Raw genomic sequence first — 288,358 nt, 5'->3', positions numbered from 1 at the left:
AAAGAGACATAGTAAAGGGTATGATTTATTTGAACTAGGGAGGCAAAGGAAGTACCTGCCTGTGTCCTTATTAGGGCTCTCTATGTACTCTTTTCAAAGTGCTAGACTGCCAGAGAAACCTTTGGAAATCATAAAGTCCCGTTTATTTCCATGGAAATCTTGCCAGTTGACAGAATACTTACTCAGGGCTTTTACTTACGGGGCACTGGTGTACAGTGTAGCAAAGCAGAAATGGTCCCTAGTAGCAGGATTTCTATTTCTCCCTTGACCTGGATCCTTTGCCTTGAAAGCCTCTAGTTTTTATTAACCTGTTATGTCTTGAATTGCTGGTTCTCTTCCTCCAAATCTTTTATTTATTTCAGCACCTTCTCCCTTTTCCCATACCCTTATGTGCAAATCAATTTGAGGAGGAATCTTCATGCAGATGATTTCCTCAGTTGTTTGGTTTCTTCCATCTCTTCCCAATCTACCTTGTTTTTTTAATCTTTTACCGAACTATTATGAGAATATGCTCAGGTCTTTAGCAAAAGTAACCTGACAGATGAAGTCACAAAGTATCTATTAACAAAATCACAGAATCAGAAAACTTATGTTTCAGTAGGAAGCAGAAACAGTGTCCTTGCAGAAAGAGATTGTGTGACTAATCTATTACATTTCTTATCATACAGGGAAGTGACACAGCTTTCTAAATCAAAAGAAGTCCAATGATTCCCAAAAGGTTTCACACAAAACTAAATGGAGGTCTTAAAAAAAGCCAGATCCTGCTTTAAGACTGCTAGTTTTAGACACATATGAGATAAATGGTTTGCCATTCTGTCCATGAAAGTAGCTTGAGTGAACTTCAGAGGAATGTGCAATTCCACAATACCTCAGCTGGGTATTTCTTCCCACCACTAGCAAATGCATTGGTGGTTTATGCCTTGGGTCATAAGAATTCATCCCTTACTCATTTATGACTCTCTATATCATTGTAATTCCTATATATAGTATTTTTACACACTTACTGCTGTCTTGCTGAAAGTTTCTCCTGTAGCAGTGGTCCAAGTTCTCTTTGTCCATTGTGTTAATAATACTTTTGCTCAGTTTTAGGGGTTTTACTGGGCAGTTTCAGGATAAGCAGCTGTTATCTGGGGCTTGGTGCAGGAACACTCAGCTATTATACACAGATGTAGTTATTCTCAGGACATATGTTGAACAGTAAATTGGTTTGTTGAAAGGCTTAATAGAGTTGTGCAATAGTATATAATACTGGCTAGCTCTCATTTATCACTTGTTTTACACATGTAAAGTATCTCAAACTTCATTTTCAATGAAGTTAAGTACAGTTATGGAGAAACAAAGGTAAGTAGTTAAATTTTAAGAGTATGGAAACATTTTATTTTATAGGAAAGACACAAAGGGAGATATCTGTCATCATATTTCCTCAGGAAAAACCCACAAGAATGTATTTTTCAATGCTGCATTTTAACTTTTATCACTTTCTTTTCCCTGACAATTTATGTCCAGTCATACTGAGGAACTCTGTGAACACTATTAAAGAATGAAAGTTTTTCTGGATTATAGTGAAATCTGTCATTATCCACTATTCTTGTTATGATAATCTCCACGTAATTAAAGAGGAAACTGACAAGTATCTGTGATTAGGAGAGGCAAAACTACTTGGAGTTTACTTCCTGATTTTCTCTGTCTAGTTTTCTCTTAAAGGAACATAAGTACTTCTCTTTCTCCTTGATTTTCTTTTCACTTGCTGATCTCTTACACAAAAGCCCAATCTGTCAATCCTCACATTTGCCATAGTCCCAGTGACTCAAATCAGGCTTTTGGCTCTAACATTGAGCAATAGCTTTTGATTGCAGATAACTTTGTGTATTAGCCTGCTCTGATTTTATTGGAATAAAGGATAACAAAAATACAGCATGCATAGCTTTGTTCCTGTTTGTGTTTGTCTAATGACAAAAAACAACTGATAGTATGATAATAGTTTCCACAGTAGCAATATCAATTATAGTAATTTTAATATGCTGTATTACAGCTATCACATAAAAACCTATTCATGCAGAAATACTTCCTTTAGCTCTTGTTTACTCTAAAATACCATGAGCTGGCAGCTGTGAGTAGTTAGCTACTTGATCAGCAATGTATTTGCACACACAAAGGTAAAGTAATCTAAAGATATTGATGCTGAAAACAAAACCAAAACAAGTTATTCACTTATTGGGAGATTATATCAGCACAGTAGCTTTCATGAGGCTTGAAGAAGTTTCTCTGCCCACTAAGTTAGTTTATTAAGAGGAAGTCCAGGGCAGTAAAATGCAGCCTTGCCATGTCTGTGTCAGCAAGGTCGAACCCTTTAGGATGTGGGAACTGACCTCCTTTCTCTCCTTTATGCCAAACACTGAGAAATCATTCACAGACAGGTAGAAGAGCTGGGCCTAAAACCTGGCAGTCCTGCAGTACCCCTGGCAGCTGCACGACAGGGTCTGCCAGGAAGGAACCCTTCTTGTACCTGGTGCCTGCCAGCGTGGTATGGCAGCGGCTGAAATTCCATTTTCTTCCACTGGGACCTGCCCTTTTGCTCACCCTACAAACTACAGTACCAAACTCTTGAAACTGAGCCTAAACAGAAGGCAAATCAGGGAGATTTCAGTGTTTATCAGAGATGTGTGAAATATGACACTTGCCTTCCATAGGACTTGTACAGGCTTTTTTTTACAATTTCACTTAATGTAGGCTTTAACAACCCAAGGTTTGCTTTGAGTATCAGCTTCAAATGAACTCTAAAGGATTCAGAATCCAAAACCATTAAAATATGAATTCTATATTAGGAAATCGAGTCTCCAGGATATACCTAGGTAATTTAATGACACAGGAAGCAATAAAAAAAACAGTGACTGCACTGTGTGTGTGTGTGTGTTTTATACAAAAAGGACTAGACAATTAATCTCTATTTAAGCAAGGTGAAAGAGTGACATAAACAATATTTCATGTTTCATATCACAAATCTGTCTGGTTGCCTGCTTAAAGGAATTAGAGCTTAGTAAGTTTAATAGGATTTATTAAGGGTTTGAACAGTCTCTTGTTGAAATCAAAAGTACGTCCCAGACTTCCATAAAGTTCATGTGGTTCTGGCCTTTAGATGCCTCAGGTCCTAGTAAAAAAATCTGTGAAACATGTTGACCATGGCTATCTAACTGATTTCATGTTAGTGCGTTACTGACAGACAATTCTTGTGCTTCAAAAAAATTACTAATTAATCAATTTTGAAGTGGGGATATGTTTTGCCAACACTCTTAGAGAAATACTGTTTCATTTACTTGTATTGTATAATTAGGCTTTGTTTTTTACTCAGGTTTTGTAGTATAACATCAGATTTGGCCAGGGGCACTATATATTTTTGGTTTGATTGTATCCAAGTTTCAATTAATCACAGCAGTAGAAAGGGACTTTAGGGTTTTATTCCTCTCCCAATTCTTATGTAAATGAGGATATATATTTTTTGGTTTGATTGTATCCACATTTCAATTAATCACAGCAGCAGAAAGGGACTTTAGGGTTTTATTCCTCTCCCAATTCTTAGGTAAATAAGACTTGGGTTGAAGAATGTGGTTTCTTTCCCCACCAGGGGAAAAAAACCCTATTTTTAGCAATCTGAATAGTTATAGTGATACAACTTTTGCACCCAGAAAATGATTAAGGAATTTCCTCTGCATGTCTCTAGAAGCAAAAGAAGTGAGAAGGGATTGTTCTGCATGTGCTAAAACACTCATGAGTCCTAACAGCTGAAGCAGCTTTTGCTACTCTTTGATTTACAGATTAATAAAGATTATTGTTAAAAGGGGTAATTCTGAACATTTCATGACCTCCTTGCACAGTGCAGCAAAGAATTTCATTTATTCTTTGCTCCAGGAATTAACTTTGTACTTGCAAAGAACCAAATGAAGACACAAAAAAATGTAGTACTATGGGACCACAAGGAACTGAATTGATTCTTACTGTTCAGTCATCTAATTTGCAAATGGTTGAAAGATAACCCAATGGACAATAAAACCAACTTTTGCCTGAAATCTGAAGTAATCATCAAAAGTGTCTGTTCTACTGCACAATAATCTGCTGATGGCTCTTGGTAGCTGAGTCACCAAATGGAAACCCTTCCAGGAGCACAAAGGGCTCCAGCCTATTCTTTTTTTCAACAAATATGAACAGTGTAATTGTCTTCCATCTAATGGGTGGGAATCTTTTGGGAAATTGCTCCTCTGAAATGGTGAAATAGAAAACAATTTTTCTATCATATTAATCCATTTGCTCTTGTTCTGACAGATGACTGAAGCAATAACAATCCTTTTCTCTACATTCTTGTCCTTAAAATTTATGCACCTTCAAGGCATAATTGTGTTAGTACCATAACTTCATCCATTATTAACCAGTGTTATTTTTTGTGATGCTAAACTACATTTTCTTGCTATTTAGCATTTACTCAAATGCCACTGTACCCTAGGACAGCCACACACAGCTTGACATCCCCAGTCCCCAGAAAACTTGCTGAGGGTGCCCTCAACACCACTGCTTATGCTGCTAACAAAGATGTTAAACAGCGCTGGTAAATGAAGGTAAAACACAAACCACAGCTAAAGAAGATACAAACCTACTGCAAAGAGTGTAATGGTTTCAATTTAAGACACATTCCTCAGCATATGCATCATTAAACATAAGCAGCCTGTTAATCAGTGAATTTTCTGCCACTCAAATGCATTTCTGCAGTACAATCAAAACTTTACAGATGCCTGAAATATTATACGTATATAAATTAAAGCATAAAAATGAGATTTATAGTAAGTCTTTCAGCTTATTGTGCTTCTGTATTTGATTACAGGTCTGATGGTAATGAGTCCATTTCCTATCCCAGGAGGAATGAGAGTTCAATGTCAACAGAGGAAAGAATGGAAACTCAATGAAAAAGGGGTGTATTAAAACAGACACCAAAAGAGAATACAGTCCTTGTTAACAGCAAGGCAAAATCTCCAGTTATTCCTTAGCAAAAGCAGGTTTTCACTATAATTGTCAAGGCATATGTGCACCACTGGACCTCATGGCATATTCATTTAGCTTTTGTTTTAATCAGTATTTTCTTGCTTTCCTAGACATCTCTTCTTCATTGCTTCTCATTCTTTCAGTTCTATCTCTGGACTAGCTCTTAGAGAAGTCTTTGAGGTGGCTGTTAACATGGCTTCAGATTTTCGGGAAATTGGAAGAACCTTTTCCAGTCTTCTCCTCTTGAAGAGCAAACAAGACAGTGCATGCTCTGATCCTGTCAGGCTGAGCACAGCAGGAGTTTTATATCCCAGTCCTCCTTCAATTTTCTTTCACTAATTACTGGAGGCACATTAATTAAAACCAAGACTTTTGTACATAGCATTAAGTGATACCAATGATGTCCTGGCATATCTATTACAGAACCACTGGACAGTTGTCAGGATGTTGCATGGAGTTAATTTACTGAGTCACTTATAGCAGAACATGCAGTATTGTCATAGCAACAATGCAGCACAGCATCAGATTTTACATTTTGCAATGCCATGTTGCTGATAACACCCTGTGAAATACATCAGATGGATGAGAAAGGTAGACAAAGAAAAACAAGAAAATATTATTTCTATCTTATATTTGAACACAAAGATATGACTACAAATGCATACCATATAAAGAAGAAGGCCTGTCTGTTGTGTTTTACAATAAGTGGCATTTTAACGCATACAAAAAGCAGGTATGATTCTGCAAATACTTAAATCTTGTGGTTTTTAAGTATTTTTAAGTATTTATTTTTATGCACAAGCTACTGGAAAGTATTCCACAGAGTTCAGAAGGACAGTTGCCTCAGTGTGGACTATACAAGAAATTATTAATCTCTCTCACTTGGAAGTTGTCTGAAGGGAATCCTTGAGAATCCTTGCTCCTTCTGCAGTCACTAAAGGGACAGTGTCTGTCCAGAGGCAGCTCCGATCACTGGAATAAATCACTGTAGCAAAACAGCTGCACCTTGCAGGTGAGTTTTGCCTTAAAAAAGCTGGTTTTGAACTAAAAGACAAGCTGCCCTTAAGCAATAGATCCTGCTGAGGCACGGTAGAGGTTTTTTCTCTGCTGGTCTCCTTCTCACACCACAATCCACCACTGTGCCAATACACAACTCTGGAAGTTTCCTCAGGAACTTTGTCCTGGCACAGACAGATACACAGACAGTCTGACCACCTCCTCTCAATGCCACCACACTTCCAGAATCTTCCATATTCTGACCATGGCCAGAACTCCTGGTGGAGGTTCTGGGGCATTTATGGGGAGAACCAGGGTTATAAAACTCCAATTTCTGATGCTCTGGGTCCCCACCTGCAACAGACCAGGGCTCCAAATGACAACCACAGACAACAATCACCCACACATGGCTGGAGCCATGGGTGGTGATATCTTTCTATCTCTTATGGTATCATATCTCTCCTTCCCCGTTTTTCTGTTTCCATATTTCCTCTCTTAGGGTGATCACATCCTCCCGTACAGCTATATAACCCTTTTCATTTTTTTCCAGTTACGGTTTCAATAGAATTGTTCATTGTTATATAAGTTATTTAGCACTGTTTTGCTTTAATCTTTAAAAAAAAAGATTTGCTAACAAGGAACCTGGTTGCCCTGCCTCAGGGGTAGATGCCAGCAACTGCCCTCTCTGAGGTACAGAGTAGAAGCAGAGCAATGGGGCTCTTAATCTAGATGTGTTACTTGAGTGCTTGAAATTAGAAAGTAATTGTAGTTTAAGAAAACAGGGATTTGGATACAGAAAACAGGAATGTGTTTTCCTGGAGGCCTTAACATCTCTTACAGTATTTGTTGACAATTATTTTCTTGATTCCTGTCTGAAATCCAGAAATGTCAGAAGTATTTTGCTTAGTTTTTACAGTGTTGGATGACTTGTTGAATACTCATTCACGATGTACTCCAAAATGTTGGATCAAATTAAGTACTATTGTCTTGCTAAATACCATGAGTGATTTAAAATAATGGTCCAAATATTTCAAATTGAATCATAAAATTAGGCTCTGGAGTAAAAGTTGCTCTGTACATGTGTGTTTGGATTAATGATACTGCCCTTACATATTTTCAGATAAAGTTTTTCTAGTCTTTTGATTTAGTACTGCATCAAGTCCTGACGAAAACTTTGTATACTCTACAATATAAAGCTCATGTAGAATGAGTCAAAAATTGGCTGGTGTTGCTCAAAAAGTAGCTGTCTTTGGGTAAATCACCAGTGAATACGCGTGGGTTTTCTAGACATTGGAAGCCTGCAGCTGTTCTACACTTGCATCAACAGTCTACAGATGGCATAATGATTTAGGAGGTGGCTGTCTAGCTGGCTTTGTGACTCAGGCTTATGTAAAGAATAAATGCTTTAATAAGAAAAAATACAATGTTAAAAGTCTAGCAGTGGGAGTGTGTGGTTCTGCTGAGAGTGGAGAAATGCACTGGGAGCAGCCCTGACTCTGGGAGGACTGTGTGTGCACTCGTGTGTGGTGTTACAGCAGCCCTGCTCTCCTGCCTTGCACGTTCAGAGGATGAGCTGGGGACAACTACAGCTTGTGTGGGCTTAGATGTTCGTACCATCAAAAAAAGAACCTATGGGGGATAGAGAGTGTGAAGAAAGGCATTTAAAGAACAATAAAACCATCAGGCATAGGCAACATGAGTTCACAGACGGAAATTTATGTTCATCTCATCTGGTATCTTTCTACAAGAAGGTCAGCTGTGTAGTGGGTGAAGGGAAGGGAGTGGATGTTTTCCGGGTTTTAGTAAGGCTTTTGATACTTTTGTCCTTCATAGTACCCTCCTGGGAAAGTTGTCCAGCAGCGGGATGAGCAGGCTCACGGTGTGCTGGGTGAAGAACAGGTTGGATGGCAGGGCTCAAAAGGGACTACACTGACCGGTGACCATTTCTCAGTGGTGTTCCTCAGAGATCAAGTGTAGGGTCAGGTCTGTTCCATGTACTCATCAGTGCTCTGCATGCAGGAGGGGAATGCACTTGTGCTGGTTTCAGCTGGGGTACAGCTAATTTTCTTCACAGTGGCTCGTACAGGGTTATGTTTTGGATTTGTTCTGAACACAGGGCTGATAATACAGAGATGTTGTTGTTATTGCTGAGCAGAGCTTACACAGGGCCAAGGCCTTTTCTGCTTTTGAACGGCAAAGCTGGCAGTGAAGCTGGGGGTGCCTGGGAGGCTGGGAGGAGACAAAGCCAGAACAGGTGACCCAAACTGACCAAAGGGATATTCCAGACCATATGACATCATGCTCAGGATATAACCTGGGGGCAAGAAGAGGAGGGGAACATTTGGATTGATGGCATTTGTCTTCCCAAGTCACTCTACATTTGATGGGACTCTACTCTTCCGGAGATGGATGAACACCTGCCTGCCCATGGGAAGTGGTGACTTAATTCCTTGTTTTCCTTTGCTTTTGCTTTCCCTATTACACTCTCTTTATCTCAACCCATGAGTTTTCCAGCTTTTACCTTTCCAATTCTCTCCCTGATACTTGAAAAGGAGGGACAGAGTGAGTGGCTGCTTGGGGCTCAGCTGCTGGCTGGGGTAAAACCTCAACAGCACTGTTACCACATTTGATATTAATTATATTCCCTCCTAACATTTTAATAAGTGGAGAATAAGGGCTTGGTTGAGTGATTAATGTATCTATAAATTAAAATGAATGTATTTTGCTTACTTTATTCATGTTAAATAAGGAATTCTCAAATAATATCTTTGGATAAGTAGGAGTAATGTGAGTGCATTGTGCTGACATTCCCAGAACCTGTGCTGTCCTTGGAGGTTCTGTTGATAGAAACAAGTTGGCAGAGAAGAGAGCCAGAGAAGTCAATACAGCAGGACATATGCAGGCATTTTCAGGATTTTGTCTGAACGCTTGGTTTTGTTTGTTATAACTGAGTGTTCAGAAAAGTGTTAGACTAATAATTTGATCTAGGATTCATAGTTACTTTGCCTAGCAAAGAACATTGTACCATTCAGAGCTTGAACTAATAGGAATTCATATTGTGACCTAGCTAAGAGTAGACCCAGATAACTACTATGCTTTTTACTTTTCTCTCACTTAATACAAAAGTAATTTCATCTTGATGTGATGAAAAACTACTTATGGAGAAGCTAATTGTTGATTAACTTCCATATTCATAGTTGAAATGTCAAAAAATAGATATGTGTGCTTTATGATTTCATCTTTCTTTTTACTTTTAGTTGCCAATTTCAGATGATGTTATGTACCAGCTTGGCTGTCACAATGTATTAAAGATTTTATTATTTAATGGAGTTTGGCAAAGAAAATGAATTTAGTATTAAGAAAGGATATAAGAATAGTGATGCTGAGTGGTACCACAGAATCCTTTCTTGAGCAGTGGTTAGCAATGGATGCTGAGGCTGAGAACAGGAGAGGATAATGTGATGTTTCCACAGAAATACTTTCTCCTTCTCCAGCAGTTATCCTTATGGATATCTATTGATCCCACACAACTCTACAAAGATTGTTATGGGAGTTAAAGTCATTACTTTCAAATATCTATATCTGTTGTCAGATAGTGCAGTTGGTTTCACTGAACAAATTAGACATAGCTCTGTGCCATTACCTTTTCTGCAACTGCCTAATGGCCACCTCCATCTGGAGCAGGGTGTTTGTGAATTCAAAAGAAATAATGACTGAAAAATTTTGAACAGTGTATCTCAGATAAGAAGATAACCAGAATATATGACAAAAGTATAAAACAATGAAATGTTATTGAGAAGGTGGAATAGGAGTGTTGCACATAACAGTAACTAGGCAGTATTCAACTTAAACTGAAAACTTGCAAAACAAAAATTACAAACTTCATGCAATACTGTGACTGCTGTGGAATGTGACGATGAAGTGCACACCACAAGTCAAGGACTTATTAAGGTTTATACAGAGGTGGCACATACAATTCACAAAAATACCAAGTTCTAACAGTTAAGGCTCAGGTTTCTGCACCCCAAGTGTTATGTTCAGTTTTGGGACTCTCACCACAGGACAGTGAGGTGCTGGAGCATGTCCAGAGAAGGAGGGTGCAGCCAGGTGGAGCTCGGCTTCTTCTTCCAGACATCAAGCCACAGGACAAGAGGAAATGGGCCTCAAGTTGCTCCAGGAGAGATTTAGATTGTGTATTAGGAAAATTTCCTTCACCAAAAGGGTTGTCAGGTACTGGAATAGGCTGCCAAAGGAAGTGGTAGAGTCATCATCCCTGAAGGTATTTTAAAAAGGTGTAGATGTGGTACTTGGAGATATGGTTTAATGAGGAACTTGGCAATGCTGGGTTAAGGTAGGACTTTGATCTTAGAGGTATTTTCCAGTCTAAAAGTTTCTCTGATTCTTCTGCAGAAGGGTTAAATGGCACATTTTAGAAGTTACGCCAACACACACTGAGTCTCTAATGACAGAAAACCACGGAGCATCTGTGTGCTCTTGGACTTCTTGTATCTTTTTTTCTTTGTTTCTTTGGAACATCTGATATTGGCTGTGCAAAGACACCAGATTAGACAAGGCGTATGATTCTGTTTCTGCCTTTTTGTCTCGAACTGTTATGATTATAGGTAGTTTGACACCAGGCCTGCAGTACATTATGGCCTGAAATCGCTCCCACTTGAAGAATCTGAGGCTGTTGCCATTTAAGAGAGCATCAGGACGCACAGGCGAGGCTTTAGACCTCGCAGCACAGCGCGTCTGGAAGGAGGGACCGCAACACCTATTTGTGCTGACTCTGCACTTGGTTCACGTCAGCCTGCGAACAACAACGGTGTTCGCCTACCCTGCTTGATATTTCATCTTCTTTTTGAAAACAAAAAAAAGCCAAAAAACCCCCCCACAGCAGGCACAGTATTCACGGAAGCTCACCCGTGACCGAGCCCCCGCACCGCCCGAGCAGTGCAGCTCCCCCGCCCGCCCTCTCTCCCTCCCCGCGTTCCCGTGCCCGGCTCTCTTCCCGAGTCCCCTCCCATGGCCCGCCCCGCGGGCGAGGAGCCGGCCCCGGGCTCCAGCCCCGGGCTGTTCCCGCCGGCCGCCGGCGCCGCTCCATCCCCGTCTCGCTGCGGGAAGCGCCGCCCGCCCGCACCGGCGTCCCCAGGCCCCGAGCGGCTCGGGGGGCAGGTTTACAGAGCCGGCTCCGGCGCATATAACATGTCCGATTACCTACAGAGAGAGAGGTGTATGTAAAAGGGTACTCATGCTGGCCTCATAATGAGAAACGAGCCAATTCCTGCTCGCAAAGGGAATGTTTTATGTGCAGGCACGCGGTGCTCCTGCGCTGGCTGTGACAGAGCCCGGCGGGGTGCGAAGGTGCCCGACGTCCCCAAGAGAAGAGACTGGCCCGGTGGTCCCCGGGCTGTGCCCCGAGCTGCTCACCCGCAAGAACAGACCATGCCCAGGCCCTGCCGAGGCTCCCGCGGCAGCACGCTAGATCCCAAGGAGGAATGCTTTACAGGTAGATTTTGTTAGCTATTGTCTTTTGCATGTCTCTTGTGTTCCCCCAGGGTTTTTTTTTGGGAATGGGATAAACACAAAGAATGTGCTGGTTGGTAACAGTGCAGTGTGTAATGCGAAACAAGAGCTTGGCTGTCTGTGCTGTTTTATTACATTGTTTTTACTGGTAATCTGTCGGAAACGTCCAATTCCTATTTTACTCGAGGAAAGGACACTACCTTTGTGTGTATGTGGACTCTCTATGTTTCTGACTCCCCCGCCATTCCAGCTTTCTGCAGCTTTCCTAGATGCTGGGCCTGACAATGGGTGGGAATAGCATTTGCATTCCTGGCCATACCTGGAAGCAACATTCGTTTTCCTGGACGTTCATGCCCTGACGTGCCCTGCACCTTGGGAGCAAAACTGTCCTGCTCTAGCTCCTCAGACTGATGCCTGTCTGCAGAGGTGGACACCAAAATCCCTTATTTAGGTAGTGAGGAGAGCCATGAATTAAGAGTCATTTATCAGTATCATTAAAAACTGATGAGGATGCATAACGAAAACAAGTGCTAATATTAAGAACTTTTTGCAGATAATGCCACCAGCCATTGTTTACTACAGGGGTTGATGAATGAACCGAAATTACCAAGAGGACTTTCAAGGGCTAAGCCTGATATTATGAATGATACATTTTAGAGAAGTTGGGCTAATTTGTCAGTTGACCAGCCTTTCAGTTTTTGCTTAATATTGAGCACACAGTCCAGCCTACTCACTGAAATTTATGGATGTGTGAGTGTTAGTGGATCATGACCTTATTACCCATACAGTTAAATTTCTGCACAAACCCCCTGAGGATTTGTGTGTTATCTAACTTCTGTGTTATCTCGTAGGGATTTATGAAATTTAAATTTGGTACAATGCCCTGAAAAAGGTAACACTTTTTATGCTGACGAATTTTATTGCCCTTGCATTGGGTATTTTACTGTCTTTTAATCTATTTTACAATACATTTACAATAGATTAAAAATTCTGAGCAGTGGGGTGTTTCAGTGTTTCTAAAATAATTTTTGGTTGCGCTTTTTGGCACAGCCCTGCTGGTCTACTGACACAGTTACTTCTGGGCTTGCAGCGCTGCTAAAATTACACTCCAGTGATGAGACTCTCAAAAATACTTTCTTCACTCTAATGTTTGAAATAAAGCCAACTGGGTTACATTTCTCTCAGAAATTATGTTACAATGTTGCTGAGATAGGAGAGTTTTTATTGCTATTTTGATGACTGTTTATGTTATACCCAGATGAAAGATGAGAAGTGTGCTCTACAGAGGTGAGTGGGTGTGACATATGCTGTATCTATAAACGCTTCCACGGTCTGTCCCCTGAATTTCCATGGCTGAGGAGAAGTATTTTAAATTTTAAATCTCATCTCTCACATGGCATGCAATGAACCACAGTGGGAGCTAGGGGCATTAGATGGAATTTTTTTGATAGAAGAACCCTTTCCACCCTAATCCCTATCTGTGCTTAGAATCTGTAGTATTGAGAAGAGGGACTTAGGAGAGGATGAACATGTCTTAAAATGTTAAGAGTCTGATTATGCAGGACTGTGCCCTCATGAAGAATCCTTGCTCTCATAACTGCTGCCACTGATGACAGGGAAATTATTTATGTGGGTTATGAACTATTTGTATAACAAAGAGTGTGCAATATTGGAGTCCCAAAAATGTAGTAAAGCTGTTCTAGGAAAAATTCCTTCAGAAGTTTTATTTCTCAAATTGTCAATTAGATGAACTGTATTCTTTCTGTGTGCAATGAAACAGAAACTCCCTTCTTTGATGATGTACTCTCTGCTGATTCAAACAGGGAGGTGTGAAGTTATTTATTGGTTTCCCCAAACTGTATTTACAGGATGCTGTGTGAACTCAAGCAATGTGCCCTTCATATTTACTACAGGGTGTTTGAACAGAGCCCAGTACTGCGTCCAGCAGTCTCTTCATGGGCCACTGAAGTACAGTCGCTCCTGCAGCAAGGACAGCCAGTGGCCAAATATCAGTGATATATGTTTAAATTCTCTAGAAATAAAATTCACAGCAATGGGTGGTCCCTTTTCTTTCAAATAACAAAAAGCTTTGTCAAAGATTTCATCTCAAGAGTTTTGAAGTACCTTATTTTAACCATACTCAAAATATTTTTTAACTATTTAGAATGATTTCTGTTGAACTTATTTGGAAAATCAGGATTCATGAGGAATTGTTGGAAATCTATTGGTTCACTGACATTCAGAAGAGTATTATAAAAGAAAAAATTCCATTAGCATACAGGTCTGGAACTATGACTAAGATACTGAAGTTGTATGTTGCTGTATAGCAACAGACATCTCTGATACCATTGTGTATGGGAAACTCTCCTGATTAGAATTTAGTTTGATTTATAGCCTTATTTCCCTTTGTCTATGGGAAACTCTTCTGATTAGAATTTAATTTGATTTATTACCTTATTTTTATTTCTTATTTAATTTTTACAGATTAAATAAAACCCCTTATGTACATATAATAGATGTAGGTGGAAATTGAAGCAATCAATCTTGTATTACAACGTCTCTAGCAAAAAAAATTACGTAAGCTTGCTTGGAAAATCCCCAGTCACGGTATTAAAACTGATCTTATTTTTAAAGACAGTTGTCTTAGAAAGGATTAAATATGCTTCATAAGAAGAATCAAAAGTATAAAGACTAATAGATGAGAATCTGAAAGTAGGTTTCCAAGGTTTCCAGGTCCACATTTAGAGCTTTACTTAGTGACCTGTTTTTTCAAAGGTGCTGCCAGCTGTGTGTGTGCATTCCATAGGAATGCTCACCTGCCCACCGCTTCTGGGAACAACCTGTAACTCGGGGTCAGCAATGGGAAATTTCATAAGCCCTTTCTCATAGTCCTTTTAAGCTGATCCATTTTATTAAGTTGTTTGCATGAAGTTCAAGGACGCCCCCATTTTGCCTCATGTCATCTGTCTTAAATATTTAAGTTTTGGCAGAGGAAAGCCTGGCTTACATAGTGGGGCCATGGAGGGACCCGAGATGCTGGCTGGCAGCATTGTGGCACTTTCTCTTGGCTGTGAATTGATGCTGCTTGACGTTCTGAACTTCCATGAGTATTTCAAAACCAGAAACTATGGTTCTGTTGTGGGTTTGGCAAATCCTGTTCTTGACTTCTCCTTGAGAGAAGGCAAAAGTTTTTGTTAACTTCCATCTAATTTTAGATGAAAATGGTCCATCACTGGAAATATTGACAGATGTCTTTTCTATCAAAAGCCAGAAACAATATTTAGACATGAGCCCAAGCTTAGAGAGCATAATATTTTGTAAATTTAACTTGTTTCTTTTTTTCACTAGATGAATTTTTCTTCTGCCTGTTGCAGTTTTGCTGTCTAAAGTATTGATAGTTTTCTATGTTTTTGCATCATTTTGAATAAAAATTGGTCATATTATTACATAGTTTAACTCTGGTTCTCCTTGAAGTCACTAATGTACAGACCATCATCTAGCATAGTGAAAATAATTAATTTTATTAAATTATTTTATTAATTTTATTTATCAATGTAAATTTCTCAATCCATGTCTCCCACTTAAATGCTAGTCCATTGTTGCTTCTCTTCTTTCATGTATATTGCCACAAAATTTTGACTTAGTGTTTTTTCAAGTAATAGCTGTACATAGCCCATATTCATTAGTGACAGAGTCAAAGTTTTTCAATGTGTTTTTTTTCCCCTTATTACTTTAGTGACATAAAACTACTTCTGGGGATGTAGTAACTGAAGTGACATTAAATCTACTTTTCTTCTCAACATCTTCCCAAATTACATGTTCTCATTGAGATAGTTTAGATGTGAAACAATCAAAATGGCAGTCTTATGTGCAAGAATTTGTTATAATAATAATCAATAGATTCACTAATCAATAGATTAACCTCATTTGGTTAGAGTTCTGTGGGAACCAGCAATCTAAGCTGTAGCATCAAAATACAGCAGGGTCTCTGCTTCTATTTTTGCAAATTATAGCAATAACATGCAAAGATTCCAAAGTATGCTGTACCATATCAGAGCACAGAAACTTGATAATTCAATGTATTTGATAGGATAAAATCATGAGCTAATTATAAATTGTCATGAAGCCTTTGTGTGTTGTGCAGTGCTTACTAGGATGCTGTAAAGCAAAAGTTGGATGCAGTTAAAGGTTTTTTTTAAGTCAGTGAAATTATTTGGACATCATGCAATTTTCAAGTATCATATTCTATTTGAGAAAGTTTTTTTGTGATTAAGAAGGGGACTTCTGTTTGGTTTTGGTTTGTGCCATTATTTTCCTTTTTGTTTGTTTTATTTATTTAATGTTATGGTATGTTGACCCTGGCTTAATGCTAGGTGTTACCAAAACCACTCTTTCACTCCCTCAGATGAACTGGGGAGAGAAAATTATGGAAGGCTCATGAGTTGAGATAAGGATAGGGAGAGAACACTCAGCAATTATCATCACAGGAAAAAGAGGGGAAGTCAATTTAGTTTAATACCAGTCAAATTGGAATTAGAATATGTTAGTGAGAACTAAACCCGATTCTTAAAAAAAAAAAAAAAGTCTTCCCACCCTTTACAGCCTTAACTCACTCCCTCTTTTCTCTGCCTCCTCTCACTGGGCAGGTGCATGGGCAATGGGGGTTATGGTCAGCTCTGTCACACGTTGTCTCTGCCACTTCTTCCTTGTCACAGGAGGGACTCCTCACACTCTTCCCCTGCTCCAGGATCATTCCCACAGGAGACAGTCCTCAATGAACTTCTATGACTTGAGTCCCTTCCACACACTGTCATTTTCCATGAATTCATCCTATGTAGGTCCACAGTGGGGTCACAGCTCCTGCCAGCAGTGAGGGCTGCTCTTTCCATGGGCCACAGCCCCTGCCAGGAGCCTGCTCCAGTGAGGGCTGCTCTGCACAGGCCACAGCTCCTGCCAGGAGCCTGCTCCAGTGAGGGCTGCTCTGCACAGGCCACAGCTCCTGCCAGGAGCCTGCTCCAGTGAGGGCTGCTCTGCACAGGCCACAGCTCCTGCCAGGAGCCTGCTCCAGTGAGGGGCTCTCTGCACAGGCCACAGCCCCTGCCAGGAGCCTGCTCCAGTGAGGGCTGCTCTGCACAGGCCACAGCCCCTGCCAGGAGCCTGCTCCAGTGAGGGCTGCTCTGCACAGGCCACAGCCCCTGCCAGGAGCCTGCTCCAGTGAGGGCTGCTCTGCACAGGCCACAGCTCCTGCCAGGAGCCTGCTCCAGCACGGGCTTCCCATGGGGTCACAGCCTCCTTCAGGCACATCCACCTGCTCTGCTGTGGCTCCTCCAGGGGCTGCAGGTGGATCTCTGCTCCCCCCTGGGCCTGCAGGGCCTGCAGGGGCACAGCTGCCTCACTATCCACGTTCTCTCTCTCCTCCTTCACTGACCTTGGTGTGTGCAGAGCTGTTCCTCTCTCACATTCTCACTCCTCTCACAGCTGCAATTGTCCTTGTGCAGTACTTTTTTGCCCTTCTTAAATTCATTATCCCAGAGATGCTGCCACTGCTGGGCTCAGCCTTTCCAAGCAACTGGTCAATCTTTACTTTAAAAAATGTGTAAGTTTTTGCTACGGATATGAATTAAAGACTTTTCAGTCTTCTGGCCGGTTTGTTAATGATGAAGATGCAACAGATTTAATTTTTAAAAATTGAAATCATAAAAATTAACTGTTTCAACCTCAGAAATTAAAAACTTGTATTGAGATCACAAGTCCTATCTTACCTTCTGAAAGTTTTGAGGGAATTTTTTTGCATTTCTTTGAGAGAAACAGAGAAACAGTACTGTCACCACTTTTTGCATTATTTCAGGTGTAGTACTGCCTGAAAATTAGAAACAGATAGGTGCTTATATTCTCTCCACTGTGTCCTTAGCCCTCAAAGGTTATGGATCAATTATCTGTGTTTAGGGTAGTATGGAACAATAGTAATAACAACTCTAAAATTTTCAAAATCATCAGCGTCCCACTTACTTTTTAATGTATATATTTTGTAAGTCTCAATAGCTTTAGAAAAGGCAATAGCAATGGATGTGAAGAGTGGAATATCACAGCAAAGACAGAGAGACTCTTACATCTCATGGACAATGCTTTTAGGATACAAGCAAATCTGGTAAAAGCAATTTTACATTATTTCTTCTTTTATTCATTATTTATGTTATTCTGGCTAGTGCTCCTAAGGCATCAGCCAGCACTTACTTTTTCCCAAAATGCTCTTTCAAATGGAATGCAGTCTCCATCCTGTAACCTGGGCACCTTCCATGTCAGGTAGCTCAGGTGTGAGCATTTGATAGTGCTTCTGTGCAGGACAGGAGGCTGGAGCTGGGACACCATCCATGTGAGATCTCAGACCAAGAAACATTTCTAATGCATCTTCCAGGCAAGGCCTGTTTTGGTCTTTGAATACAGCAAACATTTGGTTTCTGATTCAGCAGCTTCAGGGGAACTGTAGCGAGGGAGAGAGAGCTCAGTCTGTGGTGATTATTCATGTGCAGACAGACAGGTTCTGTGTCTGGACTCTTGGCTGAGGCTGGTGGATTATTCCAGTCCTTGCAGCCAGAGGCAGCTCATTTGGCATTATTTTCTGGTAACTTTTCCAACAGCCTCTTTTATCCACAAGTGCCAAGCTACCGAGAACTGGAGTGGCCCGGTCTGAACCAGGCACTAGCCAGCCCATGTCTGTGTCCTGGTGGTGCTGATGAGGGAGAATGGCTCCAGCCCACCCATTCCTGTTCCTCTGTCTGCATTTGCCTGTGCCTGGCCTTGGCTGCTGCTGCCTGTTCCTGTGGCTGAGTCTGGCACTGCGTGGCTGGGTGCACTTCTGCAGCCAGCACAGCCACCCTGCCAGAGGCAGACTTAGAGCAGGGAATGAAGGGGAGAAATGCAGAGGGACTGATCAGTGTTAAAATTACCACATCAGCACAACTGTGCTAACTCCTTGATGGCCTTTTGTTACATCCACAAGAAGTTCTGAGTGTCTTTTTCTGTGGAGATCAGCTGCAGATGTGTTGTGCCTGAATATCTGAGAAACTGAAAATGTAAATGGAAATTTATGCTTAGGATACATATATAGTTAACACAAATATATTTTTAAAACCCTGTTATGAACAGCCTGATTGAGGAGTGAAGATCTTACTGATGAGCTTTGTGGAATATGCTTCAGGAATTACAAAAAGGTTTTCTTGACTGGAGTAGAAGCATTATAGAACTGCACAAACTATAAATAACTGTGGCAGCCTCAGCAACCTCTGACTTAATCTACAGGCAGCTCTTTGGCTCAAGAGCAGTAGGTGGGATATATTCTTTATATTTACTGCAATATTAAAATATGGATATTTATCTTTGAAGGGTACCATTATGCTGTAGCTTCACGTGTTTCTGTTGGTAATTAAGCAGTTATGTTTGTTTTTTTTTCTTCAGGAACTTTTGGGTTTTAAAATATTATTTTAAAATCATCTCACTGTTTCAAATGTAGTGGACTTTCTTTCTTAATTCCTTCAAATCCCCTACAGCCTTTTAGGTCTAGGAAAAGTTAACTCTGTCAGAGAAAGTCTATTCCTTCACAGCAGTTTACTCTTTGCTAATTCCATTCTTTGGAGAAAATGTACCTTTAAAAATAGTGCAAGCTTCTGAGCTTGAGGACTACTGAGAAGAATATGAAGGTTTCTACAGTTACTCTTTGTATTACTTTTTGTATTTTTTCCTTCATTCAGTAAGAATGCCAGTTTTGGGGTTTTTTGTTTGTTTTAAGGGGACAGAAAAAAGCCTATTCTTTTAAAAAAAATCATATTTAAGTGAAATACTATTGTTCATGTGTGCCACTCCCCTCTAGTGAATAGAAGTGGAATTGCTTCGTGTTGTGCCATGCCATTGACCCTCTAGCTGCAACCAGATTATGGAATTTTTCTTCAACTTTCAATGACAGAGAGTTATCTTTATTTCAGTGGAACAATGTGAACTTTTTTCTGCTTTTTCTATTAAGGAAGAAATAGGCTTTCATTTTTCATTTCATTTTTCATTTCATTTTTCATTTCATTTAGCAAAGCATGCTAAATTTGTTAAATCCCGTCCTTTGCACACACACAATGCCCAAGTAAAAATAAAATTAACAACAGCAAAACTGTAATACTTCTTCCTCTGTCTGTATATCCCTGGGTTTGAGTGAAAGTTTCATGCTCCTTGCCCCTGTTTGCATACATGAAGCATTTATTTTAACAATGTTTACTTTTTCCTTGATAGTTGAATACATTTTTGGTATAGTAATCTTAACTCTTCCATGATAGGTTGATGTTTACATTATTAAACCTTTGAGTAATTGATACTAAAGCTCGAGCTGTTTGGTCACAGATAGGTGTGTAGTTCTAGATAAAAATACCTATCCACATATTTTCACTTGGATGTTTTTGTTAAAGAGGTAACAGAGGAAAAGAGTTTTACAAAAATCTTGTGTATGTGATAAATATTCTGTCAAATGTCAGCTAACAAGGCACCAAGTATGAGATTTCTCTGGCCAGAGGCCAGTCAAATAGCTCAGCAGTCACCCTAGTCTGAACTCTGTACTTATCAGCCATGGAGAGAAATACATGCATTGAGCTTTCCATTTGTCATCTAAAGTACACAGCTAAAATATGCTCATAGCCAGAAGCTGATTGTTTCTATTTACTGCACATGACAGATGTATCAAGCTAGAATGAGATGAATCCTGTATGGGGTGGTCTTTAAAAAAAGATCTGTTTGTGTCTGCTTTTTTGCCCCTTAATTCATATAATAAATGTGTCATTAATCAGTGGTGCTGGTGAAAACAGCTTTTTCTTTTACACTGCCAACCAAATTTAGTCCATTAGAGTTGCACTGGCTGTGAAGGTCACAAGCCTAACAAAGTAAACAGCCTGAAGAAGTTGTATGAGATGTAGAAGTAGTGAACCCTAAATCAACATAAACTCTGATGTGAGGCAAATGTAAGCAGAAAAATATTTCATAGAAAAAAAGAGCATAGATCCAAGATATTTTTAGTTATGTGTAAGAGATGCAGAGGTATGGTGAGACTAAAATTTGCTCTATAGAGTTCCATATGTTTATTTAGCATACACACACATTAAAACCGACCCTAGAGATCCACCTTCCTGAAGCTTAAAGAGCAAAATGTATGAATGTAGCTGAAAGCATAACACATTCTCTTGTTTTCCTTCCTTTAGGATATTGTACATTTCACATCCTTGCTCTTTTCTGCTACGCAAAGATGCAGTTCACCCTTGTTCTTAAAGGATGGCAGATGTTTCTTTAAAGGTTAAAGCACTTTTTTAAAAAAAAAAAAAAGATAAATATTAAAAATATGAGGCCAAATCCCATGACATCTAGTTAGGCAAAACTCATACTCAGATTTGGGGATTTTAGCTTTTCTTTTCCTAATGTACTGTACTGTACATCACTTTAGTTTCTTCCTTTGTAACAAAAGGATAAACTCCTGTTTGTTATTGCACTGCATTTTCAAAGCTCTAATTTATAAATACTGTTATGGAATTGTTATTGAAAACTATCTCTTCTCTTTTCCAGAGAAATCAGTGCTTGCCCAGCCAACATTTGTTTTTGAGAAGAAGGATTGTTCTTTGAAGGTAAAAAGCCTTTTTTTTCCCCCTTTTTCATTATTGATAAAAATTGGTAAGAAATAGGGATTCTGTAGACAATTATCCTGGCAGCAGTATAAGATTTTAGCCCTGGTTAACACTTGTAATAAATGGTCTGAAAATAGAACAAGGAAGAATAGAAAACAAAAACAAGACTTAATGCATATATGCTGGACTGTTATATTTCGTGTTTCTGTCTAGAAAATGATTGTTCTATTTCATTGACCTTTCCATGCTTATTTTTTTTCCAGCGGCCTGCAGAAGACCCAGTTTGCAAAGTTGAAAATGGTAATCACCACCTCACTGAAACAGCATAATATAACCAAGTTATTCATAGGTCTGCCTATTTGCTGTGAAAACAGTGTTTGGACTCTTTCTATGAGCAGGGGCAAATACCAGTTACCAGACTAAGATTTTGTGGGTTGTAGAGCCACCTACTCTGTCCTAATATACATGTGCCTGTCTTCCCTCAAGTTCTTCCATCTCACCTCTCATATTTATCAGAAAGACAAGCTCCAGAAGCCCTGAAAATTGACCAAGTGTATTCATCAGCTGTATGAATTCCTAATTGTCTTTTTCTGTTTGCTTGGGTAATGTTATAATGTAGCTCCTCATTCTTAATGTTTTCTGAGCCCATGGAGTATGAACTGATTTGGAGTGCTTGCTTTGGGTTCCCTGAACTTAATAGAAATAAAGATTCCCCAGGGCTTTGTGACAGGTGTTGACTTAGATTCCAAAGCCCTCCTGCTCTTAGATACTGCCTTAAAGCTGTTCTCTAAGTCTCTCCTAGAATTTATGTTTGTTCATGTTTTAATTCAGTATTATAACATGGTGCTGATGCCTCCTGCCAATTACATTATATTTTCTTTTCTCTAGATTTCATTAGTTGTTCCAGAAAACGTGCAAGATCATCATCTTTGACTTTCCAGAAGTCTGACTCTCAGTCTAACACTGGTATGACATTTATCTCCAGTCATGTTTTGATTGGAGTTCTGTATTCTCATCTGGCAATGAAAAGAATGAATTCTCCCACCTAAGACATGTTTCTGCATTGTAAGCCTGCTGCAAGTAATGAAAACTTAAACATTGATACTTGCTGGTAGTTTCCAATGAAATTGTTTTTAATTAAAAATACATTATTTTTTCCATACTTAGATAATATTACATAAAGTAGTGAAAAATCCATAAATTTCATACAATTTTTCTGAATTGCTCACACAGTTAAGGGAGGATGAGGTCAGGAAAGGAATTATATCCCTGGCTTCTGAAGTGATCACTGTTCCCTGGGCAATCTTTAAGATGTAACAGTTTGCAGAAGGGCCCACCTGCCATCCAGCCATGAGCTGACTGGGAAGGCTCATTAAGGACTGTGCATTGTTTCCATGAAAAGGAACACAAATCCCTGAGGCTACTGTGCAGAGGAACTAATCTGTTTTCCACAATCTTTATTTAACATATGGATGGTACCAAAAAGGTACTTCTGAATTCAGGCACTAATATATGTACAGTGTATTTTTTTAAAATCACATCTAAATGTAGCCAAGAGGACTTAAGCTAAGTTTGGTTTACTCTTAAAGTTAAACTGGGATAGATATGTGAGAAATTTTAGGGCATGCCTATACCAAAAAATAAAGCAGAGTGCAGGAGGAAGCTGGAGTGTTTTCTCTCTTGACTGCCCACACTGTTTAAGGGATAAGTCACTGTCTGTTTCTGTTTTGAACCTTTCCACCTGGCAGTCTCCAGGACAGAGCTGATACAGAGAGGGCTAGCTGTGTGCCTGAGCCAGGCTGTGCTTCTTGGCCTCAGAGACATCCTGGGGTCAGCAGCATAGACATAACCTAAAAATCTGCTTCAGAAAGATGGTGGGTAGCAGACAATAATTTATTCTGCTGTCAATGAAAGCATGACATCAGCCTGGCTAACCTTAAAACTTGTCTTTTTTATGCTCCAAACAAGTGATAATTTAATCTCTTATTCTTTTAGATACAGCTCTCACACAGCAAAGAGGGAGATCATCTTCATTTAACATCCTTCCTACTTTCCCTCCCTCCCAGACAGGTAAATAAAAATAATTATTTATGTAGAAAAGCAAGTATTAGGCAAAATAAAGATGTGTGCAGAAATGCTTTTCCTGCAAGAAAAGCTGAAGTGTGTTGGACTAATCTGGTATTTAGATGGGAGAAAGGATTGTTTTATAAGGAGGACTGGTTTTTCAATAGAAGATAAGTTTCTTTTTCATAGTTGGGGAATCCTCTGGGGCAGGGGTGAAATCTTTGAATAATTTAAAAGCGTGCATTTACTGAGTGTGATACAAATTATACTTAAAAAACCGAAATGAAATTATGGTAATTACATGAATAGTTTGCTTGCAATATAATGGTGATGGTTCCTACAAGAATATAACTTTGTGTCCTAGGAGCCTGTCTTCCACTTAACCAGGGATCCAGAGAATATCCTCCCTCTCTTAGCACTAACAGGAAAGATGGAGTGGTCTCAAATCCTAGCCTATGTCTGTTACCAGAGTAACAGTTCTTGACAGTTACAAGTTCTTGACAGACACTGGCGTAGAGGATTTCTAAACAATGCTGAGAGTGCCCAGCAATTTAATAGCAGCAAAATACACTACTGCAATGAAAAAGTGGTGATTGTATGTATTGTATCAGTTGTGCCATTCTACAGGACATGGTGTATGTGTGGCATTGCACCCTTAAGGGGAAGGCAGCACCCAAGATTTACAAATCTTGGGGGTTCACGGTGGAAAGGAATGACAGAAGTCAGAGGTTCTGCAAAAGCTTAAAAAGTTTTACTGGTAAATTACACACTAAGCATGAAAACTGGTATAAGTCCTCATCTCTTATTATAACCACATGGTGTGTTTTGGATGAAGGGTTAAGCTGAAAGGGAAGAGAGAGAATTAAAGAGGATTAAAGAAGAGAAGAGAGAAAGCAAGAAAGAGAGAAAGACAGATTACCAGTCCTGGTTCCAGCATCAGCACTGGTCTGGCTGAAGGCATGTCCAGGATCCTGGGGCATAGACCTGGGCTTCACAGGGTACCTTTATATAGAAGGGTTTCCCCACCCTGGAGATGAGTTTCTCTTTTTAATGCAAATCAGTTCTCATGTGCAGTTCATTCTTTCTGGAAATGGGTCAGAGGCCTTGGGGTGGTCTTGATGGCCCTACAGCCCATGCCCACATCTTGGCCTCATTCCTGCTGTGCTGTGCTGTGTTGTGCTTACAGTTGTCCTGGAAAAGTGCTGCCCTACCTGTGTAGATACCCTCTGCAGCCACATCCTGCACTCTCTCACAGTGGGTTACTACCAGAAGTCCTTGGTTGGCTCCACAGTTATTTGGGTATCGGTGACATACAAATTATCCCCCTTACCTCCTAGACTTTTACAGCATCGTTGCCATCACCTTCTCACTGGTGTTTGATATCTTTATTAAAACAGTGAAAGCATCAATAGTGCACTGCCATTGTTCTAACTCTTTTCACAGAGCAGGGCAGGGTAAATTTATTTGCTATTTATTTATTTCCATGTGTTTGGGCCTCACTTAATCATCTTAAAAATGCCTAAAACTTGACCAGGTAGCATTCAATGTTTCTACAAAGCAGGAACACCTAGTTTTAAAAGATGAAGAAAGATTTTGCATTAAAAACATTCATTAACATCCAAAAGACTGTGACATAGCCAAGAAACCTCTGGTGCTTTCTTCTTCCAAAGTCTGTCCACCTGTAAAAACTGAGACAGTAACACTTATTTTGGAGATCTTTTTCAGATGGATATGTTGGAATATTTCTCGGGTACTACCAAAAGAGGGAGTGGATACAGAAATATTAATTAATGGTTAAAATTTGGATGTACTCATTATTTAATTTTAAATTCCTTTTCTGTAGTGAAGAAGAATAACATATTCATGACCTCAGCTCTTCTTCAAAGAAATTCTGACATCATCAAAAGTCCAAGAGAAGGTAACTGTCATTGTAATATTTTTTCACTGTAGCTCCACAAAAACATCCTTTAGTGATATGGAAGACAAAAAAAGAACAGCTCTTTTCCATACTGAATGATAGGCTAGGTATCATTATGCAGTTCATAACGTATGTGTTTGACAGTGTAAATGTCCTATGAACTCTGGTCTGACCATCTGCTCTGAGTACTTATTTCCTGAGTGGACTGAATGTAACCTTCCATAGTGAAATTTCACATTTCTAACTGAATACCTCTGCTCCTGGAGAAGGCAATGAAGAAACCTCTTGGCATCTGAGGATGCAGAATTTAATCTGAAATGCCAGAAGACATATATAAAACAAAGCAATAAATATAAGTATAAAGACTTATTTAAATATATAAATACAAATATATTTTGTAAGTACAAATAAAATGTTTATGTATATAACTCATTACTTTTTTATCCTGATAGGATAACACATTGCTTTCACTTCAGAGTTGTGTATTTTAGAAACCATTATAATTTAGCACAATATGAAGCAAATAAAAACAGTAAATATTATTTTTAAATGTTTTGAAAGTTTCAGTCAAGAGGCAAGACATATAGGTATGAATTAGATGTGAAGAAAAAGTATATGTTTAAACATTTTGTCTTTGTATTTTGCAAGGATCCTTGTCACCAAGTCAATTGTGGAATGTCATTAGACCTGCCACTTTACAGCCCCCACAAGCCCTGACCTGTCCTGAAATTCCTGTAGTATCTCTAATGACTAAGAAAGAAGCATGTGTTCAGGTAAAAAGAAAAATAATTTTACTGGAACTCAAATTAAGGAAAAAAACCCAATCAAACATAAACACTCAAAACAATCAAAACCAAACACCAAACAAACCAGTGCTGCTTTAAAGCAATTAATTAATTACTTAATTATGCAGTTAATTATTCATGCATTAAAAAATGCATTATTTTCAAGAAAGTTCCCATGTAAGTTTCAGTGGAATTACTATATCACTAACATGATATGAAATGTTAAACTCATGCTGACTGTGTTTGAAAAATTATCTCTTCTCTGCAGGCTGTCTTACCTTTCTGATATCAGGGTTCTGTAGGACAATCAGCTTTGGGTGTTTTGGATTTTGTTTATTTAGAAAGTGAGATTTTAGTATTTTAATTGAGGGCACTGGTTTAGTACCCAGCTGGAGGACAATTACATCTTTTATCCATATCTGTATCTGTCTGTGTATCTTTATACCTTAGTGACTCTGGATTCTAGCAGATCTGTTAATAGCAGAAAGTATACTAGCTCTAATTAATCCATTTGATTTTATTATTCCTAGCTATCTGAAGACAGCTCTTATTCATCCACTGAGAATTCAGTAAATTCCAAAATAGCAATGGCGTCATCTATTACCATGAGTCTTTCCAGCTCTCAAAAAACACAGTAAGATTTTGTTTATTATATTTCTACATCATCTTGTCACTTGGCTGGTTGCATGCCCTTTCATCACCTATGTCTAACATGGTACTAAGCCCATGCTATCTACACCCACACAGGCTCTCTGCTGTTTGTGTGCAGTGCCAGGATTTGTGTCTATTCACGTGAACTTCATATGCCATATAAAATGGACTCCTAACTGCAGTTAATCTCTGTGGGACAGGTGGTTTCTCACTGGCAACCAAGCCAGAAACTATTCTGGTTTGCCATCTCTCTTCTGACTGCATGTCTGCTGCATCTCATAAAAAAGGTTCATAGAAACTCAGGAAATTTCATTCTTTTAAGGAATAACCAATATATTTCAGCATATTGGACACAAGAAGCATAAAGAAAAAAAATACAGGATTGATTTGGAATACCAGGTGAATGCTGCAATTGATGCTCTACTTTCATTCACAAAGCAGAACTTCTGGCACAAGAAGCTATCTGTGGTGACTGTGATAGGCTGGCATTTTTGTGCAGCACAGACTTCAGAATTTCTGTGAGGAAGCTGATGTCCTCGGTGTAGGATGTTTCCCCATCCTCTTGACACTGTATGTGATGGAAAGAGCCCCTTCTTGGAGATTAATCAGATTCTAACTAAAAGCTTGGAAAACTTGTGTCATATGTGACAGAAATACAGTGCTGGGAAAACACTGGCTTCTGGTCATGTGTTTGATTTTGCACAAGGTTTTGCTTGGGAAACAGAAAGGGTTCAAGGCCAGCATTGAGAAGAAGTCATACTGGTGCAAAAGTGGGCTATTACCTCTCTCTGGGGACTGACTCATGAGAACTCTAGGTCTGTGGTTGTCTTGTGGTATTAATACTGCTTGCTGATGTTGATGAGGGTTTTTTACCTGGAAGTTGTGAGCATCAGGGTTACACCTGGTATCACTTTTGATGAGAGAATGACTTTTCAAAATTGCTAGGTATCTACAGATAATAGATTTCTAATGTTGCCTAATTCCCTCTCCTACCCAAGGAGGGCATAGAATATGTAAATTGCCAAGGAGTCTGTGCCAGTCTTCTACAGGGCTAGATGGACCACAGATAAAGATTGTGAAGCAAAGTGCCAGGGTTCTGAGGAGGCAAGTGAGTTTAGATGCACAGACAACTTAGATTCTTAATTCCTATCAGCAAAAAGAACCATTAGAATCATTAGAGGGCAGATGCTTGCTGTGATTTTGGAAGAACTAACCTTTTCTATTACATTTAATGCTGTTGTTATGCCCTCTGAGGACAACATGTAGCCACAGAGCACACTGGGTTTTTAGGAGAATCTGAATGGTGATAATGCATGTAAGAAAAACTAAATCAGCTGCTGTTGGTACTTTAAATTTAAATTTATTTACCTTCTGTCAGCTGCATAATATCTAGGAAAAGATTGGTGAGTGACTTTCTCCTGTGAAGTAGAGAAATGCAACACAGTGATTCAGTGCCAACAAGTTAAAGGTACTTGTGGTATTTCTTTCCCTTTTCTTTTTTTTTTTTTTTCACAAACACCATGCTTGGGGTGTTTGGGCCTCATGAATTCTAGAAGATCACAATACTAGTTCTATCACAATCATGGTAAATGTTGGTTCCTTTGACAGTTGAAAACTAATTTAAATACTACCAGGTGCCTGCTGCTATTCTGAGATTGCAGAAGGATGTAAGTGCCATTCTTCTGATCCATATTAAGTGACTGATGCTGTAAAACACTTGGGTAAAATCTTTCTGGCATTGCTGTTTTCTCATCAATAAGAAACAAATTACTTTATTAAACTCTGTATACATGCTGAACAGTAAGTGAACATTGCAGCCACATCTCATTGCTAAGAAAACAACTTTTTAAGTTTGCATTTAATTTCCAATCAAGGCTTAACTGTTGACATTCATTTATAAAATAAAATGCAGAGATTGCTTTGCTCTCTCTCACTTTTGCTCCTCTTCCACATCTTCATCTATTCGTTATATGATTCTGTGGAGAGGTGAGTGAAAATACCTTGTTATCCCTCCACAGTTGCTGCAGCTGTCCTTGTTCCATGAAACCACTAATTTTCATTTCCTGGGCTGACTATAATAATAAACTGTAAAGGAAAAAATTCCAGTTTGTTGATTCTGATGAAAAGCTTGGAAAACTTGTGTCATAAGTGACAGAAATACAACAATGGGAAAACACAGGCTTTCAGTCACATCAACTCAACTTTGCACAAGGATTTGCTTACAAAACTGAAAGGGTTTGAGGCCAGCACTGGAACTGGTGGCTACTCAGACCTTTTTGGACACTCTGAGAAGGCTAGTACCTGAATCATTCCCCTCATAATCCCATTTGAGTACTTGATCCATATTTCTCCTCCCACTGTTCCTTCTTAGTGATCATTCCGTGATATCAGTGACTGTGTTTTGTATCTCCATGACAAATGTCATCCCTGGGGCAAGAACACTTTGCATCCCTGACAATGCATCCTTGGCAAGAACACTTTGTTCTTGCCATACAGCAACATAAGGCTATTGAGGTTTTAATAACATTTTAAGGCTGGCACTTCCAGTTAACTTTCTCTTAGAAGAGAACTGATTGCATTGATTAATTTTTCTTAAATTTCTGAATATAATCAAAACAATTTCCCACATTTTTTCTTAGAAATAAGCCTCTAATTCTTGTTTTTTTAGCTCTTTTGGGGTGCTGTCCTTAAGCTGCTATTGGAACAGCCTAGAAGTAGCATTTGAAATGTCAGTATGGAAATTGATCACATTCCAGTGAATTTTAGTGAGGGATGTATTTAAGAATAAAAGCTCATTAACACACTTCAGATTTCCTGTTCATGGCCCAGAACATGCATAGAAGCTTTAAAGTCTGAAAAGACAAGTATTTTCTGATTTCTCTGTTTTGCTCCTAGCAAATGTGTTGTCTTAGCAACACATCAAGCATGAGAATGCTAAGGAGTATTTTTCTCATTAAAAAAGATTGAGAGAGGTAGTACTCGGTAAGCCCTTCATCCTTGAAGAGGTTTTAAGCACACTGTAGTTGTGAACAGAGAAACTATTTTAGAGGAAATCATCAAAGTTCTGCCAACAAACCCAGCTAATTAACAGGAATATCCTGTACATGACATATGTTATGTTATGCCCTCCCGAGGGTGATAAATACTGTGAAACAGAAGTAAGTGGTGCTGAAGAATGCACCACTTGTGACACAGTATCAGGCTGCCTTTCTGCCAAGTCATCCTTCTGGAACAGAAGTGAAAAGAACTTGCATGGTTTTGCCTATGCCAGCAAGACGTGCAGGATTAAGCACTACAGAAAGCACAAACAATGTAGAACCCCTTCATAAAAAGAACAAAACCAAACAAATCAAAACCAAAACCAAACCAGCAGCAGGAACAACTTCCACATAAAGGAGTTTACAAGGACTTTCCTAGTGACTTCTACAAAAAATGAACCCTGTTAATTTAAATTGGCTATGTAATTAGCAGGTCCAATCAATTCTACTTGTATAGAATATTCTTGAATGTAATCTCTAAAATATAGTTGGCCAGTACCAAAGGATTGCAAGTATTGAGTTCTCTTCTCATTTTATGTATATCTCTGGAACAGGTAATTGAAAAATGGAAACACTTTTCTCTCCTGTTTTACTCACACCTCATCTTAAGCCATCTGCTATCAAATGTATACATTTCTTCAGTATTTGTGTGTGTATGTGAATACATTGCCTTCCTGCACTTCCGAAACATGAGGAGGATGATGAAGGAATATATGTAAGGCACCAGGGTGTACATTATTCTGCACAGTAGTGGAGAAGTTGAAAGGATTGCTGTTAATTGTTGGTAGTCCTTTGAAGGAGCAAAAGGAAACTAAAGTAACTCATTAAAATTTCTGGAGTAAGACACTTCCCTGAGGAGAAGTGGCATGCTGTTTTGCTGCTTGTTCTTTGGTCTTAAAGAATGGCCTCAATAATCTTAATGAAAATCACTGTGATACTCTGTTCCTTTTGTGAAATTTTCCATAGAGAATATTCTTAAATTCTCTTAAAGAATTTATCTCATTACTTAGGTCATTACTCTTTTGTTTTTCTTTAATGCTAAGTGTGGTGAATCTTTAAAGTGCTTTACATAGTTCTAAATCACATTATTATGTTATTTTGTCCCCACAGAAGTCAGTTGCTCAAAGAAAGAAGTGTACAAAACAGCAGCAATTCAGATTTTGTGTTTGGGGAAAACATGGTTGAAAGAGTTTTGGTTGGATCTGCACATGCTGGCAGACTTTTTACCAAGGTCAGTGTACTTAAGAGTGCAATTACTTTTTCAGATATTGGTTCTTTTTAGGTTGTCCTTCTTTTAAAGATGTGAGTAAATATGGTTCCAATGTCTATTGAGGAGAAAATATCTAAGGATGTGCTGCTGGATGGGTAGGCATTCCTATATTCACCACCCTAGACAGGTTTTTTAATTACTAATGCTTAACAATATGCACTCCTGGATTTTTACTTGAAAAAGAGGTTTTTATCTCTTCCATGTAAAGTGGAACACCCACAACATAAGATAAAACAATGTGGTGGTTCCTACTGCTCTAATAACTTCCATAGTAACTGTAAAGAGGTTGGATACCTGAAGGGAAGCCTACAAGAAAGCTGAAGAGAGACTGTTTACAGGAGTGACAGGACAAGGGGAAATGCCTTCAAACTGAAGGACAGTAGGTTTGGGTTTGCTATTAGGAAGAAATTCTTCTCTTTGAGGGGGTAAGACCACTGTAAAACATTTGGCTAGAAATGCTGTGGAGGCCCCATCCCTGGAGGTCATCCAGGATGACCATCCAAGGCCGAGCTGGATGGGGCTTTGAGAATCCTGGTCTAATTAAAGGTGTTCCTTCCCATGGCAGAGAAGCTGGAACCAGATGATCTTTAAGGTCCCTTTCAACCCAAACCATCCTGTGATTCTGTGATAAATAAGTATGAGGGAAAAAGTGGACACCTTAGAGATTGTCCATGTTAAAGCATATTGTGCATGCTTCTGAGGCAGCTTATGCCCTGAAGGACTCTAGGACAAAAAAGTGGTTCCTAAGCTGAGGACTGCACCATTGAAAACAGATTTGAAATTCAGTTTTCAATTGAAGTAGGATGAAAACTGTATGCTTATCTGCCAGGTAAAAAGCTTGGCAACCATAGGTTTGGGGTATGTCTTCTGGCCAAGATTTTTTTATAAGGTATGAGTGAGACATTGAGCATTGTCAGGAGCCACAAGCATTTATTTAGACATGACTAAGAAAATTTATCTGCAAAACTGAAGATGATAGAAATTTTTAAGTCTTCTGAAGTTAAGTTTGTGGTGTCTGGGTGTTTTCTACTACTCTTCTGGGAACTTATGGGCTTGAACTGGAAATAAACCAGTACCTTAACACCTAGTTAAATACTAGTCCAGGATCCACACAAAGAGGTCATTCTTCTCGGAGGAAGAAAGATGTACTGATTCTATGATAGTAATATTAATTCCTCTAGAAACTGAAATTGTATCATGTGGGCTACTTTTACTCTGAAGCTATTAAAATTGGTTATCTTCAGCTTAGCATGCTATCATTATTCAATGTTCTATTTGATATAAATTAACATAGCCATTTTTTAAAATAGGAATTCTTATTTCCCCTGTGTTTTTCTAGAGTCCTGAGAAGCATCCCAAGCTGTGCAATGAAGCTGATTTACACAAAGGAGAAATGATGTCCATGTCCACAGGATCTTCTAATGTCAGGCCACAAACAAGTAAGCATACTCAGCAAATAAGCACAGTTAGCTTTATTATTATATCTTACTGTATTTTAGAGGATGTCAAATGAGTGGTGGTCAATAATTTTCATCTATTCTCAAGATATCCAGTCATGAGTATGCTTAGAGTATGGGCCAAAATCTATTTTCAGAAAGCAGGCAGAGTTTGTTTTATGACATGTGAACTGGACTAACTTCAGAAAGCATAATCTGAATTACTCAAGAAAATACTACAGAATATTATTATTTATTACAGATTATTATTTATTGTTTGAAGAAAAATGCAGCAACCTTTATGAATGCCTTGTGGACATTGTTGAATTAAAATTTTAGGCTGTCTGCTGCTTGCATTTTTCAAATTCTCATATCAATTACTTTGTTATTTTGGATCATAATTGTGGGACTGAAAGTTCTACACAGACAGACTTCAGGGTTTGTTTGTGACTCTGGTGTGAGATTTTCTGCTAAGCAAGCCATGTAAACCTAGGCTGTGAGGGAGTCCCCAACAGGCCCCTGTTGTGAGCCTTTTTGATAAATTCTGCACTCCTCTTTAGTAACAGATGTATTAGATCCTATGATTTGTGTAAGCATTCTTATAAGTAAAAAATTCTAAATATAAAGCCCTCAGAACTTGTGTATAGATTATGCAAGGATAGAGAGCTTTGTAACAATGTTGTTTCTTTCAAATATTGTCCCTCTCTGTTCCTATTAAATATTCATTATATATGTATTATTATTCTGAATATTGGGATATGTATACTTGGCATAACAATATATCAGATGAGTTTAATTTGGAAAATCAGCTTCTAAATATTTAGGCCTTGTTTCTGATTGTTCCTGTTTGTCCCTTGGGACAAACTTCTGCAACTATAAACAGCCCTGTTCAATTCTGTATGAGCCTTTTTAGTGAGGTATTTTGTATTCCTGCCTTTTCCTCTAATGTTTGTTCCTTTGGCCAAAAACTTTTTAATAACACTAAACAACGTCAGATACCACAGGTATTACTGAGGTCACATCCTGTATGACCTGTACTAGTTTTGTTATCCTAAAAATATTCCCAAAATATTCCCTGTACAGAAATAATTTCTTTTTTCTTTTTTTTCCTACAGAAAGACCTTTGTTGAAGAATGCAACACTAATTGAATCAGCAGCTGCTTGTGTTTCCAAGCCAGTGGAGAAAATCCTGTTAGATAAAGTTGAAGTTATAACTGGAGAAGAAGCAGAACAAAATGTATTGCAGGTGTGTATAAAACCTTGATGGTGAGTACTTTAGTTGTTGAAAAGAATATCTAGATCAGTTGCAGATGCAGCAATAACTTCAAAATAACTTCAATTTATATTTTAAATTTTGCCTTTTTTAAGCTATGCCTCAGCTAACCCATTTTTCTGTAAGTTGGTATGTTCTTTTTCATATTATATTTGTTCATTTTGTAGTCTCTTTTAGTAAGTGCCTATTTCAGTGGTATTTTATAAGTATATTTTATATACTATCTACATAGTATACTAGCTGTAACCACAATCTTAGAACTGGAAGTGATTTGAGTAAAGATGAGGTTTATGAAAAAAATTTTTGTGGAAAAAAAGCAATGTGTTGTAAAAGTAATATGTTTTATAGTTCAGCTAAAATAGCAATTATCTTTCCAACCTGGCTGAGTGTATCTTGTTATTCTTTGTCTTCAAAATATTATTTTCTCAGAAAACAGCAATTATGATTTAAAAAATCTTAACATTATTTTATTTTTGATTAATTTTTCTGTCTTAGCAGAACACAAAAGTTTTACTATCTTTGGAGCAGTACTCTTCTAGCAGTACTGGTATCCTGTTGCATAACATTCGTGAAGAGTGAGGAAGTAAGGTTGTTCAGCTTTTGCAACAAATTTAGCTGTGCTGGTGGATATCACAGACTGCTGCTACCCTTAAAAACACAGCAGCAGCAAAACTGAAGGGCCTCAGCAACTTTCTCAACAGACAAAGAGTTAATAAAGATGAAATAATTGAAAAAGTAAACTGGGACTCATGCTGAATGTTTTCTATGGTGAGAAAAGAGTTCACAGATCCTTTCATTTTAAGTAATAAAGGTGATATATCTATATATCTATGTATAGATATATCTATGTACCTTTCTGCACATGCTGTGTAATACATGGATGTATTAAAAGCCATATCAAAAGTTTTACAACCATAAAGTTGTAAATGTAAAGTTGTTATTTTAGAGCCAATGAAACTAGCGTTAGCTGGCAGTTTTCATTATGTATTTCTCTTTCAGATTAACTGCAAGCTTTTTGTATTTAATAAGCTTTCTTTAAGCTGGACTGAAAGAGGCAGAGGATCCCTGAGGCTTAATGACACTTCTAGCAATAAGCATGGAATGTTACAGTCAAGGCTAAGTACGAGTTAAATAAAGAAATATCCCATACAGAAAACAGAAAATAACTTTTATTATTGTTGGCCAGAGTTTATTTCAGAACATTTAAATCTGGGAACATTGTTGTATTTAAGTCAAGTTGCTAAGAATCTTTTTACCGATAAAGTTCTGTGTGTTACAGACTGAGGAACTGGGCTCACGTATATTGTTAGGTTCTCTGATGTACTTCTCTGTGTACATCTCTGATGTACTGTGTCTTCAGCCCAGTCACCAGGCTAACAGTTTGCTCTTTGTTGGTTCTGCTTTTTCAGCAGCACTGTTTCAAGACTCTTCTGGAATTTTGTTTTTACTATGCTGTCACTTTTTTGTACTGTATTGCACAGTTTCAGCAGATTACTTCCTTTGCGTGCCAGACATATTGAAACAAACTAATATATTTGGATACTAAAAAAATAAAAATCTCACTATATCAGGATTTTATACCAAATTAAAAAGAATAATTTATGAAAATATTAGCTGTATACAAGTGCTGGAGAAAACAGCTGCAGCATATCTTATCATATTAACCTTCTTATTTTAGTTATGCGAAATCATGGTAGCTTGAGACTGATTCTCAACACCCAACTGTGGGAACAAATGGTTATAAAAAGAGCAAACAGAAAGAGTCTGTGCTTCACTGCCACAGATCAAGAGGACCATTCTGTTCAAGTATTTCTAACTCAGGTGAGTAGGAGACAACAGCTGCACCCAAAACCCCACTTCATGTAGAATTCTGAAGGGTTGCTGAAGGTTGATTTTAGCAAATGGCCTTCATGCTCTATCAAACTGTGCTCAGCTTAGATGTTACATGACTTTTATTATGGAATGCATTAGAATCAAAAAAACAGGTGTGATGATATGATCTGGCCTTAAGACAGACGTTTCCAGACTCTGGTTCACATACCACCAATGGAATGGATATCATTCCAATAATATGCAGAAATGGCTCTTTTTAAATGAAAGCAATACACTTAAAATTTCTTCACAGGTAGTTAACATTTTGTAAATTACTCTGGTAAAAGGCAGCAGCTTTCTGCCATGGTTCTCAACACAGCACTTGCAATAAATCCAACCAGGGCAGGACCCCCATTTCTCAGTTGAGAAGGATACAGAGTTCCAATATCACCTTGTGTAAGACCCAAGGGTGTCCTGGGAACCCTGATTTTCCCCAGCAAGGGCTAAATTGGAGAAGGAAATGTGCTGGACTTATTTGCAACTAGATAGCACGTATGTCCCAAGTTGGAAAGTGAGAACATCCACATGAGTCTAAGGATGTTTATGGTTTCCCCAGCAGATCTTTCTAGGAAGGATTCAGCTTGCTGGGAAAGACAAATAAATCATCATTTCTAGGAAGTGTCACATATCATACACAAGCAAAGCACCATGCAGTGTATATATATGCAAGTACTGTAAATCTGTCACTTCTTAACAGGGATTGACTTAACTGTGGCTGTGCTGGACTGCTGGTCTGCATGTGAGAACTATAAATGTCCTGATTTCCAGGTGTACTGCACTGTTTTCATAAAGAGTGTAATTTACATTCTGTAAATTTGTCTTGGCACTACTGGGCAGTAAAAATAGACATGTATGAGGAAGTCACAATATATGAGAGCTGTATGGGTGTGGCAAGGGTTGCAGGAAGCTGCTTCTACAGACACTGAAGAGGCTTGTTATCCATCCCTAGAGTATCCACCTGGAGACTGTATATATTAACGTGTCAGGGCTTTCATACTTCTAGAATCAAGCTCAGGAATCATCCAGATATCAAATACTCCATAAAAACTGATCTGTTCCTCAGGGAAAGTAATTTTTAAGCTTATGTTTCTTGTAACTATAGAGAAAATAATCAACAGCTGCATATAAAGCTCAGGCAACATAAAAGAACTTCACATTATTTGTATTTAATATTTGGATGTTAATTATTAAGTGAGGATCTTAAGCTGATAGTTTTTATTAGAAAGGACAAAACACAACTCTTTCAATATTTTTAAATGAATTTTTTAAAATAGATATTTTTCTCAGTTGTTTTGCACTGTATACATTTTATGTTCTGCAGGCAAGCTCAAAAGACACTGAACACCTTTATGCAGCAATACATCATCGCCTTGTGGCCTTGCGAAGCTTTGCTGAGCAAAAGCCAGATGCTCATCAGGGAGACACAGAGTCAGAAACAGCTTTTCAGCCATTAAACTGTGATAGTGATGATGAAGATGACGAAGAACTAAGTCAAGTGAGCAGCACTGGATCTGGTAAGTGGAGCTTTTGCTGGAAATGTGTAATCCTTTCAGGGTATTTGCTTAAAGTAATGAAAATTGGACCTTTTTTTTTATGTTGACTATAACTTTTATCTGATACAGATATGCCTTTTTCAAGTACAAGTCACGTAATTCCTTTTAGTATTTTGATTTATTACTGTTAAAATGTAAGATTTTGCCAGCTAAAGTAGCAACACATTTATAGCCATGGAATACTCTTGACAAAAGCTTCAGGTTTAAGAAACTTTATATTATCAATCATTATCTAAATGCTATATTTCAGTAGAAATTACTAGGGATGTTGAGATACTGATTTTACCTTGAGTGAGTGAAGAATGAGTCCATTCACATCAGTGACTAGCTTGTTACTAAAAGCCTGGAGCACAATGTCATTATGAAGATATTTATTATGTCATGGTTAACTTTATTTAAAACGTGTTCCTTGACTGTAACAACTAGCTCAACTAGGAAATCTGCGGGACAACATTTACACACCATTTCTGCCAGCTTTCTTCACCATAACAAAAATCTAGGTTTCTCAGAGAGAAAAATGACACCAGAATAGGATATTAATGCCTTAGCATTTCTTTTAATGCAACTCACAATAGGGATACAGTCACATTTGCAGACAGTAAGGCAGAAAGAGCTGTTAAACCTAAAAGCTATTCTATCTCAGCAAAAGACAAGTCATATTTCTGGAGCAAATTCACTGCTTGTGTCAAACTGCCACAGGGGATACAGGAGCTTCTAATTAGGTGTGATTTTTCAACAGATGGACTACATCAGGCAACTTTGAGTTGTTGCTCACAGGATTTGCTTCCCTCTGCAGCTAGGTAACATACTGTCCTTATATTATAAACATTCCTTTCAACAACTATTCATCAAGAATCAAGAAATGAACAGTAACAGCTATAAGTACTGTTCCCCTAAGGAAAAAAAATCTCCTTTATCATAGAATCATAGAATATTCTGAATTGGAATGGACCCTTAAGGATCATTGAGTCCAGCTCCTGGCCCTGCACAGCACACCCCAAGAGTCACACCATGTGTCTGAGAGCATTATCCAAATGCTTCTTGAGCTGGATAATGCTGTGACCACTGCCCTGGGGAGATGTTCCAGCACCCAACCACCCTCTGGGGAAGAACCTTTTCCTAATATCCAGCCTAAACCTCCCCTGACACAACTTCAGGCCATTCCCTTGGGTGCTGTCACTGGTCACCACAGAGAAAAGATCAGTTTCTGCTCCTCCTCTTGCCCTCATGAGAAAGTTGAAGACCCCTGTGAGGTGTCCCCTCAGTCTTTTCTTCTCCAGGGACAACAAGCCAAGTGACCTCAGCTGCACCTCATACATCTTCTCTTAAGGCCCTTCACCATCTTGTTATCCTCCTGACAGACTGCAATACCAAACAGATATACAAGTTAAATATTTATTTTGATTTGCAGAAACTTCTGATACAAATATTCAGATTGCAGCCAGCAGACAGATTCTGAAATGTGTGAGGTGTTGGTTTTTTTTTTTGTCCTTTCAGTCTAAGCATCTGTGCCTCATTTATTCCAGTTTGTAACAACAGTTTTAACAATCCCTTTTCAAGCACTTTTTAAATGGCTTCTAGCTCTTCTGCTTATTTTAATCTCTTCTCAGAACCACAAGGTTTTAATTTGCACAGATTTCAGTTACTGGTACCCAAGTCACTCTCCACCTTCAGACATTCAATCTCACTCATGACTGTCCCTGGAGCTCCCTTTTACAAAAATGGAAGAATAATAGGCCTTATGGGTTTTGAACAGGAAGAGGTCAGTTTTAAATATCAGCATACAAATGTCCATTTAGATACAAGAGAACAGATCCTGGTTTTTTAAGAGCGTTAGTTTTAACATTTTAATTTTCATTCTTTCATTTTCATTGAAGGGTGTATGTGAATAAGTAATCTTCTTTATATTGATGTAACTCAGTTTCAGAGATTACCTCTCCTTAAGAAAATATAAATGTTAAGAAGCCTAAGTCCTCAGGGACTGTTTCTTTACAAAAGATATGAGAATTTACAAAATATGCCTGCATTTTATGTCATTCCATTCTATTTGTTTTTCTCAACCCCCCCCCCCCCCCCCCGCTGTGGTTTTCTTTTCTTAATATAGCAATTTCCTTCTTGTTAAAATGAACTCATGCAGTTGCCTAGATGATGTATTTCATGACACTGTAAAAGACATCAAAAATTAGATCTTTATTATCTTTATAGTATCTTTATAATGATTGTCTTTAGTGCTTGAGACTGAAGAAGAAAGCAAATATGATATACTTAGTAAGTGAATTATGGATGTTTAAGTGATTGTGTATATTTGCAAGACTGTTGTAGGCATTCCTTACAGAAAATTCTTAATCTACAGTATGTTAATGCTATATACAGACAATGTATAAGGTAGCAGAGATTTTTGTATGATTTCATGAGTTCAGTATAGACATTTATTCCAATATTTTTTAAAATTCCTAGTTGATTTGCTTTACTTTTCATAAAGTCCATAAAGAGAAATTTGCTGTGCCTGATATTTTTATCAGATCATATTTTACCAGTTACAGCCTAAATATTTTTACCAACAAAATGCTCTGTAAATCTAAGTGGAGAGAAAAAGAACAATTAACCTTTAAATAGATTTTGAGAGTGGATGGGGCCAATAAGTCTTTGGAAAGTATTTATCTTTTCTCTCTGCCTATAAAGTGAGCTGAGGAAGTGAATTTTGACTGAACAGTAAACTTCTTGGCTGAACAAAGTCAAACAAGTAAAGTACATGGGAGATACAAGGACAGCACTGTCACTAGGCAAAGAAAAGTTTTATGCATTAGTTCTTATACTCCACCTCACTGATCTGAATTCTTCTCCTAACATCATCCTGATTGAGGAATCATCTCTTTTGAGTGAGGTGTCCTCTCTGTAATTTTATCTTAGAAGCTATTAGAATGAATTCAAAGATTCTGGAATCTTGGACTGGGTAAGTCCCAAGAAGTACCATACCCAGCCATAGACCTTACAAGAAAAATCACAGCATGCAAAGATATAAGAGTGTATCCCATATGGATCCACAAAGAATTGCATGGGTTTTCGAGACTACTGGTATTGAGAGCCCGTAGTCTCCAAACACCAGTAGTGTGTTGGTCTGAGAGCCAGACAGTATCCTAATATACAAATGCAAAAAAGCACATGCATTTGCAGAACTGAAGAATGTTTTAGGGACCCTTTCTGGTCCACTCTACATATACTCCCATCTCAGTTTCATGAGGACTCTCTGTTATGCTGCAGTTTATCAAGATTTAAAATGTTACAAGAGCTTTCTTTCTATTTTGCAGTAAAGTACTTTTAAACTTCTTAAATGAACTGGCTCTTCAGCAACTCCACAGTAACTCGTGAAAAACTGCTTTGTTTGGCATTTCTTGTCAATTTACTTTAAATTCTTCTCAGTTGTTAAGGATTCCAAACTATAAAGCTAACACACACATACCTGATGGTGATTAAAACTGAGGAAGAAGGAAAAGTTAAGAATTAACTTCTTTGGAAGTTGGAGTTTCTCTATTCTTTTCAGCAGGCACCAGTAATATCTAAAGCAGAGAAAAAAGACACTCTATGATTGGTTTTAAATGCTCCCATATCAGGAAAAAGAAGGGGGAAGAGCAGGTTTAATATTCTGACAAACACAAACTTTCATTTCACTTGTAAAAGATTTTAAACTCTTGGTAAGTATTTAGGGGTAGCCAGATGGTAGTAGCAATTTCTAAGCAGATACTGTGGTAGTGGTATTATGTGTCTGACATTATTAGTCAGTTCTACCTACTTTCTGCAGATGAGTCAAAGTCACAGAGATTACGCACCAAAACCACTTTCTCATAACCAATGAGCTGTTTGAAGGTATGTTGGATTTCTCTCAGTTTTCTGAGCATCTGTAATGAAGTCTTAAAGCAGTGTACCTCCATAGAGTGAGATAATTTGCATCCCGGGTACATTGCCCTACCTAGACATCAGATTCCTTAGTGTTTTTTGTGCTTGTCTTTATTGACTTGGAGGGTCATAGGCTTCATTCATGATTCACATGCTCAAATATTTGTGAATAATCCTCTGTTATCTAGTTACCTATTTACCTAAACCAGGAACTGATCATATCCAAACTTTAACCTACTGCTTTGGTATTATGAAATGCTGGATTGTTTCAAAACATGAATATGCTCAAATAAGCAAGATTTTTTTCAATAAATTCTTTTCCAGATCATTCTAGATGGAACCGCAGGCAGTCTGTTGTCTGCTCATGATATCTGCCAGAAGTTACAACAGCTCAGCTGGGAACTCATCTTCCCAAAATGTCTAAGCTGACTCATCAGCCCCTGGAGGGAGGAAATGAGATGCATATTACTTTATTACTTTTAAGTAGAGATTAATTTTAGAGACAGCTTAAGTTTAATTCATTGAGAAAGAACTTCAGATGCACTATTGAGGATTCCAGGCAGCCTGCTTTGCACTGAGCTGTGAATAACACCATGGATTCCAATAGTCAAGAACTGTTACAAAAGTCTTTCAATTTTAGAATTAAATATATTTAGATACATTATTAGAGTGAGGAATTTTATAGGGGATAAGTACTTGTTCATCATATTGATGGATAATACCACATAAGCACGAACTAATAATAAATGTGAATAGATATTTGTTACTTTTAATCTATTATTTAAAAGATACATTTGGAAAGCTTTAAATTTTGCTTCACTGAAAACATTTATTTAAAATTGTGTGGTAACATTCAGCATCCTGTTTGCAAGAACATGCAAGCAAAACCTGGGGTGGCAGTTTAGCATGACCAAGGCCTATAGAAACTAGCCCCTCTAGAAACACCCCCTGTACAAGGGGTTATATTTAATGTTTATTTTGAAAATATCTGGAGTGGTATACTTGCTGCAGAATTTTGTTTAAGGGAAAAGAACCATGATGTGCATCTTTCAGCTGTATGCACCAAAACAATTCACCATGAAGAAATAAAAGCCCGTTCTAAGGGCTATATCAGCTTTAAAATTTAAAGTGTATCTGCTTGCTCATGAACACCTTTCTAGCTGAACAAAACAAACACCTGCACTTGTGTATATTAACTGTCCCTTTGATATACACAAATAAATGCATGCACAGTACAACAGGATATTTACATTAAATGTGTGAGATTATCTGAGATTTTTTCTGCCTTAGCTGTTGCTATTCCTAACAGCATCATTCATAAGTATGTTACACATTCTCATGTGCACAATAATTCCAACAGTGGCCAAGACAGTTGCTCTGTAGAAGTCATTCCACAAATTAATGCCTTCTACCTAAACATTTTTGTGAGAAAAAAACTCCAATTCACCTGTGAATCAAGACTTGCAGGGTCATTCAAAAGCCCATGCAAAGTCAGACACACTACTTATGTTCCATGTTTTCATTCTGTCAAAATTAGAATTTGTCTGCAATCTCTCCACTGCCACTTCCCTGATCTCCTGCACATTGTTTGTCATCCTCAGAGCTGAAACAATGTTCTGAAATATCTCCAGTCCTTTTAATTAAGGTAATTGTAATGATTTCTCAATCTAAAAAGCTGCAACACACCTGATCAGTCAAGTTACAATTTAGTTTTCCCATTTGAACATGGTATGAAGTTGGAACAGTACTAGTTTCTTCCTGAATTCTCAGTACACTGCCAAGATTAGTATCCAGATGAAACTGAAATAGTTGTCTGGATTACACTGAATGTAATGGCCCACCAAAATTAGCACTTGTCTGACATTGATTTAGTATTTGGATGACAGTAAATTTAAGTGGAACTTGATTTCTGCCTTCAGGAAAAAGGAACTGCTTCCCAACAGAGCACCTGTGTCAAACAGTGAAGCATGGAGATTCTCTTTGATTCCAGTCTGCCAGTAACAAAAATATTGTTTCCATAATGAGCTGTACATTGTGTCCTTTGTTATCAGCCTCACTCCTGACCACCACAATATTTACATCACTGACCTTCATATTTCATTGCTGCAACTCATCCTCAGGGACAAAGCTCCATGTTATAAAAACTCAGGCAGCTGTAAAACACAGCAGCCCTATGTATTTAGCAACAGGTCACGGTGATATGTTTGCCCTGGAGTTCAGCTGGCTATGAGCTGAATGCAGAGTTTGATTTCAAAGTCTGTCCTGATAATCAAAGCTTTCTGTGGAATGGGATTTAAGCACCTTAGTGACACGATACCCCTCTAAATTCTACTACAGCTGTAAAATCCTTGGTAAATGAGGAAGGTTTTTTCCAGGGCATGGACAACAGAACTTTTTCAGACACAGGACTTAAACTTTGTAATTTGCTCCCACAGCATACAGAAAAAGGTTTATAAATAAAAGCTATTTTGATCTGCCTCTTCCCAAGATCCTTACATGTATACACAAATACACATATAAACACATACACTCATGTGCACACATACTCAAACATGAAGCTTCATCTCCCAAAAGCTGAGGAGGAGAAGAGATGTTTATTTTAAAGACATTGGATACTTTGGTAATAGAGGAAAAAATTTTTGCTCTTAAAAACCTAATTATGTGTTCTCTTTAGTCTCATGGCACTAAAGTTGACTGTTCCTCAAACCTGAAGGTACACCATTATGTAATGTATTAAATTGGTTTTAAAATGTAGTTTGTCATTTTATGACACCTGGAGAGCAATTTCCGCACTTCAACAATAAACAATTTCCTTACCACTTAAATTTCTGTGTAACTAGTAGTCTTATTTTGCGTCCTAGTTAGAGCTTCCATTAGTTAAGAGTTCCATGCTGTAGAATCTCAAGACTGCTTTCCTAAGGAAACAATATGTAAGTGGTTGTGCATGCCATCCACCTATCTGTCAAACACACACTGAGTCCACTGTTCAGTTTCAAAGAATTGCACAGGAGTTAGAATGCTCTAAGACAATTTAAATTCTTCATGAAACTTGGCAGTTGCTGAATGACAGAAATCAGAGAAAAGCATCCTTTGAGGAAAAATTTTCAGGGTAAAATTGGTATTTTCTGAGGTGCTGGTGGGCCTAAATTGGTGTTTTTCTGCTTCCACAGCACTTTCTGGGGGGGAGGAGAAGCAGAGCATGGAAGGATAGGTCCCTGTGGCCTGAAGAGAGGTGTAGAGACATGACTCAACATGAAACCCGTATGAGCCCATGTGAAACTAGACATGATTTTTTTTTTCCAGATAAAAAATCTATTTATGAGAAACCCCAGTGACTAATTTATATACATAAGGGATGTAGAGGCGGAAGATCTTATATATTCATACAGTAGTAATTTTCCCAAGGACGGAAAACTAACTGTTCATAATAATAATAATATATTCTACTAAGATTAGGAACTTCTAGCAGAATCCACTTGGATGGGACAAACTGAATGTCCTACTCTACATTCTGGAGGCATTTGTATCTCTTCATAAATCTTGTCCCTCAGGTTTTTATGTCATGCTTTTTAGTGACCTCTGAAATAGTTTTGGCAGACTGTATGAAGTTAAGAGTTAGGTAATACCTCTATTGAATATATAAATACAGGAAAAACTTCTAGCACATCTGCTTTCACTGTTAGTGACAGCCAGTATGACATGGACAGAGAGGGAAAGAGCATCTTCATTTCCCTTAGATGGGTTTTAGAGGCCTTACCACGGGGCCATGCTGACAGTAAAGCTTAGAAAAAGCATGCACAGCCCATTTTACAGCAGTTCTCTGTCAAAAAAGTGGACTTCAAATCAGAACAGTTTGTGTTTCTCAAACACTAAAATTATTCATACAAAATAATGTGTCTGCAGCTGTTTGAGCATATTCAAATTGCTTCTGAAATGTTGAAGTCAATTGTATTAGACCACTTGAGGGATTGTATAGTTTGCTTTGCATAAGCAAAGAGTGGGAAGAAAAGTAGAAAAGTAAATCTCTGATAATTAAAATATGTTCTAATAGAAGCACAGACAAGAAAGCTTGCTCTTCTCATTGGTTTTGTGTAAAAAAAATCAGTAATTTGCATTTATAAGAATAGCTACACTTACTATGCTTTTCTTTAAGCTTCTTCCTTGATTTTGTAATTTGGAATTTCTGAAACAAATTACATGACTAAATTATATGACTCAACTATGCAATCAGTGATGAGGGTACACATGTTGCAAGCAAAGTGCAAGCTCACGGAGAGGATCTGGGATCAGAAATTCTATCACACTTCACTTGCTAATACATTCATCTACGTGCCTTGTAGGACTCTGATTTGTTGCATGAGTGATGCTCTCTAAATGTTAGTCTGGAGTTTTCCTCTGGATTACCAGAATTAACAGCTGCAGTCAGCTGGTCTCAAAATCCGAGGACTTGGATTTATGAAATGTTACAGTGATGGTGTGTTTACCTCGTCCCCTGTGCATGCACCTAACACTGACAGCATCACCATTTTAAACACAAACAAACCACAATCATTTTCTGTTACCGGTAGCACTGAGGGTCACATAGAGTAAGTCTAGACAATGCAAATAATTGGGTAAGTTAATGATGTTATTAATTAAACTATCACAAGAAGGCATTATTCAAGGACTTCAAGAAAGAGTAGAAATGAATTGTTGTCCCAGATTGTAACTGCACTACAACCAACATATACATTGTTTTGGGTGGAAATAAAATACATATGGAGATTATCTTATATAAAACAGCTGGCACAGTTGTGCATTGCCAGTTTTACAGCTAGTGAAATAGTTTAGGGAATAATTTATTGTTTATGTAGAAATTTTTCCAGTTACTTTGTTACACAAAATATTTTGTGTATTACATAGGTATTTTTTAAAGTTCACAATATAACTTGAAGCATATAGAGCTAAGGATGTCTGGTTTTTTATGGATTTGTGTCTTGAAATTTACATCATGTATTGTACTCCTTGGTGTCTAAAATGGGCATTTCTCTGAAGCATTTTTTAACTTCAGGCAGTATTGAGGCATCTGTTTCCATGAAGAATTTTTAAGTACTCTATGCCCAAACCAAACTTGGTTTTGGTCAGCAAGGGGTTCAAAAAGTTGTTACAGTAGAAATTCACTCCTAGTCCATATTTGTGTCCTACAAGGATACCAGGTTTAAATTCCTATATTTATTTGTTTAACTTTGCATGAATTAATCCATCCCCTAATCTTCCTGGTATATTGTTTTAAAGTCGTTGAAAATGGAGCATGAAGAGACATGTCATATGTCACAAACCGAATATATCTCAAAATAGGTAAAGGGTCATTTGACAGTATTGCGTGTCTTCTTGCTTTGGATCAGGTGCATGTTCAAATCAAGAATTGTAGTGAGGGAGGGGTTAGTGTCTAATGAACATTTTGTAAGTAGGTCCATTTATAAAGTAAGATGCAAACTGTATTTCATATGATATAGAAAGTTTAAACCCTTTTCCACAAAGACAATGGGGTATCAGACAATCTGTGTACTCTGACAAAGAGCTAGCCTGTCAGAGACTTCCCTCTGGGAACTATGGATTAATCACTTCATAGCCCATGCTTCAGCATTTTTTCCAGAACTCTAATCATCTACTGATTTGAATTTACATTTTAAAATAAATATTTAATATTTTATTATTATAAGCTTGCTGTGGGAATTAACTGAAAAGACCATAACATGATAATTGCATGATTTTAGAATAAAATACTGTCTCATATTCAAACTTAATGGTTGAAGCTGATTTGATTTTCAAAAATCAAAACAATTCAATATAAATAGACAATACACAAAGCACAAAAATCTTAGAGGAGCAGCTAAATGGTCAATTAAGTTATAAAATAGATACCATTAAAAACAAAGTCATAAATTTACGAAACCTCTTATATCTCTTAGGTCTCAAGGATGTTGTATTACCTACTGCTTTGTACAACCTTAAAGTTAATGGTTATACAGAATGAGGCATTTTCTGGTCAGCAAGGGAATTAGTTATGTTTAATTGGTTTCCTGGTAATCTGTTTCGTGATATTTTCCTTCAAGGCTAAGCTAATCAGTAGACAAAAAAAATCCTCCTACCCACCAGCAAAGACTGGAGAGAACCTTTGTTTTGTGGGAAGAGCAGAATGGCCGCAGCGATGCTTATTTCCTAAGACTCCTGGCAAAGCACTGTAGAGGAGTGCTGCATTGACAGGCAGGAGTTGCTGCTTCGATCCCTTCCCCCAGGGAAGATGAGAAACAAGGTGAGTAATGAGAAATGCGTGTCTAAGTGAAGCCTTCAGTGCAGAAGGACCGTCTGTGGCAGTCGATGCCTGCACATGCAGGCACTGATAATCATGCAAACCCCCACAGAATTTCTGGACAGCTTGCTTACAATATTAAAAAGTAACTCAGGATCGATAATTTAATTTTTTTTTTTTAACCTGGACTTGCCAGACGCTGTCTCGCAACGCTGCGGGCCAGGTCCTTTCTGCCCTTCCTGACACTGGTAAATGTCACGAAGACCAGAACAGGCATGGATAACAAAAAGAACTTTTAAGCTACATGTACCTCACCAGCTCTCCGCACCAGATGCAGTATTTAGTCCTTCTAAAACACAGCACGTGCTGTGTTTTCCCACCTTTCTGAATTATTTTCCGAAAGTTTTTTGCCTCCCTCCTCAGCTTCCCAGGGAAGCAGGCCACCGCCCTTCCACCGCCTGCATGGTGCCGGCCCGCGCCCCCCTGCTCCGACGGGGTGGCGTGTCATCAGTAATGACAGCACGGTCGCGGTCCCCCGGGTGGGGGGGACGCTGTTTAGGAACACTGCTTAGTCTCGGAACATTGCTTAGTCTCAGAATTCCTGTCTATTCCCTCAAGCTATCTGAAGCTTTGCTAATGCACTATTATCAGTTCGTATTTGCCTTTCTGCGGTGCTGTAAAGCTATCACAAAGGCCGAGGACAGGAGCAGCAACACGTGAGATTTCTACACGCGCAATCTAAGGCCAAGTAATTTCTCCCTCTTTATCTCTTCAACACTATCGCTGCCTCCCGGGACACTAAGAGTACTAGCGGGGCACTGATGGCATTGTCGCTGTCCCCTGGGACAGAGTGGAGCAGTGGACGGGCGGGTCCTGGGAACACTCTGGGGCACGGGAAGTACCGGGGGTGCTGCTGCTGAGCCCTGGGACACGGGGGAGCACTGGGGAGCAGCGCGAACCGCTGTCACTCTCCCCACACGACGGGGGTCGATCTCGCACCCCTCACAGCGCCCGGGGGGCCGGGCGCGGGGACATCCCCCGCGCGCCGCCTACGTGCCTCGCGCCCCGTCCCGCGCGCCACCAGGAGCCGGGGCGGGGCCAAGCAGGGGCGGGCGGGGAGTGGGGGAGGAGGGGGAGAGAGAGAGAGAGGTCTCCTCTACGCTTGCGCAGCGGCTCTCCCCGGGGCGCGGGGCGGGGCACGCGGGCAGCGCGCGCTGTGCCCCGGTTGGCCGGGGAGGGCGCATGCGCCGAGGATAGCGCCCAGGCCCCTCCTCCGGGGGGGCGGGTACCCGGCGGCGCAGCTCGCTATTGGTGGGGCGGGCGGCTGCGCGCGGGGAGGGCGGGGCGGCGGGCGCGGCCGGGCCATGTGTGCCGGGCGCCGCCGCAGAGCGGCCGTAGCCGCCGCCGGCAGCGCCGCGCCCGCCCCGGGGAGCGGCGCAGAGCCCGGGAGATGTTCTCCTCTTGGGGCTTACCCTGCGACCGCCTCCGCCTCGCTGGCCGGGCGGCAGCTCGCCGCTCCCCGCTGCTCTGCCAGCGGACGGAGGCTTCCTCCGCTCCGCCGTGGCTGCCGCTGCTCGGCGGCGCCCACCGGCGCCTACTCGCGCTTGGCGGGCTGAGCCCCTCCGTAGCGGCGGCGGCCGGGCGGGGGGCGGCGGGGGCCGCGCCGTGCGGATCCGGGGCGACGGGGGGCGGGTTCCGGCCGTCGCGGGTGGCGGTGGTGGTGAAGACGACGCGGTACGAGTTCGAGCAGCAGCGGTACCGCTACGCCGGGCTCTCTGAGGAGGACCTGAAGCAGCTGGTGAGCGGCGGGAGGGGCCGGCGGTCCCGGACAGCGAGGGCGTTGACGCGGGGCTGCAGCAGGGTCGGGGGGGTACCCAGGGTGATGCCCGGCTCCGGCGAGGGATGACCGGGGTGATGCCCGACTTCGGAGAGGTTCCCGGTGTGATACCCGGATCCAGTGACGCCGCCGGGCCGCTGAGTCCGAGTGTCCCTGGTGCTTCCCCGGGCCTTGGTGGGGCGGAGCCGGCGGCTGTGGAGGTGAGCGGGGTCGCGGCCGCTGTCCCCGGGCTCTGCCCCTGCGGCCGGCGGCTCTGCCCTCCCGCCGCTTCCTTCCCCGGCCCCCGATCCCGATAGAGCCGCCGAGCGGCACGGCCTGGAGGGGGGCACGAGTGGCGGCGCTGGACATTCATCGCTTGCAGGCTGCCGAGAAACTTGTGCAGTAAGCGTGTTTGGGTTTTACCCTCGGAGGGATTCCAGTGTCTCAGCAAACTGCAGTCTTTTTCTTACTGTATGAAGTATAAAGATCAGAGAAGTGCATGCTGTGGAAACCACAATGTTGCAAAAAATTCCCTCTATATCTTAGCATGGACTGATTCGCATTTCCTCCGTTTTTTTGCCTCGCATCCTCACTCCATCCTTACATATTTTCCTCCATTCAAACAGCCACATCTCTCTCAGATCCACCCTTCTTGTTACAGTTTTTAGAAAAGCATTTTTCTTTAGTCTTTAAGGAACCTTTAATGTAAAGGTCCATTACTGAAGGTATACTGAGGAAAGCAAGTGTCTCTGAGAGTTGACATGTGCACCCAGTGTCTTGTTGTCTTCATCTCCATCATGCTCGGTGACCTCGCCCATTTCTCCCTTTACCCGGTGGCTATCTTCCAGTGTTCACTTCCCACCTGTGGGCTGAAGGATGGTACCTGCAGGAGTTACTTTGGCTGCCAGCAGTCTGTGAAGTCCATGTCATGAGATCGTATTTTTATGCCTTTATTTTGGATAAATCCATTACATTAATTTGTCCACAGATTCGTTTGTGTCTGTCAAGTCTTTGGTCTCTTACAACTGGAAATATTTTAAATCTCTGACTAAACTGGTACATGTGCTTAACTTATGTGGCAAGGACAAATGGCTGCGTAGCCTTGCTTTGTAAAGAATCAGGGATAAAATGTACAGTGTCTACAGCAATGTCTGTGTGCTTCACTTGGTCTCCTATGGAATTCCTGTCCAGACATTTTTTACATGTTTTGTATAGCTGTGTAGTTATAGTTCAACAAATTGAATGTCAGTCTGTGTTAATTCTTATGTAGCTTCCTGTTGCTGAGGTGTCCCAGTACTTTATTTTATACACTGGTTAGGGGGAAAAAAGGTGTCTTACAGCTCAGCTGTAAGACTTTTTCTTCTCATTTAGCTATTAGTGAGAAATTATTTCTTGTTGTTGAGTACAGAGGTTGTCCTCAGTGTGCAGTTAAGCCCAGGAGAAGCAGACTGGGTTTGTTTGGTGACTTTTCCCAAACTGCTTCTGTACAGGTAGGACTGGGACACTGAATCAGTGAGCAGCATTGCACGTCCCTTAAGGTGCTCATCACTGGATGGTGTGGTAGCTGCAGTTTCTTTTTTTGTGAGAATGCATGTTTTGCATGATTGGTAACCTGTATTGCCCTCAGTATGCATTTTTAAAGAAATTACTGTGAACTCGGTGATTATAATGGTTGCAGGAACACCTTAAAGTTTGTCCTTTTGGAGAAACTTAGAGGTACACAATAATTCTTGGTATTTGTGACAGTTCTAGAATTTCTTTTCTAGGACTGGTGCTTTTTTAGTATCTACCTTTCCCCTTAAAATACTGCCTTGTGAGGAATTGCAGCAATAAAAGTTGGTGTTGCCAGGTAGACAAAGCCCAACTTGCCTAACTATGTGTGTAGCAATATTGAGTTAAGCTCCTGCTGTATGGGTGGGAATACAGAGATTTGTGCAAGAGCACATTGAAAAGGTCTTGCAGAATTTTTTGAATCAGAAAAAAGAGAGCAAAGGAATTATCCTTGCTGCCCATCTCTTAAATTTTTTAGCTAACCTGTAAAAATTTCAGTATTTGCGTTTTGCTGTGACTCTGGTCTCAGATCTTTTTTCCTCAGAATGAGTTAATGGCAGCCTCACTGAATATGTTACTTGAAGGTTCAGAAGATTCTTATCCTCACCTTTGGAGAGATCACTTTGTAGCTGAGTGATTGCTGTGAAGTGTCCTTCCCCCACAGTGCCATTGTGGGCAGCTTGGGAACACGATGCATTTTGCTCCCTGGTGTTAGCTGCAATCCATGTTCCCTGTGTCTCTGTTTCTCCTGGGGGGACTTCGGAAGCTGCTCCAAGGCAGCTGATCTCAGAAATGAGCCCAGGCACACTGTCTTTGGGTTTGCAGCTCAGTTGAAGTGCCACACAGAAGGCAGGGTGAGAGTGCATATGAAAGCCTCAGGCTGGGATACAGGCAAAGAGTGAAAGCAAAAGAGCACAGGAGAGGTTTGGCTCCTTTGATGCTCAGAGCTGCTGGCTGACCCAGACCTGTTGGTGGTGGGTTGCACTGTAGGGGCTCAGGCTTGGGTGATCCTGGAGGAGGATTGTAGTGTAACGGAGAAGCACGAAAGGAAGAGCATGGTGCTGTCATCCTCTGTCATGGACCTTCAGATGTCCAGACACCAGCTATCTGAAATACAGAAATTCAGTTTCAAGGCAATGTTTGAGATTTAGATTTGAGCAGCCATACCTGGGCTTGTTGCCTTGCCTGTTGTGAGCAAAAGAGATGTTGGCAAGTTTCTAGAAGATAGCTGATGTCTGTACTTGGAAACTTCAGATATCAGTATAGCACAATTAATGAAAACTGGAGGCTTATTCTGCCTGGTCACCAAGACAGGCGAGCAGTCCTGAAGGTAGTTGTTTCAATCAGTGTGTTTATGTATTGAGGCTGAATATACAGGAAGTAACTTAATGCAGAAATGATGGTGCCTTTGGGTACTCATCCTAATGAAATTAGATTTGTTTCATGTTTAAGGAGGCTGAAGATGAATCATTGGCATACACCAATATGTGCTAAAATATTATACAGGTCATAGTATATGTCTTTATCTATGATATAAACAGTATAAATCACAGTATCCTCCAAGAAGCAGAATACCAGTAATGGAGGTGACTGGCTGACATTTCTAATAAGCCATAAAGGCCCTGGGCACCTGTAGCTTAAACCCTTCTGTGGCTTTACTTTTGGATGCTATGTGAGTTGTATTATACAAACACTATGAAATGTTGCAAAGTCAAAGCTGCAGGGTCACAATTCCAGAACTCAAATATTCTTTCTCTGTGCAGACAGAGATAGGAGAGGTGAAGAAGCAGTCCAGATAGCAGAAGAGCAAAACTAATGGTGAAAAGACGGAAAGCAAGGGCTACTTTTACAGATCTACTAAATGCTGTCTTTGCTTTATGAAATTTAAGGGGCTGTTGGATTTCTAAAACGTGCAGTTACCAACTCTAAGTTATACCAATCTTTCTCCCAAGTCCCTACAAACAGTTTGCTTACCAGAAGTGACAGCAATTTGCATTTCTTGTGACCTAGCTTACTGGGATTGGCATCTAAATATGACTAGTTACAAAAATGAATGATCCAGTCAATTAGTACTGAAGGCTGTTTCATGTTCTGTTTATTTCGCTCTCAGTAAATCCATGCAGAGGAACCACTGCTGTTGTCCTTATGTAAACTAAGAGAATATAATGCCCCAGTAATAGGGCTTGTTTCCTGACTTCTGGGTTTTGTTTTGTTTGATAGTGCAGATGTGGTAAGTCGCTGACTTCTCACGGCTGTAAGGTATTTAGGGAAGGTGAAAAATTTACCTGTCCAAATAAATTTCATACACAATTCTAATTATCTTTGAAAATGTCTTGTCATATGAAAAGTTAGGTTTGTCTTGGACTTAGTTGGAAGGAGGTCATTCAGTGTGGACTGGAGTTGATATTCTGTTGTGGCTGGTTTATGAGTCTTTATTTGGAGCAGGAAGGGAGAGCAAGTTGGAGGTTTGGAACAAGTTTTGCCTCTTTTGGACCACTGCAACTAATTGCTGGGGGTGGTAATCTCAGTGATGTGAAGTTCATACAGCTTTATAGAAAACTAGTGTTTGGGTAGGGAAGAGGTAACCTGTTGTCAGGATATTGTCTCCCCTGAATGCGGTCAATATGAACTTGCACGTGTGATGCATAGGGCAGCAGCAACATCCTGAGCAGGGCTGGCCAGGAAGGAAGGAGGGAGTGTTGCCCAGCAGGTAGGTGAGCTTCAGCTGGATCTCCTATGTTGTGTGCCAAAACAACCCCACAGAGCTGTGGGTGGGGTCTGGGGGGTGTGTGCAGCAAGACACTATCCTCCCACCCTCCTGCTCCTAATTTAGACGTGTAAAGCACCAGTTGTTGCTAGTCCATGCAGTAAAAGTTTTTATGCCTCGTAGAAAATTCCTTCTTGTGGGAAATGTACTGTTTTACCTCTAACTTGATAGGTGATGGATTTTTGGTTTTAATTACAGAAAAAATTATCTGCTATTTTTTATATTAAGTAGTGAAAGATACCCTTTCAGTATCACTTCTGAATTACTTTTCCTGAGCACTAGTGTTACAGGCTTGTAACTCTCATACCACCACCTGAAGATACGGTTTTGGAAAATATCCAGGTATTTTGTTCTTAGATTTCTGGTTTAGAAGACTGTGCTCCAATGCTGATGCCTGTGATCCTCTCAAACACTTATTTAGAAAGTAGTCAAATATTTTCAGAATACTGAGTTTTGCAAATGCAAAGAAGGCAGCAGAATGAAAAAGCAATATGCAAACTTCAAAGTTCAACTGAATTCTAATTTTAAAATAAAATCTGGTAATTTAGTAGACAACTAAAAAAAAAAGTTGCTTTTCTGAAAATCACTAAGTATGAGGGCAGTTAACCCTGTGTCCTCTTGTGGATCCATATGTACAGAGTGTATTTGAAAGTAGTATTTTTAAGTAGAAACTTTCTTAATGAATGAGGTGATACTATGAAGTTTTTCATTATTCTGTTGAATTCAGACTGCCCATCTCTTCTTACCTTGTAATGTGAATTTTTTCAGTGGATGTTCTTTTACAGAGCACATAAAGTGTTTTAAAACTGTTAGGACTCTACTATTCTCTTCCTTATCCTGAAAAGAGGGAGAAGTACTAACTCCCTTTATTGAATTGAAGCATACAGAATTCAAGACACAGGTTATATTCCACTAGGATTATATAAAGCTAAAGATTTTTTTTTTTTTAGAAATAAAATTTTTGAACTAATCCACTGGAAACTGAGATGTGTGCAAATACTTTTCAGGTTACACAAACGTGGTGTTCATTTGTTTATCTTTACCTTTAAAATTTGATATATTTGCATCAGTGTTAAGTCACTGTACTGGCATCTGCTTTATTAAATTATTCCTCCTATGTTGTTATTCTAAGAGGGGTCTGGAAAATGATGGAAACAATTAAATGTGATGGAGTAATTATTTTTTTCTGTAAGATTTGTTTTTCCAGTACACCATTCAAGTATACTCAGTCGCATATAGCAAATAGATATAAAAGTAGGGCATTTTAGTGTAATTCACCTAAATTAAACTTGGGACTGTATCACCAATCATACTATGCTGTATACAGCTGAAGAAGGCTACTTCTTGGAAGTGACTTTAATGCTGGCTTTAAGTACTTCATTAGTTGTGATTTACAGCATCATGTTGGTGTTGTGCTGTATTAATGAGAATGATTGAATTGCCTGGAATACTCAGGTTTTTTTAGAAATCTTTTAGTGAAGAAAGCAGTTACCACTGTTTATAGTTAACAAAACAATTTGCTCTGCCTTAGCCTTTGAATTGCAAACCGCTATATGTATTCCTCACATGTGGTTAAAATGACAATAATGCTTTAATGTGGTGGATGAACCATTAGAAAACAGTTCATGGCATTAAAACTTTTTTTCATGTATGCTTCAAACTCTTGTCCTAAAGCAGCATTTCTGTAAAACTTCAGGAACATAATGTTGCAGTTAAATAAGCTATTACAGAAGTAATGGTTTATAAAATGCTACAATATCTGTACTTCATAGTCATTATTCTACAGAAGATACATTAGTGTACAGCAGCATTTGAAGGCATGTTGTGATGGTGTAATGGAAGTGAGGGGGTCTAAATTACTGAAGAAGAAAGTGAGGAAAATATAAGGAAAAAATTTCCTAGCTAAAGTAGTCCTCTGGATTTCTGCAGTGTAGGGGGTGGTGCAGCAAACTGGTAGAAGCATAGCAAATAGCCAGGAACAATATTGGGAAAAATACTGAGCAATTGACAGCAAGTTAGTTAATCAGTCCTAGTCAGGTAACTTCAGCCTTCTGGCCTTTCTTGTGTGGTAAGAACTGACTTACTGCATTGGTTAACTTAGCACATTTTTTTAAAAGCAAGTGGCTAGAGCCTGTATAATATGTAATAATCCTGGGAAGGGGGGAAGAATTGGATTTGATGCTATGGCTTGCAGCTCAACAGCAGTTTGTATTGGAAAACTTGATTTGTGTTTAAGGCCTTATGGGAGACGTAAACCTGAGCCCTGGTACTGCTGATCCACAGTAGGAGTTTGTTTTAGGAACCTGATTGGTTTCTCTGATGCTTACTCATTATTAAAGCCTTCCTGTAAACAATGTATTTTTGGATTAGATTTTTTTAGCTAATAAATGATCAGAAGCCAGTGCATTTGAACTTCACTCAGAACCTGCAGCTGCTCACTGAGACTGGTTGTAAGGTTCACTTCAGAGAGGGTTTCAGAGCACTTGTGCAAGTCTGAATGAACTAGACTGCAGGGCCTTAAAGGAGCTGGATGTCCCAAAATGGGTTAATCCCACTGTATTACTGTACACTGTAATTGCAAACTGTACTGCCAACATAATTCTACTGAAACTGGCCCTGTTGATAGCAAAAGGTTGAGTGTATTGGGTTTGTGTAGCCAGGTTTTGGTAGTGGGGAGGACTGCAGCTGTGGCTCCTGTAAGAAGCTGCCAGAAGCTTCCTCCATGTCTGACAGCTAATGCCAGATGGATCCAAGATGGACCCTCACCAGCACAGATCAAGCCATTTAGAGGTGGTACTGTCAACTCAGTTGGTAACATATTTAAGAGGGGAAAAAAATTACTGTGCAAATGCAATTGTTCTCAGAGAGGAGAGGATTGAGAGTGTGTGAGAGGCACAGCTCTGCAGACACAGGGTCAGTGAAGGAGGAGGGGCAGGAGCTGCTCCAGGAGCCAGAGCAGAGATTCCCCTGCAGCCCCTGGTGCAGCCCTGGGTGAGGCAGCTGTGCCCCTGCAGGCCCAGGGGGGAGCAGAGATCCACCTGCAGCCCCTGGAGGAGCCACAGCAGAGCAGGTGGATGTGCCTGAAGGAGGCTGTGACCCCATGGGAAGCCCGTGCTGGAGCAGGCTCCTGGCAGGAGCTGTGGCCTGTGCAGAGCAGCCCTCACTGGAGCAGGCTCCTGGCAGGAGCTGTGGCCTGTGCAGAGCAGCCCTCACTGGAGCAGGCTCCTGGCAGGAGCTGTGGCCTGTGCAGAGCAGCCCATGCTGGAGCAGGCTCCTGGCAGGGGCTGTGACCCCACTGTTGGCCCACAGTGGAGCAGCCTGTTCCTGAGGGACTGCACCCTGTGGAGGACCCAGACTGGAGTAGTTTGTGGAGAACTGCAGCCCATGGAAAAGAATTATGCTGGAGAAGTGTTTGAAAAATCTCCTATGGATATCTCCAGCCCCCAGGTTGGAGCAGGGGAAAAGAGCTCCTCTAGCTGAGCAGAGACCAAAACAACTTGAGACAAACTGACTGTATACCCCATGCTCATGTCCCTGTTCTGCTGAGGGGCGGAGGAGGGAGAGCTGGGACAATTGGAGGGATGGAGGGAAGGTGTTTTTAAGATTTGTTTTACTTCTCATTATCCTCTCCTGATTTTGATTCATAATAAATTCAGTTCATTTCCAAAAGCTGAGTGTGTTTAGTCTGTGATGGTAACTGGTGAGTATTCTCTTCCTGTCATTATCTCAACTTTGAGCCTTTCCTTACATTTTCTCTTTCCTATCTCATTGTGAAAGGGTGTGATAAGAGCAGCTTTGGTGAGCACCTGGCATGCAGCCAATCAGGGTCAATGTGCTACATTAAGTCAGTGACTTAGCAAATGTTGCTATTCAATAAGTCTGGAATTTTTCAGTAAATACTTAAATTAGACCATTTTTTTTTCTAAATATGGTTGCCTTACTGTCTTGAGCCTTTATCTATAGCCAAACTATATGAGATCTGATAATGCATTTACTATTTCTAGTGCAAGAACAATTAGACCACATTTCCCCTTTTAAGAAGTCAGGCAACTTCTGTGGAAGGAGTAATATTAAGGATCTCTCTCAGACTGTCTTCACAGAAGAGGTTCTCCAGTCCTCTGATCCTCTTTGTGTCTCTTCTCTATACTTACTCTGACAGGTCCGTGCCCTTCCTGTGCTGGGAGCCCAGGGCTGGATGCAGTGCTCCAGGTGGGTCTCAGCAGAGCAGAGGGGCAGAATCCCCTCCCTGCCCTGCTGCCCCTGGGGCTTTGGATGCAGCCTGGGGTGTCTTTCTGGGAGGTGAGCTCACGCTGCTGAGCCATGTCCAGCTGTCCGTTCACCAACACCTTCTAGTCCTTCTCCATGGCTGGTCTCAATCCCTTCATCCCACAGCCAGTATTGGTATTGCCCCAGCCCAAGTGCAGCCCCTTGCATTTGGCCTTGTTGAATTTTATGAGGTTTATACAGACCCAGCCCTCAAGCCTGTCAGGGTCCCATGGATGACGCCTCCACCCTCCAGTGTATCAACTGCACCAAGCCTTGGTGTTGTCAGCAAATGTGCTGTCACTGGTGTGAATACAGCCAAGTACAAATGGTACTTACTTTCTGCTATAAATGGAGGGTAGGTGTGCTGTCCTGTGCCTACTGTGAGTCTCATGTCCAAACCTGGATATCTGTTGTGTGCAACCACCAAATTCAGCTCCCCCATCAGTTCAGCTAATGGCTGGTAAAAGCACTAACCGTTCAGCATTGTGGTTCAAGCTTGCTCTGCCTGCCCTAGGAGACCCTTTTCTGTGGGACACTTGAAATATGTCTCCAAGGTACAGATTCCTGTTGGGCAAGTTCTGCTAAGGCTAGCTGCTCAGTTTGTGTATCTGTTTTGTTGTTGGCATTTTATTATCTAAGATTCAGAAGCTGCACCATGCTTTAATCCTATGTACTTGTATGTGGATTACTTTTACATTTTCAAATAGAGAAGCTTAATATTTCATTAGAGCTCCTAAGAAATCCAGAAGTTTAGTGTGTGCCTGACCTTTTAGGAAAATTGCATTTGTTTTTAGCATGACAGATCAAGCTTTGTCTTAAGTAGTTAGCACTAGAACAGGATAATCACTTGCCTGTAGATTGACAGTCTGACTTTGATAATTAAGGAAGTTTTGATTGAAAGTCAAGTTTAGTCAGGAATGCTAAGGGAAGTGTGTGGCTTGAAACATGTCCTATATTCAAAGCTGTTCTAGTTCTAACCTTAATGTATTGAGAAAAATATTTTTTCTATAAGTCTGTCAAAATCTTGTTTCTTTTAAGCAGAGCAAATACTGAACACTTAACTTTGTCTATACTTGGGACACATGGTTAAATCTCAAGGGACAGTTTCTGAAAATACAGGACTTAAGGTGCCATCCTTTGCTTAGAAACAGATTGTTATATTAGTGCTCATTGTATTTTTGTCTTGAGGTTAAAATTCAAATTTTTGCTATTCAGCTGTTGATCTCTAAATCCGTTTGTATTATTTTGTGGTTCTTTCTGTAGAAATCAGGTAGATTGTAAAGCAGTGATCTGTTCTTGTTTTCCAGCTGGGGTGCGTGTGTGGGCAAGTTCATTGTGGAAATTTGAGAGAGTAATTGTTTCTAGATCTATGCTTTTTGTTGTTAGGGTTTAGGGGTTTTTTTTGATTTTTTTTTTTCTTCTTCTTTCTAGTCAGACATTTAGTTTAACTCCTCAATGACCAACAGTTGTAAAACAAGTGATTGGTATTAACTTCACCCTGGTGCAGTTTAAGACTGCATGAAGGTTAGTGCTGTAAATTAAGCTTAAGCCTAGTAATGAGAATATATATGCATACGCATAAGGCCAAAGTACATTGGAAAAGTTCCATTTAACCTTACTGGATAAGTCCAGGGGAGGACCACAAAGATGGTCACGAGGCTGGAGCACCTCTCCTGTGAGGACAAGACAGTTTGAGCTGTTCAGCCTCAAGAAGAGAAGGCTCTGAGGAGAGCTTAGAGCACCTCCTAGTACCTGAAGAGACTCCACAGGAAAGCTGAAGAGGGACCTTTTGTCAGTGAGTGTATTGATAGGATGAATGGAATGGCTTTAAGCTGAAAGAGGGAAGATTAGCAGCTTAGTTGTTACGAAGAAGTTTTTTACTGTGAAGGTAGTGAGGCTCAGGCACAGGTTACCCAGAGATCTTGTGAATGCAGTGTCTGTCAAAGTGTCCAAGTTCAGATTGGATGGAGCTCTAAGGAACCTGGTCTAGTGAAAGGTGTCCTTCTCTAGAACAGGGTGGCTGGATCTTGATCATCTGTAAGGTCCCTTCCAAACCAAATCACTCTGTGATTCTGCTAGGATGAGATGCAGAAGGTGCTGAGTTGACAAATTCACTCCAGACAATATGCGTGTTACTGTGTGGAGAGAACATACTCTTTTATCCTAATGCTTAATAAGCAATGCCAGTAGGTCTCAGCTATGTCTTTTCCCATTTTCTAAATCAAGAGTCATAATCCACATATGTAGACAACAGTGGGTATTACTTGGCTTGTGTTGGCTTCTGTATTTGTGTCTAGAAGCCTTGTCCTTGCTGTACAACATTGTTCCTGCAGGGCAAACATTACTAAAGGACAGCAGACCCACAGTTTAAACCAAATGGGTTGGGACTTGCCAGAGGTGCAGGCTTAGACTACAGAAGGAAGGCTTATTCTTGCATTTTATTTTGTGTAGTATTAAGGTCAGATTAACAGGCCTAATTCTAAATCAGAGGTTATTCCGAAGGAAGTAGAGCTTGAAAGTTGTCTTCATGCGGAATCTAATACCTCTGTGCCTTTTTGAGGTGTCAGTTGACAAAAGCCAAGCCTGGCATAGGTTTGGGGGCCTGTTTTATGATTGTGCTTAAGAGCCAGGTTGTCCTTGTGCTGTCTATACATCCCAAGTGTCTTTAAGGCTCTTTAAGGAGGTGGTCATGCACACAGCAACTGGACTGCCTGATTTTTGTCTTCAGCTCTTTTGAAATAAAAAGCAGATGCTGCTCTCAGTATGGTCTTACACTTTGCCCTAAGTGCGAACCCCTTTCCAGCAGCAGCATTTGTCATAGTTTTAGAGTGGCACTCAGGTGCTGGATGTGAGGCAGGAGCAGAGGCAGTGAAATACAGGTACATCTGTCTGAACATTGTCTGAACACCCTTTTCACTGCGAGGGTGACTGGACACTGACATAGTTTGCCCAGAGATGTGGTAGAGGCTCCATCTGTGAACATCTTCTAAAGCCATCCACATCTGGACAGATGGCCCTGCTTAAGCTTGGGGTTCGACCAGAGGTCTGTTCTAGCTCAGCCACTCCGTGATTCTGTGCTTCTGACCACAAGGACTGTAGGCACTTCTCTGGTTGTTTGGAGCAGTCAAGTGAGAGCAGCTGCTGATTAGCATTCCTGTTGGATATACTTGACTGTGGTCAGGCTCAGTTGGGCTTCCCTTTTGTCAGTTCTTAGATGAATGAACTTGCAAGTTATCTTTGAACACAGAGAATGAAGCTGGAGATGAACAGACTGTTGTAATCTCTGGAGCCTTTTGCAAATCAGGACAATTTAGTAACTCCATAAATGTAGCACAGCCATTTAAACTAAAGGCCCTAACTTTTCATTTTTCTTGCTTAGTAATGTGTGCTTAGTTGTTCTAGAGGTAAATTCAAAGAGGAGATATACACATTCAATGCCTGTTCTACAGTGCTGCTGAAATGGTTCATCCAGTTGTCAGAATACTGATAGTTTATTTGCTGATCAATCTCTTCTGTTTTCTGAAGCTGTTGCTGAAATAATTTAACTCAGCTATGGCAAATGTAAGTTACAGAGCAGACCCTGTTCCATAGCAGTGGTGCTACTCATACCTCTCCTTCCTGGCGATGCCAGGGAAATGCTAGCTGTTGGCTTGCCACTGATATAACAATAACAATATTACATTGTTATTGTTCAGAGATAAAAGCTCTCTTCCATCAAGTTGCAAGATAGCATGCTGACATATGAGCCGAATAAATTAGGTACATAAAATTAGAAGATGGAGTTTGTGGTTTCTATTTTGTGCGGAACTAACAGCAGCCTGAAAAAAGCCTGCTGTCACAGCAGTCTGCTTGTCAGGTGCTTGTTTCATTCACTGCAGATACTTCTAGAGGAACCTGATTTTAGTTTTTTGGAAATTGTTTGATTGTGGTTTTCTTGCTCTTGTGGTATGGCAAGATGAATTTGTGCTTTGAACATGCAATTGAAAATTCTTCTAGCAAATTACACCTATGCTGCTCAGCAGCAGGTGTCTATGGAAGGCAAATACCTCCTTTTTTCCTTTCTGCCTTTTCCTTTCCCCTCCAAGTGGATGATGGGAGGCTGTCAGCAGGCTGGCAATGGGCTGTGCTGTAACTAGCATAGCCCTGTGTAATCTTTCCCTCCCCAGAGTCCACAGGGGCAATATTCAAGTTCCCAGTGCTACACCATGGACTCTGCAAGACTAAGAGGTGTCTGGGGTGCACAGGCATTGTAGCTCAGGAGTAGAAACAAAGGATTTAAGTGTGAGAGGCAATTAATGGGACATAACACCCTGTATCCCAATAAACCAATGTGAACAAGCTTTGGAAAAACCTGCAATATTTATCTGTCTGTTTTCTGATCATCCACATACCTGTGTCTGTGTGTGATCATGCATAGCTGGCAGGCAGCTGCTCCCACTGTCTTCCTTTAGTGCTGTTGATACATCCAGGCAGCCTGTGAGTCTCTGTTGGAAGTGGTTTCCTGATCCCAGCTCTAAGACCACCTAAAGATTTTGTTCCTGCAAGTTAATTGCCAATTGTTAATACACAGCAGTGCAGTTCCAGAGCAGCCAATTACATCCTTGTCTGTAACTACTTCGGTGCTGAGTCTATCTTATGTGCTTAGCTCATGCTTGGATTTCTTGACATGAATGGATGTCAGATAATAAAGATTTAATAATAATAATAAAGATAATAAAGAATAAAGATTTCATTTCCTGGGTCTTGGATTGTGGTTGACTTCAACTGTCATATCCTGACAGTCCTCTCCCCTTCTCTATGGAGTTGAGAAGTCTATGAAAATGGGATTAGACAAGGCTGTCTGGCACCAGACTTTCTCTTGGAATGGTATAAAACTTTCAGTAAAGGCACTTGAATAAATTGCTGGAAGTAGCTGTTTAGAGCTTCTGGCACAGATGAATTCCTCTGGCCAAACTCTAGGAGAAGTTCTGTTTCTCTGCTGATAAATTGGTTTTAACTGTTCAGGGAAAAGGAAGCAGTGACAGTATAATTGTAGAATAATTCAGGCTAGAAGGAGTATCAGGAGCCTGCTGTAAATATATTTCACTGTGAATGTATTTATAGACTCCTTTTGCTTAACATCCTTTGCACCCTCTTTCTTTCACTTTCTTTATCTCTATGCGCACACATGTTTGACAGCATCAGCCCCAGATGAGGCCCCCCCTGCTAAATAAGATAAGGAACATATGGTGACTGAATTACTCGCACAAAAACTTGTTGCCAAACTAATCTGTAACAAGTCAGTAATCTCACATGCCTGCTTATGACTGTATCTATATAAACTGCAAAATGTTTCTGTGGTCTGAAGAGTGTGTTGAGATTAATTAAGTATTCAAATTCTCCATTTTCCAGAAAGGATGAGACTAGAATGCACCTACAGAGTTTGTCTTGTTATTGTTATCAACTTGTTTAACAAATGTGGTGTAAAATCCAGGGAACAGTATCAAATGTATTAGGTAGATTGTCCTTAAGCTTTTTTTGATCCAGAGAAAATGTCACCTTTGTCAGCACTTGGCAGTCTTCCATTTTAGCTCAAATACAATTTGAAGGGTAATGCTGGAGGTGTTTCAGGCTCTGTTTCCTTAATTGTCATTCCTGTTGCTTTTTTTGTCTGTCTTTTCTACAGCACAGCTCTGAGCTAACTGGGTGTTTCAGCACATGGCAGAAATATACTTAGTGTAACTATATGGAATCATGTAGTCTTTATATCAGTTGGCAGATTCAGGAGGAGCAAAGTGTCTGAAGTTGCATGGAAGTCAATGTAGTATGCTTGTTTGCATATCTGTGATTCTTGACTGCTGTGGCCATTTGATTCACTTAATGAACTAGTCAATATAACCTGACTGCTGTGTATATAGAAATGTAATTAATGGAAGGCTTATAAGAATGTATCTCTGCTGAGAGAAAATAACGTGCTTTTTTTATAGGTTCTATTTGCTTTGCTCAAGAGCACTTACTGTACTTCTATAAATACCATTTGTGTCTTACAGCTTGCCTTGAAGGGATCTAACTATGCTGGTCTGCTGGAACGGCATCGCATTCATACAAAAAACGTGGAGCATGTTGTGGACAGCTTACGGTAAGAGTGCATGGGTGTGAAGATTTCAGACACAGTGCAAATATCCATGGATCGTGTGAAAACAAAAGGAAGCCTCCTGTTACAAATGCCAATAAAATAGGAAAAAAAAGAGAGAGGTGCAGATGAGCAGTCATTCCTGAAAGAGCCATCATGTGAACTGACTCAGTTCAGTTGGCCAGCATGTTCGATTATTGTCTTGAAAATAAGCAAGAAGGTGGTACAGGATTTGTGTGTCAAGTGTTTTTAAGCCAAATATGATTGCAATTACTCCTTAGCTGCATGACAACTTTCCGGAAGGCTATGACAAGAAACATTATATATTGGAATTCAGACTTTCTCTGAACTTTACAGGAACGAAAGGATAGAAGTTCGTCTCGTTAAGCGTCGAGAGTATAATGAAGAGACAGTTCGGTGGGCAGATGCTGTTATATCAGCAGGAGGTATGACTTTATGGAAGGGAAGTATTTGTTTCAGTATGTTTTCATAGACATGTTTCTCAAAAATACTTGGCAGTGTTTGAAGCAACTGGAAATAATGCACATTCTGAAAACAAAGTGCTAATCTGATTGTAAGAAAATTTTATAAAAAGCAGTGGTTATGACCATCTTGTCTACCTCTAGTACCTAAAATTGTAGCCCATGGAAGTGAACCCCAGTGCATGGCCACTCAAAAAGTTTTTCATGTGTGAAACAATATAAACTGTGGAATTTACTATAGTTTTCAACTAAAGAGGATAAAATTCTCGATGTCATGTGATTTTATGTAGCCCTAAAATCTACTCATTGTTTTTTTGGGATGTGAGGTGTAGACTAACATACTACCTCATGGTCCCCTTGCTCAAACTGTCTTTCTTGCTTTCACACTTAATCCAGTGACTGGCGTATCAAGTTGGATGGTACAGGTAAAAAGTCTGCAGCTTCTGAGCATCTTGTGCCACTGATCAGTGTTTTCCAGATGAACCAACAGAGCAATTAACCTGATTGTTTATCTTTAATATTGGATTGCAGCAGTTCATTCAGTGTTATTTTTTGGGATATGCTGCAAATACAGCCTTGTGTTGCTGGGCTCTGACGTAGTGTTCACTCATCTGTTGAAAATAGGCTTGACCACAGCTTTCTCTTTCCCACTAGTCCAGTTTGCCCTTAGGTACTGAGCACCATGAAGAATGGGTAGAAAGGTTTATTCCTGGAGCATCCTATCACACTCTTGTGAATTTCAAAGAACTTCCCCAAAGTGCCAGTTTGTCTTTGGCAAAATTTTTCACGGTTGAGGCAAGCAGCTGGGAAGTAATAGTACACCATCTGAGGTTTTCAGAGCTTTCTGTCTTCGTGCTGTTCAGAGCTTATATCTTCTTGCAAAGACTGAATGAGGTTATAGTTTTCTTTCTGTTTAACAGACAGGAAAAAATACCAATATCTGCAGAAACCAGTACATTTAAAGATTTCTAATTCCAAGATTTCTACTTACCCAAGACCTCTTTTCCAAGTGTGCCTGTTTGGGGCCAAATAAGACCTTTAAATTGCCTTTTAGGAGGACAACTGGGGTGAAGCTAAAGTCATTGTTTTTATGTGACTCACAGTAACATTTGGTTTTGTTTCCTGTCTCCTGTGGCTTTGTTTAGCAATACTTTCTAAATTTACTTTTGCTAAAGAATTTCTCTTACCTGCTGATAAATGTACAGAAATTCCCATAAATCTCTTTTAAAGCTTGCTTCTGCCACGTTCAGTTGCCTGGGCATGTATAGCTGTCAGATAGATCGTACTTTTTCCAGTCCTGTTTGCTATCTCAAATTCAGTTGTCACTACTCTTATTTGATAAGATGTCAGTAGTTTTGTCCTATTGTATTTTTGTCCAGCTTGCCTGATTTGTTGTTGATATAAACGCACATAATGCTAATGCTGGAGGACATTCTGTTTGGGGTACTAGAATGTGAAGTGAAACTAACTTTTGATCTGTTTTCTTTGTAGGTGATGGTACAATGTTGTTGGCAGCCAGTAAGGTCTTTGATAAATTTAAACCAGTCATTGGAATAAATACTGATCCTGAAAGGTAAAAGCAAATTTGGGAAAACAATGCTTTATTTAATACTAGGCACACTGTGCATCTGTTTCTGTGGTACATGAGGCATACCTGTAGCATTTGACAGCATAAATGTCTGTTTTAGTGGGTTGTAGATACCAAGGGAATCTTTTGGGTTTTTTAGAGAAGTTTGCACAGGGAGTTATCCTGTCTCATCTGAGAGGACATTAAGTAGTATTGGACAAGCATGCCTGTGTTACAGTGCCACAGATGTTCTCACACACCAATGTAACAGCACTTGCAGCTAGTTAACTTGTATTACTAACCAGAAGTTTGAGGCTAGAATGGCAGTACAGAACTTAGGAAGAAGGACTTGGTAAAAGCAGTTAAGTGTGGTGTCTGAACACACAAAACCTTAATTTTTTTGTGAAGAAGGTGGATTCAGTAGAGGCTCAGATGAAGAAGTTTGCTGTTGTTTCTTAATGTAAACCATAAGATACCTCAGAAAATTCCTGAACCAATTGTTGGCACTTAGCTGTCCTATTATAAACTCTGCACAAGCTGCACCCACCTGCCCACATCAATCTTACAGCTCAGTAGGTACTTAGTATTGCTTGGCTGGTATAACCTTCAAATGGATGGCAAGTGAAACTCAGAATTCACCAAAGCTCTGCCTGCTGAGAAGTCCAGATTTAGATTCTGCTTGTGATTTCTGCTTTTTTTGATATTGACAGTTAATTTATTCCTAGTACATAAGGTGGTGGTCAAAATGTTTAATTCCTTTAATACCTTCTCTTCCAAAACTTTTCAAATGCTCAGAGTAGCTATTCTGCATTATCAAGCCTGACTAGTAGGGTTCAAATAACAAGTGCCTTCAAATTGTCACATATTACTTGTGGAAGGGAGCACTGTTTAGTCTTCTAGTTTTGACATGAGATTCTTTTGTTCTTAGGTATGTTGCTTAGCTGTTCATGTTGCTAACTTGGGTGTAAATGGAGAAAGATTTTTTCCCGCACCTGCCAGGTTTATAAAGCCTAAATTGCTTAGAATGGTGACAGGAACTACATTAATACTTATATACTCCTGCAGGATTATTAGCTGAACAGTTTTTAGGGGAAGTGTGGGAAAAATAGTTTGTCTCAGACACACAGACTCCAGGAGCTGAGAGAAGTGTATTGTTGCTGATGTGGTACTGTGCAAGAACAGTAGAGATTCCTAAAGGTCCGAGAAGTGTAGCTTTGCTAGATGTAACACATAGGGAGATTTTTGTTTTGTTTTCCAAAGGTACCAAATCTGAACAGTAATACTATAATTTTCATTGTCATTTTTTGCTACCAGATCAGAAGGCCACCTGTGCTTGCCTGTGAGATACACATACTCATTTCCTGAAGCATTACAGAAGCTTTATCGTGGTGAGTTCAGGTAGGATTCACTGATCTTTGGTTTTCAAAAACATAGAGGGATTGGGAAACACCTAATCACGTGCAATTCCTAAGAAGCAGCTGAAGCTTAGTAAATTCTTAATGGCTCAAATTGTGAATTCTGTGTAGATGTTTATAATGTTGAAAAATGAGTTTTTTGGTCAAGAGTGAGACTAAAACTGCCAGTTCCAGAAAAAAATCTTCTGGGATGATCTGCAATAATAGATTTTCACTTCTGACTTAGCAAATTCATAAATGAGGAACTGCATTCTTGTAAGGGGTATATTGGTTTATGTATTTTAGGACTGTCCTGGTTTAGAGCAAATTTTAGAGGAAACTTTTGAAGTGAAAGTAGTCTAGAAAGCAAACTCAAACTGCCACTCCCCCAGCTGGTTTGGAAATAAAATATCTTTCAAGAAAAATGGAAAAAACTATTTATTAAACAAGCAAAGTACTCACAAACATGAAAAAATGAACAGCATTAAACAATAGAACCTCTCCCTGTCTGAAGAGATGGCAAACTCAGAGAGAGTGCTTGTCATGGGCTGTAGCTGGGCTCACTCAGTCTCTCATCCATCCCTGAGGTGCTGGAACGCAGCGTCCTGGCCCCGGTGTGAGCTCCTGGTGCCATTCTGGGTGTTCAGACCTGAGCAGGGCTGATCAGTTCCAAGAAAAGGAAAAGCCACAATCCTGGGAATGTCTCTGCCTAAGCCAGCATAAAAGTGACTAAAAGCAAAGGAGAGCTCTGTCCCCCTGTCTGTCCGTGCTGCAGACAGTGCAGTCTGTGAGCAGGAATGCAGGAGAGTGAGTGCAGTGTCTGATAACAGACTCTGCGCTTCTTCTCTTCCCTCTCGCTCTTGGAACCTGTTTTAGAGGTGCAGAACTTAATATCCAGCATAAACTGAACAGACAGTTGGGGATTCAAGCATCATAAAGTCACTCTAGGACAAGGACTCAAAAACATATAGTACAGTGATGGCCATGAGAATAGAAGCTAGTGTGAAACACATAGAGTTAGGAAATGGTCAGTGTGTTGCATCTAGGGATTTGGTGATTGAGATAAAATGGCTTAAATTCTGCTGACAAGTAAGGCAGACATTTCTTCATGCTGAATATAGCTTGATGTTTCCAGTACTAGATATTCTTAAAACAGAATAATCTCAATTGATTTAAAAAGAAACAAGCTGAATTTTAAAGGACAGACTAGAGAAGAGTTTTTAATAACTATTTAAGAAGAGACACTATTCTGTAGTATAAATACTTTACAGAATATTTTTGTGATGACAGACTATCAAACAGAAATCAATCACTCATGTGAAAGTATATAGCAATTCATTTTTGTTTATACTTCAAGCATATTAAATTTGTAACTTGAAGTGTAACCGTATTTGTGCCATAGAATAGTTCTGAAATTAAATTAATAGAATTGCCAGGATAAATAAGTGAAGAATTTCAATATGTGTTGCTAAAGGAACAAACACTTTCTACTCACATATTCTAAGATTTAGAAAACAGAAGCTTTTTAGTCTCCATCATTCTAATTTGCTTAAGTAAAACTCATAGTGCTTATTCAGATAACCTCTCTTGACATTTGGTGATTTTGATGTTTTGTTGGAAACAAAGCTATGTTTTTGTTGCTGACGTTCCTGTTACTGCTCATGATGGAGCTAAAACCTCACCAGAGCAAAACAGAGAGGATTTCTCAAATTATTTTTCTGAAATAATAGGAGATAACAAATAAATAAATAAATAAATAATGAATAAAATAATAAGTAAACAAATTTATTTATTTATTTATTTATTTATTTATTTATTTATTCTTAAGCGAGGACATAAGCAGGTGTTTCATTTGAGAGTTCTTGTTTGGCCCTAAGCAAACTTTGGAATACGTGGGTAACTGAATCATTGTGTGGAAGGGCTTCTGGTATTTTGGAGTTTTCGTGGATGGTGAGTTGCCAGAAACTGGAAAAGGGCAATAGGCTTTTTACCCTTATCCATGATGTATCAGTCAGTGCAATTATCTGTGTGAACGTGGACCTTGTAATCCATGAGAAAACCAACATTATTGATTTGTAAAGGACAAACTATATCAGACTACCCACGTTTTTTATCTTGGAGGTCAGTGCTGTAGCAGCTTCTCAGAATAGGGGTATTAATAGGGGTACGGTCCCATTTTCTAATTTTGTGGGGGATGTGATATGTTCTAGCCAGGACCATTGTAAGGAGGCTGGTATAGTGATACTCACTGCATGCTAAAATACTTGGTTTAAGGGCAGATAGGATGTGTAAATGTAAATCTATAAAGATGAATAGAGGAAAAACTAGCAATGTAGTCCTATAAAGCATAAGTCTCTTGTAATTTTAGGAAAAACTGGTTAATGTCCTGGATATCGACAGTATGATCAGGGAAAAGATTTGCTCACAAACTCTATTGTGATTTGCTTTCTTAGTCAAAACTATTGCTATTTTGTTTTATGAAATGTCTTAGGCTGTAAGAGGAAAAGGAATTTATTTCTCTAGGGAAGAATAAAAAAATCAGAATGTTGTAACATGGCTTTTATATCCTTCTCTTGCTTCAAGTGAATTCCTCTTAAGCACCCTAAATTCCTAGGCCAGGAGGAATTGTTAAAATGAGAGGATACCTGGGCCCTTGTATATAAAGGGATGCATAGGGCTGCTTTCCTGGAAATGTCAAATACAAACAAAAGATGTTAAAAATACAGCATGTATTTCTGTGTAAATTCTTGACAGCTCTTTATTCTTAAAAGCATTGTATCAGCATTCATTCACGTATTAGAATCATATGCCTCAAGAGGAGAGTTTGTTACGTACAATTTTTGTAGGCTACTTTTGGCCAGTGACCTCTTATTTTACACATGCAAAAAATATTAGGTAGCAAATTGGTAAATGTAAAGAATTTACAATTGCGTATTATTAACTTTTTTAAATTTAGAAGTTATAGTAGAACCTATAAAACTTGAAATATGACTTTGAATATATTTAGCTCCTTCTCTTAAGATGTTCTGCTTTGAGAGTGGAGACTCTCAGATCCTATCTAATTTTGTAATGAATATTTCTTACTGACTTCTTTCTCCTCTCTTAGGTGGCAGTGGCGGCAAAGAATCCGACTGTATCTTGAAGGAACTGGGATTAACACAACTCCAGTGGATTTACATGAACAGCAGCTAAGCCAAGAGCAGCACAGCAGGGCTCACATAAATGAAAGATTCCAGGATCAAAGTAGGTTAAAATCTGACAAGAATATAATCATTTTGCTATGATAACTTGGAATAGAAAATAAAGATTTGTAAAAGTTTTAGTATTTGAAATAATCTGCTGCCAAAATACCTGATCTTTTTTAAAATGCTGTCTCTTAGAGTTACTGTAACTATTTGAGCATGTGTGTGTGTGTTTGTGTACACATGCTAACTTTTAAGTTAGGTTAATTGAGAGTTGTAAAAGCTGGTCTTGGACCAGCAAATAAGCAAATAAAATATTAGATGTGAGGGTCTGTCTGTAGATAATTCTTAAACACCTTCAGCTCTTTTCTTTATGGTTGGTTGAAAGATGCATGGTTCTGTGCCTAACCTGTGTCCAGTACTGCATTTGCTCACGAAGAAGTCCTTGTCAACATGAACAACTTGTTAATCCCCTTTAATTACCTTGTGGTATGAAGTGTAATTCTCTGAACTTCATCAGAAATGTCTGTTAAGTCACTGCCAGTAATTTAACTTGGCTGGAAGTGTGACTGACAGAAGACTTCATTCTGCCTAGTTGACTGTGACTTTTCAAGGAAAAGTGTCTGAACTTAAGCGTCATTGCTGACCTTGGTTTAAATATTTATTATCTCCAGTAAAGGACAGTGACTGGCCACAGAGCAAATCAGTGAAAAAATGAATCCTTGAAAAAATGGAGCATTAGATCTGGAAAACAAACCCAGGCAGCAGAATCTGTCTTCCAGTGAATTCTGAATGGCTTTTGAAAACTTGTGTTTTAAATCCATGATTCAAAACTCTTATATTTGATATCTGCAGGATCTGATATTTCTGGCCCACATCTTTTACCAGTGAGAGCACTCAATGAAGTCTTCATTGGAGAATCTCTTTCCTCCAGGTATGTATAATTGTTTGTTGTTACAGAAAGGCACAATTGACTTAATTTCTTTTTATGACATTGCAATGGACAATCAGTGATGAGATTTTATTGTGAAATTTCTCTTCTATTCTGTAAGTATTTAATACTGATTGTATTATTGCTGATTAGAGTGTATTTTCAAAGATGTAAGTGCAGTAATGTTGATTTCTGGTTTTCTGCCTCCTCTCTGGTTATTCTTTAATTTTTCCTGACTTTTTTCTTTCCCTTTCATTGATGACTTAAATATCAGTCCTTGAACTGCCTCATCTGTTCCACATCTTCTTAAATATCTTTTCATAAGCTTTTAGCATGACCAAGCAGAAATAGCTTTTATCATGACTCCTTTTTCTGCCTTTCTGTCATTAGATGCAAATATATCAGCCTGCTTTTGGCAGAAGCTTTGTTATTGATGGAATATATTTCCTTTGTTTAAGAACTGTGTTTGTATCAAATCATGGTACTGCCTTGTCCAGGATACATTTGACTGTCCTTTCTGTCCTTAAGACCAATGCATTTTTGGCAGCCAGACAGTAAGAAGGACACTGGGAATATGACTGGGGCTGCAGTAAAAGGAGATTTACTGTTTATCTTTAAAAAAAAACCCAAATAAAACAACAACAGGAAAGAGTTTAGAGACACTTAAGAGTTTAACAGCTTGTGTTTGTACAGTGCCTGGGACACTGATTGTGGCTGCAAACAGTATAAATGTTCTGCGAGCTTTATTTTTTTGTCTGGACTTCAGCCTCAGACTGGCAGAAGGAATTAAGCTCAAAGAGATACAAATCCTGCTTTCTACTAAATCAAATCTAATTTTATCAAGATTCTAAGTTTCTTTAATGTGCAGGGATACAGGAACACAAAGCTGTTTTCCAGTGCTATAAGTGTAACAAGTACATTGTTCTCTTGGTATTTGAGAACCACTGAAGAAAACAATACCTCTAGAAACAGACCTCTAGAAATAAGTGTTTTACTGGGACCTTACACTTGAAGACCTAAATATCATAAAGACGAATCTTCTATTAGTTTCAAATACACAGGTCTGCTATTTATTTAGAAAGAATAACTTTAGGAGCTTCTTGTCAGGTCTTATTTTGCATGTCAGTGATGAAAACAAGTAAATTGAAGAAAAAAACCCCCAAAAAACCTGTCATACCCAGCTTGTAAAAATATACATTTAACTGAATCAAGCAGTGCACCTGTGTTCTTAATTTACTTTCAGTTCTCTAATCTCCCCATCTTTTCAAGAGTGATTACAAACCATGTCCTTAGTTACTGAGAGTATAAACTGTTTGGCACCAAGCAGTCAAGAGCTGTGTTTCTAGACTGAAATAATAGCTCAGTAAGTTCTGTTTACTAAGAAAGGTGAAACTCAGTCATGCATGAAACAGCAAATGTGGTATTTCTGAGAGGATATCTATTAATCTGAACCCTGTATCACATTTTGAAGAGAGCTGTGAATATCAACAAGTTAAGTTCATAAATACACTCTTGGATATTCTGAATCTTGTAGAGAGAAACTTTAGTCTCTAGGCCTAACACTAGGAATCCCCTGACAGCTGAGCCATAACATGCAGAAGATGATTGTACATCAAGACATAGTACTTTTGAGTTTTAGGAATTATTTGCCCTGGAGAGATGTGTAAGCCTATTTGTGTAAACCTATTAATGAAGAATCACTGGATTTTCAATTACTGAAGTGATCAAGAATGCAGGTTCAATCATGCTATTACTTACTGATGTTGAAATGTTTAGTGATAATTTAATGAGACCCAATCGCAGCATAAACACAGGTTTTGTGCAACAGGTATGCAAGGAAGGTAATTATTTACAGTTTTATTTATAAGTCCAGCAAGCCCTGCAGATGAACCACAGAGGTTGTTTTGTGCATAAATTAACGGAGAAGTGACTGCAGAAAAAGTGCCTAAAAGTTTATGCTAGAAATCATTTTAGTCCATTATAAAAACTGCTGTAAAATGGGAAACACTGTACAAAGTCTGTGAAATTGTGATCCAGATTTGAAAGTAGCCCCTCTAAATTGTAATGTGCCTGATAAGGCTGTGTGTTCTGTCTTATTCAGGGAGAACTTTAAGTCCTGCAAACCCAGTTTTAAATTCTCGCTTCATAGGGCCTCCTATTATGAAATATCAGTTGATGATGGTCCTTGGGAGAAACAGAAGAGTTCAGGGCTTAATGTGTGTACTGGAACAGGATCAAAAGCGTGGTGAGTACATGTTGCTGCTTTGACAGAAAATACCATTTCAGATAAGCAAGATAAACCTATTTTGCCTATGCATTTTCTCCTTACTGAGACTCTGTTGGGCTGTGGGTAAGTCAGTCTAATATTGTCACTGTCAGTATGGCTCAGAGCTGTTCCAGATGTATGAGATGACCAGGGCACTCATTACTTGCGGGCATGGAGGGAAGCCTTGAAAGGGTGAGGAGCTGTGGCACTGAGACAGAAGTTTGCCTTAGGTGTAATTTCAGTGAAAAATGTGGCATGCCACATGTGAGGATGAGTGGTTGGGAGTGGTGAGGGAAAGAGATTCTGCTGTGACTTGCAGAGAGCATACTGAGGTGATCTATGAACTATTCTTGTTGTCTAAAATTAAAATGCTTAGATGATGTAGCCCAGTAAACTTATAAAAATCTAAGCTCTAAGAAGAATGGGAAAACATGTATTAAATGCAGTGTTAAATGAGCTCTGGCTCATCTACTGTCCATTCTCCTTTGAAAGAGAAAGAAACAAGCCTCCTGTTTCTTTCATATTTAATTGACAGGGGGCAATCTCTTTGCCAAAATACTCCCCTTAAAAAAAGATGGCCATATCTACACAGAACTGTGCTAGCTTAATCAGGGGGATAAAATATTTAAACTTCAGTTTAAACGTGCTGCAGTACTGCATGTAAGTCTAATCAGTTTAGTTTTGAGATGTGAGAGATATGTTTGTGCTCATAATTTAGAGTTGTACAATAGTCACTGGATTTGTGGGGTAGGCTAAGATGAACTAAAACAGAAGCTTTTAATGAAATTCAAAAATAAGTATTCATGCTGTAACCATGGTTACTAGGTTTTACTCTTCATTGTAATTCAGAATTTTGTATTCAGGCAGCATAGCTTAGTTCTGGAGCCTGCCAAGGATGAAATTGGCAGACTGCTAGGGAAACTTTCCTAGTGTTCAGTACGTTGGGAAAGTACAGTCTTAATTCAATGCTGTTCTTACGCATTTCTTTTGCTTATACACTCCGTGCTGAGCAAACCCAGAACCAGGCACCAAGCTCCAGGATTGCTCCTCTCCATTGCTGTAATCTGTATGTGCTTCTGGACTTCTCTAAAGTGAGGCCAAGCCTCAGTGGAGTGACCCCCCTTAGCCTGTTGTCTAGGGGCTTTCCTGGAATTTCAGACTTCCTGGGACTGAGAGACATTTAAATGTCTAGGTGTTTTCTGTAGCTGCCAAAACTTGTGCAAAAGGAGACCTTGATAGCATCTCCTCAGGCTTGCAGGTAGGCAGTAAGTGTAAGAGAGGGAGCCTTGGGCACACCCTCAGAGGCTCTGGGGTCAGATAGGGGTGTAGTGGATCTGTATTGCAGTCTGAGGTGTTTTACTGCCATGACAGAAGTGCTGGACTGAGGATTTTAAGCTGTATTGAGACCTGGGCATATGAGATCTTCATGGTACTGCTGCACAGTGGCTGTGGTTAGCACCTACTCCCTTTTGAGTCTGAGCAGAGGAGGGAGACTTTTTTAGGAGTTTTGCCTTAGTTCAAACTGACGCTATGTTAACTCGTTCGTCCAAATGTGTCAAATGCAGAAATATCTGATCTGACTGTTTGTTTTCTATATACACCAGTTCTTGTGAGATTCAAGACCACACCTTAGGGTATAAATAAAGAGGTAAAATATTTGTAGAGAAGTGTTGGGTTCATAAATGAGAACTAAAAGAATAAATCAGTTAGCAATGGTTGGATAGACAGGGTAAGAACACAATCTCTAGAGCTTCAGTTTTTTAATGCAGACTTAATGCAGCAGTTATTGGGGGATTTTTGAAAAGCAGACTACATCCCATGCTCTTCTTTTCTGAAGACTTCACTTAATGGATTTTTAAGGTTTACAAGGCCACAGGTAGATGCCAAAGCAAGAGTTGATTTAAGACTTATTTTTTTTTTAATTAACTATTATTAGCTCACACTTAACAGCATTCTTTTTCCTCCCCAAATGTTGTATTTAGTTTTTCATCAGTGTGAAAGGTTTTTTGGTTTTGCTCAGTTTTTTCCTTAGTTGAACTGCTTAGCAAACAATACTTCTTCTCTGTCTAGGTCCTATAATATTAACAAGGTTGCACATCAAGCTATTGAAGAGATCCTTAAGATGGGTGAGTGAGCAATGTGGCATTACTGGCCAAGGTCTGTATAGATACATCTGTCTAACTGGGGGTCTTTCTCTTGGCTCAACAGCGAAAAAGCATGGAAGTCTGAATATGCCATTGAACTCAGAACTGGTACAGAAAGGTGAGTGAAAAAGGCAAGATTTTTTTATAAGTATCTTTGGCCAGTTCATTTTGTTTGTATTCTGTACTACTCACTTTTCAGTGTTTTAGCACTCTTGCAGTAGTAGTCTTTCTTACAGACATTAATTAGGCACAGTTGGCAAACAATGTCTTACTTGAAATGAAAGCACTTATTTAGACTTCTGTTTAAATTATCCTCTTCAGGAGAATTTCAGTTCTCCTAAAATTTGAAATGTTTAATATTTAATCACCAGAACAGAGCTATTGAGTGTTTATCATGCAGTAGAACTGAAAGGAATTTTCCCTAAAAGTAATTTTTTGCATGTAAAGACTGTTAAACATCTGTCAAGACTTGATGGTCCCTCTTGATAGAGAAGCCACTCTTCCCTGGAGGAGTGTGTGTTTCTGAGAGTAAATAATTTTCTCTGGAAAAACTAATGGCTGACTCCTCTGCTTACAGTAACGAATGATTACAATGACTCTCTGCTCTACAGTCCAGAGGAACCAAAGATGTTTTTCAGTGTTCGAGAGCCTATTGTAAACAGAGTTTTCTCAAGTAGCCGTCAGCGTGGCTTCTCTTCAAAGTAAGTGTTGGCTGCAATAGCAAAGAGTTACTTAGTTCAGTGTATCTGTTAAAGTCTGAGCAATCCAGGACTTTCCCTTGAAGTGTTTCAACATCCCGTTTGTGCTTTGAATTACTTGAGTATTGTTCTTGTAACAGCAGGATGAAAATGTTTCCTAGTTGTGTTATGGCTTTTTAATGTTTGATCCCTGCACAATCTTACAGAATAAAAGAATCTCTCTGTGCCCAGTTTTGGGTATGTGCCATTTCCCTCAGTATGAGACACAGTGACAGACAGAAGTGAATTCAGGAAAGGGCCACTGGGAGGATAATGGGGCTGGAACAAGTGGTTTATAAGGGAAGGACTCAAACAGTGCTTTCCTTTAGCCTGGAGGAGCCAAGACTAAGGGGGAATCCAGTTGCTGTCTTCAGCTACCAAAGTCTGGTTACAGAGGAGGCTTGAGTTAAACTCTTTTCAGAGCAGAGTATAATGCAACAGCCATGATTTTATAGGAAAAAATTTACAGGAAAGTTGTCTCATAGATTGTCTTGTCACTGTTCTTGGAGATACTCAAAATTTCCCTGGGCAAGGCATTAAGCAACCTAACCTGTCTTTAAAGTAAGGCCTGCTTTGAGCAGAAGGTGGGACTAAATGCATTTCCAAACTGAATTATTTGCTAATTCATCATTTTAACTTAGGGCACTTGTGCCAGTGGAGGTTTAGATTGAATATTAGGAAAATTATCATAATGGAAAGGGTTGTAAAGCAGTGGAACAGGTTGCCTGTGGAAGTGGTGGAATTATCATCCCCAAAGGTATTTAAAAGACATGTAGGCATGGCACTTAGGGACATAGTGGTGGGCTTGTAGTGCTTGTTTAATGGTTGAGCTCAATGATCTTACTTGTTCTTTCCCAGTCTAAATGATTTTATGATATGTGGAGCTTGCCACAATTAAATATAAACGTGTACATCATTAGTTATATTACCAGAATAACTGAACATACAAACAATAACATATAAACTATTGAAAGCAATACAGTATTTCAATTGTAATTAAGTGTCAGTTCAACCTTTTATATCAAAACAAATGTCTAAATGAGCTCTGAGCCATATTTTTTCTGTCTTGTCCAGCTCTAAAAGAGATGCCTTAAATTTTGTAAGATTAGATTTAAACTTATTAACTTTAATATGTCAGACTCTAATAATAATAATGTCTTGACAACAATATGCTGCAGTTCTTGAAGTTGCCTGGCAAGCATCCTGACCTTCAGCTTTGTGTTTGTAATTATTTTCTTCTTTCTGAATGATTATTGTAACAATAGATTACATTAATGTCCAAAATACTTGAACCTCAAGCCTTGCTACTTGAAAACATATATTTCACATAACATGAAAACCACATGTTAGAATCTTAAATTAATTGTGAAGTTTTCTGTGAAGTTTAAGTAAATGGGATCATCAATAGCTTTCTTTGAAAATTACAGCTAAGCTTCAGCTTCAACATTAAGTGTTATATTATAGGCTGTGCTCAGACTGTGGGGGCATTGACCAAGTCCTTCAGTCCTCTCTGGATTCATTGCCAAGCCCATACAAAGCACTGATAACTTGGGAGGTTCTAGTGCTTAGTGCCATGCTAAGTGGAGGTTAAGCATTTACTGACTCAAGCAAAAGAATGTCCCAGTTTTATTGTTAACTGCTTGTATGAAATACTTAATTTTTTTAGCTGTTTTGTGATAACTTACTTGTTGGGTTTTTGCAGAGTCTGTGTCCGTTCCCGTTGTTGGGATGCTTGTATGGTTGTAGATGGAGGAACATCTTTTGAGTTCAATGATGGGGCAATAGCTTCAATATTGATTGACACAGAGGATTCACTGTGCACTGTTCTGCTGGAAGAATGAAGGACCCTGATGTCTTTTGCTGAAACATTTATGGATCCATAGAGGGAAACCATGGGGATATCACAATGCTGCATTATATTGGAAGTTGGCCTTTTCGAGTGCAAGAGCATTTGGAGGAAGCTTGAAATGCTTTTCATTCCTTTGGGTTGGGGAATCATTAGCCTGATATTTAAGCTTTTTTTGCATCTAGTGTAAATGTCTGAAGTGTTACCTCTAACTTCAGTGAAAATTGACATTTTAACTTGTATGGCAAACATGAAAGCTTTGTAAACACAGGTAAATGGGTTCAAGTATTAAGTCAGTAGCATTAAATATTCAGATGTACAGTTTTATAGTAACAGTCTGGGACTGATAAAACTAAATACTTCATACATACACTTTTGTAGAAAAGTTGACTGTCAAACTAGCAATTTGATGCAAGGATATATAGATTTTGGTAAACCATTATGTTGATGTAAAAGAAGTGAAAATACAAATCTTTTGTATGCTTTTCAGAAATTGTACAACTTTGTAGTTTCATACCACTTGTGCAATTTTTTTTTTTGTTCTTCCAGTATTTTTTCTACTTTGTAGACTTACATCAAGGGTATAAGTCTGATTTAGTACATCTTGACTGAGGTAGCTTTTAGTTTTTCTGTTTGGCTAGATAGGGACTTGAAACCCAAAGGTTTTCTTGAGCCCTTCATGAAGAATTTACAAATTATAGAAATCATGTTGTAGTAGGATATATTTCTTCCCTGAATGGATTAACTGTCAAGCAGATTATCAGAACACTAGTGTATGTAAGTGGCTATCATAAGACTTATATTTGGCCTTATTAAGTTGAATGTTTGGAATTTTAGATTTTGAATTTCTTATATTTAAAGAAGAATGAGACATGCTGGGTATTAGGAGTTGGAGTGCAAGCTAATACCTATGTCTTCCAGTTTTCCCAGCATGTTTTTACCTTCTCCAGAGAATTTACATTTCCAATCCTATGCTGAATTCTAGTGATATGTAAATGACAACAAATTAATTTCACATGTCTCTGCTCATGTTAGGTAATCAAGTAGATAATAGAAAAAAAAAGCTCTGATTAAAGAAGAGCAAAATCTTTTAAATCTTTTAGAGAAACTGTGAACTGTGACTGCCTTTTGAAATCTGTGCTTATAACTGCATAGGTGAGGCAGAATTTGGGAAAACAAATATTCCTACAGCAAGAACTCTTCTGCTACATGACTTGAAAATAGTATGTTTTGTCTACTACAGATTGGTTTCCAAGAGTGAGTTTTCTTAAAATGACTTTTGAATGAAGAGACTTCTGTAACAGATGTTCTCAGGTTTAATGGAAATGTTCTCCAATGTGGCAAATCAATCAGTGTATTTATCGCCACTTGCAAAATATAAACTGCTCTTTATTGGTGGAGGAAATGGACAAAAGGCTTTTTCCTTCTAGACTTAGAGTGAATAGAACTTAAAACATAATTTAGAGGATATTGATTTGACCAGACCATTCAGTTCTAGGAAAATGTGAAATTGATGGAGATGTCTGAATAAGCTATCACTGTGTACATTTCACCTTCTAAGTGTGCTGCAGAGTTATTTACACTCTCTGGTTGCTGTGATTGTAGACCCAAAGGGGAAAAACTTTCAAAAGTTGCTAAGTTCAGGAACTATCAGAATAGAGCTCTCACTGTCTAAAATAATGTGCAAAGCTTTTCTAAAAGTAAAGACACAAAAGACTAATCTTTCTAAAAGTTGTGTGCACGCAGACTAGGATGTTCCAGTTATTCTCAATCCATCTGTAACCAGTTAGGGATTGTTTATTATGTGCCTCTGTCATGTACACTGGTCAATATGCTGTTAGGATTTAAAAAATCCTCAAGCCCACCAATGCCATTAACACTAATTTATTCCTTCCTAGGACTCTTACCACTCTTAGATTAGATTTAGGTATTGAACACGTGCACAGCAAATCTATGGCAGAAATCCCAACAACTGCTTATTTAGACATTTGTGTGCTGTGAAGTTTTAATGGAGACTGGTTAGTCAGATTGGTAGGCATACCTCTTAAACATGCCTGTCATTCCTTATTATGAACATCAAACCTAAAAGGTAATCTTCTCAGGCCCTACAGCCCCAAAGTATGATCTAGATTAAGACTTAGTAAATTTTCAGTCAAATTCCTAACTTAGCAAAATGGAAGCCTGACCTACTCATGAGTGGCCTCTACTGGTTTTGTCTGTATTTAATTAGAGTTCTGTTGAAGCATTTACTGTGAAGGCTTAAAATTGACTAGGATGATTCAGAAATCTATTTTTAATAGTAAGCAGCTATTTTTTTTTTCATTAAACAACTGTAGAACCCTTTCTAAGGATTCTTGGTGACAAAAGATTGCAGTACAGACAACTTAGTTGGTAGACACTATTCCAGGACAGGACTGAGTCTTGGTTTAACACTGATTTAATCTGTGTGGACTGGCAGTGATTTTTCACCTCCTCTACCCGCTGAGTCAAGTCCATGGTATTTTCATTTAATGCTAGTCTACACTGTGTTCTGCTAAACTAGACTTGTTATTCTTTGCTTTTTTTTTTTTTTTTCCAAGTGGTGTTTATACATTATGTAATAAAAATTAAAAGGTTAATTGATAAATTAAGCTATCCTGTGCCTGATTTCAACCTTCAAAAGTGTTTCATGTGCTCAGTTTCTTCTCACTTACTGTTTCGGGTTGTTTTAATGGTTTGTGACCCTTCATGCATTTACATATAGTACAGAGACAAATCAATGTAGCAGGTAGGTTTTGTTATGGAGTGTTTAGGGCTACTTATTTCCCTTAGGAAAGGTTCAGTTGAGCACCTTATCCAAAAGGCTTTAATGTCTACTAAAGCTGTCGTCATAACTATTAAATAGACAGGCAACAGTGATGCTGATCCCCTTCCAACACTGAACCTGGTATGTAAGATTTTTCCTCCTACTTAAAGGCCTACCACTGTTCCAATTCTGCACAGGGTTTTAAAGCATAGTCTAATAAATGCTGAAAGTATTTTTGATAACACCCTGTCCTTTAAACCACCACTGCTTGGAGAAATTTCTTTTTGACCCATGACACAAAGTTGGTAGCAAACCAGGGAAAGCACTCTCCCATCCATCAGTCATTCTGTAAAATAAAGCAATTTCTTAGATCTTTATTAAATGCAAGAGAAGTTTCATGGAGTTACATTATGCGTAAGGAGAAGAATTTACAGTAATGCTGTGCTGCAAAGATTTACTTTTTCTTCTTGAAGTAATTTAAGGTATAATTCTAAGGCAGCAAACTGAGGCAGAGGAATATTCTGTATCCTCCAACTTCCACAAGGTGTGTTGCCCATTTACTCCTTCACAGGGGATACAAGCCCATTATTAACACTTGTTATTTAGACTGTTGAATTTAATAAAAACAAAACCACCTTAGGTTAAAAAGATAATGCTTTATTTACTATATTCTAGAAAGTCAAGTTAAATATCAAATTCTAGTACTCATACAATCTTTCCATAGTAAGCAATCTGTTCTGCACTACCAGGTATTCATTTCTGAATGCTTTTTCTCAAGACTGCAATGGGAAAAGCTGTATCTATGTAAACGCCTACAGTAATATGTTGGCTACTCTTAGAAACATCCATGAATAAATTCTTACTGCATTCATGGGAAAAACAGCAGCATGTTTATGTCCTACAGAGGGTCCAAGTTTTGCCCTAGGAATTATCAGCTAAAACACCTGCTCGAACATTCTAGGCTTATGCATGAGGAAGGACCCTGATAACAGATGCAAATGAAAGGTCTATTTAAAATCAATACCTGTCCCTATCTTTTATTTGGTTTTTTTTTTTTTTCTTTTTGGACAGTTACTCAGCTTCTCCTATGACTTTAAAATAAAAATCAACACTAGATAATAGTGGTTAGTGATACAAATACAAGAAGCAAAGTGCTACTACAAACAAACTAATATAAAAAAGAAATGTATGTCTCTTGATAGCACCAAAGCATCTCTCCCTTTTAGCATTCTTACACTGTAGTCCCAGGTTCTGGTTTTTGGTCATATCTAGAACTCCTTGAGCCCTCCTCCTGCTAAACTTCTACCAATGTATCAGTTGCACTTAGAAAAGATCTTAGAGGAAGTTTTATCTATGATCAGGCTCACAAAGCTACATTAGATTTCTGTAATACATAATCAGAAAACCCAGGACCACAACATGAAATAATGGATAACCAGCATCTATTTTTACAGATGCTAATTCTGAACAGGCTTCTCAGACTGTATTTGGCTAAAAATGAAGGCTACTAAAGACAAAAGTTTTATTTGTGGCCTCCTAAATAAAAACTTCACAATAGCTCCTTTATGCTGCTTAACTTGTAAGGTATTGAGCTCTTAGCTGCTTCTGTGTAGATATCCCCAATTTACTGTTTTCAAGCTTGATTCATTCATCCTGCAGTACCTTTTCTTCAGTCACATAGCTGAATAGATTTAATATATAGAAGTACTCATTTTGAATTCCGCAAACTCCTTAATAAACCTTACAAAGATATCTAGCACCTCTGCAAGCTGTTCCAGAAGCTGCAGAAAGTTGCTAGAGGCTGACATTACTTATCAATGTAAGTAACTGATTTGTACTTATCAAATCACTTGACAGTGATTTGTTTTTTTTTTCAAAGATCCCCTGTAAAAAAGAAAGGCTGAAAGAAATATTCTGTAATTGCTCGCAGATCCTCAATTTCTAAAGGCTTTAAGTACAAAAAAACTGATATAAAATATTATGAAACAACATTAGGGTGTAAAACCAAGTTAGACAGTAACAGTACTATGATAAAGGGTGCTCCAGCCCTTTTTTTTTTCCTAAGGAGCTTCAACGCACAGTGTGTCCATGGCATCAAGTGCATTGTACATGATCACAAGAAACTAGGATTTCTCAGTGTCAATCTGCATTTGATGCCCCAAATCTCATGGCTCTTTTTATTGCCAACAGTTGGCCTTGCAATGCTGGTAAAGTGTGAACCATTGATCTTCATGTCGGGTAGTGCTTCCTCGAGGAGCTGCAGGGAGCTATCAGTCACTATTCCAAATACCTGAAGAGTCTTCAGTGTTCGAATTTCACCAAGCTCTCTAGAAAGAGAGAATTAGGAAATTAACCATGAAACTGAAAACATTTTTTGGGGTTTTTCAGCCTGTACCCGAGCCACCTAACGCCATTTTTACTAATTTTTTAGAAGAGTGTAAACTACTTAAGCACAGATTTAATTGAAACTAGTACTCAACACTGATAGTTCAGCAAACTGGCTGAATAAATTACATTTTTGCTAGTCTCTCTCACAGACTGAAAACAAACTGATTCTTCCCTTTTCATATCCTTGGACTTAAAAATCTAGAACAAGTGAAGTAAATTGCACAGATGAAGTTCCAGGTTGTGGCTCAGGGGATACAAGCCCCTGAGTACCATCAATCAGTCACCAGTTTGGAGCAATATTTTGGTGAGTAGCCAGACCCAGCTTCTTGATTGCTTTACATTTTCCCAGTCATTATCTGAACTGTGTATCTTACAAGCAAGTACTAGACAAAATCAAAAGGCTGAGGCATGTGCTGCCACAACAAAGGTTCTTCAGATCCTCATTTTCAATAGCCCTATTCCTCTCAACCTTTTTTCTTGTTGTGTTGACATCTTTCCTGAAAGTATTTGGCTTGAAAGCTTCTATACTAATAAAAGGCAGAAGGACCTCATGAGCAAGTCACTCTAAGCCACATTTGAATCACAATAACTGATAAAAGTGCACACAAAAGCAAATACACACTTACTTACAGCTTACTAGTCCAGCCAGTACTGTCAACTCTGCCAGCTATTCCAAACCTTCCTCCACACTCAGTCTGCTACTGACATCAGTACTGGTCACTGGCAGGACTGCAACCTCCCATGCCAGCTATGAATACCACTGGTATAATGCCACTAACATAAGACACAAGGCATGCATGGAGCAGCCAGGTCCATGAGTATAGACTGACACCACTGAAAGATTATCTCAGCTTCCTTCCAGTCTGGATTCTCAGGGGATAACCGGTTCTAACAGTTGGGTTATTTTATCTTAGTTTTACTCCCGATTCCTCGTACCATTAACTTTTTTGAAACAGTATTTGCAATTCTAAACCTAAAATAAAGCAAATTTAAATTAATTCACCCTCTGCATGAACAGCAAACCAAAGCTAATTAGAGGTTACTTACACTAAGGCAGCAGGTGATATCTGGTAACATCGGCTAAGGCACAGGTGTTGTAGGAACACAAGTTGTTTAAAATACTGGAAGCACTCAGGCTTTAACATCATGCTGTCACTGTACAGAGAACACATTAAATAAAGTCTTAAGTACACAGCAGCAGTAAATTTGCTATTTTAAAAATTCAGCCAGAGGAATTCACTGAATATCTACTTTTTCTACCACCAAAGTATGTTTTTGCTGACCATGGAAGCAACCCATCTCTCATGTATGTGCTGTGCATGCAAAGGGGCAGTGAAGCAGAAGTTTCTCTTCATACAGATACTCTGCAGCAGAACCTGTGCCATGAATAGGCAAGTTTTCCAGAGATTTCAAAATACTGAAAAGTGACTAAGTCAAAACCAAAATGTACCTTTTTTTACAGTTATATGGCCAAGTACCAAATTAGTATTAGAGATGACTTAAACCCTCTCAGGGATGCTAGGCTAATGAACTGTAGGCATGTAAATATTTCCTTCCATTCTACCTATCAACTACCATCTCCTGTTAGTTAACAAACCCTGTTAGGTACCTGACATTTATGCTGGGGTAACAAGACATCTTCAATTACTTACCTGCTCCAGATTAGGTCATGCCAGATAGCAAGTCTTTTGTAGGTTTAGCTTGAATAGTATTTTCTGGAGTGCAGTGCTACCTACACAACCTTGCCTAAGTGCTAATCCCCCGAACCACAAGGATTTAAGGACTGGCTGCACAGGTCTTCTTACCTGAGATCTAAATGGACAAGCAAAGGACATCTCTCCACCAGCGTTTTCACATCTGAAAAGAGATCACACAGAGTCAGTCCCTCTTTCAGTAGCAAGATGGAAGTGCTTTACACAGCCTGCTGATGTCCACACATGTTCATTTATATGTTTTCTACTAGAACCCCACAACTGAAACACAATTTTTAAAATAAAAGATACATGCTTAAGAGTTAGAGCATACAGTCTACCTATGAAGATACCTTACATGGACTTCTTTTAACCATCAGCAAAACAGATATATTTAGTTCAGCAAATTATCTCTAGAAGTCAGTTGCATCAACCATCAACTTAGGAAGGCAATAATTCAAATGATATTTTTGTGAAACCTACTGGAGACATAGTAATGGTGAGCTGCCTGAAATACTTACATGTAGTGGAAAAGTAATGAAAATTTTCCACATATCAAATATCCTTCAAATATCCTTTCAGAGCACCAACTCCTTTAGGCATCACCATTTTTACCCACAAAAAGTTCTCATGACAAGAAGTTATAGTTTTTTCTGATTTAAACTAATTTTTTTACTTTCTTTGATTGTCTGCAAGTCGCACAGATCAGCTGTAGTTCAGGTATTACCTAAAAGCCACTGCAAGGTGCTCAACAATGTGCAATAGAATTTTGATATTTCAGAATTCATGTGCAAAAACTAAACGAAACAATACCTTGATTATGTACTAAGTCTTATGCCTGATAAATTGCACTGAAACAGAGTAAAGACACTCAGAGAAAGTGTCTGACAAACGGAAGAGGTCAGCCCATGGTCTCTAATCGTTCAATTAGAGGGACCAAGGTTCAAATTCCTGATGTGGAGAAGATTATGTAACATATTTGTTTATGAGTTTGGGGCTGAGATAAGATTTGCCTTTTTTCCCACAAAGAGAATGCATGAGGGTGTCTGTGCGATATTTAAACAGAAATGAGAGGTCACCTCCTGCATGTCATCCAATGCCCTACTGTCATATTCACTCATTGCAAAATTTAAATTCTCTTTACTACAAAAGGACTTTCACCCTTTAGCTATGCTCTTTTTCATTTTGATGTACCCTCCCCCAAATCTTGACTTGCCTACATTTTCTATCACCCTCCAACTTAATAAAACTTTTCTTTCTAGAGGTAGTAGCAAATAAGTGGTTAAATGTTGATTGCTAAGATTGTCTTCCAAATTAACTCATATCTGGATGTCAGTCTGAAACTCAAGCATGTACTATAACTGTTCTCTTTTAGAAGATGTTTTCAGCAGACACAACAGCAGAAGCCTTCCAGATACTGCTCCTGGAGCTAATTCATAGCACACAAAATCCTGCTTCCAGGACTTACTGCACAAGTAAAGTGAAGAAGCTTTCAGCTGAAGAAAAAAATTAGTTTTCACTTGACTGTTCCTAAATTCGGAAGAAAAATCATCTCACCCTTCATGCTGGAGCTAGAACTATGAGTAAGAGTCTCTGACAGCAAGAACTTGAAACTATACAGAGCACAAAAGTTATTGTTAGTACATGACTCTTCTATACAAAGAGTGAATGCCAAGCAGAAGAAAATGTAAAGCCTACTGCTTCATCCCATAGTGGGATAAAGATTTGTCACATTGCTGTTTACCTGCTATTTGTAGATTCTCTCTGTATCCACTTAAATTTAACTGGGTGATCTTTGAAGTAACATGACTGACTGCTGCTTTGACATGAGTGGCTGTGAACTCACACCAGGACAAGTTCAGCTCCTCCAGCCTACACAGAGACAGAGTTGTTAACAAGAATGGCTGAAATGCAGTTCAAGTTCTGCTGTTTTCTATTACAGTTGATACTTTTAAAGCAAATACTTGTAACATACCAACCGCCAACTTACTGTATTCATGCCTAGAAATTCTAGTATGACAATAATTAAGCACTAATGAATGGAGCAGGTTACCCAGCCAAATCTGTCTCTGGAGATTTTCAAGAGAACATCCTCATCCACGTGGACAGTGCTAATTTTAGACCCTGGTCTGGGAAAGGGGTTAAAGTGACCTCCCAAAGCCACTTTCAACTGGAATAATTCAGTAATGGCTTAGGAAGTAAAGGCTCTCTCCAGGAACTGCCACAAGGAGACACTGTCTTTTCATCGGGTTTGTGACCTGAATCTGTTACAAATGAACAGATGGTCACATTGAGAGGAAAAACTACCATTCATTATTAGCATTGGTCAGATGACCAGTTAATCCTAATTAGCATAAAATAATTCATAGTTTTATATAAACACTCGTCATGCTGTGAGCTCAACTCTCTTTACGTGCTTGATTACCTATAGCCTGTCACCATGGGGCTGGGACAAAGTATTGTTCTGTGTGCAGGTGTTGTAGCTGTAACCAAGGGACAAAGACACAAGTGAATACACAACTATAGCATTTAGCTGGCACTCTCTACATAAAATGAAAAAACAGTTAAATTGCCACTAGCATTCCTAGGATCAGATTTGCCATCTGGTATTCACTGCGCACTGCACAGACTGCCATCCCCTAAAGAGTTCATGATCTGAGTAATCAGACCAAGCAACAGAAAGATTAAGGCTTTGGCTGCCCACTAACTCGCAATTTGATTAAAAAACATCCTTTCGCAGAAGGAATGATTATGTACATTGTCCTGCAGGTCACAGGAAGTCAGCAGAAAGATCGGGATATAAATCCTGAATTCACTGGGGCCCAGTTCAGCGATGTTCTGTCAGCAGATGGTTTCATCACTGGAGCTGTCGATCTGAACACAGCCCTTCATAAACTAGAAGGTTACTGAAGGATTATTCTACCATGGAAAGGCACAGTGTTCTCTGCTACTCATCCTGTACTCTGATAGCAGAGGGAACTTTGCCGTTCCAAAACACACACTTGGTCTTTGTGAGAATCACATACTATTTTCATAAAAAAAAAAAAAAATCAAATTTACATGATATCAAAGGAACATAAATAGGGTGTATAGGGTGTACCCAGCCAAGAAGATGATTCAGAAAACCCATGAAAAACTACAAAAGTACATCTTTGTTATTAAAGAAGAAAATTGCTTGATGGAAAGAAATTACCTGACTATTCAGCTAATAATCAACTGTTAGGCATTTAGGACCAAAAACAGGCATATTTCAAAAAAAATACAAGAATAACTAGGATGCCCAAGGAAAAAAATACATAATTTGTTTCAGGAATAGCAAAACCTGGTTTTGTCTTACATAGAACAACTGCTCAACATCAGCTCCAAGGCTTCTGCAGAAAACCCTGAACACCCACAGAGATTTAGTCGTATCAAATTGGGATTTCTAGCAATGCTCCTGTAGAGAGAAGAAAAAAGAAAAAGATGATAAAATTTAAATGTTGTAACATTGCTTGCTTTGCTATGATGTGACTATTTTTAAGATCTAATTTCCTGGACAGGGAATTGTTCATTAAACATGAAGTACTGCATCTTTATTTATTTAGCTGACAAACCTGCGTCACTAAGGGCCTAAACTCTCTACTTGCTGCATCAAAGCACAACATTAAAAGGGACACTTGTCTATGTACTTGACACTGCTGACAAGTCTGCATATTTATAAACAACCAAGTTTACAAGGAAATGGTTTCTTTTCACCTTCTTCTGTTGTATGCCAATAAACATACATCACAGCTTATCAGAGATTACTACAGCTCTACAAAAGACAAAGTAATTGTCCCATTTCTGATGTCACCCCTCTGCAAGATGGAGGTTATTTCAGGACAAAACCCGCGTCCATATAGATGCCCTGAATGCATTTGTTTGCAAGGCTAGAGCACATATGCAGTTAGCAAAACCTGGAACACTGAGTATGCATATTTGTTCAGAAGGTGATAAAATTTCATAATTACTGCCTGATTAGTACCCAATTTTCTGATAGTTTTAACTATTACTACTAATAGTATAAAAAGCCAAACTATATTGCTTTATTTGTATTCTGGTTCCCCCTCTGTGCAGTGAGGAAAGTATCAGAAAGCCAGGGTCTCTGCCATCTGACCTATGGCCCATAGGTGGCACCTCGACAATCCTCTGGTGTGATGGAACAGGAGGTTGACTACACACCCATTAGTGTCTTTGCAGCTAACCAAACAACACTTCATCTGCTTGACAGAATCTGTAATCTTCAAGGACTTCATAAGTTCAATAAAAAAGTAAGCAACAGTGCAGAGCACAACGGGTACCTGGTGGGAGAGCTACTGAGAGCCCTTGGAATAGAAAAGAACCTACACACCAAACACAAAGTTCTCTTGGCAGCAAAAAAATGGAAAAATAAAAGTAGCTCTGCTGTACAGCTTAGCTGTGGGAATATGGATCCATAAACCACAGAGGTGAGCAGTTTCTCAAACCTCCTGCTACTCTGGGGAATTGGGAGGAAAAAAAAATCAAAATTAAATGGCCACCTTAAACTAGTCATTTCAAAATACACCCACAATGAACAACTTTCCACTGCATTCTTTCATTAGCCTGCACAAAATAATGGCACCGAATAGAAGGTTTTACTGAATATTCCCAAACATGTCACTCACTTGATGATGTTGTCAGAAAGCACTAGACCCTCCAAGCTGAGGTTCTGCAGCTTTTCACACAGACAAAGAATACTGTGGAGATCTGCAGCAGACACTGTGCAGTTTGACAAATCCAGGTGCTGAATTTTAAGAAGACTAACAAAAAAAGAGAAGGAGAAAGGTTATTAAAATTGCATTAAAACGTGCTCCATAAATTCCCCACATCACAAATATACCCCATACACTAAAAGCATGCACAATTTGCAGAAAATATTTCTAGTAATTCCTCATAACATCTGAAAGTCTATCCTGCTGGAGTTTAATGATTTTTTTGAGTGTACCACATAAAAATGCTGCAGATGATGATAATTCAGGCCTCTACAAGATAGAAACTGCAAGGGCGTTATGGTGCTTGATATTAAAAAAAAAAAAAAAAATCACATCAACTTGGTTTTAAATAACTGACAGGTGAGTGCAGATCCTCCTGTTTCAACACAAGCCTAACCACTGACCAGCTCTTCCACACTCCGGACACAGCACAAACTGCTGCTGGTTGCAATTACCTTAAAACCAAAACCACACAGACTGAATATTTGAGACAGTTTCAGGATTCAGAAGATGCAGAAAAAGCCTTACTTGCTTGTTTTAAACAACGGATCCCCAATGCAAGACCTCGGGCAGCGGAACACAGTAACACCTGCGGGCAACAACTGTCCAAGCACTCCTGGCAGCAGATTCCCACCAGTCAAATCAAGAGTCTGCCAGAGAGATTCATCAAATCTGGGGCACAGAATTTTACTTGTTAGTGAGTTCAAATGGGTAACAGGTCAAAGCTGTGGGTAGAACCACAGAAAGCTTCTGGTGTCAAAAACAGGCAGAGAAGGGAAAATTATTTAATTGACTAGAATAATGTTAAAACATGTGAGGCATCTTTTGGTTATACATACCCACATATGGTCTAAATTGAATTATATATGTATAAATAAGATGAGAACCAGACCATTTAATAGTCTATGGAAACAAAGATTTTCCTTAGTACTAAATGAAGAGAAATAATACTTACGAAAGTCGATGCCATCTCTTGCAAATCATAGAAACTTTCAGTAAATCCTTTAGGGGCAAATAGGCAAAGATTGCCAGAAGCAATTCATCTGGAAGTGCATCCAAAGAAATACCTTTTGGGAAAGAGCAAAGCACATTCTAGTTAAAGCTGTTTCATTTTTGCCTGCCGGTCAGATGCCTTGTTGGGTCTGGTTGTTAAAAGCCCCTCTACAGTTTCTCTGTAGGCTATACATCAGCCTACATCAGGCATCAGCCCCACTATTCATCTCCCTTGCAGCTCATCATTGGAGGATGACATTTTTACCACCTTTGCCTAGGCACAACTAGTAAATGCAAATGTTCCTGTAATAGTCACTCTGTATATACAGTAAGGCCATGGACACTACTCACATACTCACTTGGGGAACGTGAGCATCTTAGTTACTGTCTTCATCATCTAATGCTTGTATGATTCTCTGGGTGTTTTTCCCCCTCTGCCAAAATGCCCACTCTTCCTATGCATACAAGGGTCCAAGAAGGGAGCTCGAAGTAAGCTATGCTTCTGTGTGATACACAGAAAAAAATTAAGTACTACAAACTGCTTCCTAAAACACACATGCTATCACCACTCCAAGAATTATGTGAAACAATGTGGTACAAATCACAGCTTCTCTCAGGGCCCCAGAAGATATCATGATTCACATGGGAGATTTCTGGATGGTGGAGCTCAGTAACAGCTGCCTTTGACCCAGCACGGCATCTTATATAAAAACAGGAATGTCTGAAGGCGCCTCCACCTTCTGTATGACAACATAACGTCTGGAGAGAGCTGCTTATTTATTTTGCATCCCATACTCATCCAGACTAAAACCAAATTTTGACACCAGGGAAAGGAACCCAGTATCCTATGACACCCCTTTCAAGAGTGCAAGAGCCCTGCTCTTTCCCTTTCCAGCCCAGCAGGCTTCCAGCCTTTGATGTGCTTTCCCTGTAGCTCTCTGGCACAGTCCCTCACGTTGCTTGTTTCCATCTGGAGCTGGAACACTGCTGGCACACCTCAGCCTGCACTCTTTACCTACCCTTCTCCTCCTGCCTCCAAACAGGTAATTTTTGGATTGACTTTGCTTTTAAACTGATTGATTTTAGCTTATTTTTTCTCTGTGTGCTTTAACCATCTAGTAACTAGAGTGAATGTTGCCAACAAACCTTTTCATTAAACCTACTTTTGCTGCCAATTCTTTGAGCGACCTTAAAACACTAATTCACAACACAGCCCTGCTGGTCAAAAGTGCCACCTGTGTCCCACAGACAAGAGCAAACAGGCAGAGGGACACGCAGCACAACCCCCCGGCACACACACAGGTGCTCACGGGGTTAGGCAGCAGAGAACCATGCTTTTCACAGACCACAATTCTGGAGCCAGACACACCACCCCGGCTTAAAGGCACACATAAAAGAGGATTTATCACCCCAAGCCTGAAAGCCACTAGATCTAAAAGTGCCATTCTGCTGGGTAAGAGCAAAAGAACTAAACAATAAAGCAGGGTGGACTTGTGATGCCCACTCTCCATCTCTACCAAAGGGCAAGCAGAACCTGGGCCAGGGCGACAGTACCTGACTCTGCCTCTCGGAGCAGCCATGGCCGGCGCACGATAACAAAGTCCTTTTCGTTGTCCTTCACCTTCTGCCTTTTTGGAGGAAGACAGGACGACGACACCAGGAGGTCCTGTGGTGTGTTTTCATTGCCCAGCTTGTCTTTCTTAAGGGCCGACACTCCCATACCCGAGAGAAGCTCGGAGGTCTTGCCGGGGTCCCATTCCAAGCTGGTGGAAACATTAGTACTAGAGGATGGGATCTCCTGGAGGTGCTTTCTGCAGACACAGCAAAACCCAGAGGCTCTGAGGGTACTGCCAGACTGGCACCAAACACAGGATGGGGATCCTTGAAGCATTTCAGTCACTCGCACTCCACATCCATGCACAGGGCGACTGAGTGTGGGATATGCGGGCGCTGGAAGTACAAGCAGCGGCCACAGCGCAGGCGTGCGCTCGCTCTGGCAGGCTTTGGGGGAAGAGCCCGCCAGGGATCGAGCGCGCCCCGCTCCCGGATGGGGCGGGCGAGGGGCCAGGGAGCGTGGCCAATGGAGGCGGCGGGACACGGCAGCCTCCCAACACCACCGAACCCGGTCACAGCCGCGACAGCACCGGGCAGGACCCGCGCAGGGCGGGGCAGCAGCGCGGGAAGCGGGACGGAATGCCCGGGCAGGCGGGGGAAGCTCTCCCCGAGGCCGGGAGAGAGGCGGCCCACGGATCCCGCACCCCCACCAGCCCCAAGGGCAGAACCCCCCGCTCTCCCTACACCACCCGCGAGGCCGCACACACACCTCTGATCCCGGCACTGCTCCCACTCCCGGGAGCTCCCTACCGCTCCCCCCGGGTCCCACAGCCGCTCCCGAGGCTCCCCCGCGCAGCCCCTCAGCCACCCCCGCGCAGCCGGGCCGCCCGAGGGGATCTGCGAGGGCTCACACGCAGCCCCGGCGCCACGCGGCTCCCGCGCAGCCCAGCAGCGGTACTCCTATGCCCGTGTCCCGGCGCATTCCCGGGTCCCGGTGTTCCCGTGCCCGGGTGTTCCCGTGCCTGGTGTTCCCGTGCCCCGGCGCTCCCGTACCTGTACATGGCGCTTGGAGGCCCACGCGCGCCACCGCGCGCCCCGCGCCTTTCAGCACCGCGCCATCCCGGCGCCGGCCGGAAGCCGCAGCGAGAGAGAGCGCAGAGGCTGCCGGGAGCTGTAGTTCGCAGTCCTGTGCCCGCCCGGAGGCGGGGCTGTGCCGGGCTGGCGGCGGCGGGCGGCGAATGGCGGCGGCTCCGACGCGGAAGGAGCCGGGAGCGGCTGCCGCTCCTTGCGCCACGCTCTGAGCCCGGTGCCAGCCGGGATGGTGGGCGGCGGAGCCCCGCGGGGGACGCGACGCTGAGCGGCGGCTCGGCCGTGGTGAGACGGCGGCGGGCGAGACGCCGGGCCGGGTGGAGGGGGGCCGCAGTGCCGAGTCACGGCCGGGCCGTTCTCTTGAGGGGGGACGGGAGCCGGGTGGGAAGCGGCAGCCCCCGGGTGCGTCCCCGGTGACAAGGGCGCGGGGGGGAAGGGTGGTCGCGGGGCAGTGCTGGGCGAGGGCGCGTTCGTTTCCAGGCTCTTAATCCCGGGCACTGCCCGCGCCCGTCAGGGACCCCGGGCACGTAGCGCGGGGCGGTGCTGGCTCCGTGTCCCTGGAGCTGCTCGGTGCTGTGCCGCACAGGCCTGGCGCCGGGGAGCGCTGGCACATTCCAGCGTGGAAGGTTTTCTCTGGGAACACCTGAAACTGCCCGTGTGTGGCTGGTCCTGACCCTCACCGTGCTTATTCCAACCCCACCGTTTTTTTCACAGTGTGTTTCACAGCCCGCGGGACTTTCAGCAATGCAGCTCTTCCTGCATTTTTTTTTTTCCCGAACTGCTTGTTTTGAAATTGGTGGGGATGGAGAACTAGGTCTGAACACACCTACAGCCCCGCTATTAGTCAACCACTTGCTTGCAAATGCTGTCCTTTGTTTACTGCATTACGATGGAGACACGCGCCTGTAAAATTGAGGGTGGTAATGGAGCCCGTAGCAAAGAGTAGACAGCTTTCAGTCACATACAGAGAATGAGGTGACTGAAATTAACATCCATGTAACCTTTAAAAAAGTATCATTTAAACGTTTCCGGTTTTATCTTAAGTCACCGAACAGTTGTTCAAAGATTATTTAAGCAGATAATCAGATGAAAAAGAGGTGGAGTTTTGGTTTAAAAAAAAAAATCTGAGTTTATTTCACCTTTTCTGCAGCCCCTTTTTCTTTGCGAATCATATCACTCTTCTTCATTAATGCATGGGAAATCAAAATATGGTTTTGCGGAAAATGTCAGTGTTTTTTACAGTCTGGAAATTAACAAATAGTGTGTTTGCCTGAATGCAGTGTTGGGGCAATAGTCATGTGACCGCCTTACTGACACCTGCTTTGTGTGAGTGCATTAGTCTGGTAGCCCAGATAGTGATTTCTGTTCTTTTTTTAGATTCTGCATGCAACTGTACAGTGCTTGTATTTGATTCTATTTCAGTTCCTCTGATAAGTGAGTTATTTTCTTCTATGTGTTATTTTCAGCATACTTCCCTAAACCGTTTGAAAGCTTCAGCCTCTGTGGTACTTAATATATTAAAATTTTGACTGGATGATCTTGGAGATCTTTTGCAACCTTAAAGATTCTGTGATCCTTTAGTAGAGGACAAGGCAGCACCATGTAAAGCAAATAAGCTTGCTTGCATTTGAACGCAAGAACCTTAATGTTCCTTGGTCAAGCATTTGTCTTGCATTTAGTGCTATTGTGTAGAACCTAGTCTCCTGCAAAATCTACTTTTCTTCATTACAAAATAGTTGTACTCACAGGTACTAATAATGTATCAGTCAGTATATAGACTGATGAGTGTGTCCTAGAAGAGCAAAGCCATGCAAATTACTTTCTTCACTAATTTCAGAGGTTGTTTTCTCAAATAGTGCAATCAAATAATTTCTCTGCTTTTCTTAGTCAGTTTGTGGCTATTTTATTTCTTTAGATAGCTTTCTCACTGTACAGAGATAAAGCACCTCTTTGTTGTCTGTTTATAAATACTTACTATTTCCCCCAAGCTGTAAGGGCCAGTGTGTAGTAATAAAGTAAACAGAAAAACCCAAACCAACCAAAGAAAAAAAACCAAAAAAACCCCACAATGCCACCCCTCCCCTAAACCTGAAACCAACCTAAAAGAAATCCCCACAACACAATATGCAGACTTGAATACTGAAATAGCTGAAGGGACTACTTGTGTTGTTTCTTTGCCTCTTATTCTTCTCTGTCTGTCAGTTCTGAAATAGTAAGTTAGCCCATTTTATTGTTTTAAGAAGGAAGTATCAAGGATTCTTAGTGTGGGGCAGTTCTGTCAGTACTAAAGGCTGTAGTCTACTACTGCATGTCTGTAGAGCGAAGTCTTCATGACTCTTAGCAGCATCATTCTGCTGAGCAGGGCAGGCTTCAGAAACCAGACACTGGGTTTTTTTGCCAAGTGAAGTGTGCTGGTAATAAGAATATATAATAAGAACTAGCAGATTATTCTCTGACAGAAAGGCAGAAGGTCATAATTGAGCTGGCCATTGATATATTGCTGGAGATGGCAGCTTTTGTATTTGCAGGTGAGCTAGGAATTCAGCTTGAGGTGGCAGATGCTGTTGCCCAGATACATAATTTTTCTATGTTAAGGCTCTCAGCTCTGTTACTGACTGTCTCTGATAATCCCTTTCATAGTTTGGCAGCTTTTTCACTTTTTCGGGTGACAGGTTTTCTTCAGACAGATGTAGTTATGATCTTTAAAAATACAAAGTAAGTGTTTGGTTTTTCAGGTGTTTCAGCTGAAATATCCAAAATGTCTAGAAATGCAGCTTTTTCAAATTAATTTGATCTCTACCTGAGAATGCTTGAAGAACAATAAAAAAAATTCTTTAGTATTCTAGAAATGTCTGGGGTACCAGACAGGAAAACCAGAAGCATGGTGGCTGTTTCTATTAGTAATATTTGAAGGACAAGCAGAGCTACAGATTGGCAGATTCCTCTTCTTCTTGAATTCCTGAAAAAAATTCTGGTGCTAAAGCTATTTGTAAGTACATAGAATATAATAGGTGAGTAAAAGACAGCAGCAGTTTGTCAAGGACAAATAGTTGAAGTAATCTAATCTATTTAAGTAATGACTGATAGACCTACTGTATACAAGAGGATCAGTTTATAATCTTATGTATTGTTTAGTAGGACTTTGATTGTTCCTTCGGATGTTTTTTCTTGGGAAGGAAAGCTGGAAGAGCCACTGTTGTGGCTGTGGAGGCCATTCCCTTGTCAAATACTTTTAATGTTTTTCAGAGTTCTGCTAATCAAATAGTAGGGTGATTAAAACTATAGAAGGCACAAAACTACCTGAGATTTCAGGTCTTTCTGAAAGTGGTAGTGTAAATCAAAATACCTTAAAGATTTGGAAACTTGGGAGGAGGGGAAACGGGTACAGCTGAGTAGAGTTTTGTGCCTGTGTTAAGCAGGAGCAATCAACCACAGAAATACAGGATAGAGAAGTAGTGTTGTGTTTCCTGGAGGGAAAGAATTTGGAGGCCTTAAGAAAGCTGACTTTGTGAAGGAAACGTCCTATTCCTGTGTATACTTTTTGGTAAGGCATGTGAAGCAGTGTTTAACGTCTGTTCAGGCCTCCTCAGGCATTTGCTGGGAGACTGGTGGAATCCTTCACAGATATGCTTTACTCTTTTTAGCCCTTCTTTGGGAATATAGTACTGGGGTGTCTTTGGTAAATTTGGTGCTGCACTAAAGCTCTAAGAAAGTATGGGGTTTTTCATTCTCTGCTGTTTCATTTAGTAACTCGAGATTTCTGTACCAGGCAGAGAAGTTAATTTGTAATGTAGATGTCGTGTGCGCAGTTACTCTTAGGTTGGCAGGGTAATTTAATACTCTTGATAGTAGCGAGTCTGTCATATAAAGGGAATTAAGCCTGAACTGAGCCTTTTATGATGCATGTAGCGTTAGTAGCTGGGTAAAATTAAAAACTTAGCTGATTTTATCTGTGTCTGAAAAGAAGCAGAAAAATCCTAAGCCAACACAAGAGCATGTCCTTACGTTTTATTGGTTAAGTTGCACTTCTCGTGCCAGTGTTTCAGCTTTTGATCTTATTTGTATTAATCTGTAGTTGCCTGGTTGTTCAGAAACTGAGTATGCCCATGAATACTTCTCCGTTCATGGTAAGGGCTCTTGTTACTTTGTCGTTGCTTTAATAGGAGCATCCTCTAAGCCATTGAAGGTTGTACAGTACTAGAGAACCCTCCTAAGTGGTTACTTCAGGACAAGATTTTTTTAGCGATTCTGGAATTTCAGCCAGCTGATACTAGGTAGCTGTATGCCAGTAGTGAGATGGCTGTCTAAATAAAGTGATGAAACAGGATGATAGGTAAGAAGCTTACCTTTCTTTGAGCTAACAACCAGGTTCAGTGGCAAGTGCTGCTTTCCACAAGATGGCATGACTTTGTAGCCTGCAGTAATGTGTTTTAAGGCCTGATTCTAGTAGCACAGGTCCTAGATATGTCTACACTGTTGGGTTGGACTTAGTTCATCAGAAGAGCTCCTCTTGAGCGTTGCATTTCTCACTTTGTGGATTTTCTTCCATTTAATCTTTCTACACAGAGAGCTGGTTTTAAATGGTATATATCTAAAAATTTTAAACTGTTATTTTGAAAATGTGCATACACTAATTCAAAACAACTCTGTTACTAGTCTCAATCTTTTGAAAAAACAGGCCTTTCTTGTTTTGTTTTGAGATTAAAATAGGAACCAGAGAAGAACATAAAGATGTAGTATACTGATAACTGCAAAGTCATTTCTATCTTTGAAAGTGATTTAAGTTGTGGTAGGAATCAATTCCTTCTTCATCTTAGCATATTCAGTACATTTTTATAATACTTCTGGAAGTGCCCTCATGATAGTAGCTGAGTGCAGCATCTTGCACAAAAACTTTTTATCTTGTGTTTTGGTAGAAGCCTTTTAGGTGTGACTGTAATAAAACTTTGTGACTAATGAAGTATATGCTGTATAATTTTTTTGTTTATGTAGCAAAAGGTGTGGCTGTAATGGGCCTGAAAAGCTGCATGCCAGATAGCAGTGTCTTAATGAAGCTGATTAGTAATTGTTTTGTTATTTTTGCTTCTCTGGAATTGGCTGCTATACTGTAAATTGAAAGGGTTTTCTGAAGAAGCAATAATGGTACAAAAGAACAGTCAAGGACTTGCTTTGGATAAGTGATTGAGAAATAGGTGGGATATCCTGAGTTTTTAATGTACAAATTATTTAGCTAAAGTAGAGTACAGACAGATAGTGAGGGGGTGATTTGTCATAATGGAAGTGTTGATAGTTTGATAAACATGTTTGATGAAAGGCAGAAAAGAAAAAGTGTGTGAATCTTTGACTAGAAACAGGAAGGTAACTCACTGGGGGGAAAAAAGAGTCACAGAATAATTGTTCCTTTTTGTTCTTGAGGTAGTAATGGCATCACAAACTTCGGAGTTTTTTTAGTGTAAATAAGAGAGTTTTCCCTACACAGTGCCCTGAAGCTTAATAGATCTGCTTAAGCAGTTTACTGAGAAATTAGTAAAAGAAATGGTTCACTTTACCAAGTTCTAAAGAGATTTAAAAGTAAGTAGAGGGGAATTTCAGTAATAACATTTCTTTTAAATCTCCAGGAAAGTGAACGTACTGGAAGTCTTCACAGCAAAGCCATAGCAAAAGCTATTTCCCTTAAATCAAATCAGCGAAATGTTAATCTTGATGGAGAGACAAGTCAGACTGGCCAGAGTAATACACTTTTTTTTTTAATAATGCATAAAATGCCTGTGATAAAATGATGCTTATTAAAAAGGTCTGAAGTAGTTTAAATAAAGATGTAGCAAGGCAGTGAAATTTTCTGTAGTGGATTTGTGCAGCTCACTGTCCATTTGTATCATAGCTTGTCTGTATGAAGCTATATGAACTTTCTTACAGTAGTCCTGACTGTAACGGAGTAATTAAACACAGAAGGACAAGCAAAGGAAAAATACATCATGGCAAACTATACCAAATGAATTGAGACCCTTGTTTCTCTGAATAGCACCAGAGGAGCAGGAAGGTGAATTGACATTCTTGAAATTTCAAACCTCAAAGAGGTGCATTACAAGTAGACTAACACATTCTTTGCTGCATTTTTATGCTCTGTTAACTCTTATTTATAGATTTTAAATATGTATTTGAGGTATGCTCCATTAAAATGTGGTTCATTAGCTATCCAGAAATATTTGATTTAAATATTTAACCATTTGTAGAAATTAGTTGATTGCTTCTAAAAGGAAAAAAAAAAGAGCAGAATAGATTTTCATCTTGAAATTTGTCCTGAACCTAAAGTTGGGCAGTAGTCTATTTAAGGACAGAGATTTGCCTCCTGGATCTATTGTATATTAAGATGATGAACAGGAGTTTTCCTAATATGTTGCTGGAAACGACAGCATTCGAATGACATGTTTTGATTTCTTCAGAGGACCTCAGGGCACCTTGCTGAAAATCTTTGGTTTTGTCTGATAAGAATCCTGGTCATGTGAAGTATGAAAAGTTTGTTAATATGTTTAAAGTGTCCATTGAATAACTCTTCTGTGTAAATATCTTCCAGAGATTTTAATGTAATTAAATGTCTTTTTGTCTTGCAGTTTTGATCTGCTTTCCCAATTGCTTGTGGTGTGGCTGGGGCCAACATTTAACAATGAGTGGTGCAGCATTGGGCCTCGAGATAGTGTTTGTCTTTTTCCTGGCCTTATTCCTACTTCACCGGTATGGAGACTTCAAGAAACAGCACAGGCTGGTGATCATAGCAACATTATTGGCTTGGTATCTCTGCTTCCTGATTGTATTCATACTGCCTCTGGATGTCAGTACGGTAAGAAATGTGCAGGGCTTCCTGCTTAATCCCATCAAATGTTTGTGGTATTTCTCTAAACTAGTGATTGCAGGAGACCATCTCTTAGAAACACCAAAGAAATCTTCCATATAGTATCTTAATAAATTAAACATGACAATGCCTTGTGTTCATAATTAATTTTACTTTTTGTCGGTCTCATCAGATAACAAATCTATTTCAAACATTTTAAAATTTCATCATTTGTTTGTAACAGTTTTTTTATCTGTTTAGGCAGCATAAGGACGCTGTCAGCATTTTACTTCCTTGACTGCTGATTGCATGTTGATTTGAATGTTTATTGGTATAATTAATTTCAAATGTAAACCTGGAGTACAGGAAATGTCTTTAAAATAAGACTTACTACTTTTAAATAAGTGTTTTACCTTTTTGGTCACTGATATAATTTGTCTTTTAGACTATCTATAATCGATGCAAGCTTGCGGTTAACTCCAGTCCTGCAGAAAGTAATGGCTCTTACGTTACTCTTGCTCCAAGGTATGAACTACATGTTTTTTCCTTTAGACTGTATTTTATGATTTTCTTTTTTTAATTGATAGCATATTGAGTTTTTAACGTTGAGGAATAAGTATTATCTGTGTGATGCAAATTTTGAAGTTTGTAAATACACAGGACAGTGAGGGAAAAGGTGATGAAAGGTGGATCTTTATCTGCTGAGAGTAATTACATAGTAATTATTTTGTAGTTCTAGGTGGTTACCCAACTATTCTTTTTTAATGTCACTAGAGTTCCTTTTTTTTGTTAAAGCAATAGGACTGAGCTTTTTGAGCAATCCTAGTTATGAGGAGAGGCTTTGATGAATGCTTATCCTTTACAATCTTAAAGACTTCAAACCTGAAAATCTAATTTTATACCTTTAATTTATACCATATGAATGAAATCAGCTGCTTGTCTCATATGTCAGGGACATATTTAATTGCTTCTTATAATTACATATACATGGTAATTGCAGTTATCTGAAATGTGCTGTATTCCACCAAAGTAATGGTAGTCTGCTAGGGGTGTCCTGGCAGGAAGAAAGCAATCTCTAACCATGGAGGAGTGGACTAATGTGGGCTCTTTCTGTGGCTGCTCATCCCTTAGCCTATGCTGGCTGTTTCCCTGTGTGACTGATGTGGGCAGTGTAGTTATCTGTAAGATGATCTGAGCCTTTAAGATATCAGCTGATATGTCTGTGCAAAGTCTTGCCAGTCTTGCTGCCCCAAAGAGGAGCCTGGAAAAATGGTGAAATGACAGTCACACAATATTGCACCCTATTCTTAAGACCACCCAGTGGATGTTAATTAAACCTATTTAATTTGAAAACTATTCAGTAATCTTTCAATTTATTTATAGCTTCAGACAGACTTTTTTTCTTAGAACCACAGAATGGTTTGGGTTGGAAGGAACCTTAAATATCATCCAGTTCCAATCATCTTCCAGGAGCAGAGACACCTTCCACTAGGCCAGGTTGCTCCATCCAACCTGACCTTGAACGCTGTCGGGGTGGGGCATCCACAGCTTCTCTGGCAACCTGTGCCAGTGCCTCACCACCATCACAGTAAAGAATTTCTTCCAGATCTCTGATTTAAACCTGCCCTCTGTCAGTTGAAAACCATTGCCCCTTGTCCTGTCACTTTGCCCATATAAAAAGTCCATTTCCTTCCTTTTTATAAACCCCCTTAAAGTACTGGAAGGTGCTGTAAGGTCTCCTGGCACCTTCTCTTCTCCAGGCTGAACAACCCCTGCTCTCTCAGCCTGTCATAGAGGTTTCAGTAGCTCTGATAGGAGAGGTGCTGAAACCTTTAGTCATACTACCTGTCATTCTATCTTAAGTTGATAATTTTGAAAATATTTAGGCCATGCACATAAAAACTTACGACTCAGGTTTAACTACTTTGACCCTGGAAAATACCAATTATTTCTCATTAGGTAATCACATCTAAGTTGACTTTATTGCCCCTTGACTCACCCTTGCTTCATTACCCAGCCAGGTGTGCGGAAAAAAAATAAACTGCCTTAGTTTAGATGGACACCTTTTCCTTTGTTCTTTTTCTTTTCTTTTCTTTTTCTTAAAAGGGCTCATAGGACTTTCCTGTCTTCTGTAGTGAACACTACCTGTCAGAAGAGTATTGGCTTAGTGAATCAAAATTTATATAAGACTGACTTGATCCAGCTGGGTGGCAGAAGAAACAACTAATATGTTCTTTTTATGACTAAGTGCTCTAGATGATGATGATGTGCCTAGATATTTTTTAAAAACCTGCACTAACTAAAATTTAATGCTTCTCTGTATAAACAAGTGTTCTTTCTGTGCATGAAATAATTACTACTGAAAACCAACAACTGTAACCTTAAAATGCTTTACTGAATAGTCCTCTTCAGTCTTGAGCTTCTGGGTTTTTTTCTCTAAGAAAGATGTCATGTCCAAATACATTATTTGTGGTTAGGAAAATGATAAATATTTCTAGTGATTATTCAGTTTATTTATTTGGGAGACAGATGATTGTTGACTGTGTACTTGAATAGTATTGTACTACTTCTATGTTCTTTTCAAAGAACTTCCTAGATAGGAATTTATAGAAGATGCTTTTTATACTCAGGGCTCTATAACTAACAATAGTCTTCTTTACATTGTAACAGCAAGCAAAAATGTTTCAAACCCTGGAGTTATATTCCTGATGGAATTATGCCAATTTTCTGGCGTGTTGTGTATTGGACATCTCAGTTTTTAACATGGTAAGTAAGGCAAAAGAATATGGCAAGGAGTATGATACAGTTCTTAAATGGACCATCTTAACAGTCATAGCATTCTTTAAAAATGTATATCAGTATGGAGAAGAGCTTTTAAATTGCATATTATTTGCTAGTAGTGAAATTTCGTTATAATTACTATACTAATTTAGTCATACTTTTTTTTTCTTGCTTCTGTGGAAGCAACTTTCAGGTGGCAGCCATTTATCCTTGGTTCCCTTTTGTAGTTGAAACTAAGCAATTTACATGTGTAGGTGTTTATGGATAAATTGTCTGAAATAAATGGGTTTTAGGCAGCCAGATACCAAAATAATTCTATTAATAATTTGGGAGATTTTTAAGTAATATTGTAAATTAGTTGGTTTTATCAGATATATTGCACAAATCTTTAGATAGAACTACAGAAAAAAGATTTGTGTGTGGGGTTTTGGGTTGTCTGTGCTTTGTGCAGTTTCTGATCAACCTGTTATCAGATAATTATTTTTGTATTTTCAAGGATATCAGGGTTGGTAGTTCATTCTTACTTATCACAGATTTTTCATAGCAAAGCTAACTGTATTGTTTTTATCTGCAGCTTGTGTAAGGTTTGCCATCAGACAGGTACATCTAGAATAAAAACATCTAAGTGGCTAATTTCTTAGAAGCTTGGGAGTCTTAAAACTTTTAACACCCCTGCCTCGGTAACCTGACACTGCTAAAGTTCTTTTTTGGGGAGGTTGGTGGTTTGGGTGTTTGGGAGATTTTTTTGGTGGGAGTTGGTGGGTTTTTTATTTTGTTGTTTTTTGTTTTGGGTTTTTTTCTGATTGGCTGATGTGGTTTTGTTTTGTTTCGTTTTCTCCTAGGATTCTGCTCCCTTTTATGCAGTCATATGCTAGATCAGGAGGGTTCTCCATCACTGGAAAGATTAAAACTGCTCTGATTGAGAATGCCATCTATTATGGCACTTACTTGCTGATTTTTGGAGCGTTTCTAATATATGTGGCTGTAAACCCAAACTTCAATTTACAATGGTAAGAATAAGGCTGTAAACACTTACATGAGTTCTAACACAATTGTCATGGATAATTTCTTCTGTTGATGAAATGGGTCTTTCTGAAAAAACTAGTTTTAGTCATAATATTTTTCTAGTCAGTTAGAAAATTATGTTAACTTTTTATATGAAATGGGCTTTTTTGAATATTTATAGAATTTTGGGGTTTGATACTCTGATTTTGGTATGTACAGCAGAGGAATCCTCTTGTATTTACAGTGGTGCTTTTTTCTCCATACAAACACATTTGCAAAGTTAGTGCAGAAACTTCCAGTATTTTCAGAACAACATATTTCAAAAAATCAGTATTTCCTATGTAGTGCCTCTTAATACTGTAGACTTTAAAGGTGAAAAGGGAATAAAATAAATTAAATATAATTAATTTAATAAATTAAATATAATAAAATAATTGACATCAATAAATTGCTTATAGTCTTCCATACCAGATGGAATAGAAATTCCATTTGAATAAAATTCCTGAACACAATATTCTGAATACAAATCTTGGGTTCTGAATTTGTTTCTTACGGTGACTGCCATTATGCTATTTTGACCTCACTGTCAGTAGGTTTGGTAAGTTCATGTTGTTTCCTAAGGCAACATATTCCTTTAGGAGAACAGTTTCTTTGGGAACAAACAAACCAATTCGTATCTGCCATCCATAATGGGCAGAACAGGAGATACAGGAAAATTGTGGCAGCTTGAAATACGGCCAGGCAGCAGACTGGCTCCAGGCAAAAATCTAGGTGATACCAGAGTCTGTTCCTGTAAACTTGAAAGCCATATTGGTACATATTGATACCTCAGGCTGGTTTCTTGCAGCCAGGATAGGATTGTTTGGGTTTTTTATTGTTTGTTGTTTGTTTGGGTTTTTTATTTTGTTGTTTCCTTAGGAACCAGCTTCAGACTATTGGAATAGCTGCTGCAAACACATGGGGTCTGTTCCTTCTTGTGTTGCTTTTGGGTTATGGTTTGGTGGAAATCCCTCGTTCTCACTGGAATGGGGCCAAGAGGGGTTATCTACTCATGAAGACTTACTTCAAAGCTGCCAAACTGATGACTGAAAAAGCAGATGCAGAGGAGAATTTAGAGGATATTATGGAGGTGAGTAACTAGCTTTCCCTGTGGAAAAGAGTGAAGGCTGCTGTTGTGTCTGAATTCATTGGTGTTGGACACTTGTAAAGTGAGCTTAGTGTAAAATATCTGTAAACTAAGAAAATTATTATAGTGTGCCACTTGATAACACTCATTCCTATGCAAGAGTCAAAACAGAAATAGTCCTTGCTGTGATGAACTTAAAAGTCATAGCAACTTGATAACCATTATTTGATTAGTCTATTCTTTTATTGACACTTTTGGTGTAGTACTGGTCACTAACAACAGAGTGAGCTTGAATAGGCAGTGTATAAATGTTTCACTAATGTTAAAATTGTGTACTTCTTCTATGCTCTGCTTGCAGTGTATTTCTGGACTCTCGAGAAGAGTTTCCAAATTGTGGGGCCGCAATTACATGCTCTTTAAGAAGAGAACATATAGATAATTGTTTCTTTCAAAGTTTGTTTAGAGACTGTTATTAATAGAGTACTAGTGAGCAATAGGCTCTAATGTAGTTCAAGAACAGAATGGAAATCTAGCCCTTTGAATTCCTGGTTCTTCTGCTGGGGTACCATGGCTTGGAATAATATGTGTGAACTGTTGTAGAATAGGGTGGAAATTTGTGTTATGTATTATTTGTACTGACACATAACACAAATAGACTCTTAATCACATAATAGTAACAGAATCTTCATTCATCTATAACAGCATTTAGAAGAAACTGCTAAAACAGTTAAAACATCTTAAGTGGGACATAACTACAAAACTTACTAGAAAATGAGCAATGACAACCCTCTTTTACCAGGATAGAAAGATAGAATATTTCTGCTGGAGGGCACCAACAACAGTCATCTGATGCAGCTGTGTGAGCGCTTCAGAGCTGACCAAAAGTTGAAGCAAATTACTAAGAGCATTGTTCGGATGCCTGGAGAAGGAGATGCTGATCCCTTTTCCCTGGCAGCCAGTGACAGGATGCATGGGGAAAGCTGTGTCCAGAGAGGTCCAGACTGGACATTAGGAAGCAGTTCCTCACCACAAAGGGAGTAGTTAGTATCACAGTGGAACTGGCTTCCTAAAGTGGTGGTCAATGCCCTGAGTCAGTCAGTGGGACTTATGCTTTATGTCCTTTTTATCTGTAACTTAAACAAGAAAGTCTTTTCCATTTCAGCCTTCATCCATAGAAACCAATCCTCCATGTATTTATCTAGTTGCATATTTGTACACTGCTGTTGTTTAAAAAAAAAAACAACCATTAACTGTTCTTTACAATACTTCACTTACCTTTTATGACATATTTGGTAAAACTATGGCTTTTAGGAAGCTGTATTTTTTTAAGCTTTGATGGCTGACTGTTGGGAGGGCTGCAACTCTTAATTGACCAGTAAAAATTTATGGTTAATGAAAATTTTTTTTATTGATGTTTTAATGTAGCATAGGTAAACTACTCTGTTATTTTTTTCTCTCAACAGGAAGTCCGTAAAGTAAGTGAGAGTATCAAATATAACCACCCTTTGAGGAAATGTGTTGACACTATACTGAAAAAGGTAACCAATTGCTCATCTTCAACCATAATTACTCAACTGGGAGGAGGTGTTTCCTGCACATACAGAATACTTGTACATTACTTTCTTTTGCTCTTAATATAAAATCTCTAGTTGACATCTTCTGAGTTTCTGTTGAGACTGAGTTGAAATTCTTTGTGAAGTATTTTCTTATGACATGTGGAATTATCAGATGTATTTTGACATAGCATTGTAGAAAGAGAGAAAAATGTATGCTTAGAGTGAGCTTTTCAGTTGCATGAAACTTTTACAAATAATTAGCCAAAGCTGCTTGCTACTCTTTTGTCTCCCAGTTAATTTTCCCTTTTCCTTCCAGTGCCCTACTGAGTACCAGGAAAGAATGGGTAGAAACATGGATGATTATGAAGATTTTGATGAAAGACAGAACAGTTATCCCAGTGAAAAAAGTTTGGCCAAACTTCACAAGCAGGTATATTAATAGACGGGAGAATGCCTCATTTAAGCTACTGTAGCGAGAGTAAATGCTAGTCAAAGATTTTGAATGCACTTTGTCTGGACTGTTGAGTACAGTGGGTTTATGCTACTTAACAGAAACTTTTCTTGGTGAGAGAATGCACAGACAATTAATATGCCAAGTGATCAAAGTTCTGGATGTGTAAAAGATGTTCTTCTTGTGTTGTATCTTGATAGTGTTATAGCTGTCTGTGAATAAACCTTATAATGGTTGACTGACAGTGCATTCTGAAAAAGAAATTATAGTAAAAGCTTGATATTTACTGAGATGCAAAAATAAAGAGGTAGGTTGGGAAAAGTAGGATTTACCTGCTACAGATGGTTTGTGATGAAAGAGCTGCAAAACTCAGTAATTGTGTATGTAGTACTTCCATGATTTATGTATTTTAGAGAATTACCTACCTGCTTTTTTTGAAGGTACAGTCTTTGCAGTTCTGCAATGTATGTGTTTTCAAGGGATTTTGCAAGGATTTTCTGCCATTTTTTGAAACAAGTACCCTGAAACCCTAATTTCTTGCAATTTATTGTAGGTAATCTATTCAGTGCAGAGACATCGTCGTACACAGGTCCAGTGGCAAATTCTTTTAGAGCAAGCATTTTACCTGGAAGATGTGGCAAAAAATGAGAGCAGTGCAACTCGACAGTTTGTTCATACCTTTCATTCCCAGGAACCAGAAAATAAAATTATTCAGTACTTCTATACACCAACGGTTGGTAAGTGCTGTCATGCGGGTTTTAGGTATGTTAAAGCATAACTGATACCTTTCTGTAACAAAAACCAATTGTTTTATGTAAGAAGTTCAGCTGCAGCAGAGGGAAGCATGTCTGGAATATTAATGTATTTATGTAATGGAAGAGCTATCAGATACTAATTTATGCTCTTGGCCATATGCCTCAATTTTATTTACAAATTCAGTAGCAGTTATATTATAAAGCAATAAAGCAACAGCAAACTTTGAAGCCTTTTGTGAGCGAGTTCTGTTTCTGGTTGTGTAATTTTCATTAACCTGTTTCGGATATGTCTGTGTGTTTGTTTTTCCAGAGTGGTACTGGGAGTGCCTTCTCCGACCATGGTTTTACAGAGTGCTTGCAGTTGTGCTGGCCACATTCTCTGTAATTGTTGTGTGGTCAGAGTGCACATTCTTCAGCACAAAACCAGTTCTGTCACTATTTGCGGTTTTCATACAGCTGGCAGAAAAGACATACAATTATATATACATAGAGGTAAGTTGGAGATAGTCACTTGGAAAAAAATACTTTCAGATCAATGGTTATGATAACAGCAGTAGATAAAATAGATTTTTAAATAAATCTCTAAATAATCTGTCAACTTTTAGGAGGTCTCTAAATATATTTCTTTGTGTGGAGGAAGTCTGCCTTTTGCCACTTGTTAAAACTCAGAAATACCTGGTGACCTAGCTGGCCTGAATATCATGTATAGAGTAGTTTCTCCAACAGTAGGTTGGAACATAGGTGTGAATTAGACTTTCTGTCTATAAACAGTCATGTGTGTGACCTCAGTTTCCTAAACAGGAATTTGCGAATGACCGGGAGTCCAGTTAAAGGTGTGGCTAGCATATGTGTGCACAAATTTATCAGTAAAATACTGAGCTGAAAAATTCCAGTATACTTAGCAAAGGCTGATTTGAAAACACTTGGTTTATGCCTTTTTTTGTGGGAATAAGTGCCAGATCAATCATGGTAATTATTGAGGCAATTATAGCAATTTTATTTACATTAACAAGAAGTAGTAGAATGTTTCTAGGGTCAGCTGTGTTAGCTTCTGTGTAAAATGTTATAATTTCCAATTTAAATTGCTCTGAAGAACTCCCAAAACTCTTCTCAGAGCTGGTGGTGTTCTCACATCTCAAAATGAAAAGTAAAGGCTGGAGATGGTCTCTGCATGTGACAGGCTATCTGCTAAACACATTAAAACCTTTAATAGAATTCTGCATTTAAGCAACTTAACAACACCTTTTTTTTCCCCCTAGATGGCCTGTTTTCTTACCATATTTTTCTTAAGTATCTGTGTTTACTCTACTGTCTTCAGGATCCGTGTGTTTAACTATTATTACTTAGCTTCACATCATCAGACAGATGCATACAGTCTCCTTTTCAGTGGCATGTAAGTATTTGGTATATGTTTTACAGGTGTTCTATCAACTACTGAATTGAAAATGTCGATGAAACTTCCATTTACATTCTTTAATTTGTAATTTATGGGTATAATTCCTAATGAGCTCTACACCGTTGTTCTATGATAGATCCAGTTGTGACTTTGTATGTTATGTAAGAAATGCTTTTAAATGCTGTTGCCTCTTGCATTTGTGCAGGTTATTTTGCCGTCTTACTCCACCATTGTGCTTGAACTTTCTGGGCTTGACCCATATGGATGCAACAATCTCTCACAAAAACACTCAGCCAACTGCTTATACGTCTGTAAGTAAGAAAATATGGGTTTGAGCTTTTGATATGGTTTGGAGAATAGACACAGTATTTTTAAATATATCTTATTGTAAAATATAGATATTCAAAGCTTTTCAATCTTTCCAACATGGTAAAAAATACTTGGTTATAGGCGAGGAGTTTGGTAATGATTTCCAGAAGTCATCAATAGCTTTTTTTCCCCCCCCCCCTTTATCCTAAGAAAGTAAAGTATTGTACTTTAGAGTTAAGGGTGTTCTTGATCTCCTAATACCAATTTCATTTCCTAATACTAATTTCTGTTAGTTTTAGCTTTCAGTGGCTTTAGCATGTAGGCCATCCCTATAGATCAGGAGCAATCCTAACTTCCTACTGAAAACTAGTGAGTTTGGTTTTATTGAAGACCTGGTTTCTGTGGCAAGTTATATCTCATGTCTTTGTTGTTAGTAACTAGATTCTTTGTGTTGTCTAGAGACTTTTTCACAGCAGATGAAAACAATCCACCAGATTTGCCCTTGTTCTAGAGTGGGTGAGACTACAAAATCTAGCATTTTAGAAATCTCAAAGTGCTGGAGGTGACCTTTACATCTGCTTATTCTCAAGCAGACCTGTGATAATATTGCCTATATTTCAATTACTGTAAAGGATTGTGTATTTATGAGAAGGCACGATCTTCATGGGTTTGTGTAGAATATAGCTAATTAGAGCTTGTTCCTGGGAATGTTTTTTTCCTAGATAATGGGATCCATGAGAGTGCTGTCCTTCATTGCAGATGGATTCTATATCTACTACCCAATGCTTGTTGTCATTCTCTGTATTGCTACGTACTTCAGGTTAGTGATTTGCAAAATAAATCCTCTTTACAGTAATAAAACTTCTTTATTAATGTGCTTCTTTACATTAATAAAACTAGTTTCATCTAATTCAGGAAGAGATTCAGTACTCCTTTTCCAGCAGTTGAGTTGTGTCATTCTAATAAAAATGCAAAACCTAAGTCTGTAGATTGCTATTTATGTAGGGGAAATGTATACATTTTAAAAATGCAGATTGTATTAACTCATAACTGAGTTAATTTAAACTTCATTCCTAGATCTTAAGGGGCGATCTGTTCAAACTTTGGAGCCTGGGGACATTTAGATTGTGCTTTTGAGATTAAAATTATCATGAGAAAGCTGTTTTCAGCAAAGTTTTCTAATAAATTAAGGACGCCTAGCAGCATTTTTAGGTATTGAACTTTCTAAAGACTCATATCAAGTTTCTGATGTGTTATGAAACTTCTGGTAACACATGCTGGATTAAGTAATTTGATCTTGTTTCCCTAAAGCACAGTTTGTTGGACGCTGGAAGGATAACTGCAGAAAACATCATTACATTCTTGCTTTATATTTCAAAATGTCTGCTTTTGATCACTGTACTTTTAGTCTGATCTTGCTGAAATACAAATTTATGTTAGTATCTTCAATTCTGCATTTCCATTCAGTCAGAAGCAATCTCTGTGTTTTTTAGTCAAGTACAATGTAGTGAAATGCCTTGGATACCCATTAATATTGTATGTGTATCTATAGAGAGTAAGTAACGGGTATCTAGTTGTGAGTTTTCCCTTTTACCTTAAAAGTTAAGTGACAAAAGTGGTGGTAAAGCTAAAAAAAAAACAAACAAAATGAACAACAAACAGGAAAGCAAATTACAAGAAAAGAGAAATTTGATATCTTGGATCTCTTGTCCATGATGATCATCCTGGGGCTTGAATGCCAAAGTGAAAAGGAAGAATAAAAATTAAAGGAGAGAGGGTTGCTTTAATGACCTCTGCTAATAAAGATACATGCAAAAACTAAGGTTGAATTAAAATCTGTTCAGGAAAGATGATTCTCCTTTGCTTAATCCAGCAGTCTTAAATTTAAGGTAGTATCAAGAAAAAATTTACCAATACTCCAGTTTGGAGGAAGGAAAACAGTACAAAAACAGCAGTTTTGTTTTCTGGTGTGAAGTTGAAAAGATCAAAGTGATTTCATGCTATGTAGTTCCAGGACTGGCTTAAAAAAGGTGGAGCAAGCTTGCTACCTGACTGCTGCCAATGGCTATCCAAATGGGCAGCCAGCATCCCTACAGCTTAAAAGTATGCAGTTCACATTCTCCTGAGTGAAACCCTGAGGTGAAAGTGGATTTCCTATGTTGTTACTGTTTCAAAAACAGAGAAATCAGAATAAGGATAATTTTTATAGTAATTGTCTTTTGGCAAAGAAGAGTTAATGATATAGGTACAAATTCTGTTATATCTGAGAACATTTAAAGCAAACGTCTCATGTCAGACACATTTAAAGCAAGTGTCATTTGCACTACTCTCAGATTATATGCATTTTAATCTCTGTTTGAGTAGGGTTATTTTATCACTTCCAGTTGTATTTAGGAATGTGTTACTGTTCTCGGTCACCTAGGTCACCCTACTGTTCTGGGTCACCACTTATTGTTCTGAGTTCGAAATTTTCTGTTTTCTCAGCTGGTGTAATAGTCCATCTTTTTTTTCTTTGTTTTTCCTTTTTACTTGGATTGTTCATATAGTTCTGAATAGTTTGTTTTACATTTTGTTCTGTAATGTATCTAAATTACTAACTGTAAATTAACAAAGGAAATTGCTTCTTCTTTTACCAGTTTAGGAACTCGTTGTTTGAATCTTTTGGGGTTCCAGCAGTTCATGGGTGATAGCGAAATGACCTCTGATTTGATTGATGAAGGAAAAGAGCTAATCAGAAGAGGTAAATTAGGTCTTCTGTCACAGTCTCCCTGTGAAATCATACTACTATAGAATTATCAAGGCTCGAAAACACCTCTAAGATAGAATCGAAGCCTTATTCCAGCACTGACAAGTTCCCCACTGAACCATGTCTGCAAATGCAACACCTGAACATCTTTTAAGTGCCGTCAGGGATGTTGACTCCAGACTTCCCTGAGCAGCCTATTCCAATGTCTGACAACCCTTTCAGTGAAGAATTTTTTCCTAATATCCAGACTTCCGTAGTACAACTTCAGGCCATTCCCTCTTGTCTTGTTGTTTATTACTTAGGAGACCAACCCCTACCTCACTACACCCTCTTGTCAGGGAGTTGTTAAGTGATAAGGACTCCCCTGAGCCTGCTCTTTTCCAGGCTAAACACCCCCACCTCCCTCAGCTGCTCCTCATCACACTCATGCTTCAGACCCTTCCCCAGCTCCGTTGCCCTTCTCTGGACTCAGAACTGGACGCAGAATTTGAAATGTGGCATCTCCAGTACCCAGCACAGAGGGACAATCACTGCCCTGGTCCTGCTGACAACCACTGCTGGTCCAGGCCAGGTGCCTTTGGCTTTCTTGGCCAGCTGGGCACACCCTGGCTCATGTTCAGCCACTCTCAGCCAGCACTCCCAAATCCTTTTCCAAGCGGCTGCTTTCCAAGTGCTCTGCCCCAAGCCTTTAGCATTGTGTGGGTTGTTGTGACCCAATTGAAAATTGAAAGGAAAGTGGTTTGGTGAGCATTTTCACCAGCTCCCTCTGTCCTTTTGGGTTGATCCCATCTGACCCAACAGATCTGTGTCTGTCCATGCAGTGTAGCAGGTCACAGATCATATCCCCTTGGATTCTGGGGACTTTATTCTGTTCCCCATCTGTGCCTTCCAGCTCAGGGAACCTGGTACTCAGACAACAACTGGTCTCAGTCTTAAAGACTGAGGTAAAGAATGCAGTAAGTACCTCAGTCTTTTCATCATCATATAGTAGTTTTTGGTTTACATTTGTCTGAAATGTTGCAGAAAAAAAAAAGCATACTGTCAGTCAGTATATTGAAAGCTGTACTGAGGAAGGCCACAGCACAAACTACAATAAACTTAGAGCACTCTGGTCACTATGTAAAGTCCGCTGATGGACTTCATTGACATCTTAAATGAAGTACCAGTTTTACTCATCCAGTATCTGAATTTTAGATATTTCTAAATATTTTACAGTGTGTTACTGAGCAAATAATACCTTAGCAGGTGCTTCTAATCTGTCATAAAGGATGGTTAACATTTACACTGTCTTCATCATCAACAAACTAATCTTTTTTTTGTGTATTGATTGAGCTGCACAAATTCAGTAATTTCTTCAGTCTTTTTTCTTATGTCAACTAGCTGTGTTTAATTAGAGAAGGCATGTTTTTGTGTAGAACTGGAATTACCTGCTGGTATGGAAAGCTTTTTATTTTGCATTAATTTTTATTGAAAGTATTTCAATAAAATAAAAAGTTGCAAAAAGCCATTGTAATTTTTGAGTAAATGTTTAGAAATTAAAATTTTTGGAGACAGTGTTATATTATGAAATACCTTTATTCCAACAGCTGAGGAAAAACCTGTGTTTACTTAGAGAAGTAGTATGGGTTTTTTTGGTAAAAGACCAAAGTTTCATTCCCTTAAATAAAAGGTAATGATGACATTGATACTGTAATGTTATATATCTTGATTCAAAACGCTGAAGTCTTTTCTTCATTTCTTTTTCTTAATATCTTACTTTCCCAGTTATTTCTAAGGGTTTGTTTCACTTTTTTTTTTCTTTGCTAGCTGATATCCAAATGTTATGCTGTGATCCAAGATATCATCATGACAAAATAATTCTGATGGGAAGTCCCATAATGATAGACAAGCTGCTTTTTGTTTTGTTTTTGTTTAATTGTAAAAGGCATGTATTTCAGTAAGAATCTTCATTAGTTAACTAGAGATTTTCATTGTTTATTTTTAAAAAATGCTAATAATTTTCCATATATGGAGCTCAGACAAAGTTTTTTTTTTTATTTTTAGAGAAAAGAAAACGACAGAGACAGGAAGAAGGTGAAAACAGAAGAAGGGTATGAGATTTGTTTGGCTAATTATAACATTACACTGCAATATCTGATGGGATTTATCATGGATATTTAATTCAGAATTACCTATTTCACAATAAAAGAGTCCCAAATAATTGATGGAATCAGTTTAATCTTGCTGAATAGTCTTGACTGGGTTATTTATAGAAGGTTAGAGGACAATTTTAATAACACTACTTGGACACCATTGTTACTCAATGTGCTATGGTGTATGCCAATAGGTACAACAAGCATTAAAAAGGGTCCTGATTACTAGGGATACAGAATAATCTAAAATGGCATATTACCAGTCTCTTATACTGATATTGCTCTCCTTGAAATAACTGCAGTTGCAGAGTTCTCATACTGAAATGTGGGCTCCTCCCAAATTTATTGTTTTGTGTGCTCATTGGAAAGTCATAGGCATAGGTTCTATTTTGTTTTTTTCCCAGAGGAGGGTATTACATTTAAGACAGAATTAATAGTTTCCGCTGTATAACAAACAGAATGTTTGATTCAAATCATGTTTTCTGTGCATATTGTATTGAAAGATTTGTGAAGCTTTCGTTTTTCACTAGTTTGTAACAAAATCTAGTATAGAAAGTCACAATAAAAGGTAGATTAGAAAAAAAAGAGAGAAAGGGTGCATGCAAGACAATACTGGGACTAAAATCTCTTGGTTTTCCAATATCAGGTATAGTTTAATCCCCGATGACAGCCAGTGCTGCATAGACCTTTCTTTTGATCCTGTCCTGGTTTAGGGCAAATTTGGGAGAAAACCTCCAACAGGGCCCCCCCTGCAAGCAAACCCACACGGCCCCTCCCCCAGCTGGATCAGGAAAAATTTCCTTAGAGAGAAGTGGAAAGAACCTGTTTATTTAACAGGCAAAGCACTCCCCAGCACACAAAATAAACAATACCAGATGTCAAAACTCTTTGAAGAGATGACAAATTCAGAAAGTCTCTCCTGTGGGTGGTCACTCTGCTATCAGTCCCTCTGGCACTGGGAAAGGCTGCTGCCCAGAGTAGGCCCCGCTAGGCCACAGAGTGCAAGCTCTCGGTGCTCCCCAGCTCCCAGTCCAGAGCAGGCTCAAACAGTTCCAAGAAGAAGAAAAGAAAACCAGTCCAGGGAAATCTTCTCTGCCTCAGCTAGCTAAACTAACTAAAAAGCAAAAAGCTCTGTTCTGATCCGTCCAATGTGGAGGAGTGAGTGCAGTCCCTGATAACAAATTCCGTGCTTCTTTTTCACTTCCCACCTTCACTCTCAGAACCAGTCTTGAAGGCACAGAATATAATATCCAGCATAAACAGAACAGATGACTGGGGATACAAGCATCATAATGTCACCCTAGGACAGATCCTTTCCCTCCATCTTGTAGTTTTAAAACTTGAACTTGTTGGAAGCAAAACAGCAAATCTATGATACATTTAATATACAGTGAAATGTACCTGACACTAAGCCATGAATTTTTCTGTGCTATGTACATCTCCTTATTTTTCCATTTTGCCACTAGATGGAAGTAGTGATCAATAAAAGCAGCAGTTCCCACCATAACTTAGAGCAGTTAGCTGAACTTTGAGAGCAGATTTGAGATGCAATTTCTTTTATAAAAGTCTTTTTCTTAAGAACAATTATGATAACTGGTTTAGTGAAGGAACACATTTTGTGTTTAAAATGAAACAAAAATTTTTCCTGTATTTAGATACTGAAATTTAGTTGCTGTGTTGCTTTTTCCTCCCAACTTACATTTTTCTTGGTGGTCTTTTTTCCAGGAATGGAAGGAGCGGTATGGAAATAGAGAGGATTCTACCAGAAGCAGAGCTGTCCACACAGACCAGAAAGAATCCAGCTTCTCAGAGACCAATGCCAATAGACGTAAGCTTTGTGGGTTGGAGGGGAAGTTTGTTTTGTTTTGTTTCAGTACATTTTCTTCACAACACTGGCTGTGAAAGTAGTTTGAAATATTCTTCTTTTTGTCTTAGATGCTGTGCTGATAATGTTCACCTCTGTGGCTCAGTGTCGCCTTGCCATTTAAGGCATTCAAAAGAGTACTGTATTTCTTTCCATCTCCAGCTAGTTGGGATTGGAGATTCTTACTATTCTTCAGACCAATTACTTGGTCTTATGGGATATATAATGATTGCCATTAGGCTAGCAGTTGTCAACAAAGAAACTTCATGATGCATCTTGAAGTTGGGTGTTGTAAATCTTAAAATTCACGTCTTCTGCTTGCAAGTGAGCTGTGTCAGACTGGAATAATGGAGCAATCAGATGACCAACAAATGTAGCATCACATAAGTGTATATACCTTCATTTAATAATGTGTATTAGCAAAATACTTTTTTTGTGGATGCTTTAAACTTCCAAAAAAGTTTGTCAGAATGTGAATGTTTTTTTCTGTATTTTTTGTGCTCTTGTAAGCTAACAAGTCAAATGAAACTTAAGAAAAAGGAGGAAAAAAGGGAGGAGGAGGGAAGCTTTGAATATGCTTTTAAGAAAACACTGGTAGATTTCCCTCTTCCCTGTACAAAGTTGCAAACCCAGATTTTTAGTGGCAGACTAACTGAAATTGCATTCTAATGTTCATCATGTGACTATGTAGCATTCCAGCTCTAAAACAAGACATAGGTACTGACCTAGTGAAGGTCAGAGAATGAACTGCAAAACAACACATGAGATTGATTTTTTTTAAAAATAAACAAGAGCAAACAAAAAACTGGTCTGAACAGCTTAGTTAAAGCATGAAGCTGGGAGGATGAATGGATCATTTAAAAGTAATGCTTGCCACTAGTTTCTTATTTTCCATGATTCTTTGCAAGGTAGATCTCAACCTATTAGAGGGGCAAAAGTTGTAGTTGCATTTCTGTGGAGATACAAAATCGAAATACTACAAGTTTGAGCAAGTTTGGTTTAATACTAAATCTACTCTAAATCATCACACTTTTGCTTTGGATGAGATTACTTTGTTATTCTTAGTGGTTTTTTAAATTTAATGTCTCCATACCCTCCAGGCTCTTTACAAGGCAAATAAGTGTCTTTCACTCCTTTTACTTATTCAGCACTATCAAAGTATACTCGTTCAAATGGTAGGACTGAAAGAGATAGAATAGAACTCCTCCAGGATGCAGAACCTTTGGATTTTAATGCAGACTCTGTTAATGACGACCCGCTTGAACTGGACTCAGGAAGGTGAGGAATGTTCTCTGTAATTTCCAGTTAAAAGTTTCTACTGTCTTCTGTTTTCTGACCTATGACAGCTGTATTAAATGTTTCATAATAACAGTTTTGTAAACAAAGTTTATAATTTCATCTAAGTTTTTTCCTTTCTTCCTTTTCCCCTATAATTAGGAAATAATTTTAAAACCTATTAAAACCTGAAGTTGTTCCACGTTTTTACAAATGTCAGAATAAGATTTGAGCTGGATATAACATTATGTATGGAATAACTTGAAAACCACTGCATGTAAAACTAGTGAATGACGTGCATGTTAAGGAAACATTCCTGGTGTGACCATCTGTGGCCATTCATGGTGCAGTGTGGGGATCACAATTGTGCCACCCCAGACTTTCACTGCTGGGACTGAAGCCCCTTCACCACAGGCAGCTCCAGTGACCCAAGGACCAGGCAGACCAAGTCCCCCTTTCCCTCCCTACTCACCCCACTCTCACAGTCAGAAAATTTTCCCTTTCCAGCTCGACCACAGGCTTCCCATAGCAGAGTCCCAGATACTTAGTTCCTTTAATCATGGTGCAGTGACAGCATAACAGCTTGAATTGGTGCCTCTAGGGAGGAACCCCAAACAAAAGAATCCCTGAGCTTTTACACCCTCACAGCCCATGTGCACCGTATTCCAGGCTCTTCCAGCTGAACCCTTGGCTCCTGCACAGTCTCAGAGTGTCCAGTCCACTGGCTGGGTCAAAGGTCCCTGTGCCCTTCGTTAGTTGTTCTTGGCACCTTGCCCAGGGCTCCCATTTCCTGACATCCAGGGCACAACCTGCAACTGCACACTGAGCTACCAGGTCTAGGTGTATGCCTCAACAGACAGAGGTACAGTGTAACGTTTTCCCTGATTTCCTACAAAGCTCAGCTGGAGAAAGCTCACTTGATTTCCCAGTAAAAAATCCATTATGAAAAGGCTGCAGGAAATAAAACTGAATGTTACAGGATCCGCTGCAGGAATGCAGCTGGGTATCAGATCTTGGAGCTACTAAAGTAAATTAAAATCTGATGTTCCTGAACAGAGAATACCAGACTGCACTGTGTAGCTCTGCCTGTAGTAGAGAATTTTGTGGTTCTGTGGTTGTGACTGCAACACCAAATTTCCTCAGAGTACCTTATGTAACTGCTAAGCTGTGCTTTATTTAAGAAACAAGCAATACATTGTATGGGTGCTTTCTTTGGGGGGGAGGAGGGGGGGTGGATATAGTGTAGAAATGACAAATAATACAAAATTCACATAAAAACTTATAATTTGTTGTTTTTCAGCTAAAACTATTTTACCCCATCACAAAGAGTCACAGATGGTCATTGTTTTAGTGGACTTCTATCTATAATGTCAATAACAAATTCCAGCTCAGAAACATGTAAAGAATGCTGTGAAATGGCACTGCCAGGTTTCACAGGTTGATTCAGACAACTGGTTTAGTCTCATGTCACCACATTTGAGCACTTGGGGGTTTCTAAACACAAGAGTTTAAAGAGGAGCTACCCTAGAATTTCTGTCAGCAGATGGCTTCCATGCAGTGTCAAAGGGATTGTCTACTATAAGCCAGGAGTATGTATATGTAATTATTCTGGAGCAAATACTTTTCAAGCACAGTGTCAGAAGTCTCCAGGAATCTATATATGCTTTTCAAAGTGGAACATTCTAAACTTCTTCTCTAAAAAGAAAATCAGGAGCTTCAAAGCTTAGTTAGGCTTTGCTTAGTAACCTTCATTTCATTTCATGGATGTAACAAGTCAAGAGTAATTGCATATGGAATTTCAGTTAATTTAGAAGTAGCTTATGTAACATTAGTTTTCAAAACTAGAGCTCCTGCAGTAAATAGAACACTTTTGGACTGTAAGGGCAGTTAGGATACCAGGTTCTGGCTTTGTGTTCATTCAGATTTTACTAAATACTACAGCAAGTAGCTTCTTTGTCCCTGTTTTGGACTTTGTGCTTTTAAAGTGTTTCTAAAATATATTTGATCAACAATTTGTGAAGGTTCTTTTTTACCATTAAGCATGCAGGCATTTGTTTGATGCAGGCATTATCTTTGATATTGTATTTCTTCTAAGAATACCCCATGAGATGTACTGTTAAGCACCCGCAGCTACTTTGTGTACCCTTGTTTGTTTGGGTTTATTGTGTTCCGGGTTTCTGTTGGTTTGTTAAGTTGTTGGTGTGGTTGGGATTTTTAAAAAAGGCCCTGTTCAGCCAAAACATGCAACTTCTTTCCTTTGTTTTAGGAAACAGTTCTTTAAGACTCCCAGTATTCATATAACTGTTTCTCTTGGTCACATGAGGTTTAATTTAATGACTGTCTTTAAAATTCTCATGAAAACTAATTCAGTAGAACATCAAATTGATCATCCACTGGAGTCAAGGAGAAAGATTTCAGTGAGAGTTAGATGATTTAATGGGTCTTTATTTTTCTATTTCCTGTGACACTTTTTCACTTCTAAAATTGATTCTGCAGGTACCAGCCTGGTGGAAGATACCTGTCAATGTCTCGAAGCAAAATATTTGATGATGTCTAAGCTCATCAAAGCTAAAGAAAATTCAGTGGAAATCTAGCTCCTACTCATTGCTTGGAAAATACTGTATTTGCAATATGTCACTGAACCATCAAAGACTCTTGAAAAAAAAAACATGAAGGAACAACTCTTTTGGGAATGCACGTGTATGATAACTTCACCACTAGTGATAGGAATATGCTTCTGCTGTTGTAGATACTGTTGTGCATCAGTGTGGGCTTTTGTGTCATGACCAAAAGGAGAAAACTATTTAAAGTTAATAGATTATAAACTCATGAATATACCTAGGGCTCAACTTGAACTGTAACAGTCTAAGTTTGGGGAAGAGATTTTCTGGAATTTTTTATTTTGTATTTTAACCAATGCTGTGAGAGCATATTGATGTATCCAAAGTGCAGTTATATCAACTATGCTTTTGCTGAGAAAGGTTGGACTGTAAAATCATAGTCACAGAATGGTTTGGGTTGGAAGGAACCTTAAAGATTGTCTAATTTCAAGCCCCTCTGCCATGGGCAGGGACACCTTCTAGTGTTGCTCAGCCCTCCATCCAGCCTGGCCTTGAAGACACCCAGGAATGGGACATCCACAAGTTCTGTGTGGCAGCCTGTGCCAGTGCCTCACCACCCATACAGTAAAGAATTTCTTTTCATATCTCATCTAAATCTGTCTTCTTCAAATTTTCAGCCATTTCCCCTTGTTCTTTCACTACACTTCCTGATACAGAGTCCCTCTCCAGTGCTTCCACTTTAGGCACCTTCAGACACTGGAGGGTTTTTCCTGTGAGGTCTCCACACAACCTTCTCTTCACCAGGCCAAAAAGCCCCAACTTTTTCAGCTGATCTTCACTGAAGGAGGTGCTCCAGTCCTCTCACCAACCTGGTGGCCCCCTCTGGGCTCACCCCAGCCGGTCTCTGCCCCACCTGTAAGCTGTGCCTGGGATTGCAATGACCCAGGTATAGGACTTTGCTCTTGCTTTGTACAGACGCATCTCTCAAGCCTGTCCAGGTCCTTCTGGATGGCTTCCCTTCTCTCCACTATCAACTGCACCGCACAGCTTGGTGTCCACAGATAGCTCTTGAGGTTCCTTCCATCCTGGTACTCTGTGATTCCATGAATTTTTTTGGTATAAATTTTGGAGTGATGTGTGTTGGTCAAAAAAGGCTATATTTTTTCTTTTCCAACATCATAAGCAGATACATGATTTTAGCATGTGTAAATAGTTGAAATTGAATATGGACCTGAGTGTCCCTGTCATATGAGCATATGTGCAATAGCAAGAATACATTATTGAAGAAACAATGTCTGCTTAAGATCTTTACAGATGATTCAAAATCATGGCACTAGTGTTTTTGTAACTGTAAAAGAAACATACTATGAAGATGGAGTTAAATACTGAAACATGATAATTTGCACGCACCTCAGGCACGGCTTCAAACCCTAGACTATTTCTTTAAAAGAAGGGAAATACATAGCATGACTAGGTAATGGTAAACACTTTTTATATCCTAACTACCCTGGTTGCATTATATATCAGTTTTTAAGGTGCCTGTATTTTGCAGTAGGTTGTTGCAAAAAGAATAATACTTTGCCATTCAAAAATGCCAATTATTAACACTGTAAAAAAGCTTCACATTAATTTCATTCGTATAGGCCTATTTTTAAACCATAGTTAGTTGTATGAATTTTCAAATATAAGGTAAAAGGTGTGGTCAAATTCATGATAACTTTGATAATTTGAATAATTTAAACCATTTTGGTTTTTGTCTGAAATCTTTACCACTTGGGAGCTTTCTTATGTGCTTTTTGCAAAATTATGTTGAAAACTAAAAGAGAACATGTTTTTATCATACATTCTTTATCATGCTTAAAAAACACATCCCTTAAAGCAGCTAGGAATGAATTATTCTGAAAAGTAAGTTTTCATGAATGACATATTCTAGTAATTTTTAACAATAGTCTGTGTTTTCTCAAGTAATTGTTAATGGGGATCTAACTCTACCTCCTGTGATTTTAGTACATGTGTTGTAACAGTAGTGGTATTTGTAATACATTGATCTGCCTGTTTTGAAACACTGAGTTGTTACTATGAAGGAGAAAAAAAATCTTTATTTGTATAGAAATAATTATATTAATAAATTAGCAGACATACAATAATTGTCAGTTTTGTTCTTAGGTGAATACAGTGAATGTCAGCCATGCCCACAGGCATTCAAGCTCATGCAATTTCCAGACTACTCATATGAAGTCACTTTTTAGTTTGAGTACTTTGTGTTTGTAAAAGCTTGTTCCAAGTCTTAGGCTTGAATCTTATCAGGGACTGGAAGTTGAGAAGATGAGTCTCTATTCAGATATTTCTTTAGGAATTCTATGGTAGCACCTATTTAATTTATTTTTGAACTACTTAGTAGTACTATCTTGAATTCATCCTTATATGAAAGGCGTTGTATATGTTCTTGGGCACCTATCCATATGACTGTTCTTAGACTCTATATTTCTGTTTTAAAAATTTGTATCAGCAGTTTATTTAGAAAAACCTTTGGCAGAAATAAAATTCAAACTCTTTATATAACTCTTGAGATGTCACTTCAAAGGGATCTAATTCAGAGCCAGTAGAAAAGCTATTAGAAGGAGCTTCTGTTTTCTGAAAATCTGTGAAATAACTTTACCTACTCCCTGGTGACCAGACAATGGGATTGAGCCTTCTTGAGGCCTGTTTTTTTCCCCTCTCAGTGAAATGGCTGCAAACAGAATTTTCAGAGGAAACGTGGTCAGGATTTTATATAAAACAGGTAACTAGTCCCTAGTGCAGATTTCATTGGAATACAGTAATTTGAAGAGTTGACTGGATAAATTAATGGCAGTGGGATTTCAGATTCTAACATAGACATTCTGAGCTGAACATTATTGATGTTGCAGTGCAGTAAGGGAGAACCAGTGGCTGCTTTTTGAGCTCTGAAAAGCTCTAAAGAATTCTCTGTATCATGCTTGGCAATGCCTGGTGTCACATCCTCCCTGGATGCTGTTTGGTTAAACAGGGAGTTGATAAGTGAAGTCAGGTTTCCTCCATAGTGTGTATTGCTGACCAGGAGTTATCCAGGCTCTAATTACATGCAATTTATTGGCTAATTAAAGTATGTTTTGAAAACTCACTATGGGTTCATATGACTGAATCTGGAATACTTTCTATAAAGAAATATGGTGTACAACTATAGAAGAATGATATTTGTTGTTCACTTGAGCTAGTTTCAAACAAGTTTGGTTACTGCTAGTACAAATAGTGCAGAACTTGGCTGGGGGCTGTGTCCCTAAGGATTTACCCCACTCCAGAGAGCTGTGGATGCCCTGTCCCTGGAAACGTTCAAGCCCAGGCTGGACATGGCTCTGAGCACCCAGTTCTAGTTGAAGATGTGCTGGCTAACCAGGAGGGCTGGACTAGGTGGCCTTTACAGATCCCTTCCAACCCAAACTGTTCTGGGATTCCGTGGTGCTTCTCAGACAGATTGTGGCAACTCTTGATGGGTTCTTTCCTGCTTCTTTCAGCTCCAGTCCTAGTAGCCCTACAGCTAAATGAAGTTAAAACTAGCTTTGATGTGTTTAAGCAGTGACTGTATTCTAGACTAACAGTGTTCCTGCATCACTTCTGATGCTCCAGATTAGGTGATTTTAAATACAATTCCCTTGCAAACTGTGCTGTTGGAAACTGAGTGTTAAAGTATTTTTCTGTCAGTGTATTTATAGAGTCATATTTATTTGCTGCTAAAGAATGTAAATTATATATATCTTTATTGTTTCACTTCCTGAATTACTGAGCAGTTAGTGTATACTTCTTGCCATCATTTCTGCAGTTTTCTCCCTATCAGTGAACACCAAAAAAAAGCCCCAAAACACCAAAAATCCCACCCAAATTAAGTACAGATGTTTGAATGTCTTCCTGTCAAAGATTTAAATGAGTGAAAATAATGTGTGCAAGTCACAATGAGCTTCAAAAAGCAGTGTGAAAACAGTACCTAATCAGTGTTGGAGTTCTTAAAAAGTATGGATAGGCAAAAAGCTGTAGTCAAACGTATTACTCCTACTAGATTTGTAGTTCTCTTTTTCTTAATACATATTTTGATATGTGCCCTACTGAGCTAAGGAGGGGTGCATCTCTCAGTTGTGAAGTGAGGCAGTGTTTTTATGAGGGAAGGTAAAAGATAATGTAACTTCTAATCTGTGCTCATAGTGATAGTTTCCTTTGGGCAAAGGACGACATAGCTTCTTATTTAACTACAGTAAAGTGTTAAGAAAAAAAGAAACTTTATGCTTCTATAAATTACACTACTGGAAAAGTCATGGTATGTAATCTGACTTTATTTTGCAGTCGAGCACTTGTAAAGTAGTCATTAACAGTGTTAACAGGAATGGTAGAAAGCTGCTGTCTTTTCAATATTTTTTCGTGCTATTGTAAAATATAACATGAACAATGATTTTTACATAGGAAGTATTAAAAATTATTACTATGATTTTCTATAATTATGGTAATTTGTATTTTATTAAATTTGTCTTGGAATACTGTAAATATTATGTGAAAAATACTACATTTAGTTTCAGTTTTCATTATTGCTTTAATTACTTGAAATCTGAGGGGCATTCATAATACCAAATAGAGAACACTTTATGAAGGAAAACTTTTTATGAAGCTTCTTAAAAAAGTCTGACTGGTTCATTACAGACATATAGGTGCATCTTAATTATTAACAATAACACTACTAAGGGGATATATCGTGTCCTAGCTTTTTAATTTTTCTTTGAAATTCAAAAAATTGTTACTTTTTTCAGAGCAGCTTAGTTGTGAATCTTGTAAACTTTCTGAAACTTTTACATTCCTTTTCCCTAATGGGCTCTGCAGGAATATGTACTGCTTCAAGGCAGTCACCTAATACTAGCTGTGCCTCTAATTAAATAGTCTAATCTGAAGCTGAGACACTCCTACACCATTTGATTATGTTAACAGAAATTCAGCATCCCTAGCCAAAATCAAAAAGGCACGTTGAACTAGATCCCTATTAAATACATTAATTGCTGTTGTTCATTTTATTGCATTATATTTGATACCCTCTGTTTGGGTCATATCATAAGTCCAATCAGGTTTATTCTTTGTTTCTCTTAGAATGCATTGGAATGAAGTCCTCAGCATGCTTTTGTGTGCATGTGTGTGTTTTAGTATGCAGCTTCAGTTATTTCCTCATGATAATGTTGTTATATTTGACATATTCCTGTGAACTAGTAGTTTCAGAGTGATACTTTAGCTGTCACTGTAGAAATTAATTATTTTCAATAGAAATACATTGTGTTTCTGTAGAGGCATCTGGAAGATAAGGGAATTCATTTGTAAGTATAGGTTTCATTTGTAAGTATAGGTTTAGTAACAGACCTCCATTCTCCAGTGTATATCAAGACAGGCTGTAGGAGTGCTGCTTATGGATAGACTATCTTCTTTTGCCTTATATGTATGCATAAATACCTTGTTTTGAAATTCACAGAGTTAAACATTTTTCTCTGTAGTGTTCTGAATTACTGTTGTTACTGGATTATATTTTTGAAATGTGTGTTACAATATATCTAATCAAATACTTAAATTGGCATGAAATAAATAATTTCTGCAATACATTTTCCCTGGTGTATTTTAGATATTAATATTGCATACGTGGTGTTGTCAGGGAAAACTCTGAGAACCCTGTGTGCTTCTGGGATCAGCTTGACACTGAGTATTTCTGTGGGGCATAAGGAGGTCCGTACTCTCCTCTTCTTTTGTGAGAACTCATACTAGGACAATTCTAGTTCATCCAGGCCCCTAGTGACAATGAAGGCAAGAGACTGATCCACTGCAGCTGTGAGGAGATGGACACAGCAAAGGAATTGACTCCATCTCATCTTTCTCATGCTTACATGTTTATTGCTTTTATCTTCCCTACAGAAAAAAAAAAGGTAAAGGAAGAAGAGAATTTTTTTTTTAATTTAAGTATTTTACTATCTCAGTAAGTTGGGGGAGGTGATTCTGCCCTTCTGCTCTGCTCTGGTGAGACCCACCACTGCTGCATCCAGCTCTGTGGTCCCCAGCATAAGACAGCCATTAATCTGTTGGAACAAGTCCAAAGGAGAGACACGAAGACAGTCAGGGAGCTGGAGCACCTCCTCTGTGACAAAAGGCTGTGTTGAGTTTGTTCAGCCTGGAGAGGAGGAGACTTCAGGGAAATCTCACTGCAGCCTTTCAATACTTCTGGGGGGGGGTTTACAACTAAGATAGAGCCCATAAGGGATAATGGTTTTAAACTGAAAGAGGGTGGATTAAAGTAAAATATAACGAAGTATTTAACAATGTGAGTGGTGAGACAGTGGCACAAGTTGCCCTGAGAGGTGGTGGATGTCCCATCCCTTGTAACTTTCAAGATCAGGCTGGAGGGTGCTCTGAGCACGCTGATCTAGCTAAAGGTGTTCACATTCAGTGCAGTGAGGTTGGAACTAGATGACCTTTACATTCTTCCAATGCAAACTATTCTGTGATTCAGTGAGTGATCTGTGTATATATTTTTTTTTTAGAGGTGGTTTGAATAGGGAAGTGAATCATTTTCCAGATAGTTAACCAGCCACATTCTTCCTCCAGAACTTAGAGTGATAAGTTACTACTCTTAAATCTACCAATCTACCAACTGTGCATTTCAGTTAACGGGAATTGTCCTTATTCAATACTAACTTACAGTTATTTGTTGTCAGATGTTTGTTTTCTCAGAGAAGAATATAAATTCTGTTGTTTAGTTGTTAGCAGTTGGTAATGAAACTACATTGAGTTTCAGTGGATTTTACATCTTTTGAAATACCATCTGCTTGACTGTGAAATTACCAGACTTCTGATTTAACTCTACCCTTCCCTCTGCAGCTCCACCTGCAGAGTGCCATGGTGCTTGTTCATCCTGGTGTCTGCTCTGCATGCTGTGATAAAGATCTTTACCCTTTCTCTCCATAAACATCCTGTCTTTCGCATCTTATTCTGCGCTGGTTCATTATGTGCCATTGCCTCCGGGATTTTTTGAGAGCTTTGTCAAAAAGCCAAAGTTGGTCAGGGCCCAGCTGAGAGAGAAGATAATTTCCCTTCACAGGCAGCATGACCTGGACTGCAAAGAGAGAGTCAGCTCATGAACAGAGGTCAGATATTGGAGTGATTTATGAATATGGGCTGCGCACAAACACAAGAAAAGCTCTCAGGTTCCTCCTACAGAAATGTCTAGTTAAAACTGTGTGTTTTGAGTTGCTCAGCAAGATGTTGTGCTGTAACTGAGCCAGTGCCTAGGCATGTCTGTAGAAACCTGCTAAGCCTTTGCAATCTAGGTGAATGCTTATAGTTAAATCATCCACAGTCAAAAAAATAACTTCCAGAGTTTAGGAAAGGTTATCTATTCTAAGTAAACTTCATAAAGACCTGATACTGGTGAGAATTTTCCATGTGTATTCTCTGTTCATCTTTTCCCCCAGAGACTGCTCCATTCGTAAGCATTTGTACTCATGCTTTTTATTTTGGAAGATTTTGCTGGTTTCAAATCAGTCCTGAACAAATGTGCTTGAGATCGCCCAAAAAATCACCAGCAAGGGTATGAGCAAAAGTCAGAATTAATATTAAACTACAAAGCACAATGAATGCATCGGTAAGATTCACTCTACTTACCAAGGACAACTGAGGCACAACAAGGGAAAGCAAGCAACAACAAAACCAAAAAAAATCCAGGCAATCAAAAGAGAAATTATTTGAAAATTGCCTAGGGGTGTGTGTGTGTGTGTATGTGTAAAGACACTGTATAAACAAGTGTCAAACAGTCTAGACAAAGTGTAAACAAGGATGAAAATGAATGCGGCCTGAAGTTTAACAACTTATACCTTAATTTATAGCTTCACTTTAACAATCTAACAGAGAAATCACTTACCAGCATTTAGCCTAAATTATAATTGTAACTTAACCTAACTTCCAGATTTGCCATAGCATATGTGCAGAGGGTATGCAGGCAGACATAGTCAGTGCAAGATAAGGTAGCTGTGGAAAAATCTCCCTCAGAGCTCGATGAAAAAATTCACTTTGGATGCTTTGCAATCTCCTGATGGGCACAGGGTTGGGCCTTGAGGAGTGAGGGTGTCAGCCCAGGACACATGGTGGATCAGTGATCATCCAGGTATAGTAACCCTGGAGTTTTGCTGGCTCTGAGAGGCATCCCCCTCGGAGGGACATTGCTGGTCACAGGCCTGCTGCAGTCCAGGAGAGCTCAATAGGCCCCATCTTGGACTGCTGTTTACAGGGTTGCAAAAGAGAAGGCTTTAATCATAACAATGTTTCATCCTGGCCACAGTTTGGGTCGGCACTTTCTTTGAAAGTGTGAGAATTGGAATGTTATGCCATTCAGGCCAAAGAGATGTTTTCCAAGGCTGCTCATAAGAAAAACAAGCTTGTTAGGAGTTGCTGGGAACAGGCAGTGTTTCTGATAAGCTCAGAAAGAGCTGAGCCCAGGTGGTGTTTCCAAGGAAAGGCCTAACAAGCATTTCTCAGATCACCCTGCAGCCTCAGAAGGAATGGCAGGGGGTGCACCACCACAAAAATCTGTGGGAATCATGTAGGTAAGTGAAAGTGGTGTATGACTTCCAACACATTTCAGTGAGCAAGCAACAGCTTTCAAGCCCACGTTTCACAGAATAACTACCAGGTCTATTGCATGAGGCCCGTGGCAGCCAGTGTGGTGTAGCACCACTCCCTTCAGAGACAGCCTGTGTGTGGAAAGGAATGAGGCTAAGGCAGCCTGGGGTAGAGAGAGACAGGACAAAGGAAGCGTGTTGAGAGGCAAAGTGAAGCATGAGGGAATGTTTGAGCTGTGGTGGGAAGGGAGGTGTGAGTTCTGCTGACTCCTGGGGTGAGTTTATCACCTTTTGCTGCTCCCAGCCTCACCATGTATTTTCTGTAGGAAATCTGATAGCAACATGCTGGTGGCTGGCCCCTAAGGCCTAAGAATATGTAGTTTTGACTGCAGAGGCGTGACAAAAGCCTGTGTTGAGCTTAGTACTGTGCCACCACCTTGTAGCTTTTGCCTTTCATTTCTGGTATTAAACCCAAGCAAAGTTCATGGCTTGAAGTTAGGGATTTCCTGACACAGGGAAATCAAGGAAGTGATTTGGATGGGAGTGTGAGCATTCATGCAATTCAGAGCACCAAAATAAAATACTTGTTGTTTTGTCTCTTGGACAATTCAGTGGTGGGCTGGGAAGACAGAGACACTGGGAGTCACGCGTTCTGAACTAATGCTTAGAAGGGCTTCACAGATCACCAGAAACTTGTTTTCTCTGAGCAATAAACATCGCAGAGGCTGTAGTTAAAGAACACTGATGAAGTGTAAAGCAGTAGCCAAGCAAGTATAGAACAGCAGGACTGGAATCTGCAGGCTCAGGGCAGCAAGTGGCTGGGCAGAGTCTGTCCCAGGTACCCACAGAGGTGGAAGCCCTCTGCTAGAGGGGATGACTGCATGAGTTATGGTGAGTGTACCCCTTTTGTTGATTCTGAATGATTTGGAATTTATTTAGAACTATAAATAAATAAAAACCTTAAAAACACTTCCAGAAAATGGGATGAACTTGTTTCCTGTTGAAAGGCTGTTGAAACATAATCAGATATTCAATCACAATTTACTGGGAACAATAACACTAATGAGCTCTAGGAATATCCAGGAGCCATAATTACTAATGAGCTATAAGAATTAACAAGCTTGATTCTACTCTCATTGAAATGAAGGCCTTTGTCAGCAGCAGTAGCAAACTATGTCTGAGGTGGTTATTTCTCTGGGAACTGTTAATGGGCTTGACTGAGCTCATTAGTACATTTGAACAAAGAACAGATATTAAACCAGTCATTAGATTAGCTATAGATTTTATCCACTGGAGCCCATAGCTTGTTGATCTTTCAAAGGGATCCGAGCTGTAATGTTCAGTGTTGCAATTTGAGCTTATCTACCACAGGGCAAGATGACACTTCATTTACTTTAGAGTAGATATGCTGATAAATACTAAAGCAGTATCCCTACAGAAAAGTATGCTCAGGAACAGGACTCAGAATAGCTGGCCCAATGTCACAATGAAGAGATCTGAGATTTTGGTTTTAGCTCGGAAATCTTTTAGCACTTGCAGAGAACAATAAAATATCACAGTCGGCAAAATTATTCTTAGGTTCCAACAGTACAGTATTAGATTCAAAAGTTGTTTCCTTGGATGCTTACACTCAAGATACTTTTAATTTCTCTGTTACTTTAACGTCAAGAACTCCAGCTCTCTCTGCTATCTTCCACCTTGGCTTCTATCACAAAATCAGGAAGAGCACCATAGCAACTCTTAACCTGCGCAGAGTCAAGTTTCTGGTGGATACAAATTTTCTTTCTTTGGCAACATTTTCAAATTTGCTGTGTTCCTGACTTTCTGGTGATCCTAGAAAGGTGCAAAAAACTTTTCTTCACATGGCTTGAGAAGTCCCCAGCTAAGTAGGGATGAACTACAGAGACACCAGACACAGGAGTGTCCATCCCAGCTTGTGGCTTGCTTGCAGTAGGACACTCTGCTACAGCACACGTCTTAATTTTCTACAGCAGAGCAGGAAGGAGTTAAAAACATCACCCATGTTATGCCAAAATTTCTTTCAAGGAACTGAGGTGTATGTGCATAATAGTGGTATGCCAGTTGATTCATAAAACTCATGTAAAGTGCTGAACTTCAATCTGTAATGGAAAAAAAGCAAAACTCTTTACTTGGGTTCTATTGCTTTTGTACATTTTAATTGCTACTTCCTTGTCAAGTCTATAAATTGTGACTTCTTTAAATTTTAATAGTTTAAAAGTTAATGAAGTTAGCTAACTCTTCAATTAATCCTTTTGAAAAGAATAAAAAATATCCTTGAAGAATAGAAAATATCCTTATTCCTTTTACCACTTCAATGCATACTCAAAGATTAAATTTCTTTCAGAGCATGTCTGCTTAGGAGCACAAATCTTGTATATCAGCAGCCTCTTTGTCAGCTGCATGTGTGATTGTCCCACCCAAACACTGCCACTTCCATCCCACACCACCACACACCCCTCTGGACTGCTTGCTGCTTTCCTTGCAACAGGAAACTGTGGGCTGCTTTCCAACAGACCCTAGTTAAGGTAAGGATCCCTGTGTTTGAAATAACCTTGGTATTCACGTGAGTCAAAGTCCTGCCTTCCAGAAAACCATGGACAGCCTTCAAAAACTCTACACAACAGATTGTGCCAATGATGAAGATCTATTTAAATACCTGTTTATGTGTACAGCTAGCTAGCTGTCCACAGCAGGTGCTCAGTGAGAAACTTGTTGAATATTCTATAAGACTCACTAAACCCCTGAGCTCAGTGTAGTGATCCTTTCATCTTCCTCATCAATTGAAAATCCCCTTTCAGAGCAGTCTCCACAAGAATGGGGCAAGTCTAGAGCAGAATTGTTCAAGAGGACCTCCTTCCCCTCCCTTGCAACAGTGGAGGGCTGAATTCTTTGGCATAGACAGAAGGAGTTCAGTGGGTTTGGATTTGAGCTGTGACATTTCACAATTCCCATGTCAAGAGCCCTTAACACATTATCCCTTTCCAGGAAATTTTTCTAGGAAAGTCCCTAGGCTAGACATTCATTGAATTAAGTGCTTTGTAAACTTTGCAAAAGAAGCCTTGTACCCTCCAAGGGCTGCTCCAGTGTGTTCCTTGGCTCCTGAACTAAACATTAAGGGGACCGATGTCTTATCCATTCAACCTACAGAAAATTTCTCACGCTGATGACCAGGGACATGCCAAGCAAAAATCCAAAACTTTGAGAAAAAAATGGAAGAGATGTATTGCTTTTTGTGCTTCCTTTTCTTTCCACATGCCTCAGTTTGGGTAGCAAACTGTTGAAATGTTGATGATAGATAAAAAAACTACACTGACCTAGATTTCATACCTAGGAATGTTTTGTATTTTATTCAAAGTACAAGATCCACCAGGGATATACCTGGACTTGAAACTGTGGGACTTAACTCCCTGAATGTGTTTGTCTAAAATCTGTTTTATCTGGCTGCATTAGCTTTGACTAGGAATAACATGGTAAAGAATTGGACGTGCATGGGGAAGGAAGTGTTAACTTCCACTTAATGACTTTTGCAGCCTTACTTCATTATTTAGAAAGCCTGTTATTTAGAAAGCCACTGTCAGGGACTGTGTGGAAGGGAGATGGGCTTTGCAGATAACCCAAGCTGCTTAAGGAACCCTACACAGTAATGACAGTGTACCTGTCCTCCACAAACCTGTCAGTGCTGCTGGCAAACCCTTTTTTATATACAGCATTGCAGTCCTGTCAATCAGAGCAGTTATTACCTTGCCAGGGACTTGGCTACTCCCATTTTAACTCCCACGATAGTTCCAATATTTTCAAGTGCAAAACATTTTCATATACTGCCTTTTTTCCTGTGGACTCTTCAGGGGCTAAAATTAACCTTTTCTTCACAAACAAGGAATAGGTAACAAATGCTTTCCCACCACTTTGGGGTAAAAGGAGGCAGAGAGTTCAGTTTGTTGTGATTTGAATCACGTTTGTGACAATGTCTGTAGGAGAAGAGGTCAGGCAGCAAACTCTCAGAAAGACCCACTGCCTGGGGGCAAGCCACTTGGTCCTCATCCTCCCACTTTACCCTTAGTCCCTAACTAAGAAACACGCACAGTTTTGTGTCATGTAATGACAAATGCTGCAATATATGGCCGGAGCTCCAAATTTTCCGAAGGCCCAGAGCCCTCTGTTTTTCTTAAGATGAGGTCTGGTTCCTTATAGGCAACAAGGGACCAGTGTGACAGTGCAGTTAGGAGTGTTTACTTGACATTTGTGGCAAAACACTGCTGAAAGCAGCCAAAGCCACCTTCTTTCTTGATGCTGAATGCCTTTTTGGTGATGGCAGGACAGGGCTGTGCCAGGTCAGTGCAGGCAGGGAGCCATGTCAGCAGAAAAGTTGGACTCCCACACTGGAGTTTCTGCTTGGAGGAGCCTCTTACACTCCAGGAAGCTGCATGTCATGGACTGCAGCACAGCACTGCAGCTTCTGTCCTTGGCAGACACAACTGGTGGTAGACTCAATGGGCCACTCTTAGAGCTTACATAATATTTATAGTATAATTAGAATGAACATTTGTCTTGTAATAGTCTATTCTAAGAAATGTTTTGTTACTTTTTGTAAGCTGTTTTTTTGGTTTTGAGTGGGTGTTTTAGTTTGTTTTTTTTTCTTCTTGGCATCATCGAAACAGCCATCTTTGGTGGCATCCGGGTGGTATGACTGTTTGTACAGAAACTTGTGAGGTTTCATCCATCAGAAGATAGTGACTTGCCCCTGCAGATAACAAACATACCAGATTATGCAATTTCTGGGTAGATAATGTTAGCAAATTCTTGATAGCATTATCTGGCCTCAAATGCAGAAATGGTGTATCAGAAACATGACAGTAGTTGTAGTCTGGTTTCTTGTTCACATGTCTGAACTAAATTTTTCACTAGCATGAATCCATTTGAGGCAATATGACTAATTTTTTTTTTTAAAGGATAAGCCTTTAGACAGAGAAAGTAGTCTGCAAACACTTAAATGCTGACTTGTGGCAGTATCCTACAATAATTGAGTCCTGGTAGCTGCTACTGGTTTGTGCTGTGGCAGGATGCCCATCAATATCAGTGTCTGTAATGGAGATGCACAACAAGACACAGAGCAAGAACATTCACATGTGTGAAGGGCTAGGGACTGGGTGACTAACTTTAGGAGCAATATAGATACCAGGCACTTCATTTCTGTTGCCTCAGGCCTAAACATACAGGTTAGATGCTACATTTCTAAAATCATCAGGAACTTTGCTAGGGAGTAAAGTTATGACTTGAGTAGTGGAAAAGATCTTGAACCACACCAGGGTCTGTAACATGTTGTAATTAGGCAAATGGAGTTTGAAACATTTGGGGAGTCCTGCTACCATTTCTGCAGCATGGAGTGTGCCTACTTCTCTGCATTTCCCTGTTTGATGCTCTCTGCAGGATGTCCCTGTAGAATGTGTCACTGGGCCACTGTTGAATTCTCCTTGGTCCCTTCCCACACAAACCACACAGATTTCTACTGCTCTGTACAAGATGGGGCCATGAACGATGGCCTGGGAACAGTGCTCTCCTGCTCCTGGTGGCTCCCACCCAACCTGCTGCTAGACAAGAACAAGTGATTTATTAAAGAAAGCCTTGGGTGCATTTGGGGAATTCAACATATATTTTGTTGTTCCTGCAGTTGCTAGCTAGAGGTCAGATAGAAGCTTTCTGGCTGGTGTGCAAGAAAGATTAAGTCACAGATAGGGCAGGTTCCCCCACAGGTTGGACAGGAGGGTCTGTGATGGATGATCCAAATAACTGATGTCAAAATCTTCTGGGCATCACCAGGACATATTACCATCTCTATTTAAAATCATTCTTGATTATCTGCTAAACAGGGTCAAATAAGAGGTCTAGAGATGTGTTACCTATTCCTTGTTTGTGAAGAAAAGATTAAGGACATCATTACCCTGCAGCCCATAGAGAGAGAGAGATATCACCTGCCTAACTTCCCAGCTAAGAAAAAAACCACCATCCCATTTCAAAGGAAATGGTAACAGGGAGGGGCAAAGCAATCTCACTGCTGAGACGGACCTCAGCTCTGTGGGTGTGAAAAAAAATGACACACAACATAACAGTCTAACTTCCCATTAAAGCAGTTTGCAACTGGCAAAATGTGTCACCTGCCCCAGAAAGAGCAGGAGAAATGCTGCAGAGTGCCTTTTGGCCCCCTGCCAGGAGCTGAGTTTGAAGAGGCCCTCATACTCCTCTCTCCTGCTTTATGTTATGTTCAAGGTCTTGTTTATGGGCAAAAAGAAAGAACACCTTACATGAAAGTAAAGCCAAGATTTTATTGTTAATTGAGATCTGCAGAGTATGTTATCTTTAATCCAAATCTGATAGAGAAAAAAAAAATAATAAGGCAGTTAAAATTGCAATATAGTTTAAAGTGTCAATAGTCGTATTAATAATACAATTGCAATACACTTACTTTTTGTCCTTTTTTTTAGGATTATGCTTACTTTTCCACTGCTCTTCTATGTCTTAAAGTCATAAAATCATACAACAGAATACAATGAGTTGGAAGGGGCCTATCAGGATCAACTAGTCCAGCTCCTGGCCCTGTATAGAACATCCCAAGAGTCACACCATGGACCTGAGAGATTGTCCAAACACTTCTTGACCTCTGTCAGGCTGGTGCTGTGAGCACTGTCCTGGGGAGCTGTTGCAGTGCCCAGCCACCCTCTGGGTGAAAATATTTTTCCTGATATCTAGCCTAAACTTCCCCTGACACAACTTCAGGCCATTCCCTGTCACTGTCACCCCAGAGCAGAGATCAGTGCCTGCCCCTCCTCTTCCCCTCATGAGGGAGTTGTAGCTGCAGTGAGGTCTCCCCTCAGTCTCTTCCAGGTTGAACAGCCCAAAACACCTTGGCCATTCCTTGCATGGCTTCTCCTCCAGACCCTTCACCATCCTCACTGCCCTCCTTTGGACACTCTAATAGTTTCATGTCTTTCTTACCCTGTGGCACCCAAAGCTGCCCCCAGCACTCGAGGTGAGGCTGCCCCAGTGCAGAGCAGAGCAGGACAATCCCCTCCCTTGCCTGGCTGGTGATGCTGGGCCTGATGCCCCCAGGACAGGGTTGGCCCTCCTGGCTGCCAGGGCACTGCTGGCTCGTGTTCAGCTCACCACTGACCAGGAGCCCCAGGTCCCTTTCCATGGCTTTGCTTTCCATGGCAGTGCTTTCCCAGCATCTCCTTCCCCAGTCTGTCTGTTCATCCAGGGCTGTCCTGGCCCAGGTGCAGAGTCCAGCACTTCCCTTTGTTGAGTTTCATGCAGTTGGTGATTGCCCAGCCCTCTCATTTGTCCAGGGCCTCTCTGCCCTCAAGGGAGTCAACAGCTCCTCCCAGTTTTGTATCTTCTGTGAACTTGCTTTGCATCCGATCCAGTCCTGTTTCCAAATAATTTATAAAGGTGTTGAAGAGCACAGGGCAGAGAATGGAGCCCTGTGGAATCCCACTGGTGACAGATCACCAGCCTGATGTCACCTCAGTCACTGTAACCCTTTGTGCCCCACCCATGAGCCAGCTGCTCACACATCACAGGATGTGTTGATCCAGCTGTGAGCTGGACATTTTATTCAGACGGATCCTCAGGGATAGTATTGAAAGCTTTGCTGAAATCTGAAAAGGTTATATCAATTGGCTTCCCTTGATCAGTTAGGTGGGCTACCCTGTTGTAGAAGGAAAAGAGGTTCCACAAAGCAGGACTTTCCCCTCATGAAGCCAAGAGACTCTCTTGGTCCTTCATGCATGCTGAAGACATAAACAAAGAATGCATTAAACAAGTTAGAATCTTCAGCCTGCAGACTTAAAACTGTAATTCTTCCGCTTCTGGTGTCCTTCCTTGAAAAAATATCACATTGATGCTCTAGGATCTGATCAAAGTCATTTGTCTGTTTCCTAACATGCAATTACAGTATGCCCTTTTTTCCCCCACAGGTCTGCATCTACATTTTACAGCTGAATTTACTGTGTATGGTTTAGTCCACATACACTAAAGGGTCTTTTTTTGTTCTCTTTTTTTGTCCAGCTCCAAGTCCATATTTCTCTAACTGACCACTGCTGTGGGGCTGCAAGGCCTCCTCTGCCAAGCCTGTGCCCCAGATTTCAATATTTCATGCCCTGTACTGCTCTAAGCTCCATGCTGTATCTCCATCCAGGTACTGTGTTAGGTGTAAATATCTCCATTACTCATAGAAGTACTAATTGTTATTTCTACCTATATAAATCTGCACCATACAAAGAATAACAAAATTAAAATTAATTGCCACAACACATCACTTAGAGAAATTACTGTCACAGAATGTGAAACAAATCTATGGGCAGACCAAGAAAAGTTCAGACAGAGCAAGCCTTGTCCTGAAGCTCTGCAGAAGCTTGGTGCTTGTTTCTAGCAATGGCAGTGCCAGTGCAGGTCTACCCTGCTGCTCCTCTTGCCTGCCCTCTCAGCAAAATGGACAAGCTGTCATGTAGAGAAGGCCGTTAAATTTTTAAGTAGTAGAAGTAGTACATCCAGTGCCAGTCCATATGTCCCTAGTTGGATGTTCACTCATGAAAGGGATTATCCAAATTTTGCAAGTCTTAGAGATCAATAGCTGTGAATGAAATAGTAAAGCAAGCAGTAAAGTAAAGCTGTTCTTTTTCATTTTTAATTACCAAATTAAGCTTTTCATGCACAAACACACATTTCAGGACATTTCCTACCACTAATACTGTGCTGCCTAACTGGAATCAAAAGTTTATGTCAAAGGCATGAGAAAATCTTCCTTGTCAGATAATTCCCTCAGCGCTGTGATTTTTCATTTCAGTGGTTTGTAATACACAGGGGGGGTAGTAAGCAGATGGAACTAGTTTACATTCACCCATTCATGTGGATTCTTTTTAAAAAAGGACTTTTATAGTGAGATCTGTTTTGCTGGAGCCTTTAAAGTCATTGTAGTAGAGACAGAACAGTATAGAAAGACATCCCTAATTGGATTCTAAAAACTGCAGTGAGGGGATTTGGCTCTTTCTCCTACTCAGCACTGACAAAGCCACAGTTCACGAGTTCTAGCTGGAGTCTCCTAGCTCAGCGGTCTGCTTCATCTATGAAGAGCATGCCGAGACTGGATACTGGATGTTGATACTGGAAAAAACAATCCACAAGCAAAAGTATACAGGGCCAGAGATAGTGGAGAAGGGGCCTGTCTTCATCTTTATCCCCTGTGAATGCCCCATGAGAGCTGTGGGCTCACGTCAGCACCCCATGCTGTGATGGCAGGTTCCCGTCCCTCTGCTGGGCATTGCGAATGTCCCTGGGAGACATTTGCTCCCTTGGAAGCTTTGGGGGAAGCTGACCCCAAACTCCCTTGGGCTTGCCTGGAATGTGCCAAAGACACCACCCACACATGTCCACTGTTCAGGCAGGGAATGCATGCATTCATTTTAAGAGAGACACTTACCCAGACATCTAAATTTTAGAGACTTATGAAATTGGAAGGGGTGCTAAGAAATTTTAATTCCACCAAGGCTGAAAATTAGCATGCTCAGAAAGCCTAATGACCTAGCCTGGAATTAAAAATCTTTAAATCTGACTTCTCTACCAGGGCAAATGGGAAGAAATGAGGAGTTTTCCAGTGTGTGCCTAGGTGGCCAAGAATGCCAATGGCATCCTGGCCTGGATCAGCAATGGTGTGGCCAGCAGGACCAGGGTAGTGACTGTTCTTCTGTGCTGGGCACCATACCTTGAACCCTGGCTTCAGTTCTGGGACACTCACTTCAAAAAGGACATTGAGGTGCTGGAGAGAGTTCAGGGAAGGGAAACATAACTGGAGAAGGGTCTGCAGCACAAATCTGATGAGAAGCAGCTGAGAGATCTGGGTGCGCTTAGCTTGCAGAAAAGGAAGGTCAAGGGAGACCATATCACTCTCTACAATTCCCTTAAAGGAGGATGTAGCCAGGTGGAAGTCAGTCTCTTCTGCCATGTCTCAAGCCAAAGGATGAGAAGAAATAGTGTTAAGTTATGCCAGGGAAGGTTCATACTAGATATTAGGAAAAATATTCTTTCTGAAAGAGTGGTCAGGCATTGGAATAAATTGCCCAGAGAGGTAGCAGAGTCATCTTCTCTGGAAGTGTTCAGGAGGCATCTGGACATGGCATTCAGGAATATGTTTAGAGATTATTATTGTGGTGCTGGGTTGACAGCTGGACTTAATGATCTTGAAGGCCTCCTCCAACCCTGATTATTCTGTGATTCTGTCACTCTGAGGACCGTGCTTAGACTTTTGTCTCCTGTTCTTCTTGTGCATGTGCTTCTGTGCTATGCAGGCACTTGACCTGGTTGCCTGCACTGCTGTTTCCAATGCTGGAAAATGTAAGAGCCATCCCATACCTCTCCTCTTTCTAAGGCTTTTGTCATGCGTCCCAGCAAATCTGCATTAAAGCCCCCGTGTCAAAGTTGGCAGGCCTGTTGGCAGAGACACTCCTGTGGGACTTTTACAACCACATCACCTCTTTCCTTCCAGCCCTTATTTATGAGTGAGGATGTATTCATCTGTTTTGAGACCTGACTGTCTGTTCTGTCTGCTGACTCATCCCTGAGTCTCTTATTCACAGACAGAGAAAAGAAACCTTGACTGAGGCACCAGCAGCTCTTGTTCCAAGGTGGCAGCCTGGCACAGGCCTGCTGTGCAGAGGAGCCTGGCAATAGCTCATGCTCTGGGTGGCAGAAGTCAGTTCTGAAATGCAGAGGCCGTGGAGAGAAGGGGCTCTGGGACACCACGAAGCCCTCTAGAGTGATTGTGTATCACCAGCCATGCTGATGAGTGTCCCCAGCATGCTGAGTGCTGAATTTGCTGCCATGTCAAATGTGCCCTGGTTCCTGGTTGGGAAAAGCATTCAGCTCACATACCACCAGTACATTTCTGGAGTCAGGAATCAAAACAGTTCCTGATAATTTAGAGAGGAAGCTCCAGTGAATAACAAGAAAAGATTCCATCCCATTTGTGGTTGTTTAAGCAATGATACCACACAGGCTGAAGTCATAGCTGCAGTCAGTTTGGCTCCACAGCTGGCAAGCACAGAGTTCCCTGCCCTGGCAGCCAACACAGCTCCCCCCTCACTGCCCCCTCCAGATCCTCCTGCAGCAGTGCCTGGCCTGGCTCTGCCCTCTCCTGTATGACAACTGACATTACTTCCCACCACCTTTTCCTCTCCTGCCTAGTGGTGCTGGCATGATCCCAGACTAGTGTAAAAATCCACAATTCAGAGGACAGGCAGGGTCGTAAAAAAATGATCAAGACTCCCCTCCTTGGCATATGCCTGTGCCAAGAGCACACTTCACAACCACTCTTCCTTCCCCGGGACATTCCAGCACGTGGTGACCGTCTTTAGGGAGGCCTCTCTGAAGAACAGCTTGCTGAAACCTTCTCCTCTCTGGTTTTGGCTCCCTCCTCTTTGCCCCCTTCAGTGAGGACAGATTGTTCTGGTTGTTGTTGAAGCAAACTGCAGACTGTTCTTGTTCTATTCTTTGCTACTTCCCCCACTTTGCAATGATTAAGGACAGCTTTTCAGCATCAAAAGGTATTTGATCCTAATAAATGCTGGGGCAATTTAACTGTTTTCTTCTGTGGACAAAAGAGAGAGGGTTGAGCACAGAAGTTTCTCATGCATGTCCATCACATTGTTTCACTGTGGTTGACAGAAAATTGCCAAAATTTTTGAGAAATACCGTAGAATAAAAAAAAACCCCAACATCCACAACATTGTTTTTTTCTATTTGGCCTGAAATATTCAAGAACCTAAATTCACATTATTTCAAGGCACAGGATAAAAAGAATTGATTTCTAGTAAATATTAGTCACTTAACTTCTTAAAAACTGAAATACCTAGTGTTTTCATTTTCCATTCTCCAACTGAAAACAGATTTGTTGTAGATTTTCAAGAAAAGAAAAATTTTAAAGTTAACTGCCTCTTTTTCTGGAATGCTCCTGGTCTCAAATCACCTTCAAAAAAACTTGTCAAGTGCATTTAGCACCTGACATAGCATTAAAAAACAAAACCTGCTTGTGCTTCCTAAGAGCAAGGGAAAAAGGCAATTAAAGGTACAAGTTAGGAATGTTGTAGCGGTGTAGCCAGGCACAGCAATCCATCACTCAGGCACTGCTGGCAGCGTGCACCCTTTGGGCTGGAAATGCTCCTCAGTGCAGAGGGGTGAGGTGAGGGTCACTGGTGTGGGGTCAGACCACCGTGGGGACTGGGCTGGGGCTCTGTTACAGAGCTGGTCTGGGGCCAGCACCCAGCAGGCAGGTTGGTGGTGACCACTCTCAATTAGCTCAGTAGCATGAGCACAGTCTGCATGTGCCAGCTGGTGTCTACTCCGGAGAGCAGACAATTAATTTCAGCTGGATAACTCCAAACCACACAGGGAGAAGGCATTTTTGGATATAAAAGCATTTTATTTAGAATCAGAGTTCAGTTGTGTTTGGAACTAGATGATCTGTAAGGTCCCTTCCAACACAAACCATTCTGTGATTCTGTAATTTAATTGGATTACATCTTGGTTTAAAATCAGAATACTTTTCCCTTGACAATGTACTTACGACGAGGGTTTCTTTTTTAGTTTATGTGAAACTTTCTTAATTTTAATGGCAGGAAAAAGACCACAGAGGTTTATCCCGTAAACCCTGGTTTATCCATCTTTGCTACATAGTGTTCTGGGACTTCATGCTTGCTATTTGTTTTTTAATCTCTATTCCACACAAACAACCCTGCTGATTTCTCTACCAAGGACAAGCAGATATGCTCATATCTGTTCTTCTCATAGCTGAAGAGCTTCTCCATAACAATGGTCACAGGTGGCAGATTAAGAAACAGTGCTAAAACTTGTAAACTAAACTGCAAAACAACCAGGGCTGCTTTTTTTTTTTTTTGAGACACTTCTTATAAAGTTTATAATGAATTATACCTTCCCTCCTGGCTAAATTCAACACAAAATCTGAATTTTTAGAAACTTAATTGACTTAAATTGACTCTGTCATCAGTTTATAGATCACATTAGGCCTCATAGTATATTTTCCTTAGTTAATTCAGTCCAGCGCTGAACCACAAACTGAGCAGACAGCCCAGGCTGTTCAGAAAAAAACATCAACTAGGTATGTATATATTCAGAGCTAGTTAGAAAATTATGAGGAAAAATTTCAGAGTTCTGATGAAATCCCTATATCCTTTATGATAAATTCTGAATTCACTGAACTCTGCTTACAGCTCTGTGCACAGTGACAGAGCAGGTACAACCAAATAAATTTCATCACACCCTGATGAAATCTGAGACACCTGAAAGCCTGTTAATAATTTTTCAGATTGGTAAGTCATTAACCAATGTCATTAGCTGGACTGTGCCAGAAACGGCACAGTCCAGTTTCCAGAGGAGTGCAGAGTAAATATCCATGTGTGTCTGTGTGTCCCTGGGCTCACTGGCAGAGGGAAGAAAAGCCAGCAGAATGCAGCTGAGTATCCAGATATTGAATTAACATTTTTTTTTTTGCTTTCAAGAGCCCATCCCTGTTGTTTCAATCTGCTGCAAACCCCTGAAAGTCAATGCAAATTCTGCACTTGAACAATTTCTTTATTGGGGTGGGAGGCTGAGTTCCAAGGACCAACTTGTTCAGTGAAAACCATTTTTCTGGTCCTCGGTGCCTCTGTTTTTTCTTTGCAGAGTGTGTGACCAGGCAGCAGCCCAGATAATGTTCATAGCCCTTTATCTCTTCTGCATTCCCAGGAGGTCTCTGGAGATCAATTCACGAAACAAAGATAGCGGATGGAGGGATGTTATATTTTCACAAAGGCAGTATTTCTGAATCAGTGAATGATTAAATAAGCCTTGTTCCCTGCTTATGCATTAATGTGCAATCAGCTGCCACACAAGAGATATAAAAGAATATTCTAAGTCTTGCACAAGCTTTGGTTTAGTACCAGGAAGTACCTGTTGATGAGAGATAAGCAGCCTGCCAGGATGCAAGTGGTATTAGTCTAGCAATTGCCTAAAATAATTTTCTGCTTTTGCCAGGAAGCGATGCACTTTTTTGTTCTTGCTCAGTGTTTCATCCATGGCCAGAACAGGGCTCTCCCTTCATTTCCCACGTGCTCTGACACTGACTTCTACATGCTGCCTTTGCCATCAGCTTTGATCTTACATGTTCACCTTGCTGCTTCCCCAGAGGACCAGGGAACACACACAGGCTATTTCCTACCCCTAAGGAATCTAACAACACCCTGATTCCCCACCAAAGTGGTACATTATCTTACTGACAATATTTGTGACCTTCTGCAGACCAAGTTGCTACTAGCTGTGTCTAGGCAGGGAGCAATTTTTCCTTATCATATGGGTGTTTAACCTTTTCAGCTTTCTTCTTGCTACAAATGAACACAAGCTCAGCATCTCCCCAGAAGTTCTAACCACCAGTGGGTCTTCAAAGTGGCAATTAATCATCAGGGATAAAATTTATGCTGGTGAGGAGTTTTTTCCTTTGTGAACCACAACTGACAATCCTTTACTTACATGCTTCTACTATGTTTTCAGTAAACAATTGAACCAGAGAGTTTTTTCAACCCTATCAACTATGAAAGCAGGGAAACGTGTTCTAGAAACACAACCATGCAATGCAGCACTTTCCCACAGCCACTCTGCCTTGGTCTTATCACTCAGCGAGGGGCAGTACAAGGTGTCTCCCACTCTCCCCTGCTCTCCAGCCCATGTGCGCAAAGATAAGAAGAAAAGGCATTATTTTTAAAAGAAATGAAAAGGCTCTCAAAACACCAAAGCAATTGTCCAGGGAAGCAGCGTAATTGCAGGCTGGGCCAGCCACAGCCTACAGTGTCACCTTGGAGACCAGCTGGCAAACTCCAGGCCTCCCAAAAAAGGGGGGCCAAGGCAGCCGTGTGTGTAAACAGGTAAAACGAGATGGATAAGGAAGCTTTGCAGTGAGGCTGTGGCCCATTTTCACCTGAACTTGTTGCTTGAGCCTTGAAGCACAACACTATCCAAGCCTCCCAAACACCTTCCAGTCCTGAGTGGAAACCCCGGGTTCAGAAAAGCATTGCAGGTAAAGGAGTTTTTTTCCCTGTTTATTACCTCACAGTAAGTTTCTCTGATCAGCCAAGAATAGTTTCATCAATTTCAATTAAATCTAATTTTTAAATCTAATTTTTTAAAATCTAATTTTTATTTAGATATATAAATACATATATGTATTTATAAATGTATATGTATGTATGCAAAAGAGCAGTTGCAGTAATGTCTACCTGTCAGAAGGTTGAAGCTGGATGAAGCTGGTCACGATGGAGAGAGACATGGGAGGCTGCTGCAGAGGGGTCAGTGAGGCTGGGAAGCCAAATTTTTAAGGAGGTGTTTAGGCGGTTGTCAAATACTCCTGCAGCTTTTGTGCTTTTAACGATTCAATGAAATTATAAGAAGTAAACTAAATGTGTGCAATTGGTTTAGGCCACTTAATTTATTCTTAGATCCTGAGATCCTCTGCTCTGGGGTGGGTGGTATGCCACTTGTGTCTTTGGCCAGGTGAGGGCTGTCAGAGCCTGGGCAATCCAGATGGGACTCTGCCTGTCCTACTGCAGTGGCTTTTAGGATTTTCGTAGGAGGCTCTTGGGTGGGCTCAGCTGAAGGATAATATCCAAACAAATGTTGCAGAGCTTAGACTGAACCTGACTCTTTCCAGGTTTAATCCTCAGGCAGAGAGGAATGTAAAGGGATCTGGTTGCTGAACAGTCTAAAATTCTTCTGGAAAAATCCACTCCAAAATTTAAGGTTTTGTATTTGTTAGGAATAAATGCAATCATTTCTGTTTGCCCTGCACAACACAACATCACCTATAGAAACAAACAATGCTGACAGCATGGGGTAATTGTTCATAGCCTAGTCTGTTAAATAAAACAAACTCTCCAGGATTCAAAATTAAAATAAACACTGCTGGTTAATTTCACTGAGGGAGATATCTGATGGTCTTGGATGAGATACACAAATTAAAACCATTTGAAATTACTTGTATGACCTGCTCTTGTTTTATTAATGGTATTAAGATGTAACACATTTGTACACTATGCAGAGAATGGTTATACTCAACAAACCCTGACTGCATCTTTAATTACTTCACATTATCCAAAAAGGAGCAAGAGCAAAATGAAAGGGGAGGAAAGAGCATGTGAATTACTGTGATTCCTCCCTCCTTGCACTGATTTGGAATCTCTTTTCTTACAATATAGCCTAGGAAGGGTTCACCTCAAACTTAACCCTGCAGCCAACAGAAACAGGAAAGTGATAGAAGTGTCACTATGGACCAGGCTTGCAAGTCGCAGGTTTTATATTGAACTGGTTTTCTGTATTTTCTGGATATATAAAAAGGGTTCTCAAATGCTTACTGCCATGTGGCACAGGAAGCCAGGTCCTGTTTAAGAGGCTTTAGTGTGATGTGAAAACTCAATTACTTTGCAAACAGACTTTACTTGCTGAGTTTTGTATAGAAACTTGTTGCTGGTGATTTGTTAGTGAACATTACAGAGAATGCAGATTTGCAAAGAGCAGCAGAAATATTTATTATTAGTGGTTTTAACCATGGTATCTGGGGGGAAAAGAAGTGGAAATATCTTTACCTATGATATTAATGAGATTACTGGACTGCTCCAACCCATTTCAGAAGGAACACTGGCAAAAATTGAGAAGTTCGAGAGCAACAGCAGAATTATCTGACATCTGGAAATTCATTTTGTACCAGGAGTCTTGAGCTATGCCTAATTACTAAGTGAAAGTGAGTTTAAAAGGGACTTTCAAGTACTTACACCTGGACACATTTTTAATAGGTAGCTCTTTAATCTTGTAAAAGAGAGTAAACCAGCATCTAATATGGTGGAAATTCAGACTAGAAACTGCATATATTAAAAGAAAAGTTATTCAAAGCTGGAACAACTTAGCCTAGAGATGGTGAGTTCTGAGGCAGAAATGCTTATAGATGTAGAAGCAAACTTTATTTTTACTGCAGAAATTACAGAGGATTGACCAGTTTCAGTGGCTTTTATTGAGGTTCAAGAGATCATAACAGATAACAAATCAGATTATCCCTCCATATCCTCAATTCATGAGTATTACTGCAATGACTATTTGATGCACATGGCAGTATTCTGGAAATTACTTCACTGATCCTGAAGCAAGGAGATGCCAGACTCTTTTCATGGTGTGTGTGTTTGTGTAGATTTTTGTAGTGTGCAGTAGAGATTAATTATGTCCTTGTTGGTCTCAGTATTTATAGAACTCCATAATGACATAACAGCAGAGAAAATCACACTGCACAATGATACACTTGCATCATGTACTCTGTATGTAGATGTATTGTTGCTATATATTATATATAAGCAATAGTACATTATTATATAATGTAAATATAGTTTGCACTGGATTTCTGTAACCTCATTGTATTTTAAAGTCTTTCCAGCTAAACATTTCCCCCTTAAGGATAGGTCGCTGTTTGTGAAAAACATTTTTGGCTGCTGATCTCACACAGCTGTGAGATCTTCCTGATCACTGGTTAATGAGTTCCCAGAAGAACTTCGCTTACTCTGTCTGAAGCAAAGGCCAAAATGCTCTATATTTTACTTCTCTAGACTTCTATATTAAGCTAGTACTGAAACCATTTGGGGAGTACAAAACCATTTTATTTTTCTGTTTTTCCAAGCCCAGCTGGAGTAATCTAAAGTGGTTATAAAATTCAGCATATTTGGCATTACCAGCAGCCATAGCCCATGCTCTGTAAACAGGAGTGGATGAACAGTTAAGATGAAATAGTTTAATTCCATTTTTCTTAGAAGTTTTGTCTGGTCATTTCAATTCACACTTTTGCACATGGAATCACAATGGGATTGGAAGTGTCACATGCACTGACAGTGCCTCACACCGCTGCTCAGCTTCATCTCCTTCATCCCAGCACCGCCTCAAGCAGAGCACCAGCTGCCCTCTGAGTCTAGAGCTCTGCTGTAACTTCTGTGACTCTTGCGTACCCTTATCCTATGATGCTTGAAAGGCTGGAAAATATTTTGGGAGTCTTCATGGCCTGCTGCAGACCCATCAGCCAGGCTATGGAACAGCAGTCTTGGCACTGAGCATGTGCCCAGGATTCACTGTGGCCCTAAAATATCAGCATGGGCAGTCCCACTTTTCATAGCACTAGGCACAAGTAATCCCTGTGGGAGAGGCAGTGGGTCTCTGCCAGCCTGGGCATGCTTCTCTTGGTGGTGCTGTTGCAGCACTGCAGAGTCACAAGCTGGTTTTCCCTATTTTTATTCCACTGTTTTCCTCTGAGGGAAGCTGGAAGGCTTTTGTTTCTGCACGTGAAATCCTGGGGTGCTAAATACAGTGAAAGTTTAAGGTATTAATTTGTTCTGCAGTTGTGTTAAAAAAGCAGTAGGTGTCATGTGTAGGTGACTGCTGCTGCTCAGACATGCAATGGGAGAAATTTCTGCTCTGCAGAATCGGGACCTCAGTGGAACAAAAGTGAATCAGAGGCAAAGGTCCCCAGCCAGGATAATTTTTGTCTTCCTGTGGTCAAATGACAGCTGCAAATTTGGCCAGGTGGAAGAGGCTTGGCCAGGATGCTGTGGACAGAGAGGGAGTCACACACTCCTGAGTGCACCCACCAGTTGTCACAGTGTTCTCACACTTTAGGCAGAAATTTTTACACACAGTTTCCTGTCTGCATCTGGATTAATCACAGGGTGGTTGGCTGAGCCCTCCTTTCATGGTCAGTGACCTATATTGGCAATTTCCCTTTCTGATAGAAGGCTATAAGGAAAAGGAAACAGAGGGTCAAAATGGGTCCTCATGAAAGAGCTGCAACCAGGAGTTTACAAGTTAGGAATTTGGGATGCTTTGTATACTAACGCAAGTTTCAGCACTGTGTCTAAATGTGAATCCACACCACATCAGTGTTTTGGTCTTTCAGATGGGCACAGCAAGGCATGACCGAGAGATGGCAATCAATGCAAAAAAAAGCCTGCCCACAATCACCAACCCTATAGAAAGGCTTCGCCTGCACTGTTTAGCAAGGGGTTCTGCAGGCATCAAAGGACTTGGCAGGTGAGTAAGCAAGATGTCAAACCCAATATTCAGCCTAATAATTTTAGCTGCAAGAGGCTCACACCCTAAATAGGGACCAAAACTTGAGTTTTCAAGTCTTCTTGAGTTTTCTCATTTCAGTACAAATGCCACAACCCACAGAGCCTGACACTGGGGCTTATTTTTTTGAGACACAGGACTAACCTGATTTTGAAGGATTGAAGACTGTGAATCCCTCATGAGAAAGTCCTTCCAGAACGACCCCTGCCAGAGAAAAGAAGGGAACATTAACCATATATCTCTCCTTGGAGTTTTCTAAAATTATCTTAAGTATTTCAGCACTGGAGATTTTAAGCTTCCTTCCCTTTCGGGTATGATGCCCTTGTTGTAATGGTCTATCAGCTGTCTAGTTTAGGGGAGGCACCTAAAACCTTTTTGCAAGCATCCCATCCCTAGGAAACGGGTGTTGCATCACACCCTGAGATCCCTCCCAGGCCCCATACACCAAAAATGGATCCAGATGGTGACCAACTGGAACTCCATCTAAATTTGGAACTTCATCTAAATGTGCAGCTTGCAGGGGCAGAGGGCTATAATGAACAGGAATACCATGGCAGCCTTTCCCTCATTTAACTTCAGGCACGAAATACTCATACACCTTATCTAAACAAGTAATCTCTACTGCCAATAAGTGTAGGGGGTTTGTTGGTCAGGGCTTTTTATTTATTTCTTTTTCCCCCACCTCAGAACACAGAACAAGGAGGAAATGTTACCTCAGTAAGGTGCCTCTCTGCTCCAGTACTGTATTAACCACTGCAGCATTCTCCATGTTTTCCTATGCATTTTCCTCAAATTTCATGTTTTCTACAGAGCATTTAGGATTATTGATGGTAACAATAGCAGAACCCTTGATTTCAATGAGTTTCTGAGAGGACTGCATAATTATGCTGTGATGATCAATAAAGAAGAAGCTCAAGAGCTTTTCCAGATATTTGATAAAGACGGCAGTGGCACAATTGATTTTGATGAATTTCTTGCTACACTGAGAGTAAGTCTGAGAATTTGCTGTTATTGCATTAAATGGATTAAAATATAGCAGAACAGAACAAAGTAGAACAGAATATTTGCAAATAAACAGTTGCGATTTTTTTCCAATTAATTGTGGCCTTGATTTAGATACTGAAATTCCTGAGCTGCAGTCTGGGTACCCGTGCAGTTCAACCCATCAATCTCACTTCTTTGTCAGCCATTTTATGATGCATCTCTTTATAACATGAACTTACTCAGGGGGTGCTTTCTCCATTCCACCACAGTGATTGATTTTGTCTGAAGTATCTTTGGTCTGCTGAAGCTTAAATAATTAAGACAGAAAACACCAGTACTTTGGATAATTAGTAATTTCTTCTTGGAAATATTTAAAATGGGCAGATCAGAAAAGTGTTCTAGGTAGTATTTTCTCTCATTGTCCATTTGCTATTGTATGGGTATACACTGAATAGTCTTAATCATATTGCTCTTTTGATGACATATTGCCCTTTCTAGCTCCTGGACAGTGTAAACTATCACCAGTATATTGTCCCATCTCCCTTGAAGGTTTTGCTACTAGCAACAACAAGTACTTGAATTTGGAACTGGGCAAGTAGTTGGCAAAAATAAAATTATTCTGTTAATATTTCTTTACAGCCTCCCATGTCCAATGCAAGAAAAGAGATTGTCATGCAGGCATTTCAGAAGTTGGACAAGACTGGAGATGGTGTCATAACAATTGAAGACTTACGCGGGATGTATAACGCAAAATATCATCCCAAATACCTAAATGGAGACTGGACAGAAGATCAAGTTTTTAGAGCCTTTCTGGATAGTTTTGATTCACCCTATGACAAAGATGGGAAGGTAAGTGAAGCACCTGACTGCAAGCCATGAAATCACCATCTGACTCAGAATTTGACTTAGGTTATTAAGTGGGGGAATAATTGCAGTACCAAACATCCATTTGCATCACATATATATGGAAAATCGAAGTAGATGCATAACCTGAGCACAACACTCCTGATACAGCTAGTTTGCACATTCTGAAGCAAAGGGGCTCTGTACAAGGGTGATTGTGAGATTGCATTAAAGCTTGTAGCCTTAATAATCCAATTTCATAGATTACACTAAGTACATCTTCAGACTACCCCACAAAATTGCTGACTTTCATGATCCACATAAATTGGGGGATTTTTCACTTTTTAGGAGAATAAAGACTATGATCCAGTTCAAAAGCAGGCCCCCTACTTTTTTAAATACTTTACAGTTAGTTCTTCTCCAGTGTAATTACTGAGACACTTGACTTGGAAATCAGTCCATAATAGGGACAGATTTATCTACAGAGAATTGGAGGGAAAACAGGGCTGGGACTACTGCCATGGGCATGTACCCTGAGGAGCCATGAGCTAGGACAGAGCTGGGAGCACTTCCTGCACTCTGGCTCAACTCTCTGGTTCAGGTGCAAAGTCTGGGCACCTTTTGTGATGGACTTCTTGCACCTCTGCTCTGCAACCATCTCTGAGCCGAGCGCGCTCTTTCCCCTTGTTATGCAGACTTTGGTCCAAACTTACACCTGTTGACCAGCTCAGAGCAATCCTGTATCTCTGTGGTTCACCTGGTGATAGTCTCAATCTGAGCAGTTAATAATAACAAATGAGGCTGTAAGTTTTTAATCAGTGCTTTGTGGAATGTCTTTAACATTTCTCACTCTCCAGGGCTGCATTGCACTGCTAACTCTGCCTGTCTAATGCTCCATCCAAATCCTTCACTTCCTTGTTCCCACCACTCAGGGTGTCTTTTGTGGAGGTGATGGGTTTTATCTACTTTAGGCATGAGTTTGCACTTAGTAGAGCTGAATTTCATCCCCTCTGCTGCAGTGTCATCCTCAGAGATACCAGTTCAGAGCCAGCTATGCCCTTCCACTTCCAGGGGTGACATCTAGCAAATTTCAAGCAAAATGTTCCTGCTTTATGTGCTGAGGTCATATATGAATGAAAACATTAAATGAGTTCCGAAACTGATCCCTGATGATTTCAGTGCCTGGTTACTCTGAGCATCCACCTCTTGGTCAGCAATCCTGATATTAGCTCACTTGATTACTGTTTCTTCTGAGAAGAGACTGTGGCTTTCCCAAATCAGAAGACACTAATGATACTGAACACCTAAAATGTTTTTAGCAGGAATGCCTCAAGGTTGAGCATTTGCTAGAAATGCTTCTTCACATGGTCTTGCTGGGTGCTTCTGAAACAGGCAGTTTTAGTGAGGCTTGTAATCATCTTGTGATGGTAGGACAGTCTGAAGTGGTCTCTTCTCCCTATTGTCATGCTTTTCTAAGTTCTCAAACACACAATGCAATCAGAGCAGATACCATGGAATCACAGAATATGCTGAGTTAGAAGAAACCCATCAGGATCATCAGGTCCAACTCCTGGCCCTGCCCAGCACACTCAGAAATCACACCCTGTGCCTGAGAGCATTCTCCAAACGCTTCTTGACCTCTGTCAGGCTGGTGCTGTGAGCACTGTCCTGGGGACCCCATTCCAGTGCCCCACAACCCTCTGGGGAAGAACCTTTTCCTGACATCCAGGCTAAACCTCCCCTGACACAACTTCAGGCCACTCCCTTGGGTCCTGTCACTGTCACCCCAGAGCAGAGATCAGTGCCTGCCCCTCCTCTTCCCCTCACGAGGGAGTTGTAGCTGCAGTGAGGTCTCACCTCAGTCTCCTCCAGGCTGAGCAGACCAAGAGACCTCAGCCACTCCTCACACAGCTTCTCCTCCAGACCCTTCACCATCTTCCTGGCCCTCCTTTGGACACTCTCTAATAGCTAAATGTCTTTTTAATATTGTTTTGTATTTTTCAAATTTTTCTTTGTTTATTCAAAGAATAACCTACACAATTCAAGAGTTAAGACATCACAAGGGACCTGCACAGTTTTTCTCTTGGTTAATTTGATTTTTTTTAATTGTAATTTTTAAACCTCAAAATAGCCATGAAAGCTATTTAAAACTCTTAAATATTTGAAAGAATATTTGCTTCATTAAGGGAAACTTGTTTAGAGCAATGATATTTTCTCTCTAGGGGTGGATGTAAAGTTCCAAGCTGTCTCTGAATTGCATCAGAAACCTCACCCGCTTTATTAATAATTATGCAAAGAACCAGATTCTAGCATCCCTGGAAAAAAATTTGTCTTCTTAGGCAGCAGTGATTTTAACTTCAGTTGCTGGTAAGGTTAGTTAAACTTCACGTTTCATCTCCATCCAAGTGTTGTGGAGGACAAGAGCTCTTGTTTCTAGCAAAGTGAAGTATAAATGTCTTAATTCCTCCTGTTGGATTCCTTTTTGTTAGCCACAACATGAAATAGCAGATGTTCAGTTTCATTAAAGGTTCTTCTCAATGTGTTGTTTTGACTTACAGCATTAAATAAAAGCAAAGGCTCATTTTCCTATTCTTAATTTCTCTATCTCAGGTCACAAAAGAAGAATTCATGAACTACTATGCTGGAGTCAGTGCTTCAATAGACACAGATGTCTACTTTATCATCATGATGAAGAATGCTTGGAAACTCTAATCATATAGTTAAAGAGGCAAGACTCCTCTTCCACCTTTTATAGGTACCTCTGATAAAGTGTATGCACAACAACACCCTCCTGTTCCATAACAACAGTTTCCAGTAACAGTACCAATTACTTTCAATCTGCAGAATTAATTCCCAGATGCTTCGGTCATCTCAGCCTCAGGGGATCAGAGCAGAGAGTAGATCTGGCATTTGGCCACCCCACACATCTGTCCTTTTTCCATCCCTGGCATGTCTTTTCTTTTCTGAGATGAGCTGTTCTTTTATTTTCTGACATCTGCAGTAGGTTGCTGTGGCTCCTGAACATCCCCTTTACAATGTTAGATACAGCTCTGCTTTGCAGAGGATGGAAGAGGTGGTGTCCTGGTTTAGGGCAAATTTGGGAGAAAACCTCCAAAGAGGGCCCCTCCAGAAAGCAAACCCATATAGCCCCTCCCCCTGTTGTCATTATAGTGCAAGAGCTCTACTATCGTTACATTGCAAGGCTTCCATATTGCTAGAATTTCATACCTCCTTGATGTTTCTTGTGGGCAGCTCCTCTAGGCACTGGCTCTTCCTTGTCCTCGCAGAAGCCAACTGACTCCAGTTCCCCCCAACCAACCAATCCACTCTTTTATAACACTCTTCTTATTGGCTACAGCTGTGGCCTGTTAAAATCAGGCCTGCTCCTAATCTTTAATAATTAACCCAGCTGCATCAACTCTTTAGGGGGTAAGATTACTTTCCACACCACCTTCATCTACCTATATTCCATCCCCCTAGATCCCCCCAACTGGTTCGGGAAGGATTCCTCAGAGAGAAGTGGGAAGAACCTGTTTGTTTAACAGGCAAAGCACCCCCCAGCAGACAAAATGAACAATACTGGATGACAAAACTCTTTCATCACTCTGAAAAAGATGACAAATTCAGAAAGTCTCTCCTGGGAGTGATCGCTCTGTTATCAGTCCCTCCGGCGCTGGGGCAGCTGCTGCCCAGAGTAGGCCCTGCTAGGCCACAAGGTGCAAACTCTTGGTGTGTCCCAGGTCCTAGTCCAGAGCAGGTTCGAGGGGTTCCAAAAAAGGGAATGGAAAAACAGTCCAGGGAAAAATTCAGCCTACTTAGCTAAACTAACTAATGAGCAAAAGCAAAAGCAAGAGCAAAGCAAGAGCAAGAGCAGGAACAAGAGCAAAGCAAGAGCAAAAAGCCAAAGCTGCCCTATGTACTGCCCCATCTGTGTCCCCTGACTTTGGGGAGAGAGAGAGTGATAACAAAACAAAACTTCACTTTTCAGAGCCAGTCTTGAAGGCATAGAACATAATATCCAGCATAAACAGAACAATGACTGGGGATACAAGCATCATAACATCACACTAGGACAGAATATTTTGATGGAAATCAAAATATTCTGAAGTGTGGTGGTCTTGCACAGGCTGTTATAAATGGAAGGAAGTCTGTCCCAAGAGGGTCATGCAGACCTTTTCACTGCAGTATCTCTTGGCTTTGTGGGTCTCACTGGTGTGATAGAGCAGCTGCTGGTCTTGCTGCTGGGAGCATGTGAGTTCCCAGTACCGGGAGGCTGGAGGGGCAGTCAAAGACGGGGAGACATGAACCAGGATAAATGCAAAATGCTTTTTAAAGCTCTGTTTTTTATCCTGGCTCAGGATCATTTTGATTATCAAAATGATAATTCATTTTGATAATGAAATCAATTATCATTATGAATTATAATTCATTCATTTTACTTCTATTTTTCTTCAAAGGGGATATATGTGTTACAGTATTCTCTCTGTTCCTGGAATGTTTGCTGACCTGGTAGCTGTTGCCTGTACAGACCTCCACTGAAAATTGTTTACGACTTATTTGTATTTGCAATGACCAAGATATGACTTCAGAGAGCTTTCCAAAAATGAAGAACTCATACCTTTCTTATCTTGTTGTCTTCTGTTTCTGATGCTGAATAAAGACTGGGAACCTACCCTTCTTGTCACATCAGTAAGGCTGTCTCAGTTCATCTTTTGTCCTTTGTCCATACAGATAGGGCAGAAATGGTACACAAAGGAAACTGTAAAAAAAATCCTAAAAATATTCCTAGTGTGTGAGTGTATGGTGTCTTAATTTTTCCTGCTTTGATACCTTTTTCTTTTTTCCTCTACTTTCTGCTCCTCTCTCATCATTTTGCTGCTCTCCCAGACTGAGAAGCTGCTAGTGTAGCAGAGAGTAAATGCATTGTGCATTGCAGCATTTGCTCCATTGAAGGCTGGCAGCCAGCTAAACGCAGTACAGGATTATGGAATGGACTTCAAAACAGCCTTTGTCATGAAGTTGCAGCTGTTAGCCTGGGTTGCTAAGAGTTCAAACACTGAAGTCCTGGATGCTTGCTGCACTGATCCTCTGCAAGCCCTATTTTTCTTTTGTCCTGCAGTGATCTCAGTATGAGCAAAGCTGCTTGCAATTCCTTAGTGAAGGTCGTGCAAGCTCTATTGGTTTCTTGACCAGTAAGACTCTGGAAACTTGTATGGCTGACACTGGAAAATGGTGGAGAAAGTCTCTTTATGATTGCCAGCCATCAAAAGAGGAGCCTGTACTTACTGTAATGCTACTGAAGTGCCAATATATATGAAAAATAAACTTACTATCAAATAGGGGCTGTACGTGGTCTGGCAGCTTGAATAGAATCCATTAACTTCTCTTTGATTAATTGATTTCACAACATGGTGTCATGCTATCTCTCTTCTCTTTAAAACAGAAAGAAAGTGATGTGGATGGATTGTGGGAATCACAAAATGAAAGAAACATTTCCTTTTGACTTGCTATCTCATGTCTTTAGAGCCTGCAGTGATCTGACAGGCTGATATTTGTTCAAGGGGAAGTAGCAGTTTTAATTTGAGTAACTGCAGCCAGTGTGTCTTTGGTACTAATACCTTCCAATTTTATTTAATCCCAAACCAATATACATTTTGAGAAGGGAGGATTGGTAGTGAAAGCAACTGTACTTTTTGGGAACCAGTGGAAGTTTTGTCACTAGGTTCTGGGAGCCTTAGCTGAGCCTGTGGCAGCTGGGAAAAATCCTGTGCTTCAGGACAAGATTTCTACACTGAGCTGGAGTAATGGGGTTTGTGGGGGAACTTGAAGGATGTGATCCAGGAAAACTAAAGCCCCCTCACCTTGGTGGTGTATCCCTGATGCTTTTGGAACAGTTCCCAGCTCAGGTCTGCCTGCATGCGGACCTCATTGCTCACTGGATATGTTTCCTGAGAGCGTGGTTCCCAGCAGTCACTTCAACATTTGGACAGAACCATGTTTCCAAGGGCTGGTTTCATGTGCTTTGGAAATCAGGAGCAAAGTTTCTTTTCACTTCTGCAGGAACAGAGTTGCTCTTAGAGCAGTCTGAATAACAGCTGGTAACTTCAGAAAAGGTATAGTGCTTGCAGAGGAAAAAAAATCTGTGAACACAAAACCGATGATTTTTCACTAGTAATCAGACACTGTAGAACTCAAACTGGAATCTGTCCTGTACGAAATGTAGTTTGATTAATATATGTGCAAATTAATGGAACAAACACTGGCATTAGTTGCTAGATAGTAAAATCTCTACTGGGGAACATGCAGCCATAATGGCACACTGGACACACACACATTGGTTGTGCAGAGGAAGTACTTTTCAGGGATTAAAGGTAAGTTAAAGGGATTTGAACCAGACAAGAGGGATTTTCAAGACTAGCAACAAGCTCCCAGAGCCTCCCTTCAGCACTTCTCTCTCCCCCTCTGTGATCTGGGAGACCCAAAAATGAAGATGAAAGGCCCCTGTTCAGCTGCAGCTGCAGTGTGCTGGTTACAGACCCAGCAGATGCAGGAGATAAGTGGTGATGCTGTCCTGCCAGCCTGTGGCTTCACAGCACATGCAGCAGATTTTGTGAGATAGGTGGCAATGCACACCATTGTATCTGGTGCTAGCATCAAGATGGGAGATCTTGGTCGGTGCTTCATGTTCTATTTCTTCATTCTGATTGTGCAACAGCTGCTGAACAGGATGGCACAAACCACAGGAACATCTGATTCTGCAGGGCAGGGGGGCAGTCCCAGAGGTGGAGGTTTGGCCTACATCTTGAGTTTCAGCCTGCTGCCTGGCACAGTGTCCTGTAAGGAATAAGGTCTACACTCCTCAACAGCCTGCACTGAAGTTTGCTCCAAAAATGTTGGTAGAGCCCTGCAGGAACAAGAGAAGAGGCCCCTATAACTCTTCCAGAACACTGCCCCCACTTCTTGCCTCTGTATGAGCCATCAGAGCACCTCAGTGACACCACCCCACTACCCCAAAAGAGCACCAGCTATGGGAAAAAGGATGAGTGGGACAGCCTTTTCTTCTGGTGTATTCCTCTTGGAAAGATGGCACTTCAGCTGCTTCCTTTGCTACATTTCATTCTGGCCTCCCTGTGCTCTTTGTGGCTTCATGTTTCTGTCTGTGAGAGGAAATTTTTTTGGCTTTTGTGGAAAAAAAAAAAAAACCCAGAAATTTTTTTTTTTAATACTTTCTCCTGCAGAACAAAATTCTGATTCAGGCACCTGAGTTTAATGCAAGCCCCACTCTCTGCCATATATTCTTGAAACTAGACCACAGGAGATTTTCAGTGATCTGATTCATTCTGCTGCTCTTGTGACACAAAGCTATCTTGGCAGAGGCAGATGGCAGCAGCAGAAGTCTTGCAGATGAAATCACCTGTGCATGCTGTATGAAAGCCAGCTTGCCTTTATGTAATTCCTTGCACACAGTGCTACCTCAAACCTCTGCAGCCGTGTGGGCAGAGCACGGCTTTGCCATCACAGAGCTGTCACTGGCAGAAAGAGCAAGACCAATGATTTTGCTGATTTTTGTCTTGCATCTCCTATCCTCCACACTGGAAGCAGCAGCAGCAGCAGCAGCAGCAGCAGCAGCAGCAGCAGCAGCACACTGAGGTTTCCCAGTAAAGAGGTAATGCCAAGGGCAACCTGGCACTGCCAGCAGCTGCTACTGTCCATTGTCACTGTGATTACAGCTCATCCTGTTTCTTTAGCTTTCCTCCCTTGTAGGGTGAGCAGAAACCAGGATTCCCAGTAGCCAGTGCTTAACACCAAGCCCTCAGGTGGCTGACAGCTGCCCCTCTGTTTGCAGCAGCCCCTGGCCATACGGGTGTGCCTCAGCAGAGTCTGAAACACCTGTGGTTTTTAAGAGAGCTTGGTTTTGGCTCTAGCACCTCTTCCATGCTCATGCCTGGAGGTTTGCAGCCACCCCAGGTACAGCAGCCTCAGCTCCACAAAAACGTGGACCCAGGCTTCGCCCCAGCTCAAGCACTGCTGCTGATCCCAACTGGAGCTGCAGCTGCAGACTGGGGACAGGATCCAGCCTTTGTTGAATATCTTGGAAAGAAAGGAAGCACAAGGTTTTGTGGAAGTTGAATCAAGTCTGGTTTTCTGTGGAAAAGCAGAGATTGTGGTAAAAGGTGGGAAGTGTTTATTTTCCTGAGATAAATTCTGTTCCTTTTTTCATTTAAAACATGGTGGGTTTTTTTGGTTGGGTTTTTGTTGTTTTTTTGGTTTTTTTTTTTTGCTGTTGGTTGGGATTTTTTAGTTTCAAAAGGTGGCATGGTTTATTTCAGCTTATGTACATTTTCTGGAAAAACAATTGTCAGACTCTGTTGGAGAAGCTCCAACTTTGTGGCATAGATTTATTCCTTTAGACATTTTCATCAATGCATTTCTGCTTTGTGTCTCATTTTTTCTGTTGCTTGACAAAACTTTGGGGCCTTTTATATTCATTCACTGATGGTCCTGATGTTGGACTAATCTAATTTTGCTGTGACATGTAAGTTATGCCATCAATATTTAACAGTATTTGGGAAAACTATTTTTTTTTTTTAGCCCAAAGCAACAGCAGCTCTGTTTCCTAGTGAAAGAATCTCAATCCATTGGTCTTAGTGTCATTCAGCTAAATTCCGTGTTGGAGCTTGCTGCAGCAATACATGTAAAAATCAGACTTCCCTGGAAGATGCAAAAGAAGTTTTGCAAAATATAGAGTCCATTGAGCCACAATATACAGCCATCACCCTTGTAAACACTGGTTTTCTCATTCTAAGGTAACAAAAAATGAATTTCTGAGTTACTGCTATGGAGTTAGTTCTTCTGTGGACACTGCTAACTGCTTCATTTTAAAGATGAAGAAATCCTGGAAACTGTCTTTTGCTTTTATTTGTCCAAACTTCATTAGGGCCATAAACTACAAATAAGTGAAATATTGCTTAGTTTGTTGTGGGGTTGATTTTTCCCCCAGGTCCGATCTGAGCAACGCTTTTGGAGCTGCGCGATGTGATGGCACCAGCGGTGTCCAAGGGCTGGGCTCTGACACGCTTTGTGTTTCAGCAGGTGGCGCTTAGAAGCCAAGGAAAAGCCATCCTGGCTGAAAAAACCTGGAGCTGCCGCGTGGGCGAGGAGATTATAGAGTCGGTATAATTTAGCAATTGCATTTTCTGGCATTATCAGTTGTTTTCTTGTGTGGCTGCGCACTAGATTTGTTTTGCCAATGCTCTGTGACACACAGAAGTGTTAATTTGGGTGGCTTCGTGATCACAGTAATAAGGAGGTGTTTGACTCTACAATAATTCCTCACAGAGGTGGTAAGTCTTCTTTATATCACGATTTATCTGTTTTTAAGTGATCGCTTCAGAAACCCCACAACCACAGAGATAACTAGCTTGATTTAAAAGTATATTGACTAAAATCCAACTGCCTCTCCCCCCAGGTTGCAGTGCTGCTGTAGTGCTGTACCAATACAGGCCTTCAAATCAATAAACACTACTGCTAAGAAGCTGAGAAGGGTCTGTACTCCTGCCCTGCAGAAATACCCTGCCAGCATCACCACATCCTTTGCTGCCAGAAGAGATTGTTTCATAGTCAGCTTCTGCCTGCCAACAATTGCCCTGGACTCAGCCACATGTCCCTGCAGCAGTGCAGGGACAATGTTTATTTTGTAGCCCAGATTTCACTGCCCATCACAGGCATTTAGCCATCCCTCCACCCTGGCAAAAAGCAGTCCTCCTGCCTCCGCACACTTAGCTAAATGGTCCTCTGCTGCCCCACTGACAAACGCAGCATTTGTGTGTGTTTTTTCAGCCTGTCTAATGAATGTGCACAAGGGGAGGAGATGTGGTAAACAAACTAAAGCTTTTAGCCACGGATGACTATTGCCTTGAGATGTAATTAGCATTTTTCAGCATTATTAGAATTAGACCATGACTCATTGTTACAACTGACAATAGTCTAAGTTTGTTTGTGTACAGCTAAGAGACATTTCCATAGTGCAGGAGAGGAGTGCTCACAGTGCTGGGAGGTGTTTGCATGGGCTGCACACAGGAGAAGGGAAAAGCAAAGATGGGAGGGTGTCTGTGTGTCCCCACGACTGCAGGAGAGGGGCTGGAGCCCCATGGGCACACAGCAGGGAGGAGCAGGCAGCTCCAGGCACTGTGTCATACTGCAGCTACAGAGGAACCAGCGCCAGCAGGCTGGCTCTGGGTGTGCAGCTGAGCGTGGGCACTGGAGGCAGAAGGGGGAGAAGGAAAATTGTGCTGAGCTAAAGGAAGTGCATGGAGTATGTGAAAGCTGAGCACAACTCCTGTGTGATTACTGAGGCAGAGGGGAATCTGTGGACAGCTCTGGAGAAATTGTCATGTAGAATAAGGAGACTACTTGACAGATTGTCCAGATATAGCCATGGCTGTATCCTCATATATGGGCTATATATAACTTGGCTATAGACAGGAAATGCTTGTGGTGTTTCAGGCTTTGGTGCATATTTGGCTTTATTTTTTTTTCCTGAAACAAAGCTGAAAGTGGTTATATCTGCATACATCCAACAAATATGTTACAGAAATACAGAATTACAAAAATTGAAGGGAGCATAGCACATAGTGCAGAAGATTTTCCTGATGTGCTTTTGCTTCTTCCGCTATCCCCTTTTTGTTTGTTACTGTGTCACTGGAAGAAGGTATCATTCTGGTATAGTCTGTCTGTATCTACAGTCACACTGTGCAAGTCCTCGCAGTATAAGCATTATCAGCAGCTCTGTTTGAAAATAAACACAAGCGCTATAAAGAAAATGAATGCCCAGGGCTTTGGCCTTTTTCTTCTGCATCAATTAATGCTTCATTTGGTGGTAAACAGCAATAAAAACCATTCTGTAAAATGTCACTGGAATGCCTTGAGCCAAATCTGAGGCCCCTTTGCACACAGTAGCTGTTAAGCTCTCCCCATTTGAAAGTTTCCCTTGCACTGGGTGGAGGTGGAGGAGGTGGAGTGCTGTCTTGGGAAGACTGGTTTTGGCTTGATGTGCTCCAGAATTGCTGTTTGGTTTGTACTGTCTCCTGAAGCATTCAATTCTAATTCAAGCAACTGAGTTTAATGCAAGCCTCACTCTCTGCCATATACTCTTGAAACAAAGCCACAAGAGATTTTCAGTGATCAGTTTCATTCTGCTGCTCTCCTGGTACAAAGCTGTCTTGGCAGAGGCAGATGGAAGCAGCTGAGGTTTTGTAACATCTCTGTGACCATTATGAGTCAGAACAAATGAGCATCTCATCCTTTGAGGATAAGAGAGGACTCTTTTCAACCTTTAGGCTCTGGGAATGTGAATATAACTAGGTAAAGGAGAATTTCAAAGAGCTAGAGGAACTGAGACTGCACAGTGAAGTGAACCCCAAGTCCAGAGTCCAAGAAAGCAGCTTGGATGTCCCATGGCCACATGCTCTGCTGTCATGCAACCATGTGGCTGTAGCAGCTTTATCTCCAAGTGTGTGCTCCAGAATGTGCAGCATCCAAAGAGGACTGTGAAGTGGCTCAGCCATAATGTAAAAAATATAATAAATGTAATACCCTAAAGAAAAAAGTCACAATGAAAAAAAAATTAAAAACTGAAAAAAAAGAATAAAAGAATACCAACAAACAAAAAATCTCCTGGCACACTATAAGATATTTTAAAAAAACTAAATAAGGTCTTGGGATCCACGACATTCCATCCATCTTCCTATATCAGATGTTGCATGAGAACATTGCCTGTCCAAATTCATAGTACTTGTGTGCAGTCACAGTCATTGGGAATAATGCTAGTAAACAAACATGGTCAGCCTAGTCTCTGGAATGGAAAGCACTTATGCTACACTAATAATTGCATAAGAGCTGCAGAAAAGGAGAGTATCATGCAATTTACAGACCTAATTCAGCCTCTAGGAAGAGAAAGGACTTTGCTTCTCATGGTTGGTACATGAAATGTTGAAGACCTCAAAAGTATTAGCAGAAGTTCCTGTGCATCCTGTAACTGTCTTAAGGGCAGGTCTTTGCCAATAGCAAAAAGTAGTGGCATTTAGGGTTTGCTTTGTTTTAATTTGAGTCTCAAAAAAACCCCCAACAAACCACCAAAAAAAACCCCATAACAAAAACAACCAAACCAAAAACTAAATCCATCTCAGAAACATCTCCCTCGGGTGGGCCTATGTAACATTTTTGCTGGGCACTCAGCCAACTCTCATTGTGGTGCTCAAGCTGCCTGGATCTCCAGGCATCTACTATTTGATAGCAACTCTAATTTCCTGTCTTTTTTGTCTTTTTACTGTCTTTTGACTGACTGGGGTTGGGGGGGGGAGTTAGTCTTGACCCACCAGTGTTTAAAAGAGGTTGGGTTCTATTTAAAAGGAATTTATTGCCATATTTCTTGCTAAGGCATTAATGAGAGCTTAACTTTGTAACCAAGAGGGTAACAAAAGAGTTCATTAATTTCTACGAGACATGCTGTGATCCTCGGCTGGGACTACATTGTCACTGCTCTGGATTAATCAGATTTGAAGATCGGAATCAGGTTGAATTAAATTTAATTTCTGCTGCAGAGAAGACTGCTAGCAGAATACTGAATGCTGAGATGGGCTGCTTCTCACTGAGTGTAGGAGATCCCCCTTCCCTGCAGGTACAGCGCTGCACCATGAGCAGAGTGCGCAAGGGAGGTGGGAATGCTCAGGATTTGGGAAAACAGAGCCAGAAAGCTTCAGTATCCTGCGTGTGCCAGAGAAAAAACTGCGTGCTGTAATTCTTGTGAGATTTACTGGATTTTGTAGAAGTTGGACATCGTGACGTAGGCTTCCTCATTGTTTTGTGATCTCATGTCACTGTGAGGCAGCATCTGGGACGGGGTGTCGTCGTTCAGGGGCTCTGGATGGGGCTGCCCTGAAGGATGCAGGGGACGAGTGGAGGAAAGGTTGAAACCATCGTGGTGCAGGGGCACCCTGTTGCCGTGGCAAACCTCATAGGTGCTGGAGCTGCAGCTGCCCTCGGTGACTGCAAACTGGCTGGGGCCCAGGAGCCTGTGCAGGGCTTCAGCTGGCCAGACCCCTTCGTACGACACCGGCAGGTTTAGGTTGGTTTTGTCTGCCATCGCAGGGATCACCTTCAGGTCTGATCCACTCCTGATTTTTTCTGGAAGGCTTGTCTCTGGAGCAGTTGATGGCTGCAGAAAATTTTCCAGTTCAGCTTTTGCCCAAAGGCCATCCACTTTATGGATATGAACATAACCAAAACTCTCTGGGTTAAAGCTTATATCAAAATTCTGTGTGGCAAAGGGAACAGCACAGTTAGTCAACAGTGGGTGCTAGCTTAAGATAAAAGATACTTTGATAATTTATTCTAGAAGGGTATTTATTTTTTCTTCAACTCCAGATATAACCCTGAGCAGGCTGAACAATACGTTAGCACAGAATAAACTATCACATAGCTGAAAATCCCTTTCCCTATTAACTTCATTCATCTAGTATCCTCCACTGGGCAGCACCCCCAGTGAGTGTTTTATGTTCTATACAGTGTTTCAGAGACTTTTGTGAGACACACATTTATTGCCTGCCTGCCATTTCACAGGAAGGAGTGTGCCCACCCAGGTGGTTTCTTTCAGTTTTGCCTTCCTAATTTAGATGCAAGGGAAGTAAAAATTTGCCATGACTTCCTGAAAAACGTTAAGAATCCCTCAGCTGAGGAGCACAGAGGCTGGGGGAGCTGTGTTAGGCCTCCTATGAAATTAAGAATATGCTAATAATGTACCGGGAGTGAACAGCACTAATGCCTTACTCATCCATCTGGCTTTTAACTGGCAAAGCAGTTCATATACTGCATGATGTATGGACAATGCTTGTGACCATGTCAGGGTACATGGACACCACCAGGGGTGTTTGCAAGAGGTCCCCATCCAGCCCCATGATCACAGTCTTGTAGAATCACCAAAGCATCTTGGTTGGAAAGGAGCTGTGGAGTCCAACTTTCTGCCAGAAGCAGGACCTGGATTAGGCTGTTCAGAGCCCTGTCAAGCCAAGCCTTAAACATATTCCCAAAGGGGAACCTACCTTGTCTTTGGGCAGGCTACACAGTGTCTAATTCTTTTCACAAGGAAGATTCTTTCCTTGTATCTGGAAGAAGTTTGCCCTGAAGCAACGCAAGCTTGTTGCCTCTGTTACCAGAGGCATGTGTCTCCTGTCTCCACACAGCCATGTGGTGAGAGCATCTTTCCCACCTCCCTACATATACCTTAGGTATTGGAAGGTTGTAAATAGTATTCCCCACCCCAAGCTTCCTTTTCTTCTATATAGAAACTTAATTCCTTCAGCCTTTCTTCATACATCAATTTCCCAAGACCTCTGTAGATACTTTGCACAAGTCAAACCTCAGGCACTAGGTCAATTGTGTGTTATTTCCATACCTTGGCTGACATCAACATGAGCAAATGTGGGCTCTGTTCTGTGAAATGTAGAAGTAATTTCTGAAAGATGTCCTAGTTGATGCAGCACATGCAGATACTGTCTCTCATCAGTGTAAGTTTTGTCCCCAAGTGTCTATGCTCAAGTGGAAAGAACAGTGGAAGAACATACATACGTTTTTTGGCTTCTTGCATAGTTGCTCCAGCGTTTTTTTATGGTCAGGAAGGTTTGGCCATACAGCAGGCTTGATCCTGAAACAGCAACAGTGGACAAAAAGCAGCATGAGAGAGGGCTATGTTGAGGTGTCAGAGGTTCATGTTGAATCATTTGTACCAGTTCTCACAAAGCCTTAGGGCTGGCTGGCATTATCCAGAATAAAGACAGAGAAGCCTCAGAATAATCCAGACAAGAGAAGAGGAATTGTAAAGGTCACCAAAAAGTCATTGTTCTTTGGAGTGCACAAATTGTCACAGTTAAAAGAAAACACTTCACTAAGTACTGGAAATGCAGCAAATTATGCTGGCAAAGAGTTTGTTGCTTGTTTTCATCTAGCTGTGTGAACTGGGCTCTCTGTGGTGAAACTGTTTTCTCTAAGTGCAAGAAGATGCTGTGGTTAAAGTAGAAATGTGCTGATACTCGCTTCTGTTCAATTAATTCAAAGAACTGCATATTGTCCCATTCCCAGCAATTTGAGCTTCAGACATCTGTCCTGTAGTCTTATTCCACAGGTCTCATTTTTACTGCCTTGATCAGCAAAGTTCTCATGTTGTGCTGCTTGATGCTGTCAGCTATGGGGCATCTAGAGAATGTTGTCCAACTGATTTTCAATCATTGCAGTGTTAAAACTATACAAGTATATGAATATAGATTTAATTTTATTTATGTGTCTGTGTGGCTGTATATATGCACATGTATAAAACCCTCTTCTTTCTAAAATGGAAATATCTGGGATCAAAAAGTCTCACCTGTTTTTTGCTGCAGTTTTATAAAAGAAAAGTTAGCAAAGTTAGATAATTGCAGGTTCCCAGCAATAGTAAAATGCAAGAACAAGAAATCTCAAGCTCCCTCTATACTTGTGAATAAAGCAGCAATAGGGCAGATAACTCCATTGTCTAAAATGTTTAATTATTAAAATTGTTTGTGGCATGGTATGGCTGGGCCAACTAGCAATGTCCAGGTAATCCCCATGTGTCACTCTGGAGTTGGCACAAACAGCCCAAGCGTTATCCCAAAAAGGAGCTCAACACAGAGTTACCTCTCTTGAGGTGGGTGTCATGGACAGACTACTCTGAATGTTGTTGAAGAGTCCTGGCTTTCTGTCTTGCAAGAAGTTAATCTTCTACAGATAAACTTGGATTTTATCCCTCCAGATTCTAGTTTCATAACATTATCTACAGATCTGTTCATTTTCTTAAGCTTGTCAGCTCTAGTGAGCCATGTCATTAAAAACATATCTGCAGTCATCCATCTACTTCTGTGTAGCAGATATATGAAAAAACCCTACTGCAGCCCAAGGACTGCTTGTGTAATTAATGTATCCTTAGTCCCAGTTCAGGCTGGTCTTGCCTCATGGCTGGCTGGAAGAGGATTTGGCCAGGCTGGTGTCTGGCACCATCAAGGCAGAGGGCTCTGCCCTGCTGCTTCTGAAAGCACCACAGAGCAAACCCCCCCTGACTCAGCCTGTGAAAGGGAAAGAGGTCATCACTCTGGCATGCTGTTTCCACACTTCTCAGGAATTTACTAAAACCCGCAGGTTCCTTTCTTTTCTAGATTTTGCTTGAAGTTTGTGAGTCAAATTTGCCTCCACTGAGACACTGAGTCTGTAAGTGCTCTGTGGTGACTTTGGCTCACCAAAATTCCCACAGTTTTGAGCTCAGGACTGAAATCTGGTCCAAGTGGCAGGCCATCTTCTGCCTGCCAACACTGTATTGCTCATTTCTACTCTTTGCTTGCCATCAACTTGATACAGAGTTCCAGAGATGGAGAGAGAATAGTTCACAAGTATAACAGGGGAAAGCAATAAGACTGTCAAAACAGGATTGGGTTCCAAAATCTTTTCTGGTACAAAGAGATTACCTGTTTTCCCAAAAAACTACGATCAGTGCAATCACAACAACGGAGAGCATGAATCCTAGGATGGAGAGTATAACCATGACCACACTGCTGTCTAAAGGAAAACAAAGAGCATCAGCCAGTGCATGTAAATGTCTCACTGTTAAGCCACCTTAACAGTGATGTCTTTTCAGATGATAAATTAGGAATTAACACGAAGCATTGCACTTGCCTATCACTGGGCTGGGCTCATTTCTCCTGCCTCCGTGAAGGAGGTGAATGATAGACTGCCACAGCATCAGCACTTGGCTGAGCTTCGAGTTCACAGCCTGGATTAAAGCAGCTTGAAGTGTGCTGTCACCTTCTGTGCATTGAAATCAGCACTCACTGTGTCCTCACAGCAGCACAGAGATGACTTCTAACACCTGTAATGCTGAGGTGCCCCTGGGGACTGGGGGGACCCAAGGACCACAAAGATCATTCATGTACAATGATGAGATTTTATCCTGTGTTGCATTTGTGATCCAAGTGCCATCTTCACACCCAAGCCCAGGATTCTGAAATGGGTCATGCTTCGCAGCTCTGTGCCTTACCCAAAATGCAAGGTCTTCCTTCCCCTGGCAAAGCAGCCAGCAGCAAGCAGTGAGTCAGCCTTCATCTGCCTCTGCACCCACACCCTCATGGCAGCACTTCCTCTGACCTTATTACCCTTGAGTGAGATTTAAGTCTTCATGGAGAGCCAGCCCCAGACCAAAGCAATCCAGCTGCTCCGTGAGTCACCTCCCTGGAGTGCCTGTGTCTGTGAGGGCTGACCCTGCTGTGGCTGTGGGCTCTTCCCTCCCCGTTTCCCCATCCCTGCTGCTGCTGAGGCTGGCCAGGGAGCCCAGACCCCCAGCTCTGCTTTCCTTCAGGAGAACCAAAGTGTTTTCATCTCTTACAGCTTTCTGTGGAGTGCTGCTCTCTTGCTGTTTTGAAGCTCTTCGAAGTGCTCCATTCACTCCATGTGCCCTTAAAATAATCTCCATTGGGCTGAGAACGTACTTTCACCTCATACGATGCTTCATTTTCAAGGTTTTTCCCCAGCAATTTTATCTGAAGGTATGGTGATTCTATTGTCTAAACGCACACACACAAACAAAAATACAATTATTTTTCCAGCAGACAGCGAAGAATTATCCTCGAGTTCAGCAAAATATGTGAGATCAGGTGCATCCCTGAAATGCTGTGCTGTTTACTCCATCTGCCTAGCTATTACACAGGTGCTTATCAGGGCATCAGGCTAGTTAAACAGGAGCATAGTCCAGATAGTATTGAGAAGAGAGACAAATGCTGGATAAAAGCTTTTTAGGAAAACAGCTGCGAGTATTAACTGTGCTTTGTGGCAGCTGACACTGCTGTAGGAAATATATGCCTCCATGAAAAGGCTCAGAGGAGAGATGGGAAAAAAATATATTTCTGCAGCATAAAAAGACAGTGTCTGAGAGGACAGTTACAGGGAAGAAGCAGAAATCCTGCAGTGCAGCTCTGGTGCTCTCCATTTCAGTGTATTTTGCTGCCTGAATCCATTTTCTTTTTCCCTTAGTTCTTTGGTGTTGATCTTTATATATTTTCAAGCCTAATCAACAAGGAAGGAGATTTAATCTGTAAAACAGAGAGCAGTTAATAAGCAAGCTCTAAATGATGTCCTGATGTTGGAAAAACAAATTACTAGTGGGTAGAATTGCCTTGTTAAAGTTTGGGTCTTGACATGCATCGATGGTGTGAGACCTGGGGGGAGGTTAACAAAGATTGGGAAGAAGGATGCAGCGATGGTAATGGACAAAAAGAGGGCAGAATTTTTGGGCCATAATAGAGGACATTTGGCAGAACCCCCAAGATAAGGAAGAAACTAATAAACACAACCCAGTGACTATGCTGAATCAGCTCTGAACTGGCTAGAAGGTAATTCTGGCAGGAGCAGATCACGACTGCTGACTCATGGCCCACCTGGACAAGGGAGCCACCAACTCAAGGGAAGAAAAAGACTGAGCCTGAGGGCTAATTGGCATGAGATGGGAGAGAATCATTAACCTATAGAAGATAGAACACTAATTAATAAGAGAACTATCTAACTTGTGGCCAAGGAACACTAATTAGTTTGTTTGCTAAAATGTATTAATAGTAAAATGTTTTGGTAGTTGGTGTGCTTGATTTGTGGAATACCACTGAGCACCCAGGCTCGTGCAACTGGAACAGTCAATGTCTCTCTCCACTGTGTAGTTACTGCCTAGTTGCACTCCAGGTAACAAATCTGATTTTGGTGGACAGCACTGTGTTCCCTCTGTAAAACCCAGGTGGAGTCCATGCTCTCAAACATTGTGGGCAGCTTTTGCATGGCTGCCCTGGTGACAGGGGACACAGAGATCCCTGCAGCTGGGCAGCCCCAGTCAGACCCAGCTCACAGCCTCAGACAGCCTGAGCGTGCAAGAGCTGCAGGGCTGCCTTGGGAGCCTGGAAGGATTCAATGGAAAAGGAGATGTGAAGAAACTTGCAAAATAAGTAAAGAGACAACAAGTTTTACTGACTTATGAGCACAGAAAATTACAGCAAAACCACCACACCAAAGAGCAAACTTAGGATGGTTCAGCACATTGTGTCTTCTGTTCCCACTGGAAAGCCCAAATTAATGAAACCTCTTTTGACTGATGACATTTCCAAATGCCAAATATTGCACCTTTCCAAATTTTCAGGTGGAGATATCTGCAGATTTGATAATTTTTACATGCTACAGGTAATTTTGATAATGTTTAATTTTGGAAATCAGTGTGAGCACACCAATACATCACTACCTACCTTCCAAGTACCTTCTTTCTGCCGATAGGCTACTTGGTGCACTAATTTGTCCTTTAAGTATTTCTTCCTTGAGTGTGGTGTGCAGTAACGAATAAGATATTCATTTGCCTCCCTTTCATAGGTGATGTTTATAGCAAATGGTACTTCGGGCTTAACTGCAAATGACAACAAACCAGGATAACACAGGAGCAGAATAATGTTAGAAAATAAACGGGGTTTGAAATGTAAAAAAAAAGTCCACTTCAGGTTACAGCCCTGCAGGGTGACCTATCTTGAGGAAGAGCTGTCCTGAGTTAGGCAATCCTCATGCTGAGCCCCAGCTCACCCTTATGCCCTGATACTGAGAGGGGCTGGGTTTTGACCTGCTAGAGAATCAGACTGACCAGCAGGGGAGCGGCTTCTGAGGGATGTGACATTTTGTCTTGGAAAACAATTCCTGAGCATGCCCACCCCTGTGGCAGGTTGAAGCCCTGAAATTCAGTCCATCTAGCCAGTGCTCTGAGGTGGAGGCCCCGGGCAAAACCCAGCTGGGAGGAGCAACCTGTGCTCAGGTACCACTGTGTCTGTCTGTCAGGGCAGTGGGACAGAGGGAGCTACAAAGTCTGATGGTGTTAGATAGACCAGAGGGGGCTATGGCTCCGGACCCTTGCTATGTACCCACATCTTATCTGGTCTATGCCAAAGACCATCTGTGCAAGTACATCAAGTCCAAAATGCAGCCCTCGGGGCTCTCTCCAAGCTGAGCCTGAGCTGGATGGGCTTGAGACCTGCAGGGACTTGTGTCTGTGTCACTGAGGCTTCCTGAATTCACCTGGGTAAGTACATCAGCTCTCACAGCAGCACTGAGCCCACACCTCTCTCCTCTCAGGAAAGCACATATAGCCATAAATTTGTCTTGCTCCTTCTACAACCCCCAGATACTTAAATCTTCCACAGTTTTTAGAGTAGGCACTGCCAGAGATGGTCCAGGCTGGCCCATAAACTAAGAGGTAATGTAAGATTATTACAAAACTATTGAACTGTGGCAGAAATGTTTCACAAGAGAGGGTTGCTGCAGTGCCTACTGCCCACCAGAGACAAAGCAATGTGGCACCAGAGAAGAACAGAGAAGAATCTGTCCTACAGGCTTCTCTGCCGCCCTTGAATGGCACTGGTTTCCTAGAACAGTAAATCCTGTGAATCCCCTCCTCCCCTGGAGTTTCCTATTTCTTGGCTCAGGCGGGTCCCTGGTATATGTTAGCCTGTTCACACTTTCCAGTGCAGGATGCACCTTGCTCAGGCTACAGGATGCACCATGAAGTGAGATCTTGCACCCTTGTGCTCCCTGTGCTGCTGGGCTCATGCTATCCGTGGGGTGGCCAGTCCCTAAACTGCATAATCCCTGGTCGGAGATGAACAAAATGTCCCTGCTTGGCAGTTCATCCTCACTCAGGAACAGCTGCTTCAGCCCTGGATTGGGATTCAGTCTATGTCCAGGTCTGGGCAGTGTCACAATCAGCCTGAATTCAGCTACGCATTTTGAATGGAGGCTAAGAATGAATGGCTTTGAAGCAGGGGAAACACCACCCTCTGATAACAGGCTACATGCCCTGCTAAGATGCTATTTTATGCTGTCTTTATGTCATCCAGATTGACCCTTAGGTTTTGTGCTGGGCTATTTTTTCCCCAGTAACCCCTATAACTGTAAAATGTCCAAAATGTTAAGTTTCTCACCAATGTCAGTTACAATCAGACTCCTGCAGACCCTTCTCTTCGTCTCAGAGTACATGCAAACATCTCTGTTTGAGAGTATATCAGTGAACTGTAAGAAGAATACATCTTCCTGTTTCTTCATGTTGGAGCAGGCATAATTGTTGTCTTCCTTGGTGCTGTTGGCCAAAGTGACACGACAATAATTTCTTCTCAGTGTTAATATGAGTTGACTACTTACTATAAGGGATGAATCCTGCTTGCTCCTTTCACTTATCTCACTGAAGTGAGACTCCATGTGAAATAAGAGATGATGCAATGCAAATAAGAAGTTTGAGAGATTGATAATGTTTTTCCTTGTGGTCCTTGAGCACAATAATAAAGTTATGTGAATCACATTGAGCATTACAGAGCTCTTGAGAAAAATGTGCAATTATTTAATTGGAGGTGCATGTGTTAAGATTTTGCATCCTCAAAAATTACCTTACCACTGCTATTTTTAAGTATTAGGGAATGTGTTTTGATGCTTTCTGAAGATACAGAGAAATTTCTTATTGACTTAGGTGGTAGCAAGTAGAGGGTCAACAGTCAGCCTGTCCTTGAGGGAATCACATGGTGGTTTTAAAACTTTTTTTTTCCGTTTGTGAGGTTCCCATGTTTGAGAATTGCCATAAAACTTCAGTCAAAGCCAATAACAAGTCCCATGAAAATAGAAAAATTCTAATAAACTGTAAGGAAAAAAAAGGAAATAATTAGTTACTGTAAAGATAAAGTATATAAAGATTTACAAAAAATATCCACTTCTTTTTTTGGCTGCCACACAGCTTTCAGTTTCAGGAAAAGCAGAAAATGGGAAAAGGATCATCTGTATGCTCAAGAAACAAAATATGATCTTCAGCTTGGTGCAACAGTGAAAAAAAGGGTGGAAAGAGTTTCAAGGCCTCGATAGGAAGTGGAGATGACTGATGTGTTTGATAACTGTTGGAGTTTTGTGTGCTTGTTCTAGTGTATTTCTTGTATGTCTCTGTGTGCAAAGACAATAGCTGAGTTTTTGTCTTAACTTAGATGAAGGCATTTTCTTGGGTGTGGAAAATTAACCTTCTGCTAAAGAATTTTCTGTGGTAAGGATTTATGTCTTCAAAAACATTTTTTAAAATACCATTTAAATTAAAGTAAAAAACTCTCAGTTCATGCAGGGCTACATCCATATTACAGACATTTCAGAGCAACAGAGGCAAGATTAGAACTATTGTAGACACTATAGTCGCCTTTAGAGATGCTTCCACCTCTTTCTTTTTTCTCATTAGGGAGTTATGTTCTGCTTCAGTAAACTCCTCTTCCTTGCTGAATACAGTACTCAAACTTGGCAAAATAGGATTTTGTCTAGCTTTGCTGCCCCTGTTTCCCTGCATGTTGTTTACCAAGGGACAGACTGACAGCACTTACCACAGAGACAGGGTGTAGTTAGTGTTGTAAGGAGACAGCTCGGTGAAATTGCAGGTCAGGCTGCTAAAGGAGTCCTTAATTTCCAGCTGGCTGAAGCAATCAATGTCGAAATTGTCTGGTTCATCATCCCCTAGAGTCCCTAAGGAGATATTCACAAGATGTTACTGAGGTAAACCTGTGAGTGTATTTGATTTGCAGCTTCATTGTATAGGAGGTTGTTTCTTCATGTGGTTGCCTGAGAGAAAGAGGCTGAACCCACCTGTTTTGTAAGAATCAGAGAAACCTTGTCCAAAATGAAGTTAAAAGCCATTTGCACCTCTCAAGATTGCTCTCCTTTCATGCCAGCCAAGTCCACCCACATGCAAGAATATTTTGGTGCCATGAGGCGGCTAAGACACATTTTGATTGTGCTGGAAAGCTTTCTGAAATGTCACGAATTTGGGCTCTGGAGGGAAATCTTAGACTTTCTGCCAGAATGCATGGCTTCCTGCAAATTTGCTTCAATGACTAATAACACAATCATGATTTGAGTAAAAGCATAATTCTAAAATCCTACACTTGGCATGTATGAAGCCAGTGATGTAAAAAAATGATGCTTCTGAGAGAAGTCATCTCTGGCAGAAAATGCCAGTTTAGCCTCATTTCATGAAATCTCACCCACTATAGCCAAGTGGATAGGGAAAGGGTTATTGTTATCACCCCTTGAATGGATCCTAGGGGCAGGAATGCCTCTGACTCCTCCACCAATGGTTAGGGGTAGCTGTCACAATAAAAATCCTCTTTCCTGAGTCAAGGGATTATGCTTGATCCCCTGCTCCGTCCTCTGCTACTCAGACAGGTCCTTGCTATATGGGGCACCTGATACAGTGAGAAAAAGAATCATAGCATCAAAGAAAGTTTTGGGTTGGTAGGGATCTTAAAGATCTTTTATCTAGCATGGGCAGGAATGACACCCACTAGATCAGTTTGCTCAGGGGCCCATCCAAACTGGCCTTGAACCCTTCCAGGGATGGGGCATCCACAACTTCTTGGGGCAGCTTGTTTCAGGGCTTCACTATATGTAGAGTTTCTTCCTATCACCTAATCTAAATTCCCCTTCTGACATTTTAAAACTGTTCCTCCTTGTCCTATTGCTATCTGCTGTGGGGTGTCAGTGACTCAGACTTACAAACAGAGTGGGGAAATGCCTGTTGAAAAATTTCCAATGGAAAATCCCTCCTGGAGAACATGATGGCCAGCTCTTGCATCTGCAGTCAGACTTTGAGTAAGAGAAGTCCAGAAGTCAGTCAGAAATGCAGAGAAACACATGAAAGCAGTGCAGGCAGAGGCTAGGAAGGGGACTGCTGTCACCAGCATCTGTGGTGGGGTGGGAGCATCTGAAGCTGCACTAACCCAGAACCCACAGGGAGATCTCTCCCCCATGAGCTAATATTTAGTGGCCGTTTGTCATCATGAGCAATTGTGCTAAGAAATTACTACTGGTCTTCTCAGCACAGCTCAGGGAGTCCAGATCTCCCTAAAGGACAACAAATGCAGTGTCCTCTAGCAGTGTTGCTGCTTTGAGGAGAGAACCTGTGGAGCACAGAGGCAGAGGCAGAGACAGAAACGCAGACACAGACACAGACACAGACACAGACACAGACACAGACACAGACACAGACACAGACACAGACATAGACACAGACACAGAGAGATGCAGAAATACAGCTGCTGTATTTAACCATCACATTCAAGACAGAGACACAGAGGTCAGCCCAACTCTGGAACAAGTTCTGCAGCAGTTTCACAGAGGTGGGAGTCTTGTCCAGTACAGCCCTGTGCCATAAGGCCAGACATGCTTGTGCAGGAATATGTACCACATACAGTTGCATATTTGTGGGTAAAAGTGTGTACATAAAAATAAGTGTATTCAAAATCTGGGGGATACCAAGTAAGCTGAAATGAATCTGTTTAAAATGGAAAACAATGCACCATATTTTATACAGATATATACACCCAAAACTGACATGCACAGATATGTCATGTTCTAAGCCTCGCTTAAGATTTTACTTGCAACTGCCAGGAGACTTGCTTAGTACTCAAGGCAATGTTAAAACTTAAAGGTTAGGATGACTAATCTGCTTTTCTATGCGAGTGCTTGGTGATCTCTGTAAATGCAAACTTTATACACCAGATTTTGCATCAACTTAAAAACCTGACAATAAATGGCTTATCAAAAAAAAATTCAGCTATTCACTACTGATTTGCTGAAAAGTTACAGAAATTTGAATCATTCTTTTTCAGTTTGGTTGCAAAATGAAAAGAAGAAAAAGATTTAGTCTTGTAGTTCAAACAAGCATTCAAGGTTTAACCAACACAGTGAAGCTTTGCTGCCACACTGGAAGGAGAGCTGACTTTACCACTTAGACACTGAACATTCATATTGCGATTATATGGTTCCTTATTCATGGAAATTACATAATAACCATAGAATATATGATAATTAAACCTCAGGAACAATGTTAAGTAAGCAACTTGAAATGCTATTTCTGCTATGGTTTTTCCATGGGCTGACTAATTTTTTTGTCTGACATAAGCACGCACATAAGTCTCAGCCTCACTTCTGCCCTAAACCTCAGAACCACCACGCACAAATGTGCTTGCTACGTGAATGGTTTTGTGAGTCTGACATGACTCATACTGCTAAGGACTCTTCACTGAATTAAAAATTTACAAGACTGTTGTAATGTTTGCCTTGAGAAGCGCAGACCAGGCAGAGCCATGAACCTGGCTCTGCTGAAATCAAGGCAGGGTTTGGGAAGGAGTGATTCTAAACTGGGATAGAAACTGTTCTCATAGCTACAGTCATGGCAGGTCCTTCACAGAAATGGTTCTCTCTTGGGTTTGGACAGAATCCAGCAGGACAGTCCAAACCACAGCAGGAATCTCAGGAGCCTTTAGGAAGTGAAGGGTGTTATCAGAGGCTAAGGACATCCTCCAGCTTTATGCTCTAGAGCCACCAGGACTGACAGCAACGCGTGACGCCAGGGGCACAGCTAAGCACTGCTGTCTCCATGGACAGAGCAATGTGAGACCTCTAGCACAGATGTGATTCAGGCAGAACCTGTTTTAGTCCCAACAATTTAGATGGGTTGGACAAACCCTACAAGTGTGGGTAGGAGGACCACTGAGGGTGCCCTGCCCATGAGCCTCCTGTGCCACCTGCAACCTCCCTGCCTGCCCCTCCTTAGCTCTGCCTGGAGCTCCCTGAGGTCCTCTGGGGGTCTCCACCACTTCCTCCTGGCTGGGGGACAGCAGCTGGGAGGCAGCCTCATGCTCAGAAGAGAGGAGGCGATGGAGGCAAGTGCTGCAATTAGCTCTTCCCTCCTCTGCCCATAAAAGTGCCCATAAGGGCAACTTCATGCCTAAGTTGGCTACTGGCACTTTGTAAGGAGCCAGGGCAAGTCAGAGAGGAAAAGAGTGAAAGTCAAATATCCATCATGGGTGATTTTACCCCAGACTACTTAGTTTGTTGGCCAAACACAGGAGATTCATAAAGAAGTCATAAAAGCTGCTCATTGCACAGTGGGGATATTCTGAATCTGTCTTCAAGTATAAGGAAATAATGATTTACTCATGTTAGGGACAAAACAAGCAAAGGTCTGATCATATCTGATTTTGGGAAGCCCTCAGGATTTCAGCAAAACCAACAATAAATCTCTAGCATTGAACATTCATCACCATAGCTGCTTTCCAAAGCTGGCTCTAAACAGCTTCCAGTTATACAAATAAATGGCAAATAAAAACTCCAGGGTGGTTAGATGAAGTTCTGAGCCAGTCCCTGTTTTCTTTTAATGAAAAAACTTATCATACATGTCCTGTCTATGTACATATGTATGTATGTACAACTGCCCAGATACATGTGTTAAAATATATAACACCCAAGGAAAAATGAGATTCTCTAACTGAGAGAGAGCCTAAAAACACAACCATTCTCCTCCTAAAAACTAAAACTCTTTTCTTCCCAAACAATGGAGCTCTAACCTACCAAAAGCTGAGTGATAGCCCATATACTTCAGGTGTAGTGCACAAACTCTTGTAATTGCTGTTTGTTTAGTATCAGACAAATAAAAGTTTAGCAGATCAGGACTGAATCTCTAAATCAAACTTTTCATCTGCCTGTTGAGAAAATGAATAGCAGCCTGAAACAGTGGTTTTATTGCTCCTTATTTTGTTTTTATATTCTGCTTATTTATGTTTTTCATCTTGATGCTGCTAAATAATTTTCACTTCCCTAAATGAGATCATAAAGTCTACAACAAGGCTGAATTTAAAGTGTTGTTAATTTATAATTATTTGCTGAGTAGAGCATGAATGCTGTTAGTGATGTGCTGTGAGAACCCCCAGGCTGAGTTCCTTCATCAGCCATGCTACAAGGGAGACTGGCACTATATCCCATATACAGCTGATGAAACTGCTTAAAGAAAATGTAAAAGTTTGGCTTTTGAAGTGGAACAGTTTGGGCCAAGTTTGAGTTACATCAAAACGTCTTATTTGGAGGAGACTGGCAAGAGCAAAAGAAGCCAGAACCTCACCCCTCTCTAATAGCAGCTCAGAGTGACCATGGGCTGCAGAAGGGTGAGGTTATCCCTGTTTCCAGGTGTAAGTCCCCACACAAGCACTAGCTACATCAAGGATTAACAGGTCTGGCACTGCATGCCCTGTGCATACAGTTATGGGCTCCCTTATTTCATGTGGATTAGAATGTTATAAGGACAGCAGATTTGGGGATTAAATTAAATAGGCATCCCCCAGCTCCCCCTCAGGCACTGGCACTAAAGAGAGATTGGAAGTTAAAACACAAATGTATTTAATCACACAGTTGCATTCTGGATCTCTTAACTGAGGTTTTTCAAGATCATACGTGAGTGGAAAGATGAAGATGAAATGACTCACCATCACCGTCTGCTGAGGTGCAACCACTTTCCCCAAAAGCGGTGTGGAGGAACATGGCGAAAATGCTCAGCACAGTGGTGGGCTGTGTCATCCTGAGCAGGCTGCATGTGTGCACTGGGGGTGTGTGTGTGAGAGCCCTGTGCCGCTGCTTTATAGCCCCAGCCTGCCTGCACCTCGCCAGGGGAAATGTAAACATGCCTACGCACAGCCAGGCTGGTGGCAGCGGGCAGGAAGCCAAAGCACAGATAACTGCTGAGCTTTTACTGTGAAACTGCTTCCCGCTTCTGGACTGAGCACCTTCTGGATCAGCTTGTTTGGGCAAGCCTGGTGAGGCCCAGTGGGGAAGGGAGCACGTTCCACTGACAGTGCTCCTGACTCGGCTGGTGGGACTCGTGCTGAAGGTTTCCCCAAGAGCATGGCTTTATCCTGGCATCCACTTTGCTCCCAAGAGAGGTGCATAGGTCCAAGGGAGAAAAATCTTCCTGGTATGAAACATTAGGTGTGATTGCTTTTGTCTCTCTAACCACCAGGATCAAAAGCAGCACTGCAGCAGGTGATTCTTTACTCTTGTGAGACCCTATCTTGTGAGGACACAGACATATTAAATCAAGGCCAGAGGAAGACAACAAGATGAGGAGAAGGCTGGAACACACCTGCTGCACAGACAGATTCTTTACTCTTGTGAGACCCTATCTGGCACACTCCATTCAGCCCCAAAATAAAAAGAACACAGACATGGTGAATCAAGGCCAGAGGATGACAGCAAGATGAGAGAGGGCTGGAACACACCTGCTGCACAGACAGGCTGAGGGAAATGGAGGTGTTCATCCCATAGAAGAGAAGGCTCTGGGAAGATTTTATCATGGCCTTTCAGTGTGTAAAGGATGCTTACAACAAAGATGGGGAGAAATCATTTACCAAGGCCTGTAGTGAGAGGACAAGGAGAAATGTTTTTAAAATAAAAGAGGGTAGATTTAGATTGAGCATACAGGAGAAAATCTTCCATGTGAGGATGGTGAGGTTCTGGCACAGGTTGCCCAGAGAAGCTGTGTCTGCCCCATCACTGGAAGTGTTCAAGGGCGGCTTTGAGTAAGGTGGTCTGGTGGAAGGTGCCCCTGTACCTGGCAGGGAGGTTGGAACAAGGGAGTCTTCAAAGGTCCCTTTCAACCCCAACCTCCGGTGACTGTGTGAAGTCCTGCATAAGGCAATGCTGACCCAGAAGAACCTGTGGTTTAAAGGGCTAATTCTGCAAAACCTGGCTCCTGAGAGCAAAGTGGCACATCTCACATTTTTTGGGGCTTTGGACAAAGCAGTGGTGGAAAGTGAAAGATAAAGAGGTGTTAGATATTTCCTTTGCACCCTTTCTGTGGCTGAATCCACCGACGCACAGCAGAGTGCAAAGCAGGGCCGTGCACAGGTCTGACTGATGTGGCTAACTACAGGTGAGCTGAGGGCCTGAAACAGAAGAGCAAACTCTGGCACAGCCCTGGCTGCACCAACAAAAGCTTCAGGTTGGAGGAGTAAAGGAAACTGAGGGCAAAGTTTGTAAAAATGCCCAAGCAAACAGAAAAATTATGACACTATAATGAGGAGACTAAACATGGAAACCACATTTTTTGTTTGCAAGGAAATAATTGAAAATGCTCACCAAAGTGAAGAAAGCCTAGGTCTCATAGGTAGAAAAGATTCCTTCTTTCCAGGACATCAAGCACTGTCCTGCAGTGTCTCTTGTTGCCTTAGGCAAGGGGCACTGGGTAGCCAAGGCACAATTTCTGGACTCCCTTGCCCAGTTTTAAGAGGAAGAAATGTCTCCCTTTCCACAGGAGTTTAGCGAGGCTGGCTGGAAGATCTCCCAAATCTGTGTCCAGCCCTGCCTTACGGCTCCTCCCTGGGGCTCCCCACCAAGCCCTCCCTGGAGGTGCCCTGAGCCTGGGCAGGCACAGCAGGGCGGGCTGGGCTCCCTGGCAGCATCCCAGGGATGCATTGCTGAGCCAGGGCTCTCCTGGCTTCGCTGCTCTCTGGCCGGGGAGGAGCATGATCCATCTCGTCCTAACACGGACATTGAAAAGATGAAATCTAAACCCCTAAATGCATTTATTTCTCTCCACTGAATTAAGAGAGAGCCCAGGGTGAGGCTGGCTAGGTATCTGCTCAGCAGAGCTCTACAATGCCTCCCAGCCACCAGCAGGAGAGGGACCTGCCTGGGCACCCACACAAAGCAGGAGCTGGACATGTGCAGGGGTCACAGAGCCACTGGAGGTGGCACCACCAGGGGCTGACTGACCCTCACTCAAGAGCTTAACTTCTTTTACAGAGCTGTTTGTGTCACTGCTAAATTGACCTGGTATCCCTTCAATAAATTCCTTCTCTCTGAGTCAGCTGAGAGGACTTCAGCAGTTCCTTGTACTTATCTCTCATTCTCAAGCTTTCTGTGCTGGACCAAAGTACATTGCAGCCAAACTTGAATTAGTGAGTTTGAGTCCTGGTGATTTCTCATGCCTAAATCCTGGGGATTTCTTATACCTTACTTGCTTTAGAAAATAATATATTGAGAATTAAAATATTAATTAATTAAAATATTAAAATAATACTTGAGAATTTCAACACTTTTCTTAATAATCTTCCTTATCATATTATTCTAAAACCCCTCAAGGTAATTTCTATCTCATTTTCAGCCAGAAATGTCATTAAAGAAAGGCTCTCCTGTGCAAATTGGTCACTATGCAGAAATTACACCTTCTCACTTTAAATTTGTCTTGTTTATAATTGAGTGGGCTATCACTTTGATCTTCTTTTTTTCTTTTTTCCTGTTTCAGTTCGAGCAAACTAAAAGAAAAAGTCTTTTCAGACATAATATTTTTGTTGAACATGAATAATCTTATTATCAGAGCTGTGCTGCTCAGGGGATTTCCATGTTGTCATGGCTGCATTCTGTCTGGGTGGGGAAATGAGGGACCACAATGAAAAGAAAAAAACCTAGTATTGAGAATACCCTGAAGCAAAAGTACATTTTGTTTTAGTTCTGTACCTCTGCTTCAGAAGCTGTTTCATTTCTAGGAGATATTTGAGTCTATTTGTCTCACCCTGTTGCCTTTCTCTAATGTCTGGGACACAGGAAATGAAATCTGTGAGTCTAAATCTTAGGACAGCTGAAGGTTAGTACCCAGAACAGGCCAAAAGAAAGATGGATTACTTTTCCCTTGCAATAAATTTACACTGCTTCTGCCTCCTCACTGAAGATTCCACAAAAAAACCCCAACAACCTGCCACCAACAAAACCAACTCACAACAAAAGCTGTCTCCAGTTTAAACCTAAAGGTAACTTTTGAAGGTCCAGCAAAAATGTACCTGTGCTTCTTTGGTATGCCAGCCCTCTTTGAGTCCCAACAGTCTGTTTTGGAGCTTCTGAGTCATTGTGTGCCCTCTTACGTTTTTAGCCATTAGTGAAGTCCAGGTTACAACCTCCATGACTATGAGAAGGAAATTTTTCAGTGCCCTGTGGTGCATAAGTGTGGGCTGTCCATACAGTGCATCAGCTCTTCAGCACTTTCTGCTGACCCCTACACATCCTGCAGTGCTTTCTTGGATTATCACTTTTCTTGCAGCTGTTTACTTACCAGGCGAGTCATCCACAAGTTACCATCCATCTTTGCTTCTTATACTGTTTGTTAACTCATGTTGTTTTTTTTTTTCTTCTTAGGACACAAAAGTATTTTTTGATTCTGCTTTGGCTCCAAAAATTACAGAAGGTTTCTGCACACATGCTAAATTTCAATCTGCCATCAGTATCTGTTTAGAAAGATGAAGTGAATAAATCCCTTCCTTCTATCAACAACACTTTTCAAAGGCTCCAGTTCAGGGAACTGTGAGAGATGAATAGAGTGGATCCTCCAGACACATCCCACGCTGTGCAGCACTGGAGACAGGACTCGTGTATCCTGATGGATGGAGGATACAGACATCCTCGTGTTTGAGGAGCTCAGTGGTCTGTCCTGGTTAGATATCCATGAGCACCCATGGTCCAAGCTGGGACTGGGTGTGGGGGGAGCTTTTCTCAAGATGGTCATAGCTGGCAGAAGCTGTGGAGCTTCTTGGCCCTCTCTGAGTGTCATTAGAACTTGTGTTATGTAAATGCTCAGAGCTCATTCTTTGACTTTTATATTTTTAACCAGATACGCCAGGAACCAGAAATCTTCCAGCCAGCTTCAGATGTGAAGAGGAGGACTTCTGGACTCCTACATTAAAAGAAAAAAAAAAAGGAGGGGAGAAAAGGAAAGAGAAGGAAAGAGGAGAGGAGAGGAGAGGAGAGGAGAGGAGAGGAGAGGAGAGGAGAGGAGAGGAGAGGAGAGGAGAGGAGAGGAGAGGAGAGGAGAGGAGAGGAGAGGAGAGGAGAGGAGAGGAGAGGAGAGGAGAGGAGAGGAGAGGAGAGGAGAGGAGAGGAGAGGAGAGGAGAGGAGAGGAGAGGAGAGGAGAGGAGAGGAGAGGAGAGGAGAGGAGAGGAGAGGAGAGGAGAGGAGAGGAGAGGAGAGGAGAGGAGAGGAGAGGAGAGGAGAGGAGAGGAGAGGAGAGGAGAGGAAGAAAAGAAAAGAAAAGAAAAGAAAAGAAAAGAAAAGAAAAGAAAAGAAAAGAAAAGAAAAGAAAAGAAAAGAAAAGAAAAGAAAGAAAAGAAAAGAAAAGAAAAGAAAAGAAAAGAAAAGAAAAGAAAAGAAAAGAAAAGAAAAGAAAAGAAAAGAAAAGAAAAGAAAAGAAAAGGTATAGAGTCTCTTTTCTTCTTGTTGCTTCCTGACACTTCTTGCCGTTACCTGCTTCATAAACCTTGTTGCATGTATCTTCTCCCTGGCAGGGGTATCTCTCAGCAGTTCCTCAGCTGAAAGCCTGTGGGTTACCCTTGGGCTGCTCTAAGTGTTCTGCTGGCCCAAGAGCAGGAGCATGTGGGAGCCAGTCTTGCTTAAGGCAACACAGTCATTAGCATAATTGAAGCCTTGGGTGAAGAACAAAACCCTGAGATTAAATGGATTTACTCTGGAAGATGAGTTTCACTTATCACCAAATTATTTTGGCCTACAGAGTGTAAGAGCAATGCAGGGTGGAAGATACACAGTTGGTCACCATATGGTTCTGAAGAATGGATCCTTGTGTGACAAAGAGAAGAAAATTGTAAAAATTTTTCTGAACTGTCTTTGAGGTTTTGCCACTTAAAATTGCTTTGAACTTTCTCAGGACTCATAAATTGGCAGCATAATAACAAGGACGACTGTTATATTCAGGGAGAAATACACATAAGCTGGAAAAAACACTGCTGGTTAAAGTGTAAAGAAGGAATTGATGTGCACTTTGGTCAGGCATTTAAGTATTCTGAGATCAGACTAAAAACAACAGGACAGGCTTCAAAAAGTGAACTTTTTTCTCCTCTCCTTATGTAACAGACACAGCAAGAGCAGAAACAAGAACAGTCCTATTAATAGGTCTGTACTTCTTTTATTTGCTTGCTGGTTGTTAAGTCTCCAGGTTGCTCAGGATATTAGGATATTTTTTGGATATTTTGCTCAGGATATTTTCAACTGTCCTCTACAATAAGAGTTAAAGGATAAAGACATAAAAACTTAAATTGTTTAGACGTTATTTGTTTTAGGTCTAAAAGAACATCTGTGAGATGTATTATTACTCACTTTTGAGATCTGGTAGGAGAACATCTGTACTCGCTCATATACATTTTTCAAATACAATGTTGGGCCAAACCCCAGTCATTTTGGTGACAATGAGACATTTTGTGCATGTATCTTAATTCTGTAAAATGCTTCATTCTGACCCCTGCAACTTTTAAATTAAAATTTTAGATTTTCATTCTTTTTAATTAATTTGGTTTTAGAATTGCCTCATGTTTCAAAATGTGAATTACTAAAAAATGATTTGGTTTAATCTGAATATTTTCTTTAAGAATCTGTCCACACCAGCTGTGGTTGCTTTTGTGTATTTAATATCTCACCATAGCCTTCCAGCATGCAGACCCCATTCCAGAAATAAAAGCCAAGAGAGTGTAGGAGGCACAAATCCAATATATGACTAGTACATGACTCAGATGTGAACTCTTTTGTAAGCTTCAGATGAAAAACAGGTGTAGACCTCAGCAAAGAGGAAAAAGGGAAGGAGCAAACAGAGGCGTGTCCCTGAAAAGCAGAACAGATGGACAGAAAAAATCTTGAGGAAGCTGAGGTTGGTGGCATGTGGGAAAGAGCAAGAGGAACCTGAAATAGTGTTTGTAATATTTATGTTTATTGTGCTCTGGAGGCGCTGTCACTCTCCCTGCTCCCCTTCCCCACCTGGGCAGGTGCAGGTTCTGCCTGGCCCGGTCCAGTGTGCCAGTACTGCCAGCAGTGGCTCCTCCTTCCCTCCTGCAGCTGTGGAGGGAACAACATCGAGAACTGAAACTTCAGGGAAAACAGCAGGGGTCAAGTGCAGGTGCTGTGGCAAAGGCAGGATGCCTGTGGCCCTGGGGAGCTGGGGACAGGTGGGGTGGGAAGGACAGTGGCTCTGAGCTGGGTGCCCTGGTGAGAGGCTGACCCTGCCAGTGTTTGTTTCCATGGGTTTTGTGCTGCAGCCCTCAGGTGCCAACCCCAGCATGTCCTGGTCCTCATCCCTGCTCCCAGAGAGGCCTCAGGGAGAGGCAAGTCCTCCAGGGATGGGCTGAGGAGGATGATGGTTTCTAAACCAAGGTTTGTGCTGTTTAGGTTAATGTGGACTTGGTTAGCAACTTGTGTGGATCACGCTACCAAAGGCAGCCTGGAATATCTGCACAGGCTCCCTTTGCTTCTCCTTGCCCATCTCAGCACATCCCAGTCTTCCAGTGGCTCAGCAAGCAGCACTGAAGAGGCAGCTACAGCCACAGGGATAACAGAATTTACTGGTTAAACATACCATGGTTTAATGTAGCCTTATTGGTAAGGCTAGAGTCCCTAAAATATTTTGAAGAATTTTTTTTATAAAGCATTTACTTTAAGCAAATGAGCACTAGATAAATATTAGATAACAAAACATCACAGGGGATGGCAATAATTCAAATGCTTTTACATTTGAATATGTCTAAAACTCTCTTCCCTGTTATAAAACCAACTTAAAAGTAGAGGAACTGAGAAAATCAGAGAAGAAAATGAAATCGCAACTGGTTGCAAACAAATATTATCAAAGGTAACAAAAAGGTATGCATTTAATGTGACTTGGTTTGGCCCCAAGTTTTATGCACTGAGATGTTTGAATGTTCAAAATTAATTACATTTGTGTTGTACCAATTATATAGTAATGATGTTTGAGATATCATTAGATTGATGTCTGTAAACCACGGGAAAATATATGTGATCTGCCTGAAGGATTATCCTCCTTTTAAAGCATGAATAAGGGGGTAGGGAAATCTCCATAACAGGGAAATATAATTACACATTTTCTCCCCATTCCTGATGCCAGATTAGTGAGGAGAAGAAGAATATGCAGAAAAGGCATTGATTTCAGAGGGCTGCGACAGGACCCCATCTGGCAGAGCTGGCACGAGGATCTGTTGCCATCCTGTCATAACAGAGAGCATTCAAGAGCCACACAGAGATGGTTTCATGTTTGGAAATGCACAAACTCCATCAGATTTCACTGCTGTCCAGGATAACATAGGGAGCAATCTCCAGGCTGGCTCTCAGCCTAGCCACCAGCAATAGCCTCCACTCTTCCATCCATGCCCTTTGGGAAGCCTCTTTCTTTTAGTCTCTGTTAAAGCCTGCTCCTGGCTGCCTTTGGCTGTCCGCATTCCTGCTGCAAAATACCCATTTGCTGTCTCACTCCCACTCCTCTCATCCCTCCCTGCTCTTCATGCTCCACATTTCTCTTTGGTCAAGCTCAGGGACAGAACTGCTCTTGCCACATCCCCCAAGGCAGAGAGTCACAACTACCACAACAGGGCCAACAGGCAATGCTTCGCCCTGCTTCTGCCACAGCAGGGAACAAAGAATTTTATTCAAGCACTGAAAAAAAGTGATGAGTCACACGGAAAATGTAGACCTGCTGGATACCTCCCTAATTCCCAAGGACACATTCTTAATTGCTTCATATTTCTTGTTTCATTTTTAACTGTCTCCTCCCGCATGCAGATCAAAGCAGGCAAAACCCCCAAACCAAGGATGATTAGTCTTTCTTTTACTAGGGGATTAAATTGGTCTATGTGAATGATGAAAAAAAAATCATAAGTGACTTAGGACTGAAATCTAGAGCACAGTGTCTGCTCAACAGGGATCTTCAGCTGTGGGGTCCAACAGGTCTACATAGCACAGCAGAACACTGTTTGACATTTTATTATTATTATTATTATTAATAATATTACCATCATCATAATTGTCATCATCATCATTCTTATCATTATTATTCTCATTCTCACTATTTTTATTATTATTATCATCTACATGGCAATTCTTTATGAATGATTGATGTGACAGTAAGTCTCTACTGTGTAGTCATATGGGACTAACAAGACTTTCCAGCTCTCCTTTGCTTCGCAATAAAGTAGATCAGAAAAATGTTGAAAAATATACAAGGAATTTCACCACAGCAATGTAGAAAATGTAAGAAAGAATATAACCTGATTCAGTGAGAATTTCATATCTGAATGGAAGAACTGAGTGAATGGTAAAACCAAAAAACCTGCTCCCAGATATGCTGAGCTTTTAATGCAATGTGTAAACTGGCCCAGGAATATTCTTAGTCCAGGGAAGGTTGGTGGTACAGAAAGCACCTCAGGTTCTGTACACCTGTAGATATGAAAGCTGGTTGCTAAACAACATTATTAGCACACAGCTCTGATAGCCCTAATGTGCTGTACTGAGAGGTGGGCTCAGAGCACTCTCTGTCAGCACAGCTCCATTGCCACTGCTGCTCACTCCCTGGATCCAGACAAACTGTGCTCCACTGGGTGCTCTGAATGTAACCTGAGGCTCTTCAAGGTAGAAGAGCCACTGGGTGCTCTGAATGTAACCTGAGGCTCTTCAAGGTAGAACAGACTGCCCTGAGGTACAACATTGTCCAAAGAATGTCACCCTCTCTTTATCAGTTCTAATTGTGATACCTGAGTTATTACATTGCTTCTTCTCAAGATCTGAAGAGGAATCAATGCGCACCTGTAAATTTGCCAAAGCAATTTTCGGACAGCAGACTTTGCCTATTTTGGTTTATAAAAATAAATTGTCAGAAATCCCTTACACCGACAATTGCAGTCAACAATCAAATTATTGTTTTATCCTGTTTTTGAACATGTAAACTAAACTGTAAGTCTTTAAACTTCTTACTCAGTAAAGCAGGTCTTCCTGAAACCAAATTTTCCTTCAGCTTTTTGCTGAAGTGCCCAGAACCAGACACAATATTCTCAGTAAGAGTCTCACTAAGCCTTGTGTGAAGGGATATTTTTGCCACTGCAGTTCTCCACATTCTAGCGCTTGTACACTCATTTTGCATTTACTGGTAACACCTGCTGAATTACGTGTCCACAGCCTTTCCTAACTTCATTTTGGAGCCATTAGCCCTGTGAACTCAGAGCTTTATCTAATAAATGGGCTGAGAGAGTGCAGACATTGATCAGATTACATATAAAATCTGACTTCTAGGAAAGTGAGACTGCTGCTTAGCACACCTATTTTAGTCAGGCCCATTCAGGACACTAATTGTTTAATTCCATGGGGCTGTTATTGCCTTGCTCAGATACCTTTCCTACAAGTTGCAGTCAGCTGTCCAGCTGCTTTGTCTGCCTATCTGGGTTGTCCAGCATGGGCTGAACAGACATCACCACAGTTAAAAATTGTGTCATCAGGGAACACATTACCCAGAGTGGTTCTGATGAGCAAAGAAAGGGTCATTATTCTTTATCATTCTAGCACTATAGTTTAAGAGCTATCTTGACTATGTAGAGAGAGTGGAAAGGAGAGTTAAAAAATGTAGTGTAAAACAGCTCTCAGTGCCTATAGGGGCAGCAAAAGCAGGATAATTTTGCCTGAAGTGGGACATCCTACCCATCTTATAACTTCTGGGTGACCATCATGGTGCTTGTGGAAAGGTCTGTCAGGAGCTGTGCAGTGTCAGCATCACAGGAATCCTGTGTGTCCTAGGACAAAAGGCCTGACCAGGTTTTGGGTCTCTGCACAGAGGCATGGTGTAGAATATACCAGCCCTGAGGCTATGGCTTCTTGTAAATTAAGGGATGATCCCACCTGCAGCCTCACAGGGCTTGTTCCTTGCTGTGGGTAGAGCATAGGCCAAGAAGGAGCTTTTTGTTTGCTGTTCACCTTACTGAGCAATATTATAGAATCATTAAGGTTGGAAAAGACCTCCAAGGTCGCTGACCCCAATCTTTGGCTGAACCACTCTCATGCCAACTGAACCATAGCGCCAAGTACCACCTCAGTTTTTTCTTTCACACCTCCAGTATGCTGACTCCACCACCACCCTGGGCAGCCCATTCCAGTGCTAACCACCCTTTCCATGAAAAAATTCTTCCTGATAGCCCACCTGAGCCTCCCCTGGCACAGCTTGAGGCCATTTTCTCTAGTTGCTGGGGCTGATCCTCACTGGGCTACATCCTCCTTTAAGGGAGTTGTAGAGAGTGATAAGATATCCCCTGAGACTCGTTTTCTCCAGGATAAACATCTCCAGCTCCCTCAGCTGGTCCTCACAGGACTTGTGCTCCAGACCTTTCTCCAGCACCTCAATGTCTTGTGTGGGCTGTGAGGGGCTCATCTGGACATTGTTCAGTGTGTGGCCTCACCAGTGCCCAGCACAGAGGGGCAGTCACTGCCCTGGTCCTGCTGGCCACACCATTGCTGATACATTCAGGATGTCCTTGGCCCTCTTGGCCACCTGGGCACACCCTGGCTCATGTTCAGCCACTGCTGACCAGCACCTCCAGGGCCTTTCCCACTGGGCAGTTTTCCAGCCACTGTCCCAGCCTGGAGCTGCAGGGGGTTGTTGTGACCCTGGGACAGGACCCAGCACTTGGCCTGGTTGAAGCTCACACAATTGGCCCTGGCCCATGGATCCAGCCTGTGCAGATCCCTCTGCAGAGCCCCCCTGCCCTCCAGCAGATCAGCACTCACACCCAGCTTGGTGCCATCTGCAAACTGGCTGAGGGTGCTCTTGATCCCCTCATTGAGATCTTTGATAAAGGTACTGAACAGGACTGGGCCCAGTACTGAGCCTTGGGAAACCTCACTAGTGATTGCCCAACAACTGGATGCAAATGTTAACTTTGCTGGCAAGATCTCTTTGGAGTCAGCAGAGGTGCATGTGCTACAGGAGGAGCCAGCCACATGCAGACCCTCAGAGGGGCCAGGCAGTTCCGCTTCCATCCTTGCATGTACTCTCTCTTTCACAGTATTTGCCGCAATTTTCTTTCACTACACAAAGCTGCTTTCTCTCCACTGTAATGAATACAAGGAAGACAAAAAAATGCTAGTTCTTACTGTCTACCATGGCACAAATTAAAATCAGATACTGCTGTTTGACTTGCAGGAATGACACCAAGTTTTGTATGTGACACAGTTTTTAACTTAGTTTTCACTCCACAGTGGTTTAAATGCCTTAAAAGTCAAGGAAAATGTAAAAACTAAGTCAGAAATTGGTCAGTCATATGAGACTGTTCCCTCATGAAAAGGAAGCAATGTTGGTAAAAGCAATAAACAGGGATTGCTTGCAGGTTATGCAGGCTGCCCCACCTTTCAGTGACCTTGGCCTGAGGTTTGTTTGTTTGAACATGGAAACACACCTACCTCCCCTGCTTTCACTTCCGAAGGCAAACACAAGTCTAGCCTCAATGTAGCTGAAGCATGACTGCCATGGAGACATGAGGTTAAGGTGTTTGTGTTCACAGCCAAAATGTTCTTCTGCTGAACTAAGCCTGTGCCAAATCAGCTCACCTTGTAAAGAAAAAAAAAGGGGGGGAAAATCTAGAGAGTGAAGTAAAATTTCTAATATTGAGCAGCCAAAGAGAAAAATCAAGCCACAACAGCTTGCAGCTGCTTTTCAGCAGCTACTGAAATGCACACTTGTTAGAACCCAAGATTCAAGTGATCAGTGAGGTAGTAAGGGCAGGTACTGTAGGAAAGGATGGCCCTGACCATTGACTTAGGAATGGGGCAGTGATATGGTTAATATCCTTGTTCTTTCTGTGATCAAGTAGAAAAGGATATCATTAAGTGCATACCTCTTTTCTCAAGGAGACAGTGGTGAAAACTGTGGAAGAGTTGAGGAACTGATGCTCCGGGGTCTCAGCTCTCCACTCTCCACAGCTCAGCTGGCTGGAGGAGCCAAGTGCCGCAGTAAAGGACCCAATCTGCATCTGGGCATAGAAGGGAGCAGGTTCCTGCTCCTGAGAGGAGCAGGAAAGGCCAGGTGAGACACAGGGATGCTGAGACAAAGGGCCCTTTCACCCAGCATTGCTACCTGGCCCAAGGCAAGCCAGAAGGCAGGGTGATAGAGTGCCTCATGGCTTGCAACCTGCTCTGGTAGCAGTACACTAAACTAACTAGAGTGCAATATCAGTGTTCAAACACTTCCCCATGTCACAGAATCATAGAACCACAGAATCAGAGAATCCCAGAATGCTTAATTTTGGAGAAGGCCTCCAGGATCAAGTGCAACCACCAGTGCAGCACTGCCAAGCCCACCACAAAACCATAGTACTACGAGCCACATGTATGTCTCTTAAATACTTCCAGGCATACATCATGAAAAATGTCATCCCTCCTTCCCAGAAACTGTGCAGGGTGACCAGACCTTCACTTGAGCTAACTGAGGCCAACTTCAGCATTTGCATTCCCTTCCTTAAATCTTTCAGATCCAGTAAATTTTAATAAACCATCCTCCATGGACTCAACCACACTTGGAGGAAAACCAGACATTTTAACTGCTGGCTGCTCTAAAAATTGAGAATCAGGAGTGTGTAGTGAGATCCTCCACCACCACAGATACATCTTTCATTAATTTCTACAGGGTAATGTTGTAATTCTCTGTAGAAACTCCATTTCACTTTCCAGTGAACATTTTTAGTGCTTGCCAATGTTTCTCTAATTGGCTTCTCCTGTCAATACCCTTTTTTGCATGCTAAAGCACACACCATTTGTGAATGCTTATGTGAAGTGAACTTTGCAGGGAAAAGGGAGTTGCAAATGGACTGGAATCACAGTTTCGCACTTTCTCAGCTGTTACGTTTACGTTTCTCAGCTTTCTGATTATTAAGGGAAAAAGTTCCAAGTGGCATTATCCAGTTTAACTACTGCTCAAGTAAAATATTTTCAAAGTAATAAAATAAAGGAGAGGGGGGAAAGCAATTTCAGTGGGATTTGTGCTTTCACATGCAAGCTTTCAAAACTCCCATGATAAATATTTTGTTACCAAAAGTTTATCTTGATTTTCACAGCTGATCAACACCTTACATTTATCTGTTACAAGCTGATAACTACCTCTTAGTAGTTGACCATATATTTGAGTAACTAGAAATGGATTTCTGTCCCTGAACTTTAGGAACTATTTTGAGAAGAACTGTTCATGGTTTCTTACACAGAATAAGGTTTCCTTGTATTTCACAGCCCTGTTGCTGAACTGTGGGGCTACATGGGGCAGTTTTTTTGATTATTGTGCATTATCATTCAGCAGTTAAGGGAAAATGTATGTAAAATGTTTCTGAGAAATGCCCAGAATTGGGAGTGATTTTATGCTGACTCACTCATGGCTTAGACTGTGCGCAAGGAGTACTGATTTCTCTCTACAGTCTGATGCAGTTACCTTCAGCCTCACAGCAAAGAGGATGTAGACACCATCACAAGCACACATTGAAAAAACAGAGTGGAATCAAGCTACTTACAGCACAATGATTTGGAGCTATTGATAACAAACCCCAAATTCTTAGTTTTTAAGATAAGCAAACACGAACTTCATTTCACAGAGAGGAAACACTCTGCAATGTGAACTATGAGTTGTGCCAGCATCCTGATCATTTAGCAATCTTTTTTTTTTTTTTGGTCTACTTGTCTATCAAAGTTAAGTACCTGAAAAAGATGAAAAATTTGAAAGAGGAATCGAGAATTGTTGGTTAGGCAAGCAGATTGGAAAGGGCACTATTTAAACAGAACCACTTGGTTTGGAATACTTTTTACTCCTGTGCTATAGAGACTTAATGATGACAATCTTAGCAGTAATTAGTAGCCAGAGGCACTACATGAATGAATATGCATTTTCAGTGAAGTTATGGTAGCTGTCAAACAGCATTTGGCAAACTCTATTACTTAGAAAGTAATAACAATAGGAAATCCTTTCTTCTGCTCCTTTCTGAAGCCACAGAAAGACCATACAAAAAAAAAAAAGTGCTTTCTTGATCATGAGAACTTTTCATTTGCACTTTTATATCAGTTTCACTTTATTTTCTCCAAAATTGCTCATGCAAGTAAAACCATGATGAGAGCTCTGGATTTCACTGTATATCCAAGCCCAGCAACAGGCGGTGTAGTGTGGAAAATGTACTGTGAATCAGAATAGCACTTGGCCGTATTCATTCTCTGCCACAAGGCACCTTTGCTATCTAACAGAGGTTTATGCTGTCACAGAAGTGGTATTTTAAAAACAAATGCAGAATCTAGAAGTTTCCTGCCAATTGACTCATATGCACATACAAACGAGAAAATGGTGTTCAGATAGGAAGTTATCAAAAACTATGCTTTCCTGTTTATGTAGTGGAGCCAATACTTTGAGCTTGAAAAGCTTATTATAATCCTGAATACTATTATAATGTTCTTACTAATATGAAAATGACCAAACTTTCATGTGCACTGAATTTTTCTGTTCCAAGGTAAGACTAGGCAGCTGATGAAACAGAGGGTTCAACATCAGCTAGAAACTGAAAACATATCAGCACTGAGGACTGTGGAGAGTGAAACAAATTCATCTGGATTGAACTCATGATTTAGTTGGAAATCTACATAACAGAGATTTTGGAAAGAGAAACGCACTTGATATCTGATTTGTTGTTGATCCAGGTCCATAAATGTTGCTTCCTGTGCTCGGGGGCAGTGGAACGCGGCAGCAAGGGGGTGACTTCCTGTGCAAGGGATTTTATCATAGACAGCAGTGAGGCAAAGATAGCTTCCAGAACCTAATCCATGTAGCTTTCTACCTGTCTTCAAATAATATTAACAAATACTTTTAGGAGGAATATTATTCTTATATAAGCACTTGAAAATTGATGTCTAATTTAGTTGCCACAAACAACTGCATTATCCACGCAAATTACTAAAAATATGTAGGACTGATACAAAGAAACTTAAAATTCATCTTCCAAAACATAAATTAGGTTTATGAGTCATGAGTACATTGCCACATCTCTGGATCAGTTTATGAAGGCCTGGCAAAGATGAAAGGAGCCAAGTGTTGTTTTTTTCCAAAAAAAATTTGAAAATAATAATTTCAATAACTACAAACAGTGATGAATTTGATGGCTCTGCTAATGATGCTTGTCAGGCAATTTACTCTAAAAGGCTTCCATCTACCATAAAACCACAAAAATTTAGTGCCTTCAAATCTCCTGCAAGAATTTACTACATTTGAAAGGACAGTCTGTGACTGCTATTTTAGTGAGCTCCAGATTTTTACCCAAAAAGAAACTCAGATCTCTTGCTAGGTTTCTCATACTGAAAGAGATACAGAAACTCTTGCTAGCATATTTTGTTCTATGTCTTTATTTAAACACATTACCTAATAGACTGTTTTGTTGAGCAAAAATAAACAGAAGTATTTCTGAAAAGAAACATTTGCCTTGCTATATTTTTTTATTTACCCTAAAGAAGCAGAAGTGGTTCATACAGGTGTGGGTGCGACGTGACACTTTTGCCTGTGGTCTATGTGCTAGAACTGTTTTATCTAATGAGCCACTAGCATGCAAGCAACCTGCTGCTGGCTGTACGTGTTGGGAATGAATGATTGTGGTCTGCACGTTTCTCATAGATCAGCACTCTGCAGTTACCTAATTGCATAAGAAAATCTCTGTCTTTTGAAGAAGTTTCACTTCTCACAGGTGATAATGGAAAAATCTAATGCTTGGCAAGACGCACAGTCCTTCTCCCTTCCCCTTCTTTAACCTTTCCTTTCCCTTGCTTAACCCTTCTCTTCCTGTGCTTTCCTCTGCCCTTGCCTTCCTTTCCTTAATAATTTCTTTCCTTAACCCTGCCCTTCCTTTCCTTTTCTTAACCCTTCCCATTTCCTTCCTCAGCCCTTGCTTTCCTTTCCTTAGCCATTCCTTTCCTTAATCCATTCCTTCCCTTCCTTAATCCTTCCTTGCCCTTCTACAGAACTGAAGAGAAGAAAATCATAACTTCCCACTACAATGCCACTACCACTTTTAAAAAAACATTTTTAACAGAAGAGGTTAACTGGACCAACTTCAGGCCCTCTCCAATACTCAGTCACAGACCCTCTGAAGAGGCAGAGAGATACTTGCCCTTTCTGACTACACAAAGACAGGAATCTGTGGAAAAAAGAGAATAGTTACTAATTAATGCTGTTGGTTCTGCATTTCAAAACTACACAATACTTTGACTAGGAGGATGAAGAAGCCCTCCAGTGCTGCACTGCTGTGACAATGTGTGTCTTTGCTATCTATTCAGATAGGAGGAAGAAAACTAACCTGATATGGAGTTTCCTGGTGATATTCACTGTTTCAATGTTTAAAACATGGGTAAAACTCATATATGTAAATGATTATATCTGAGTTACTGCTGCTATAGCAATTATTGAAACAGTAATTTCATTTGTTTTGTCTATCTGAAAAGTTTGCAAAGCCCTTCAATTTTAAATAAACATGACAATCAATTTAATGCAGGGACCTTTTAACCACAGTAACGCAGTAATTTAGGTCATCTTATGTTTGTGAGTTTGTCAGAAGAGCAGCCTACTCAGTCAAATTAGGTCAGCTCACAGTGTCCTGCTTAGTGAAATGTGGCTCTAGAGCAGGAGATGCAAACCCTTTCAAAACAATAACTGAGAAATCCAGAGCTATGTGGGAGTACATCATCTTCTCTTTAGGGTCAGCATACCACATTTGGCTCTTATAAACAGAAGTGACAAAACATATACCAAATATCTTTCCTCAGAAATGTCATTAAGTATCTCCTGCTCCTATTTACCATTTACCTGTTCATTTCAACTGTATGTCTGTCTGAATACAGTTGCTTTATCAGACAGGTGAATATCCTCCAGGAAATTCTACAATATATTCTCTTCACAGAAAGAATAAAAGCAATAAAAACTTTCATTTTCTTCTTAATTAATTCCACAAAAGTATTCCAGTCTTTCTAAGTGTTATTTTTTTCATGTCCATGCATTCTTTGGCTAAGGAGAAGCAATAAGATAACATTTATTGACATTTTCCGTTTAGTTACACAGATTCTTCCCTCACTAAATCCTTAAACCTGCGTTTCCTTAAATCATCTGTTTGCAGTCTGTACTTACTGGGTATTTACATTCCTTCATTGATTACTACCTCTTTAATGATACAATTCTACTAGAATAAGAATGATTTATTATCTTACAGCTGCTGCTTAACAGTATTAATTCCCTATCAATAATGCTGACACATAGAAACAGAGGAATGCACTTCACTACAGAAAATGTGACCCTCCTTACATGAAACCAAAGTATCAGATGTGCAAAACCTTTCATTGCAATAGAATTTGTCAAAACTTTTAGCCAGTCATCCCCAAAATCTGCCTGGCCCCTGCAATGTGTATGCTACTCTCAGTTGTGCTTAATAGCCTTTTCAAGAGCAGTAGTTTAACAGAGCTAGCTCCATTAAAACATCAATGCAAAAATGTTATATTGAAAATCTCTGACAAAATACATCTAAAATACTGTGAAATTACTGCAAAAAAAAAAAATCTAATTCTACTTGATTTAATGTATTGATTTGAGTTGAGTTTGCAGTTCTAAATATAGAGCAGGTAAATGTTCAGAACTGGTATTGGCACTTACCTGTAGATCAAGAAGGGCAAGTGAATCGATCTGAAAACCCAATTTACAATGCCTAACTCCATTTAACCACTTAGCCTCTTGTTCCACTCTGACAGTGCTTATGAACATATATAATCTAACTAGATATGAGCTCTGTTTCATAACTAAGCTTCCAAGAGCATTAATACAATCAAGATCAGCTGTAAAACTGACCAACAAAGAATTAAGCATTAAATAGTTTTCCTTCAAATGGTCTGTACTGAATAATGATCTCAAAATACATTCCTATAAATACATTAGTATTTATGAACTAGACTTGTATGTGTCAGCATCAAGAATCTCCATTGGGAATTAGTGAACTTAAGCTGCAGCTCTGAGATACTTAATCAATCTTATTCTAGTTGTATTAGACAGGCATTAATCAATGAAGGAACATATGGTACAACATAAATACCCAAAATGGCACTTCCCCTGAATCCCCCTCAGTCCAAGCAGAGGATAACTGCTGCCAGTAGAATATTTTAAAGCAAATTGCATCCATATTCTGCAATTACTAATTTTCTAAGGGCATTTTTTAACCTTTGTAACATATTTGTTTGAAATTGGCCTTTTTTACTTCAAAAACACATCAGAAATCTTTGTTAGCTACTTTCTGGGGAGACAGAATAAAAGATGGGAGAAAAATTACTAATGGCTATGAAGTCTGACCAGATACCTGGGATGCCTGATTCCAGAATGTGAACTCATTAATGCAGAGAAAAATCCATACAGACATATGGGGACCAGCATCAGAACTCTTTTTTTCCTCTATAAAATAAAAATTAAGAAAACATGTGGTCATTTTATCTAGCTTCCAAAAGAAAGAAGGCTTTTCAGCTCAGAACAAAAAGTATAACAAAGTCACTGGACCATGGAGTTAGAATTCAACCTGAACAAGAGTGGAAGGTTTTCTAGAATTGGAGTGTGAAAATAAATCAGTGTCTGATGTTTTGTGTGCTCTTTCTCATATTCTCTTGCAATTATAAATTAGCACTTTACTAAAAACTGCCAAAAGTGGGCTTTTTGTTGAAAGTTTTGGGATGAGGTTTCTTGCAGTCAAAAGCGAATCTCCAGATGTAAACTCAGTTTAGTTTGAAATCAGAATAAAACTTCTGATTTCAGTCCACTGATTTCAGTAGAGAGAAAAATTCAACTTATGAATATAAATACTCCAAAACAAACTCTTGATAGGAAACAGTCTTTGATTTTATCTGTGTACCAGCACTTTTTTTTTTCTCTTTTTTGAGTTTGTCCTCATTTTGTTCCTTACCTTACCATTGTTTTTGTTGTTTGTATGTTCAGATGTGGGTAGTGGTAGAGAAGAGGAAACCTGTGTCTTACTTTTAATTCATCTGTTTCTGAGAAGCCACCCTAGCCCTTCCTTTACTCAATTTTGGATCTTTTATGGAGTCTTGCATTTTAACCATTTGGGTTTACAATTGAGCATGAGAAGAATTAAGTAACAGAGATTTTTCTTCTTTTCCTTAGAACAAGATTGAAGAAAGATCAACTAAAACCAGAGTAGTTTGCTTAGGGAAAAAATAAAGCTGTGCTGATTGTTGAGTAGCCTGTAAAATTCAGATAATCAGAGGTGAAAATATGCCATGGGACAAGCTTCAGAGTGCTCATTAAATTCAACCAGTTTTAAAGGAAATGGTGGGGGAGAAAAAAAGCCAAATAGACTGAGGTACTGCAGATATATTTCTTTTAGAGAAAAAGCCATTGTTGCTAAAAGTGTTAAGCATAAAATGTGAAGAAGTTAATGTTATTCTCTGAAAATTAGGAAAATAAGCTTCTACAGATTCTTTGAGATCCTTTGAAAAAGAAGCTGAAACCTTCTATCTCCTGCTCCATTTGCCAGTGGCAGAGAAGAAAAAGGGCATTTTTTTGAAAACTGTACTTTTTCTCTTAAGCATGTATGTATACTGCAGAAAAATTGCCAGCCTTTGATTGTGTTAGCAAGATTACAGTGTCTAAACTAGGTCAATAAGCTGCAGCCAGTTGTGACACCTCCATATTACATTACACTTGAATTGGCTTCATCTTAGGTCCAGTTCTCTTCAGCATCTCCATAAATTACTTGGATACAGGACTCAAAGGAATATTAAGTAAGTTTGCAAATGATACAAAACTGGGAGGAGCTGTTGACTCCCTTGAAGGCAGAGAGGCCTTGCAGAGAAACCTCAACAAACCAGAGAGATGTGCAGCCTCCAACCACATGGAGTTCAGCAAGGGGAAGTGTCGGATTCTGCATCTGGGATGGGGCAACCCTGGATGTACAGACAGACTGGGGAATGAGAGGCTGAAAAGCAGCACTGCAGAAGGACAATCTGGGGCTCCTGGCTGATGGCAAGTTGAACACGAGCCAGCAGTGCCCTGGCAGCCAGGAGGGCCAACCCTGTCCTGGGGGCATCAGGCCCAGCATCACCAGCCAGGCAAGGGAGGGGATTGTCCTGCTCTGCTCTGCACTGGGGCAGCCTCACCTCGAGTGGTAGAGTGCCACTGTATATAAAGGACATGAAGCCATCAGAGAGCCTCCAGATGACAGCCAGAAGGATGATGAAGGGTCTGGAGGGGAAGCTGTGTGAGGAGCAGCTGAGACTGAGGCAGACCCCACTGCAGTTACAACACCCTCACAAGTGGAAGCAAAGAGGCAGGCACTGATCTCTGCTCTGGGGTGACAATGACAGGACCCTGGCGCCGGTAATTTATTTACAGACGCGAACAGGACGGGGCTGCTATGGAAAATGTCTCAAGCTATTTATTTTTTCAGCATTCGTCTCATTACATGATTATGATAATGGAAAGATGCTAACAGCTCACAGTCCAGGCAGTAGGCCAGAAAACTTAATGTTACAGCATACTTTATAACCTTCTAGACCAGTCACATGAAGCAAAAGCATATTGACAGGAGTTCTATCCAATCACCATAAGCACACATACCTTTGGTTAAAACAATGCTTGCTTATTTCAAATTCAATACCCGTTTATAAGAGACAACACACAGAGCTCCATTCATAAGCTTAAACTTCCTAGTATCTTGCTAGATAAACTTTCTGCAACTTAGAAAGCTAGACAAGCACTAATACACAGTTTTAGTGTTCTATTTGCCCATATCTTTTCTACAGCTTAAATAATTTTTCTGCTGACTTATCTCATGACTGTTGCTTTCAGCTCTTCTGACAATTCTGCTGCATCTGAGGCCTGCCTTCTGCAGCTTTCCTAAAACCCTCTGATTTTATGGATTCCCACAGACTCAAGGGAATGGCCTGAAGTTGTGTCGGGGGAGGTTTAGGCTGGGTATCAGGAGAAAGTTCTTCACTCAGAGGATAGCTGGGCACTGGAACAGCTCCCCAGGGCGGTGGTCACAGCACCAGCCTTACAGAGCTCAAGAAGCGTTTGGAAAATGTTCTCAGGCACATGGGATGACTCTTGGGGTGTGCTATGCAGGGCCAGGAGTTGGACTTTACTGATTCCTGTGGATCCCTCCCAACTCAGGATATTCTATGATTCTATGATTCTGTTAGACATAACGTCACTGCAGAACTCTTAACCACAGATCTTCTTCTCTTTTAGGCATCCTCCTACAATGTAAACGACATGTCCAGTTTAAAAACATCCTTGTTTCATTGTGTCACTAGTAATCATTATCAGGTTAAAGAGGAAAACATGAATCAAATGCAACATATACCATCTGAGTGTCAGCTGTTATGGTATTGTAAAGATTTTTTCATGTTTAATTGTGGCTTGAGTATATTGAACCTTGAGGTCCAAGAGATTTCAGCATATGTAGTTTTTAAAATACTAGAAATACTAATTTGATTTTTGTACATGCTGTTATTTCCATTAACAAACTTAAAATGCCCAGTGAAAATCCTACACTGACATAACTAAATATTATTTATCTAAAAGTAGTAACTTTTCCACAGGATGAACTATGATTAAGACCTTCTCCTAAACTTTATCAGAGCTACAGTATATGTGAAGTTCTGCAGTGGATCAGATTTTGAGTTCAACAGTTATAACTTTGCACATTAAAAAAACAATTTTAAAAACCATCTTGAGGACTGGATGTCATTTGCTGGAAAAACAGCAATTCATGGTTAACCAGGATGAAATTAAACTTCCTCACATGAAAATGTCAAACTGATGCCTTAAGAAGGCTAGCCTAAAACAGAAGCTAGACAGAGTTTAAGAATAAAGTAAGTAATCATTAAAAGGCCTTAATGGATCCACCTTGGGCAGTACAAGAGCCCAGCCAGGGCTACACCCAAGATGTCACAAAATGGATGACTGGTCACAAGGTCTCTCACTTTTATATGTTCTGGTCCATTTGCATATTGGAGTTAATTGTCCAGTTATAGCTTTAACTTATGATGTCCCATCCTTCTTGTTTTCCTCTCTTCAGTGCACTGTTGTTTATGCTCGTAGGCCTGAAATTTGTATTGGTTGTCCTTGGTCCCAAGCTAGAAAAGAAATTGTTTTGTCTCCCTCCTCTGTGAAAAGAGCTTACTGTCCCCTAATATGAAGCTCAGAATTACACACTAAAGCACCACAGAATCTGAAAAATATAAAAGCTAAAATGTAAGGCATCAATCCTATCTCTAACTAGGAAAGAAAAGATTTAGCTTTCTCTATGCATACATGTATGTGTATATGTGTACATATATATAGACATATGTATGTGTAGATGTGCAGAGGTATACATATATGACTATATATATATTTATAAATATATATATACATACATATATATATATATATATAGACACACACATGTATTGGAAACAAAGAAAAGGTGAACCTTTGTCATGAGAAAATTGAGGAAAAGTGAAGGTTTTGCCCAATTTAAACCATTAATCATGCGTGGGCACACTCCTTCCTGACAGGTACAGCTGCTACTTTTTAATTAACAGGTACAACATTCACAGCTCAAGATAAGTACACGTTTTTCAAGAAATACAGACAACCACTTTTGTTATGTTAATGTAGCAGGGTCATGAGCTGGAAGCTTATCAAGCCAACACTGCTACTATGAAGTGTAAAGATGTCTAAAGCAATGCCCCTGAGGCCAAGAATTTGAGAAGTCTTGAAGTCTTGATGCAAGTGAGAAGCACCCTAAATGTGAGTGTTGATGCCTTCCTGGTATTGCGAGGTCCAGAACTGTAGTCATCACTGTAAACATGATGAGTGTTAATTGCTTGAGGGCAATGACTTTTCTCCATCTACTGCAAGCTGTGTTCCTGTTAACACATGCCAAAATTGCTCTTGCTGCCAGGGCACACGGCTGGCTCATGTTCAGCTTGCTGTCCACCAACACCCCCAGGTTCTTTCCAGCACAGCTGCTCCTCAGCAATTATCATTATGAGTAGCTACACTTCCCAGAGGGGCAACATTTTGCACCTCAATTCTTGAATTTCCAGGGATCTTCTATGATGAGATGTTGACCTGCAGAATTTTCATGACACAGTTTATCTAAAATAAACTTCAAAGAAAATAGTTTGGATTTTTTTCCCACTGCCAAGGATATTTTATAAAACTGGGAGTTAAATTCAAATGCTTTTCTACTTACAAATAAACATATTTGTTATAAAATTTATTGAAGGCAAAAAAAGCAGTAGCAACCCAGGTAATTATTACTGATAAAGTGAACAATACTACAACCTCTGAAATTTTCTGATTGAAGTTACTTTAATTTCATAACCATAACATTGCAAAGAAGTTTGTGTAGTGTGCTTGATTTTCAGATTGCATTTATCACTGTATTCTTTCAATGGTTTGGAGAGCTTCTCTTAAGCTGTCTACACACTTAGAAACTTCAGCAGAGCTAAGAGGCTTTTAACAAAACAGCTGGCTTCACTTATGAAGAATAAAAAAAGAAAGCATGTCTGAACCTCATGCTCAGTGGAAATTTTGAGGTAAGGACCACAGAGCAGATGGAGGAACTTTTCTTGCTATTATGGCAACAATGTGACATCACTCAGCCATTTTAAAGCAAAATAACAAAACAAAACATAACTGTCTTTTAAGGTATTCTGGTTCTTGCAAAATTTTGAATCTTCCTGTAACAGGCTGCTTTCTAAGGAACAAATCTGGAGGTATTCTACTTATATAAAGGAATGGGTCATAGCCCTGAAAGATTAATATGGAGCCTGAGTTCTGTACAGAATGAAATATTGAGATTGATTTATGCTGCAAGATTTTATGCAAATTAATAAAAGTATAGAAAACACCTTAATTCAGCAACACCTTTTGGTTTGTAGCTTTTTTGAAAGAAGATTTTTGCAGGGATTAAAAATTTTAATTTGCAGGGATAAAAAAAATAACTAATTATTATGAAAGTATTGATAACATAAGCTTTGGTACATCTTTTCTAAAGCAAACCATCCAAGGAATTTTCTATGCAGCATAGACAAGAATATCTGATATAAGTGAAATTAAGGAGTACATGAAACATTAAAAGACTGTGAAAACAGGATTGAGCATGTTGCATACAATTAACTGAAAGCCAGACTAGTCTTTCAGGTTCAGTTTTTGAACTCTGTATGTTAATATCAAATAGACAGTTATTTCTTCTTTTAGTTCCTGTCACAAACTGTGTCTAAAAGAATTACCTATCTGGATTTTACAACTCTCTGATGAGGAAATTGGCTCATTTAGCCAATTGTTGCTTCAACAGTTCATCCACTTCCCTATTCAAAATCTGCTTGTTATTTTGAAGCCAAGTGTTCCGGCAATTAAATCTACATAGTGTCTACCAGAATGAAGATGGATTCTTGTAAAAATTAGATTTGAAACCCCATTACATTTTCCTTTCGTAAAGAGACCAAGTTCCTCATACTTTCTTATACATGATTTCCTACCATCCTTGACATTATTCTCTGAATGCTTTCTAGTTTCAACTATCCTGCTTGAAGTGTAGCTATAAAAGCTGAACACGATATAAATGTAACAGTCTCCTGCTACATCTGAATGCAAAACTACTCAACATTCCCTCTTCATAAAAACAAGGACCTCTTTCATACCTGGGTCACAGCTGGGCTGGGAACTCAAAATCTCTTGAATAACTCTTGTGGTACTCAGCTATACTCAAGAAGTAACTGCTGAAAAAATACATTGCAATTTTCAGGCCATACATTCTTTGCTTTGTAAATTATACCTTTACTTTCCCATAGAAAAGTGCTCACTGCATGAAGCTTGATACTTCACACAATCTACTTCACTTTTTACTATTTTACACTGCTCTGAAATCTGCACTTAATTTCAAACATTATCAGTAATGATTTTCTGTTCCATTCTGGGTTACACGTAAAATTTATGAACAGTGTATGAGAAAAGAGGAATACTTGAAAAATCTTACCTAAATAGAAATTTATGGTTTTCAGTAGTAAAGCTTCTTCTTCCTTCACTCAGGTTTATGAACTGCAGGGAAGGCTTTTTGAAAATAATACCTTTTTTATTTTGTAATGGAGATCTCCAGTGTGCAAAGTCAGAATTAAACACTTAGTAGTTAATGCTGGTTTTTAATAAGAAACTAAATGTGCAAAAAAAGAAACAATTTAAAGATTATGAAATATGCAAAAGGCAGAGAACTAAATTGCAATTATTTTCTATTCATGTAATAATTTAATATGGAGTAAAAAGCCAAATTTTTGTGTGAATATATACCCTTTATGTTTAAAAAATATTGGGGATAAAACTGACCAAATTGTCTATGTTATGTGAAGAAATGATTCTGGTAAAAAGAATTTGTATGCACATCATGAAGTCTGTTGTCACATGTAAAATGAGGATGTTGAGGTTTTAGCATGGTTTGTGGGGGCACAACAAAATTACATCTGTTTCTGTGCTGGTGTGGTTAGCACAAAATATGTAGACTGAAAAGACATTAACATTTTTGCCTGCAGTGATAAGCTGACTGGGTTCTATTCTGAGAGTCATATATCACATATATATGCTTTGATCTGCTTCCCCTAGATGTTCCTTTCAAAATGTGACTGTCTTTAATCACAGAAATAAACCTGCCATTATTAACATCAGGTTGTAAAAATCTGAAAAAATATTTACTGCCAGATTTATCTGGTCTCTTAGTTCTTGTCTAAGCATTCCTTCTTTTTTATATGCTGCTATTGCTTTTTCGATACAGAATTGTTTTATAACTTATAACCCAGTCTTTTATAACTTTATAACCAAGTCTTTGATGGATGGAATTTTCACAGAAAACAAAAAACCTGATCTACCCTACAGCTGCTGGGCTGTATAGTTGATTTACATTGCAATTTGGTAGTATCTGCATTAATTACATGTACATTTCTGGGACAATGCAAATTTAAGCATGTGTGCTTACAAAGTCTTCAGTCCAGGCAGGAATGCTTACAGGAAGTTTGTATTCTTGGCAAGTGTTAATCAAAGACAATCTAGAAATCTCACAAGGAACATCATCATATCTATAATATCTCGTGCATACTTGGCTAAAAAGTAATAAAGATATAATGAAAAACTATTCTGTGCAGATAGCATTCTCAGCAAAGGGTAAAGGTTTGTGGTTCTCTATGGGTTATATGATTCAATGAGATTATTTGTATTCTTAAAGAGCATCATATGTTCAAATACTTTGCTGAATTAAAACAGGGAAAAGACCATTTAAATATTTTGTGCAATTTTTATGAGGGTAATGATGAATGCAGAAAAAATATACTCCAGCATGAAGGAGCAGTGTTCAGATACAAGCTACTAAATCAGTGCACAGTGCCAAAGTTTGGCTAATATCTTGGGCAGCTGACAGACTAAAAATAAGACCCTGTACTGAGTTGAGATAATCACAGTTACCAGTTTCATATGTTTAGTCCTCAGAAAACTTGACACTGTAGATCAGAGGAATACCAGAGTACCACTGAAAAAAGAATTTTTTATGCATCTCCGTTTTCAAATTCAGGGGAATAATTCACAAAGAGTATTCTGAAATGCACGTCACACAGATCCATGACAAAATGGTTCCTATCAACTTACAGTCAGCCATCAGACTGATGGCTGTCAGACACAAGAGAATGGAGAAATTGGACAAAACTGCATTTAAACACAAAGATCCTATTATCCAGGAATACCAGTAAGACTCAAACTTCATAGAGAAAAATAAACACCCACTTAAGCTGTAAGGTGAGCGTTTGACCAAGACTCTGCTTAATTTGCCAGAGAAGTCAACATTCTCTAGGTGTCATGGTGTGCCATAGATATTTTTAGACAAGCACCTATCACACATGAAAATTTGCAGTGTGTGTCTGGAGTATGTGGTGCCCTTGAATGCAATGTGTCAATAAAAAAAGGACAGCAGGCAGGTCTTTAGCAGGTGCTAGAGTTGAGATGTACTGCAAGGTTAGAAATAGAAAGGTTCAGTGGCAAAGATTTATCATCTCCACCGTCAACAACACTCCATTTTTATGAATATGATGCTCAGTTTTTCCTGGTCTTGGAGAAAACAGTTGTCGTTTATTTTATTAACTAGAAATTACAACATGCTTTAAAAGATTAATTGGCTACAGCATTTAACTCATTAAAAATTAATTAATTAATAAACTATACATATAACAAAAGCTGAATAGATATCTTAGTACATTTAGAAGAATTGGACATATTCTTTAAGCAAATCTTAATGATGACACTACCATCTCTATTTAAGTTCAGAAATTGGTTTAATTTTATTTAGAAATATCATCAGACTATATAAGATGAGCAAATCATAAGTTTCCCTTTTTGTGGTTTTGTTGTTTTGGTTTTTTTTAATTTTAAAGTAACAGAAAATGTGTAGCTGGAATGGGATTTTGCTCTTGCAACAATAAACAAAAAAACTTTTCTCATGGAAGAAAGGACTGGACCTGTAAGACACATTTCTTACAGACTTTGAGAAAAAATATTTCTTAATGTTCATAAACAGTAATTTTTCATACATTTATGTCTTCACATGTGTTTTGCTCCCCATCAGTTGATTGTGCTTCTTTGGATCTTTGGAGAAAGACTTTTATATCCTATGAAAAGAAAAAAGGATATATTAAAAGTAATTTCATGCTGCAGCCTGAAAACTGCAGTAATAACACCTTAAAACTTGCAGTAATAACACCTGTCTATCCTCGGGGTGAGCTTTCCACTGACTAGATTATGGTGAAAATCTAACTTCAGTGGAGGTAAATTACAGATTCCCCGCATTATAATGTCTTCCAGCAGGGCACTGGAACTCATTCAGCTGAGGTGCTATAATATCACTGAGATGATATTTTAATGTTATCCACGGGACTTAATTTCCTTTGGTGTTTTTACGAAACAACACTCTGTTAAAAAGCAACTCTGTTTTTAAACAGAGATCTTAAACATCAGCTTAATATTATTGGTAAAGAGAGGCATCAAGACTGTTGTTTAAACCAGTATATGATATTCAGAACATACAAAGACAAATTCTTCAATTAAGTGGGTTTTTTTAGTATGCCATATTTCAGACTGAACTTTAACAACAGTTCCAGGGAATGGATACTAAAAAATAAGTAACTAATACTTTGAATAATATATACCCTCAGTAGGTTAATTTTATGCTTAGTTCTTTATAATATATTGTCTGATTTCTTAATTTTCAATAGTTTTGTATTAGCAGAATCTTCTCCATTTCCCATTTCAGCAATACTATCCATTGTAGGATGTGTAAGTAGAATGAACTAGGAATTTCTGTTTTAAAATAATAACATGCTGAACATTCAATACAAAGATAAATATTTAACTTTCTAGCATCTCCTGATACTGTCAGAATACATATTTTATACTTTTAGGAAATTATTCTCCATTTTTAGGAGAATAATCAACAGTCAGATTTTTTATTTATACGTAGTATTTTTTATATACATGCAGTGCAATATATATTTTGTGCATAATTTGAAGACCTTTTTCAAAAGCAGAATTTTCAACCTTTTCTCGAAAGCAGAAACTGCCTGTATGTAGTGATGCCTCACAAACTTGTAACATACCAGAAGCATTTCAGTGAATAGACAACTATGCTAAAAGGAAGTATTACCAGTCCATGGTTTTAGAGGGTTGCACTAAAATTTATCTTTGATTCTAGGAAACACTTCACTACAAGGAGGCATTTTCCAGCAAATTGAGTCAGAAAAAGTAGTTACAATCCTGTTAGATAAAAATAAATGTTGTACTAAAAGCTGTCAAAAAATTGGAGATAGAATGCTCCAACAGTTTTACTATGTCCGTCTTCAATGAAGGAAACTTTTTTTCTTTAAGATGAAGAGGTATTATTTATATTTCTTTAATATAAGAAACAACATCTTTTATGTACATTAAATTTTCTAAGATTATTTAGGGATGGCATACATCATCAAGAGAAGCATAACATAGGTCTCTTTTTTCAATGAGGTACTTAGACACTGAGTTAGATTTTCCTTTTCTTGCACACTGGGACATTTAAAACACCACATGAAAAAAGCTTCTCAAGTTTCGTAAGTATTACAGTTACACCTTATGACTAAACAGTGATTCAGCAGTCCTTTTTTTCCTCAAAACCTTGATACATGGTCCAGTTCATAAGATGTATTCAATATAATCTGTATGAACTCTCCCTATGACAAGAAGCTCTTTTACTTTGTGAAATGATACATGGAGTTCTGAACGTTTGTTGTGTAATATTAAATGGCTGCTGTGGCTATAAACAGGTTTTGTAATAGTTCTTCAAGATACTAATAAACTTTTTTTCAAAAAGCCATGTTAACTATAGATTAATAGAAATCCCACCTCAGTGGAACTCCTATCTGAAAGATTGTCTGGATTATGTTACTGAAATGATTAGCACAATGAACAACATTAACAGCGGTAACCATATGACAAACAATTAAGATGGAACAAGCATAATGCAAGAGCTTGCTAAATGTATTCAAAACATAAACACATAGAAATATGATGTGATAGCCCTATCTTCAAAAACAGAACTTTTTTAAAAAGGGCTATTCAGGATTTGAAAGCAGAATAAGAAATACAATGCAATTTATCCAATGCATAATATTTTTGGTATTAATAAACTGAATGCTAATTATCAAACTACCTTATCCTCAGTAATTATAAGAATGTAGTTTACTCAAAGTAATAAATACTGCATTAAGCATTAAGAATTATAGAAGTAGAATATATCCCAGACTCTTTCTTTCAATTTATCACAATCAAAATGCAGAATTACTAAAATAAGTGGTTGTTTCTGTATTACCATATCTGTGACAGTCTCAGGACAGATGGTAAAATTTGTAACAAGAAATAATGAGTTCTAAAGAAAACCCCTTAAGTGACCAAATTGAGTAGATGAACACATGCAGTGCAAAAAGCAGATTGCTTGCTTCTCCCATTTGAATCAGCTGGTCTAATAAAAATCTTCTCTCATTTTTTATTAAATTTATTTAAAGAAAATTTAATTGAGTGTGTAATGAAGTTCCTTCATAAACATATACAGGTAAGTGTCATCTGCCTATTGTCATGGAATAAATTTTATCTGATAAGTGAAAAAAATATGTTGATAATGGCAAACTTGAAAGTTCTAGTTAGGACCAGAAAACCTTGTAATCAGATCAGAAAAGACAAGATGAAAAAGTAATAGAATTTCTGGGCCTATTAATTTGTAGACATTTGTACTAAGGCTGATAGAAAGGTCAATATCCTGTAGGATGCTGCCAGCCCACTAGCAGAGAAAACAAAATCCCTGCAAAAGACAATACATCTCACATGGAAAAAAAAAAATTTTTGAGATATGACAGACAATAATGGTTGAAATTGAACAGGTCATCAAGATCCAAAAGAATCATCAGGTATTCTAACTTAAATTTGAAAAAATTTAAGCTAGATGTTCCCTTTATAGTTTTCAGCAAAACATTTTACTTTCTGCTGTTTATGACTGCATTAGTACAAACATTTTAACTTTTAGAAACCACACCCTGACTTGCTATATTTATCTTGTACAAGATCTCAAAATAACAGCACTGTGGTTGACTTTCATTTTTATAGACATCTCTGAGGAGAATTTCTGCAAAAATAATTGATGCTAAAAATATTGTCTTGGAAAGAAAGAAGTTCACATGTCCCCCAAATAGGGAATCGATACAGGAAAAATCTTCCTGGAGTCTGTATGTAATAGACCAGAATTGCAACATACTTAAAACAGTGGCCCCTGGGTCTCTATGCCTGTTTGCTGGTGAATATAAAACTTTTTTGGTAAACCTGAGTGTTGATTTCAAGCATAAAACAAAAGTCTATATTTAATGGTACAGTCAAGGAATGAAATAGTTTGCGTTCAGGTACAGAAACCATAGAGTTTCAACTATATTTGAGATACAGTCAATATAAGCCTTTTCAAGAGGAAATTTTAAGTACTACAAATGATAACTGAAGCTCTGCATCACCCAACTGTTGAGTCAGGAGATACAAGAATCAACAGGACCTGCCAAATAAGTGGAAAAATGTCTCATTTAAGTGGAGTCATACCAATATATAAACAAGATGTGAGGCTAGAATATGTGCACTGAAACCCTCAGTTACTAACAAGATTCATATGCACTATCCTGCAGCTTTTCTCATAGACTGACAATTTTTATACCTGAACTGCCCTGAATATATCCTACCAGCCAGAAATAACACAGGTAATTGATGGTAGCTAATACAATTTAAACATGCTCTCCAATCTACTCTTTAAGCTATGTAACAAAGTACCCGCTAAAAATGGTACAGGAAAATCAGAAATTTTAATAGAGAATAAATATGGTGTGTTTGATTTTCAGCTATTGGCCAGTGTGAAAACATTTTAACAAAGAGTCTCTATAAATTGCCTAGCATATAGATATGGATTTACTCAGTTTATACCCTAATTAACTTTTACTTTAGGTTTCATCACATTTGGTCTTCGTGAAGAAGCTGCATTATATTAAATTCTGCAAAGTCAGTGAGCGTTTTGTAAACAACAGTTCTTGAGGCGGAACACATCTAGAGAGCTGGTTTAAAAAATGCTTTGGTCTGCAAGAAATTCAGTGAGGTTGGAAAAAAAATCCAAATTAGAAAATGCAGTATACAATTAAATAAAAAGAATTGTCAGGAAGAAAGAATGGGGAAGGGAAGGGAGGAATGACCTAACATTGTATGGCATCTGTCTTCCCAAATAGGCTGAGACATCAACATAGGAAGGATGGACACACATGGATAGTTATAATCTTCAATTTTATTGTCTTGTCTTTGTCTTACATTTTCTATCACTTTCTACTGTAGCAAATGAATTTTTAAACTTCACTTTTACTGAATAAATATATTATTTTATTCTTATCTTTTATCTTTTACTGACAATGATTATGAGTGATACAATAAATGCTGGGCAATTCACATCCTACAAGTGAGGAATATAATTAGGAAATAGCAAGTTACTCCTAAGCTATTCTTTATCTTATTCAGATTTACATTTTGCGGGACATATGGGGGTGATAATCTAAAACTTGTGAAGACTGCTTATTGACTGTTTATTGTCCCATTTGACGTGAGACATGTACATACAAGCATCCTCTCATCTTCTCATGCTGTTTTCTTACACCCCGTGTATCGAGTATTTTTGCCATAGTTTGATACCTTAAACAGGGTGATTCTCTGGCCAAAACTTGCCTTTTGTGCAACTGTTTTAATGCATGTTTAAACATAGGTGCAGGCAGCAGGGAAGTTCTAGACAATGGCAAGGAAGAACACTTGGACCTGTACTGCCTCTGCATGCCTTTTTCTGTTGCCTGGTTGGCCTGGGGCAGGATGGGATCTACCACATATATCTCCTACAGTGTCCTGCAGTATGACCCTGATGGGAGGATAATTCAACCACACTCCTTTCTATGGATGAGGAGAAAGGCAAAGGCTCATCAGGCAGTTCCAGGCCAGCAAGACTTGCACAATAAACAGGTCTGAAAGTAGCCCAGTCTTTGATGGATGGAATTTTCACAGAAAACAAAAAACCTGATCTACCCTACAGCTGCTGGGCTGTATAGTTGCTCTGCATTGCAAATTGGCAGTATCTACATTAATTACATGTACATTTCTGGGACAATGCAAATTTAAGCATGTGTGCTTACAAAGGTTTTGGTCCCAGACAGGAATACTTACAGGAAGTTTGTATTCTTGGCATGTGTTAATCAAATCTTCCATGAAAGGATGCTTCAAAAGGAGTTCAAATGCAATGGGTGTCAGATCTTCAGCACCTAATTCTTGGTACATCTTGATGAAATACTTTAAGTAAAAATAATCTGTGGTCAATATATTGTAAAAAAAAAAAAAGAAAAAAGAGAAAAAGAAAAAGAAAAAGAAAAAAGAAAAAAGAAAAAGGAAAAAGAAAAAGAAAAAGAAAAAGAAAAAAAGAAAAAGAAATAGAAAAAGAAAAAGAAAAAGAAAAAGAAAAAGAAAAAGAAAAAGAAAAAGAAAAAGAAAAAGAAAAAGAAAAAGAAAAAGAAAAAGAAAAAGAAAAAGAAAAAGAAAAAGAAAAAGAAAAAGAAAAAGAAAAAGGTGGAAAAGCAAAGATCACAGCATATTTTTTTAACACATGATGCAAGCTACACAATCATCCATGAATCAATCAGCCTACCTTATCATAGCTGCCTGCCTTCTCCAGACAGCTAAATCTATGATAATCATCATCTTTACTTCTTCCAGTATGAAACACTTTGAGAAGAGATGCCACTGAAATAATTTCTTCACCTGTGTAATTCAAGACTTCTTTTTCATCCTCGATTAAAGTATTTTCATTTGACAGTATGTTGGCGCTTGAAGAATCCTAAAAATTTAGGCACAGGTATCATACTTGGGGATAAACCATCTGTCAGTAGATGGTCTGTTTCAGTTAAACACCCATTAAGAACCAATGGATTACAAAACAAAAGTCATCAACTCACACAAAATTATCTACTGCACCATAGGAATAAATCCTGGCAGTCCAGAAATGTCCATATAGTTGGCATTACCAGAAATTTAATTGACAGCTTTTTCCAGGAATGTGGCCAACATTGCACAGAAAAACTAGCATTTCTCGGAGCAACAAAACATAAAAATATTTCATAGTTACAGACTACAATACCAAGAAATTTGTGTTTACTTAAGGAGTAAACTTGGTCATTCTGGATGTTCACATGAAAAAAACCATTATGAATTTTCTAGTCCAAATCTAGTCACTGCAAGAACTCTGTTTTGGCCAGCAGTTAACCAGCTCTCCACAGAAATAGGTACTTTCTAGTTTATGCAGAAAAATTAAGTTTATTTTAAGCAAGCAATTAGGTCATTTTAGAGTTAGTCAAAGAGAAAAAAAACCCCCTCAAAACTAAACAAAAAAACCCTGCTATAGAGATTTTTGAACACAAAGATGAGAAAGGACCTCACCTAGGTGAACAGTGCTTTGACTAGATTACGTCACAATGTAGACTAACCAGTAACAATAGTAAATTGCATTTAATTGAACAAACTATTTCTTTCCTCATTAGGAGGGAGAGACTGCTGAGGTTCAGTCACACCTGTGCTAGTGCCTTGGGCCTTAATACATTTCATTTTGTGCACAGGAGGAGTAGAGTCATTTGCAGTCTTTTTAACACACAGTAACCAAGATTACAGAAATATCAGCGCTGAAGGTTTTTGGTCTGTCATTGCATTGCTTACACTGAGCTGTGAGACCTACACAACCAATAATAACATTATTTAGACTTAAAATGAAATTTGTAAAAGAAGTCTCAAGAATATGTTAGTCTGAGCTTCTCTTAACAACATGAAGGCTTCAGATGTATTTCTGCAGGCAGATACCAATGAGATGATGTTACAATTACCAGCACAGAACAAGAAAAGAGAAGAGGCAAATTAGATGAAGTTCTGTAAGTGCCTATGTATGAGCCAGCTACCTAAGGTGTAAAACTTCTTAGAGATGAGCTAGATAGCTCTTTATATTCACTGATGAATGTTCTACTGATAATATTTACTAAATTTCCAGTACCTGCAGTGAGAATTGGGATATTTAGATCACATGTAAACAGCCACAGGGAAAGATTTAGGTTCTTAATTTGATGCTGAAACCACTTTGGATGTCTTCAGGACTCTGTGTTATTTGATGGAGCTTGGCTCAAACCTGACACAATATCAATGCACCATTTCCTTTTTGCCCCCTTGTGTTTGTGGAATAACCTTCATGAAATACTGGCTCTACTAAAGTCTATAGAGAAAACTCCTTTACTTCAGTGGTATGGGATTTCTTTTGTTGCCTTCTGTCCATATTCAACATCATCATTTAAGTGCACAGGCATGGAAAACAAGGCATAAGAAAAAATATTTTATAAATGAAAATATTAAAAAAGAAAATATTAAAATGATGTTTTAAAATCAGTCCAGTGATTCTGTACACCAGCCTAGACAACTATAAAGTCAAAGAGAATCCATACAAGCAAGATTCATTTAACATCTAATTCTTGGATATTCCTATGTTTCTGAGGGACTCTCCAAGGTGAATTAGGTACACAATCTATCTGTTTAATACACTGTGGGACATACATCAGACATAGCTCAGATTCACAGAGCCAATGCCTTGAGTGAGAAAGCAGGCACGAGGCAATGCTCAAGTTAGATGGGACATCTCTTTCTCCTCAGAGATCCAGTTAATTCTGGGCTGAAGGCAAATGCTCCCCTTCACTCGTGACTCACAGCCTTAAGAAGTTGTTGACACAGAGATGATAAGGCCAGTCTCTTACTTATACACTACCAAACTTCCAACCAAACAGATGAAACCAAACAGAAGATGGCAAAGAGGAGAACAGGTTGCGTAGCTTTATATCCAATGAGATGACAGCTAGAACTTTTCACCAAAATATAGGAAATTAATGCCACAGTATCTAATTGGGAGCTCTCCTTCTTCCTATGAAATGTGGAAAGTATTACTGTCTTATTGTCTCATTCAGTCTCTCCAGTGTACAAAAACTCTGTTGTGCCAAACAAAACACAGGGAAGTATAGTAACTTCTGTCATTTGAAATTACAAAATGCTATTTTGCATATGTATATTTTTACCCTGTGTAATAAAATCATGCCTTTTCTATGCTCTTTCTAGAGATCTCAATTATACTTTAAGTTCTGGGCAATTGCTGGAGTCACTGTGGTTGCAACAGGGCAATGAATAATTTTATTATCTCGAGCAGCAACCTCTTTCCAAGATGTGTACAGATAAATAATTTATGTCTCAAAAAATGACTTATACTTCAATAAATATAAGTATTCACTAATCTGGAACTGATGCATGCAGTGGACTAATTCCAGTTTTAAGACTTTAATAATACAAACATACTACAGAAATACTAATAATGTTGAAATGATGAGTTTCATTTGATTTAACAATGCATTCATCATGTCTGAAAAAGTAATTTTAAAATTATTTTGTATTAAACAAATTATTATTAAACCTTCTGGTTTACAGATAAACCTAAACACTTGGAAATAAAACAACAAAGATGTGTCTAAATATCCCAAAGAAACATAGTGGAAAATAAAGTAAGACCAGCAATAATAAAGTAAGTGGAAAATAAAGTAAGACCAGGTCTTACATCATGAGATAACATAACTGTAAGTCATACTGCAGTCTAATTCCAGGGGACTGATGGCTGGTCAATTAAGCAAAATAATTACTTCCATTCATATGCACAAGGAGCAATCACCAGTAAGTATCTTAAACTTTCATTAATGGCAAGCAAATTTCCAGACTTTTGAAAGAATCCTTCTGAGTATTATTACCAATGCAATGTTCCCATGAATTCAGTGAGACTACTTATAAGGACTGGAGTTACCCAGGATAAGGAAATATAGAGAAATCTGGGCAATTTATAAATTGAAAGTACTACTACTATTCTCTAGTATTTTTCTTTGATATCTTACCACACATGGAAAGGAAGCTTTCCTTTTTCTGAGAATATATGCTCCAGTAACAATGCTAAGTGCTCTGTATACACCTTCAACTGGATCAGAGTGGGAGGCAAAATAAAGCAGCATCTCAATATAGTCCAGCAGAGCAGGGTCTTTTTTGGTATCCGCAAATAAATGGAAGAAAAACTATAAAAGGGCAAAAATAAGCAAATTAATTTCTATAAGAGGACTTAAATGAAATACAAATCAAGGACTGTAGAGAAAAGCATGAAATACAGTAATAATACATACTGCTAATAAGAGCTACTATACTTAAGAGCATGTTGAGACTGTGCAAATTAAGGCTGTGATAAATCATAAATGTGTGTTAAGTAATTCAAGGAAATAGAAATTGAGTTTCACAGAAAAAGAGAGAAATTCATAAAACCTTGTATCATGACAAATATGTTCAAAGCATTTTTTGTATTCAGATTATTATTAGCCCCCTCTTTCATGGAAAAATCTATGTGCTCAGATGCAGTGATCATTTGCCTCCCATTCTTTACAAAGCTGGTTGCTGTGTAGCAAAATTAATGTCATTCAACAAAGAACAGGAGTAATTAAGTCTTTCTGAGCAGACTATGATTTAGAATGCTCAAGGATGACTCTTGGATTCCTCTCTACATTATTCTGAAGCACCACTTGACCTGAAAAACATCAAACAAAATGCAGCACTTATTGAAAAAAAGAGACCCAAAAAATTCTGAAATGAGACCTATCATGTTTGAATAGCGATTTTTTCAAAATACCTATGTTTTCAGTTACCTCTGTGAGGTGTTTTAGCCTTTCTGAAGACACAGGTTCTTTGCAACTTTCTGTTATGCATAGATCTTCGTTTCCATTAAACCAGAAGCCAACCTGATTTAATAAATAAATAAATAAGTTTGTTTATTTTCACACACTGAAAAAAGGTAGTCTTTATACTCTAGCTGTTCAACACACAGGTTACTAAGAGCCTAATTTCTGGACTTAATCAAACTGAATTTGTTATTAATACACAATGACGACAATAATTATAATTTATTGTTTGTATGTTGTAACAGATATTTGAGAAGTTACTGAAAATCAAATAGGATAGAAGTGAATGTGTGCTTTTGAAAAAAGTGAAAATTAACTAAGTAGTTGTAAATTTATGCTGCTGAGGAAGCAGAATATGATATGGAGTTTCTATGCATGCTCTGATTTTTTCCTTTGAGGATATCCTTTGCTAATCCCTACAGCTTTTGTCCAGATTTTACTTTTAGAAGACACTGTCCATATAATTCAGTATGATGAAGGATAGAGCCACGGCTCTCCCCATGCTTGCCTGCTCCCAACAAGATGACCTAGAGTCCTAGAGAGATAGAGCTACAACTGTAAATTAAAAGTGCTCAGAACCAATTCTCTAGTACTAGACTCTAGACATAGGAAGGATCAGCTAGATCGGGATAGGTATGAACAAACTTCCAACAGAAAAATTCACCTGTGTGAAACCACACCAGGCTGTACAAACAACATCACAGGAGGGACAACCCACAACCATTACCTGTAGATGGGCCCCAGCACTGTGTAGTTTGCCAGTGTAGGTGCAAAGAGAGAGGACAGGCGAAGCAGCTCAAATTCCTAGTGGAAGGTTATTCAAACTAGCTGTTTACTGCATATTTATTACCTTGTAATACTGAAGTGATTAAATTAATTGCTTGGTTAATATTATACTTGAAATAGGATCCTATGATAAAAATGTATGTTCTCAGTCTGCATGTCTTGTAACTGCTAGCTTATTTGCAAACTCTTCAGCAAAACTTACAACAATAGAAAAAATAAATGCACATAGACCTGTATTTTTTGTGGGTTTCCTGGCCTTGTAGAGTTTGTTTCTTAGAAAGTCTGTGGTGGGAAGGGGTTGGCAGGTGCTCCTGGAAGTTTTAAATTAATTAAAGAAATTCTGAAAACTACAGGCCTCTGGACTAACACAGCCTTTATTTAGTATTTTTTAAAAACTAATGCTAGGTGAGTGGAGAACAAATTACAATAAAGTTTCTGTGAAATTTATTCAGAAGTGTTGGAAAATTATATTTAATATCAACAAACAAAACCAGAAACTGGCAAGACTGGAATATCTACAGACATCTATATGTGTATGTATATGATACTTACAGCTAGTATAGCCAAGAGAGTGAACCAGCAGTAAAATGCAAAGTAAAAGTAAGTGAAAATGAGCAGAATTTTCCTGAAGAAACAAAAATGTATTCATAATACTCTTTCTGAAAAACCTGGCTGAACTACATGACAATTCAAACAGAGGTTGTCTTCAGAAAAATGATCAAAGAATTTTATAATTTTCCATGTATTCAAGGCTTGAGGAATGATCTTGAGAAACTTAATTATTGGAAAAAATCTAGAAACATTTAATTAAAATGCAGCTGGTGAGATGAAACTGAAATTCTTATTTTTGCTTGGAGCAAATTATCTTATTCAGTGTCAAGTAAGTTAATAGTCATCAAAGTGCACACAGAATGGTTTCTTTAAAACAGAAAGGGTTTTCATTTGAGATTAATTTATGGTATAAGTAGGAAAATCAAGTTTAAAGTATGTTTAATTAGGAAAATCAAGTTTAAAGTATGTTTAATTAGCCTGATTTGTGGAACTATGGACAAGATACGTATTGGGCCATCAATTTCCTGAAAACACTTTTCACTACAAAGCTCCCTCAGACCTAAAGCATTTAAAATTCAGACTGAGTTTCTCAATGTGAATAAGCCAAACAACATACCATTCAATTCAGGGAGTTTAACAAATTAAAATTTGATTGAAAAATTAAAAGGCTGATAACCTGTAAATAGTGTTCCTGTGTAACGAAGCCTGATCCAGTGACATCAAGAGACTTGAAGCCATGCAGTGTTTGGAGGAGCTGTGTCACAGACGGCACTGGCCAAGGCTGTGCTGCTGCCAGCAAGAATCTGCGCCAGTCAGTAAGATGTGAGTTCACTGTGAATTCAGATGCCAGATTTTCTAACTACAAAACCAAAACAGCAAATATTGTCAAATGCGTACATAAACAGACTTTCAATATCGTATGTATCCTTAGGTACTTCCTGGACAGGATGAACAAGGTTCTGCAGTGAGTTTTTATAAAACAAAATAGGCCACAGGCCACTGTGTGCCGACTGCCATGTGCAGTGGATATTGCTCTAAATAAACACTCTGAGTGCCCAAATAGGCATTTATTTGGGCTTGAGAATTTCCTTTTGTAAGCTAGCTCATGCTTCTATGATAAATTTAAAAGTCTCATTTAAAACTTGTTCTTTTAAGACAAGAAAATTCTATTATTAAAATAAAGATAGGATTTATTAACACTAAAAGTTCTCAAAGAATACAGAACATGGGATACATGCCCATTTGGTCTATTAATAGAGAATATTTGACTGATAGCTTTCCTTGGATAATTAATTTCCTGTGCTGAGATTAGGTTTTACACACTTAAGATGACAGATGTGCTTAGTTTTCACTTAACTTACTGGAACTATACCACTTTAACATTAAAATGTTTTACTCATGCACTTCATCCGTGTAAAGAATATATTAATAAAGTGATGAAATCGTGTGAAATCCAATTAAAATCTTAATGTGAATCATGGTTTGCTGTCAGAAATAGTTATTAAAATACGCTAACACAAGTAAATATTTTCAATCCATACGTTTACCAGTAACATGTGATTGAATCTGAAAGAGAAATTAATTCAGTATGGAGGATTTGAAAGTTTTCATGTTTCCAAATCTGAAAACCTTGGATGGTGTCTTAAGAACTGATATAACTTGCAAATTGTAAATAAATAAAGTGCTGACAAAATGTCTGGCACAGTGACTTCCACAATCCATCCCTAGTGAAACAGAAGAATTTTAAAGAAAAACTGATAATATCCTATAATATTATTATCTTCATTTTAAGGACAATGCTTCGTACTAAGGACAATGCTGCATCTTCTACACAAACTAATACCCCAGTTGAAGAGAATATAGGGGCTCACTTACATCTGCAAGTGTTAAGTTCTTCCATGCATCAGGGTAGCAATTTATTCCAAGATTCAAATTAACCAAGCCACTAAGAGTTTCAATAAATATTTTCTTTAGTACAAAACCTAATAAAAAATCAGCATAGAAATATGTTTAGACTTTAAATAGACCTCTTCTGTTAAAAAAATAATTTAAATTTTAATGGCCATATGAGAAAGTTATTTACTTTCCTATCATGCACTATTGATAATGCTAATATTTTCCAAACCAAACATAAAATCTCCTTATTTAAAATTAATTGTATGTGACCCATCTAATAGCACAACTTCAAATATTTCACTGCACTGCAATTCTTCTGGTACTTGTCCTGATTTGCATTAAGATTACTAATTTATCCTCACATGGTCTGCACTGACAGTTAATGAGCATTCACAAACACCAGTCTCTCAGAATTATGTGTATTGAATACCTACCAACAGTTTCTTCCACTTTGATTTATTTTAATCAATCATAAATCCATCTAGCCTCTTTAAAGCAAGTGTAAACTAGAGGATAGGGTAGAAAACATGCACTGATGTCTGTTGAATTCTGAAACAAAATTCAACTGTTTGAAAAGCTTCTCAGAATTCACATGTGGGAGTTAGAAATAGCTCCATTAATTTTATTTTTAAAGAAATCCTAAGAAAAAATCAGTTAAGTGCAGCAGAAGTAGATTTTTTAAAGCAGGAATAGATTTGATTATGAGCAAACAGAAAATTCAAACTTCATGTATGGAATCAAAGCACAAAATTATGTAAAAAAAAATTAAAAAACAGATATGAGTCTCTTATTTCAGAAACTGACTTTGCTGGGTCAGTGAGAGTTCACTGCAAAACCTCTGCAGTAACAACAAAAAATGTAAAATAAGTTTCAAGTTATTTAAATTTTGAGAGATAAAGCCTATTTGGTCAGGTTGTGATCAATTCCATGGCATCAAAACAGAAGTTTTCAGATTACCTTTAAAAGCAAACACAATCAGTGAAATGTTGGGAACACAATTAATTTTTTCCTTTTTCCAGTCAAACTTCTTGTCCATTTGAAAAGGCAAAGCTGTGCAAATTCTATGGCTAAGACACTTTGTTTGAAGTGAAACAGTGAAGTGTAATTTAGGTTTATGAAAAAGATATGTGATAGGAATATAAATAAAATGTTTGAGTATTAATTTCATTGTGTCATTATTCAAAATCAAATTGCCAATTTGAATGAATAGTCTGCATCTCTGTAGACCTGTTTATCTCCAATCAGGAAAATTAGGATTAATGCCCTCAGCACATCTTAATACAGCAGAGAAATCCTACACGTATATAAACTTGGAGAGAAGAGGACAAAAATAGATTTGGGTCTGTTGGGACAGAAAGAAGGAAGGGAGAAACACCTGGACTTGAAGCCTTCATATCCTCCCCCAAATTTCAGCATGAAAGCAAAAGCTGGGGAAAAAATACTGTCAGACTGGTAACAGTGTTCTGTTGTCTTGAAAGTTTTTGAGTTATCTGCATTGAGAAAGAACATCTTCTATAAAGATGTTTTTAGAAGAACAGCACATCACATGCTGTTTCCTGAAGCACCTTGGATTGCTAATATAATCAATTTAAGGTAAACAGATATTTGTTTTTTTCATGAAAACTTCAATCCTCAGGAATCAGATTATTTTCATATAGCACAATGAAGCCTGCATCACTGGACCATCATTACTGGGACACTTCCTCTAAGATTCCATAAGCCAGGTAACATTTTAGTGATTCATGGGGAAAACAGGCTATGGCGCATGAAGAAGCCAGTGAACAACAAAAAACATCAGGGAAAATTTTTACATCTTCTTTGCACTACCAGTGCTTTATCATCAAGAGCCCAGCTAATAATTTTTGCTAAACATTTCCCTTTCCATTTGATCCCTGGCAGTCTAACTTAGCTTTCTGTCATGCCATCTTATGTTTTAAACTGTTCAATTCCCACTATGATCTCCCTACATGAAAATAAAAGATGTAGTTCCTGTATTTCTTTCTGACTTCCTGAAAAGATATTTAATTCTGATTTTCTTCACAGAATTCTAAAAGGATACTAATATCCTAATATCACTTTTTGTGAAGCTACATGACTTCAGAAACATACGCTGAAAGTATCTGAGGGACATAGAATTTCAAGAACTTGCATCAAAACTAATGTCTGAGATGGGATTAAAGGATTGCAATCTAAATCACAATTTACATAAACTATGTAATTGTTTATATTAACTATAGAATTCCTGATGTGCTGTAGGGCTATTTCTTTTACTTTACTACCTCCTCCTGAAACATGTGATTAGGGATAATCCCAAAGTTATACTAGTTTCAAATCTTCAAATGGACTGTGACTTAATTCCTCCTACTGACATATGTGGGAGAAAGGAGGGAGTCTCAGAAGGAAATCCCACATAAACATGGGGGATGAAATATGTTCCTCACTGTGTTTTTAGGATCTTTGTCTAGCCTTAGTGGATTTGGGTATATATTACAGAGAACAGAACTGGTTTTGAGTATCTGATTATAATACCATACAATAGGTGATTCATCATTTAATCTCAAGGGCTGTCAGTGCTCTAGAATCATGGAGAGATGCTGAGAGTGGGCAGCAACACAGATGGTACCCAGGAAAGAATACCGGTGTCTGCAAATGGTACACTGCAAGTGGTGAAAGAAAATAATGTCCCCTAGGAAGGATAAAGGAAGACAATTCCCAGAACTGGCTTTTTCCACTTAGAAAGACTCATTTCAAAACAGGTATGCTCTTTACAAAATCCTTTTATAAGTACAAAATAAAAGAAACCAAACCTAATAAGCTTTAGTTGAATAATGTAGGAGACTAAATAGAAAATTAAACATTTTTAATTCGAAGGAGCAGCAGGCATCTTGTAAAAAGAATCAGTATTCATGAAGATTTTGAAAACCTGCAGATGGTCAGGGTCAGTAGGTAAGTTTCACCAGAAACAGATTGAAGTACTTTCTGGAAATGGACTGCACAAATTGATACATTTATTGCACCATACATAAAACAATTCAGGAACAGACTGCTAGTACATTGGAGAACAAGATTAGAATTCAAAGTGAACTTTAAAAATTGGAGATAAACTCTAGAATAAAAGGACACTATCTAATAAAGATAAATGTCAAGTGCCCCACTGGGCAGACATAATGAACTGAATGAATGCCCCAAAGGGAATCTTACTGCCAAAGTAAAATTTCTACAGAAAAGTCTCTAAGGATTATAGCAGATTACAATAATATGAGAAAGTACATGGGAAGCCATTGGAAATAATCTTTTTTTTTTTTTCCCCGGATGTTAAGGCTTCTGCTATAATACAACTTTGGAAATTCTAGATCAAGAAGGATGCATGTAAACTAAAGATTGCCCAAAAGAAAGCAGCAAGAATAATCACAGGTTTAGAATATAACTCCTGAGATGTGAGGTTGAAGAAATTACGCTAGTTTCATAGATGAAGAGTACGAGAAAACATGCCCCTGCCCTGCATCATGGAGGTGACTTTAGTGTTACAGATACAGAACCACCATTTTTTGGTTTTTCTTTCTTTCTTTTTTTGTTTTCACCTGTTGGACATCCTTGGGATGCATTTTCAAACTTTTTCTAATCTCAGCATAGTTAGAAATCTCCCTTTGAAAACTTTGAGGGAAAAGAACCCTCTTGGTATTATGTGATTTAAAAGAAAATCCTTGAATCCACAATTCTAATAAATAACAAGCCACATATTTAATAAGTTAATCCATGAAATATATATCCTGTTGCTTATTAGGCAAAGTATATCTAAACATTTTTTTTTGACTGCGAAATCACAAGTTCAGATATTTTATAAAATGCACAGTACTGATTTCTATTTCTGACACAGATTAACTCTACTGGAGCAGACCAATATGCTTTAATGAGGCATTCCTTCAAAACCTACTCCATTTCTGACACATTATTTATACCCAGAAGAAGCATGAACATCTATGCAAAACACCAAAGAGACGGTAAGTATATATATGTGTGTGTATTTGTGTGGTATAGCATAGCACAGTACAGAGCAGAGGTGAGAGTACAGTAGGGTGTGGGGTATTGGTATTACTACATACATTTTATACTGAAAGTAGAGTTATCTTGATTTAGCACATGATTGATTCAAAGGTGAACGACCTCCTATTAATTTCTCCCAAATTACCTGTAGTAAATTTTCATTTGCTGTTGGAGGAACCAAGAAGGGTCTTTAATGATTTCATTTTAGCTATTTTTTAATATAAATCATTGCTATTTCCTTGATGGTAGAAATATATTCTGCTGGTATGCTTTACCTTTTGAAATTATCAAGTAGAGAGGTGCATTTAGAATATGTAGAATTATGAAAGTAAATACTCTCTAAACCATACTCATTCTCAGCTCCTAGATTAAAAATCAAGATACAGTAATCTTATGGCAACCCTTACAAATATTCTTACAGGGAAAGACAAAGTAGTTCAAGCTGTGAAGTGTACTAATCACATTCTGTCTGTAAGAGTACTTGTTATGGGAAGACTAATTCATGCAATTAATAATCAGGAATGGGAAAATGGATCTGTTCTGCCTCTGTGGGGAAGTCTTCAGGAGGACATGCCTGAGGAAGGTCATGTTAAAGTTTATGTGGTTTGCCCATTCCATCAGGGTCTGTATAGGGAGAGCCAGATTTAGCAATAGCATGATATCTTCTAAAAATATTTTCTACCCTACCCAATGTTAAGGAGTTCATGCTCTTCAACATCTGCTCAGCAGAAGCTGTATCAGGTGAAGCAGAACTGGCAGCTTCCATGCAGGTAGCCCAAGCATGAGCTTCACTACTCTGGTGTGTGTTTATAAATTCAACTTTGAAGTCATCAGTGCCAGAACAAAAATTATGGATATTTTCCCCCAAATCCACATTATGTTTACGACATGGTACACAAAACATTATTCCTCTTTCTTCATCATATTTTAACCAGGAGTATTTTGTTAGCCATATTTTTGGAAACTGATGATTCCTCTTTGTTTTCTGATGTTCCAAATCTTTCTTCTCTTTCCCTCGGTCACCGACTTCTCTGTTGCTAGAAGAATTAGTCTTGCTTTTAAATTGCTTCAGTGCTTTTATGGCTATAATTTAAAAAGAAACAACTAAATATAAATAATTTTTATTTGATAAAATATCAGTTGTATCTTTTATTTGTTGGTCCATTTTTATCTTGTTAATTTGGGACTAGAATGTGACTTGAAATGAACAGCCATGAAAGAGAACAAGGAAAGCAGACCTACTCTTAAATTAATTGAAGGCTACCAAGGATTCTTGTAAGAAATGGTCAGTTTTGATTTTGACTATTAGAAGTTTGTCAGAGTATGCAACCCATGAAGTGCAGCAGCATCAATGCTATTTTTGAAGCAGGGAAGAGCAAAGTTATTAAGAGGAATTCAGAATGGTTTTTTAGGCAAAACGTCTCCAGAAAATACTGCTGAAGTCACAAATTTATTATAATGTCCATTATACCTGGCATTAGCAGAAATGTTAACTTGGAGCAAGTCTGTAAATACATAATCAAAAACCTGACAGAGAATGCTTAAGATGCTTATGTAGTAGCTGACATGATCTTCTTAAAATGTGTTTGCCTGCAAATGGTATTATTACTGCTTTCAGAACTGTATATGCATTCTTAATGCTCTGAGATTGTTCTGAACTTTCTGAACTTTCCCCCACTTGTTCTGCAGTCTTGTATTTTGTAGGAGCAAATCCCATAGGCTGAAATTTTAAAAATTATATTTCTAGACCCCATTTATCACCTACTTTTGGCCAGTAATTTAATGATTCTTTTAGTATACCATTGCCATAATTAAAGGTCTTTAAAAAGAAAGCAATAAATAAGCAAGAGAAAATGCATGCAGGATGGAAGCAATAAAATGGGAAATCTATTTGTTCACTGGGAAATAACAAAAGTAACACCCTGCAGATGACCTAAAATCTGACTCTCCTTCCTTATTGTGATGTGTACGTCAAGAACCAAAATTAATGAGTACATGAAGCTAATCACAGAGACAAATGCCATTTCTAATGCTTTAAAAGGTCTTGAGAAAAAGAGTTTTTGTATGCTACTCTTTTCTACTTTAGAAGAAGGAGGAAATTTTTTTATATGTATATACACAATATAATTTGTGGGAATGGATTGTTCCCATTGTTGAAAAAAGTGACAGTTTGTTCCATTCTACTCTAAGCATCCTGAAAGGCCATAATATTAATAAATGAAGTATGAAACATGCAGTTTAAATACATTTCCAGTGTGAATGATTCTTGTAAAGAACCCAAAATCTGAGGTAGCAGCTGTGGTTCACAGGGACAGCAAAATGAACTGTCCCAGGAGGTTTTTCTGACATGTGCCCAGGTACAATAAACAGAACTGAAAAGAAGAAGAGAAATATTCCTAACACACAGTAAAGATTAAAAAACTTAGGCAGACACAAAATCACAAGGTAAGGTGAAAAAGAGGTGGAGGGCTGGAAAACTAAACCTGCAACTTGAGAAGTAAAAAGGGTATAAGGGACAAAAACATTTTAACACCTCTAGAGTGCCTCCTGCTTCTTTAGGCATAAGGAAACCTGTGGAAATGTGCTGGTGATTAGGGAAATAGGGATCAGAGTAGACCTGTGATCCACAATCAGGGATAATATTCCCTGTAAGATTGGCCTTCAGTGTTTCCAACATTTTTCTTTAAATTGACATGGAGAAACTGGGAATATAGGAAAAGGTGGGATCAGTTGCAGTGATGCCATAGAAAGAATAGAGGATACAAAAGGAAGCCAACCTGAACTACATATGAAGCAATTTATGAAGCAACTTCTTCACATTAAGTTTGTTATCAAATGAAATCAAGAAGAAAACCAATCTTGGAAAAGCTACATTAGGTAGAATTATTTTTCATTGAAATCTTCTTAAAAGGCAGTATCATTCCCTGATACACACAGTGACTGGCAAGCTTTCACATGTTTCAATAAACAGTGCAGAACTTCAAAAAAAAGCAAAAAAAAATATTTAGTGAAGATATTATGACCACTAGTGAAACTGAAAACAGAAAAAAAACCCCAAAACATTTAAAAAGAAGCATGATAAATGACAGCAGCATAAGTTTACACTAGACCCTGTGAACTAGGACTGTGACATTTTAAATGGAACCTGTGACATTTAAAGAGCAATCACTATGCCTCAGTTATTAAGGCAGATATACAAAAGAGACTATTTCTTAATGATAACCCTGTCAATAGATATTTTCTATAGGCACTGTATAAAAATATTTCCATAAAGTGATGAAGTAGTAAGTCTCTATTAAACATTCAAACTATACACTTACACAGTTAACAAAATATTAAGAGATTGTAAACTTATACTAGAGATGAGAATTATGTCACCATTTATTCCCTCATCATCAAATTTTATCAAAACATGTGAACAGATTAATATTCCCTTCTATTTTCACTGAGAAAAATGTTTCCATGGCAGTTCCTGACTAGAGATTTGGATAATAATCCCTTGCAAATTACACACCAGACTCTGTAGCAATTTCATAAGGATGAATGAGTGAAATAAACCCTGAAGGCTGAATTATAATCTTTTAACTTAAAGACTCTAAAAGGTAGTAATATGGGATACTTCTACCCTTAGGTGAAAAAGATGGGAGTCTCAAAAACATGATACTTTTCATCCAAGTTGATAGACTCATCACTCCCTGCAGTCAATTTCACTGTAAGTATTTGCACAATTTGCATATTCACTAATTATTACTGGTGCTGCTATATGTCCAATCTTTGCTAACTGGCAAGAATTGGGATTTTAAACTTAGAAGCACTGAGAATTAAAGTATTTTAGTTGCTCCACAGATGTAGTCAGGGGTGAGATCATCTGTCATGCTGACTTAAATCTTCAAATTATATATATATATACATATATATATATATATATATATATATATATATATATATATATATATATATTCAAATGCACAGAAACATATACAAACATGTTAAATATGTTCCACAAATTTCTGAAATTAAATAACATACATGACTTAGTAAGAGACATAACAGGAGATATAAATTAAACTATTGGTAGAATTACTAAGTTTTCACCTAGAAAGAGATACTTCCTCTGTCCACAAACTTAAAACTTTCATATTTTCAAGTCTTAAAAAAACACATTGAAGATAAATAGTCTTTAAAAGCAGTAAGTTAGAGATGACGAAACTATTCCTATGCCCTCATATGGACTTCTGTCTCTATTTGCATCAAAGTCAGGCAATCACTATTCTTCAATTGTTTCTACAGCAGTGCTTGGGGAAAGAAAGGATAATCTGTAGACATTAACCAGGGTCATTTTACAATCCTGACTCAGTAAAATATTACATTGAAAAGGTAATATTTCAGCTGAGCTACATGCACACTTTATTTTAACTGTCGGCTCCAAATCTACCAATACAGTAACATTCAATTCACAAGTTCTAAATTTGGAAACACACAGCAATGCAATATGGCCATTGGTTGTCTCTTATGCTTACATCTTAGCAGACTATTTGATAGTTTTATAAAACAGCATTTTAAACATTTTTGGTTATTGGATATAGAATTTTTTTAAACCCAACTGGTGTCTGTTCTATCTAATTATAGAATCACTTCTATAATTAAACTGAAGGTTCATAAGGATCATGCCTGTGAAAAAGAAAAAAAAATTAAATGTTCTTGTGTGATTCAGTCATAAGGTAGAGAACAAATCTGGCATAGAATCTGCTTCGATCTGCTTTGTAATGCAAAACCACACCTAAATTGCATTCTCTGAAAGAGCTTTAGAAGAAAACTGAGACATTCCATATGTGTGCTAATTGAAATGACAAGAGATGTGATTATAGAAGATCATAGTGCTCAAGGGAATCAAAGGGGATGAGATCTACTGGATATTTTAATTTTTTCTATAACAAAAGCATGCATTCAAAAAGACTGTAAGAGAGAAAATAGAAAACTTTAATGTTATTAGCTCCATTTAAGAGTTGTCACAGCTGTTCCTATGAAAAAGCACTCTGAAGGTAATATATTAGAGCATTGTTAAAAACTTGATCAAAGAGTTAATGAAAGTAATTAGTGCAGACTCATGTTGACTTTGGGCAATAGCACTTGGGATAATAATAAAACTTTTTTCTCAAATGAAAGACTGTCAGTAGGTAGGAAGGTCCAGCACAGGCTGTTTTTTTGTCCGTTGGTGCTTAGAATGGAGAATACTTTGCTTCCATGGAGAGCCAAGTGTGCAGGACAGCACAAAGTTGTCTGTGAAGAATCGGTAATTCTTTAAAATTTTAGATTCCTAGGAAACACAAAACTGTTTCATAAGAATTCTTCCATGAATATCAAAAAATTTTTAAGTATACTGGCACTCCCACTTTTAATTTTGGCATTTTGTTAAATATATTTTGAAAATATTTCCTTTTGACCTTTACCAAATATCTTGTGACAAACCTGTTTACATGGTAATTTCTTCTTATATAATCACCCCTCCTTTGTTGCTCTTTGTTTGTTTGCATTTCTAAGTAAAAATATGCTTCATGTAATCTCCACATGATTCATGTAATCTCTCTTTTTAGGCTTTAGAAAAGCCTAAAAATTCCAATTTTCAGAACAACTTCAGGAAATTTATTGTTCACTACTGCTTCTATTCTAGTACAAGGAGATTGGTAGATTTATTCTATTTAGACTTGTCAAATAGCCTGTGCTCTGTGTGCTTTTTTATGTGAACTTCCACTATGAATGCTGAGAGATGTGCTGGGGTAGGTAAGAATAAGAAAAAATTAGATGTTTGGCAGCAAATCTAGATCTGTTTGGAGGTTCTACAAGGCAGGGGCTTGTTTGTTACCTTTTGGTATCTCCTTTAGAGATGCTGTTCAACAATTTCACTGCTGCTGTGCTGGGTGCTTTAGTGTTTTTCCTTCTTTTGTACAGTGAGAGACTAACTACTGAGATGTGTATTTTCTCTTGACCATTCTATTGAAAAAGGGGAGACAGAAGCCTATGGAAAATTTTACTGATGTTTTAGGAAAGAAAGGAGTCTATAATGAAGCGAAGTCGTCACCTTAGGAAACCTAGGATGTGATTTATGCAGTCTTAAAATATGTAAGAGACTGGGAGGAAGTATTTTAAAGATGACTTGCACAGCTTGTGCCTTCCATCCTAATTCAGCTATCCAAAAAAGGTAATAGTCACCAAACAGAAGATAATTACATGGGGTATGGGACCTTATTTTAAACAATAATTCTTTCCCATTGTCTCAGAGAACAAGCAACAGCATTCTTTTACAGTCTCATGACTGCTATCCCTTTTTCAGATAGTCATGCAAGTCATGTTGGGTCATTTTAGGGAATATAATACTATCAAAAGTATTATACTATACTATAATACTGTAGAATTATAAAGACTTCAATTGTTTTTTTGCTAATTATTACAAATTTACAAAGAAAATAGTAGTTCTGTCCTAAATATGTCAAGAATATTAAAGTTTGTAATAGACAATTTTTTTTTGTTTTAAGTATCTTAATCATGAATGATCTAAAAGCAAAAAAACCCCTTTTAAGTGGAAATACCAATTAAACTGGTATCTGTGTTTCACTTCTATAGCACTGTAAATGATTACAAACACACAGAGTTTTAGTTTCGTGTTGTATTATATATGCATTACTATCTGCAGAGTAGGTCTCTACAGGAGATTTTGAAATGCTTACACACACATCTACATTCCTACACTAGAGATAAGATGACATGCCTCTCTCTATGGGAAAACTGTAAATATCTTTCTCCCTAAAGTGGTTTTATATGCAAAAGGAAATTGGAATTGCTCTATAAATATGCATGAAAAGAATTTCCCAATAAAGAATTAACTCGACTTCATTGTGCCTTTGTGGCCTTATTACACTGGAAGAGTTAGATCTTGAATTGTAAGCACTTGTTTACACATTGTATTTCACAGTCTTAGTGGCAATAATACTAACATTATGATTTTAATATGGAACACTGAAAATGAAACACTCTGCAAATACACATGTAAGTACTTTCCATCTCAGTTTAAAACTGCCTTACCTAAATTATTTTGTAACATTTATACAGTCTCAAAAATTATTGCAAGATTTTTTAGGCACCCTAAGCCTTAAGTTCCCATAATTAGGGGGTAGACATACAAAATGCATGTTTAAAGGTAAAAAAAATTACATGTCTGAGCTAATGCTTGCAAACCACCCAGACAACAGGCACACATTGATTTGAAGAACATAATGGTTAATATTTATAATAGACTCTATATAATAGTTCCATGAAAATACTGATAATTTAAAAAATGTGTTTTAAAATAATATAGCCTGAGCTCACTGAGCTCTCAATTAGTAAAAAAAATTAAAACTTGCATATTTAAGTAAAGCAAACATGATACTGTACTGAAAACCTATTACTAAGACACCTGTTAGAGGAATACCAAACATGTAGTCTTGACAATAAAAACCCCTAGGAAAGCCATTAAAAGCTTTCAACTGGTGTGTTGTTTCACATTTTCAATATCCCCTCACAATGACTTTGCTTTTTTATGTAGCAGGATCTTTAACTGTAGTACAATCTTTAACAATATAGATAACTGATGTTATGTTTAGCAATACAGACAAGTGACTAAGCTCCCAATTACTCTAGATTTTAAGTAGATAACCAACAGCCCTTTGGGAGTTAAAAGGAAAAAATTTCTTACCTTTTGGTGCCAGCTGTAGAAACTGCTTATGAAGTGTAGTAAGTTGTGAAATAGTTAGAGTACTGCTTCCAGAGGTTTCTATGCGTTGAAATTCTGGTGGAGGATCAGGGTCAGGAACAGGGTCAGGAACCATTTTTACATCACCATTGATGAAGAAATCTGTTCCTTCTAAAGTCATTTCATATAAGATTTTGCTAGAACTCTCAATATGATGTCGTGCAACCTCTACCAGTTTTTCAACACTGAAAACAAAAATGCAGAAACACATGAGTATAATACACAGTTTTAACAACATAGCTTTAAATTTTAATATGCTTATGCTTTTAAAGTTTTATTAAAGTAAGAATTTCAAACCCTCTGTGTGGATTCTGTAACTACCAAAATCATTATGAAGTCTACTCCTCCTGTGGCTTCAAGAGATCTTTTGACTGCAGTCAGAAATTTATACAAAGTCAGATCTAAGACACAGAAGAGACCTGATGGAAAAACACGAAAGCACTTCCTAGGCTGGCATACTGGAGAGGCACATGATCTCCTCCTTCAAGTGCAATGAGTACACTTTATACAGGAAAGACATCAGCTGTCTATAATGTTGAACACAGATTTGGCTTGGAGTGTCAGGTCAAAGGATATGATATTACTTAAATACTGTGTCTTTGTTAGCACATCAGGAGAGCAAATAAAACCGGCTGGAAGGAAGAAGCTTTGCCTCTTTGAGCTGTTGCCTGTCAAAGCCTTCACATCCTCCATTTATGCCTCTCTTCTTGGTCATGCCCTGACATGGATCAAGCAGCACTGTCCCAGGCATAATTCAAAAGCTGGTAGAGGCCAGAAATACTTTGTAAAAGGCAGTCACTCCTTTCCTTTAGAGAGGAAAAGCCCTTTAATAATACAGACATTGGTCATTCTATGTCAGTCTAAAGTGCTATAGTGATCCCAAGTACATTTTATTTACTAGGACAGAAAAAAACTGCAAAGGAGAACTTTTTTTTATGGTCCTTGAAATAATTTTGAGAAATGTAATATGTGGTGATAAGAACAACAGATGGAGTTTTCCAGTGTGTGTAAAAAACAGGAAAGAAGCTACTGAAATGATACAGAGCTTTCTACTGAATGGTATATCTGATTGTCTGCTCAGCAATCTGCTAAACCTGTAGTCAAGAAAAACAGCATACCATGATAATTACCTTTACAGTTACAAGCAGAACCCTTTAATCAGCCAAGAAATGAATTACTAGCATTCAGGTTTCTAAGATAAAACTACACAAAATTATTATTTTCTACATCTTTTCTAAATTACTTCTGTCTCCAGACACAGGTATATTTACTACCTTAATCTAGGTTAAAAAAAAGACCCCAAAAAAATCCTGTTTAAAATAGATACATGTTACCTTGATTTTTCCTCCAAGAAGGTGGATCCAAGCCACTTTTCCATATCTTTATAAGCCTCTTCTGCTTTAAATTTTAGATCCTCAAGAAATGCTAAAGCTTTTTCTTTTATAAGTTCTAGCCGAGATTTTGTGGCTGCCTCTGTTTAAATGGTAAAATCATAATGAATAACATTTATAAAATGTGAGGAATGTTCTCTGTCTAAGCACCTAAAATTCAGCATATTTAACTGTTTTTAGCTAAAAGTACCTTATAAGATACTTGCTGCCTGGCTAGTCACTTTTCTGTAGTACAGTTAAGGCTGATGTAATTGTGGCTTCTGTATATGTTCTTTGAGCAGCTGCTATCAGTATGTTACAGAGGTAAGTGCATGACAATTTTTGTCTCCCTGTATTTTCAGAGGTAGGTACTGCAGAGACGATTGATAAAACTGCTCTCTTACCACTAACAGAATAAAAGGCAAGGTACATTGTTGCAACAGAGAAATTAAATAATAAATCAACGTTAAAAACTTAGCAACTATACAAAACTAGTGCCTTTGCTAGACTCTATGTATCTGCATAAACAAAAACCACAAGTTCCCGAAAGGTAACTGGATAACAAAGCTGCCAGCAAAACTATGATTCTCAAATACCAGCTATGTGCCTGTGCAAATAGGAAATAGAGATCAACATGCTCAGCCATCCTTAGGTTCTTGGGATTTTTTTCTTAATATACGATGAAAATGAAGCAATGTCAAGAAAAAAAAATACATGTTAATGAATTACTAAAATTCATATTCATGCAATTAGGATCTTCAACGTTATTACTATTCTTCTCATTACCCCAAGATCTTGGCATTTTTATTCTTGAACTGCTTTTATATTAAACCATGATCAAAGATGTAGATGTACAAGCATTTGGTCTGACTGGATCTAAAGAAACCTTATGAGTTTGTGGTTTGTTCAATAACTGCTGTTTGCCCTCTATTTTTCATAATAAAATACTATGCAATAGCTAGCCCACCAAAGAGGTACCATGTGATGATGGGCTTGCCAACTGTTGCCAAATAGAAACAATAATAGCTGGGTTCTGTCTTCCTTTTAATGACAAAACAGTCTTTCTTCTAGTCTAAACCTATCTTTAAAAAAAATTCTCAAACCATTTTCAATTTGGGACTTCTTTCTTCAAACATCTCCTTTTGGCTGAAATGAACTATTTTGTTTGAAAGTTATTGGGTAAGAGAGAAAAAGAGACAGAATGCCTGAACAATATGTAAGTTTTGGAAGAGTCTGCTCATAAAGAAGTTTGGAAGAACAAACAAAATCTATATCCTGCTGCTTGAATCCCATGTTGCTTGAAGAGGAGGGAATCAGAGAAAAAAAATCAATGAAATATGCAATTGCCAAAAATTTCTTTCCCAGAACAAAACATTTCAAATACTGAATCCAATTCAATTGAATATTGAAGTGTGAGTAACAACTTATGCAAAATCTTTTCTCTGATGAATATTTGCTTAGTCATGACAATTAAATTAGATTAAATGAAACAGAAGACAAAAGGAATGAAAATCATATTACAACCTTTAGTATATTTACCACAGAATGACTGATGATTACCACACTAAAAATATTTCCTGATTTCTCCAGACATGACTGACTCTCATTCTTTTTCTTTCTTATCCATCCATTTTGCTTACTGTCTCTGGTTAGTATTGACTAGCATACTAGTCAAATTAGGAAGAACAATCACCTACCAATATAAATAACCAAATAGTAACATACCCTCCTGTTTCAAGGCACTGAAATATTCTTGCTTTATTTTAACTGCCAGTTCTTCTTTCCTTAATTCTTCTGGGTCTGTAGGAGCTGGAGTGGCTTTTGCTCCTGCAGGAAAACAGACCTCTCAGACTTTAGATTTGCTTGTATCATGAAAAATTTGTGTATCATGAAAAATTACATTTTCCACCTTACTTGATGTGACCATTTATGAGAATGCAAAGGTGGATACTCAGCTGCCAAATGTGATTTACATCTGCAAGTCATGCTAAGGTTAACACTGCATATAAATACCCCAGCATACACAACTCTACTAAAGTTGGTTAAATAACATCCTAAAATGTATTTCTGAATGGAAAATCATGACTCAATAAGTGTGCCTCTCATTTGATCCTAGATGGTCAGAATGTCCTGTTTTACCCTAGTATTTACCTATTTAGTGCAACCAGAACATAAATAAATGTCTTTTGAATAATACTTATTTCTTCTGGAATAAATTCAAGTTTAACAAACTATAATAAATATGCTATGGTAGTAGTTACCATCAAAGAAGTGAAAAGAATTATGCTATTAAAAAAAAAAAAAAAAACCACAACAAAAAACCAAAAACAAACCAGAAAGAAAAAGGAGATCTGTTATTTCATGCCCCTTCAAACCTGCACTTCCACCTTCTTTTGACTTACTTATCTATGAACAGATACAGTAAAGGTATTTTATAATGTTTTTAGAGACTGTATGAAATTCTGTAGCCACAAAACTTTTACTATTACTCAACAAAATGGAAATATTTTAATTGCTTTATCCTAGAAGAAGAGCAGATGGAGATGTTACAGAAAAAATATAATGATATCTGCATGATACATAAGGTCAACACAAAACAAATGGTCAGTTCTAGAAGTGATAAAACTACATGTGGTAAGTTGTATCACTCTGTTACCAGCCCACAGCTCCCTCGGGAGTTCTCATGTTACAGGAACACTACAGTAACACTGTATTTGAAATGAAATCAAAGTCAATACTTTAGTCACAAATCCATCAGTTCATACTTCATCTTCTACTAGGAAGAAGGCACAGCTTTCTAGCTGCAGTTCTGGATTTCTGATTTCAGATAATCTTGTACCAGGTCTGAACAAAAATTTGTTCCAATAAGCAATCCACAAACCTCAAACTAGCATGCAACAACAGCTGCTGAGTTTTATCACAAAACTTTTCTAGAAGTCTGAAAATCTTTTACTCTCTTGGCTAAACTGAGATGCTAAAATTAAATCTAAGGCTCCCTGGGGCTCACAACAGGCTAAGTATTTGCAAGGCTAAGCTTCTGTTCACTCTGTATGGGCAGAAATAACCAGAGAGAGAGAGAACTGAGCACAGTGCAAAAGAAACTTCTGTCAAAGAAAAAAAGTCAACTGTGTTATGTTCAATAACTCTGCAATTGCAGCTTTCTAATTTGGAGTATATGAATTTCAGGCTACCCTACACCCACAGGGCCTGAACTTCTCTCTTGCTATGTAGAATATCTTAACAAAAGACACAAAAGTCTAGGGTACAGGCCTTTCCTAATGAAGTTATGACACATTGCAGACAAAAGGTGAAGACTACATAAACTACTATCTGCACAAGGAAATAGTTGTCAGAAAATGTATAAACAGCCTTGTTAAATGTATAAATGTATATATGTATATATGTTAAATGTATAAACAGCCACAATTTCTTCCAGCACACTGCCTGCTTTTTCTCTCTTGGAAATAAATTTTGTGTTTTCACCTGGTGGGATAGGTTCTTGCCAGGCCTATGTGCAAAACTTACCTCAATAGGAATCTGCTCTTTTTTAGGACTTCAGCTGTCAAGTAGGCATAATTTATTTTACTTGATAAACTAGCTTTAACTGTTCGATTCCAATGCAGAACATGAAGAAAAAATAATTTTTACTTCCCATTTAGAATATTTATTTCTACATGTAACAACTACACATGTTTAAATAAATGGAATTGCCATTCAAATGCCTTTCCTCTCATTTATCACTATCAGCTTTTTATACTGACATCACATTTTAAAAGAGGAATTATATCCAAATTAAATATGTTGGGTTATTCATTTCTGTATTATCCATATATTTGCATTTCAATTATTTCAAGCACTGCTAAAAAAAGCCTGCATTTTAAATACCTTTTTTTTTAGGAGGTGATTTGGAAGATGCATTTTTGGCACCTTTGGTATCTTTCCCAGCCTCTTTGCCTGGTTGTTTCTGTGCAGCTTTTGAAGATTTCTGTTTTAGCTGACGTTCATTTTCTTCCTCCATTTCTCTAAACTCTATTTCAGCTGTTACCTTGACACCACAGTCACACATAGTACAGAACATAGTATCAGCTCTGTGCAACTACCGTTTTAAATAACCAAAGCTTGCTGAAAATACTTGATGAGAAGCAGACACATTAAAAAAGCAAAGGAGATATTTTAACTAATTGACTAAATTTTGATTATTTATCAAAAATAAAAGTCTGCAACAGAAAAGGAAGACAGAGCCATACTGAGTTTAATTCTTGCAGCCACTGATTGTGCTTGAGGAAAACATTAGAAAAGCAAGAATCAACAGTACACAAAGCAAGCCTAGAGCTACGTGATAAGGGGGCATAAATTAATTTATTTTAAATGATCAAAGAGAAAATAAAAATCTAACCTAGAAACCAACCATTTGAAAATCTTACCTAATTTACTTTAAGCTATATAGAAAAAAGAATGCAACCATAGGGTCTGAACATGTGAAAGGTTTGAGCAAACACTGCATCACAGGATTAAACTTAATCCATCTTCTCACACTTCTATTGAGGGATAAGAGAAGAGTTTATCATGGAAGAAGATACATAGAGGCAACATTTGAAATATTTCTCAGTAATGGAATGAAAGGCTCCATTATAAATATGGAGGTGCTGAAAACACACACTCCAACATTTTCCTCATAGAACTATAAACATATTCAATGGAAATATCAGTGACGTATGAAACTGAGATAAACAGTGCAAAGATGATGTGTTTAGACTGCCTCTGAATGGGGGGACTTTGTACAATCCAGAAATCTTTAAGTAAATAAAACATTCCATACCATATCTGATACTGCTGTTACTGCTGCTTGCCATGCATCAATGACAAGATTTTTATCATCCCTGTAAGTGGTCACTCCATTTTCAGAACTATTATCCTTAAGACTCTTCTTCTTAGTTCCACTCTTTTCTGACTCTGTATTACCTGGTGAAGGTGGTTTCAAAGAAACTAGAGGAATCCTCAAAAATAAAATATAAGGAATAATTTAGATATTGCTTTATAAAAAGTGTCAATATCTACATTGGAGAATACGCTGAAAGAATGGAAATGGTATTTTCAAAATTTGCAATAGCAAAAAAAAGTAATGACCAAAAGTAATGAGCTGTGTATACGGCCAGAAAAATATCCAGTTTAAGTGTAAGACCTAAAAAATAATAACAGATGGATAAAATTACATCAAATGACTGTGTGATCTGCTGATGAATTCCACATTCAGACACATTATTTAGATAATTTCTTAATTCACTCTAATTAAGTTAAAAAATTGGGTGTTATTACTGATGGTATTTTCTATATTGTGAAAGTATCAGGTGGAATCCGTCATCTTTTAATATGGCATTCAGTTTGGTACATCTTTATAGGTTGCTTTGATTTACATCTGTTATTAAATAACAGTTAATTTGATTTACATTTACATAAAATTGATAACATTTAATTTTATTTATTGGCACAAATTTTAAATCAACTAATGTTCCACAACAATGCTTTACATATGTGAGGATTGTGTTGTAAACTATCAGCAATAAAAAGGAAAGAAGGAAACATTTCTATAATAGTAGATTTCCTCCTGAGGCAGCTTTTAAAATGTTTTGCAATTCAGCAATGCATTGGTGAATATGATACAGGTAAATAAGTAAAAAATGAGGGATAAATGTAACCTCTAAAATTATTTGAGATTCATCATTTGACTATAATCCGTGGTTAAAAATTTCTTATTTCTCCATCCTTTGAAACGTACATATATCTAATTCCATATACTCCAAAAATCTATCAGTGCATTCTATTTGTTCATTTTATGTGCTCTATTTGTTCCATTTTATGCTGAATTTCTACCTTCTTGATTCATCTTGATCTTCCTTCTGCTCTCCATTAATAATATCTAACAATGGGATTCTAGTAAAATCTTGAGTGTCTTCTGTTGGGATTTTTCCTTCCATTGCCCTATAATAGTCATGAAGAAGTCTCTTTGTATCTTGGAAACGATCCAGTTCAACCTGAAGAAGAAAGGACAAAGAGATTGCAATTCAACATATCACAGAACAAATATTTGTTATCACATGTTAATAGAAGCAATTCTAAATTTTAAGAGTTTCAGGGAGAGCAGTCATTTTTGGTTTAAAATTTATAATATACTGCATGCATATTTCTACTTACATCTATAATGTATTCACACTGTCATTTCTAGGCAGCAATAAGAATCTTAATTTTTAAAATAGGAAAAGCTATTTACAATAAAAAATGTTCAACGCATTCAATTTAATTACAATATATTATGATGAATATATATATATTTCCCAGCAGCAAGTACATTAGTGCTGACAAATTACATGGATCTTCTTGTTCAGAAGAACTAAAGTCTTAAAAGCATAAAATAAAAAGTCTTACGTGATGGAGAAAATTTTCAAAGTCAATTTTTCTGTACCTAAGTAATCAACAGACTTTGAACACCTAAGTGTCGTGATCTTTTTGTGTGAATCATCTCAGAAGAAATCAAGTAAGATTCACGAAACATTTAACACCTGTCATGTTTTGATTTATTGATTCAGTATGGTGTTAGTTCCTAACTGACAAAACAGTACTAAATATTCATGGGAAAATGTACAAAACCACATTCACAAAACAAAGGATAAAACCTTTGTGGTGTAAACCAGCACTTATCCATAAGTTAAGGAGGAAATATCTTCTAGTATAACCGTGTGCATAGAAAGGAATGAAATCTGATAAACAGCATTTATACAAATCTATGTGTTTACACAGTTACAGAGCCACCTGGGGAATATATGTAACCTCTAACAGAAAACCCCACAAATGGAGAGCTCAATGACAAAGAAGCCTATTTTTGGCTGCTTCTAAAAAGAGTAGTTATTACATTAAATTATATTTTTATTTTATATATATATTTAGTCCTGTAGTTTTAGGATTAATAATTCATTTATTCGGGGGAATATGTACCAAGTAAAGCAAGAAGTAATGTTTTCTATTAATTTGTTTTTATGAAAACAAAAGCTTACATATGGTTGATATGTGTTAATAATTTTAAACAGTTACTGTGCATGTCCACAAAAGATTTATATTGAATCTCCACTGAACTCCATCATACATGCCCATGAAATTCTGTTAGAACTAGGATTGCAAAGATATAACTAGGAGAATAATAGAATATTTATGCTCTGTAGTATAACTTTGTCTCCTTTATGCATATAGTTCAAGACGGATTTTTTAAAATATTCATTACTATAAATATCCTAGTTACAGAACCAATGAGGTTCAGATAGTCAGCAGTTATTTGCTATTTTGACCTCTCTTTTGTCAGTGGCCCAAAGTCTTTATTTAGGGCATTATGTAGACTCTTTGAAAAACAAATTAACAATTTCCTTACTATAGCCCTGACTATTTCACAAACTTTTCTTGAATTACCACAACACTCACATGAGATAAGAGAGTGTATCCCTTTTTTATTAAACATATAAAAATAGCAGAGAGAATTAAAGGGCTGAAACCCCATGCTAAACTGCTTAGGCCTGGCTTTTTCAGCTAAATTATCATCACAAGGCAGGTGTTTAAAACACTGTTTTCATTGTCTTTAAATTTGCCAAAACATTCACAGAATGGTCACTTCAGTTTGTACAAAAGCCTGTCTAGCCAGTCTAGTCAAGAATACTCCAATCCAGTTCTAAACTAATTTTATGCACCTAGAACAGCAGTAACAGGGAAATCTTACTTTACTGCAGGACTGAATTGACTCTTGAAAACTTTGAAGTTACATATCTCAAAGCTCAGTCATATTTGAAAAACAGCAGCAAATGACATCTCAATCTCAAAACATAACTTGATTCTTTAGGGATTCTTTTTGTTAGTCAGCAGATAAAATTTCAAGCCACATCAGAGAAATAAACTTGAGATATGGGAAATACTATAACATCAAGCTGTGAATGATGTAATTCATAAATTAAAAGGAAATGTCAATATGATCACAGAAGGATAAAGAACTGTAACATTTATGTCACAAAATTCAAGATGATTCATTGGAATTCAAAAAATGCAAAAAGTAGCAGTATATAAGAGAGATTGAAAGTTTTGGGGGTTGAACAACAATAGTATTTTTTTAGTCTTTCCTGTATTCCAAAGTTAAATGTATGGAATATCATCTCTTTTTTGTCTCTTAACTTTGTCTATAAATTCAGAAAACACATGAATATTTGCTTAAGTAATTTTTAATCTTTCACATATTTGGAGCCAACCATATGAAATTTCTCTCAGGCTTACTGTAGCAGTCCATACCTGCATAAGTGTAAAGAAATGGTTCATTGCAATCCCCCTATGATCTGGTAACCACCCTTCATTCATTATACCAGTACGTTCTAGCTCTGCTTCTTCCCTTCTGATGTCACAGATATCCCAGAGAAGATCTCTTAGGTCCTAAAACAGAAAATCAAGTATGGTGATTAATCATGAAAGAAAAACTTTTTTTTTTTTTCCTGGGTATAGGGCAACATTCTATCTGGGGCTTTTTCTTTATTATTATAAATATCAACACCTGGTCAGGTCACATGCCTACAGAGGGCTGACAGAAAATTTCTTTACAAGTGTCAAGTGTGCCAGAGAGAAGAACACAAAGGTATGAGTTCAGTGTGCAGGCACCCTTGTTTTCCTCAGGCAGAGATAATATTCCTAAGCTAGACAAATATGACACTATGAATAGCTAAGCTGCCAACTGCACCAACAACTTTGCACTTGAATGGTTTGCTAATTGATATGCTAAGAATAGTACTCTCAGGGGATGGGCAATATGAAAAATACTGAGAAAATTGTGTCAGGTTTCAAGTGATTTTCAAACTTGAGTCTCTTCCACACCAGTTTTCTCTAATGTTTATTTAATTAAGGGCTCTTCAGCTAGTGACTATGTCAAATAGCACTATGGGGCTCACTGACAGCACTGAGGGCCGACTAAGCATAAAACATTATGCAACTATTTTGTTCCCTATTGTCATCTCTGCATGGATTTAGTGTGACAGCCCATTATGTGTAAGAGGTTATGGGAGAAGAGTGCTGTTAAATACAGTGCCAAGGTAGGACAAGATGAGATGTCTCCAGCTCCCGGCATTTCTACACTACCTGACCTGGGGCAGAAGAAAAGGAGAGGAGCTTAGGCTTCTGGTGAAGCGATTCCATATTCACCAGGTCTTGGTTGCAACCTATTATATCAGATTCTGTATCTCTCCCCCTGTCTGAAGACTTCAAATAAATCCACTTGTCCTCTGTTGGACAAAAGCCACAAGGAAGTCCCTGGGTTACCTAACATATCAATGATGGCTAGAAGGTAGTCAAGATGCAGGCAATCAGATATTCATGGCTGTTCACACTGTAGAATATGCATACAAGAATATGCTGCTGGGTGAAAAATATTTAAGTGTATGTTATGTCTATCGGCAGTGCTGAGTTGCCCTTGGCTGGGTGCCAGCTGTCCACCAAACTGCTCTATCACTCTTCCTCACAGGAAAGGGGGAGAAAATATGATGGAAAAATTCATGCATCAAGGTAATGATGAGGAGATCACTCACCTATCACCATCATATGCAAAACAGACTTGATTTGGGGCAATTAATTTAATTTTATGCCAATTAATAACAAAGCAGAATAATGGGAAATAAACCGAAAAACACCTTTCCTCCATCCATTCTTCTTCCCAGGCTTAATTTCACTCCTGACTTTTCTCCTTCTTAAATGGCACAGGGAAAATGGGGAATGAATAATTAGGGTGAGTTCATGATACATTTTTATCTGCCACTCCTTTCCCTCACACTCTTTCCCTGCTCCAGGGTGAGCTTCCTCCCATGGAGTACAGTCCTCCATCGAGTTTTCTGATGCAGGCCTTCCCACAGGCTTCAGTTCTTCAACAACCACTCCAGTGTGGATCCTTTCTGTGTGTGCAGCCCTTTAGACTGTACTGCTCCTGTGTGAGTATTCCATCAGCAACAGCTCCTGCCAGGAACCTGCTCTGGCTGGGCTCTCCCCAGGCTGCTGCTTCTTCACAGCATGCCCACCTGATACAGCCGGGGTGGACTGCATGGACTGCAGGGTGGAGATCTGCTTCCCTGAGGTCCTCGATGGGCTTCTGTGGAACAACCTGCATCACCACAGCCTTCTCCACAGGCCACAGGGGAATCTCTGCCCTGGTGCCTGGAGCACCTCCTCTTCCTTCTTCTTCACCGTTCTTTGTGACCATAGAGCTGTTTCTCACATTTCCTCACTCTTGTCTCACAGCTGCCATGCTTTCTTACAGAAGCCACCTCTGCAGCCCCTTTACCACAAAAAAACTTTCATATAAATGCAATACCACACTAAAAACCACACTAATGTTTTGTACAACTGCCAGTATGTTTCCTACACATGTAACATGAAGGATTTTCCTCTTTGTCCTCATATTATTTAAGTCATAGTTTTGATTTACTGTAAGCAGTGGAGAAAACTGCAGAGGAGTACTGTGAGTTATATTCCTCTGTCAGAAGCTAAAAGCATGTTTTATGAGTATCTTCTTTTTCTCTCTCTTTCCACAATGAAGCAGCTTCTCTCTCCTTTTCTTGTAGTGAAGTGGTGAAAAAACAAAGAAAGGATGCATTTGCTCAGTCCTCTCCTATTTGGAACAAGAGAAGTAGTGATAGCAAGCAACTGATCATACTCAATGATAGCAATCTAATGAGAGAATTTGGAGAAATTTCTGGAAGACAGATAGAGATGTGCTGCTGAAGTGTATTCTATCCATGGTAATTCTGTGTTTGGATATTTAGGATGTGAGCTGGTTTTGGCTGGGGAGGAGTTAATTTTCTTCAGAGCAGTGACTACGGGTTATGATTTGGACTCATGCTGGAAGCAGTGCTGATAGCACAGGGATGATTTTGTTACTGCTCAGCAGCACTTGCACAGCACCAAGGTCTTTTCTGCTCCTCACCCCAACCCACCAGCAAGGGGGGTGTGGGTAACAGGGAGCTGGGAAGGGACACAGATAGGAGAGCTGTCCCCAAATGACCAAAGGGACATTCCATACCATATGGCACCATGCTCAATATATAAAGCAGAGGGAGAAGAAGGAAGCAGAGGGCACACTGGGGGTGGTTGTGTTTGACTTCCCAAGTCACCACTATGTGTGATTGGACCTGGCTTTCCTGGGAATGGCCAAACACCAGCCTGCCCACGGGGAGGGGAGGATGAATTCCTCGTTTGCTTTGCTTCTGTGCACAGCTTTTGCTTTGCCTGTTGAATTGTCTTGGCTTTCTCACTTTTACAATTCTCTCCACCATCCCACTGGTGGTGGGTTAATGGCTTTGTGAGGCTTGAGTGCAGGCTGGGGTTAAACCACAGCATCAGGCCAAAGTCTTGGCTGGCCTCTGGGCTTTGGGCCTTTAAGGAATTATACAGACATCACAAAATGGGGCGGGTTTTTACATTTCCTGGTTGATATCAGAGAAATTTATTTTTCAGATATTACAGCTGGTATTTTCCAGTGTTTTAGGAAGGGTCAATCTGAGATGATAGTGTTGAGGAGTCTGTGAGTTTGAGGAAAAACATTATGAAGATTGTCAGTGTTTTAATTTCCTCTTTCCTTCTAACAGCAAGGAAGGATGGCTGATGGAATTAATACATTCAGGGAGATACAATGAGCATGGCTTTAACAGCATAGAGGAAGATCATCTTCACAATCACCCACAGGTTTGGGATTCACAATGGGTGAATGGGTTATTTAAAAAAAAATTCTGAAAATCATATATTCACTCCTAAGTGCTTAGGCTTATCACAGTATCTGAGTTCCACTGCATCATACACAAATATAACCTCCTTTTCACATACCTTGAGCTGGATAATGCCAAACATGGATTTCTGTTATGAACAAAAGGCCAAACATTTTAATTTTATCTTTTTAAAATATAGGACAGAGTGATTCCAGTCTTTTTATAATGCCATTCAGTAGAATTTAGGAATATGGATGATGATTTTTCAGTCTTTTACTCCATTCTCTTGGAATATTTCGATGGAAAAGGAGGTCCAATGCTTTTTCCATCTCAGATGAATTAATCCACTATTCCTCAAATGTTCTCTTCAACTAAAAATGTTGTCAGTATTCCTTTTCTCCTTTTTGGGGAGTGTTTCTGATTGTGCTCAACTAAAAATCATGTCTGTTCTGGAATGGAATCTGATGAATTCAAAGATAGCTCTACTTTTGGATGATACTAAATCTGGCTCTGAATTTGTTAGGACATTTAGTTATCGATTTTTGTGAAAAAGAACTCTCAGGACATGACCTAAAAAAGATCTATCTGAATCAAAACATCCCAAGAAATTCTATGTACTTTGTATGAATCAGTTTTAGAAAGCAGAGACTATCATATATAATTTACAGAAAAAATAAAACACTGCCAAGATTTTTTGGATTGTGATAGAAATATTCAACTTGTAAAATCTCTAAAAACCACAAAATGTTAAAAAAAAGAGAGCAGAGAAATATTTATTTTACCACAACGCCACAGCAACATGTAAGAAAATTACAGGCAAAGAATAGAGGAATAATTTTAAAGGACAGATTATGCACAAGAGGAAAAGACATAGTTTAAGAAGAACTGTAAAGAGGAAGAAAGAAGTTAATAATATGATTCATCAAGCTGATGTTATATCAAGCTTGTATACAAGGAAATAATAGTCTTGGGTATATTGTAATTTCTGTCATTTACTTACAGTAACCCTTTGGTGTAGTTCAGCTTTTGTTTCCTCGTCATCTTGCAGCTCATCAGCAATTGAATTAAAATCTGCTTGCCATTGAGATACAAACTCCTGCTTAAGATGTGGACGTTTCAAATAATCTTGAAATTTTTTTCTGTAAATTACGGTAAAAATAACTTTTGGGTTACAGAATGGCCCATGAAAAATACAAAATGCTAATATTAACGTAATAAGATACTATTCCTACTTACCTAATATCTGCTGTGTAATGAATTATAGTGTACTGTTCATCCCTTAGACATCTAAGTACAGTTTTGATCGTATTCATATAAGTATTTTCTACCACTTCCCAGTAGGGTACTAAAAAATCAATTATCTCCTGTGAATTGTTAAAAACATCAAAATTAATGGATTCATTTATTGGTAGTTAATCTATCTGTAGCATTAGCAAATACACAAAAACATTATTTCATGAAATCATATTACTGATTTTTTTTCACTATGTATTTCTTTTGGTTTACAGCTGATTACAGACATTGTACCAACATATATATTTATTCTGTGACTTCTTTGGGAAAAAGTGGTAGGTCTCTAAAGGAACGTGAAATTCCAGCAGAATATTCCAGTATTTGGTTTGGATATGCTCATAAAATAAGTGATGATACTGAATGATCACTGAGTAAGAAAATTTGGTCATTCATAACTGTTTGAGCTCCTAAAAATCTAAGCTAACTGCCTAGTGTTGCAAAAGTGATGTTTGACTGACTGACTGTTATGAAATGTAAATAAAGGCCATGGCCAGAGGAAACCCAGCATATGTGAGCTGATTGCAGTTAACAGGAAAAACTGGTAAACATTAGGAAAACAATTACAGAACAAATTTCAAATCATCATTTTCCACCCTTGAAAAATCTGAATCTCAAAAACTGCATGCAGTCCCAGACACTCCTCTCAAAAAATTTACAGAAGAACTAGAACAAATTATAACTGGATTGGAGAAAAAAGCAACATTCAGCAAAATGAACGATTAAGAGATACTTGTCATATCTTAAATGCCCTTAGAGGTTGATTATAGAATTATTATTCATTGCATCTCTCAATATGTGAATTAGTGTCACCGTGGATTAGGGTCATCAAATGATCCAAGCAAAGATCATGGTTTCAAGTGAAGAAACAGAAATATTTTTTCAGAGTTAACATAATTATACAAGCTATGTCACAGAGAAGAAAAAGTAAATGGCTTCAAAAAAGCTACTAAACCAACTAAAAAACAATCATGGAAGAAAAGTCCATTGAGAGCTACTAAGCACAAGATACAGAAATACAGCCATTTCAGAAAACCCCTAAATTTCAGATCACTAGAATCTGAGCAGGTGTCTTTGGGGAGAAAATATTAGGGAAAAAATATACTAGGAGAAAGATTAGCGCACACTCTCCTCATTCTTACTCTTTGTATGAGAACCACAGCTTACTCTTGTGAGAGAAAGAAAAGTGATCTAGTAAGCTTGTGTTAGTATTTCATAATAGTAAAAAGCATTACTGTTTTGGCAGCTGTGTTCTTCATGATAATTACAAAGAATTAAAAAACAAAATTAAATTTGAAAGTACAATTTCTTTTTTTATGTATTTTAGTAGCAACGGTTCTTCGTATATCTATCACAAAGTAATAGCATACTTTTTATTGAAAAATAGTGAAAAAAACAACATGCAATGATGCAAAATATGTTTAGGTAGGACATACATAAAACACTAATAAAAATATATACTTTGACATTTAAGATTTTCAGTTGGAAGTTAGTGTACCTGGGGAAGTGGTTCATCTACATAAATCCATTCATCTGATCCTGGTTCAATCATTGGTGGTGCCTCAGATGAGGGAGAAGGCTGATCTGTGACTGGTAAAACCTTTTCTTCTTCATCTGTGACTGGTAAAACCTCTTCTTCATCTGTAACTGGTAAAACCTCTTCTTCTTCTGGTGGTGGTGGTGGTATTTCTTCAGCAGACCCTTGATATGAATGAGCAAATTAATACTTCAAATGTTTTTTAAGTATCAATAAACAAAATTAGACATTTTTGCTACTCTCACAGGTTCAAAATAATGGAACAGATTCACTGTTTCATTACTTAGGTGTTGTTCATCAAAAATATACTCATGAAATCAGGAATTCTCAATGAAGATTGAATCAGTTAACACCTAAACAAATTCAACATCCATAAATCCAAGGGCCCTAACAGGACCCATCCCCAAAGGCAGAGGGAGCTGGCAGACATAATAGCTAGCTGGGAGACATGAGCTCCCAGCTCATTATCATCTTTGAGAGGCCATGGAGATCAGGAGAGGGGCCTGAGGACTGGAAGAAAGCAAATGTCACCCTGGTCTTCACATCAGGCAAGAAGGAGGACACAGGGAACTATCAGTCAGTCAGCTTCATTTAAATCCCTGGAAAGGAGATCAAGCACATCATTCTGGAGATCATCTCTATCCACATGGAAAACAAGAAGCTGATCAGGAGTAGTCAGCATGGATTCACTAAAGGGAAAACACACTTGACTAACCTGATACTCTATTCTGGTTATATGAACCTAATAGTGAAGGACAGCTTGAAAGCTATGAACGTAGATATGGAATTAAACTTTATTAGTTTAATACCCCAGGTATTATTTTTAATTACCCCTGGTAATTAAATCATTATTAATTATTTTAAAATTCTATTAATTTTAAATTATAGATTTAAATTAATTATTTTTATTACTCTAGGTATTTTTCCTTAGGGAGAAATAGACCTTAAATACTTCTATATAACAGCTGGATTCTAAATAGAAAATCTTCACTTCATTTGCAACAATAGGAATTTTGCTGTTGAATCTAGCAGGGCCATTAATTATATAACAAGCATATAAAAAAAACCTATGAACTAGAAACTGTGCACAGGAATAATGGCATAAACTTTTACTATTACAAGTGCTTTTCAAGTTTGGTTTTCTTTTTTTTGGTGGTAGAAGACATATGAAGATTTTCTCATTATAGTTATGAAAAAACCTCTGGTTATTTAGAGATCACTATGCTGATTTACATGATGCATTTGTCCCCTTGGATGATTCATCTGTTTCTCTTTTCTTTTCTTTTTTTTTAATAATTTTAAATTATTCCTTCTTTCTGGATAATAAGGAAGAAAAATGAAACTAAGATGTACCAAAATTAAATGTCAAAACCACTTATTCATATTTTTATGCTGCTACTGATATATGATATGAGGTACTGACTGTATGCTCATAATAGCAAGTTAGCCATTCTTATACAATTATGCTATCCCATAGATGACGATGATGGCTGTAATTTTTAAACCAGGAAGAAAGGACTGAATTTAATGCCTTAAATTTTATGTGAAATTGGTCCATATACTCTGAAAAGGTGAAAACACAACAGAAAAGTTCAGGCTTCTGGTGCAGTTATCACTAACTGGCAAATTGTCAGATTTTTTCAGGGGCAGCAAAAATGTAGGTTTGACATTTAATTGTATATAGTAACTATTAGTGTTAATTATAAAAGACAAAGTCTTTGTTACTGAATTCTAGAAAGTAAGACTATGAAAACTTACTTCTATTCTGATTTTTCACAATTTCTTCTATTATAATTTCCTTCACTGTTTCACACACAAGACTTTCTTCTGTCTCTGCATTTACTTTCACTAGATTGTTTTGTTGGACTGAAAACCATTTCTCTAATTTTGGCCATGTCTTTAGGAAGCCTGAAATCCTACAAAAATCATATCAATGTATGAAATTAAAACCTAACTAATGGAAAATAAAACATTTTTTAAACTGATAACTAAAAGAAAAAGCAGATCATCTAATTTAACACTAAAACAACTCCACCCACAATAACCCCATCATTTTAAATATAAGAAAGTTTTCAAAATTCTATTGACAACTAATAATATATTTCTTACTCTTTCATGTCACAAGCTATATTTACTTTCTAATATCACAATTAAACTAATAGTAATGCATAATATAATAGTCTGAAACAGTTAGCAGTATCAAATATTGAGAAGAAAGAATTGTTCTTTATTTTCCTCTTTGTGAAAAGTTAAACATCTAGTGATTCAATTTAAATTAGAAAACTAAGTGGTTTTTGTAAATGTAGAAGTGGAAAATAACATTTTACAAAATCTCTAACTCAAATCAAGTGTATTTCACCTAAGGGCAGTCACATGTGTGACAGACCTCAGATGTAAAGGCACACATAGATACAGACACACACACATATATATATACAGAATGTATACACAGTTCATGCAATATATACCTGAAAACTAAATTCCCCTTGGAACAATACCCTGGAAAATCAAAACACAAGAACTTATTTTCCAGGAGGATTTATATTGTGCAGAAAATGAAAATACCCTTTAGGCTCCACATTATAGAAAGGTGTAAGTAAATTCTTAATATTAAGCACTGCAAGTATTGTCCTGGATCACACATGAGATTCAGATCAGTTACATGCCTGAACATCTGGCTGAAGTAATATTTTTGTTCTTCATATAACTTACCTATGTAGCACCTGCTCCCTGGCCAAGTCAATATTTTCTTCTAGGATTTCGGCATCTGAATTTTGATTGCTGCTCTGTTCAGACTGAGATGCCTTTCTTTCATCTACTATGTGGAAAACCAATATATAAGCATATATTCAAAAAGGCAATTATTCAGACAGTTATTCACCCAAACTAAGATAATCATTTTAAGAACAAATTCAGTGTTCCTTGATCTTACATTTCTTAACTTAAAAGTTGGGTACCACCCAACACCAGCAGGGTGTCCTGCCTCTTCCTCTGTTTAAGTGCACAGCCAATTATCAGACTAACATTTCCTAATGGATGTTTTTAAGCCATAAAAATCTCCAGTTGAAGACGTGGAGCATTCCTGTGTGACTATTTCAGGCTTATCTACTCTACCAGTTAGAAGGTATTTTCCCAGTTTCATCCAAAGTACCTACTTTTCACAATGAACAGACATCCCACTTCATTAAAAGACAAAGTATTCTCTCTTTCTGAGTTCTTCTTTAAATTTTAAAAAAGCCTTTAATTCATTAGATTTTTAATTGTTCTATTGACTCTTTCTGTCATCACATTTATATCTTATGAAATAAATTCTATGTGTATTTCTGAGATGATATTAAATATAACTACATGTTACAAGTGTTTTGGCAGCATAAGGTCTTAAAATTAGCAATTTTCAAGTCTCTGTACATTTATCCTCGCCAGATTTCTAGCAAAAGCTCTATACATAAAAGCTCCATACATAAAGGCCAAATGTACATGGTACTTTAACTCAAGCTATTTGCCATCTATGCACTGCAATGAAAACTACAAAGAAGAATCTCCTCCTAATTTGGATAATACATGACATACTCATTAAAAAAGGTCTGTTTCAACAAGGTCTTAAATTGTGTGGTCTGGAAGTGTAACAGCTCTCAAAAAGCCTTTGATGTCTTTGCCTTGTTTGACCAGAATTGACTTTGATTTCTGATCATTCTCTGACTAACTGAAGACAAGACAAAGGCAGTAATCAATAGGGAATTTATTCTGGCATTCTCAGGGAATGAATATTGGCTCATCCCTCTGTCTATAATTTCCTTTTTCCCTTTATAAGTGTGTCTCCTGAAGAAAAACACTATTTACAGACACACACTTGTAATGCAGTATATTCTGCATCTATTATAACTTGTGTTTTTTTCCTGCTGCTGTTTTATGTGATATCTAACACCACCCACTGTGCTATCTCAGCTGCAGTGAGAGTAAAAATACAACATATACACATGCACTTGCCCACTTTTGATCTGCCTTTGACTGAAACAAACAGAAGTATCTGGAATAACCCGGAAGTATTCAAGGTACAATTAACAAAAGTGATACTGTGAGATATAAAGAAATTGTCCAGTAATGCTATTTTGCATTATTAACTACAAGATTATTAACTACGAGATTTAAGATATCTGCTTGTCATTTTACTTTGTTAATAGGAGTTGGAAACTTACACTTCATGTTAGCTGCACGTTCCAGTACCAGACTGTCTGAAATATCCAATAATATAGAAACATCAAATGCAGGTGAGGTAGGAGGAGGCTGGGTAGGGGCTCTGGGATCTATAGCAAGGGACAGCTTTTCAGAAATTGGATCTTTCGCTTCTACATCAATCCCTGTATAGGATTTTTCAAATAGCTTTGCCTGATTAATTGTCATTGGAAACCCCTCCACAATCCACCCCTTCTCTGGTGGTATTTGGCTAAAAGGAAATGAAGAACCAGAATTACACAGTGAAATGATAGCTTAATAATAAAACTGAAATAACAGCTTGCTCTAGCCATCATGCATTCTTAATTCAGTACATTAAATTTCCTGATGCATACAGAATACAACAGATATTATTAGACTCTAAAGTAATGGATTTTAAATCAGAAGAAAATAACATCAAGTCAAATTAAAGTGAAAAAATCAGAAACAAAACTATTTTTGCGGTGTTGATAAATAAAGATTTCAAAATCACTCTAGAGACTGCTCAGAGGTATAATTTAAGTTTTCGCAAATAACTCTTTTGCTGAAGTAATAAATAGGAAAATCTATTTTATAATTTACAGTATACTAACGGGAGTAATACAGCTTAAATGATATTCATGTAGGAACCTAAGTGCTAACTGTATTTCAGGATAGTTGAGACAATTTTCTGTCAAACAAGAGTAGATAAAACCAAGCATCTATACAATTTCATACGTAATGGCTTCCAATAGGATGTCAATTAGTAATTCATCGGGAACACTTTTTCCGTTCTTCAGCCATTTCTGTGATGCAGCACCAAGTTGGGCACGTACAGACAGCTGTGGAAGAGTGCAACAGAAGTATGCTCAGAATGTCCATAACTGTCATTGAAAAGAGTTGTTGAAAAGTCTGTGACTCCACATTTCATATTATATATTAATTATCTATATTGGGGATGGTGGCTGTTATTTATCAATAACAGTTGGGGGGAGTCTATTAAGGAGAATAGACCATTTTTAAATTGTAAAAAAAATGCCTAGTTTAATTGAAACCTCCAGCTGATTTCCATGATTATACTCAAAAAAAAAAAAAGCTGAAAAAAACAAGATAGAGAAAGCAAGGATATGAAGGCCAAGAAATTAAAATTAAGTGTTCTGATTCTCAGCTTATTCTGATTTCCATTACCACTGATTATTTCATACAGCAGCACATAAATTCATTAGTTTTACAGGTATTCTTTTATATCATAGCTCCAGAAGTAATTTTGAATGAGCAGTAGGCCATAAAAATCACTGTAGAATTAAGCATTTTTAAAATAAAGAAAAGAAACCTTGTCATGGGATGAATTATCTGCCTGGCTGCAGCAAGCAGAAATACATTTTTGCTAACTCAGAAATGCCATAGAAAATACCACATCTTATGTACATGTGAGATTTCACCAAAAAATATATAGTATTTTAATAAGATGTACAACTCTAAACAACATACAGAGGAACAGATTTTCACAGAAGCCCTTTTCATATTTCAGAAAATACTTGAACTCACGTCAGTAATTCAGAATTATGAACTTAACCATTTTAAATAATGTATTTTTATAAAGTAGAAACTAAAATTGGACTACTAACCTTGGATAGGCCATCCTGACTGCTATTCAATTCAAATTCTTCCTGGATTTCTTCCTGCGATGGATCCGTTTCAACAGGCCAATTGTCTAAAATAGGTTCTAAAATAAAGTTTGATGATGCTATTACTATCAAATTCATTATTACAGATAAAGAATAAAAGTACATGGCTTGCTATTGTTCTTTGAACAAATCAATACAGAAGGTACATAAAACTGTTAGAATCATAGAAGCATTGAGAAATTTAGGTTGGAAGCAACTTCTCGATCTCACCTAGTTCAAACACAACCTTCTGCTCAAAGTGGCATCAGTTATAAGGTCCGACCAGATTTCTCAGTTGTTTACCCCATGTGATCTGGAAAACCTACAAAGATGGAGACTACACTACCTCTCTGGGAAATTTGTTTCAGTGTTTGTCTTTCCTCATGGGGAAAAAGCCTTGTCTTGTGTCTAGGCAGAAGGGTAACAAAAACGGCTTTTGCAGATTTCTCCACAAAAGAATGGCTGGGGAAAACGTCTGCTGGGACATGCAAACGACTGAGGTATCCCAAGGCTCTGAGACACACAGGAAAATCTGTGCAACCAGAAATACTTACCTGTGGTAAGTTCTGTGGTGGGTTCTGTGGTAAGTTCTGTGGTAAGTTCTGTGGCGGGTTCTGTGGCGGGTTCTGTGGTAATTTCTGTGGTGGGTTCTGTAGTAAGTTCTGGGGTAAGTTCTGTGTCTGTGGTTTCGAGCTCCTCTAGAAGATTTGGTGGTGAATTTGGTAAGTTCTCCTGCTCCTTGTATCAAATATGACAGGAAATGGATTAGAATGAAAATGACATCTTACTGAAAAAAATTAGCCTGTAAATTTAAGCTGATTCTTCCAGTCTTACCTGTCAAAACTTAGAATTAAGTCTGAAATTGAGTAAAAAAATTCAAGCATGCTTTTTTCCTTACACATTTCATTCCCATCTACCTGTTAGAGTCAAGACCAAAACTAGGGAATACACTTACCTCATTTTGCTCTCCAGAACTCTCTGCTCCCTGTGAAATTATTCTGGATTCACTTTTCATTTCATTATTAAGAAAAGCTTCAATGGCCTCCTGAACCAGAGTACCAACAGATAGTACCTGAATATTGCAAACTAATACACAAAAATATTAGATAGCTACAATATGAGTTGAGTATACATACAGAGAAACTATTACAATCAGTTAAATTAATTATTTAATTTGGGCTTCTAGTGTAAATTATTTTCACTCTTTCTTCTCTGTAACTACTTCACAGTATCTATCAACAATCACATAGCTATCTTGCTAGTCTCTTCTAAAACCAGTATCTCCAAAGAAGTTCACCAAAAGCATTTCCCAATTCTCAATGAAGAAGTATTAATATTTTAATATTACTTTCAAGTTCCAGTGTTCCTAAGTTTATTTTGGAATATAACAAAGGAATGACATGCAATCAACCCCAGCAAAATACAGATGCATCTGAGGTTCAAGAATTATTAATGCAAGGATTTTCCAAAACAATTTTAAGAGTGGGATTTTAACACAAACATTTTAAAGAATTTTAGGCAAACAAACAAACAAACAACCTCTACCTTTTTCAACAAACTTTGCACAGGTAGTTTTTCCACTAAACATTTTTCCCAAAACACATCCCTTGATGGGAAATGAAGGAAATTCACGTGAAGATTTGGGCTTTGGAGGATAGAACATTTCCATCAGTCTACGAAGTACATGACCCAATATGTTATTATTAAGAGGAGGTTTGTTTTCACTGTTCTCTTCAGCTGGGCTCCATTCCCCTGTCATACGCTGTATAAATGACAAATTAGCAAATCTCAATATTGCTATAATCTTGCCTTCCATCTTTCTAAATATATGTACTTATTCACATAAAAAATACATAAAATAATGAAATTTGAATAGTACTCAATAACAACATAGTTTTTAGAATAGAACTTCATTAAAAACTATAATTATGGCATAATCATTAAATATTTATCAATATTTGCTAATAACTAGTTGAGAGACAAGTACTTATATAAACATTTTCATAGATTCTGTAATTCTGCCTCTGGATGGATGCCATAGAGAAAGTACAACAAAAGGTTCATGAGTTAAGGACAGGAAGAGATCACTCACCAGTTATCATTATGGGCAAAATAAACTTGACCTGGGGAAACTGGTTGAATTTACTATGAATCAAAATCAGACAGTATGGTGAGCACTAAAACAAATCCTACAAACATCATCCTCCCAGCCCCCCCTCCTTCCCAGGCTAAACTTTATTCCAAATTGTGTCATTCCTCCTGCCCTGCAGAGCAGGGGAGAACGGGGAATGGGGGTTATGTTCAATTCATCATGTTGCTTCTGCTGCTGCTTTCTCCTCAGGGTGGAACCTTCATCTGCTCCAGCAAGCGGTCCTTCCCACAGGAGCCAGTCCTCCACCAATATATCCAGCCTGAGTCCTTCTCATGGGCTACAGTTCACAAATGGCTCCAACTTGGTCCCTTCCATGGGATATAGCCTTCCATGAACACAGTGCTCCAACATGGGTCCCCCATGGGGTCACAAGTCCTGCCAGGGAACCTGCTCCAGTGAGGGCTGCTCTCTCCATGGGCCACAGCTCCTGCCAGGACCCTGCTCCAGCATGGGCTGCTCTCTCCATGGGCCACAGCTCCTGCCAGGAGCCTGCTCCAGCATGGGCTCTCTGCACAGGCCACAGCTCCTGCCAGGAGCCTGCTCCAGTGAGGGCTGCTCTGCACAGGCCACAGCTCCTGCCAGGAGCCTGCTCCAGTGAGGGGCTGCTCTGCACAGGCCACAGCTCCTGCCAGGAGCCTGCTCCAGTGAGGGCTGCTCTGCACAGGCCACAGCTCCTGCCAGGAGCCTGCTCCAGTGAGGGGCTCTCTCCTTGGGCCACAGCTCCTGCCAGGAGCCTGCTCCAGTGAGGGGCTCTCTGCACAGGCCACAGCCCCTGCCAGGAGCCTGCTCCAGCACAGGCTTCCCATGGGGTCACAGCCTCCTTCAGGCACATCCACCTGCTCCAGTGTGGCCTCCTCCACGGGTTACACGTAGATCTCTGCATCACCATGAGCTTCCATGGGTTAGGGTAGGATCTCAACAACAAAGCATGGAGCACTTCCTCCTCGTCATTCACCACTGACCTCAGTGTCTGCAGAGTTGTTCCTCTCACACCTTCTCACTCCTCTCTTCTCTGACATCTGAACGAAATCTTTTTTTTCTTCTTAAATATTTTATCACATAGTTGTCACTACTATCCCTGGTTGGCTAAGCCTGGGCCAGTGATGGGACCACCTTGGAGTCGGCGCTGGCATTGACTCATGGGACATGGGGGAAGCTTTCAGCAGATTCTCAGAGAAGCCACCTCTGCAGCTCCCCACTAGCAGAACTTTGCTGTGCATATTTAATACAGATTCCTATATCACTTTTTTAATTTCATAAACATGAAAAGTAATTTCATCAATATTACAGAATTAATCAGTAGCAGATTTTTGTACTAGAAATCCACTATGCATTCTAAAATTGGGCAACATTATTGCCCAGTATCACTTTTAAACCTCTGAAAATTTCATGAATAAAGATTTCAAATGTATTTGCCTAACACACATTCAATAGAGAGAAAAAAAATCAAACCAAAGCCAACAACTCAAACAAATTCAAACATCATTAAGGGAAGGAAATACTGAGTAGAAACTTCCAGTTCATCTACCCTGATATAAACAGAAATTTATCAGTTGTATGATTTACTAGGTTTTACTAGTAAATATAATTTTACTGACAATCACACTGGAAGAATGAAAGAATGTAGTCCAAAGAACGGAACACAGAACTGTACTTTTACTCTACCAGTTTTGCATCTTATAGCACTAGAAAAGTCCAGCTGTCCTGGAGTTTATACTGTGAGAAGGTAAAAGATATTTTAGTATGCAAAATAATACTAGTCCTATATTAATATTCATTTGGTTGGAGAATATTAAACAGCTGTTTGGAAATGTGTAGACTAATAATATTTCCAATTAGATTCTAGTCTGTCACTTCATTTTGGGTGCACAACAAACCTTTGAAGTCAAAGACTTCAGCCAAGAACATTCCAAGCAGGAAAAAAGGAAGAAAAAACTGGTTCACAATGAGGCTAGTAAAGCATAGTAGAAGATTGCACACAGAGAGTCTGTGGAATGTCCATCCTTGGAATAATTGAAAGTTGACCAAATGATCCTAAACAACCTTACCTGACACAGAAGATGGCCCTGCTTTAAGCAAATGACCTTCACAAGCCTTTAATCCAAACAACTGTGTCATTCTATAAATTAAATATTTCATCCCCATCAACAGAAGTGAACAATGCTAAAGTTCTACTCAAAGATAAGGTTTTGAACTCATGTTCTGGGTAGAATATGCAACATTCTCCTGAATTTACTATCTGGACCCATGTATTGCCATAGCATACATTCCACTAGTAGAACACGATCAATGGTGACTTTGAACACATCTACTAGACAGAAAAAAGCAATTTAATTATCAGTCTAAAATAAATTTAAATTAAAATTAGAAGTCACTTATTTTTAATCAGTATAAACAAATAAAGTAAATATTTTTGGGTTGCACCACATCCCCTCTCTATCATCTCTCAGAAAACATACTTCTTCATGTGTATTTGAAAAGATATCCTTAAAAAAACCCAAATACTTGCACTATCTGAATATTTTTTCTTTAAACCTATAGGTAGGGATGGATCAGTTCTTTGAATTCTATTAGACCTCCAGAAAAAATTAATTCCAAGTGGAATGGGTTCCCCCACTTTTCAGTTATCTGACCCTTTTAACCAGAAGATTGCTAGACTGTACCTCTCATGAGGTAAAATAGTTTACCTTTCAGAAACAAGTTTTCAGGCATCCATGTGGGATTTATGTAATTCCTGGTCAACTTTTGAATGAAATCAGCAATTATTTGAACAGTGCCTAATGCTATGCTTGGTTTTTGGCTATTGTATTAATTTATTAAGTGATTAGCCATATGGTAAAACATGGTAGTTTCAAAAACATATTTTCACAATAAAATACAATATGTAATGTGCAATGGACTGATGGCACTGAATTTTCTTGTATTTTATCAAATACATCTGACACTTTTAGCTGGTATGCCTAATGTAGGTGAGGTATTTTTTAGAGATGCCAAACTGCCTGTCCTGGGCTTTTTTCACAAACATTAGGAAAATCTCTACAAATGTTGTGAGAATGACCAGCCAAGAAATTTTTATCTAGAAGCAAGACTTGAAAGAATTAGCTGTTCACTTAGGTTTTTAGAAGACATAAGTATGAACTGGTGCCAACTATTTCACATGTCATATGATGCCAGTTTTTGATTAATAATGATTCAGAAAGGCATAGGACTAACAACATCTGGGAATAAATTATGAAATAATTTGAAATAGCCTGGCAGGAAAAAAGAGGCCTTAAATGTATTAATAAATTTTTCTGACATTCAGTGATGTTACACTTATAGAAGATTACTGAGACTTCATAATGTAAACAAAACTATGACTGAAAAACTTAATTTTTCATTAGTGCTCTCTGTTTCCTGCCTATCTTTTATGTCCTCCTTGCTGACTTTGTGTACAGCCCTTTTTTCACCAAAGAAAATAATCATAAAATTCCTACATGAGTTGGTATGCTGTGAATTAGGACCTTATAAAGAGATAAATCAAAAAAGCATATGTTAAAAATGAAGCTACAGTAAATTGAGCTTTCAGGCATTCATCACAGAAACTCATAATGGACATCTATACGCACTGCAAAACAAAAATGTACCAAGTGGCTCGGGATGTAGAAAAAATTAAACATATATTGTAGTTATAAATCCCCAACAAGAAAAAGACTGGGTATTTGCCATGATTTTGTCACTTTCTACTCACCAGGCTATTTGAAAAGTCTAAATATGTAGTGGGATTTAATTAATATAACCATGAATATAATTTTTTAAAAACTGTACAATACATTTTAACAAGGAACCATCAACCCTTAATCTTTCAATTTTGAAATAACACTGATGTATTGAAAAGTTGATGAAGTTAATATACCCTGAAAAATATTTACTTATATTCTAACAGAAGATTAAGAAAAATGTCAGCCATTTTTAATAATTTCCAAAAAAGGTTACTGTATTAAAACAAATAGTTCACTCAAACCAATAAATCTTGCTAGAGAGCTTTCACTCAAAATTGCTGAAATTAAGAGTTCAGTTTTTGTAACATGTCTAGTATTTCATTTTACTGCTTTTACTTGTTACATTCTGTTGCATTTTCCAATCTGGTAATATTAACCTTTAATACCTTTAAAGTCCAATTAGCTGAAAATTCACTGCATTGCAATTAACATGTTGGTCCTACAACTCATGAAATATAATCAAGGTTATATATAAGAATGGAATTATAAATCCTACTAACATCAAATACAGTTTTCATACAAAACATCAGGCAATGAAAAGAAAATGCTTGTCTAAACTTGCCAACAGAAACCAGTAATAGAACAAAATACAAGATCACAAAATGAAGTTTATGATTTTGAAAAAGCAAGGTGTATTGTCTTCCATTACACCTTATCAGTTTGGTGTACCTTGTATTCACCATAATCTTTTTCATCTAACAGACTGATTTTATTCAGCTCTACAAGTTGTTCTGGGCTAGGTTCATCTGACAAAGGTTGAATTGAGGCTTGTTCATATATGGGTTTTCCTTTTAAAAAAAGTTCCTTCCAATCCAGCATCAGTTTAAGTGGAACACGGCTGCATAAAAATGAAAAAAGGGAAAAGAAAGAAAAAACAGTTTTAAACAAAAATTAGAAGGTTGGATATTTGACAATAGTGTATCCAAATTTACAAGAATTCCAATCATGAAACAAGCATATGCTAAACTAGTTATAGTTTATAACGCATCCTGTAATTATTACAGCCTCTTATAAGTGTTTGTTTCCTTTTATGACAGCTGTAGGCACTTGTAGGCTTCAGTGTTTTCACAAATGTGTCAACACAAAATATTTGGCTAGCAGAGCTGTGTAGTAACAGTTTTGTTATTGCTACTTTTCCCTGCCCCAAAATATTCTTTCCTTTTGTGTTGTAAAGCCTCCTCTTGCCAAAAAAATCTATAGAATACTTTTTCCTCAAAGTCAAAATTAATTCAGACTTATATGAATTAAACTTTTTCTTCAGTTAGTATGACTAATTTCACTAAACTGTGTGCCTAGGTTGACTATTTTACCACATACTAAATAAGCCTAAATTTATATAATTTCTATTAAATAATCATGTGTATTGCAACACTTCTACAGCATGGGCACTTGGAGATTACTGCCTTTGTAGGACCTTCTCAAAAACCCTGCATAATTAGGGCATGTCAGAAGAGGGAATCACAGCATGGAGGACTCAGGAGAATCTGAGCTCAGTTGATGCATTTTGGACATTCCAGGCAGCATATATAACTTGGGAAATTCATCCTGTTTGTATTATTTTGAGGAAGTGTTCACCTAGTGAAGCAAACTAGGATGAGATGAGCACCACTCAGTTTTAACTTTTAACTAAGGAATTTGTTAATAAGAAAGGAAATCACCAGTTCCACAAACTGTGGCACTAGTGGATTTTGGTCTCCTAAGAATTCGAGTCAGTTGAGTTTTCAAGAAATTATGCTAAGGCTGTAGCATTAGTTCACTCTGAATTACACACCAGTCAATCCACGCACAAAAATAATGCTACCATTCTCACATTCAAACTAATTCCAGCTGCCATGTAAAATATCTGAGAAACTACATCATTTGCTATAGCGCTTAAACCAGTCTGATTAATGCAGCCTAACAGCTGTTATTGTTGCCTAGCAGCTACATACTCACTTGTTTGTCAGTTGACGATATTCTCCTACTTTTGTCGATATATCAATGATTTGGTCTATCATTTCCCAACACATAGAATAATGCTTTTTATAGCGTGCCTGAGCTCTTTCAGCAGCAATTTTCTCATGGTATTTTCTTTCTCTGGTTATTTGTTCTTCATTATCAATAGTTTCTTGTTTTGCAAGAGCCTAGAATTGTTTTTAAGGAAAAAATTTGAGACTGCAATGAAAATGAAAGTGCAGAGGTACACAGTCCCGAAAATGAAAACTAACTTAAGAAACAAGAAGAGCTCAATTCTCACCAGAGTTGCATAACCAGCAGGCAGACTAACACATAAACAAATCTAAGCATTTTTATTCACTCTGTAAATTCCCATTTGTTTGCTTTCTAAAATAGAATAAAATAAAGGAGAAGCCCATTACTTCTTTTATGAATAACAGATTAAGACATATTCAGTCCTTGAGGGCAGTGAAATTGCAGCTTTCAGTGTAACAACCAGTTTAGAACACGTAATTTATCTTACTAGAGTCTGATCTTCAAATAATTTCATATTATTGATGTTGTTCAATCTTTGAAAGATTTCTGGTCATGGTAGAAAATTATCAGTAGTTCCTGTAGTGGTGGCTGAAAGCATACTTAAAGAGATGATGTAATCAATAGCTATAGCTGCTGATTACATAGGATTCCAGCTGTGTTGGAGGATTTGGAGCTGCTGATGGTTTTTGACAGGAAAAAAAATTCTAATATTACATTATGGCCTACTATGAGCATAGCACTTGGCAGTTTTCCACAGAATTATAAGTCCTTTTCATCAACTTAAAGCTTCAAAGCAGAAATTAGCACTCATGAATGAAACTACTCCAGCATTTTTCAAAAACAGACTTTAACAAATCATATCTAAATGAAATTAAGAACATGATTCCTGAAACAGGACCTTAGGTTATTGTCCTGTTGCCTCTGTGAGACTGTGCCTTTTAAAACTCAGCACACAGAGATGTCTTCCTATGAAGACATTACAATCAATATGGAAGAAAAATCAGATTTTCAGTTACTCAGCTTTATCCCTTATTACAGGACCATGGAACAATAGAATGGTTTGGGTAGGAAGGGACCTTTAGAGGCCCTCTAGTTTAAACCTGCTGCCATGGGCAGGCCCACCTTTCACTGGATCAGGTAGATTAGCTGTTCTTTCTCCCTGCAAAATTCCCCCAAACTTTTAACACAGTACAAAATGCACTCAGTTCCACAGTTACAGTTACATCCTTATTGCTTATAGCTGTGACTTTGAACAAGGACAAAAGAATATATTTATCACTAAATCATCATGTCCCTAGAAAAGTCCTGAAGTCTAACAGTTGACAACACAAATTCCATTTTGTAACAGGAAGGTATTCTAGCAGTCCTGCAGTGATTCAGAGATCAATCTTTTACCGCTTCTCTGTCAAGGGCTTCCTGGAACTCCTTCTGCCGTCTTTCTTCATATTGCTTTTCCCTGAAAATTCTGTTTTGCCTTATCACCTCTTTTTCATGCCGAACATGCATGAGTTGAGCAGCAATCCTTCGCTCATGCTGAGATTGTTTCATTAGTCTGTAAATGAGCTGCTCCTCCCGGTAAACCTTCTAAAAGATAAAAAAATAATAGTACTAAGCAGAGCTGATAAACTATTTCCTAGAAAACTCATCAGTGTCTAATATGAGAAATAGGAATTCTGTCATATGACGGCATTCACCTGTTTACATGGGACATAAATTCAGAATGACATTAATATCTATTTATTGGTACAATTTGCACAAACTATGTAAGAATTCAAAATATATCTTAACTGAGATACCCAGTAAAAATACATCTGGTCAGACTAACTCCATTTTAATATGGTTATTTCCCATGTGCAAAGAAACTGCAGCATATTTCAAATAACAGCTTCTTATCTGAATATATACCCTTTCTTCAAATCATTAATTTAACTCTGTTATTCACCAGTCCTATTCTCAGGCATAATCTTCAGCATCCTTGAGAAATCTATTTTCTACAGATTTGAAATTTTTTCTTCTTTTGGAGGAATTTGGTAATTATATTCTCCATTCTTCCCTATTCAGCAGGCTGGGACTAAGAGGAAGAATTCAAAACCGAGCAAAATACAAGACTTCTGGGTAATAGTTCCAGTGTCCTTACTGGGACATGAATAGAATATACTATGCAGTACAAAAGGAAAATCATTCTGAGCTATTGTTTGAGATGTGGTCTGTATGCACAGGCATTTTGAAGGCTGTGAGTTGTTATTTTTCAAAGTATTCTTGAAACATAATAGTATCTTTTCACTGCTACACTTCTCCAGACTTTTCTTGGTATCTAAACTAATGCTTAATTTAACATCAAGTTTTGCCTTACTATCACAATCCAAAACTCCCTCTGAGTCCTGAACAAAAACATCAGCTTGCCTTATAAGCATCAATGCCAAATACCAATGCTACAGCAGAATTCTAGAGGAAATTTCTGATTTGCTGAATATTTGCTTCTGATGCATCAAAACTGCTATGAAATGTACTCAAATTTAGGGACTTAAATTAGGATCTTATTTGAAGATCTCAAATTCATTCTCCTAAAAACAGTGGCACAAGTAAAGTCAGTTAGTAATAATTTAAAAAAACCCCAAAAAAATAAAAAACAAAAATACACTAAAATAAAGTATCAAAATAAAGTATTTTCTTTCAATCTGTTTTTTTCATCAGCTATCTGTGACAGAGAGGGCAAAACACCTTATGTAACTTCACCTATAAATGAAAAACTCAACTTGATTGTATATGACATTATCTATGAAAAAATTCTATGAAGAGATCTATATCTGTCCTACAGAATGGAGCCAGGATACCTGTAATAGAATTCTAATGCAAAGCATGACTGCAACAGTTGCAATAAGAGAAGAATTTTCTAAATAATTCAGATATTTAATGTTGATGGTGGGGAGAAGCCAAACAAACAAACAAGCAAGCAAATCTCTTTCCATATTTTTTAAGTTCCTTTCCCTTCACAATTGCTGGAAATAAGTACCTTTTAATTAAATTCTGGTGACTTGGAAATATTAAGCTACTATAAAAATATCTTAATATTTTCCTTATTTTAGCCAAATGTGGGCTTTGCCCTCTGCTTTCCTAGTACTGAATCTCAAGACAGTCCCCATAAAAAATGTGCACTCATCTCAGGCCTTAATCATAGAGTCCTTCACCTGTATGCTATATTATCTTTCTACAAAAATTTTCACTAAATAAAGATCTAATTTCAAATATGTCTTGTTTTGTTCTTTAGCTGTAGTGTACTATTTGTGAATTGTTTGCCTATGGAGGGAATTATCATCATACATCCAATAGAAAACAATGCAGTCATAACAACTTCACTCCCTGTGTCACTTAATACAGCTCAGGTGATAAAATTTTCCAACAGTGCTGCCTACTGAAGAGTTAATCTGTCCATTTTCTCTTACCTTCATGAGCTCAAGGCAATAACAGGAAGTACAGTGCCCTTTTCTGCCTCAATTCTATCCACTGTTCCATGGTACTTAGTATTTCAATTAAGATTTCAAAGAAGAGCAGAGGTTACACAATTTACCTCCTATTGCAAGTAAATATCCTTAATTTTTTTTCATTAGTTGCTGCTTGCCCTCAACCACAGATTATTACAGCAGCAATAAGCCTTCACCAGCAGAAAACTGATGTTAAATTCCTTATTGGCAGGGAATTGAAGACCCTAACAGAGTGGTCATTTGTCATACTCAAATCATCAATTGAATGGTGCAAACAGTTGTTCCACTGAGAAATTAAAACACCTTCTCTAGGTGAATTTCCTCTTCATAAAGGAAATTGGAAGATGCTCCTTTAGAACACTTCACAGCAGACAAAACAGATTTTCAGTAGAGAACTTCAATATTTTAAGTGATCAAATACTCTGGCATACTCACTAGGCCTAAAGAGAGCCAGTAGGAAATTCTTCAGGAACAAGAAAATCAGAAAAGGTAATTAACTCAAAACTTCACAACAGACAAATAAGGATTCAGAACACCAAACTCCAAACTCATAGTTTCAAAAAGGATCCTCATTGGATGGAGGAGTGCAGCATAAGTAGCTATCTTTCATACAAAAAGGAATGTAGAAAGTACTCAAGCCAAAGGCTGGCAAGTTTTGAAACTTCTGAACATACAAGGACAGAAAATAAAAATTGTAGAAAAAGTTTGTGACCTAACATTTTCTATCAACATCTCCACAGAGAACTGTGAAGTGCTGGAAGAAATCATAAATATCACAAATAGGACAACTTAGTAATACTTTGAAAAATTACTACTAAGAAAGCATAATAGATGCTTTTTTCAGTTTACCTACTTAAGACAACAGTGGCATCCAGTGGCCAAACATTAACGTGTTTACGTTTCCTGTTGTTCATACATAGTTACTGTATCATGTTCTTCTATTTTTCTATTTCCTTGTTTGATTTACATAAAAGTGAGACATTTCTGTGCTGTTGAGCAGTCATAAATGACCATTTTATGACCAAAACTTGGAGCTTAGCACACACAAATCTATTGGATTGACAAGTAATAAGGTAGTAACAATTTGTTTCTCCTCCCATTTTCACGTTCTCAATTTACTGCTGATAGTAAATTATGTCTGATAATTTTTTTAATCAGAGACATAAAATCTGAACAGAGAATTAAAAATAACAAGTACAAATCACCAATAATTTGTTGAAATAGTGGAGATAAAGGTTCAGTTGGGATGAAGACATACAACTGTCAAATACTTTCAACACCCGCCTACGAAAATCTGACTGGCATCATGCTGTGCTCCACCTAGAGTACGGTCATGTAATTGTAAAGTATTTTGTCTCCAAAGGTCCATCTTACAGCATACCAAAAAATCAAAAAATTGAACAAGATTATTTTAATAAGCTTTTATAAATATGGAAACACGTTACAGCACTCTGAAGGGATGAAATTCCTTCCACTCTAAATGATCCCATGCCATGTTCAAGATTTATGCAGTGGAGGTAAAACTCAGACCTGAATGCATACAAACAGCTGCAATTCCAGTCAATAAACCCTTTCTGGTTCAATACTTAATAGATGGAAAAAGTAATCTTGAACTATTTTCTATATTTATTCATTTTTAAAAGAAAATACCTCTGTTTGCTTCCCACTTCTCTTAAGTAACATCTAATGTCTGAAATCTCACTAAGTTCCAACAAAACAGTTTTTCCTCTGTTAATTTAGGACCAAATTACCACTAAGTATATTCTCTGATATGGTCAGATTACTGTTTCAGTCAAATGCTAATTTGTCTTTCCTTCTAGTCCCTGCAGTCTGTGATTCAAATTTTCCATATAGCAAAGCTGATTTTTCTTCCTGGGAAGCAAGGAACAATACTGCTAATTTTCACTTGATTTGGAGCCTCTCTGGAGGCAGTCTGAGCTGCTGTATCCACCAAGTGCTCTGAAGACCAGTAGCCATGGCTTTTAGAATCAGTTCTCCACACTGCTGGGGCTGCAAGAGCTGAGAGTGCTTAAAGAGCAAGTCCCAAAGTTTTGGGACTGCAGTGATTTCAGACAAGTGGGTTGCAAAACTTCTTCATGGCCTATGCGTATCAACAAGAACATGATATAAATCTCTTTGAATAAGAACTTGGAGACAGGATATATGCAGAGATGGACCCTTCCAAGTCACTACTGGTGTTTTTCAAGAGTATGACTGAGATAGACATTGAGCACCATCTTCTAGATGTTTACCCCAACAAACTTTTTCTTAACATTTCCAAAAAATTTCCAGACATTAGGTGTCAAGGCTCTAAAAATATATATACATGCAATAGCTCATCTTTTCAGAGATACTACACATCTGATATGAGATATTATTATTACTAGTATTATTAGTATTAGCAATAGAGATAGGCTCAGCTATATATGTTCAACACATATAAGGACTCACAAGGAAATACTAAAATAAAAGATAACAAGAAATCAAAAAAACCCAGTAAGTTACAAGGCTGTGTTTTGATAGAATCATTATAAAAGAGACAATCTGTGAAATTAGTAATCTAAAAGCTGCTTTTTAAAGGAGGAATCTATGAAGAAGAACCATAAAAGCCTTGTGCTATATGGGAGAGGATTCAAATGTAATGATGTGCAACATTCATTTTTAGACACAACACATTCTCCAGAGACATATCTTGTATTTCATAACACATCAAACACCAAATCTCTGACCTGCAAATAAAATTTTGATTCTTTAAATCACCCAGCACAACCATTTCAGAATTCATCAGTCCAAATCAAAACCTTCCTAAGACACATTTGTAAATACAGGTTTTCAAACAAGGAATTCCATGTTTTGTTGTTTTTAAATAAGAATCTTCTCTAGAACCAGTATACATCTTGATAGCAGAGGCTGTTCAACTTTTGAGGGAGGGAGGCAGGAAATAGAAGGCAGGTCTGCAATACATTTTTAATAACCTTTTTTCTGCTGCCCTAATTTTATTATTTTAAGTTTATAAGTATGGCGTATGTCATAAGGGTGGTGATGAAGAACAGTCAACCTTCCATATTTTTCAAGGGTTAACATAAAAGATATATTTACATAAGTGTGTATAAGTCCCTTTATCCCCTACAAATTTTATTCAGCCTTCCAGAAGTACTCATTTCATATTTGTAAGCACATTTTAGATTACTAATTAAATGCACATGGACTATGTACTTCAGCATACAATTTCCCACCTCTTGAATCTCATGTATTGCTAACTGATCCACTAGCATTTTTCGTCGTCTCTTTGCTCGTTGCTCTCTAGCAAATGTATCTTCCTGTACACGTTTTTGAATTTTCCTTAAATATTCATCATCTGAATAAATATTTAACAGCTCAGTTCTCGTCTCCAGTATAGTTTCTAGACTTGCTTCTTGAGACTTCTGTGTTTGCAATAATTCTTGCATATCACTGATTGAAAAAAAGAAAGATTGGAATTAGCATTCTTAAGGGTCTTTTCACACAGATGCCTGAATAGTTATGTGCAAATGTACACCATCACTCTCTGGGCTCTGTGGCTACTTCCTGACAAGGTCCACTAGGTCCAGAGGAAGTTTTCAGCGCTGACTTGGGCCAACTAATCATTCATTTCTTTGTCAATACGAAGCCAAATTCCACAGAAACGGGAAATTAGGATGGCTCAATGAATGCCAAAGAAAGTTGGGTTGCTCCTCAATATGGCCATACACTCTGAGTAGGTTTGCAGTTATTAATCACAGGTTTACCCACAGAAATATCCACAGCAGTATGCAAGAGTGTTACATCTTCTGAGTAGGGCATGCATATCACCAGGGGTGGCAGAATGAAAATTACTTGCAATTATTCAACAAATAAATCAACATACAGATAAGTTTCAGGATAAAAGTTACTTCTTTTCCCTTTGAAATGTGTTACTGTGTATGCAAATTCACAACCATTCCTATCTTGCTGAAAAGGTAACTGACCTTACAGACCCAATGACTGAAATGAACAGAGAAAAGATGCATTTTGAGCCTTTCCTTGCTGCACACATGGCAAAAAGTAGTGAAGGAAGATTAAGCTCTCCCTACTAACTAAAGATAACTTCAAGACACTGCAACTGTGTTGAACCTGAAATCAGTGCTAGTGTCGCATTCATTCAAAGGATATCACAGTTTGAACTAAATGAAACATTATTCTGTCTTTAAATAGCTGTCATCATAGCAGACACCTGACAGATCCTGCCTATTCTTAAAAAAATTAGTATCCAAATGTTACCTGTCAGTCACACAGCCATGTAGTGCAGAGACATTTCCTGTCATAGACTTCTCAAACTTATCTATCTCCTTGTATACGTTCTGAAAAAGTAACACAGAATTTTATGTTTCCTTTCTCTTCACAAAGCAACATAAAGAAGGTTCAACAGAACAAGTACTAGGGAATTATTTTATGTCATGTTAAGACAACAGAAATGCTTACACTGAAAATATTTTAAGCATCAGCTACACCAAGAATAAAGGCAAGATGATTTCCATCTTTCACCTTTCACTTCCTTCCCCTCTTCGCTTTTCTAGCTACACCTACTTCTACCAGCCAGAAAATCCTAGAATTTTGCAGCTGTTCTTTCTGCAGGATAATTCTGATGTTGCATAGGACTCTAGCAGAGTATGTAATTCTCACCATATGGGGATTTGAAACAAGATACTCTGAAATATGATCTCATTTAGTAACTTGAATGTATCCCTATTAGTTATTCAAGTAACTGTCTTACTATAGGTTACCAAACTTTAGACCTGTTACTGTTGCCCAGTTGTAAAAAGCAATAATAGCTGCACCTCTAATGACAATACAATCCATGAACTTGAATTACAATCCATGAATTTTTTGGTACTAGATAATGCAGAATTTTTTTTTAATTGCTGCATCTCTCTTGGTTTAAGGTTATTGTCAATTTCAGCTGTTACTAGCATTTAATAAGCAGATAGTTTTAAAGTGTTATAGAACAGTTCAAACATTATGGTGCAAAATGTTATCATGCACAAATCAAAATGGAATGTTAATGTTTTTATTTAATGTATTCTTGCTAGTAGACTCATAGCTACTCTCAGCAATCAAATTACTACCTATCTATTTCTCCTACATCAAAACAATTGATTTCTCTTACATCAAAACAATTCTTACTTATAAAAACCTGCAAAATCATAATTGTGTAAATACTCAGCCCAAGTTTCACTAGTTGAATTTATATCATTTTGACAGTCACCAGCTTTTGAATGCTGCAAGTACTGTATTTTTAACCATAAATGTTCCCAGAAATTGTGGTGTTTGAGTTAATGTAATTAGCATTAAACAGTATAGATGATAATTACCTCTGCTTCCCTTTTCTTCTTTAAGATTTTTTTGGCTTCAAAAGATTTTATGGTGGGTCTTGATGGTTGTTTTTGAATCTGTATAGCAGCTGTTTGAATCCTGGCCATTATTTCATTTTGTCTCTTTCCTATGTAATGCTGATATGAAGCAAATACAATTAAGCCAAAAATTATCTTCCGGGAAGAAATTAGAAGAGATTATCAGGCTCCAGACTTGAGCAGATGAGCAGCGCTTTACAGACTTTTAAGGGCTTTCATTGAATTCTAGTTCTAGTAAGGTACCTGTTTCAGGTCTGAATATAGCACAGAAAATGAGAATACCAGTTTCCTGGTACAGAAACTGAGAATACCATTAGGTAACACATTAGGTAACACTAGCACAGATGATCAAGAAGTAACAAACATATAATTACAGTCATTTAAAGTGCACCAGACATGCAGGCAGGTAAAGGTGGAATAAAGAAGAAAAAAACAGTTTTTATACAAAGAAGTCAAAGATAGTTAAAAATATATAATGCATCCCTTCATTAGCCACATAAAATATATATCAAATTAGTCAATAACTTCATCAGTGTGGTTCAATACCCTGATACCTGGCCATTTCCTCTACATAAACTATAAACTCTGCTTTGGATGAGTGTTCCCATGTCTAAAGTAATGTCTTCTTCCTTTCTTACATCATCAGAGTAGCTACACAGAAGTACAAGATGTTTTGAGGCCAAACCCACTACAGATGCTCTTCTCCTGTCATTTTCCTGCTTTTGTGCAATGCTCCATCTTTTCTTCACAAAAGAAGAATTACACAATGTCCTTTACAAGGACATCTCAAATGCATACAAGTTGTGATATGTACACTTTGTCTTCAAATCTATAAATATTTTCCATGCTTGACAATATGCAAATACTCTCAACATAAAGTGATTTTTAAATAGGAAGATTTTTAAGGTCTCATAAGAGTACATTGGCTTTATTTCTCTGCACACCTTTTTTTGTTCTATATACACGAACATGTAGCACAGAATCAGGAAGCCTTCACACTGGTTTTAATTAATTCATTAAACACATAACCTTCAGAAAATACTTCATCAGAAGTCTACAAAAATAACTAGTCACGTTTTCAGTGTCTTGGGCTCTTTGCTCTTCTTGGAGGTTCTGAGCTCTCAGCTGCTCTGCAACATGCACACAAGCTCTCTTATCTGTTAGCATCTTGGATTTTGTTTCATTCTGATGTGGCACTACAGTTTTCAAATGTTAAACATCCAGCAGTGAAGAGTAAGAAAACAGCAGTAAACATATTAAGATATGGTAATTTTGAGACCATTCCTTCAAACTGTGTTCTTCTGTGTTAATGTACCCAGAAAAACATACAAACATGTTCAAACTGAAAATCAGGACCAGCTCTGTAGAAAAGAGCTTAGAGATCTGAACTTGAACGATGCCAAACTTCGTTTAGTTGACAGAAAAGGACACCTCATTGCTCTGTACAGCTGCCTCTGGAGGGGAAGTGCAGAGGGAGGCACTGTACTCTTGTCCCTGGTATCCAGTAAGAGGACACGTGGAATAGAATCATAGAATGGTTTGGGTTGGAAGGGACTTTAAAGATCACCTAGTTCCAAGCCTCCTGCTCTGGGCAGGGACAGCTTCAACAAGATCAGGTTATTTAGAGTCCCATCCAGCCTGGCCTTTAACGTTTCCAGGGATGGGTCATCCACAACTTTTCTGGGCAACCTGCCAGTGCCTCACCACCCTCACAGTAAAGAGTTTTTCCTAATGTCTAGTCTACTAGTTACTACTACTACTACTACCACCACCTATTTTCTTCCAGTATGAAGGCAGTCCCCCATTTCCTGCTATTCCATGCCCCCATAAAAAGTCTTTCTGCATCTTTCTTGTAGGCTCCTTTCAGTTATGTCAGGTACTGGAAGGCAGCAATTAGGTCACCCTGAAGCCTTCTTTTTTCCAGGCTGAACAATCCTGATTGTCTCAGCTTTTCCTCACAGCAGAGCTGCTCCATCCGTTTGATCATATTGGTGCCTCCTCTGGGCTCACCCCAGCAGGTCCCTGTCCTTCCTGTGCTGGGAGCCCAGGGTGGATGCAGTGCTCCAGGTGGGTCTCAGCAGAGCAGAGCAGAGGGGCAGAATCCCCTCCCTGCCCTGCTGCCCACGGGGCTCTGGATGCAGCCCAGGACACGTTTGGCTCTCTGGGCTGTGAGTGCCATGGCTGGGCCATGTGCAGCCTCTCACCCACAGCACCCCCAAGCCCTTCTGGGCAGGGCTGCTCTGGGGCTGTTCATGCCCAGCCTGTGCTGATACCAGGGGCTGTTCCTACTCAGGTGCAGCACCACCACTTGGTCTTTGTAAATCTCATCATGTTTCCATGGGCCCACTTCATGAGCCTGTCCCCCAGTTCCCATCCTCCTGTCCCTCCCCTCAAGAGGTTGTGGCCTGAGAAGTGAAGAATGAGGCAGAAAAAGTTGAGTATCTCTGCCTTCTCATCTTCTTGTTGTTACCAGTTTCCAGCATTGTTTATCGACCTTCCTTTCTGCCTAACATACCTGTAGAGTCTCTTCCTGTTAATTTTTGGTTTTGTTTTTTGTATTTACTTGCTTCCCAAGTTCAGTTCCAGCTTTGCCTTGGCCTTCATCCCTCCATCCCTACAATGATACTTTATCTCTATACTCTTACCAGCTCACTGCCCCAGCTTCAGCTGCCTGTGTGTTTGTTTTCCCAGCAGTTCCCTAACTCTGGGAACCCATGCAACTCTCTTGTCTTCCTTGCCTGATTTCTTGCTCCTGGGGATTGCTAGCTCTTGCTCACTATGGAATAATTCCTTCAAGATCTGCCACCTCTATTCTCCTCCCCTATCCCTGAGGGCAGCCTCTCAGGTGATCCATCTCCCTAAAGAGCTGGAAGTCTGCTTTCCTGAAGTTCAGGGATCTACCTTGACTCCTTATCTGATACCTCCGGACTAAAAGACCATCAACCCAAGCTCCAACACCATCACTGCAGCCCAGGCTGTCTCCAGTCTTGATGTCCCAAATAACTTTTTTGTATTGGTGACCATCAGATCCAATATCACATCCCCTCTGGTAGGGCTGTCTATTACCTGACTCAAGAAGTTATCCTCCATTCCACGAGTTTCCTGGATTGCCTTGAGCTACTTTCCCAGCAGATGCTGGGGAGGTTGAAGACCCTCAGCAGGACAAGAGCCTGCAAGCAATATGTCTCCTGTAGCTGGAGCAAGACTTTGTCAAATAGGCCTGCCTTAGTCAGGAAGACTGTAGTAAACACCAACCACAGGGCTCCATTTTTTGCTTTGGGCTCTGATTCTTATCCAAGAATCAGAGGCTTTCAGCCTGCTCATGTCTATCCCTCAGAGACAACTCTTCACATCCAATCCACCTCTTGATATAGAGGGCAAGCCCTCAGCCTCTTGTACCCCTCCAGTCGTTTCTGAACAGCCCACAGCCATCCAGAGCCATACTTCAGTCTCAGGATTTGTCCCACGCTGCAGCAGGGGAAGTAAAGAAGCATTTCTTTACTGAAAGTCTCCAGCTTCGTAGATATTCAAAATCACACTGAACAAGGTCCTGAGGGACCTGCTATAGCTGGCTTTGCTTGGAGCAGGGGGGATAAACTGAGGCTCTTTCCAACCTTTATTCCTCTTTCTATTTCTCAACCTCCCTATTATATGATTCAAATGTCTGATTCAAATTCTGAACTTATCTAAAGACAGAACCTACTCTCAGTTGCTCAATTCCTTAAAGCTATCCTTCTACAGGTGAAGTGATATGTTGACTTTTCGGTACTATCTTTGCACTTGTTGGTAAACTTCTGCTTGAAGGTTATTTTTCAGAAATAGTGCCAGAAAAAAAAAAAAAAGTGAAATTTGTCCCAGCTGAATTTAATTCATGATATATACCTTCTTAAAAGCTCCTCATCCTGATAACAAATAATGGTCTGGATATACTGAATATTACTACTGAAAACAAGAAGGAAGTCTTTAACAGAACCAACCACATCAACACTGACTTCCTCTTAGATGTTCTCTTTTCCCTTTATTTTTCTCTCTTTGTATTTCTCAGCATATGGTTGCTGCAGAATGGAGTGCAGTACAAATACACGAAGAGACATGCAACAGAATGAATCAAACCACTGTGGCACAGTGCTGAACACAGTTATAAATAGGTTTCCTGGAGGGGAAATTAGTCTGAGCTGATACCTAGACTGCAATGCAGTCTGCAATCTGTACTCATTAAACAAATAAAAACGCAGCTGCTGAACTACTACTAGCTTTTACTATAATATTTTAAGTCTGTAGAAAGCTTGAAAATAGAGCAGGTAACACAGAAGGAACCAAAACAAAGAAACACAGAACACAAAAGATCAATATCCTATTGAGCTCCTGATAAGCTGTGCAAACCCATTGTATAAGACATAGCAAAGAACTGCTTCTTTTCCTTATAAGTACTGGGTTTTGAATAGGAGATTTCCAAAGTAAAGAGGGAAAGCACATAACATGCTTGAAAGGTACATGTAAATATGCTATCTTTTTGTATTTATACAAAACAGACATAGTTACTTACCTCTTGATTTCTACTTCCAGTAGATGTAAGCTTTGCAGTTGCTGCAGGTCTCATTGCTCCCACGGCTACTCCAGTGAGCTTTGCCTTCCTCTTTTTTTCTAAAGCAATATACAGTTCATATAAAAGCTTTGTTGCAGCCCCATGCTGTCTTGTCATGATGTCTTGGGCCATATTCTCATTAAATTGCACACCAAGGAGGTGAAGTGTGGGTTCCAGGCGAGAAAAATTGTTAATTTTTGCATCTGCACCTCTGTATGATTAAAAACAACAACAAAAAACCCCAGAACTTAAACTTATTTTCGATTCCAACTTGCTGCATTAAGCATGGTCATGACACTTATCTCATACCAAGACAGAAGCAGAAAAAAACAACCCACAGAGGATTTTCTTAAATAATGTGATACACACTTTGGCTTGAGTTTTGTACTGCACTGATTAGTATGCAGTTATAACTTTTTGAAAAGACAAAGACTACATTGGATTATATAAATTCTAATATGTGTGCGCACAAAGTATATCTAATAACAAAAGCTAATCTGCAATTGCAGCTAATGCTATACCATCCACAAAACACACAAGGAGTTTGAATGAAGTTTCTTATATAAGCTGTATCAATCCCTCAAACTGTCACCAGTTAAAACATAAGAAATTACAAAAAAAAAGTGTCTTATCAACTAACCTTTACAACTTATTTTTTCTCCAAGAAAAACAAAGATTAAAGCAGTGCTGAAAACGAAATCTGTGTTCTAAATGCGAAATTTACATTTGAAACTAAGATAGTGGCTTGCAGGCTAGTATTTTTTTTTATATGTAGGTTCAAGATCCACAGATATACAGGCAAAACCAAGTAGCAATAAATTGTCAGTTTATAACAACGAGCATATCAAATTTCATCTGACATATCCATAACTTCAGTCTGAGTCAGAAGATCATGCTTTCTATACTGCTCTATTGCTTGAGTCCACAATAGTTCTTTCACATGGAACAACCAGATTTTGAGGTCAGCCAAGATCCAGCATAATTCTACAGAAATGCCTGATTTTAACTGAAGACCTTCTGGTACCACAGTATTCATATTATTTCTAGATTAAACTGTCCAGGAGCTCATTATTCTCACTGTAACAATCCATGCTTTATTTCTTACACACTGACCTGAAGCTTACAAGTATCGAGCATTTTTCTGACATTGATTCAAGGTTAAGACGAGCCCTCTTGCCAGAAATCATCTGACATGCACTGAGAAGCTCTTAACTTTTTATTCTGTAAGGCTGACTGGCTTGTTCATCTCTACTTCTCCCGCCTTGCACTCCCTGAAGAGAAGAGCAGCAGTTGCAGTCTCATGGTCCTAAGGACTCCCCCCCATCACCACAAACTTTCAAAGATTATTGAGAGTGGCCTAGCAATGACATCGGCCAGGTCACACGGCCTGGGTGAGTATGTGCCATCAGATCCCATGGACTTGCACATTTCCAATTTACTTAAATGTTCCTTAAACTGTTCCTTCTCCATGGTTAAATCCCTCTTCCTACAGACTTTCCTGTATGTCTCCAGGCTTTGTCTTTTAGGCCCTGAGACACACAGGAAAGTCTGTAGGAAGAGGGATTTAGTCTTTTGCATGTCCCAGCAGGCCCACATTATCCCCAGCCTTCCTTTTGCTGTGAACATACCTGTAAAAGCCCTTCTTGTTGCCCTTCTGTCTAGATATAAGACAAGACCTTTTTTCTATGAGGGCAATCATGTATAAAATACATACAAATTTAATATTGAAATAAATTGTCTGGAGAGGTAGTGTAGTCTTCATCCTTAGAGGTTTTCCAGATCACAGAGGGTAAACACCTAGTGCAGACCTTCCTGTTAGTTTCAAGGACTGTTAGTTTCAAGTTTCTGAGTGTGAGTTTTATTTAGTAGACTAAGATAGAGAGGGCATTAAACATCTCAGCCTCAGCATGGCAGATACTCATTTGAGAATCTGAGAGGGAAGCAGATGAATGAAGCCATACTCTGCCATCTTTTTGATGCAGGAAAACAACTAAGAATGACTACTACAGAGGCAGGTAGATCTTCCTGCTCTCTCACACAGAGGGCAGCTTCTCTTCATCCCCACCCTCCCAGCCTGTCCATCCTTAAGAGCCTGTATCAAGCCATGGCAGCACACCAGTCCTGGGACCTATCCCACTGCCCTTCTGTGCTTGCAATGATTACCCAGCAACTGCTCACAGGCCTCTAATTTCTTCTGTTTGATTGCCACACTGCATGCATTACTATATAGGCATTTCACAGAAACAGTCAGTTGAGTGATTTAAAAAAAATGTAGAGTAATTTAGAAAAGGTGTGAATGCTTTTCCCATAATCCTGTCTTCTTAGCACGTCCTTAATTGCATGCATACATTAGGGTGAGCAGCCTTCTGCACTGTTTTGCTGCTCTTATTCACATCAACTTCCTCTTGCTTGCCAGTCTAAGCCAGCACTTCCTCTCTTGTTTGAAACTAAACCACTTTGTCAATACTCACTCCTAGTTTAAAGCTATCCTTGCCCATTTTGCCAGGCTGTTGGCAATGTGTTCCTTGTCCAACTTGGATAGGTGGATCCCGTCTCTTCCTAGCAGTCTTCCCTCTCAAAAGAGGATCCTATGACTAGGAAAAGCAAATCCCTGTGGTGGACAGCAGCTGCACAACCACTTGTTAACCTGTGGAACCTATCCACTCATTAAGCCCATGCATCAGCAGAAGTGAGGAAAATAAATACTTGGACTCTCATGCTTTTGCCTCCAGGTCTCTGGCAGTATCCTTGGTGTCCACAGAGAGGAATAGCAGGGAGGAATAATAGAGGAATATTAGTGCAAGGGCTGGACAAATCTCTGCAGCTCTGGACTAAACCTTTGGCATGCAGCAAACCTCCCTGGCTGGCACGTGACATCAGCTGATGGCACTTCCATCTCCTGCAGGAGAAAGTATCCCACTGCTATTCCCACCTGCTCTTCCTAGTGCTCTGGGGTGGTTTAACTTCATCTGCTCAGACATTTTGTCACACAGTGCCACCAGCACTCACCTGCTACTACTGCAATGAACCTGTTCTGCAGCTGTGGTTCAGCAGGAGGAACAGACACCTTCCTTTTCCTCACAGAAGTTTGAGACAGGGAGAATTGACTCCTTTCATTAGAGAGAAATTCGAGTTGAGGGCCTTGACACTGAGTAGTTGTTCCAGTGGATTATGAGTACCATGCCCTGTCATGCATCCTCATCTTTGCTGAGGACACATAAACCATCTCCACAGAATTTCCAGTCACTTCTTGCACCTGCTGAAGAGCATCTTCACTAAATGCACCTCTCTAATCACCTGGAGACAAGAGCTCAAAGCACCCTTTTACTAGGAAGAATTGAGAAAACTTGTGAGAAGATGCTAGAGCTTACTAGAAGGAATAAAAGCCTCCTGAAGCTATTTTTCCCAGCAACAGCAGGCACTCTAAGAATTACCTGGGGTTTTCTAATGATCCCAGAAATTCCTAAGAAATCTGAAAGTCCTAGAAACAGAGTTCAAGAACAGCTGTGTGAAACCATTTTTTGTTGGCTGCCTTTATTACCTCCTCTCCTACAATTTGGTGGGACTTGGGATAAGAAAGGGTGTGACTACACTAGAAGTTCAAAGAACATAAAAGCAGAGGTTCAGAAGAAACAGGAAGATTTTGTACAGCCTGGAACTCTTGATGTACATGTGTACCATGGTCTGGCAAAACACAGCATAAGCCAGCCTCATGAATTGCATCATCAATGTATAAAAGCTCACAGATCTGCACAAGATTTTTCAACTTCCCATTTTACAGTTCTTCTTGACTATAGACATTACAGCAGATTACTTGTAAACTTATAAATTCTTATATGATCTTCTGCCAGAGCTACACTCAAAGCCTCAGAACATTTCTCCAACCTTTTCATTTTAGTGACAATGTTATGGTTACCACCACAACACAACACAACACTGTATTCCTTACTCTACACAGATCATGGGCAGAGTTCCACTTTTCTCAGTCTTAAGGACATCCTTGAAAGGCTTTTTGAACCACTGGTTTAACCTGGTGTTTTTGTAGTTACAATTAAAATGCGTAATTTTCTTGAAGAAGTATGATCAATCTCTCTGGAAATATGAAATCAATTCATGCCTCAAACATACTTAGCATTTGAATTACTGAAAAATATTTTAAATCCCAATAAATTCTACAGTGCATTAGCAAATCTCAGCTAAGGAAATACATATTTTGTCTACTTTATGTAAGAGACTTGTTACTTTATACAGGAGACCAAATATTATTCATATGTACTAACCTGTTCTGTGAAAATTGTTTAAAGTCATCCTGAAGACCATATTTGTGTAGAAGTTCTCCTAGGAGGTAGCCAGTAGAAAATTCTTCTGGAAATGATCCCGGAACTAAGTTTGGAGGTTTCGTGATTGTTTGGAGTGTTTTAGACAAAATAATTAAAAGAATCCAAATATTAATTTTAATAAAACTTGTTATCGTGTTTATAACAAAATTAAATCCAAAGTTTAAATAATTCAAAGAAATTTTAGGAGATTGATCTAACAGTAATAGCTTTCAAATCACAAATAAATATACTTTCTGTGTAGTTGTTTTGCAACATCAGCTTTACATAGTCATTTCCAATTTTCAGTGTTAAAATGCAAACATCAGCATAATTGCCACTGAGATTGTGAAAATATATATAAGCTATAATTACTAGATTTTCCACACAAAATTCAGATGAAAAGAAAAAGAAACTAGCTCTAATGTGCTCCTCTTCATTCAATCACAGAATCACAGAATACAGTGAGTTGGAAGGGACCCATTAGAATTGGGTCTAACTCTTGGCCCTTCACAGCAAGCAAACACCATGTGCCTGAGAGCACTTTCCAGACACTTCTTGAGCTCTGTCAGGCTGGAGCCGTGACTGACCACTGCCCTGGGGAGCCTGTTCCAGTGCCCAGCCACCCTCTGGGGAAGGACCTTTTCCTAATATTTAACCTAAAACCTCCCCTGCCACAATTTCAGGCCATTCCCTCAGTTCCTGTCACTGTCACCCCAGAGCTGAGTTCAGTGCCTGCCCCTCCTCTTCCCTCATGAGGGAGTTGTAGCTGCAGTGAGGTCTCCCCTCAGTCTCCTCTTGTCCAGACTGAACAAAGCAAGTGATCTTGGCCACTCCTTGCATGGTTTTCTATCCAGACCCTTCACCATCCTCACTGCCCTCCTTTGGACACTCTAATAGTTTCATGTCTTTCTTACCCTGTAGCACCCAAAGCTGCCCCCAGCACTCGAGGTGAGGCTGCCCCAGTGCAGAGCAGAGCAGGACAATCCCCTCCCTTGCCTGGCTGGTGATGCTGGGCCTGATGCCCCCAGGACAGGGTTGGCCCTCCTGGCTGCCAGGGCACTGCTGGCTCGTGTTCAGCTCACCACTGACCAGGAGCCCCAGGTCCCTTTCCATGGCTTTGCTTTCCATGGCAGTGCTTTCCCAGCATCTCCTTCCCCAGTCTATACACACAATCAGGCTTGCCTCATCCCTGATGCAGAATGTGGCACCTTATTAAACTTCATACAATTGGTGATTGCCTATCTCTCTAATTTTTCTGAGGCTTTTGTTCCTTCCTTGCAGAACAAATGCTTTTCCAATGCCAGCACAACAGCAGCCATTCAAAACAAAGCACTACTTTCCAAACATATTACACTAATTTTTATTCTCTAGAGTCCTTATTAGCACTTTAAGTTTGAGCACATTCCATCTCTTGAGAGCACCCCCTCCCTTGAGGAGAATTAACTTCAGCTTGAAAATTTTCAGGCATTGGAATATATTGTCCAGGAAGGTGAAGGAGGTGTACAGGAGGTGTGTGGATCTGGCGCTGGGTGATGTGGTTTGGTGGCTCAGGGGTTACAGGGGCACTGCTGGGTGCGTGGTTGGACTGGGTGGTCCTGAAGGTCTTCTCACGGATCTATGATCCTGTAATCCTCGCCTTTCACACGAAGACTAAAACTGTACCTGCGGAGGCACGTGGCGGCGGGAAGGGGGCAGGCTCCTCAGGGGGGTGGCCGCGGGGGCACCGCTGGCACGACGGCCCGACCCTGACCCCGCTGACCCTCCACTGCTCCCGCGGCCAGGCTCTGCCCGTCCCCGCGCAGCGGGACCCCACTCACCGATGCGCCGGGAGAGCTTCACGTCCCGGTTGAGCCACTCGCACAGGATCTGGGACATGGCCTGAGGCGCCCGCGGCCGCCGCCGCCGCCACCCGGCTCCGCGTCCCGTTGCCGCGGCGACCGCGGGCGGTGCCTGGGCGGCGGAGGCGGGGCGCGCGGCGGCGCGGGTGCGCAGGCGCGGCGGGAGGGCGGGCGCGCGGGAGTCCCCGGGTTCGGAGCAAGGTGGGCGCGCGGCGGGGCGGGGCGGTCCCGGGGGAGGCGCTGGGCGGGCGGGGGCTGAGGCGGGGTTGGCGCGACGGGGCCGGGCCCGGCTGAGCCCGGCGCAGCGGGAGGCGCTGCGGGGTGGTGCGAGCTCTGCCCGCTGCCTCGGAGTCCTACGGGGCTGCCGGCGGGGAGCTGCCCGCTCCGGCTGCGCCTTCCACTTGTGTTTGTTTAAACAGCAACTTCCCCGTTCCGCCCCGAGCCCCGTGTTTGCTCGTGAGCTGGTGCAGGGCAGGGATCGAAAGGCTGGGAGTCAGGAGGAGTGTCTTCGCGGGAGGGGTGATGAGGCGCTGGAATGGGCTGCCTAGGGAAGTGGTGGATCACCGTCCCTGGAGGTGTCCAAGGAAGGAAAGACTGGACGTGGCACTCAGTGCTGTGGTCTGGTGGTGCTGGCTCACAGGTTGCACTAGCTCAGCCTCAGAGATCTTTTTCGACCTGATTGATTCTTGTGTTTCTGCCAAGCGCAGCCTGTCGGGAGAAGGGGAATTAATCCAGGGTGATTTTCCCAAATCCATTCTCATAAGAGCACACGCTGTTACTGTGCTGGCGCCGTGAGGGACGGGGGCGGGAGAGCCGAGAGCAGCCCTGGCAGCCCGGGGCGCGCCGCACATGCAGGGCGGTGCGGGTCCCTGTGCCAGACAGCTGCTCGGGCGGGAGCCCCGCCGAGACTGACTGCGCTCAGCCCTTGTTTGCATTAAGTCATCTTTGCTTTAGAATCACACCGAAACAGCCATGCACTGGTTCCAGTGCTCCTAGTTGAAGCGTGTGTAATAAAACGCCAGAGGAACGGGGAAGAGAGCTGCGTCTGGAAAATGCACTGCACGTAGTGGGTATTTAAATTGGCCATTTTTTTTTTTTTCCTTGGAAAAGTTATTTTATCAATACGGAATTGTGAAAGAATGTTTCTGCTACAAAAGGGCAGGACAAAGTGATCTAGTGGCTAATGACAGACAACAAGCTAATGATAATTTTCAAAATTGTCAGTTAACTTGGAATGTTACAGATTCTGCTCCTTGAGAACAAACAGAATTCCTCAGATTAAATCTGTGTGCTTTGACAGAGGGTGTGCTTTGAATCAAATCATAATCCTTGAGAATAAGAAAAAAAGTGTATAACCGACCAGGTATTTATAAATCTTGAAAAGGTCAGTGTAAAGTCAGTGGCGCACGAATGAGTGAAGTAACAGAAAACTTCAAAAGAAAGGAAGTGCTTTTAGGACAGATGTTTAAATTAATATTTATATTCTTTTAAGGATTCAAAGTTTTGCATACACCTGAACTTATAAAAATACACACACTTTAGGGGAAGAAAAAACTCCAAATTTTAAATATTTTTTTGATTGTATTTGTAGGGTGAATCTTATCATCAGAGTGTTTTTCTGGTGTTTCAGGGAGGAAAGAACAAACATTTTAGCTTCATCATGGAATTTTTCCCATGGCTCTAGATATCAATGTATATGTATTTATGTTGATATACAGTTAGGTATTGCTGCAAGTAGTCATTATCAGCAGCTTATGTTACTTTAAAACATGCAAACCAGAATTAATTTATATTAAGTATAGGACTTCTTTCCATATCACCTCTGACTTTGAAAGGCTGGTACTTCTCTATCTTTAGAATTTATTTTTTTTAATGTATTCCGTCATGATCATATTCAGTGCATTTCTAAACACCTGATTTTGTTTAAAATTAACATGAGTTTTTCTGTCTGTTGAGATGACATAATAAAATCTTACTCAGATTAGCTAGAACTATGAAAAAGATGTGGAATTTCATGTTTAAATTCAGTAGTGGCTTGCTGTTTCATCTATATCTGTTTTAGCAAATTAATGTAGCTTTCTGTATTCTGAAAGGGATGGGATAATGTATTAATAAAATTTTACTTCATTCTTTTCTTGAATTTAAAACGTGGAAAGATGTCTGTGTTCTGCACTGTGAAAGCTGAGCTCAAAGACCATTTAAAGGAAAATAATTGCAGAAAACAAATAAAGTAACTGTTTCTCTCATTCTATCCTTGCTGAAAACACCGGTGTTTTTAAATAATAACATTGTATACTTCCTGCGCACACAGTTTTTTACATGTCTGCTAGGAATGCCACTGGGCATTCCAAACTGTTTTTTCACAGGACTCTGTACTTTAAATGATGTAGATTTTAGCCAGTAATACGGGGTTGTGGAATGCATATGAATTATTCACCTAAGCCTCTGTCTTTATTTTAAACTTCATGCATCTTACTGTGGACTTGCTTTGAAAGAGGAGAGGATTGTTTACAGGCTGAATTTATTATACTTGAAGGAGTAGAAGACATCAGACAGCAACCTGTTGAGCAGAAATTGAAGTGTTAGGGATCATCTGTTACATTTCATTCCTTTTGCCTATCTGAAAGAAACTGCAGACATGAGGAGCAAAAAATGACATGACAAAGCCTATAGCTTTTCTTATACATAAGTTTTGAACATCATGGACATAATAGTGGTATGCAAAAAGAATAAAATGGCAAAATCCAGTTTTAAAGGTGAACAAAAGAACAATCAAAATACTTCTAAATCTTCAAGAGAATAAACTGTTGGGGGAATTAATTCTGCAGTTTAATACAACTAAGATTAAGAAAAGGATAATGAAGCAGTACCTGAATTCTCAAATTAAATTGCATTTAGAGGGAAGCTGTGCCAACAGTAATAGCAGTAAACTAAAACAGAGTAATAAAAGAGTGTCTGTGTTAAGGAGTTTCCTTTTGTGCACCAAAATTTGCTTTTTCCTGTATCAACAAGATTGTTTATAAACATACTTTACAAAAAATTATATTTTTAAATTTTTTTTTACTTGTAATGTTATGGTTTATATTATTTGCTTGGTTTTTCTCTTTCCTGAGAAGTTACAAAGAGGCTAAATAGCCTCCACTTCTCCTAGGGCTTCTTTTCACTCTTTCCTCCCAGTTTATTACTCATTTTACTTTGTTTTTACTTTATGTTATTTGAATCACAAAATTCCAGAATAGTCTGTGTTGGAAGTTGGCTCCACAAGGATCATCAAGTCTAGCTCTTAAGCAAATAGGCTGCACTTGGTTTGAATCTGCCACCTTGGTATTATTAGCACTATGCTCTAACCACCTGAGCTAATCTCAGGGTGTTTATCCCCTCTGACAATGATTGATCATGACCTCTTTAAAACTTAGTTCTGAATTTATTCGTCCTTCACATATACTCTCTTCCGGGTCCTCCTGTCTGTACTGAGGAGAGAAAACAAAAAAAAAAGCAAAAAACCCATGATCTTGAGGTTTGTGCTTACCACGTTTCCACGGGTGGTTGCTTGGAGCATTTCTCAGCTCCACGGCCGCTGCTGGCTCTTAGAACAGCACCATGGAAGCTTGTCCTGACTTCTAACTTGGTTTTCTCTGTTGCCACAGGACAATAGTTATATTGAGTCACAACCCACGTAGGTCTAGCCTGGTCTCCTGTCTCTAGCAATGATCAATAAAAGATATTGGGGAAGAAATGGGGAGAAATCATATACTAAGATCTGTTAGCATATACTCCATTGCCATACAGAACTTTCTCCCTGCCACCAGTGAATGTGGTGAAGGACTTCATGCATTGACATAAGCTAATAATACAATTAACCTTTCCTTCCATTAACACATGCAGACAATTCTGAGTCTCTGTAAATGTTTGATATTGACAGTGATTTGTGGTAAGGGATTCCATAACTTAACCTGGCTTTGTGTGAAAAAATTAGATTACCCTTCATTATGCAAAGAATTTTATTGTTTTGTGTATTTTTAGTTTGCATCCTCTGCTCTTTGTTTTTTTTTCCCAGCTCTCTAGCTGTTCTGTTGTTTTTAAACAAGAGCATTAGCTATCTGAGTTGAACTGATGCTTCAACATTCTCATCTTCCTATTATCTGCACAAAGAGCACTGGGATGAGTCTGCTGTACCAGTCCTACAAAACAAAGTCCTCCACTTCAAGCAGTTGCAGAACTAACACTTAGCAATACTAAAGGGTCTGCATACAGTACATATGCAAGATCTGCATTCACTGGTTAAATAATCTCTTTATATTTAAAAAATGTGTTCAATACTGATAATATATAATGAGGCTTGGAAAGTTAACAGGTGTGCTGTGTGCAGGAAAATATTGTAACTGGGGGCATTGTTTTCTGTACTGCAAAATGGATTATTAGTGTGTAGGTTCACCTTGAGTGAGTCACAGTAAATTACTGGGCAAGATTAAGGCAAGAGAAGTGCAGAGAAGTTTTGATGCTTTTGAGACAGGGCAAAGCGCTTCCAGTGTGAGGAACAAGTGGAGTTCTGTGGCTGACTGTTGTGATTCTTTTTTGTACTGATAACTCAGTAAGGAAGAGGATAATTTAATCTTCTTAAGCAAAATCTTTCTGGCTGCATCTGAGACAATGTGGTTCCATTTAGTTCAGTTATAGCAATTGCACGTTTAAATCAAGGACTGAAGGATTTTTCAGCTTAAAGTGACAATTTGTTATCTCCAGTGTGACGTGCTTGGCAGGAATTACAATCCACTGTGGTGGAGAGAGGAATATGAGTGGAACAGCATTTCAAATATCGATGCCATTTGGCTTAATTTATGAGACTACTCAGAGACTTACTAAAGCAGATGGGGATTTGTTTTGTTTTTTGTTTGTTAGTTAGTTTGGTTGTTTTTTTAAAAAGCCACTAATGACTTTGAAAGTTTTTGGAGAGATTTTGCAGCTTTAAGGTAGACAGTGCTTCTTAACCATTGCAAGGATCAAAAGAGTCAAATAAAGCACCAGAAAGCAAAAGCTGAGTGTAAATGGTGGAAAAAAAGAAAGAACCAAGCTGCCTGTCTGATTAAAAATTTACATAAGCAAAACAAAAGGAAGTAAGAAGCTTATTAGAACTTCTCTGAATGAGTAATGAGTGCATGCATATCTTAAGGACACAGTAAATTACAGGAGAAGTAGAGACTGGCATGTTGATACAGCTTTAAACAAGTGCGCAAAACAAAGACATGAGGAATTAAGGACATTTTTATTTTGGAAACGTTGCTGTGGTTTCACTGAATTTCATTACCCATTTCTAAGCATCTCCTTCTTAGTAGTTTCGGTTTGGGTTTATTACCACTTTCTTTCCTTTATGGTTATTTTTCTCTATCAGGAAGTTGGGTATTTTGGGTTGAGTATTCTGTGCTTCCTTAGTGGGATAATAGGAGTAGTAGTAGGGGAAAGCAGTAGGCAAGGGATAAAAAAAGTGGATGATTAGAGACTGGAATTGAAAAAAGATTCATTGAGCAATGTGACTGGTACAGGTAGCTAGCCAAGAGGGTTTCAGTAGAGACAGAACAAAGAGGATCAAGGCAACACGAATTGCTTTAGTTCTATAGCTTAAGCAGAGTCTTGAAATTCTGAGTCACTGTTTCTCTGCCTTAGGAAATTTTATATAAAACGTACTGTCAAAAGATGGTTTTAGTCAACCCCAGTAATTACACATATCCACTCACATCTGTGTCACAATGGAGTCAGAACTAAAATTTTGTGAACATTTTTCTCGTAGTCATTCTTTTATGTATAGAATAGTTGTGTGCTTGGTGTAGATGAATGAAAGCTCTCTCCAGCTGGCTTTTTTTTAGAAAAAAGAAGGCAGTAAAATAGTAAGTAAAGTTCACATGGTTCGTTTTTGTCATGCACCGTTTAATTCATTTTCTGGCATAGTGTTTCTGCAAGATAAAAATCCAGTTAATAAATCAGATTTTTCTAGGCTGATAAATTGTAAGTATGTAATCTTACAGATGGATTGCTTTATAAACAATGGTCTGAAATATTTTGAGTAGTACTTAAAATACTCTCAAGGCCTCATCAGCTAGTATTTTATCTTTGTTATTCAATAAATGCTCATTAACTGTGCACATTTGTCCTACATTCTTTTACTGTGGTTTTTGTCTAGCATTATTAAAGAATGTGTGAAATGTAACTAGAATCCTCCTGGATGTAACTGAAATGCAACTGCTTTTTCTTTCAGAAATAGTATGGCTATTGTGTACTAACAATTCTGTTCAGTTATGTTTTTAGAGTATAAAAATAAGAATAGTTTGTCTGTTTTTGAAGTAGAGAAGGAATTCAAGTAACCATAATGTAACCAAGTGATCTGGAATTTGGCTAGAATTCTAGGAACAAATGCCAGCATTTAAAAGCCTTGGATAGCTCTTTCTGGTTATGTTGAAAGGGAACATTGGTCAAGCATACTCTACATTGGAAGTATGCCTGGTAAAACATCAGGTTTTCAACATTGTTCTTTAATCAACAGTACTTAGCTAATGAGGGTAGAACTGATGATGTAAATAGTTAAAATCAAAGTGATTTTGATGTAGCTAGACAAAGGAAAGACTATGGGCTAATATGCCCAGTTCCTTCTTTTAATAAAAAATTAGTGGTACATCATTGCATGGTAATGCTAGTACACAGAATATAACTTCTTTTCTACAGTAACGATTTATCTTTCAAGTTGCTCATTTCTCTCCTCTTATGCTTAATGAGTATTAATTTTGCTCTCAAACTGATTCCAATAGATGTTTTCTTTTCTTCTTGATCTAATAGTTGTTTTCTTTTCTTCTTGAGTGTAGGAGTTGTTGATAATGACAGGAATAGTATTGTGCCTCTGCTTAATGGCTATGGAAATGTAATTTTAAAAAAACTTTGAATTATTCATAAGCAGTTTCTTATTTGATAACATGAGCTCTGACTAAAAGATTTAAACAGGAATAAACAGTCTGCCTTAAAATAAGTAAAGTTCTATTTAAAAGTTTAATTTAATATAGAATGACTGAATACAGGCGGTAGTGAAAGATGAAAAAAAAGCCATCCAATTGTTCATGTTTTGAGTTGTGGCACAGATAAGCTTTTAAACAAATGACAGAAATTTAGCAACTTGTGTGGGGAAGCATTGACTGCCTTACTGTTACTGATGGATCATTTCAAATCATGAAACAGTGGAGTAAATTCTGTGATTAAACCAGTAGTATGCCTCTAAAACAGTGTGCAACTCTGCCTCTGATTTTCCCCAGCTGTCTCACTTATTCCCATTTCCAGTTCTTTTTGCTCTGTTGATTCTTATTCTCTCCTGCAATTGGAATTATTCTTGCCCATATATTTGTTTATTTCCTACTTCATATTCCTCAGGTCTTAACATCTGATGATGTGTCTTTCTTCTCCTTTTCATCTACTACCCCAACCCTTCTGTCCTACCAAGGCTTATAAATGCATTTTGTTTTTAAATTCTGAATTATGTGTTATGTCAGATTTCAAAAGTAGCAGCACTACCCATTCTCTTTTCATTCTGCAGAGTGATAGTAGAAACTGTTAGAATTGTTCTTTAGGTTCAATGGCAAAAATTTATCCCTTTTGTCCATTTGAGTCATGTGGAGAGTGGGAGGCCCCAAGCCCCTTCAGTACCTTTTCCTGGACGTACTTTGTAAGCTCTTTAATTCGAATATGGGTGTTTGGCACCTGCCATCTGGACAGAACAGTGTCTTTGCAGATTACAGTTTTGAAATTCCTTCCCCTGAGGGATGATAGATGTCCTGCTTCATCCCAGAGAAGTGTTGTATGAATGAGATTTGAAATTAAAACTGAAGAAAATAATGGTTGGGCTGTCAAGCATACCCAAAAGCAGTTGGTGAATACACCAGCTTTAAAAAATCTTATGACTGGAAAGAGTATTGGTTTGCTAAATACCTTGGAAAACCATTGATCACCTACCTTCTAATTTGCATAATTATACCCATGTTCATATGTAGGTTGTGCCTTATTCCAAACATATGCTCTAACTCATTGTACACAGTTTATATTCGAAGTCTAGCACATCTTGTTTTGCCCTTGGCTTTAGAAGCTGTTTTTTTACGTTAGGATCAGCTAATTTTCCATGTATTTATCCTTTTATGCATAATAAGTGCTCCCAAAGAAATTATATCAATTACAAGTTCTTTTTTAGCAGCAGAGGAGCAGCATTTGTCAGAATGAATCATTAACAATAGTCGGAATGCACTCTTTTCTTCCTGCCTCTTCTGGAAACCTTACTGAATTTGAAGTGTCCTTAACCTGGGCATATAATCAGGTAGATCCATCTTCATTGTCTGTAAAGAGGCGACTCTTTGTTCTTTTCAGTGGTAGTTACTGACATCAAAGCTCATTCTGCCCTTTGTATTTTTATACCTCTCACCATATTGTTGCTTCTCTTTGGCAACAACAGATACACATGCTCAGGCTGCTCTATTCAAGACAGCTTTTTCAACTGCAGTTACAATAGTGGGTACCTACTGGTATTAGATGTTTTTTTATACAAACACTAACAAGTTGCTAGTAGAATTTCTTGTTTCTTTGTAATTCTGTTCAGTGGAAGATTTGAAAATTTACTATAGCCTTGTGTAGAATTCCTGCTATTCATAAAAATTTAATAAATTCTTCTTTCTTTTCCATTTTAAAAATTTT

General features: G+C 39.1%; 7 protein-coding genes across 10 annotated transcripts; 4 read left to right on the top strand and 3 right to left on the bottom strand.

Moving 5' to 3' along the window:
- Window positions 1–11,185: 11,185 nt before the first annotated feature.
- RANBP3L (RAN binding protein 3 like) lies at window positions 11,186–43,776 on the top strand. The gene is made up of 15 exons (XM_036403988.1): window positions 11,186–11,533; window positions 21,139–21,197; window positions 21,461–21,497; window positions 22,086–22,163; window positions 23,193–23,267; window positions 25,105–25,179; window positions 25,828–25,952; window positions 26,495–26,598; window positions 30,764–30,884; window positions 32,263–32,362; window positions 33,475–33,605; window positions 34,632–34,752; window positions 35,311–35,453; window positions 36,826–37,018; window positions 41,276–43,776. The coding sequence occupies exons 1-15, from the start codon at window positions 11,290–11,292 to the stop codon at window positions 41,317–41,319; spliced, it is 1,650 nt and encodes a 549-aa protein (XP_036259881.1). The 5' UTR covers window positions 11,186–11,289; the 3' UTR covers window positions 41,320–43,776.
- Window positions 43,777–48,641: 4,865 nt separating this feature from the next.
- NADK2 (NAD kinase 2, mitochondrial) lies at window positions 48,642–80,930 on the top strand. 2 transcript variants are annotated; one of them, XM_036403566.2, is made up of 12 exons: window positions 48,642–49,041; window positions 63,673–63,761; window positions 64,113–64,201; window positions 65,729–65,810; window positions 67,119–67,202; window positions 70,305–70,441; window positions 71,236–71,314; window positions 73,413–73,556; window positions 75,648–75,703; window positions 75,786–75,839; window positions 76,299–76,422; window positions 78,161–80,930. In XM_036403566.2, exons 1-12 carry the CDS (start codon window positions 48,694–48,696, stop codon window positions 78,297–78,299), a joined length of 1,425 nt encoding a protein of 474 aa, XP_036259459.1. In that variant the 5' UTR covers window positions 48,642–48,693; the 3' UTR covers window positions 78,300–80,930. The 2 variants fall into 2 exon arrangements, with proteins under 2 accessions (XP_036259459.1, XP_036259460.1); XM_036403567.2 differs by having other exon boundaries at window positions 48,643–49,041; window positions 73,461–73,556.
- A 795-nt stretch (window positions 80,931–81,725) lies between these two features.
- Window positions 81,726–93,583, bottom strand: SKP2 (S-phase kinase associated protein 2). 2 transcript variants are annotated; one of them, XM_036403840.1, is made up of 10 exons: window positions 93,520–93,583; window positions 92,467–92,723; window positions 90,875–90,986; window positions 90,448–90,591; window positions 89,833–89,967; window positions 88,506–88,604; window positions 86,913–87,040; window positions 85,283–85,334; window positions 84,525–84,632; window positions 81,726–83,416 (listed from the first exon to the last, which is right to left on the bottom strand). In XM_036403840.1, the coding sequence occupies exons 1-10, from the start codon at window positions 93,525–93,527 to the stop codon at window positions 83,203–83,205; spliced, it is 1,257 nt and encodes a 418-aa protein (XP_036259733.1). In that variant the 5' UTR covers window positions 93,528–93,583; the 3' UTR covers window positions 81,726–83,202. The 2 variants fall into 2 exon arrangements, with proteins under 2 accessions (XP_036259733.1, XP_036259734.1); XM_036403841.2 differs by lacking the exon at window positions 93,520–93,583 and having other exon boundaries at window positions 92,467–92,824.
- Window positions 93,584–93,696: 113 nt separating this feature from the next.
- Window positions 93,697–125,983, top strand: LMBRD2 (LMBR1 domain containing 2). The gene is made up of 18 exons (XM_036402903.1): window positions 93,697–93,840; window positions 100,167–100,393; window positions 100,830–100,909; window positions 103,055–103,150; window positions 104,008–104,175; window positions 105,089–105,299; window positions 106,760–106,834; window positions 107,169–107,282; window positions 107,857–108,040; window positions 108,369–108,550; window positions 109,318–109,451; window positions 109,660–109,765; window positions 110,486–110,583; window positions 112,400–112,503; window positions 114,553–114,599; window positions 116,367–116,469; window positions 117,654–117,783; window positions 120,277–125,983. The coding sequence occupies exons 2-18, from the start codon at window positions 100,220–100,222 to the stop codon at window positions 120,335–120,337; spliced, it is 2,067 nt and encodes a 688-aa protein (XP_036258796.1). The 5' UTR covers window positions 93,697–93,840; window positions 100,167–100,219; the 3' UTR covers window positions 120,338–125,983.
- Window positions 125,984–143,991: 18,008 nt separating this feature from the next.
- Window positions 143,992–154,549, top strand: CAPSL (calcyphosine like). Of its 2 annotated transcripts, XM_036403356.2 has the most exons (6): window positions 143,992–144,119; window positions 148,020–148,153; window positions 149,003–149,180; window positions 149,816–150,025; window positions 152,630–152,774; window positions 154,477–154,549. In XM_036403356.2, exons 2-5 carry the CDS (start codon window positions 148,020–148,022, stop codon window positions 152,729–152,731), a joined length of 624 nt encoding a protein of 207 aa, XP_036259249.1. In that variant the 5' UTR covers window positions 143,992–144,119; the 3' UTR covers window positions 152,732–152,774; window positions 154,477–154,549. The 2 variants fall into 2 exon arrangements, with proteins under 2 accessions (XP_036259249.1, XP_036259248.1); XM_036403355.2 differs by lacking the exon at window positions 154,477–154,549 and having other exon boundaries at window positions 152,630–153,595.
- Window positions 154,550–162,685: 8,136 nt separating this feature from the next.
- Window positions 162,686–177,517, bottom strand: IL7R (interleukin 7 receptor). The gene is made up of 8 exons (XM_036403444.1): window positions 177,424–177,517; window positions 172,489–172,627; window positions 171,067–171,221; window positions 169,354–169,508; window positions 167,460–167,637; window positions 166,546–166,636; window positions 164,645–164,720; window positions 162,686–163,334 (listed from the first exon to the last, which is right to left on the bottom strand). The coding sequence occupies exons 1-8, from the start codon at window positions 177,512–177,514 to the stop codon at window positions 162,831–162,833; spliced, it is 1,389 nt and encodes a 462-aa protein (XP_036259337.1). The 5' UTR covers window positions 177,515–177,517; the 3' UTR covers window positions 162,686–162,830.
- Window positions 177,518–205,150: 27,633 nt separating this feature from the next.
- Window positions 205,151–279,693, bottom strand: SPEF2 (sperm flagellar 2). Its single transcript, XM_036403644.2, has 35 exons — window positions 279,623–279,693; window positions 277,767–277,869; window positions 273,448–273,697; window positions 268,863–269,000; window positions 267,772–267,851; window positions 266,730–266,946; window positions 261,407–261,595; window positions 259,976–260,163; window positions 258,710–258,878; window positions 253,673–253,889; window positions 253,083–253,213; window positions 252,682–252,865; window positions 252,089–252,186; window positions 251,199–251,302; window positions 250,466–250,713; window positions 248,982–249,087; window positions 248,028–248,185; window positions 246,231–246,433; window positions 244,679–244,806; window positions 244,443–244,581; window positions 239,997–240,134; window positions 237,549–237,709; window positions 236,497–236,674; window positions 235,563–235,722; window positions 233,403–233,504; window positions 231,642–231,780; window positions 230,251–230,492; window positions 223,206–223,601; window positions 218,454–218,560; window positions 217,255–217,437; window positions 215,208–215,300; window positions 214,416–214,589; window positions 211,106–211,294; window positions 210,631–210,753; window positions 205,151–205,496 (listed from the first exon to the last, which is right to left on the bottom strand). Exons 1-35 carry the CDS (start codon window positions 279,678–279,680, stop codon window positions 205,413–205,415), a joined length of 5,577 nt encoding a protein of 1,858 aa, XP_036259537.1. The 5' UTR covers window positions 279,681–279,693; the 3' UTR covers window positions 205,151–205,412.
- Window positions 279,694–288,358: the final 8,665 nt, after the last annotated feature.

This window comes from Molothrus ater, chromosome Z, assembly GCF_012460135.2.
Source record: "Molothrus ater isolate BHLD 08-10-18 breed brown headed cowbird chromosome Z, BPBGC_Mater_1.1, whole genome shotgun sequence".
NCBI classification, from domain to species: domain Eukaryota; kingdom Metazoa; phylum Chordata; class Aves; order Passeriformes; family Icteridae; genus Molothrus; species Molothrus ater.
The sequence above is the reverse complement of the archived record's forward strand: the minus strand, read 5'-3'. Positions and strand labels throughout refer to the sequence as shown.

Excerpts from the sequence above, each read along its gene's own strand:
- NADK2 (XM_036403566.2), top strand. The coding sequence starts at position 48,694 with ATGTTCTCCTCTTGGGGCTTACCCTGCGACCGCCTCCGCCTCGCTGGC. Across the intron at positions 63,762-64,112 it reads CATGTTGTGGACAGCTTACG|GAACGAAAGGATAGAAGTTC; the intron begins GTAAGAGTGCAT and ends TGAACTTTACAG. Across the intron at positions 65,811-67,118 it reads ATAAATACTGATCCTGAAAG|ATCAGAAGGCCACCTGTGCT; the intron begins GTAAAAGCAAAT and ends TTTTGCTACCAG.
- CAPSL (XM_036403356.2), top strand. The coding sequence starts at position 148,020 with ATGGGCACAGCAAGGCATGACCGAGAGATGGCAATCAATGCAAAAAAA. Across the intron at positions 148,154-149,002 it reads GGCATCAAAGGACTTGGCAG|AGCATTTAGGATTATTGATG; the intron begins GTGAGTAAGCAA and ends TGTTTTCTACAG. Across the intron at positions 149,181-149,815 it reads AATTTCTTGCTACACTGAGA|CCTCCCATGTCCAATGCAAG; the intron begins GTAAGTCTGAGA and ends ATTTCTTTACAG.
- LMBRD2 (XM_036402903.1), top strand. The coding sequence starts at position 100,220 with ATGAGTGGTGCAGCATTGGGCCTCGAGATAGTGTTTGTCTTTTTCCTG. Across the intron at positions 107,283-107,856 it reads TGGCCAAACTTCACAAGCAG|GTAATCTATTCAGTGCAGAG; the intron begins GTATATTAATAG and ends AATTTATTGTAG. Across the intron at positions 114,600-116,366 it reads AAGGTGAAAACAGAAGAAGG|GAATGGAAGGAGCGGTATGG; the intron begins GTATGAGATTTG and ends TCTTTTTTCCAG.
- SKP2 (XM_036403841.2), bottom strand. The coding sequence starts at position 92,803 with ATGCTTCAAGGATCCCCATCCTGTGTTTGGTGCCAGTCTGGCAGTACC. Across the intron at positions 89,968-90,447 it reads CCGTTGTTTAAAACAAGCAA|TCTTCTTAAAATTCAGCACC; the intron begins GTAAGGCTTTTT and ends TTTTTTTGTTAG. Across the intron at positions 87,041-88,505 it reads ATGTTGAGCAGTTGTTCTAT|GCTGGAGGAGCTGAACTTGT; the intron begins GTAAGACAAAAC and ends GTCTCTGTGTAG.
- RANBP3L (XM_036403988.1), top strand. The coding sequence starts at position 11,290 with ATGAGAAACGAGCCAATTCCTGCTCGCAAAGGGAATGTTTTATGTGCA. Across the intron at positions 11,534-21,138 it reads CAAGGAGGAATGCTTTACAG|AGAAATCAGTGCTTGCCCAG; the intron begins GTAGATTTTGTT and ends TCTCTTTTCCAG. Across the intron at positions 35,454-36,825 it reads TTCAAGTATTTCTAACTCAG|GCAAGCTCAAAAGACACTGA; the intron begins GTGAGTAGGAGA and ends TATGTTCTGCAG.
- IL7R (XM_036403444.1), bottom strand. The coding sequence starts at position 177,514 with ATGACACAGCCCACCACTGTGCTGAGCATTTTCGCCATGTTCCTCCAC. Across the intron at positions 172,628-177,423 it reads CACCTCAGCAGACGGTGATG|GGACTCTAGGGGATGATGAA; the intron begins GTGAGTCATTTC and ends ATATCTCCTTAG. Across the intron at positions 167,638-169,353 it reads AGAAAGAAGGTACTTGGAAG|ACAATAGAATCACCATACCT; the intron begins GTAGGTAGTGAT and ends GTGTGCGTTTAG.
- SPEF2 (XM_036403644.2), bottom strand. The coding sequence starts at position 279,680 with ATGTCCCAGATCCTGTGCGAGTGGCTCAACCGGGACGTGAAGCTCTCC. Across the intron at positions 250,714-251,198 it reads ATCCTATTGGAAGCCATTAC|CCAAATACCACCAGAGAAGG; the intron begins GTATGAAATTGT and ends ATTTCCTTTTAG. Across the intron at positions 215,301-217,254 it reads CACAGGAACACTATTTACAG|GTTGGCTTCTGGTTTAATGG; the intron begins GTTATCAGCCTT and ends TTATTAAATCAG.